We start from the raw sequence: 286,122 nt of genomic DNA, 5'->3' as shown, positions 1-286,122 counted from the left end.
CTGGTCCAGGAAGGTCTCACAGGTGTTAACACCTGGGATGGGGGTGCGGTTAGGAGGGAGTCTGCCAAAGCAGAGAAGGAGTGGCAGAAGTTAGGGTGGCAAGGTCTAGAAAAGCCCAGAGAGAACGGCTTTGCCTGTCTGATACACCTGCTCCTGCACACGTCAGGACAGGTAAGGTTAGCACACAGCTAGTGCCAGCTGTCTTATCACATCTTGAAGGGGTCAGAGAGGTTGGAGGAGTGGACAGGTGGCTGATTGGGCGACCATCATTTTCTAGTCACGGTGATTTCCAAAACGTTGTCATGAGAGTTTCACTTTTGACATCCAGCTTCTGCCCGCTTCCCGGCACATGCAGTTGTGCTGTGGCCTCAGAGCCTCTCTCTTCCATGAAGGCGAGGGCCGACCTCTCACCCCTTACACTCTTGAGAGGGGTGAGGTGGCGATGGAGCAAAGGCTGAGTTCTTTACAACCAGCAGCAGAGAGACGGACAAGCCTTTCTGCTGGCACTTTCAGGGGCTGCTTCTTCCAGTAAGTCCTCCCTTTGCTTATTGGCCTGAGTTGGTTTCTGTAGCTTTCAACCAAAGAACCTTAATTTAAGCCTTTACTGAAGTAAAATCTTATCCAGAGCCCAAAGTATATAGAAAAGATGTAACTGAGCAGCATCTTATGGGGCCTTCCTGGGACAGACGCCCCCCACCCCATGTTCTCTTGTCTGTAGAGAAACTTTAGGCTCCTAAGCCTTCCCCGAGTTCCAAAGAATAAATTTAATCAGAGAGGTGAGAAAATGTAGAAACAAAGGAAAATAATCAAGCAAGAAAAATAATAATAGTTTAGTCATTACACAAAGTCAAGGACCTTTAGTTCCTCCTCAAGGGCTATCTATAGCCCTTGAGGAGGAACTAAAGACAGATAATAGATAACATTCTGAGCCTTGTCCTTTGAGCTGTTTGGCAGATACTGAAACCCTCACCAGGTAGAAAAAGTTTAACTGTATGCTGCCCACAAGCACGTAGACCCCAGACTTGTTGGAACCAGAAGGTTGATGAGGTTGACTCCCAGTTACCTCACTACCAGCCAATCAGAAGAAGGTCCACGAGCTGATCACACACCCCACAGCCCCCCTCCCTCACCCCGTCTTTATAAACCTTTCCCTAAAAACCATCAGGGAGTTTGGGCCTTTTGAGCTCTAGCTGCCTGGACTCCTTGCTTGGTGCCCTGCAATGAATGCTGCACTTTCCTTCACCCCAACCTGGTGTCAGTAGATTGGCTTTACTGTGTGTGGGCAAGCAGACCCAAGTTTTGTTCCGTAACAAAGAGATGACATCGTGCCTCTCTGTTGAAGCAGGGGAGGGGGGCTTCTGTCAGCTCCACACTTCCTCTGCTTGGGCACTTTCAGGGCCCACTTGGAACCCCTGGGGCTTCTGTGAACACAGCTTCAAAACCACTGTGGTAGGAAATGACTCCTCCATCAAGGGGACTTGGGGTCCCTGGTAATCACTGGGCTCCTCCTGGCCTCTAAGACCCAGGGAGTAGACACGAAGCTACAGGTAAGGGCTACAACATCAGCTCCACTACAGGGGCAAAGAGAAAGTCTTTCTGGGGCCTTCAAATCTCATCATGTCCCTACCAGCCCACCGTGCAGAAGGATCATATAATGAATCCAGCCCTGAAACTCCTCTGGTTTGGTTCAACAGCAAGTCAGCTGCAAGATACCCAAAGACCATGTTCTCTCCCTATTGGTGTAACCTTGACAGTGAGGAACCTGCTGCCATCAGGGGTCCCAGCCTCTGTGCCAGGTTGGGGGGGGGCTTCATCGTATTTGGCTCCAGCCTCTTCCTAACTCACCTGGGCAACTACCTTAGATGCCCTGGTGTCCTCCCCTGCGAGCAGTCCTGCCGCTGCTCCTAGCCCTTGGTGTGCACACACGCTGTACATGCTGGTGTGTGTGCCAGATGGCCTGCCCTCGACGGCTGTGGGGAGAAGGCGGGGTGGGAGTCTCTGTGAGATTCACTGGTAGCTTCCGATGCATAGATGGGGTGAGAAGGGCTCTTGCACAAGGCTTCTTTGCTAAACCCATCTTGCTACAGTGCTGTGACTTCTGCTTCCAGAGATTTGCACAGTCTCGCTGTCAGCAAGGGGTTGGATGAGAATTCAAATTCAGGTCTGTCTGACTCTATGGGCTGCTTTTCAAGCCCAGCTCCTCCAGGAAAACAGTCCCTGGTCCCCGAGACTGCTAGCCCACTCCCTCTGGAGCTGTCTTCTTTGTTCTTAGGCACAATAGTTGACCAACACCGTTTCCTCCCAGATGCCCTCCCCATCTCTCGTGAAATTTTCTTTTGTAACAAGGTTCATATTTACATGCTCAGTCCTTCAGAAAGCTTGGGGCAGGCGGTCTCTGGGGCTTTTTCTCTACAACTGGCCCTTTGCCCAGTTAAAGGAACAGAGACTCCCCAACAATCCCTGGGGGTGCTTCAGGGGAGACTGGGAAAGGCTGACATGCCTGGGTCCAAACAGAATAATAATTTGGTCTCAGAAATCAGTTAAGAGGGACTTCCCTGGTGGTCCAGTGGTTAAGACTCCACGCTTCCACTGCAGGGGGTGTGGGTTTGATCCCTGGTCGGGGAACTAAGATCCCACATACCAGGGCCAAAACATATTAAAAAAAAGACATTAGTTGAGAGCATTAGCCCAGATTAGAACAGAACACCACCCAGGACCATAGCTGGTAAAAGGTGTGGAGAGACAGTGGTCAGAGCAGGAGAAAGGGGACACTTGATAAATATTCCTTAGCAGCCGCCCTCCCCAGCCCCCTTGCTCCTTACCAGTCCGTGGGTGAATGATTTCTGTGACTCTGGGTTGGCCAAGGGCAACATCACAGACCCCCACCTCCGGACAGAGTCTTTGGGCAAAATTGGGGTTAGCGGATAATGCAGCAAGATGCTGAGCTGGGAAGTGTATCTTGTATCTTTTGATAGGCGTGTTAAAGAGAGACCCGGTTTAAAGAGAAGGGAAAGAAGGGAATGGGAGTGGGGGAGGGAGGGAGGGAGAAAGGAAAAAGAAAAAGGAAAAAAAAGAAAGCAGTCCAAAATTACAAACCATATAGAGGAGAAAATACGCTGTAACCCAGAGAACTACAACCGCATATGTCTTTTTCAAAATCAACTCGCTCGATTTTCCTGTAAAAAAATGAAAACAGAAGAGCAAGCAAATTAAAATTCCTTCCTGCTTACTTCTGAAAGGGTCTTAATCTTACCAAGGCGGACGATAAACAGAGTTCTCTTTCAGCAAACACTGATAGAGAAATTGCATCCTTTTCAAAGGCCTATGGACAGGCCAACAATGAGCATCTTGATTCCTTACCCACCATCCTGCCCCGCCCCCCAGGCCCCACCTGCCTTGGATGCCTGCCTTCCCCTGTTGCCAGCAATCGCTTATAAATGGCACAATGAGATTTGCCAAGTTACTGAGTTTTGACCAAAGAAAATTCAGGCTGAAGGCAAGGTATATTGCAGACACATCTGCTTTTATCTGTGGCCCTCGTACAGATGGCGTCTCAGGTTCCCCTTTCCTGCCTTCCTTTGAAAGCAGCTTTGTCTTTTTCCTGGATTGAAGCATTGCATTTGCTGTAATCACTCCAGGATTTAAAGTAGCCGTTTCTAAGGTGGCATCTGCTTTTATGGCTCACACCGTGAGAACACTGCTAGCCAAAACTCCCCACTCATATCTAGCTATCTGTTGGTTTATAGTCATGTAGAGAGAGAAAATACTGGTTATTTGGTGTATTAGTCTGCTGGGGCTGACAGAACAAAGTGTCACAGACTAAGGGGCTTAAACAGCAGACATTTATTTCTCCCAGTTCTGGAGACTAAAAGTCTGAGATCAAGGTGTCAGCAGGATTGGTTTCTCCTGAAGCCTCTTTCCTTGGCTTGCAGACGGCCACCTTCTCCCTGTGTCTTCACGTTGTCTTCTCTGTGTGTGTGTCTTTTGGAATAGGGCCCATCCCAATGACCTCATTTTCCCTTAATTACCTCTTTAAAAACCCATCTCCAACTACAGTCACATTCTGGGTTCCTGGGGGTAGAAGCTTCCATACATTAATTTTAGGGGACACAATTCAGCCCATAACGTTTGGTAAAAATTATATTATTATTTTGACTTTAGCCCTTTCTCATGTATAGAACAGCCTAGAGTGCTGGAAAAACACCAAAAACCCAAAAAAACCAAAAAGCCGTTTGGCCAGTCGAGGACTCTGGCCTATTCAAAGGGAACTTGCCATCTTAAGTATTATGTCGTGGGAAACTGTCTACCGTAAATCATGAGATGCATTTTCTCATCTGATGCTTATTTAATGACCTCAGAGGACTTCATAAATTAATGCACCGAAGTGATGGATAAAGGATAAATAGTTCCCTTAAGCACTTAAGACTTCCGTTAATGGAAATGTACGGAGAAGACCATTTAATGGGTTTCTGGGCTCAGAAGTTGCCACTTGTGGGTCTGAATCTAATGCCTATCTTTGATCAGCACATTCTCCCATGTCAGGGGCTGTTAATTTTTTTTTTTTCTTTCTTGATGATATTGTTCCATTTAGTTTTATTAGACCTTTCAAACAGAGGCTTTAAATCAGAGTCATATAAGGTAGCATTACAATGTAAGAATTTCTTGTGTGACCAACTCTATGAAGGAGGAAATTCGAATTTTATTGAAGACATGTGACTCACCTCTGCACATGCTAATGGAAGATCAATTCCTTAGACTATGGTCTAGGAAATCAATAACACAAAACACTTCTGCTGCGATGACAGAGCCCGTGTTCGTCATCAGCTTTCTCTTCTCACTTTATACATCTCCCACATCTAACTAATTCTCAGCTGGCACCTCTCTTCTGAGCTTAGACCCCAGAGACTTCTGAGTACTACGCTTATCCACTTAATATTTCCCCAGGTAACTTGAACTCAACACGACCCAAAGAGAAACTGTTATCTTGCTCCAAAACCTACTCCTCCTCCTGTATTGTCCCTGTTGGGTCAAATGACAGCATCAGCCATCTAGCCTCCCTCCCATTCAACTTACCAATTCCTGCAGACTCTACTTCTTAGGACCTCTCCAACGCACGCCAGTCTCTCTTTCCCTATCGCTACTGTCCTAGACTCTGCCCTCAAGTGTTCTCCCATGGAGCACTGAGAACGTAACTGGTGTAGGGCAATATCATGGTTAATATCATGATTAGGAGATAACCAACATCACGGTTTGGGCTTTGGAAGGTCTGGATTCAAATTTCAGTTCTACCACTTAATAACTGTGGGACTTTGGGCAAGATACTTCATCTCCACGAGCCTTGGTTTTCTCAGCTGTAAAATACAGAAAATGGCTAACTTCACAGGGTGACTAGGAAACTTAAATGAGGACTTCCCTGGAGGTCCAGTGGTTAAGACTTTGCCTTCCAATGCAGGGGGTGCGGGTTCGATCCTTGGTCGGGGAGCTAAGATCCCACATGTCTCGCGGCGAAGAAACCAAAACATAAAACAGAAGCGTTATTGTAACAAACTCAATAAAGGCTTTAAAAATGGTCCACATCAAAAAAAAATCTTAAAAAAAAAAGAAACTTAAATGAGGTAACATATGCAAAGTACTTAGTACGTGCCTGGTATATAGTTCTTGGATCTGATCATCGAATTGCTCTGGTTGCAATGTTTCAATGTCCCTCAGTTGCCTTGGTATGGTACACAAGGCCAGCCCCATCACCTCTCTGATTCCATCTCTTGACACCTTTTACCCACCTTCTGCATCTCCACCATGCCGAACTCTCTGAAGTTTCCAGAATGAACCAGGTTTTCTCTACTGGCTGTACTTTTACGTGAGCAAGATGCTCCCATGACCTGACCACATGCCTCCTCCTTCCTACCTTGTCCATCTTCAAGATCCAGCTTAGGACAGTAGTAGCTTCTTCCTATCAGCGCTGGTCACACTCAATTCTATTCCTTTGTGTACTTATCTCCCTCCCTTTTCCTACTAGACCTTGCCTTATGCTTTGTATGGGTAATTCCTGGCACTGAGGCTTGTATATTGTAGACCTTCAATACATGTTGACCAAATGAATGGTAATAGCCAACATTTATTTAGCACTTATTATGTGTCAGGGTAATATGACCCTGATTTCTTTTTGTTGAGCTCCACCAATGCTGAGTCTATTTTGTCTCCCAGGAAAAGAAAACAAAACAAAAACCCCTTTTTAGAAGTGTTCTGGTGATGTGATCAGATTGGAAAAACTTTAAACTTGGCGGAAATCTGCCTTATCACTAATAATACTGGTATATGTCTCCAGTATATATGCAGTATAGACATGCAGTCTTAAAGCACTTTTCTTTTTTTATAGCTACTTTATTTATTTATTTTATTTTATTTTTGGCTGTGTTGGGTCTTCGGTTCATGCGAGGGCTTTCTCTAGTTGAGGCAAGTGGGGGCCACTCTTCATCGCGGTGCGGGGACCGCTCTTCATCGCGGTGCGCGGGCCTTTCACTATCGCGGCCCCTCCTGTCGCGGGGCACAGGCTCCAGACGCGCAGGCTCAGTAGTTGTGGCTCACGGGCCCAGCTGCTCCGTGGCATGTGGGATCTTCCCAGACCAGGGCTCGAACCCGTGTCCCCTGCATTAGCAGGCAGATTCTCAACCATTGCGCCACCAGGGAAGCCCTAGACATGCAGTCTTGGTATTTGCTGCATGTCTATAAGAAGAAAGTTCACAGGGAGGAGGCCAGGCCAGGTCCCCCAAAATCCATTCCTCAAGCAGCTCTGAGAATTGAGAAGTCAGAAGGTTTCTTCTTAGACCAGGGTCCTGTGGACAATCTTTGTCCTGGGTCACTCATCAAAACATTATGAAATGAAACTCGAGAACATTGTGCTAAGTGAAAGAAGTCAGACACAAAAGATCATATATTGTACGATTCCATTTATATGAAATGTCCAGAATAGTCAAATCCACAGAGATAGAAAGTAAATTAGTGGTAGCCTAGGGCTGGGAGTGGGAATAGAAATTGACAAGAAGTTATTTTTTGGAGTGATGAAATGTACTAAGATTGGATTATATTGATGGTTGCACAACTTTGCAAATTTTCTAAAAACTATCAAATTGTGCATTTAAAATGGATTAATTTTATAGTGTATAACCCATACCTCAATTAAGCGGTTTTTGTATTAATTTCTTATGAGAACTTTCCTCAGTCCTACCTTGCTTTCTCCTTGAGAGTCTGGTTCTGGGAGAGATCTCTCCAAACCTTCACCCTCTGCGAACGGCAAGTAGGTTGGGTTTGCGGTTTTACAGCTCAGCCAGTAGCTTGGGGAAGCGGAGACACAGAAGTGTAAGTGATACTTTGGAAAAAATATTCCAAGACTCTGAAGAAGTCGTCTCAGTCTTTGGGCACATCCCCTCTAGGCCACATTCCTACCTCTTATCTGTATTTATGCTGTAACTCAAATTCGTGTACTTGCCTTCCTAAATGGCATAATTTCACCAAGGATGATTTGGCATTATAGTAGCTACACTCAGGGAACTTTTGATGGGAATAAAATTATTTAGTGAAAAGATACTTTAGAACAAAAAATTATTTATTTAAGAGATACTTTAGAAGCATTGCCAAACATCCAATATTCTACATTTTTTGGATTGGTATGGGAAAGTGTCCAAAAGAAATTCTAATTCTAAAACTGCTTCCTTAAGAGATTCCTTGGCCATGGCAAAGAAAAATGTGAACAACATAAAACTGTGTCTCCTTTATAATCCCTTAATCACCACTGACATCTAATAACCTTTCTTATTTCCGTTCCTCTCTCTCCGCTCTATGCTCCTCTATCTTTTCTGTCCCCACCTCACCTCAATCTGCCCCTCTTCCTTCCTGAATAGCCAGAAACATCAAAGTTCCATTATCTTTTCAATTTAAATCCTCCTCGGGACAGAGAAAACCCCTTATGGTTGCTGTTAAGCCCTGTTCTTGCTCTGAGCTGAGAGCCATTGTCAAAGTTTTTCCAAAGTCTTTGGAGAAATTAGACAGGATGGAGAGAAATTTACAGAGTTTAAAATAGTCTTAGGACATGGAATCCAAAACTCACAGATCTATACCATTTAGTTCATATATTAGTAGGAACCTCAGCTGGAAAAAAGAAAAAAAAAGGTTGAAAAGGCAGAATGGGAAGATATAGGATGACTTAAAATGGCAGAGGAAACCAGAGGAATTTAGAAAAGTTGTACATGTTGAATAAGATTTTTTAGAAGCTCTCCCCAACTCTTTCCCATGAAAACAGGTTGAGCTCTGATTCAGTCCTGCAAGCAAAAAAAAAAAGCAAAAAAAAAAAGATGACCCATTGGAGAAATCAGGAACAGGCTCTTTTCCACCTATAGATAGCATTGCGAAGTAGATCCTTAAGCAGTTGTGACCTCACTTTTTGTAAATGGTCTTAATCCAGAAATAAGGGATTTAATATACAAGTAAAAGCTACAGTGGGAAAGAGCCCCACTGCCAGACCTCCAGCTCTTTGCTGAGAGTTCCAAAAGAAACAATAAGGCTCAGAATAAACTCATGATCTCACAAAAGTTTCGGTAAACTACAGCCCATGGGCGAATTCTGACCCTCTGCCTGTTTCTGCAAATAAAGCTTTGATGGAACACAGCCACCCTCATTTGTTTACACATTGTCCCTGGCTGCTTTCACAACCTCGGAGTTAAACAGTTGCAATAGAGATGTATGGCCTGCAAAGTCCAAAATGTTCACTATCTGCCTCTTGGCAGGAAAAGGTGGCCAATCCGTGGTATTATGAAAAAATAGCTAGATGCTCCCTTAGTCATTAATCTCCAAAGGAGGGCATCTCTAGGCAAAGACACTTCTTGAAAGGACGTTAGAAAAACATTTGTTCCGAAATAGTTATTTGTAGTGAGGTGGATGGACCTAGAGTCTGTCATACAGAGTGAAGTAAGTCAGAGAGAGAAAAACAAATACTGTATGCTAACACATATATATGGAATCTAAAAAAGTGGTACTGATTAACCTAGTGGCAGGGCAGGGATAAAGATGCAGACGTAGAGAACGGACTTGAGGACACAGGCAGGGAAGGGGAAGCTGGGACGAAGTGAGAGAGTGGCATGGACATATATACACTACCGAATGTAAAATAGCTAGCTAGTGGGAAGCAGCCTCATAGCACAGGGAGATCAGCTCGGTGCTTTGTGTCCACCTAGAGGGGTGGGATAGGGAGGGTGGGAGGGAGATGCAAGAGGGAGGGGACATGGGGATATATGTATACATATAGCTGATTCACTTTGTTGTACAGCAGATACTAACACAACATTGTAAAGCAATTATACTCCAATAAAGATGTGGGAAAAACAAAAAAGAAAAACAGTTGTTCTGCATTAGCTAAGAAACTAAAGGGGCAAAAATGAAGTGAGTGACCAGCTAAAGTGCTCCAAGGGGAAAGTAGACATCTAATTTTCTCTTTTACCCTTAAATCAGAAGGAGAAAATTCTCTGAATATTAACAGATAACATTGGCAATTTTTAATCAATTCAGGTGCTATATATAAACTTTAAAGCTACCACTGTCTTAGAGTCAACAACTAGTCAGCTGGTGGGATCTCTAACAACCCCCAAAGGTTCCCAGTGCCAAAACGTCTCCCTCAGGCCTGTAACCAAGGAACAGTCTTTCCTCCTCCCAATACGACAGCTGTTGACGTAACTTGATAGGGAGCGGTTTACCGTGCAAATAAAAAGGCCATATTAAATGTTCTCCGGGGGGTGTCTTCCTTTAAATCCCCCAAAACTCCCCTATTCACATTGAAATCATAGCTAATTTGGATGTTGATTCACTGTTACTCTAGTATCTGAATCAAGCCCAAAATATCAAGGAGGTCCAAAAAAAAATTTTTTTTATTAAAGATTTTTTTTTTTGATGTGGACCATCTTCAAAGTCTTTATTGAATCTGTCACAATACTGCCTCTGTTCCCTGTTTTGGTCCTTTGGCTCTCAGGCATGTGGAATCCCAGATCCCCAACCAGGGATCGAACCCACACCCCTCGCATTGGAAAGCGAAGTCCCAGCCACTGGACCACCAGGTAAGTCCCCCCCAGTTTTTTAGGTACAGGCAGGATTTAGGAGCTAAAACAATTAAGGTTCAGACTGATTTATCTAAATCTCTGTCCACACTCCACAGTACCCTGTTAAACCGGAAGCTAAAGAAGGACTGAAATCAATTGTTAAAAAGCCTAACAGATGGACTTCCCTGGTGGCACAGTGGATAAGACTCTGCGCTCCCAATGCAGGGGACCTGGGTTCAATCCCTGGTCAAGGAACTAGATCCCACATGCATGCTGCAACTAAGGGTTCGCATGCTGCAACTCAGGAGCTGGCAAGCTGCAACTAAGCAGCCGGTGAGCTGCAACTAAAGGAGCCCTGGAGCTGCAGCTAAGACCTGGTGCAATGAAAGAAGTAAATAATTTTAAAAATAATAAAAAATAAAAATAAAAAGCATAACAGAGAAAAAGCTTGTACCAGTCCACATAATGCTCCTATCCTCCCTGCCAAAAAAGTCCAATGGGCTAAGATAGAGATGTATTCAGGACTCAGGGCCATAAATAGAATAGACGTTCCTTGCTTCCCTGTAGTATCAAACCCACATCTAATTTCATAGTGGTGCCTCCTGAGGCTGCATATCTAATAGTTGTAGATTTGCATTCTACTTTCCTCAGCATCTCTTTAGATGGAAAGTCAACACTTGCTTACATTCCCCTGGGAAATGAACATTATGCCCCAGGAGTTTAGAGTGCCCCACCAACTTTTCACAGGTCTTCAGCCAGGGCCTGGAGGACCTTCCATTTCCCTATGGCTCTACCCTATCCAGTACATGATGACCTTTTGTTGTGTTCTGAAGATGAGGTGAGCTCTAAGACTGATTCCATCTATCTCAGTGTTTTAGCTCAGAAAGGGGTAGGTTTCCAAAGAGAAGTTACAGTTTTGTCAAAGTTCATTTCCTAGCACATGTTTTATCCCAAGGAGGTAAATCCCTTACTCCTGACACAAGGCAGGGCCTTCAAAACTTTCCCAGGCCAGTAACTGAGACAATTAAGAGGATTCCTGATCGATTATACTTCAATTAAAAAAAAAAAGAGAGAGAAATCCTGGGTCTCACTGGCTGCTGTGAGCTATGGCTTCCAGCTTCCCTGAAATTGCCTTGCTACCGTATGACTTTACCAAGGGCTTGGTAACCAAATCTTTTCCCTGGGACTCTACACATGAATGGTCCTTTTAGGAGTTAGAATTAGCACTTCAACCATCTCCCACTCTGGGCCTTCCTAATTACCATAAGCCTTTCTACATCCTTGTGTATGAGACTCACCTTCATGAGGATCATCAGAGGCCAATAACTTACTGCAATCTCTCTTGATCCAGTGGCAAAGCCAAGCCACCTAAGTGCAGTAACCACAGCAGCCCAATTAGCCAAACTTGTGCGTATGTTTTTTTTTTTTTTTAATTTTATTTATTTATTTATTTATTTATTTTTGGCTGTGTTGGGTCTTCGTTTCTGTGCGAGGGCTTTCTCTAGTTGCGGCAAGCGGGGGCCACTCTTCATCGCGGTGCGCGGGCCTCTCACTGTCGCGGCCTCTGTTGTTGCAGAGCACAGGCTCCAGACGCGTAGGCTCAGTAGTTGTGGCTCACGGGCCCAGTTGCTCCGCGGCATGTGGGATCTTCCCAGACCAGGGCTCGAACCCGTGTCCCCTGCATTGGCAGGCAGATTCTCAACCACTGCGCCACCAGGGAAGCCCTGTGTGTATGTTTTTAATTGTGTAAAATAAATGCATATAACATAAAATTTTCCATTTTAAAATTCAGGGGCTAATTAATATTACAGTCATTATTTTGTGCAATCATCACCGCTATTTATTTCTAAATAATCTTTCACCAACCTTTCATCTTTCCAAACAGAAACTCTAACCATTAGAGTTTCCTCTACCCACAGACCCTGGTAACCTCTAATCTGCTTTCTGTCCCTACGATTTAGATATTTTACATAAGTGGAATCATACAATATTTGCCCTTATTTCACCTAGCATAACTTTTTCATGGTTCATCTATGTTGTAGAATATATTAGAATCTCATTTCTTTTTATGACTGAATAATATTCTGTTGTAAATACATTTTGTTTATTTATTCATCTATTTATGGATACATTTGTTGTTTCTATTTTTGGCTACTGTGAATAATGCTGCTATGAACATCGATGTACAGGCTTGTGTACCGATTAGGTCCCTGATTTCAAATCTTTGGGGTAAATACCTAGGAGTGGAATTGCTGGCTCATATGGTAATTCTGTTTAACTTTCTGAGGAACCACCAAACTTTTTTTCACAGAGGCTGCACAATTTTACATTCTGATCAGCAATGTATGAGGGTTGCAACTTCCCTACATCCTTGCTAACACTTATGTCTTTTTTTAAATTATAGCTGTCATAGTTAGTGTGAAGTGGTAGCTCATTGTGGTTTAGATTTGCATTTCCCTATTGACTAATGGTATCTAGCATCTTTTCATATAATTTCCCACTTGTGTATCTTCTTTGGAGAACTGTTTACTCAAGTATTTGGCCCATTTTAAAACTGGACTTTTTGTCCTTTTGTTGTTGAAAGGCAGGAGTTCTTTATATATTCTGAATATTAAATCTTTTCACATATATGATTTGCAAATATTTTCTTCCATTCTTTGGGCTGTCTTTTAACTTTCCTGGTAGTGTCCTTTGATGCACAAAAGTTTTAGTTTTGATGAAGTCCAATTCATTTTTTTTCTTTTGTTGCTTGTGTTTTTGGTGTCAAACTTAAGAACACATTGCAAAATCCAAAGTCATGAAGATCTTCCCCTGGGACCTCGCTGGCGGTCCAATGGTTAAGACTCTGCGCTTCCAATGTAGGGGGTGCGGGTTCGATTCCTGGTTGGGGAACTAAGATTCCACATGCATGCGGCATGGCCAAAAAAAAAAAAAAGATCTTCCCTATGCTTTCTTCTAAGAGTGTTATAGTTTTGCTCTTAAATTTAAGTCTTTGACCAATTTATTATTTTCTTTGATCCATTTTGAGTTAACTTTTATATTTGGTGTAAGGTAAGGGCCCAACTTCATTCTTTTGCATGTGGTTATCCAGTTTTCTTAGTACCATTTGTTGAAGAGACGTTCTGTCTTCATTAAATGGTCTTGGCACCCTTGTGGAAAATCAATTGACCATGGATGAGATGGTTTATTTCTGGGCTCTCAAATCTATTTCATTGATCTATATGTCTGACCCTACGCCTGTTCCACAGTGGGGTTTTTTCTGTTGTTGTTTTTTATTGGAGTATAATTGCTTTACAATGTTGTGTTAGTTTCTGCTGGACAATGAAGTGAATCAGCTATATGTATACATATATCCCCTCCCTCTTGGACCTCCCTCCCTCCCACCCCCGCATCTCACCCATCTAGGTCATCACAGAGCACCGAGCTGAGCTCCCTGTGCTATACAGCAGGTTCCCACTAGCTATCTGTTTTACACATGGTAGTGTATTTATGTCAAACCTAATCTCCCAATTAGTCCCACCCTCTCCTTCCCCCGCTGTGTCCACACTTCCGTTCTCTACATCTACATCTCTATTCCTGCTCTGCAAATAGGTTCATCTGTACCGTTTTTCTAGATTACACATATATGCGTTAATATACGATATTTGTTTTTCTCTTTCTGGCTTGCTTCACTCTGTTTGACAGACTCTAGCTAGGTCCAACCACATCTCTACAAATGACCCAATTTCGTTCCTTTTTATGGCTGAGTAATATTCCATTGTATATATGTACCACATCTTCTTTATCTATTCGTCTGTTACTGGAACTTTGTAGAAGGTTTCATTTATTTATTTACTTATTTATTTTTGACTGCGTTTGGTCTTCGTTGCTGCGCGTGGGTTTTCTCTAGTTGTGGTGAGCAGGGGCTATTCTTTGTTGAGGTGTGCAGGCTTCTCACTGCAGTGGCTTCTCTTATTGTGGAACATGGGCTCTAGGCATGCGGGCTACAGTAACTGTGGTATGCGGGCTCAGTAGTTGCGGCTCCTGTGCCACACGGGCTCAGTAGTTGTGGCTCGCGGGCTCTAGAGCACAGGCTCAGTAGTTGTGATGCATGGGCTTAGTTGCTCTGCGGCATGTGGGATCTTCCCAGACCAGGGCTTGAGCCCATGTCCCCTGCCTTGGCAGGCAGATTCTTAACTACTGTGCCATGAGGGAAGTCCCTGTAGAAGGTTTTGAAATTGGGAAGTGTGAGTCTTCTAAGTTTGTTCTGGTTTTAGGATCTCTTTTAAATTCGATGGTCCTTCCTGCTGGACAATCTTTGTTATTCATTGAAAATATACATTTCTCAGCATGTAGGCTTACCTCCTATGAAATCCTGTTCCTTCCCCCGTTACCTATTTCCATTCATCATTATAATACCTTGAAACCTGGTACTCTTCTTCTGTTACTTGAAAGGGAAACTCATAATCATCTAACCTCTGTTCATGAATGAATAGATTTATCAGAAATTTTAGCAAAAAGCAGACTCAGTCTTGTTGGTTGATGGGCCATATCGTCTGACTGAACCAAGAAAATACCCTGTAACAAATTCACTTTGTCTCCAAAACATGGTCTCTTGGCAACTGCACAATCTGCCCCGATGGCAGAATTCACTGTGCTCACCAGGGCTTGCCAGATAGCTCCAGATAAGAGGGTTAATATATGCATAGAGAGTAAATATGCATTTTGGGTAGTCCATGATTTTGGAATGTTTTGGAAACAAAAAGGACTGTTACCCTCAGCAGAAAACCCAGTTATGAATGGGAGCATATTCGAGAAGAACAGAGTGAGGCATGGGGGCCCTGAACCAGCGTGAAGACCACGCACCTTGTCCAAGTGTTGGTGATCCATCCCATGTTCCTCTTTTTTTATAAGTTTTTTTTAATAAACTTATTTATTTATTTATCTTTGGCTGTGTTGGGTCTTCATTGCTGAATGCGGGCTTTTTCTAGTTGTGGCGAATGAGGGCTACTCTTCGTTGCAGTGCGCGGGCTTCTCATTGGGGTGGCTTCTCTTGTTGCAGAGCATGGGCTCTAGGCACGCAAGCTTCAGTAGTTGTGGCTCACGGGCTCAGTAGTTGTGGCTTGTGGGCTCTAGAGCACAGGCTCAGTAGTTGTGGTACACGGGATTAGTTGCTCCATGGCATGTGGGATCTTCCCGGACCAGGGCTTGAACCCATGTCCCCTGCCTTGGCAAGCGGATTCTTAACCACTGCACCAGCAGGGAAGCCCCCCATGTTCCTCTTTAGATGTAAACATTGAACCCAGTGTAAAGCTGCTGGCATTTGTTAGTTTGCTTGTTGTTTTTTTGTTTAAGCAGAAAATTTCTCTTAAAATAGGGTTGGCAAAGAGGGTGAGGATGAGGCCAAAGACAAACCTTTTTGCCTCCTGTGTGAATCTGAGTTACTCTGCTACTAACTCACTCTGGCTGATAGGGCAACCTTACAATTTGAGAAACTGTTTTGGGTGCTAAGTACCTAAAAGGACTAGCTAAAGTCTGGGAAGGAGTTAGGCTGCATGGAATTCACCATGCTGCTTTCAAAGGCAAGGAAGACTGAAATAAAACTGGAAGAATGATTTTAAGAAGGATAGATTCACTGAGGAATCAGCTCTTAAAAAAATAGCAGATTGGAGAAATGGGAGAATTCTTTATTCTTCTTTGATTTACAAAAGGACAATTTAAATTTCAAGCTTTCCCCCCTCTTAGTTGCATCCTCAAATTATCCCAGTGTAATTCTCGATCTAGGTTACCTTGCTCTCTCACCTAGCGTGTGATATATAAATTAGGATTTCCTCCTCTCTCTCTTAAAATCCGCTACCTGAAAGTGAAATGAAACCCTGCCTCTTTCTTCGACTCAGGGAAAGATGAGTCTCAATGCATTTCTCTTTACTTTCCTGAAAGGTTTCCCTTAACTATTTAAGCCTAAAAAGTTTATTTGCTGGTTACAGTTGAACTCTTTTCTTGGCCTCTTTTCCACCTTAATGGAAAAGCTAACTGAAGACTGTTTTGGGAATAGTTCATTGGGAACTTCAACTCCCAGGCACTAGAAGCATCTACAGTCAGAGCATCTGAGCCCAGGTCTGGCTTCCTGGCCATTAAGCAGAGTGTCTTTATGCAAGCCACTTAATTTTATCCGTAAAATGTGGATAATAATATGTACTCCATCTGCTTAATCAGCTGTTGTGATGACCAAATGAGATAATGTATGATAAAGTACTCTTTTAAAAGGCCACAGTACAAAGAATTGTTATCTGTCAGTGGTGGCATTATAGGCCATCTGATTTTCTTCTTTGTGTTATCTATAACTTACACTTTAAAAAAATAACATTTAATTTGCATTATATGTTCTGTACTTTAAAAAGAAAGCATACAGTGCTACACAAATAAAAGTTATTAAAATTAATCTTCTTTTGATGGTAGGCTGTAATTTTATAAATATTCCTAATGAAACGCCTAAACTTGCAACTTTAAGCCTCAAACTGACAGTGCCAGGGTGTCTCTGTGGGATCTGGGCATGTAGAAAATAGTTAAGCTATGTATACAAACATTAAGAAAAATAGAACTAGGACTTTTCATGGTCCTAAGAAGTAAGCCAATTCTTAGAAGATTGGTTCACTTAAATACAACAAATGCCTTTACCTAGAGGTAGTAGAGCCCCATTACTGAGAAGTCAGTCTCTGGTTTCTCCACTGCCTGCTGACACTGAGTGTTCACCCAGTCTCTCCCCTCTGGCCGTCAGATCTCAGCATCTCCCAGCCCTGTGGGAGGTCTGACGATTGTTCTTTGTCATCACATCCCATGCCTGGGCAGCCAGGTGTTCAGCAAAGGCTTCAGGGTAGCCCCACACGGATTTCTGGACCACTTTGCATAGCTCTCTCCTCTCCATGTTCTGCCCGATGAGTTCCAGCTGCCTCCGTCTCTCCACCTACCCATCTCTGTCTCTTCAGGATTGAGCCTTCCCCACTCTGCTGGGATTCCGGAAGTGCCTCTGGATGGAAAGCCAGGGCAACCACAGGACTCTCTTATTTGTGATCACTCTCTCAGGGACCACAGTCTCTCGTTGCCTGTTATCCAGTAGCCGAAAACAGCTGTTTCCTAGGTTTTGTTCAGTTTTCTAACTGATTAAGGTGGGAGAGCAACTCTGGTACTGGTGACCCCATACAGCCAGAGTCAGAAGTCCTCAAACAAATTTTTGAAGTTAGAGCCTTCATCTCCTAAAGGAGATTGCTCATATTCTGGATTAGAAATTTGGTGAGTGCGGAACTGATGCATAATCTCTTTGTATCCCTCACAAAACCTGGGAGAGATACAGAGCAAAATTGAGGGATAATTTATTCAACAAATAATTATTGAATGCCCGCCATATGCCAGGTTTTCACCCAGCCCTGGGGATAAGATATCAAAGCCCCTGCTTCATGAGGAAAATTGGTAGTGGCCTAGAGGGGGCAATTTAAGGGATAAAGAAAAGTCTTGCTTGTCAGCAAAGCATTCTCTACCACTCTACCTGCCACGATATCCCTCCTTATTTGCTCTGAAGTCCCCACTTTGAGTACTGATTCCACAAATCTTTTTTCAGTACCTACCAAGTGCTTTGCCCTGTGCTTGATGCTGAGGATGATTTGATGCTGAGCAGAGCACAATCTCTGCCAACAGGTAGCTTAAAACTGGTAAAGGAGATGAAACGTATAAAAACAATGAATAAATTTGACTCCTCAGGGCCACTTGTTCCCCAAGAGCATTAGTTTACAAGATAAACTGACACCTAGAAGCAGTCTCTGCAATCCTCCTTGGGCAGGCCTAGGAAGTGACCTGGTTAGAGGACAGACATGAAACAGGGAGCTTCTTACCCGAGGCAAGGAGGACACAAAGCAAAGGCACCAAGGGGAGCCAGAGCCAGGTATGGAAACCAGTGTCTAGCCCTTAGGGAGACTAGCTTGTCAAACACCCATAGAGGAAAAAGAGAGTGGGTTTCGGGCAACTGCCTAGAACTTCTGCTCCCATTCAGGACTGCTTTTAAAACTTGACTGGCAATCTGGCGGGTGGATGGTTGCACTTGAGGAACCAGAAACTGACTATAAATCAAGGGATGAAGTAAGTTGGCTAAGGATAGGGAAGAGAAGGGAGCTGGGCCCAAAGGAGCAAGAAATGAGGCCCCAGGTGGGTAGGGTGGGCGTCTAATAGAGGCAAATGGCCTGAGGATTATGATAAATAATAGGAAGAGATTACCCAAAGGGCAGGATCCAAGAATAAGGGAAGCACTGAGAGGGCTTCTTCTACGTCATAATTTTGCCTGGAGCTCACCTTAGGAAGGACAGGGGGCAGTGACTGCTTTCTTGATTTCTAGGCCCATATATTTACCTGCCACTGGTCTTCTAACTGGAAGCTTCCTCTATACCTCGAAACTCAATATGTATCCAACCAACTTCTTCACTGTCTCCTTCAAAGACTGTTCCTCCTCCTTATGTCCCTTCTCTTTGGGATAATCAGCGCCATTCACCTGCTGCCTGAAACAGAAAGCTGGGCTCCCCCTTGCCTTCTCTTTCCTCCCTCAGACCTAGTCAGTCACTGACACCTGTCAATCTGACCACCTCCACTCCACCCAACGATGAAGGCCCCTGGTCCGCCTGTGCTCTGCTATATCTCTCATATAATAGGTGTTCAAGAGATAGGTACTGAATGAAAGAATACATGAATGAATAGATCATCACCACTACTACCCTGGTTAAGTCCTTCATCTTTTCAGATGAACTGCTCTGATAGTCTAAAAAGGACAGCAAGCAACAAACCCTCCAATCCGTTGACCACAACTCTGCCAAAGGGATTGTTCTAAAATACTCTCAATTCTTGTTATTCACAGCAGTGATGTTCTATGAAGTTGCCACAAACACTGAATTAGCAAATGCTGAACCATTTCTCCTAAGGGGAAATATAGGATTAGGTTCCTGAGGGCTTCTGGTCATAACATTTTCATCAATTAATCAGTACATAACCTTGTCTTACGTGCATTTCTGTTTAAGGACACCTTACTTAATATATCTGGCTGATTCATTAACATTGAATGAATGTTACCCAGCCACAGCAGCACAGTGAATGCCTGAACAATCTTATCTAACAAACACAGTGTTTTCTCCAGAGCACACATCACAGCCTTCTTGCCCTTAGGAGCAACAGATAGCGCTTCAGCACTCAGCATGGGGACCTTTTTAAACAACAAAGTCACCAGCAAAAAGCGCAAAAATGCCAAAAAAGTGGCACTAAATAGACAACAAAAAGGACACTTTTTTAGAGTAGGAACTGACACAGGAAGGCAGAGGTCCCCATGCTCCAGCTCAGCTGGGGACGTGGACACTGGGAGATTCAGATTTTTCACTTCTCCGTCCAGGTCCACAGATGATCACAAAACTGCTGCAAGTGTTGTTTTCGAGGTTGTTACAAATAAATTTTACCAAGTAGGCAAATTGGAAAATGCAGAATCCGCAAATATAGAACCTGTGAATGATGAAGATGGACACCAAACCCCATTATGTCACTCCTTGCCTGAGCCTTCAGGGCCTTGTTTTTGCCCCCAGGGAACTGGGCTTTGTCTACCCTACTTCAATCATAGGACCAATTACGGATATTCAACTTCTGAGCTTATGTGCTGGTCTCCTGTGCTTCTTGAGGGGAGAAACTGTTTGTTTGTATTCCTATCACATAACACAGTGGCTGGTACATGGTAGTTATTTAATATACAGTAAATTTAAAAAAATAAGTTAATGAACCAATAAAGTGAAAAAATTAATTAATAATGGTAGATCTCAGGGTATCTAGGATAGATGACAGAGAAGCCATTACTTTAAAACTTGTTTTCAATGTATTGTTAATAAATCTGCCTGGAGTGAGCGCATACATCTATTTAACTGATTAACTTTGGTACCAAACTTCCCACCAGAAAAATTAAAAAGGTAGTAACCTGTTGGCCAGATCACACCACTCTTTGCCGTGCAGTTGGATTAATTGGTAGAGCTGAATAAAGCACAGCTCACTTTCACTCTGCTGCATGGAACACTGACGACTTTGTCTGAATTAATTCTGTCTGATGCTCCCGATTCTATGTACATTCCAATTTCCCTTTGCTCTTTGTGTGGATTCTTGGCCAATGTGTGCCGAGAGCTTTTGGTCTTCTTCCACTTTCTGTCCAGTGAATTCTAACCCCATTATTTGATATTCATTTAAACAGTGAACAGTGCCAAGTGGGGAAACTCCATGAGTTTTAGTTTCAGTTCAGCTGTTATCTAAAAGGGATTTGCAAATAATCTTCCAACCACAGGATTCTTGGAAACGCTGGCCATTATAAAGGGGGCTTTTCAATGGCTTGTTTCAACTTGAATCTTGTCAACTGAATGGTTTTTATTGTGTGTGCCAGTCCCAGTGACCAATGTAATCATTCTCTCAACTCTCATTTATTGGGGATAAAAAAAGTAAGCATGCATAGATAGAGAGTCTCTGAGGAGGATTCTCAAATCTCTGTATCCCACCAGTCATCAAATACTATGTTATTTTTTGTTAAAGGTCTCTCTCTTCATCCTCAGAGCCAGGCCCTTGGTATAGGGGCCAGCTTTAACTCCTGTCTGGACAGAAACATTCGCTTCTTAATTGTCCCTTCCTTCTTTTCTTGTGTCAGCTTCTTCCCCTCCCCGACCCCATCCATCCTGAGCCCTGCCATGCTCATGTTTTAAAACACAGATGTAGCTCATCGTGGTGTGTGCGATTGACTCTGTTCTTGTCGGGTCACCTCACTAGATTTTCAGGATTAAGAGATTCCTGGCCAAGAAACAAAAGCATAATCATCTCATTCTCCAAATGGATTTGGATGAAAACTGGTAATAAAATCAGGTCTAGGGACTTCCTTGGCGGTCCAGTGGTTAAGAATCCGCCTTCCAATGCGGGGGACATGGGTTAGATTCCTGGTCGGGGGAACTAAGGTCCCACATGCGGCGGGGCAACTAAGCCCACGTGCTCTAGAGCCCGCGCGCCACAACTAGAGAGAAGCCCGCGCACTGCCACCAAAGATCCCGCGTGCCGCAACTAAGACCAGACACAGCCAAATAAATAAATAAACATAAATATTTTAAAAATATATAAAATAAAATCAGGTTTAACTCCAAGAGGAGATGGTAGAGATCAGCCGAGCTGGGTCTTTAAGGGATCCCACAGGGGACAGCACCATACTTAATGCTGTATCAAGGTCAGGAGCATCTAATCTCGTCACCACTAACTGTTGGACAGTTGGACATGTTTTATTGGGAAAATGATGTTTCTCTTTGCTTCTCTGCCTCTGCAGTAGTAGGTTCAGTAATACATATGTGAGACCTTTTGTCTGAAAATATCAAAATGCAGATTTCATCTTTCCTGCACTAAAAATATCTGTCCTCCCTCTCTGTTGGAGAGCAAGTCCCAGAGCCCTACCTGAACTTTTTGGCTAATGATCCCACCTGGTCTCTGCGGGGTTCCTCAGCCTCAGTTACCTGCGCCATTCACATTACCATCCTCATTCTTGCTCACAGACCCCCTCTCCCTCTCCTTGCTGTGGAGCTCATGTGGGCCTCTGTCCTACAAGCCGTGTCTTTTTAACTCCTTAAAGGCCCAGAGAAGTCCAGCTCTTCTTCCAAGTCCTTTCTCTATTGATAATCCCTATTTGTGAACTCCTGTAGTCTGTAGCATTCTATTTTGGCACGTATATTATTCAACAATGCTTTTTATGTTTTTAACCCTTTCATACATGTATATCTGAACTGTAAGCTCCTGGGGACTCAGGACTTATTTTAAGCCAGCACTGTCCAACCGCAATACAACGTGAGCCATAAATGCGAGCCTCATATGTAATTATAAATTTTCTAATAGCCACATAAAAAATAAACAGATGAAATTAGTTTTAATAATACATTTTATGTAACCAAATATATCCAAAATATTTTTTCAACATGCAATCAATGTAAACAGTTGTTAATGAGACACCTCACATTCTTTATTTCATATTAAGCCTTTGGAATCCAGTGCACAGCACATCTCAGTTTGGAGTGGCCACATTTCAGGTGTTCAGTAGCCCTTTGGGGCTAGTGGCTATCATATTGGACAGCTCAGTTTTAGGTACTCTTAGCCCTTGATATCCCACACGGATGGGTGATGGTATAACGTACATAAAGAATGTGAGTCAACATACTGTTGTCACACTGGCGGAAGGTCTCTGGCACAAGTTTCAGTCCTTGACCCTGTTCTATTTATCGTTTTCATTGATGGCTTGGATCGTGCAGTGGTTAAGAACACCCGCTCTGCAAAGTGTATATATTAACAATCCTGTACTGTACACTTCACCATTTGTAAAGAGGGTAGACTTCATGTTATGTGTTTATTACCACAATTTAAAAAAAAAAAAAAGAACATCTGCTCTGAGTCAGAGAGACCTTAATTTCAAATCTCAGTACTACCACTAACCACATGGGTGAATGTGAGCAAGTTAATTTTCTTCTCTTAACTTTGGTTTCATCATCCACAACTGGGGATAATTACACCAACCTCAAAGGAGTGTTATGAAGAGTAAAAGAGATACTGTCTGTAAGATGCTTACCCCAGTACACAGGACATAGTAAGCCCTTAAAAATATTAGGTTTTACCACTATCATTACCACCATAAATGGTATATTTATTAATTTGGCAGGTGAGATAATTCTGGGGTAAGACAGGTATTAAGTTAAAGAATCAAAAAGCTTTTCCCAGACTGGATGCAATAGGTTGAATAAAACAAGCTGAAATTTCTATAGATAAGTGAAAGTACTGCATTTAGGTTAAAAAATCCAACCATACAAAAATAAGCTTTCAGCTTAATTGTAGTTCATATGAAAAGAGGCACTTAATTGTTTTATAAGTTAAAATTTAATTTAATTCTATAAATTAAAATTTATCCTTGACTAAATATAGTTAGGAGTATAATTATACCTTTTATATTATCACACGTTTAATGTAAAATGCAAATAGTACAAAAGGGTATAAAGTAAAAGATTAAAAAAACCTCCCTCTGAGAACCCCCTTTCCCACTCCCTAGAAGTAAGGAGGCCCTTTCTTACATGTCCTTCCAGGAATGTCCTGTGCCTAAATAAACATATATTTGTTTATCCTTTAAAACTTTTAACACTTATGGGGATAGACTTATTCTCTTGTGCAACTTACTTGAAAAGGGGTTAAAACTTAAGTTGGATTAACGGTCAATATTATTCATAAGTGGGATGTGTCAACTCCAAACTTTAATTTGATTTTAAGCTTCAAAAGAAGTAAGCCAATGGTAAAATGTAGGAAATAGTCCAGTGCTTTTTAGAACTTGTCCAACACATCTGGAATTTTTCACTTTCATATGGACACTACCTTCCAAGAAAAATGCTGACAAACTGTATGTGTCTGGAGGAGACTGATTAAGGGGGCAAAGAATTCAAAACCATTGTCTTCACAAAAGGTGAGCTGGAGGCCCTCAGGATGTTTAACGGGAAGTAGGAATATCCCAGAGGAGTGGGACGAAAAGCAGCTGTGCCAACCACCCCAAGGAGTAGCGCCTGAGCAGAACCAGGATTCTAATAGTTGGGGGCATATTTTTGACTAAGTAAAGACTCCTGTGGAGATAAATGAGATCATGGACGTAAAAGGGCTTTTAAAATTGCCACCAAGGAGGAAAATTATTTCTAAAAGTTAGAAAGGTCTGCAAGTTGAATGGACAGGTTTCATCAAGTGTGACCCCCGATCATTTCAGATGTTCACGGAGAGGATGGGACCCCATTAACAAAAATAATTACCATCTTCTTAAAAGCATTTCATTCATTATCGCAGAGTGACTTATTTGTATCTCTGAGCCTGGCTCACTGCCTGGCACAAAGTAGATCAAAGGGCAAAGAAGGATGGAAGAGGGGGAGGGAGGGAGGCAGGAAGAGAGAAATGAAGCATTTTTCCCTTGTATTTATGCTTTTTTTCCCCCCTCCCACTCACTTGCCCATCTTTTTTTTTTTTTTTTTGGCTGCATCAGGTCTTAGTTGTGGCATGCAGGGTCTTTCGTTGTGGCACGTGGGCGTCTCTCTAGTTGTGGCGTGCGGGCTCAGTAGCTGTGGTGCGTGGGCTTACTGGCCCTACTGCATGTGGGATCTTAGCTCCCTGACCAGGGATCAAACCCGTGTCCCCTGCATTGGAAGGCGGATTCTTAACCCCTGGACCACCAGGGAAGTCCCTTCCCCTCTATTTCTCAGTCACCTCTTGCCTGGATTTCTCACACACACTACTCTAGTTCTCTACCCACTTCTCCCTCTCCTCTCCCACTAGATTTGATGAATGTCCCTTCTCGTCTCTGAAGGGCACATTATTGTCTGGTTAAGCCCCTCGGCTAGATGCTTCACCTTGCACTTCAGAAAATCAAGTTTGTGGCGGATTTTTCCCAAATGTTCTAATTCATTTACTGCATTTTTTAGGTTTTTGCACTCTCTTTGGCATTTTTTTCTTCTTTTTTTTTTTAACTTCAACGGGCTAGTGAGTGACAGTGTTTCCAAAAGCTGGTTGAGAGGTGCTCTCTCTGTGATCTCTTCCATTTCAAGTGTTTCAACCATCACCTCTAAATGCCCACTCTGGTCCAGCCTTTACACACCCAAACAGCACCTCGGATTCTGCCTCTGGCATCTCCCCGGTAAGAAGACAGTGGCCTTTGGCAAGGTCCCATCATTTACGAGATGAGCAAAACCTAGGCAAGTCAGCTACCTTATTCCTCATTCGTCAGATGGAACTCTAATACTCACCTCCCAGAGGTTGTGTAGGTCAAATGAGAAAAATATATGCGAAATCTATCAAGTGCTAGTTTTCGGTTTCCTATCCTTTGCTTTCCGCCACCTAATTCAGGCCTTCATTTCCTCTCAATTCAAAGATGCATTCGCCTCTCAACTACTCTCCCTGCCTCTAACCTCTGCTTCCACCTGCAACCTGATGGATATGCAAGTGCCAGAATGATCTTCTAAGGCTCAGGCTGTGTTGCTTTAAAATGCTCAATAGCTTCCCCTGCCTAAGAAATAGAGTCCAAACTTCTGAGCGTGCATTCTGAAACCCTCCCTGGTCTAAGGTCAGAGCCATGGTTCTCACCTCTCTGCCCTTTGTCTCCCAAATGTAACCCACCTTCTAACCAACTAGGACTCTTCCCATCCCTCCCTGGTCTGTCTTCACTTACCGAAAGTCTACTTACCCTTCAAGCCCAATTTAAATGAACACGCTCCTGGTATACGTTTTCTGAATCCCCACGAAGAATCTTTCCCTGCTGGGACTGCCAGTGTTTGCTTTCTACTTCTATGACAATGTCATCTCCCCTGATAGACTGTAAATGACTTGAAGTCATGGAGTGAACCTCACCCATCTTTATGTTCATCACAGAGCTTAGCACTGTGGTTTACACACAGTAGGTACTCAACAAGTTACATCTAATGATACATTCTTTAAAAAATTTTTTTTAATACCCCTAGGTGCCTAGCATTGTGTCAGGTGCTATGGCAGCTACAAAAAGCCTTGCCCCTAGGGGCTTCCCTGGTGGCGCAATGGTTGAGAATCTGCCTGCCAATGCAGGGGACACGGGTTCGAGCCCTGGTCTGGGAAGATCCCACATGCCGCGGAGCAACTAGGCCCGTGAGCCACAACTACTGAGCCTGCGCGTCTGGAGCCTGTGCTCCGCAACAAGAGAAGCCGCGATAGTGAGAGGCCCGCGCACCGCGATGAAGAGTGGCCCCTACTTGCCGCAACTAGAGAAAGCCCTCGTACAGAAACGAAGACCCAACACAGCCAAAAATAGAAAAAAAAAAAAAAAAAAGCCTTGCCCTTGTCCCTGACTCAACAAAATATTGTTGAGGTTACAAGATTCTTTCATATAGTTTTCTCATATATAAAAACTATATGAAAGACTCCACGGAGACGATGCTTTGGGAAAGATCTGCAGTGCTCTCCTTACTTGCTGCAAGTAATAAATCCTTCCTTCTCCTGGGGGAAAAAAAAAGGAAGAAGAATAATCTGTGATTACATGCTAAGTTCTTAGTTCCACTTAGTGTCTACAGAGTTGCATGTAAAGATCTTTGAAAGGCTTTGTGTACACTTTTGAATTTATAACTTGTTTAAAAATGACAGAAACATAAGAAATTACATCTTGAAATGAATACATTTGCTAAAATCGAGGCTAAATACATTGCACAATTGCTCTCAAAGTATTCTAATTTTAGGTCTTGACACAAGTGAAAAATGTTTACCACGGACAAGAAGACAAATTTCTCTCTGGTTAGCAGAATTTAAGGTCATCAGCTCTAAAAAGAAAGCTCAATCGAAATTTTAATGTTTTTTTCAGGTCCCTTCTGTTCTATCCACAACCTAAGTTATTAAACTTTTAGAATTATAAAAAAGCACAAAAGGACTCTGTGATGTTCCAGAAAGCACACACCAAGTGGGTAGGGATTAGAGTTGGGATGAAGAAGTGGCTGGATTAGTGGAAGGACAGGCGGGAGGGAGATGAGAATGCCTCTTGGTGAGTCTTTGAAAGTTCACTCTGAGCTCCTGGCTGAAAAGGCTGGGAAACAAAGCTGAGATCCACTGAGTGTCAGCAGATGTGAGGTCAGTGCTCCCAGGCCCAGGTCCTGGACCTAGACCTACAGAAAAGTCTAGAAAGAGGTGTGGGTTAACAACTAGAGCACTGAATTAAAAGTCTGTATTTTCTGGGACTTCCCTGGCGGTCCAGTGGTTAAGACTCTGCGCATTCCAGTGCGGGTGTTGTGGGTTCGATCCCTGGTCAGGGAACTGAGAGCCCACATGCCGCGCGGTGTGACAAAAAAAAAAAAAAAAAAGTCTGTATTTTCTGAATTCCAAGAGCCTGTGAACAAACAAAACAAAAGAGAAAAAAAAAAAAAGACTGATTTAGCTGCATAGGAGATGGCTGGGGTTCATTCTGGTTTGAGGTCAGAATGCTGGTGTTTCAGACTTGAATTAAAGCAAAAACACATATTTTCAGAAGTTTTAAAAAATTACTTCATTCCTGATATAAGCATGAACCTTAAAAGGTATCTTATATTTGCATTTGAATAAGCAGGTACTATCTGACATGCCCCATGGGTGTCAAAATATTTGGTGGGTTCTTGCCTAATTATGTTTTGGGTTTATACAAATAAAGTCTTAATCAGTACCACAGAAATTCTGTAGAAATTTCTACTATTCACACTGGATGTTGTTTGTTGATATAAAGGGGACAATTTCAATGTGTTCATCTCGTTGAGTATATACCTGAACACAGAAACTGCCTTTAATATTGTAGGGTTTGCATCATGTAAACTGTCTCTCTCGTCCTGGCATCAGGGATCTCATGCTGCTATCCCGCTGGCCCCAAGCCTCTTTCCTTCTTGCCATCCGTAATTCTCTCAAGTACGTGCTTTCAAATGAGTTCAGTGCCCAGATACTTTGAAATTATTTCTTTTCTTATTGTACCATCACATAACCGAACCTCCAAACACCTCACTTCAGTGACTTCTGCTAGCTACTGCAGGACAGACAGCAACCTGACACCCCAAATTAAAGGAATTCATGCCAGGGTGTGAACCAAAGATCAAATGTCCCATCTCTTCCTCTCCCTTAGTCCTGGCACCAGCAAATCTGTAACTCTCCCAGACACCCACTGTTTAAATAGGTGAATGAATGAATCCCTGAAATCCGGAAATGTAACTAGGCAATTAGTGGAAGGTGAGGCACGGTGATGAGGAGGAAAATTCTGGGCACTGGGTAGGGTGGGAAGCTTTCCTGATACCCTTGAATCACCCTGCTTGCACTGGGGCTTCTCCATGTTGCTCTCACCCAGTTGCAAGGGTCCAGCGAGAATATCTGCCAATGTTACAAACATTGATTCTGGAGAGGGCTTTAAGGGGGGTGGTAGATTAAAGGGGAAAACCCCCCCAAAAGTGCAGGGCTCTTTTATGTTGAATGCCTGAAGCGCTCAGAACACTTTATAACTGTGATCCTATTGAATGCATTTAGAACAATTAAGTCCCTTTTATAATGAAAACCAACGATCAATGCGCATTACATTTATCCACTCTCTATATACTGCAGTAGTTTTTAATCTGCAATGAGGTTGTCTCTGCAAATCGGTCCCTAACTTCTGTTTTTACCTTTTCTGTCTCTAATCTGGTTATAACATCTGTCATTTTTATTCTTCCTCCAAAGGGTAGAGCCTGCTTCTCTCTCTCTTTTCTCTCCCTCTCTGAGGTGTGAATCGTGTTTATTTTCGCCTCAGAGTTGATGAATAGTTTCTGAGCGATAATCCCGTTCTCCACTCTGCTATTTCCGTTTAGAACGACCCTCGCGTTCACAGCCAGGCTGAGAGACGTGTTCGTTCGCATTTTGAAGTTCCCAAAGTGGACCTGGAGCTCTTCTTGGCTGCTGTGGGCACGGCTGGACGTTGCCATTTACTGAGCAGGCCAGCGCGCCCTGGAGTGAACTAGTGACTCCAGAGCCCCGCCTGCTCCCCCCCTCGGTCAGCGCGGACGCCGCCAGGTGGATCCTGGCTTCCGGGGACGGTGACGGCCAAACCTCCCCGACGTCCTGCCCGGCCCGAGGGGGAGCCTCTGTACCCCGACTCCCCGCACTAGCCCGCCTCGTCGGGTGGCGTCTGAGGTGACCCTCCCCCATCAGTACTGACAAGCAGCTTTGGGGGCTGGTGGCGGAGCCCACCTCGCCGGGAGTGGGGCAGCCCGGGTAGGGCTCGATCGCGCGAGGAGGGCGCGGGGGTGAGGCGGGAGTCTCGGGAGGTGCACAAGGTTGCGCCGGGGATGGGCGCAGCGGTGGGGGTGGGCGCGGGGGGTACGGGGTAGGGGTCCACGGTGAACTGGGACGCGGGAGTGAGCGCCGAAGCGCTGGGGGTCGGGTGGGTGCTAAGTGGGCGGGGCCGTAGGAGAGCCCGGGAGGTGGGGCGCCAAGGGGGCGAGGGCGTGGGGCGGGGACGCGGGGAGGGGAGGGGCGGGGACGCGGGGAGGGGAGGGGCGGGGCGAGGGGCGGGGGCAGCGCGGCGGGGAGGGGAAGTGGGCGGGGCGCCGCCGGGAAGGGGGCGGGCCGGGGAGCCTGGGCCCCAGGCGGCGGCGGCGGCGGCGGCGGCGGAGGAGGACTTGCGGGCTAGCGGTCTGGCCGAGCGGGATGAGCGGGCCCGGGGCAGCCGGCTCGGTGCGCGGGCTGCGGGTGGACGGGCTGCCCCCGCTGCCCAAGAGCCTGAGCGGGCTGCTGCACTCGGCGTCGGGCGGCGGCGCGTCGGGGGGCTGGAGGCACCTGGAGCGGCTGTACGCGCAGAAGTCGCGCATCCAGGACGAGCTGAGCCGCGGGGGCGCTGGCGGCGGCGGGGCGCGGGCCGCGGCGCTGCCCGCCAAGCCTCCCAATCTGGACGCCGCGCTGGCCCTGCTGCGCAAGGAGATGGTAAGGGAGGTCCGCGGGCTGGGGCGGGGGGTCCTTCCCCTGCCAGCTCGCCGTCCCGGGAAAGTTCGCCGGAAGTCCCCGCGACACCCGCCCGTCTCCGGCTCTTTTGCCCCAAGCGCCGGCGCCGAAAGAGGGACACTGTCCGCTCTGTGCCCGCGACTGGACCCTCGCGCTGGGAGGGTACCCCTCTCAAAAGGCAGCTTTTTGGAGACCGGGCTCCCCTAGTCCGGCCCCAGCTGGCTTAGAGACCCGGGAGGCGCGGCGTGGGGCTGGCGCTTGGCCTAGGGCCGGGGGCGGCTGGTCACCCCTCCCCAGAGGGCGGCAGACCTCCCGGGTCGGGGAGCGGCCATCGGTGCACGCGAGGGGTTGAGAGCTGTGTGCGATTGTGTTTTCCTGCGCTGAAGAGGAACAGCTTTTTGTCCTTGCGAGTGTAGACGGCAGATGGGAACAGCCCTCGCCCCTCCCCCGCGCCCGAGGCGCCGCGTGCAGAATTGGATTACGGCGGAGCGGCTCCGGCCCACAGATGGCCGTGAAAACCGCCGCTCGCCCTGACCGTGTCCGCGCGGTGCGCCGACACCCCGAGCGCGCTGGAGAGGAGTGGGGCGGTGGCATCCTCGCCATCTGGGTGAAGCCCGTGCAGGTTCTTCAGGTTGTGTCCGGGCTCCAAACAATGGGGCTTGGTTTTTCGCAGTCGTTGGGAAGTATGTTAGGTGTTTGTGGACCAGGACGCACGACTTAGGGTGACGCCAGAAGCAGCTCAAGGGCAGGGATTTGGGTGGCAGGGAGCCTTTCTCCAGCCTTCTCCAGGCTTAGGCCAGCCTAGAAGAGAACAGAAAAACTTCCTCCCTCTAACCCTCCTGCAGGGCCCCTGAGCACCTTCCCCTGGCCACCCTCTCTCTTTTTAGAATTTGCCCATTCCTTTTACCTAGTGCAGGTTTTCCCCCTCTCCTGGCACAGGTAAATACTTTATTAAGGAAATCTGATATATGAAAACTGCTTTTCCCCCAAGAATAAAATTGCCAAAAAATTTATAATAGGAATCCTTTAAATATGCATCGAGTGCATTAAGATATTGTTTAGAAAAATTCAATTTATGCGTTTTTTCAGGAGCATATCTGTTCTGCAAACTAAGAATTAAATCTAGAAAAACAGCCTTAACACCTTTTAATCAGTTAGATATCGTCTTCCCACTCTGTGGCTGCCACTGAAGTGATTTCCAGTTCTCTCCGAAAAGATTTTTCTAAGCTTCTTACAGAATGACTTAAATTCTAAGCCAACTGTTTTAAATTTATTAATAAACATCAATCAACACCAGCATTGCACAACTGGTAAGCTGTGTTTTAATTAGATAAATCTACACCGAGTATGTTTACAGCCTGAACTTGGATGCAGCATAAATACGGGGGTGAAATAGGAAGACCCATTCTGGTTAAGTTACCAGAACAGAGACAGGAAAACCTCAGAGAGGTTTTTTCCTGTTGTGAAGCTCTCTCTGCTTTGTAAAAGTGCCTTGGAGTCTCACATACTCCCAAGTGGGAGTAAACATGCCCTTCCCGAAAGTGTTTTTCTAGGTCCCTCCTGGTGCAACTGAAGTATAGGCACAGCCTTCTCATTATGCCTTGGACCAGAGCTCTCTCAAAGCCTAACTATCTGAAGCACAAGGAAAATAAACAGCCATCTTAAGTCTGTCTGATATTTAGCTGAGATAAAGACAAAATATGGCTACAGGCCTTGACAGGTCCCTTCCAAGAAATGTCACAAGGTCTTTCGAAGTACTCTGGTTTTTTGGCTTTTTGAGATTTACTAACCTAGGGCAGTGGGGTCTGAGTGGTCACCTCAAACTGAGGTTCCCACTGGGGGGCCTTGCAAGATCAGAATGGAGAGTTCGTGCCTGAATTACCTGCCTAGTAGTTTGTGTTGATCTATTGACTCTGAAGGCCTGAGGTCAGATCTGTGTCAAGGGACCTAACTAGAAGTCCTGGCAGAATGAAATTAGTTCCTTTTGAAACAGTCCTGTGCCAGCACAGAAAGAGGGCCAGCTTCCAGCAGCAGTAGTGCGGAAGGCCTCAGAAGGTGGCTGCATTTTAAGAAGAGAGAGGGTGATAGGAGACTAGCAGCACAGCCGGCCCGAAGGGCCCTCCCATTGGAATAGCACAGGGGTGGGCATTGCAGCTGCGAGGGGCCGGGGGCCGGGGCCAGGTGGGTTGCGGAAAGCCTCAGGTAGCAAAGGCACGGGTTAAGCAGGAGAGCTGGCTTTGAAGCGTTGATGTGATAGCAGGGTGCTGAGGAGGGAGAGCTGGGCCTGGCAGATGCTAGAGGTATGGTCGGGGCAGGTGAGGGCTTCCGGCAGCATGGGGACCCGGGAATGGGAAACAAGAATCAAATGGGAGCTACTTCTCTGAAGCAGAATCTGCAGGAATTGCTGATACAATGTTAGGAGTCAGGGATAGTGATGCTGAGGGACCAGAGATGACTTAAGTGTTTTAATGGAAAGTGCAGCTAAGCAAAACAATGAAAAATTACAGTCCTAGCACCTGGAGATAATCACTGTTAATATCTGGGTATATCTCCCAATAGGCACGATGTAAATGCTTTCCTTACATCGTCTTATTTGAATTTTATAACTTCTCCACAAGATAGGTACTGAAAGTCTCTATTTTTAAAAATATGACTCAGAATTTAAGTAACTCAACCAGTTGTGTCCGGCTCCAAGACCCTGTTTAATCACTGCATTTTACTGCTTTTGGGGGGCACATATTACAAATATTTTCTAGGTCAATGTATACTATAATGTCTTCTCTCACTCCATAGTGTGCCATTATATGGCAGTAATAACCTTGATAATCCATCATTGGGAAAGTGGGGTTCATCACAGCACTAGGGGAGTCAGGCGGAGTGGCTGCTTATGGGGAAAGGTGGTTTGCCATTACATCAGCAGAAAGAGTATGTTAAACATTTCAGAATGTGGAGCTGGAGGCTGGCAGAGTCTGGCCTGGAGATAACTGATGGATGGACGGTGAGGGCAGAACCTGGGGAAGCTGGTGTCCAGGGGCGCCCGTGTGGGCAGAGGTTCTGTCCCATGACTGGCGACGCCCTGCTCTGCTCTGAGGGTGCTGGTTTCCTGTCCTCGTAACAGGGTAACTCTGAAATTCTGTGCTCCTGTGAGTTCCCTTCCCCTCCCCTAGCGAGCTCATTTGGAGAGCCGCGAGGGTCACACAGATGCTTATTGCTGTTTAGACCTGAAAAAGTCCTTTAAAACAAGAAGCTGAGGTTGTTGTTTGTTTGTTTGTTTTCCAACATCAGAGAATATTTTTGGATCATATTCAACAGATGTTGACCAGGTGTCTGCTAGTTATAAAGTGTTGTGGAGGATACAGAGGTGAATAGGAATTATCTAGGTGTTAAGGAGCTTATAACATCTGGTAGAGGTGGACCTCTTTGCAGCAATATGATTGCTGTAGTTTAGACCACTGGTCATTTTTTCATGTCTGAAGACTCTGTATTAGTAATAGAGACTCAGTTTGAACCAACTCTTGCAAAAGGAGAACCTTGTAGGGCTGCGTGTGTACAGAGACAGACTAGAACCAGGGTTGATGGGGAACCCAGGAAAGCCACTGTATTCTTCTTTCCCCTCGTTTTTATGTAAAAAAAATTTTCCCCTACATTTTGGAATGTGGTTGCCAACAGTGTCCACACTCCCAGTTTCAGCCATGCTTCTTTGTTTCAAAATATTTATTTATTTATTTATTTGGTTGCGCCGGGTCTTAGTTGCAGATACAGGGCTCCTTAGTTGCGGCTCGCCGGCTCCTTAGTTGTGGCACATGGACTCCTTAGTTGTGGCATGCAAACTCTTAGTTGTGGCATGCATGCTGGAATCTAGTTCTCCGTCCAGGGATCGGACCCGGGCCCCCTGCGCTGGGAGTGCGGAGTCTTATCCACTGCGCCACCAGGGAAGTCCCTTAGCCACGCTTCTTACTGCCACTTTGAAAATACTGTGTGGAAGGATGCCAGTGGGTCCAGCTTGGCGGGGTCTGGCCAGCCTGGGCCAGCTATCGGTGACCGAGGGCAGGATGGTATTTTACTAAGATGGTATGACCATGTGGATGGGGTTCGGGGCTGGGCATCCCTCAAAGAAAGAACAATTTGCAGAAATGGAGCAGGGGGCAGCTGTTGGACAGCCAAAATACTAGATGTCTACCGCAGACCTTTTTCTGGATAAGAATACTTTGCCCTCAAGGGCCCCATAGTTTAAAAGATTTTCATCTGCCACGCTGACAGGCTAGCTTGGCTCAGAAGATCTTGGTTGGCGTTTCAAATCCTTGCGTGTGGTTGAAGGAGACAGGTGACTCTCAGGGTCCCCAGGGACCTGGCACACACCTTTCCTTGCAGGGTTCTTCAGAGACCACTGGCCAGCAGCCCTGTGGGGTTAGCCCGTCAAGCTTAGGTCCTCAAAAACGTCCCATGGAAGCGGAGAGACACAACGAGAGCCTCAGCCGTGGGGCTGGGAGATGGCCGTGTCTCTCCTCAGAGACACGGGGTCCGTGTCTTCTTGGGTTCCGCTCCTCAAACCAGCAGCACGTTCTAGTAGCTTTGAAGACTCTTTGCCTCATTTTTTTCTTTTTTTCTTCAAAGTGTCCAACAGTTGCTTTGGCCACCCACTTGTGCGTGAGTGGGAGGAAGTCACCTGCACAGAACTTTCGAGTTCCAGAACTGCAATGGTTTGGGTGAAGAATTTGATCTGAGAAAAAGGATTTGATTCCTGAGAGCAGCAACACTTATCTTTCCCGCACTTCAGTTGAGACAACAGCTAAAGGCCTAACGAGCTTGTCCAGTGAACTGTATTCTAGGAGACAGGCATGAGCCTGAATAGTCCAAATCCCCGCAGAGTTCGGTCCTCATCCTACACATGAAACTAGGGTCTCAGGAGGTTTGAGTCTTTAAATGGGTTTCTGGTTGGAGGTCCAATCTCGAGCCAGGCCTGTGAAATGCCATCTGGAATAAGCGCATTAGCTCCCAATGTAGCATTCTTGATTGACCTTGGTCAGAGGTGACTGGGGATGGCCGCTGGCCCTTAGTATTGTCTTTGTGTTTCCACTGGTCTTCTCACCAGTATGGCTTATCTTGGTGTTCCTCAAATGGACCAGCAGCCCGAGAGTCCCCTGTGGTGCTTGCTAAAAATGCAGATTCCTGGGCCCCTTCCTATACCAGCAGAATCAGAATGGGGGAGAGGCAGAATCTGCATTTTTAACAAGCTCTTTGAGAGCTGGGAAGCTCATGAGCCGGGCATCAAGAGCTTGAAACCTGTTATTAAACTATGTGCTATAAGTTGGGCAAGCCTCTTCATTATTTTAGGCTACAGGTCCCTTATTGGGAAAATGAGATTAAATGCCGTAAAGGATCCGTTTGGCAATAGTAGTATAATTCTTTTCCCCTCATGTTTTTATGGGTCATTATGGTGCCTGTAGAAGACGTTTGCTCTGTCATAGAATAACGTGGGCACGGGGGCAGGTCCTCCCTAATGCAGTGTGCTTAGTGCCCCTGAGGACCCTTGCACAGCTATACCTGCTTGTTGCAGAACCACTTAACGCACAAGACTGGGAGCAGAAAAGGAAGAAGGGTGTAAGTTTGCTATTCTTGGACTTTGTTCATCAGAAATTTGGCTGTCTACAGTAGTTCTTAAAGATTTTAGGCCATTCTTACCATGTGTAATACCTGTCTCATCCCAGTATCCACCCAATAAAAGCAAAAGCTAAAAGTCTATATGATAGTTCGTGCGTGTGAAAGCAGACTTGTGTCTATGGCGTCATTGGCCTGGTTTCATTCCCTTTCAAGGTTATCTCTAAGTGAGATTATACTTATAGTCTTAAGATTTGAAGATGTAAAGGATTGAAAGATTTTTTCATACCACTTTCAACTTTTATCTATTACTTTACCTCCCTGTAGAGACTATAAATTCACATTTTTCCTGACTCATAAGTCTCTCACGAATAGCGCTGCCCTTCTGCTTTTTCTCCCCCTTTTGGTTAAAGGCATTCATCTGTTAAGTGTGGCTCTAAAAGTGCCCCAGTTGTTGGCACTTTGGGTACCTCTTCGTTTACAGAGCCAGTGCCCAGGCCTTTCTGCACCCTGCAGGCCATCAGCATTCCCCGCTCTGGGCCCGGGCCTGACGTTGCTGGAGATCTTCGAGGCCACGCGGGCAAGGGTGTTCAGAGAGGGCTCAGGAAGAGGACCACGGCCCTCAGGCAGCTTCTCCCACCCAGCAGCAGTCAGAAGCTGTGCAGTTTTGCTCCTGCATTGCCTGCCTCAACACTACAGGGACTTCAGAACCCAATTTGAGAAGCTAAATTTTTCACGATACTGGGTAAGAAACCTTACGGACAGATCACAGAGTCCCTGAGCAGGAAACCAGCCCTGAGACTGGCCAGGTCAGATATTTGCCCCCTCTTGCCCAGTGCTATTCTCCAGAGCCCTGGCCTCCTGTTCATCTCACTCCTTGCCCACGTTCTCCAGATGTTTCCAAGTGATAAGTAGGCAGGGCTCACAAAGGCTGCTCCTTCTTTCCTGTGGCTCATTCCCCCACAGACATAACAGAGATGTTCATTCTCCCCCAAGAGACAAACCCTTAGCCTTCCTTGTGGATCTACAGAAATTCGTTAAGAGAGGTGGCCTTCTCCGTTTTTATGAGCGCTCTCTGTTCACTTCCTTGATTGGCCCTAAAGAGCCATGGGCTGGCCTCGTTTTGCAGGTCAGAGAATCCTGTCTTCAAGTATTCGGGGAGGGAGGTGCTGTCCTTGACTGGAGATGTGGACGGGGTGTGTGTCCTCTGATCGGCGCTCTCTAGGGGAGGGGTAACGTGTGTGGGATGCCAGGCCTGTCCCAGCCTGGGGAGGCGGGGCTAAGGAAGGTTACCAAAATACACATGGAGGCTAGAAACTTGGAAGGAGGGTGTTTGGTGTATTCTTAGGTTGTCAGCTGTACTTAGGATTGGCAGTAAAATAGCCAAGTTCATGCAGGTAAAGAGAACCGGCAAGGTGTTTAAAATCCCTTGTAACCACAGATATGCAAATTAAAACAATAAGGTATCATGTTTTACCTAAAAGATTAGCAAAGATTGAAGAGAATGATCATAGTGATGGTGTGGGTTCGGGCACCGTAAGCACCGTAAAACAGAACAGACACCAACCACGTTCTCTTGCTTTTTATGTCAGTTGTCTAGAAAACACTAGATGCTGACATGAAGTTTTCTGTATATTGTCCAAGAACTTGGTTTTCTGATTTTTAGCTTCAGATGGTCTTCCTTAACTGCATCTGCTCTTGCAGAGAGGCAATTTCAATTAGTTGGATATCATTCAAGAAAATGACAAAATTCAAGCTAACCCTCAAATGTGTGTTGAGTTCCAACGTGTCATTAGTAAGTCGTGTTTTTTCCTCTAGTCCCACCTGATTTTTAGCATCAACTGCATACATGTTTGCATTCATCATCTTGAGTAATGAACTTTCAGGCCTTGGACACAGATCCTTGATGAATGGTCTGCTGTTTGTGGCCCCAGGATTGGGGAAGGATTGGAAGGAAGGCATCCCATTCCCCTTCTCTGCCTTCTCCCCTGAAATTTCATTTTCATAAATTTATCTTACAGAAATAGTCACACAAGGGAATAACAGTACTGTACAAGAATATCTTTTGCAGTGATATATAGTAGTATTCTATAATAATAATATATAACAGTGATAGAATACTGAATAGTTGTTGAAAAGAATGTGGTAACTAAGTAAATAAACATAGGTGTTCAAGGTATGGAAAAGTAAGTTACAAAACAGCACATGTATACATTTGTGTATGCATGGTGTCTTGAGGGACACATGCTAAACAGCTACAAGTGGATATGTTAAGAACAGTGGTTCTTAAATTATGGTCTGAGGACATCTTGGGGTTCCCCAATCCTTTCAGGGGTCCGTAATTATGTGGTGGTCACCTTGACAAATGTGATTTTCCAAAATAGTACCTAAGAAAATGTATCAATATTTCGAGGAGCTAAATAATTCAGTGAATCATTTTTCCACATTTTTCACACAACCAACGCTTGACACGTGGTTAAAAGATCCATTCAGAGTGCGAGACTGGTGGGTTTTAATGAAACAGTATGAAAAGCTCATTGGCATAGTTTCAAATTCCACACTGGAGCCACCTTAATGATAGTGTCAAAGAAGAATAGCCACAATTACCTGAAAGGTGATTAAAATACTCCTCTTTTTCCCAATTACATATCTGTGTGAGGCCAGGTTTATTTCAACCAAAAAAAGCATGTTACAAGGATCAAGTACGGAGCAGATAAGCCAGAGATTAAAAAGATTTACAAAATCTCATTTATAAAAATGTTATTTATATTAACAATGGGTATAGTGTTTTTGAATGGATTAATATTAAAGTTTCTCAGTTTCAATTTCCAATAAGGTAACTATTGATAGGTATAACCCACATAAAGAAGAGATCTTGGGGACCCTCAATAATTTTAAGAGTATAAAGGGGTCCCAAGACCAAAACATTTGAAGATTGCTGCTTTAGAACATGAAATTACGGAAGACTCTTTGTATAATTATGAGCCGTTGACTTTTTAATAGTTAGAATATTTTATTTTTGTAATCGGGAGAGTTAAGGAATGTACAAGGACATTTCTTAAAGACAACGGTTGATCGCTTTTCTTCATCTTTACCTAGGACACAACGAGAGGAAATGGGCTTCACTGGTACTGTCGTTACTTTAGGTTAGAGATGAGCAAGAATGTCATCATGAGAACTGCTGAGTTGCAGAATGGGCTCCATCCATCAGTGCAGATGCCTTCCGGTGTAAGCAGAAAACTCCACTCAAACTGCCCTTCCTGGTCGAGGAGTTTATGGGAAAGTGTAGAGGTGGGCCGAGCTTTGGGTCTGGCTTAATCCCTGGCGAGGCCACGCACCTGGTCTGTTTGCTGTCTCTGAGTCACCAGGGCTCTTCCGAGGCGGTCCTCAGCTCAGTGGGGCTGCAGCGTTAACAGGAGACGAGGCTGACTGATGTGCGTCCCCCTGGGGAGGAGCCGTGGGACGGATGGAAGCCTGCTTAGGGAGCCCAGAATCACAGCATGCCGGGAAGCTCGGGGTCCTGCAGGGGCAGCTCTCTCCAGCTCCGGCTGCTGAGTTCATAGCTTTTTCTCTATTAGATCAACACCAGTGAAGCTGTTCTCTTTGGCTTTCCTTTTCTAAACAGTATGCAGGTCAGCGTCCTTCTGTCAACACGTCCTTTATTCAGAAATCAGGTTATGATCCCTTAGTCACTGCTTTATTGCATTCCAGTCCTGTGGATGCATACTAGACACTCTCATTAAACCGGGGGCATTTACCAAGTCTTGTCCGAAATAAATTTACAAGCTGTTCATTGGATATGCTTACTCATTCATTACGTTTTCAGAAGATAACTTTAAAAATTCTCTTGTTATGAATGAATACATATTCACAGTAGAAAATCAGGAAAATTCATTGGGTTGTTTAAAATTAGTGTCCTGTACATGCTTCATTCGGTGTACATATGAGTGTTTCTCTGGTGTAGGAAAAATTAAAAGGAATTGTTGTCATGCAATATGTATATTTAGAATGTTTAAATATTGCCAGACTGCCCTTCAAAGTGACTGCATAAAGTTCCACAGCCACCAGCGCTGTATGGCTGTATCCTTCTCTTCATACTTACCTATAGTTTATATTCTTAAGCTTTTTGATTTTTGCCAACATAATGGGTTAGAGATATCATTTCATAGATATTTTAATTTGCATGCTCATGTCACCTAGCTGGATTGAGCAACTTTTTCATATGTATATTTGCAATTTTTATAGGCAACTTATTTGTTTTTATTCCTCAGCAATTTTTTATTTGTTTGCTTATCTTTAACTTAGCTATAAATAAATAAATTTTGGATTCAAAAAAAAAAAAAATCAGGAAAATTCAGAAAAGCCCCAAATAGAAGGCACTTGTGATCTCAGCAGCTTGCTGCGCTGCAGCTGACGTGGTGGCATCTCCCAGTGTTGTCTGTGCAGGCAGGGCAAGCTGATGGTCTGGCATGGACGCTGGGGTCCTACCACCTGCTTGCAGCCCCCTGCTGTTAGTGAAGGGCCTACATCTTTCAGGGCTTCAGTTTCCTCATCGTAACAGAATCCACACCTACCTCACAGAACAAGGATGAGGATTACCTATTTGTGTACAGCTGAGATTTTCTACTCCACGGTCCCCAGGAATGAACTGGTTAGCTGGTTAAAAGTTACGTGAGGGACTTCCCTGGTGGCGCAGTGGTTAAGAATCCGCCTGCCAATGTGGGGGACACGGGTTCGAGCCCTGGTCCGGGAAGATTCCACGTGCCGTGGAGCAACTAAGACCGTGCGCCACAACTACTGAGCCTGCGCTCTAGAGCCCACGAGCCACAACTACTGAGCCTACGTGCCACAACTACTGAAGCCCGCGCGCCTAGAGCCCGTGCTCCGTAACAAGAGAAGACACCGCAATGAGAAGCCCGCGCACCACAACCAAGAGTAGCCCCCGCTCGCCGCAACTAGAGAAAAGACCGCGCGCAGCAACGAAGACCCAACGCAGCCAAAAAAAAAAAGTTATGTGATGTTTTAAGGCTTTTGATAGACATTGCCAGTGAGTCCTCCAGAAAGGTTTTACAAGCATGCAGCCCTATTATTACTAGTTTTTAAAATTAGGAGTAACATGCTTGTTGGAAAAAAAAATTAAGCAGTACAGAAGGCCGTGAACATCCAAGCCCACTTTCCAGAAGTAAATTCTGCTAACGGAAATTTTCTCTTCTAGTCAAAAGCTTGCACATGTGTGTACGTAGATGTATAAAGTGAGATCCTACTAAACATACTATTCTGTACCTTGAACTTCCCTGCCTAATGGTGTGTGTTGGTCAGTGTCCTAATCTAGTACTTCGAGAGCTGCTCTGTCTTTTAAATGACTATCTGGTTTTTATTGTATGGCTATAACATAATTTCTTAAGTCAAGTTTCTATCATCCATTATGTTCCGAACTGAACTTTCACCCGACAGACTTTTTCTGCATCTGTCCCCGTATTTTGGGGCCCCCTGTACTGTAGTTCCTGATTCTACAGCTTAACTTTGGATCCATACATCCCTCGCCCCACGTGAGGTGGGGTGTTTTTCATCTTAGGCTGAGGAATCACAGCGATAGGAGATAGTGGATTGGCAGGGGAGAGAGCTCATTGCCCATGCTGGCACCAGATCTGCTTCCCCCGCCCCTGGGCCCAGGCTCCTATACGGAGCTGGGCACAAATAAGGCCATTTCCTTGTATGTTTGTCTTGTTTCCTACTCACTGCTGTGTTTGGGAAGAAGTTGCACCGGTGAATTACCCCAAATTTTGTTTTTAGTTACTTAAATAAAACAGACTGTTTTTCTTAAATGTATTTTTTACTTCTGAGAAAATCTTAAAATTTTTCATGATGCTTTGTTTTCAATCAACATAAATCTCCCGTGAAAGTCTTCTTTCATCTTCTAGGCCTTGTACCCTAATGGTAATGTTTCTATTACAATCTGAAAGTCAGGAGGAACTTCCTCCTCAACACCACCCGCCAAAGATATCCAGAGGCTGGGTGACTCCAGACCCAGCTGGGAACCACCACCCTGTCTGAGGTGTATCCATGGGGCCAGCCCACCGTGAACTCTTGAAACTGTCGCGAGCGAGGGTGGTTCAGGATTGTCCGGCCCCGTCGTTGGAGATGTTGCGGATTGGTGAGCCACCTGTGTGTGCAGCAGGCCACGTGCAGGGAGCTCTGCTCGTGGGAAGAGTTCAGGAAGGAGGCAGGAAGCCTGAACAGAGAGGACGGAATCATGCTAGCGGTTTAAAGAGATGGAAGCGAGTGGCTTATTCTGAATTGTCTCAGAGGTCTAGAACAAGGGGCTGCAAATTGCAGGGTCTTAGAATTCTGTGTTTTTCTACAACGAGCCTGTCTGAATTTTTCAACTGCGCTTTCAAATAAGAGCTGCATTTTCTGAATCCAGCTGTGAATCAGGAGAGCAGCTGTCCTTTAGGGACACGTGGGAACACGTCAGTAAGGTGACAGGCTTCTGCTTGCAGGGTGTGGACAGTGGTGAGGGTTAGTGGGCTTGCTGAGGGCATGTTCCCCTGCTTAGCACCCACGCCCCCCCCCCCCCCCCCCGCCGCCTCACTTTCTTCTGGAAGAATGAGAAGTTCTTGTTCATGGGTGATTTCATCATGTCCTAAAACATAATTGCAGTTGAGTTCTCTTGGCGTCAGTGTTGAGAGCCTGCTTTCTGGCCTGTCATGAGTTTGTCTTCCAGCTGCAGATGGCTGGCTCTGTATTGAGCGCTCAGGAAGGAATCTTGGTTTTGTGCCTTCTCCTGTCAGGCAAGAGGTGAGTGCTTTTTTGATGACGTGGCGAGAACCACGTGGTCTGTGGCTTTCCTCGGGGCGACCTTGGTTTGGAGCTAGGGGCCTGCAGATCCTAGTGCGACCCACTGCCAGGACGCTGCCAAGCGTCCTCTGGGAGGGCATCGAGGTCCCCACAGCGAGGCGCTTTCCCTCAGGCAACCAGTATCCGAGCTTCCTCTGCAAGGTTCTGCGCTGGGTGCTGAGGGACCCAAAGGGGAGATGGGTCCCTGCCTCCTGGGCTCCTCCTACAGTAGGAGAAGGAAGACCGTGTGTGTACCCGTAGCATAAGGTAGAGAGTGATAAATGCCATGAGACAGGCAGAGAAGGCAAGGGAAAGCGAGGAGCACGGGTGGCTGAGCCCATCCAGGTCTGAAGAGTGGAGGAGACCCTGGAGCTGGGCTTCAACAGATGTAGCTGGAGACGGCCAGGGGACACTCGGGGTGAAGGGGCCTCAACCTGAACAGTGCGTGAGGTGCAGGGGAGCATAGTTTCAGACCAGATTAGGGCATGCTGCCTAGGGGTTTTCAATTTACGTCTAGAAAGTTCAAGTGCAAACGTTTAAACAAGCACAGCTGGGGGAGAGGGGTCCTGGCTAGGAAGCTCGGTTGTCCCTAGCTTCCTGTCTACTTAGCCCATGTCCTCCTAGCTAATCTGGGGGATTGCTGGTGAATCAGAGGAAGTGGAATCTAGCACCCGAAGAAGGAGGTCCCGAGAAGCTGGGTGGGGTGTGGGCGTGTGCGTGCACGTGTGTTGCTTTTAAATCCCTGTAATCCTGTTCAGTTAGTCCAAACGCTTGGCATCTGTTGGCTTGTGTAACAGGCATGTACAGGGCTGCGCTGTATTCCTAGGCTGGTCAGACTTGGTTTCTAGGCCAGCTTTCTGCCCGATGACAAGGCAGCTTTGTGAGTCACTGGCTGCCGCGGTGCAGAAAGGTCCAGGTCATGATCCGACTCCCAGCCTAGTGTGTCTCCCACGTAGGCCTGGGAATGCCTTGGAGAACCTCGGCACCTAAAGAGAATAGCCTGGAACCTCGCTTCGGGGGTGGCACGGCATCGTGGGAAGTCGGGGCCTCTGCAGCCTGTCAGGGGTTGTAGAGCCTAGTTTTCTGCATTCACCTGTGCCCCCTGCATTCCAGTGGCCCAGCAGGGTGACAGACCTGGGCCAGTCGCATGTCACTCCCTGCTACTTCTGTCTTTTTCCCTTACAGTTTTGGGATTCCCCCAACCCTACTGGTATCAGAGTGACCCAGTGGAAGCATCTCCAGGATTCCGGATGAATGTCTACTGCGACTTTCAGAGCAAATATTGGTGGTACTCTGTGGAAGGCGTGACTTCCTTTATTAAAGTTTATGTTCCCTGTATAAAATCCTAGAGAAGGTTGGGGCCATGTGAATTTGCCAAGTCTGAACCTTGTGGCTTGGTTGTTGTATTCAGATCCGGATACCGTGGAGGAGGCTTGGAAAGTCCAGAGGAAAGAACTAGATGATTAATAGAACAGAGAGTCATCACGAATAGTGGAGGGACTGAGGATATTAGCTCGGAGAAGGCAAGTGGTTTAGGGGGTGAAGGTGGTGGAAAGAGATTATCCTCAAAGATTTAAAAGGTGGTGAAGAAAGAGAGTAACTCAATTTGTATGTGCAGCGGCGACACCTAGCATCAAAGGGCTCGCAGAGTTTGACTTGGTATGAAGAATAATTACGTCGGTTTGAAATGAACGAACTGGTTTGCAAGGTCCTCTTTGTTGGGGTTTGAAGTAAGACGTGGGAGGGCCTTTCCTCCTTGAGAGTCTGCAGTTACCACTGCTTCCCACAAAGCAGGCTGGCGGGGAGAGCGTGCATCCGGTGTGGCCGCCCCGGCGACGCCGCCCACACTCCGGGCCGGGGACTCCCGCTCGGGATCAGGGCTCAGGGGGCGGAGGAACGAGGCGGCACGCGGGCGCTGCCCCGGCCAGAGCGCCGAGGTCCCTGCCATTCCTTTCCAAGCTGAAACCCTGCAGGCCAGCAGAGTGGAAAAGAACAGCGAAGAGGGAAACAAGGGTGGCAGCAGCTGCCGCTCTTTTCAGGAGCTGAACACTTGGTCTGCGGTGCTGTCACAGCTTGGATCCGGGCCGGCGGGCGGGCGCCCGGGGCCAAGCCGCGCCCCGGATGCGCCGCCGCGCCCCCTGCCGGCCTGCGGTTCCGGACGCCCAGGACAGTCCCTACACGTGGCCCAGGAGAGGCAGACGGATACTCCCGTCAAGAACCCTGGTTCTTCACTAGAACTGGACTTCAGGATCATCTGCGTAATTTTAAAAACACAAATGTCAGGGACCCACTCTTCCGACATACACACGTACATGTGTGCGCACTCGCGCGCGTGCACACACACACACACACACACACACATTAGGAATAGTGATGGTGTCTTGTCCCGACAGTGGGACATTGTGGCCGCCCGGTCACCTCTTGGTTTGCCTTCCCTGTTCAAGGTGTGCTTTGGAGAGTAGGATGCCTTGGGGCATGTCTGTCCTTTAGGAAACGTCTTCTCCCAGGCGCTCGCCATTCGTTGAGGACTAAGGAGCGGTGGTTTAGGACACAGAGCCCAGTGTTTGCGTAGCTGCAGATTATCTGGCCCAAAGCCTCCATTTATTGACAGGTTGAGGGCAAGGGCCTCAACAAAGCCATGGGAAGTGCCGGAGCTGGGCCTGGAGGCCACGCCCCCGGCTTGTGGCGAGGTCTCTTCCTGGGAACAGCTTCTTTAGGAGTTCTAGGTGGAAGGAGTTCTAGAATAATGGGAAACGCTCCAGAAAGAACAGGACCTGCCTCTCCGTCTGGGTCTTCCTGTGAACGTCTTGGCTAATATGCAAAGGCGGTGCGAGCGGCTCCGTTTCTGTGGTCTGTTCGGCTATACTGGAGGGAGGGCTGGTGATTGGGAGTGGTTGGCGGTGTGAAGAGTGACCAGGAATTTATCACCCAATCTTGTCACCAGGTGACCGCTCCTTACTGGGCCCTAGCTTCCCTTGTGTAGAAAATCTCCCTGCTGGGTAATTATAAAGACTAATTCCTCTGACACTCTCTGTGTTTTTCTGTGTACTCTTCCCCGTGCATCGTGACTGCTTTAGCCTAGAGCTTGATACACAGGAGGCATTTGATTCCTGTTTATTTAAATGGTTGATATTTCATTTGATCCTCCCAATAGATTAAGAGAAAGTATTCCATTTTGTCATCAAGCAAGGCATAGAGATGATAAATGACTTGCTCAAGGGCCGAGAAGCAGAAGGCAGGTCTTGTGGCGTCTTGTTTAGAGTGTCTCCCCTCGAGACTCCGTGAGGTTTGCCACCCAGCTGCTCTGCTCGGGGTCCCCGTCACCAGTGGCCTCAGGCCTGGGGCCTGAGTCAGAATCTGCAGGCTTAGCAAGATCCCCAAGTGGTTCTCATGCACAGGAAAGTGTAGATGCGCTGGTCCAGGCTGCATTTCTAGGTGAATTAACCCTTCTCCCTTTGGGATTGTTGGAAACAACGCATCACCTGTCCCTGACTGTGCTCTCTTCCCTGGGATGGGCCGCGGGGAAGGGAGGAACCTGAAGGTAAACAAATACGTGACTTTTAAATGTTCTTGGTTCTGTCATCACTTGTGAAAATAGTTCCCAGGAGAATCTGTAGCGGTCCCGGGGCTTACTAGGCTGATTCGGTGGCCGCTCTGGGGAGTGATCCCACAGCCATCTCAGGAGGAGATGTCCTCTTGTCCAGAGGAGAGGGAGTCTGACCACTTGTGAGCCTGGAGACGGAGCTGGTTGGAGGGCGGGCGCTCCAGGGGGCAGTGTGTGACACTGACCGGTGAGCCAGTGGCGGTGGCAAGGAGACTGTTGCCCCAGGGAGGAGAGACGGCCGTAGCAGGGCAGGCACACGTGGGTCTTCTCTGAATCTGATGGTGGCAAGAGGAAATGACACCCTTGAATCTTGCTGTCCAAAGTGAAGCCAGCCGGGGCTTCCAGAATGTGCAAAGCTGTTGCTCTGCAGGATGTGCCGGGGCCCCCGCCACCCTGCGGGTGTGATCCTTCCCTGACATGTTGAGTAACGTCTGAGGCGTGGGCATCACGTAGTTAAGGTTTTCTCCAAACTGGAAACCCGAAGCGTTCAGGTGACGCTCTGCGTCGTTTGCCGCGTGGATAGAAGGTGCTGGCGCGGGCAGACGGCTGGCTGAGGGTACAGCTGAGATGCCACTCCAGTGCTGACTTCTCGTTTTTTACCCGCCTGCCCCTTCCCTCAAGGTTGGCCTCCGACAGCTGGACATGTCCTTGCTCTGCCAGCTGTACAGCCTCTACGAGTCCATCCAGGAATACAAGGGGGCGTGTCAGGCAGCGTCCGGCCCAGACTGCACGTACGCCCTGGAGAACGGCTTCTTCGATGAGGAGGAGGAGTATTTCCAGGAGCAGAACCCCCTGCACGACGGGAGGGAGCGAAGATCCCCGAGGGACCCCTCACTGCCCGTCTCCCCGCTCTGCAGCGGCGACTGGATCCTGGAGTCCATCTAAAGGGCCCTCTCCGCCCCCACTGCGGGCCGTCCCCGGGCCAGTGGGACCAGTGCCGCCAGTTTAGTTTGCAGGCAGGGAGATCTGCCTGGGCGCGGGGCCTCGGGCCGTTTCGGGGGCCCCTTTCTACTGAGGTGACCTGGAGGCGTTCAGCAATCTCCTCACAGCCTGGTGTTGAGGCCCCGCGGCCAAGGATTTGTACGGAGAGCGTAATGAGGGGGTCCCTGGAGAAGACCTTCTCGGGTATTTTGTGCGAGATGAGAGGACCCGTGTGTAGCTGGCCGCTTTCTCACAGGTAGGGTTTGCCTGCAGTTTACAGTGTAAGAGAGCTAACACTTCCCTGCTGCCCTTCCTCGGTGTGTTCGGCAGCCTTTCCTGCTGTTTCCTGAGCTCTGAAGCCACTGGGTTGAGCTTTATTTATTTGTAAGCTGCATTACTCATGGTCCAGGTGACTCAGTAAAAGCTTGTCACTGAAACAGTAGACATTTCAGGTCACACCAATCAAGAGAACTGCATTCTCTTAACCTGTCAAAATTTTTTGTATCATTGTTTGTCCAGCAGATGTGGGAGGAAGGCAGATAGTACAAAGATACTTCAAGTGGGGAAAAACACTGGAGCAAGCTGTGTTTTGTATCACTCACGGCAAGGCGGTGAACGTTTTAGGTTTTAAAGATTCTGAATGTCAGCTACTATGTGAGAAAGCAAACTCTTCCACTCAAAATGGTCGTCACCTTAAGCCTTACTGTATTTATTAAAATCTTTTATGCACACTTTACGCTTTGTAGGTTAAAAGTGAGGATAAAATGCTAAACTGTCTGTGGTTGTGTATCGATATTATTTTGGTCTGAATTAAGAACCATCAACTTTCGTCACTTGAATGCGTTGAATCCGATCAACTACGGAAAGAAAATTGCAGTTTGTTTTCTTGCCATTAAGAATTTGAAAGAAGCTTTATTCCTCTCTTAGCTCATCCTTGGAGTTGTTTTATCAATAGACTGCGGCTTACAGTTAGGTATCAGTGCTGTTCAGTCATTGAATACTCTGGACCCCGTGCTTCTCTTCTTCCCTTTGGTGCAGTAGTTGCTTATTAGCACCTCTTTGGGAGTCAGAGAGAGGAAGTAAAACTCACCATCGTGAACCAGCATGTTGACAGCCTGTTATGTACACAACGCCATGTCAGGAATTGGGGTGATATGCAGAGAAGGAAGAGCATTCCTGCTCATTTGCTATGTTGAAAGTCACCGTTAAAATGAGGGGTGGCAGGAAACTGCCTTCAGCAAGTGGCGTGACTGTTTGGTGGGGAAAATTTATTTTATTTATTTATTTTTGGCTGCGCTGGGTCTTCGTTGCTGAGCGTGGGCTTTCTCTAGTTGAGGCGAGCGGGGGCTACTCTTCGTTGCGGTGCACCGGCTTCTCACTGCAGTGGCTTCTCCTGTTGTGGAGCATGGGCTCTAGGCGCGCAGGCTTCAGGAGTTGTGGCTCGCGGGCTCAGTAGTTGTGGCACCCGGGCTTAGTTGCTCTGCGGCATGTGGGATCTTCCCAGACCAGGGCTCGAACCCATGTCCCCTGCCTTGGCAGGCGGATTCTTAACCACTGCACCACCAGGGAAGTCCTCGGTGGTGAAAATTGAAAGTGGCAAAACCAGGTGAAGTCTGGTTGTCTACTGGAACCTCTTCCTTCGAGGCTGGGCCCCTGCTTAACAATGAGTTGAACCTGAGCTCAGCTGTTCTGAACCTTGGCCACGTGAGAATCACGTGGGGGAGCTTTTAGAACAATATCGAGCCTGGATCAAGACTCCCCCTTGTGGCCCCCTCGCGCCCACTCCACTCCCCGCTTCGGCCCCTAGCATCATTCAGATTTAATTAGTAAGGAGTGAGGCCTGGGCGCCTGTACGGTTCTAAAAGCTTCGCCCCCCACCCCCCACCCCAGTGATTCTAATGTGGATCTAGCTGAGATCTGGAATTCAAAATGTAGTCCCTGGAGCAGGCGTCCCCGGAAATGTGGTGTAGAATCTCACCCCACCCAGCCTTCTGCCCCCGGCCCTGCATCTTGACACGATTCCTCCTACGATCATGCTGCAGAACGTTCCAGAAGTGCTGCTTTAAGTCAGCCCAGCACCAACACTGCCGCTCTCAGAGGGCTGCGGCCCCTCCCTGTAGCACTAAAGAATTGCCTGGCCTGCCCCAGGCGAAGCTTGCAGGGCTGGCTGTGTCTCGGGGAGCGCCCTCTGATGCAGAATGCTCGCGTTCCCTGGGTCTGCGGGACCCGCAGTGACTCCCAGGGCCTGTGAGTTTCTGGGCCTTTGTCTCATCACTGTGGGATGGCCTGTCAGAGTTAGAAGTGGAATGAATCAAGGCCAGCAAGGGGCCCTTCCCTTCCGGCTGGGCTGACACATTCCTCGCTCCCGCAGTGAAGTGGCAGATAGACATAAACCACTGTGGTGGTTAGTGCTGCATCTGAAATATATATAAATCAACCCAGACTTTCTCTTACTCTAAATGTAGTACACTTTAAATACTGTAAATACAGCTTGGCAAGGAATCTTAAAGTTTCCCAAATCATAAAATGTTTTCGAATATACCCTTCTACAAAGGTGCCACGGGGGACTAGAAAATAAATTCAGCTGGTTTCCTTTTTTGCTACCTGGCATAAGTCATTACCTGTAAGTTCAGAGTGGGTCTGTCTGGCTACTCGGTGACCAGCAGAGAAACGTAGACGATGAGGCAGTCCAGCGTTACCTGATGAAAGCTGAAGAAATTGTGAACTACTTTGTAAGGCGACATCCATGGTAGTTAAGAAAAACACCTCTAGCTTCCTAAGCATATGTGGAGTGAACTCAGAACTGTTGCTAATTTAAGCCTTGCAATTCACAAGCGATACTGTTCCTCTTATGTCCCCAGTGGAATTCATAGTCAGTTAACCAACCTGACTCCTTGCTTTCATGTCTCTGTAACCTAGGGTGATGTCATTCATTCAGCTAGCATTATCATTTAGCATTTTTGGGGATCACATTGATACGGGTGCCGAGAACAGATGAATAACGTGAAGAGCCACTGGCCGGTGCTCCGCTTCCACAAATAGCTTAGCACGTGATGTTGAGTACTGTGATGGGGGAAGTACCATGGGCCACTGAGTGCCAGAAGAAGACTCCACAGCTCCTCGGGGATATTGGTGGAGATGACATCTGAGCTGGCTTTGGAGGCTGAATAAGTCCTTCAAGAGGCCAAGAGTGAGAAGGCAGATGTAGTGGCTTAAACAAAGTCTCCAAAAACTTTTACGTGCAGTGCCGTGTGCTTTCATAAAACACTTTCATTTCTATAATTTAAATGGGTTAAGTGATTTGCCTAAGACCATGGCTAAATAATAGCAGAGCTGGAGTTCTCAGACACAGTTTGTGCTTTACGTTTAAGGCGCAAGAGGTGCTGGGATAATGTGAAATCTAAGGAGACTGTCTGGTACAGCCCCTTCACGTTCATCACAGTGCTGTATTATTTAATCATTTGTTGTGTAGTGCTTTCTACTGGATCTTGGTCTGACGTCTACATGCACAGGCCTGATTTCTTTCAGAGCCTGTGATAATAAACATATGCCAAGTGTATGTGTGACCCAAAGACCCTACAGCAACCAACATCACTTCACTGGAGGCAAGTTGTCAGTGGAGTCTCATCTCTCTGCCCAAGGAAAACTTAGCGATTGTCAAAGCCCAAGCATGTCCAGTCCTCTTGTCTTCGTGTATTGTACTTTCAGTTCAGAGATGTATCTGAGCCCATTCTGTACGGAGGTGGTAGAACTTCGGTTGGAAGGTAACATCTGGAGGTTACACCTGAAGAACAGCTGACGCCTGCTGGGTCAGTGTCATGGGTGAAAAGGCTATGGGAGCGTGTGGGCCTCCAGACCACCTAGTGTGGGCTTTGGAGAGGGTGTCAACAGCCTGCCTGATGCCTTTGTTCTAATCAACTGTGATAAGGATGTGTGATTTTCCACCTCACTCCTCAGGCCACCAGTTAACTGAGGACAGGTCCCTGGAGACCCAGCTTCCAACCTGGTTCTCCTGACTTTCTGAAGAACTTGCACAAGCAAGCTTAGCATCTACAGAATGTTGAGCACAACCCTTGTTAAATACACGAACAAAGCAAGATTAGCAAAATAAAAGCATGAAGCGATTAGTAGGTTAGGAAGAGTTATAGCCCCAGAGAGGCAGGTCCCTGGGAGAGGGGAGGACAAGAGGATGGGAGAATTACGCACTGTCAACCTCAGGCAAAAGCGCAAAGACCCCCTCTCTCTGCGCTCCTTTCCATCTCCAAGGCAGAAGCACTAATGAAAGTCAGTGACCAGTGGGGCCCCAGGAACACAGAAGCCACTGTTACTGGGAAGGCCGATTTTGGTGGGAGGAGTACTTGCATTAGAAATAGACGTGGTTAAAGCCACAGTCACCATACGACCTGGGAGCACTTCCCAAGTCTCTCACAAGGGCAAGGTATCGGAGAAGAGAAGTTAGGACTTTGTTCTGGGACTTAGGGAAGAGAGCAGCTTACCTTTCCTTCTCTCTTTCTCCTGCCCTCAGGGTGATGAGATGCCAGGGTGGGCTCAGGGAGAAAGGGCGAAAGAGGAAACCACTTACGATGACCTCTAGGACATCATTTGTGTTAGAGACAAGAAAGCTCTGAAATTCCCAAGTCCAGCACAATGATAGGAAAGCCATGGAGACTTGAGGTGGAAGGGCAGGCTGGTAATAGCGCCTATTCATCTGGTGTGTCCCTGTGCACGGACGCCTCAGGAATCTAGATGGAGGTGAGTTTGGAGAACGAGGAGGGTGCTTGCTAACCAGACTCCACCTGCAGTTGCTGTGTGTCCCCAGCCAGGCCATCGCCAGGAGTACTCCTCACTGGGCGCTGGTCCTCTCTGGCCGATCCCCATCTGCCTTCCTGGCGGAAGTACTAGGGAAGATGAGTTCAGCTCATTTCCCCTGGGGTCATACACCATGTGACTTTTCTCAACAAGCTATCAAGACACACCCTAAAGGACCATCTCATTGATCAGTAATTTATACAAGCTCAAGCACCCTGCCCGAAGCACTTCCAGTGTGCCCGGACCTTGAATTGGAAGGAGCCCAGTATAAGACGTGGAGGTTGAACTTCTGTCCCCCAGCTTTGGAAGGAAGAGTAGAAACATGCCCCCTAGGGCAGAAGACACACTCTTGTACAGACATATGCCTGGTCACACATTTATGTATTTTAAATGGACTGGTACGATTTATATACCACCTGTGTTTAAAAAACTATTTAAGGCTGCTTTATAAAAATTCACAGAACACAATAAAATGCAATTTTTATTTTTTTTAAAGTGGGTTTAAAAATCAGCACAAAGGGAATATGAGGGCAGGAAAGATAAGATGAAGCCAGGCGTAAAATCAGCACAGGAAGCACCTGCTGTGAGAAAGACAAGTAGTTCTATTTGCCCGCAGAACATAAATGAAGGAGTTTCTGACCTTGGATTCAAATGAAGGCCATAGATGGATGGAGAAGGCTCAGCTCTAGAGCAGGTGTTTGCCTGGGTGTGTCCCTGCCAAATGAGTCCAAGCAAGGTGATTTCTGGAAAATACGGGAAGGAGTTAGAATGGCATTCTTGACGTGTCGTGAGGGAATCATCAGAGCTGCACGGAGTCCACTCCCAGCCAATGCGGGGAGTCCCTCGCGGTGCCCTGAAATCTGTGTCCCTGTGACTCTGATGAAGCCACAGATAGAGGGTTAAGCTTCACAGGCGCGTCCTGCTCAAATTTGGGAGGTTGTGTGTGTTTGTGTGTGTGTTGGGTGTGGAGCTGCTATTCGCCAGATAATTTTGTGATAGCCTGAAAAATGGCCCCCAAAGATATCTGGGCCAAAGATACAGTCTCTGGAACTTGTAAATGTTACCTTATTCGGAGAAAAATGCTTTGTGGATGTAGTTAAGGATCTTGAGATGACCAGATCATCCTGAATTACCCGGGTGGGTCCTAAATGCTATCACAAATGTCCTTGTAAGAGAGAGGCAGAGGGGAAGGTTTGACTCACGGAAGCGGAGGTGATGTGAAGATGGAGGAGAGATTGGAGTGATGTGCCCAGGAGCCAGGACCTGGCAGCAGGCACCAAAACCCGCAAGAGGGAGGGAACGGATCCTCCCTTAGAGCCTCTGGAGGGAGGGTAGTCCTGTCCACACCTCGGTTTTGGCCCAGTGAAACTGACTCTGGACTTCCTTCCTCCAGAATTGCGAGAGAATACATTTGTTGTCTTAAGCCGCAAGCTTGTGGTAATGGGTACAGCAACCGCAGGAAACTGGCACAGATTTCTGGGCACCCTTGTGTTCCTCCCGCTTAGCTGTTTATCTCTGTTGCGACAGGACAGCATCATTTAACCTGTCGGCCAAATACACTGTGCCCCCCCCCCACCCCTTTCAAAATACCCAGGATACATTTCCCAGTGGGCTCTTAGAGGCAACTTCTAGGGTTATCATGAGGGGTAAGTGAGTTAACGATTACAAAGCCCCTAAAATAGTGCCTGGTGCAAAGTAAATAGTATATATAAACTCTTGTTAAATAGGAATGAATAAATATAATCCTGTTTGGGTACTGAGGTTCTTGCTTTTGCAGCGTATTTCCTCTACTGGCTTAGCCAGAGAACAGTTTAATTTAGTCTTGGGTTACTAACTTTCCCTTCAGAATGAGTCGCCAGCTTTGTAAATAAGGTTATATCAGAAAGGTACAACACAACTCTTAAGGATCGCAGCAATTCTGAGGAAAGAATACAATAAAACGCTCATTTTCTTCTACAGCTTCTTCCTTGGAGACAGAGGACTAATATTTAATCTGGTTCTAGTCATCTGAGTTCCCTATTTATTTAAAACTCTGTTGTTCTCTATTCCTAACTGTATTTGAAGAACATTATCCTTTTTCTTAACAAGGTTAAGAATGACTGCAGTACCCCCCATTAGACTAGGGGTGGAGACTAATATAGATCCAGGGATCCACCCTTAGGCTAGGTAGTAGTGACCAAGATAGACCCAGCGATCCACCCTTAGACTAGGTAGTAGTGACCAAGATAGACTCAGGGATCCACCATTAGACTAGGTAGTAGTGACCAAGATAGACCCAGGGATCCACCATTAGACTAGGTAGTAGTGACCAAGATAGACCCAGAGAGCTCCCATTAAACTAGGTAGTGGAGACCAAGATAGACCCAGGGATCCACCCTTAGACTAAGTAGTAGTGACCAAGATAGACCCAGGGATCTACCATTAGACTAGGGGTGGAGACTAATATAGACCCAGGGATCCCATTAGACTAGGAGTGGAGACCAGGTTTTAGGCCCAGTTCTATCACTATATGCTTATGTGACCATGAGCATATCCCTGAACCATTCTAAGCTTCAGTTTCTTCATATAAGACTGATTTTAAACATATCTTCAGCTTTTCTGTTTGCCTTGTTTTGTTGTAAATACCTAAAAATACGCTTTCTTTGGCTCTCATGTACACCATGATGTTTTCTTCCCGATTTAGTTCGAAGGCTTCAAACACTCTGACAGAAAATCTTCCAACAGAAGACCACTTGTCCGTTTTCTTTGTGCCTTATTCATCTATACTGTGCTCTCATAAACTGAGTATTTTTTCTCCTGGTTCTTGGCTGTGTTGAAAACTCAAGAGTCAGCAGTGGGCTGTGTAGCCACTGTGACGGTAACTGATCCGTGATTTTAAGGTAGCTTTTCAAGGTTGGCTTGGGTGCATATGCTTTTTCAATAAAAGTGTGGATATCTAAAAGTAATTTTTCTTCAAGAGAATTTTCATATAAATGCCTTCTTTGTTGTCGTCAGACCACGTTTCAGTGACTGGGGGAGAGGGACGGCTTGGAAGACATAGACGTCATTCTAAGGCACCAAGCATCACCACTACCTCATCTTCCCAGCATAATTGAAAATTCTGCCATCTCAGGAATCACGGGGCAAAATTTTAACAACTGTAAAACCTAGGTGGCGGATAGGTGTGTTTTCACTGTACAGTTCTTTCAACGTTTTTGTATCTTTGAAATGTTTCGTAAAACATGTTGAAAAAGTAGGGCCACTGATAGCACAGAGATAAGATGAACTCCTGTGCTGGGCAGTGGGGCGCGGCCTGGGCGGCGGGAGAACTGGCCACCTCACAGTGACTTGGAAGGCAGCCTCTCTCCCTCGTTCCTGGAGTCTTGCCCTTCCTTTTCTCACCCCAGCGAGTGATGTGATGGATAGGCTGAGTGGAGTCAAGGTCAGGGCTGATCTGATGGGTTTCCCCCGCAGCCCTTACCACACATCCTGCAGCGCGTAGCTACCTACCGCTCACGGACACCTCGCCGACACCCCGGCAAGGGATTTCTAACACTTGCTTCGTTTTGAAAGATTAACGAATACCTTTATGGTGATCAAGACAGCCTGGGACTGTATTGAGTACGAATTTATAAATGGGTGATGTGTGTCTCTTTATTTATCGGAGTCAAAGATTTGAAAAGATATGACCAGTGTATTTTTTTTTTTTTTTGGCATTTTGTTTTCCTAATATTTGTTTTCGAATTGATTTTTTTCCTTTGGTTGTATGCCTTTGAACCATGTTTTCTCCCCCCCTCCTTAACATTTACAGGCTCCATCTGGTGGTCAACGGTCCTCTCCAGCCTACGGCTATTCTGTGATGTTATCCCAGTGGGTTTTGTCCTGTTTTTTTTTACTTTGGAGTCTTCTTTTTAACTATCTGTGTTGGTTTCATCATCCTCGGGATAAATTACAGCTCACGAGGCCCTTCATAATCCGACCTTTACGTGTCTTCCTAGTGTCCTTTGTAAAACGCCCACTGCCCACATCCCACCCAGTTGGACTGTTCGCTTTCGGCCCCTGCCTGTGCACGTTAGCACTCTGCTGTCTAGGAATGTACGTGCACCGGTATCCTCTCTACCAGGGGTATTGGAAAGTGCGTGTCCTTTCCCCCTCCCCTAGGAAGACCTTCTCGACTTCTGAGACTGGAACAGGTGTTCCCACCCTGCCTTTCCCGAGTACCCTATACTCACCCCTTTATAACACTTATGACACTGTACTGCAATCACCTACTCCTGTTTCTAATCCATCACTACTCAGTAAATGTCAAGAGGGCCGTGTCTTTTTTACCACTGTATCCATAGTGTCTGACCCAAATAGAGTAGGTGCTCAGTAAATACCTGTTGAATGAATAAGTAAATAATGAATGAAAGAACAAACGAATGAAGCAGGGAGAGAGAAGAGAGGTGATATTTATTTATTTAATAACAGCTCTATTGAGATATAATTCACTTCTGTTAAGTGGACACTTCAGTTGTTTTTAGTTATTTATTTTTGGATCAGCTGATTTTAAAGAGGAACTTAGTTACAGGGGAAGATACTGAGTTAAATATTCACAAAAGCTCAGTTTATTGTGACTGCCTTGAGAGAAAAGCGTTTCTCTTGTAAGAACACAAAATATTATTTTAACAACATTTAAATTAAAAAGATATAAATATGTCAAAGGAATGAACAAAGATCTTTTCTTACGTGTGACTCATGAATTCATCTTCCTTCAATTCAGATGCGTACCTGAACCATCTATAATGGACACATCTTCACTTGTTGCCTGCATTAGTTCTTTGTGTTTGTGTGAGTGTCTGTGTGTGTGTCCGTACGTGGTTTAGTTGTTTCCTACATGTAGGGGTGGGGTGGTAGGGTTAGGAGTCCCCAACGCCATAACCCTTGCTTTCTTTTTCAGGAAGTGTATCCAAATCTTTGCTTCATTTTACACAACAGTAACGAGAAGCTTGGTTTGTATTTTACGCCTTCTATTTTACAGACGCAGCTGGTCATGCCCCAGAGAGTAAAAAGAAGGAAACTATGGATGATAAAGGAAGTATTCAGAGTGGCACATTCTGCTGAAAATCAAATCAACAGATACTTACTAGGGCAGGCCCTGTACTATGGGGGACACAGTTACCACAGACATGGCCTCTCCCGGCACCCAAGCAGACTGGGGGAGACAAGCATAAAACATGAGACAACTTAAAGGACGTTAAAGACAGGTGACCTGCTCCTAACCAGAAGCTGTCATGGGTAGCCTGACAGGTGAAGCGCTAGCAGAAGGAGGGGACAGGTGTTCAGCACTGGGAGGGTCTCAGGAGCTCCGGCAGCATGACTGTGCCGAGCTGGGCACCGGGAGGTCTACGGAGGGAGTGAGCACAACAGACTGGAATGGGGGGAAGGTCTTCGTTCCACGGAGAAGCAAAGGTGACTGACCTGGTTAGGCGGAGGAGAGGCCCCTCCGGGTCCTGGGGAGGGCGTGACATCTTTGGGGATGAGGAGGGTGTAGTAGAGAACGTGGGCAGGAGCACGCCCGCAGAGGAGAAGTTAGCACTAGAGCGCAGAGAACACTAAAAGGTGTTTCTCAGGAGGAGACCAGAAGCTCCTGTCCACAACAGGAAAGGATGAAAAATTCAGAGACACACCAGGAGTCGTGCTCTGTGAAGATGGGTTGAAGGTGGGCGAGGCTGTTATAAACTTTGAAGCAGGAGACCAGGAGGCTTGGGCTGAGGTCTGAGTGACAAGATGAGAAGCCATCAGGAAGGTTCTGATTCCATGGGGACGGGCGGGCGGGGTACTGAGTTCGATTTCAGAGGTAATGGCCACACCGTCCTGGCAGTATCTCGGAGGCAGTGGAAGGGCATGAGTGACCTGGCAGAGGCGGAGGGCTAGAGGTATCAGATCTGGAAAGATCTGGAAGCAAGCTGCACTAAGAGATGGGTCAAGGCGTGTGGAAGCTGAGCGTCTGCACGGCAGGAGAGAGAAGCGGGGGGCTGAGGACGGAAGCCGGGCACAGACAGGGAAGTCGGTGACAGAAAGGGCCCGGGCGGCCTGTGTCAGAAGCCAGCCGCTTCCAGAGCAGAGCCGGGGCGGGAAGGAGCCTGACAGAGCTGGCGGCTGGCTGCCTTCTGATCTCAGGAGACTAGGGAGGAAGTATGTTTTGCAAAGAGGAAAGGCAGTGGAGAGAGGGGCTCAGGGCAGCTGCTCGCAAGTGAAGAGCTGCACGCGTCTGTTGGCAGAGGGGAAAGAGCCAGCATAGACGAGAGAGGATGATGAGGCAGCAGTGTGTGAGGGTGTGGAGAGGAAGAGGGTGAGCTGAGCGGGCAGGGAGGGAGGCCGAGGTACCAGGAGAGGCGGAGAAGGTCTGCGGGAAGAGGACGCGCGCGCCGACAGCTGCCTCGGCTTAAGCCGCCTGCCCCCTCCTGCCCTGTGCTTCCCTCGCCAGCTGCCCTGCCTTCAAGTCGCCCCGTCCTGCCTCAAGGCAGACTGCAGCTGTGGTCCCGACCCCTGAGGGTGACCAGAGGCAGGAGGACACCTGCAGGGTGGAAAACGCCCGGCGGGGGGCGGGCGGGGGGTGGAAAGCTGAGCTTAACTCCGAGGTGGGATGGAGGGAAGGAGGAAAGAAGGCAGACGCCCAAACAAGTTCTGGAACAGAGACGGACACTCAAGGAGTTGGTAAGTCTCAATTCTCAGCAAAGTGACAGCAGACACGGAAGTGAGGAGCGCGGGAAGACTTCAGAACAACTGCTCTAAGGCCGGTGTGTGTGTGTGTGTGTGTGGTGTGTGTGGTGTGCGTGTGGTGTGTGTGTGTGTGGTGTGTGTGTGTGGTGTGTGTGTGGGGGTGTGTGTGTGTGTGGTGTGTGTGTGGGGGTGTGTTGTGTGGTGTGTGTGTGGTTGTGTGTGTGTGTGTGGTGTGTGTGTGTGGTGTGTGTGTGTGTGTGGCGTGTGTGTGTGTGTTTGGGTCCCTAGAGGTGCCCTCGAGACAGGAGCAGCCACCCAGCCGTGCTCTGTGCAGACACAGGGACCGCCTGCCAGGCTTCACAGAGGAAACGGGTGGTGAACTCACCCCAAGAGCTCTAACGGGGGCGCTGACAGAAGGGCAGGAAGCTGGCTCGTTTCCAGGGACTAACAGAGGATAAGGCAACAGCTGCCTCTAGGTTCCAGGCACAGTTAAAAGAGAGGCAAGGGAGGTGAGAAGTAGAGGAAAGTGAGAGGTTTAGGGAAGAGAGGTACAAAAGGCAGCAAAGGCAGGGGTGATGGGAGGGAGGGAGTGGAACGGTTGGAAAGGGCAGGAGACGGCTGTTGGCGGGACAGATTTCAGAGTCCGAGGTCTTAGTAGGACTGCATTGGAGGGAAGGTGTTACAGAACTGTGAGAGCAGGGCCCCAGAAGCAACAAAAACATAGCTATTGATGTCACTGTGGATGACAAAAGAACTAGAGTGCAGGACCCTGAAGACCCCGAGGGAGATGGAGGTGACCTCGAGGCACCCGGGTGCCGGGGGGCGGGTGATGTATTCTGCGACGACATCTGTCTAATTTGAGGAAGACACCTGTCTGCGTGCATGAACACTGAGAGATGCTCTGTACCTCTTCAAAAGTCTTGAGATTTATAGATGGCACAGTCACTTCCAAGAGCCCGTGCCATCCTCTGGAAGAAGTAGACCATGGCGCTCTCCACCAGTAAGCCACTCAAGATGGCCAAAAAGGAGAGCTTGCGGTTGACGTTTAGGGTCACTGAAAAAGAGAAAGCAATTGATAAGTTCTTAAGAGTTTAATTAAATGATACCAGCATGTAAATTATGTGGTAGTGTGAATGGAGTTGTTTTGTAAAGCTGTTTTTAGAAAATCTCTATTTGTTCTTATTAATCTAGGCTGTTACTTTTCCATCTGCAAACCTTCTGAGAGAACCAAAGCATCTGCTTATAACAAAAACACTGAGCTTCTCCTGCTCACATCAAGACACGGATTCCCGTGAATATTAAACAGGAAAATGAAAGATTCTAAGGTTATAAAGAGAGTAACAGAAAAAAATTGATACTCTTGGTTTTATAGTTTACAAGATGATAAATGTTATAAGAAGTATCAGATAATAGGTTCATTTAAAATAGCACTTCTCACAATGTGTGGGAAAAAGGAAGACACACGGGGCTGCTTACCCTTTCCTTGATATACTAACAACTGTCCTGAGCTGGGAGGCAGGCTGGCACCCTACCCCGGCTTGACAACTGCCGGCCATGTAACCTTGGACAAGTCACCACGAGTCATAAAGTGGAGATAACAATGGCTGCCCTACAGACCCCATGGGATAGATATAATGCATAAAGAAGGCATCTTGAAAACTAAAGAGTACCATGTGGTTGAACTGAACAAACACCGAACACGTGCTATATGTAAGGCACTATAGAAATGTTAGGCATTGTGATTATTCTACGAAAAATTCCAGCGTTTAACAGGTTATATAAAAACTACTCTATAGAAACAAGACTTAAAGCCTTCAGATGGGTTGAAAGCTGAGGAAACAATAAGCCATAAACATACCTCTAATTGCCTGAAAATTTGACGTAAGGACAAATACTTTAATGAGTCTGAGGCACAGGGGTGTGTAGTCATGTTCCCAAATGACAGCTGGGATCAGCAAGAGTTTTCCGTAGCTAGATAATAACAACGCTTTCAGCAGCAAAGCGAAGTTGAGGGCTTTTTTCGCTGTTATGGGTCGTTCTACCCACAGGAAAGTAAAAATGCCAGTAAAATAGGCAGTTTGTTCTAAGGAGGGAATGAAGGATAAAGATATGAATGTCCCAATCCAACCCAGAGCCCCCTAAAAACAAATAAACCACAATTTCCAAAATACAGCCTATCAGCTGACCACAAAAGAAATGCTTTATCAAGATCATATTTTCTTTTTTGTCCCCTTTTCTTCTTCTTCTTTTTTTTTTTTTAAATAAACCCGTGTCTCTTGTGTGAAATCCTGCTAGTATGATTTCAGAAACATATTTCAATAATTCTTTCATGAAATACTTCATCATCCTCTGAAGAAAAAGTAACTCCATGAGAAGTGTAATCGTCAACATTCTGAAGTTCCTTTTAGGAAGTAAGGTTCTGTTGAAACAGCTTTAGTCCTAGAGATCTTCACAGAAAGGACAGCAGAATGGACGCTTTTAAATCTGAAAGATGGGACCCATCCTAGGAAGGACATAGGAAGATGTTTTTCATTGTTCATTCTTCTACTATTTTATTGAGTGCCTATTAGCCATAAGATTTTGAATACTCTGTTACCTAAATTTAAAACTTCCCTTACTCATTTTAACAAACGTTTTGAGTGTAATTCCATATCCTTCCAGAAAGCATTCAGAGACAGAGTCCAGACTAGAAGAAGCAAAATAGTTCCCCTGGTGTCCCACAGTCAGAATACAGCACAATCTGTTCTGTTCCCATCAACTAGGAATTTAACATTTCTTTTAACTGCATTATTCTTTTCATTAAGATTGTTAGTGCTCTGATTACCCAGCTGCATACATTTTGAATGGTCTGTCCCTAATTCTATCCTCTCTTATAAGCTGTTATTTAGGTTTCTGCAGGATCAGGTTTTTCTGGAACACATGTATCACATTACAGGAGAAACAACTGTATTCTTTCTAAAATGTTTTATAACTGAATCTAGCCAAAATAAAGAGGTTCCAAATATAGGTGATTAGGATCGATAAACATAATTTAGGATGGTTAGCCCACATGAAATTTGATATATTCTTCAGGAGACACACTATCTCAAAATGACTGAAGGGCTTGTCAACTGCAAGGATCTGTTCAAACAGGCAGATCATATAGCCTGGGTTTTGGACCAATAATAATAATAATAATAATAATAATAATAATAATAATAATAATAATAAAGAACTCCCTAACAACAAGAACCATCTAACGATGGTAGGTTGTCTCCTGTCACTGGGGATACTCAAACCCTCTTGCAGGAATCTAGAGAGAAGCGTTTCTTGCACTGGACCGAAGGGCTGACTAGGTCACCCTCCATAGCTTGCTAGCTTAGAACTTGGGAGACTTAGGGAACTGCACCTGCCCTTGGGCTCTGCACAGTCTTTCACAAGGCAGGTGTTGGAGAGCCCCTAGTACTTAAGGCGTTCGTGATCAGGCGGGTTCAGTAGGAGCGGCAGTGGAGAAAACGGGAGACAGGGCACCAGGAGACCTTCCCCTGGCTCTGCGCTGACAGTAACCTGCGGGGGGACTTAGGGTAAACCATCTGCCCTTCCTGTTCCTGTGCTTCCACAACTGCAGATAGGGAAGGAGCCCCAATCGACCCACCGAAGAGGATGGTTGTGAAAACTGAGTTGATAATACCGTAAAAACAGTGTTTAAGTTGTAAAATACTGTATTTGTGTAAAATATTCTTTATAAGTTGTTTTAGGGATTTGAAACCTAACTAGGGGTTAGATTAAGACACATAAAAAAGTTTCGTAACAGTAGAAAAAAATTTCTGATCAAGTGTCAAAATAGCCACTATAGAGTCGGTGCTACAGAAATTCCAAACTATTTGAAAACAAGCCTGGTTTGTTTTTTAGAAATTATGGACATAAAGCAGTTTATCTATAGCAATTCTAAGAGGCTTTGCTTTAAAGCTTAAAATTATATTAGGTTCTGGTTCTTGGTTTAGGTGATGTGTTCAAGGATGTTTTTAATATTATTACGTACATTTGGGAATTCTCAGCATATAGATGAATTTTAAAACCCCTGGGACTGGATGAATTTTAAAACCACTGGGCCGAGGGAGTAAGGGCAGATTGAGAAGAAAAAGGGACAAAAGAGGACACACAGCCCAGAAATATGACATTGGAGTGGGCTGGAGACAATATTACTAAAATAATATTTCAGTATAATAGAAGATTTTAGAAACAGAAAAGCATGTAAACCAGTAAGTAATAAAATAGTCACAGAAATTAATTCAACTGAATTCTGACCTAAGTCACAAATGCAAATTCTGAAGCAAAGCCATTTCAGAACTTAAAGAATTTGGGGGAGTAGCCCTTTCCCTGCATGCAGTCAGGTAAATAACAAGTTTCCCCCATTAAATACATTGCATTAGTACAATGCAGTTAGTATAATACATTGAATAATGCCTGGCAATTATCAATCTGTTTTAATAAAGATGAGATTCAGGCAATCTTCAGATTGGATAATCAGAACTTATATTGAAGAATTTTACTAAAAATACTGTGTCTCAAAATACTTTATGAAACACTCTGATCTGATAAGCATAATTATTTCCATGCCATATGTGTGGTAACAAAAAGTAAGAAAGCAGGTGATTTATACAAACTCACCTAGCAGATTAGTGGTACAGCTGAAAATTTAGTCTCAAGTCTTCTGACTAGCTCCTCTTTACCAATGATTAAGACCACATACCTTAATTTTAAAATCAAAATGTTAGGTCAACTAAGAATAGAAAGCATGGCTTCTTCCTACCTAGAGAAGCAACTGCAAACATTCTATAGAAATCCCACTCTTTAGCATATCTGATAAAGTCGTCAGGATCAACGCTCCGGCTCGAATCTTGAAGCTGCCACCATCTCAGGTACGCTTCACAAAGCAAACAAAACACGCAGAGTTTTCCGTGCATCTGGTAGTCAAAAAGACATTGCCATTCAATCAGGTAAAGAAACAACTGTACTTAACACCAATAGGCACAGACAGAGCTAACTTCTATGGTTTTTGAAGAATGTCCCACCTAGTAGCTTGTCAAACTCTGAACTGCCCAATTAAATGCCAATTGTATTCAGTCTGTAACCAGTAGTTCTTAATCAGCAATGTTCAGCAGAAGCATCACATGGGGAGAGTTTTCGAAACACAAATGTCTACGCCCCAGTCCTCATTCAGAATCTGTGGAAGTAAATCCTAGGCATGCATATTTTGAAACAGTTCCAGGCAGAGGGTGAATTTTTTTTTTTAACATCTTTATTGGAGTATAATTGCTTTACAATGGTGTGTTAGTTTCTGCTTTATAACAAAGTGAATCAGCTATACATATACATATATCCCCATATCTCCTCCCTCTTGCGTCTCCCTCCCACCCTCCCTATCCCACCCCTCTAGGTGGTCACAAAGCACAGAGCTGATCTCCCTGTGCTATGCGGCTGCTTCCCCCTAGCTAGCTATTTTACATTTGGTAGTGCATATATGTCCATGCCACTCTCTCAGTTCGTCCCAGCTTACCCTTCCCCCTCCCCGTGTCCTCAAGTCCATTCTCTATGTCTGCGTCTTTATTCCTGTCCTGCCCCTAGGTTCTTCAGAACCTTTTTTTTTTTTAGATTCCATATATGTGTTAGCATACGGTATTTATCTCTTTCTGACTTACTTCACTCTGTATGACAGACTCTAGGTCCATCCACCTCACTACAAATAACTCAATTTTGTTTCTTTTTACGGCTGAGTAATATTCCATTGTATATATGTGCCACATCTTCTTTATCCATTCATCTGTCGATGGGCATTTAGGTTGCTTCCATGACCTGGCTATTGTAAATAGTGCTGCAATGAACATTGGGGTGCATGTGTCTTTTTGAATTATGGTTTTCTCAGGGTATATGCCCAGTAGTGGGATTGCTGGGTTGTATGGTAGTTCTATTTTTAGTTTATTGAGGAACCTCCATACTGTTCTCCATAGTGGCTGTATCAATTTACATTCCCACCAACAGTGCAAGAGGGTTCTCTTTTCTCCACACCCAGAGGGTGAATTCTAATGTGCACCCCTGGTTAAGAATCACTGCTTTAAATAGTAGTTCACCCTTCATTATATTTTCAACATTCGTCTGATACATGGAATCCAGCAAGAATTTATGGGACTCGGGAGAGATGGAAGCAGCAATAAGAGGATAGATTTAACCTGAAGATTTCATGATTCCTCCGAAGAAACGATTAGTCTGAACATGAATTTCTTAAAAAGTGCCCCTAGGTTGGATGAGTATAAATGAAAATGGTGAAAGCAATTAAAAGCTGGAAGTTTTCAAGAGGCTGAAATTTTGGCAAAAACAGAAAATACTAGGCAACAAGAAGTGGCTTTGTTCTATATATTTCTCCCATGGGTTGACGTTTATCATTCATTTATCATTTATTTATCTCCCATGGGTTGACATTTATCATTTATTTATCTCCCATGGGTTGACATTTATCGATATAAAGTGGGGAAGAGAAAGTGTGTGTGCAAACTCCATGTGGTCCAGGGACAAGCGCGGGTGGGAGGTCCTGAGGCTCCTCCAGCTGGCGCACTGGTGCTCCTGGCTGCACTCTGGAACTGCCCAGGGAGTTTTAGAAATACTCTTTCCTGGATGCCATCCCCAAAGATTCGGATATAACTGGTTCTGGGTGAGGCCTCGGCTTGGAAGAATGAACTGCCGTCCCCTCCGTCTCCCCCCAGGTGATTCTCATGTGTAGCAAGGTTTGAGACTCAGTTATATTACTAATATAAACACTGCCTGGGTTGTTTAACTTGGGGGAGGAGGCACAGGGAAAATAAATTGCACTGTTACTGTCCCCGTCAGCCCAAAATTAGGGGTGCCAGATCTGGCAAAGAAAAATACAGGACACCCAGTTAAATACGCATTTTAGATAAACGACAAATACTTTGTTTGTGTATGTATGTTCCATGCAATACTTAGGACATATGCTAACAAATTATTTATTGTTTATCTGACTTCCAAGTTTAATTGGGTGTCCTGTATTTTATTTGTCAACCCTAGCCAAACTATTAAAAGAGTTCACAAGTCAGTACATTAAATGTATATTTCAAAAAAAAAAAAAAAAATCCAACTTCATATATTAGGACTTTTCTGATTTTTCACCTCATGTGTTCCCTGAACAGCAGAGTATAACATGTAATAAGTGATGTTTTTAAATCTTTTTCTTTCAATGTTTGCTTACTTCTTTTAGGTATAATTCTCTCCCTACCAGGTTATATTTCATTTTATTCTGTTCAAAATTATTGATGTCTGTTTCAAAAGGTAACCTACTAAAAGGCAATCCAGATTATGGTTTGTCAACTTCCTGCTAGTGACCATATTCTTAAATATACACTAAACATTGTACACTTTTTTAAAAAGCAGTGCCTGCTGTTTCTAGAAATTTCCAGACATTGTTGAGATAAAAGACCCACTCTTGTTAGAATTTCTTTGTTTAAATAATATTCTTTAATTCTGTTCAAAATTGTTGAGATTATTATTTAAAAATGCAAAATCATCGAGTAAAATTAGAAAAGAAAAAAATTATAACAACTTACATTTATTTTGGTATTGAAAAGAATATGCCTGTAGGCCTGGGCTCTGCATAAAATAGCATTAATCAAGATGATAACAGGATCGTACTCGATATATTTGTCTACAGGTTTCTGGCAGGATTTCTGAAATAATGCAAGATAATATTAGAATAAACATATTCATACATTCTGAAATCTTACAGGATTTCAAAACAGCAGAGTCTATTTTGGATTTGTATGGCAATAAGGCTGTATCGGCATTTATTTAAATAAACTTCCATTCAGATACAAAATGTTCATCTGCATAAGACCTGGTTTCAGAAATGACTAAATATAATCTTCTAGGCTAAAAATATTAATCTTTTGATCTCATATTGAAGAAGACCCAAAAGATATTTGATTTAAAGACTGATTTTAGGCAGGAAAGTATCTCAGAACACGCAACTTTCAATTTGTAGGAATTATTATAAAATAAGTAAGTTTATAATGTACTTTCATTGCCTGTTGGCTAGGTGGCCCACAACTTTGTGGTTCTTGAAACATGATTTGGAGAAAAGGGTTCAGAAAAGTAACCCTGCACCCAGAGCTTCTGAGAGCTCCAGGCAGGTAGGAATCCTCGGGTGGCACATACCAAGAGAAGCCTGTCTTTCTCTCCATGGAGAACATGGCAAGAAAATGGTCCTTCTCTGCCATAGTAGACACTGGAGAACGCTGGCTGTATGTAAGGAACGGGGTTGTGCTGCCTGGCTCTGAGTTGCCCAAATCAAGGCTCCCTGGCCTCTCAGCCATTCCTATTAAAGGGCTTTTTTTTTTTTTTTTTTTTTTTGGACACACGTGATTACAATGTTATGAAATCCCAATACCATCAGAACATATAAAACGCAGGTATAGGAGAACAAGCTCATTAGAAATGACACTTGAAAGAGTATTAGCTACAAAGTTGCATCAAGGCTCCTATTCACTGCATAAACTAATGGCTACAATTCAAACACAAAACATTTTGAAACTTTGAGGGGATAAAATAGAAATAGAAGAAGTGATGGATATGCAAACATACTAGGATGGCCTTTTAATTATATCAAAGTGCTAGAAGAAAAATGGAGTGCATTGAAGAATATGAACCCTGCACTCCCAATGTCATGAAGAGTTAGATTCATTTCCAATTTAAAGTTTCTCCACTTCACTCATGTCATTACAAGAAGTGTGCATGTTTGTCTAGTCATCAGGTGAACCAATGAAGGGAGATGTGCTATTACTCCAAATTTAAATCCACCGAATAGATCTGAGGCTTAAGAGGTTAGGCTTTTTAGCTGAGCAAAGAGTAAGCCAGTATCTAAACAGAAGCCACAGAATCAGAAATTCTATATACATGACAGAGCTGTTTTCTAGAACCTCTCCCTGTGCTACTCATGTGGAGAACATTTCCTCTCTTCATACAAATGAGAATGGAAGACCAGAGATGCTACTTCACTTTAAAATGAAACTGCAGACTGGTCAGGGATCCTCTCTCTGTCCTTTAAAAGTTCCCTAAAACCCATCTTCTGACAGCATCACAAGTCTAAGACGGGATTTGGACATTTTTTTAGAAGGAGGTCGGCAGAAACCAGCAGCAGGAGACACAGCAGCGTAGTTACTCCTTTTGCAATCATTTGTCTGACATATGTGTTTGGAGTGCCTATTACACTCGTAACAGCTCTCTTTCCTTAGCCATGTCTATGGACCAGGCACTTCCACAGTGCTAGATATTTTCCTTGAGCCATAAGCTCTACCCTCAAGGACCTTACAGTTTAGAAGGGGAAGTCAAATAAACATGCTACTGTTAGTGCTACAATGGAATGACCACAGGGTGACATGAACCCAAACAGAAGAGGCAGCTGCTGGTATCATGGGACATGTTATGTGCTAAGCCCATCTTCCCTTCCCAACATGCTGAGTATTTTAGAAACACTGAGAATTCATTAAAGTCTGCTGGTTCCCTCCCTATCAGTTTAGGCCAAATTTTTTCCTTGTTCTGCTTCTGTTATTTGCTTTTTCCTCGAGTGCTTCCTTCACCTTGAATGTAATGAGTCAAACCACACACACACACAAAACAAACAAATGTGGTAAAACATCCGATTGGGAGATAGCTAAATGTAGTAGAAATGTTTTCTTATTCTGGCAAAATTGTTCTATTCCACATCATTTATTACTTAATAGACAAGTCTCCTGAAAGAGAAAGTTGTCCTCTAAGAAATCCCTACAGCATAGGGACCATGCACACCCTGGGAACTCAAATACTGCTTCCATTTAACATTTTAACATGCATATGGCTTAGTTCCATTTTAACATGGATATGGCTTAGTTTCTGCTGCTATGTTCTCTAATTCTATAATGAATCACATCTCTTTCAAAATATAAATTGGCCATTTTTTTTTCATGAATATTCTTGCTGCTTCTTCCTTCCCATCATCTCCAGGACTATCCCCTTCCCCACTCATTCTCAGATTTTAGCTCCACAATAAGCAAACACATATCTGAGAAGTGGAACCTGTGAGGGCAGTGCTGTCTTATTCATCTTTGCACCCAGCACCCAGGGGTGAAAGCTGCATCTTGTTGTCCGAAACAGAACTAAAACTTGAGACAATCTCAAAGGAGTTTCATTTTGTTTGGTTACCATAATGGATTTAGCAAATATCTGAGCACTTAAAATAGGCCAGGCCCCTCAGGATATTAAAAGTACAATATCTTTAACATAACTATAATAAATTGTGAAGCGCTGAAGCAGAGAGAGTGACTAAAAGCAAGGGACATGCTTCCATCAGAAGAAAATTAGAGAAACACAGATAGGCAAGCTGGGAGGAATGGCAGGAAAAAGCAAGAAGAGCAAAGGGAAGGGAGATTAGAATGAAAAATACTGGTAGGAGATCAGGCTGAGTACACTGCTGACTCCAAATACAGCAGAGATCAAAGTACCTATAAGTTACCAGCTGTAACCACTTAGAAACTTTGTATATTTTTTCACAGCAAATAGCCTGATGTCTAAAAACTTTTTACTTTTCATCCCAGGACTTGGACAGTCTTTACAAAGCTAATTATTTTATGGTTTAATTTTCAGAGTCTGGCATCACATGAATGATTTTTCTGAGTAATGCAATCATGCATATCATTAAGCATTAGCATGATATAAACAAGGATACTACCTACTCTGTTTCATTAGGGAATGACTGTGTACAATAATCCATAATGTACAGTACCACCATTCAATATTCCAAATATTACTCTAAAATCTGTCTCCTGGGTGAGAAAGTGTGATGTCGGGGGGAAAAAAGTGGGGGAGAGTATAGCTGTTGACCTAAATAGCTATCCAATAATTATTTTCTCTTTACATAAGTAAAGGTATAGAGAAGCCAGCGTCTGATGATTTGAACAGGGATTTTGTTGTTGTTAGCCTAATGCCAATAATTTTTTAAAATACAGATTATATTACAAATCACTGCTAACTAAAATGAATAGGCATTTACTAGCTTTTCTTTGGACAAACTGTATTCACAGTTATGTGGCTGTCGTCTCTTAGATGGGCCATTTAATTGGACTAGTCCAAAGCCACTAAGTTTAGACCACACATAACTTACTGTTCTCTCATACCGGGATGGCCAAGGATATGATCATCTAAAAAACCTAGAAATGGTTCATTCATTCAACAAATATTTATTTAATACCTACTATGTGTCAGACACTGTCCTGGGTGGTCCAACTACATTAATGAATAAAATGTACACAATCTCTGTCCTTGTGTCGCTTACATTCCAGTGGGAGGAGACAGGCAATAAATAATAAAGTCAATTATATACAATATTAGAAGATGATAGGTACTATGGAGAAAGATAAGCAGGGAAGGGTGATAAGGTATACCAGCCTTGAAGGGGGGGGAAATCATCATTTTTAATAGGGTGGTCAGAGTAGGCCTCTCTATAAGATATTCGAGAAAAGTCCTTGAAGGAGGTGAGGGAATGAGCCACACAGATACCTGAGAGAAGACTGTTCCAGGCAGAGAATTTTTACTTCTTCATTTTTGGTTTTTATATCACCAACGTCTAGCATCGTGCTTTGTACATAATACTGTACATTCAAAAACCACAATGGATGAAGCTTGAAAAAGTATTCTAGGAGAGTTTACTATAGGTTATTAAGTGTAAAGATGGTAACATCTGTCTATCAAAGGGAGAATAAGAATGAAATAGCTTTGGCGTGAGCCCAAATGTCACCCTAATCCGATCTTTAAATTTCTACGCACAACACCTGCATCCATCTCCGTCCGAGGATTCGTTCGCCCGGGTCAGCAAACGTGACCGGTATGAGAAAAGCGCTGTAGGGTATGACTTCTCTACCACTATAGGTATTCATGCAAAGGTTCGACTGAGCAGGAACGGGAATGTCAAGCATCGAACTGAAGTCTGTATTAGAGGACCCTGAAACTCGTTGGTTTTTTATTTTTATCACCCTAAAAATCTGGTAAAGGTACCATGGTCTCTCACGGTTCCCAAACCTCGCTGCGCCATTTTTTCCCCAAGGACATCCCACACCTGACAACTCACACAGATGGTTATCTTCAGCACACCGTGGCTGTAGTCTCGATACAACTCCTTGGCCTCTTGGTTGCATTCGATGCACCTGTACTGGCAGGAGGCCGAGGCAGCAGCAGTAGTAGGAGTCACTGCCACCCCATCCGTCTTCCCCTTTCCAGCTGTCACCCCTTCGGTGTTCCCCTTGCCGGGCCGAAACCCACTCCTCCGCCCATCAGTGCCCATTTCCACGCAACTGCGGGCCAGAACTTCCGATTCAGTGGCGGGGAAGACGTCAGACGCCAGACCGGAAGCCTTGCGCCGCGCGGTGCTTACCGGGACTCGCAGTCCCAGCACCGAAAAGGGGATCGCAGGCTGGCTGAACTAGGACTACAACTCCCAGGAGGCATTGCCACTCTCCTTCTCCCGCCCCCTCGCCACGGCCCACCTGCCAGCCGCAGGTTCAGGCTGGGAGGCCGCAGAGCGCGGCGAGGGCCGCCGCACATGCGCCCTGAGGGAAGATGGCACCTGCCGGCTGCTGGTGCTGCGGCTGCTGGGGCGGCGCTGTGGCCGCCGCGGGTGCCGCCCGGCGAGTCTTGGTTCTGCTGCTGCTACTGGGGGTTCTATCCAACGGGCCGCGACCGGGCGCCCTAGCCACCGAGCACTACTCGCCGCTGTCCCTGCTCAAGCAGGAGCTGCAGCACCGGCAGCAGCAGGAGGCCCCGGCGGGCGGCGGCTGCAGCCCGCAGTCCGGGGACTGGGGGGACCAGTACTCTGCCGAGTGCGGCGGTGAGTGGCCGGCGGCGGCGGTGGGCGGGCGTCCGGGTTGCCGCGGAGCGCCGGCGCGGCGGGTCCGGGGGCTGCGGGCCCCGGGGCCGATGTGTGGGCAGCCCGGGCCTCGCCGGCACCGGCCGCGGCGTGTGCCCCTGGGGGAGCCGGCTCCGCGAAGTGTCACGCCGGGGCCGCTTCCCGCCGCTCACACCCACGCCGCTGCGCGCCCTCCTCCCGAGGCCGCCGTGGGGAGGGCGGTGAATAGTGAAAAGAGCTGACAGCATGCCCCCGAGGCCAGGGCGGCCTCTCTGCAGCCCTAGCAACTTTTGAGAGGGTGGAGGAGGAGATGGCAGGTGGCCCGGGGCAGCCCCAGTCCCTGCTCTGGCCCCCGCGGGTGCTGTGGGAGCGAGGGAGGGACTGACGGACAAAGAGGACCGGACCCGCGCCCGGAGCCGGGGTGTCTGGCCCATCTTAGGCCTGGAAGTCAGGTTTCCTGACCTCCCGATTGACGTATTGTATTAAACATAGCCTGTACAAATTTGATCCCTGGGAAGAAAGGAGGGAACAAAAGAGTAACGCCGTTTAATCTGTTCATTGACATCTTGCTCCCAGTTGTTTTAAGATTGACCTGTGATCTGTCAGGTGTCTCCCAGAGAGTCAAAAGGGCCCTGCGGGCCTGTGTATGTCAGAGCTGTGTGTGTGTTGGAAGTGGGCCAGTTCATTCATTAAGATTGGGCGCTATTGGCTTCAGTTTAAGGTCCTGAGCAGATTCCTCAGGGGCAAGGTAGATACGTACATTTTTCGTTTTGAAGGTCTGTAGTGTGTCTTTTTAATCCACTCCCTTGTCCTTTCCCTTTCCTCTTGCCCGTGAGTTCCCTTAAGGCTTGCTTTTGAAACGTCCGCGTCTACCTAACTCACTAGGAGCTTGCTGCTTGCTTTTATGGCCTGACAGCAGTCTAGTATTTGTGTACCTGGGGAGACAATAAGTGTTTTTTGGTTGAGATGAAATGTCGAGATTAGCACAGTCTGATTTCCTTTCAGCACAATCTGACTTCCTTGAGGATGTCTCGCTCGCCGAGGGCTATGTGACTTCTGTATTTGGAAGTAAGCCGTGGCTGGTAACAGCATGAATGACACGGCCGGCACTGCACAGTGGAGAGAGAATGGCTTTTACCTCTGTCACTTTCTGTGACTCTGAGCAGGTTAATTGCCTGTCTTTGCAGAATTGCCTCCTCTGTAAATTGAAGACACTGTTCCCTGACTCCAGGGTTTTATTTTCTTCACAAGGATGCTGTGAGGGAAATGGGAAATCGCGATCGTACACGTACGCAGGTGCCTGCTGCGTGCCCTGTGCTGTTGTAACAGCTTTAGGTTGGTTAGGCAATACTCTTAGCCTGTCAGAGCGCTGGTAACGACATCGTTGGATGCTAGCTCCTTTTCCCAGAGGAGAAAACTGAGGCACAGTGAAATCATCACTTTCCTGAGGGCCCACAGCTGGAAGGGGAGGAGCCCAGGTGGTCAGACTCCAGACGACATTTGTCTGAAACGCTCAGTGATTATAGTTAGGGAAAAAACATCTCTAATATTTACAAGCATATAGTAGGTAGCGTGTAAATCCTCCTTTCCTTTCCCTCCTATATTCACGTGTTGCTCACTGGGTAAAGGAGACCCAGATTCTAGGCGATGAAAGAGACAGATTATGAAATCAATTGATATTATTGATATCGGTGGTTCATTTCACTGTGTAGCACCAGGCTTACGCCAATGGTTAAGAGTCCTCGTCTGAGCCGCCTCTGACTTGTATTATGCTTTTCACCCAAATTATGATTAATGTAGGTTTTCAGAACCAGGGCGTTTGGAGGAATCCTGTTCAGCTTCCGTTCCCTCACATATGGAGACCATTACCTAATGTTCTCTGCTTGAGGATGAACGCTGTATTATGAAGCTTGAAGCATCATTTATTTAAATGTTTCAGTAACCCTCCGTGTAGTACTTATTTTCTTAGTTTAGAATTAAAAACGTGCTGTTGAAAATCGGTGACACGTCTTCCAGGCAACCTTCCCTGGGCTGACATGAGTGTCCCAGTAGCTGCCGACAGGTGCTGAAGTGGCTGCTGTCACCTCAGGAAATGATTCCCAGGGTCAACTGCTTATGCTACTTGGGTCTCCAGGTGTTCCCCTTAGCTTTGCTGGCTGCATCGTGTGACAAAAGCCGTCTCTTCTGTGGTAGAAACTCACCCACGTGTCTCTTATTTCTCCTTCCTTGTCCTAGACAGCCAGGTAGAAGCAAGTGAGACCCGCCTCAGCCCCTCTCTGTTCCAGGAAGAACAGCAATTCAGGATTCACAACGAGCCAGATTGTAGCCTGAGGGGCTCATGCTCTGCATCGGGAGCCCCCGTATGATCAGCATTAGGGTCTAAGCAAGTGCCAGGATCCAGAACCAATCAGTTATGCAGAATCAAGCCCCGCCCTCACCAGCTATTAATCACGTCACTGTCGCCGCTGGCTCATCCAGCGCAAGCCTCTCCGAATCAAGCCAGCCCCTGTTCAGAGGGCAGCCGCGGCTGCACGCCCACTTTGCAGAAGCCTTCCCCCTGCTTTGGGGTATAAATGACTGAGCTGATGCCTGCCTGGGTCTGCATCTGCACACCTTCAGGTGAGCTGGTATGTATTCTCTTAAGGCAGAACCTTCAGCGATTGTAGGGCCGAAGAGAACGGCTGGTGGGAGCTGTCGGGACAGCAAAATGGCAGCGGCCGGAATCCGGGCCCCAGGGAGCAGCCTCGGGGCCCAGCTGCCCAGACGACAAGCACGGGTGATCTCAGTGCCACGGACCTCAGCCCGGCTTTCCTGTCCCCCAGCCCCCCTTCAGCTTTTTCTCCTCTAGCACGTTTTTACATTTCGCTTTTTATTTGAAAAGCATGTGTAACCACAGACTTGTGATATTCTGTTTTCCCGTGGTGAAAATTACCTTGCTCTTTTAAAAACACGAACACTGTAATGTACATATTTTTCAAATAAAAGTAAATGTTCCCTCCCTTCCTTGTTATCTTTGCCCTGCTTGTAGTTTGGAACTGTGGGAAGCAATAAGGAACAGAAGTTTTGCCCTGATTCTTTCCCTCGGTTTTATCCTTGTCAAGACTGCGTCCTTATTTCACACAGTACTTGACACTGAAGTAGGTACTGTTTTTGTCTCCATTTTATGTAAGGGGAAACTGAAGCAAAGAGAAGTTAAGAATGGTCACACAGTAGAGAGTCGAGCCAGGATTTGAACCTGGCCTCCCGATCGTTTGTGAACTTCCCGTCAGTAATATTTGCAAAGTGTTAGTATAATTTCTTACTAATATAATTGATAAAGTCCTATGCCCTTAAGCTTTGTTTGTTGCAAGTTATAGTCTTAGCTAACTTGTCCTAGAATTTTATGTTTACATTATGTGCAAGGATGCTTCATTGAACTTAATACTTGAACCGTAGAGGGGACTGGATCTGTTCTTTTTTCTTTTAAGATTTATTTATTATTTATTTTTTTATTTTATTTACTTCGGCTGTGTCGGGTCTTAGTTGCAGCATGTGGGATCTTTGTCGAGGCATGTGGGATCTTTCATTGCGGTGTGTGGGCTCTTCATTCTGGTGCGTGGGCTTCTCTCTAGTTGCGGCGGCGTGTGGGTTTTCTCTTCTCTAGTTGTGGCACGCAGGCTCCAGGGCGCGTGGGCTCTGTAGTCTGCGACACGCAGGCTCTCTAGTTGAGGCACGCGGGCTCAGTAGTTGTGGCACACGGGCTTAGTTACCCCGCAGCATGTGGGATCTTAGTTCCCTGACCAGGGATCGCACCCGCGTCCCTTTCATTACAAGGCGGATTCTTTACTACTGGACCACGAGGGAAGTCTCTGGATCTGTTCTTTAACTGAAAACCTGTTTGTGTGCCTCCTAGATTCTACTCAGTGTTGTAGACCCTGGGGTTACAGCATGGTCGGCTGAGTTCCTCAGTGGAGCCTGTGTTCTGGTGGGGGAAGGAGCAGTGTGCCACAGGTCTGGTGATAAGCGCCTTTAGGAATAGAGTGGTGTGGGGATGCTTCTTTGAGAGGTGGCCTGGGAAGGCCTCTGCTAAGGTGACACGAGCAGAGACCCGGATGGAGTGAGGCTTGGAGAGAGAGCTTAGCCATATCTTAACTTGACCCCCCGATGTCACAGATCTGGTAAAGTAAGGTCTAGTTAAGTTGTAACTTGTCCACTGATTCAGGAATTCAGGATTTCTCCTCTGCTCTAACTACCAAAGCTAAGCTGCATCTTATTCCAATGCAGCATTCGTCTGTATTAAATATGTCTTTATGTGTTCTTTACAGATGGTCCACCTGTATTTTAGTTCAAACATATGCATTTCTAGTACTTGTTTCAAAAATACTTTTGTTTTCCTTATTTGAAAATGTATTAATAAGAACTGAATTTATGTGTTTTTCTTTTTTTTTTTTTTAACTGCCTTCTTGAGAGTTTTTTGTCTGCTCCTAGGTGAGGTAGTTTTGTACTTGATGTCTTCGTGGTCATTTTCATCTAACTGGTGACATTAGCACTATCCATGCTTAATGCCTCAGTCCAGTTCAATGATTAATTTGCAACCTGAAGTACTTTTCTTTAGTTTGTTGAAATTAACAATCCCAGATTTGAGTTTATTTCATTTTCCCACTGTTCTTTGTGGAGAAGTGTCTGTCCGATTTGGGAGCTTTAACTGTCAGAAAAACAAGGAAGTAGCTGTGAACCTAGCTCTGTGTTTTTGACAAAGTCAGTCAGACTTGAAGAGATTGTCAGTATTTATGGTCTCTCTCTTAACTGAGGAATTGGTTATTTAAATACATGAAATCGGTCTTATTGTTCACAGCCTTAAATTACTGCTGTGTCTTAGAGGTGGTAAGGAATCAATAGAGGGAAACATCTATAATGAGAGCTGTTTCCTCTTTTGCTCTGGCTGCGGGGAAGTTAAGAGCCAAGTTTTTTATGCTCAGTTACGGCAGCTGTGGTAACCCTTACTGTTAGTGTATTTGCTTGATCCTTTTTCCCCTTGGTCCTGATTTTCTGCGTTAGTTATCATACACAGTTTTGTGGCAGATCTCTTCTGATCTTTTCAAGGCATACACAGTAAATTTGACAGTGTAAAGGAGCTAGCTTATTTTGAGCACAGAGACTGAGGCACAGAGTGATGAAGAGATTCCTGTATTGTTACCTCAACCAGCCCAGATGACTGATCACTGGGAGGGTGAACAGCATTTTTCAGAAAGTCATCTGATTTAGGGGTGGCTCTTTGTCGTGAGAGCCCTAGGAAGCTGATAGCCCATGGTATTTGCATACTCGTTAGCTTCTTCCTGTAGATTATGTTGTCGTTAAGAATTACATTTACCTTTTACAAGTTTCTGTGCACTGGTAGATGTGTTCAGCTTTGGGTGACAGAGGTTAATTCTTTTCCCCTCTGGATGAGGGCAAAAGATATGTGGCCTGGGTTTTTAAACCTACCTACGTGGAGCATACTACAGGAAGTGGCAGAGTACTTTCTATATAAAAACTTTTCAAGGAGTCTCTTTTACAGCCTGTAGAGACAGCTTGGCTTCTTTGCACTCAATAGATACTTGCCTGACTGACCAACTTACAAAGCATCCCCTTTTCACAGTGTAGTGTTTTAAAGAGGTCATCTTATCTTTTTGTTTGGGCTTGTTATCTTTCAGATAGAATAAGTACAAAACTTATTCAAGTAACAGAATTTTAGTACTTTTCACTTCGGGTTAATGCTCTCCAACATTTTCCTTCTGCTGTCTTTTTTTATTTTTACTCTTTATTGAAATATGACATATGCAGAAAAATGTGTGCATCACAAGTGTAAAGCTCCATACATTTTCACAAACTGAGTAACGCGTGTAACCGGAAAGAAACCCAAATCAATAACTGCTATCTGTTTTTAAGCATGCTAATAAAGTCTTATTCTACGTCACCCTTGTTTCATCGGGAAATATTTGCTGTGGCTTCATTTCTGCCTCAGGAACCGGCACAGTGCATAGACTCTGCTCAGGCGCTGGCGTTCTTCACACAGGTACCTGGGGGTCCTGTGTCAGGTGGTCTGTCCTCCGCCTGGCACGGCTTCTGCACGAAAGACCAGTGGACTTCTCTTGTGACTTTTTCCTGCCTGTGTCTGGAGTGTTCTAAGTGACACTGTGTTTCCTTGTCTCTAACGGTTTCACATCACTGCCCAGATCTGCTTCAGCTTTCCCAGTAGAGCTCATGACGTCAGTGCGTGTGGGCTTATGCGAAAGGCTTCAGCGCTTCAGAGCGCGTGCCACCCTGAGCCTGCGATGCATTTTCAGCGCGCAGTGTATAGCCCCAGGCTAAGTGAGCAGCCTTTGCGGGTAAGGCCCGCTGCCCAGTATGCTGGCGGCGGCACCTGCCATCCTCTTCTGTTCCTGGATCGGCGCCCCGTAACTTGCTTCCATGCTTCTTTTTCCATTCTGTGCAGCTGACCAACTCCGTTTCTTTTGGTTTTATACATTCTTTACAAGTACTTTACTTTTATGTGAGTTAATACAGCTTCAGTCAGATTACATTCATGTTTTGCTAGAAAGCCGTTCTGTCTCTTTTAAGATGGCTTTTGCAGATCCTTGTTCTAGAGGACTAGTTATATGTTGACTTTATAATCTAATTCTCAGTGGCAGCCTCTATTTTCAAGTTGTTTTATAACTTACACATCTCAGGTACTGATGAATAGTATTTTATTAGAACAAAAGAAGCATATGAATTCTTCAGAGGAGAATTTTCCCTGTTATTACTTTTCCTGTTATTACATTCTAAAGGAAAAGTACCACCTGGGACCATCCAGCAAGGTAATCTACAATCTCCTTATTACTGAGCCGAACTTGAGTCTGCACGCCCACAGCACCGCAAAGCCAGTCTGCTGACACCGGGCTGTGGTGAAGGAAAGTTCAACGATTGTTTGCAGGGCACCAAGCCAGGAGGGCTGGCAGCTGATTCTCAAAAAGTCCAAACTCCCCGATGGCTTTCAGGGAAGGGTTTTAAAGGCAACGTTTGGGGTGAGAGTTGTAGCCTGTGGACTTTCTTCTGATTGGTTGGTGGTGAGGAAATAAGGTAATGTTTTGGGGATCTTAATCATCAAGCTTCTGGTTCCAACCAGTCTGGGATCTACAGGCTTGTGATCAGCAGGTAGTCGCTGCCCTCCACCTGGGTGGGGTCTTAGTTTCTGCAGAACAACTCCAAGATACGCATCAGATGTTTATCGTCCTTTAGGAGGAACTAGGACTTTTATCGCGGAACTATTGTTTAAGCTACCATTAACGTTTCTTGCTTGACTGCTTTTCCTTACTTTCTGCATTCTCTCACTTCCCTAATTGGTAACTGCTTGAGTCTGCTCTTTGGAACGCAGGAGACTAAAGCCTTTTTCCACAAACAAAAAACAGGTGACATGGAGGGGCTTTGGTACCCAGGAGGACCCCGCAGGGGTCAACCCTCCCCCCCCCCCCCCCGCAACCTTTTCTTTGATACTCCTCAATCTTGAGGGGAGCAGGGAGCAGGATAAGAAAGAGAATAAAGTTTTGGATAGAAAGGTTAATCATAAACTTGACAGGGCAGCTCGGTTTCAGGGGGACCTAGCTTCACCCTCAATAGTGGTTGTCTTACAAATGCAGAAACTGATAAAAGCAAAGTTTCTTGGGTCTTAAGCTCTGAAATATATGTCACGTTAAACTTAGTCATGGCTGTTCTAAGATGTACTTGAGAGAAGGAATCTTTTTGTTCATTTTTTATATGTGTTTTATACCTGCATATCTGTGCAAAAACACTTTTACCAGAATTACTCATTAAAGTCCAGTTATTGACAAAAAAAAAAAAAAAAGAAAGCAAAGGCACTACAAGTTGATGCCGTGTAGCACCTGCTTGACCTTCAGGGAGCTCCTCCAGCCACGGTAATGCGGTCTGCTCTTCCCGGGTTTACCCTACACCTGGGACCAGAATTGTCGATAAATATCTGGCACCTGACTTCCAAGTTCTGGCTCCTCCGTGGGAAAAGTCCAGTCATCCTTGTGTTCAGGTGAGCCTGGCCCACCGTCTGTTATACCTGGAGCCAGGTGGTCAAGTGATGAGCACAGAAGCGGCTGTGGAATTCCTTATGAAACATTTTCCTTCGGGGAAACGCAAGCTTTCAGTCAGTTTTCCGTTGCAGGACAGGAACGTGTGACAGACGCATGCTCCTTTCAGTGACACCTCCTCTCCTCTCCTCAGCAGGAGGCCATGCTCTCCTCTTATTTGATTGAGAACTTCCACGCTTTCCCACCATTCTAGCTGTCAGCCCGCCCGCAACTGTACTGATAGCCTTTGCCTGCGGTCCTGTCTCCTTGGAGGACTCGTGGCTTCTGCCTGGTGCAGCGCCCATCTTGAAAAAACAGGCAACGAAGACAGGACCACCGAGTCCTTCCAGCCACCACCTCATCTCTCTGTTCCCTTTTTCAGCAGAATTCCTCAGAGAAGATGTTTATATACACTGTCTCAATGTCCTACAGTCAGCTTCTGTCTCTCCACCAGAGATGCTCTTCTTAAAGTCAGCTGTGTGTAAGGTTGAGGGGGAGAAGAAAGAAGTTGGATGGCATTGCTGTAGTAGACTATTACCAGGACCCCGCTTCGGCAGAATGAGCGGTGACAAATGTGCCGTGTGCCCCTATCGATGGGGTGTCCTAGAGCGCATCTGTGGCGAATCTTCGCTTCATTGTTTCTTCATTTGTGTGACCTTAAACGTGTCCATTAACATTGAGCATCATTCCCCACATGTACAGTGAGCCCAAGGTATGTTCCACCAGCCTCAGAGAATGGAGGACCAGAAGAAATAATGTCTGTGAAAGTATTTTGAAAGCCGTAAAGTACTATGAAGGCCAAAATAAACTTCAGGAAAGCAGGAAGAAGAAATTTACAAGAAAACCCCAGCAATTTTAGCCTAGATGTATATACTAACATTTAACAATCATTCTGTGAACTGTGGGCATTACGTCTATTCCTCACAGTTGCCCTAAGAGGGTATGTGGTGGTAGTTATTCCTGTTTTACAGATGAGGAAACTGAGGCTAGGAGAAATTAAAGGACTTGCCCAAAGTCAAACAGCCAGCTAGGCATCTAATCTGAGTCAGTCTGGCACCACAGCCTGTGCTCCGAACCCCTCTGTTACTTTGCTGCAGAACTAATTAATTCTGAAGTCAGGGAAAGAGGAGCTTTAAGTAGAAGAGCTGGTTGTTTGAAAATAACGAGTAAAGTTTAGACAATCATCTAGCAAGGGTAATCAAGAAAAATGAGAAGAAACAAATACAGCTGACCCTTAAACAGCACGGGTTTGAACTGTGCAGGTTCACTTTTACATGGATGTTTTTCAGTAGGAGATACTACAGTGCTACATGGTCTGTGTTTGGTGAATCTTCAGTTGTGCAGCTGCGGATTCGGAGGGCTGACTACAAGTTATACGCAGGTTTTCAACCGCATGGGGGATTGGCACCCCTAACCCCCATGTTGTTCAAGGGTCAACTGTATTTGCCTTTAGGAATCCTTATAACTCTCTGTATAGCTTTAGGACAAAGATGTAGAACAGTTCAAAGAAATAGGTAGCCCTTTAGAAAAAGGTAGATTATCAAGTTGATTCTCCCTCTGCCTCTTAAATATCTTGTTCCCACCAGGGTCAGCTCTGCTCTTCTCATTAAACTTAAGCTTCCCAAGCTTTCTTAGAGATCCTACCTGCATTTCCCGCTTAATCATCTACCATCAGTTAATGATTATCAAATTTATATCCGTAGCTCTTTCTCTGGAATTTCCTAACTACATGCAAGACAGCTTCCTGGTTTAGCATCTCACGAGCAATTGCTTAAACCCGGAGTTAGCGCTTTACTTCCCTCTAAAAGCCCTCTTTCTCTTAGACTCCCCACTCCAGTTACGGGCACTGCCCCTTTCTAGCTGCACACACGGGAAACAGTGCCTCTTTCCTCTTCCTGTGCCCAATTTTCTCAAAGGCCTGTCCTTTTTCCTTCATATCTCTTTAGACTCTGACCCCGTGTTTTGCCCCAGTGGCCTCTGCCTGTGTTGGGACTTTTCCTGTTTTGTAACTGGCCATGGCCTCCACCTGGCCTCTCTGCTCCGGTCTCCGGTCCTTCTCTCCCCACTGTCTTTGATCTTTCTTCCTGCTGAAGCTTTCCATGGCATCTTAATACTAAAGAAGAAAGGGAATAAATGAACTGGATACTAAACTTGGGAAACTAGAAGAGGACATACAGGAAATTGCAGGACTAAGAAGAACAAAGCCAGAATAAATGAATTAGAAACAGAGCAACAACGGAATGGATCAATAGACGCAAGAGCTGCTTCTTTAAAGAATAAAATAGATGAATCTGAGAAGGCTAACGTGTAAGTAGGGAGCAGATGCAAATGCGCGCAATGAATGAGGGGGTATGTGCACAACTGTAACGGCTGTTAGAATTTAAGAGACAACGGTGCAGAAATCTCTGCTAATAGGTTAAAAATAAGAAGCAGTAGAGAAATATCCAGGAAGATGATGTAGAAGAAAAAGATCAGATTCTGTAATGTGTTTTGAGACTATTTCTGTAGCAATCACAATGAAATGACTCATATGACCTGAACAAGGAAGAAAACAGACTTTTCCTAATTTCATGGAAATCTGTAGCATTTAAATACAGCTGGTTGGGTTATTATTTGAAAATAATTGAATCCATAGTGAGTTAAATATTTTTAGATTAAAGAACAAATTTAACCTCCTGTTCCGGACAACTCTAGTTACAACTAGAACAAACTATTTTTGTATCACAGACCTCACCAAACCAGCAAAAAACACTGATGCCAGAATCTGATAAAGTTCGGGGGGAGAAAAGAAAGCTATTAACATAGTTATAAAAATCCTAAGTAAAATATTAGTAAACTGAAGCTAGCAAACAAAAGAATAATCTGCCTTGATCAATTAGTTTATTCTAGAAGTACAAAAGATGGTTCAACTTTTTAAGGAATTGATCACCTTGATAGATCAAAGGAGAGAAATCATGATTATCATAAAGAAATATGCAAAATCACTTGATAAATTTCAGACAGCTTTCCTGATTTAAAATTTTTGGTAAAGCAAAGAATAGGAGAATTCTTCCTTTATATGGTAAAATACATCGATCTCCACCCTTCCTTTATATGGTAAAATATATCAATCTCAAAATAGGCACATAGAGCAGCTTCCCACTGGATGTTTGTAAATGTCAAAATAGGCACATAGAGCAGCTTCCCACTGGATGTTTGTAAATGTTAAATTTAAAAGTATTACTGTCAAAAGTTGAGGAAATTCTGGGTCATCAAATGACGTGTTAACGTCAGGACTAAGCAGGAGTGCCTTTTATCACTAGTATTATTGAGCACTTTGGGGAGGTTTTGTCCAGTAAAATAAGATGCTAAGCGAGTATAAATATTAAAAAGACCTTGATATAATTACGTGTAGATGGCTCAGTTATCCACTGTGTAAATGAAGACACTAATAGAGCTGTTAAAAGTTCAGTAATGTGGACAGATGAAATCTTCAGCTCTAGTCAGCTAAGAAGGCAGAAGATTAACAGTATGCTGTATTTCTGCCTGGGCCACTCTCTCAGTCCTGCCAGCCTCCCATGGACCTTCACCTCTTAAGTCCTTAATCTCGCTTAGATCTGCCTTCACTCTTTCATGGCAGACAGCCAACCAACACCTCCATTGCTTTGCTGGAGGGTGGCCTTTTGCAAAGTGCTTAGGCTGTCTGCCTCGTTTTCCTCTTCTTTAAAATGGGGATTGGAAGGGTGCCTATATACATGGTGACTGTATCGGTATTAGCTGACGTTACTCGGTCCTCTGGAGGCTTTTCCTGAGCACACACACCTCTTCTCCTGATTATGCTCTAGGTCATGACTCTTAAACTGTTGCATTCTGACATTTTTTTATGTGACTCTGATTACTGTCAGCTTCCCCACTGAATGCTGTATACAAGGACTGGGGTCATTTATGGTTTTGACGACCATTGAGGCTAAGGCCGTGACTGGAACATAGTAGATGCTCAACAAATAATAGATTCAACCACCGATGAATCTGTGGTTATCAAGCGATTTTTTTTTTTTTAAGATCACAACAGACTTGAACGTGTACATCCTGTATAAAAATTATAAAATTCCACATAGGTTAATAAAAGATTAAATTTTGTAAAGAAGTCAAGTGTTTCTCCCCTCATTAATCTACAATTTTAATGCAATTCTAATAAAAATCATACAGGGCTTTTTGTTTTGGAACCGTACAAAATGACTGAAGTTTATCTGAAGGAAGAATGTTTATCCAAATAGCCAAGAAATTTTTTTAAGAAAAAAGGTGATGAGGCTTTGCTTTTACATTAACATGTATGCACTCATTGTAAGGCTATAGTAATTGAAACAATGATACTGAAGTCAGAATAAACATCATTATAAGGGATTAGAAAGTCTACAAAACAAAACAACAAAATGCAGGTTTATTGTAGAGAAATGAAATTTTATGTCTAAAGTATTAAATTAAAATGATATATAATCTCACCAAGTTTAAATTTAAATAATGTAGAAGAAAATGTAATCATATGGTTAAGTTAAAAGGGCACCTTACAAAACAGTGTTGCTCATTCAATTCTCACAACCTCATGATAACAATAGTAGCAAACATTTTTTGAGCTCCTTCTTTGTTTCAGAAACTATACCACATGCTTTACTTATATTTCCTTATTTAAATCTCACCACCACCCCTGTGATGTAGTTAATTTATTACTGACCCTGTTTTACAAATGAAGAAACTGAAGATTGAGGAGGCTTAAGTCAGTGGCCAAGAGCTAGTAAACAGTGGCAGAGAACAGGAATTCAAACCCAGCCACCTGATTTCAGAATTATCACTCTTAATTATACACACCAAAATTTTCATGGTGGTTCTCAGCGCGTGGTGGTATTCTAAGTGATTTTTATTTACGTTTTGTGATTTTTCTGTATTTTCTACAATGACCGTGAATAACTACTATAATTTTTTAGAAATAAATGTCCATGTAGAGATTGAAGAGTCATCTGTCAGAGCTATTGCAGAAGGTAGATGTAAATCATCTCAAAGATTCCTTTAAAAAAAAGGAGTCTAGAAACAGATCCCAGTGACTATAATGTGTTATAAAGGTGGCATTCAAATTGATAATTTCATAAGTGGTCCTGAGGTTAGAAAGTAGATAATTAGAAATTCTTCTCTAAATCTTAGGCCAGAATAGATCAGATGACTTACAAATTAGCAAAGGATATAAGCAATTTACAAAAGAGATACAAATGGCCAATAAACCAAAAGTTTAATCTTACTAGTACTATTTTCAGATTGGAAAAGATAAAAAGGATGACACTCCTCTGAGCAGAGGGAAATAGTGGTGTTATACGCTGCGAATGGGAATGAAATTATTAAGTATTGGGATGGAAATGGAGCAATATATATGGAAAGTCTTAAAATTGTTTACACCCTTTGCCTCAGCAATTGCATATGTTATACTGTAGTTTAATTGCCCAGTTGTGTAAATTTGCAAAAAATATAGGTCAAGGATACTCATTGAAAGTGTCTGCATTAAGGAAAAAAGAAAGGACATCCTGATTATCCAATGATAGGGGTATGGTTAAGTTTCATGCAATGGAATACTGTGCAGACATTTAAAATTAAATAAATGTTTGGACTTCCCTGGTGGCGCAGTGGTTGAGCATCCACCTGCCAATGCAGGGGGCACGGGTTCGAGCCCTATTCTGGGAAGATCCCACATGCCACGGAGCAACTAAGCCCATGCGCCACAACTACTGAGGCTGTGCTCTAGACCCCGCGAGCCACAACTACTGAGCCCACGTGCCGCAACTACTGAAGCCCGCGCGCCTAGGGCCCGTGATCCGCAACAAGAGAAGCCACCGCAATGAGAAGCCCGCTCACCGCAAGGAAGAGTAGCCCCCGCTCGCCGCAACTAGAGAAAGCCCACGCGCAACAATGAAGACCCAACGCAGCCAAAAATTTAAAAAAATTTTTTTAATTAAAAAAAAAATCAGTACACCTGAAACTAATATTATAAATCAACTATACTTCAATTGCAATAAAAAAATTATGTAGATGTTTATTTATTGAAACTAAAAAGAATTCCATAAAGTGGAGAGATTATTAGAAGAGAGTACAGCCATGTCTACATAGTGCTTTGCACAGTATTCAACATGTGGTGAGTTCTCAAATGGTACCTTTTTTAAAAGGTAAGGGAGACAGGTTATTGATGAACGTATATCCAACTGCCTATCAACAAGCATTACTGGTTCTTCATTCTTGTCAGACTAAAGCCTTTCTCTGGGTCCATGACTTCCTAGTCTGACCACTCACCTTCCAAACTCATATTTTTTATTTTCCAGCACCAACTCCCTCCTCTAGCTAGGGTGGTCTGCTCACTGCCCCTTTGCATTTGCTTGCCTTTGTGTTTCTGTACACCACTCATTTTGCCTGGACTATCCATTCCCTTTCTGCACGCCAGTCTGAACCCATCCATCCTTTAAACCCTGCTGTGCCTTGTGAGACGTAACATTTCGGCTTCAGTCCCTGCTCCCCACCAGGGCTCTTGGATCCATCATGTCCTTCTCCTGTTGTTAGGATACACACATGTGAGAATTCAGCTAAATTGGTTCACATGCTTCCCTGAACATAATTTTGTGCTCTTTAATGACTGCTGCATTAGAGCATATTTTAAAAAATAAGTTGTTGAGGCAGAATTCACATAATGTAAAATCAACCATGTTCAAGTGAACAGTTCAGTGGCATTTAGTACATTGACCAGGTAGTGCAATTACCTCAAAACATTTCCGTCACTCCAAAGTAAACTCCCTTGCCCATCAGGCAGTTTCTCTCCATTCCCTCCTTCAACCGCCAAGGTGCATACTGTGTCTATGGATTTGCCTATTCTGGACATTTCATACAAACGGAATCATACAATATGTGACCTTTTGTGTCTAGTTTCTTTCACTTAGTTTTTGTTTTGGAGGTTCTTGCATGTTGTAATATGTATCAGTACTTCATTCATTTTTAAAAAAATATTTATTTTTGGCTGCGTTGGGTCTTAGTTGCGGCACATGGGATCTTTCGTTGTGGCACGTGGGTTTTCTCTCTCGAGTTGTGGCACACAGGCTCCAGAGCGTGTGGGCTCTAGTCGCAGCGCGGGATCTCTAGTTGTGCCACGTGGGCTCAGTAGTTGCGGCGTGCGGCTTCGTTGCCCCGTGGCATGTGGGATCTTAGTTCCCCGACCAGTGCTCAAACCCACGTCCCCTGCATTGGAAGGAAGATTCTCAACCACTGGACCACCAGGGAAGTCCCCACTTCATTCATTTTTAAGGCTGAATAATATTCCACTCTATGTGTATACCACAATTTGTTTATCTGTTTTCTGTTGATGGACATTTAGGCTGTTTCCACCTTTTGGTTATTGTAAATAGTGCTGCTATGAACATGTGCGTATGTGTGCTTGAGTCCCTGTATTCAGTTCTTTGGGGTACGTACCTAGGAGTGGAATAGCGGGACCAGGTGTAATTCTATCTTTACTTTTTGAGGAATGAGCCAACTCTACAGTGGCCACACAGTTTTACATCCCCATCAGCATTGCACAAGGGTTCAGTTTCCCTGCCTCCTTGCCAGCACTTGTGATTTCCCGTTAAAAAAAAAATTATAGCCATCCTAGTGGGTGTAAAGTGGTACCTCCTTGTGGTTTGATTTGCATTCATTAGTTAATAATGATGTAGAGCATCTTTTCATGTACTCAGTGGCTGTATATCTTCGGAGAGTTGCCGGTTCAAGTCCTTTGCGCGTTTTTAAAATGGGGTTGTCTTTTTCTTGTTGAATTTGAGGAGTTTTTAGATATTCTGGATACTAGATCCTTATCACATACCTCTTAACATCAGGTCTTCCTGGCTTGTCTTTGTTCCCCTCCTTGTGTTTTTTTTTTTTAACCTCTGGGAAATGCTGCCACATAGGAGGTATCCCATGAAAGGATCTTTACAGCTGTGTTCACTGTTGTGAGGACAATCACTGATGCGTGTGTGAGATACTTGGAAACTATAAAATGTTACCCAGTTGTAGAGGTGGAAGGCAGGATGCCCCTTTTAGTGTGTTTTACACTTGTCCTTGTTTTGATTTTGTGGATTCTTCACATTGCAATTCATAGTTAAGCACCTAAGAGCCATAGATCTAAGGTGAGGAGAATAACAAGGACTGTTTGCTTTTCAGAGTCATCCTTTTTGAACTTCCATGACTCCGACTGCGAACCCAAAGGATCACCACCCTGTGACTCTTTGCTTTCCCTCAACACTGAAAAGATTCTGGTATGCATCTTCTATGCCTTCTGTTTTTGTGACCTGAAACATGGTGATACTAGTTCCAAAAGGTGGAGATCGCGTCTGTTTATCAACTAGGAGTTGAGTCCAGTTGCATAAGATAAAGATAGGTCATCTGGTGTTTAGTCACATTGAATTATTATGTCTTATGAATTGATGGGTGGCCATTCTGGACCTAGGACTTTTTACTTTTAAGTTCCAAGGAATAAAGGAGATCATGGCTGAACCTTATTTCTAGGAGCCTTACGGATTTGAAGGTAGCATATAATCTTATTTTTCCATCCTTTGCCTGTGTATCTTTTATATCTATGTTTTTTTTTATCAGTACCAACTAAACTGTACAAGAGACCTCTCCATTCCAGGGATGAGTACCTGACACTGTGCCACGTAATGTGCATCTACCTATCGTGCTAGCGTGTGTCCCCCTCTGGCCCGGCTGCCTCAAGGTGCCAGGGTATTTTTGTTCACACTTAATTCTGTGAGGCTGTTATTCTTTCAGTGCCCAAGGTTAACATTTTTTCTCCAGGCCTTTTCCTTGAACATCCACATAGATATTGTTGGCTTCTTTTGTTTAAAATTTCCCTTTAGGATACTCTCTTCCTTTCCAGACAAAGCTCTGCCTTTTCATGTAAGAACTACTCAATATGGATAGAAACTGCAAACTAGAGAATGATCAACTGATTTTACTTAACTCATTGCATAGCCGTCAACGTGGTCTATGGAAAAACTTTTGAATTAGACTTGTCCCAAACCAGAATGGGCTAACTTGTGAAGTAGTGAGTTGGCCATCATTGAAAACATTTAAATAGAAACTGGATAATCCCCACTTGGAGAAGTGATTAGATTCTTAGAGTTATTAGGGACCTTCTTGCTGATAGTAATTCAAATATTATCTACTGTTTGCCTTTCCAGTTCAAGATGGCACTAGCTAGTAACCTATGGGAGAAAGCTTATCAGTCTAGGCCTTTTGTTTTTCCTAGGTTGAAAATATGGGAGTTAAACTTCATTTATTCATTCATTTTCCAGATATTTATTTTGCACCTATTTTTGTCAAGCGTTGAGCTAAGTAAGTACTTAGGCAGAGAGTGGTGAGCCAGATAGGCTTGTTCCCAGCACTTAGGGCTCTATAGCTACTAATCAAATAACTATACAAGTAAGCATAGAAGTATAATTGTGCAAATCATACGAAGGAAAAACAAAGGGTCAACATAATCTCCCTTAAGTTAGGGGTATCAGGCAAGACAGCTTTCAGGAATTGAAACATGAGCAGGGACCTGAAAGGTGGATTGGAGTTAGTCTACTAGCAATGTGGGGTTGTGTGTTTAAACTTCCTTGATCATAGCTGCTCCACTCTATACACAGAAGATATCTATAGATGCAGTATTAGACATGGGGAAGATTCTTTTTGATCAGGAAATTAATTTGTCCATACTATACTTTTCCTGCCCACTTCTGTTATAAATTCTATTTCTAATATAATAAAAACACTTCAAAATCAGATACGCTCTTCAGTATATTCTTAATGTTGCTTAGTAAATGATTTCTTCTTTTTATGGGATTTCATTTCTGTTCTCTTCCCATCTTTTTGCACAAAGGCTTGGCAAGTGGTTGCCAAGACCTTCGTTGAATACTGGATGAAATAATAAAAAGTGTTTAAAGTATTAAAAGCGTTGTTTATAGACCCCTTTCCTTGGCTCTAAGCAATTTCTTAAATAGAAAATGTTTTGCACTTACGTGTTTGTCTGTAAGCAGCTGGTAAAGAGGAAGGACTTGTGTCTGGTCACACCTGGAAGTATGTACAGTGCTGTGCTGCCCTCACGTGTTGTGGAATCTACCACTTCTTAAAGAAGCCGGATGAGGTTCCCATGTGTGGAAGCTCCCAGCTATAGAGCAAAGCAAGAAAGAGCTGACAGAGTTCCCCTCTAGCCATCGAGGTTTTACTGGAAGAAAGTATAAACATTCCCAAAGCAGTAGAATTTTCAGGTGTTTCATTTTGTTTGGGGTCCTGAATGGAATGAGGTGAGAACTGAGTCTCCTGAGATGGGATGCCCTTCTGACCTGTATCTTTTAACTTGTGTTCTAAGTAGAGGTAGCTTATTCTTGACTTGTTTTATAGGCAAACCCAAAACCACTCTGTATCTGAACATCAATCTTGACTTCAAGAGTGTAGGTAATATAGGTGGAAATACCTGTTACTCTGTTGAGTCAGTGAAGCCCAAGAGACCATGGCTAATGAGTACCAATCATTAGCTAAAGAGCATATCCATCAGTCAGAAGAGTCACCTGTGTAGAATTATTTGGCTGTCATACATGCCTGTAGGCAGCTGTACAATGGAGTAACAAAAAGAGGAATTCAAATACTTGAGATGTCACTGGGTTCTGATTGTAAAGTTTTGCCAAAGGCGACATCTTTAGTCTTGTATTATCTTAGCTTTTCCTGTCTATGTGTGTGTACAAGTTTTAATCATATCTTAGGTGAATCTGGTATGAAGTTACCATTTTAATGTGTACCCTGTAGGCTAAGCATATCACAGCTTAGCGTTGACAGTCAAATCTTCTGGCAAAGTGACAGCTGTTTGCATAATCAGACATGATTTGTCTCCAAAACACAATAGAGCCGTCATTTTGTATGTTGGACCATTGCTGCCTATAAAATCATTCCAGTTACTAAGCTCACTTACTTACTTTGTTTTTCCCTAGCTTCCGCTTTTGCTTTAGCTTTTCTGCCAAGTGTGCATATGCGTGTCTGCATATGCATCAAGTAGGGTGGTTATGTTCATGGCCTGCTATGCATTATTTAATAGCATGTCTTGTTTCTTGGTCAGGTTTTGCTGGTCCTATTATGGTGTCATCCCTGTACCACCTATAGCTTTTAAGATTTTTAAGATTTTTTTGATGTGGACCATTTTTAAAGTCTTTATTGAATTTGTTACAATATTGCTTCTGTTTTATGTTTTTTTCTGGTTTGTTGGCCACGAGGCGTGTGGGATCTTAGCTCCCCAACCAGGGATCGAACCCGGGCCCCTTGCATTGGAAGGTGAAGTCTTAACCACTGGACCCCCAGGGAAGTCCCAACAACCTGTAGCTCTTGCTTCTAAAATATTTTTAGAGTTTAAAAAGCAATATCCTGGGGGACTTCCCTGGTGGCGCAGTGGTTAAGAATCCACCTGCCAATGCAGGGGACATGGGTTCGAGCCCTGGTCCGGGAAGATCCCACATGCCGCGGAGCAGCTAAGCCCATGCACCACAACTACTGAGCCTGCGCTCTAGAGCCTGCGAGCCACAACTACTGAGCCCGCGAGCCACAACTGCTGAAGCCCGCGCCCCTAGAGCACGTGCTCCGCAACAAGAGAAGCCTCCGCAATGAGAAGCCCAAGCACCGCAAAAAAAAGTAGGCCCTGCTCGCCGCAACTAGAGAAAGCCTGCGTGCAGCAACAGAGACTCAACGCAGTGAAAAATCAATAAATTTATTTTAAAAAATATTCTGTTATCAAGCCACTTTGGAGACCAAACACTAGAATGTGATCTTTGTAACATGATCGATGTCATTGAGTAGTCTGTGGAGGGAGCTTTGGAACAGCCGGGAAGATGAATCCCCATGAAAGTAAAAAAATAGGTGTTCCTGGAAACCGAAAACCACTAGTGATAAGGCGAGGAAGCAAATCAGTTACAGCACAAATTGTGTCCCTGAAGTACATGATTGATAATGACTTAATGTGAAGATTTTCTTGCTTTCATATAAATCAAATATAGCTTTAATTTTTTTAAATACAGGTTTCATGTTAAGTTTCTCCTCATCTGTGATAAGCTAAAATGTATGTTTGTTTTTATTTCAGAGCCAGGCCAAGTCTATTGCCGAACAAAAGAGATTCCCATTTGCTACTGATAATGACAGCACAAATGAAGAGTTAGGTGAGACTTGACTCGGGGGCTATTCCTGGGATATTTGCCTAGAATTTATGATCAGATGCAGATCAGGTAGGCAGGATGGTGAGGCAGAAAGAGCACAGAGCCTGGCTCTGCCAGCACGAGAGGTTTGATCTTGGGTAGGGCATTCAACCCTTGTGAGGGTCTCCGTACTATAAGTCATAAAATAAAAGGTCTGGATGGAATCCTTAAGGACTGTTCCACATCTTTGTTTCTATGGAGATTAATAATTATGGTAACGAGTTCTTATGAGCTATTAGCATTCATTAGAAGGTTATTTGTGTGCTGTCATCAAATATGAACAATAGAGAAGTGAAAACAGGAGAGAATCACACCCACTTCAGTCTTCTGTGTAATAAAATAGCTAGGTTTGAGTTAATTTTACTCATGGGGCCAATCAGTTATTGTTGGGTCTAAGCATGTGGGTGTAGAAAGTTGAGTTCATTCTAATCTGCAAATGGGTCATGCAGTTTGGCTTGTTCAAGGCATGTCTCAAAATGGTCTGGTTTCGCCAGTGTCTGATATGCTCTGGGTGTGTCTCCATCAGTGCCTAGTCAGCTCACACTTGAAAGAGTGGAAACAAAATTGAATAGAGCACTGAACACTGCAGCTGGACAGATTTCACCTAAGTGCGTGCTCCTGCATGTTGCCTGGTGGCCCAAAGCACCTGCAGAAATTTTTTTCTGTCCAATTTACACATAACCATTTTATCCTTTCTTCTGCCATATGCATTGTATATTAAGACTGAGCACTTCTTGTATTGGCTTCTTCCTTTGTTAGTGCAGATAACTGAGAGTTGACTATTTTGAAAGTATTAATCCCTTTTTGTTTATATTCTTTGAGTGGGCTTTGAGAATTAATTATCCTTTAAGGCATCAGATTTGGTCTCTGTTGTAGTCCTTGGATTCTGTTCAGCCTTATATTCATTTATTAAATACTGAATTAAGAGCCTAACGTGTGCCAGGCCTGTCCTGTGCTCTAAGAATAATCCTAGTACACCCTGGGATAGGATAGGCCCTGAGCTGGCTTAGGAGCTTTTGAACCTCAGTATTTTTTTTTCTTGGAAAAATGACCTCTGTCAACATACATGTTGTGGGGAGATGTGGAATTGCTGGTTATTAACAATTTCTGGGAGATTCCAGCTCTCCTAGTTTTTTCTTTATGTCTTTGAACTCCCACAACCAAATTTAGATCCTAGTATGAATAGTTATTTATATTTGTCCAAGATTTAGATTACTTTTTAATGCATACTTTTGGGTTTTTCTCAAAAAAATATTTACTTTTAGATGGAAAGATTTGAGAGCTGCATTTGATTTTATTTGAGTGGAGTTCAGTAGGCTAGCCAAGGACGACAATTTTCAACATGTTCCTAAGTATAACATCCGCTAAAGCCGTATTTGTTTTTATGGGTCACTTATTCATTTGTTCATTCAACAGATATTTACTGATTATGGGAAGATAGATAGGAAATTCTGAAAATTTAGATCTGAAAGGAATCTAAGAAAATTTTCTACAGGCTTGTTAAGCAAGACCCAGAGAGTCATGAGAGCGACTGAGGTCCCCGTGGTGACACAGCCAGCGAGTGGCGGGGCCAGAATCTGAGCCCAGATCTTGGCTTTCTAAAGTGTCTTCCTACACTCAAAAATGCACAAGTTTATGTTTCAGTCCCTGTTCATCCAGTCATCAAGGAATTCAAACCATTTTGCAGTCTGGCCCCATGCACAGTAGTTTCAGCGTAGCCCAGATTTTTCTCAGGGTAGCGTGTTGGTGAGGAGGGTGGGTCCTGGAGCCAAGCAGCCTGTTTCCTTTGTCTCACTGCATGCTGTCTTTGGACAGTTTAAATGCTTCATTTCCTTGTCTGCAAATGGGGATGACAGTTGCACTACCTCACTGCAATTAAGGAGTAAATGGGTTATAATACATGTATATAATTAGGATTGTGCCTGGCACGTATTAAGAGTACTGTACGTGTAACTATTATTGTTGTTGTTGTTGTTTTTACTACTAATGCTGCTGATCTCCATCGAAGAGGTCTCTGGTTATCTCCTTGTCTGCTACAACTACCTGAATAGTATCCATTCCCATTATTCTGAATAGGAGTTTGAGCTTAATTATCTTTTCAAAGAAATTAGGATGAAAACAGTCCTCTTTTCATTTGAAGAATGCCCCCAAAAGCTCTCATATTATTATGATACTCGATGTTTCTGAATTTTACTTTTCTCAGGTTAGTTATAAAGATACTCTGAATCTCTTTCTGCATTTAATGTTTTTACTACTTTTTACTTTCAGGGAATTTAAACTCTGAATGACATTAAAAGTTTTAGTTGCCCATCTTCTTGAACACGTAATTGTGTCCTTGAATTAGAGGGTTGCATAAAGCTTTTTTTGCAAAGAAATATGATCAAAATAGTATTATATTGAGTTAGGAATACAATTTTTCAGGGATATTTGGGGCTTTAGGGAGTTAGGGCAAATATTATAGATAGAAATGTAATCTAGAATATTAAAATTTATTGGTTTTTTTGACAGGTGAAAAAGTTTAGTCAAGATTGTGCCATGTTTTAAGAGATATTCATGGCTCTAATTTCAAAATACCACTTACATAAACAATTTGATTAAAAACTATTTGTGATCTTTAGAGTATATTTTGAGTAGTGTCTTGACTATATTTTGAATAGAAGAGCTAGGGAAAAGACTAGTGGTCTTTTGCAGTGGTGTGAATTATATCTACAGTTGAGCATTATATTAACATATATTAATTGGAGCCTCTGTTTTTGTTCTTACTAGGTAATTGGCAGTAAATTCAGCACCTGCAGGAATCGAGATGTGTGATGCTATTTGGGTGTTTCTTCTAACTTTCACAGTAAAGTCACATTGCCATGTTATATGGATATTATTCAGGCTTATTACTAGCTCTTTTGTATATATAGATAAGAAACATCATAAAGATTATTTGGTATTTGAAAGTGAGTGATGGGCTTAGAAAAAGATAATTACTTCTTGTAGGCAGATGTTTTATAGATGGCTTTAATAATTTAAATCTAGATGGAACTAGACGACTGATTAGCAAGTGCTGAGTGGTAGGAGAATTCAATTACGTCTTATTAACTTCTAGGTTTTCTTTAACTGCTTCTAGTCGTTGGAGCTGCCTTTTAAGATTTGGTAAAGAATTTAGTTACCAATTCCAGTCTGAGATCCTTTATTCGTTCCTTTAATGTTTCTGTATTTTTTCATAGCTATTGCATATGTGTTGATTGGCAGTGGTCTCTATGATGAAGCAATAAGACATTTTTCAACAATGCTTCAGGTAATTTTTCTTCTTAATTATATAATTGCAAGTTTATAGGCATGACAAAAATATGGACTTATGCATGGCTAAAGTGCTGCAATAAAACATGGGTTTTAAGATTTTAGAAGAAAATAAAGGAAATCAGCCCTGACCGAGCACTTTCTTAGTGCAGGCCTTGTAACATGCTCTCATTTAATCTTTGCAGTATTACTTTATTTTAAAGGAGGAAAATGAGATCTAAGGAGATCAGGCAATTTGCTTGTAGTCTCCCCACCATCAGGTGGCAGAGGTGAGATTCAAACCAAGTTTCAAAAAGACAAACGTTAGCTTCAGCTCATTTTCCTCTCTATCTTGATATCTCCCATGAGATGTGGACACTGGAAATTCTTGGAGTTACGGATGTTTACTCTCCATGCAGGAGTTGATCTGCATACTTAAGTCCACTCGTGGATTTGTTTCTCACCTTAAAGTATAATTATGAGACTCTTCAGTGGAAGTATTGGGCCTCTATTGATTGATGGCTGCGTTAAAATCCGGTACAGACCAAGTGCTTTCATATGCAAGTATAAGAGTTGCCTAGGAGACCTGCAATGCAGCCTGACATTGCTGGCTGTGTATCTCGGGTCATGATTTAACTGTACTCTGGTAGATGCCTGGCCATTATCCATTCTCTGTCCAGGAGGGTCAAGTAGAGTTAGAAATACCCAAGTTCTCATCTACTCTGCTGCTTACTAGCAAGTCATTTAACCACCTGGATTATGGGCATAATAATAACTACCTCCAAAAATATTCTCGTTCAGTTTGAATGAACTATCTTAAAAAGTACTTTACTAGGTGCCTGGCACATAGTAAGTGCTCAGTTAATTTCAGCTATTCAAAGGACCATTCTGGCATATTCATCTGTGCTAATACAGTAAGAGCCAATAGATAGTTTACAATCCAGCAGGCAGACTTAATTTTAAAGTATTATTTTTGACATTTTTGCTCTGCTTTTGTTTTCTCTTTTTAAACATATGATTAATTATGTTGACAATTCTGTCTTCACTCTCGAATAATAAGATATTTTTATAGTTATTACTTTAAAGTCCTTAGATCCAAGCAGCTATGTGTTTGAATGGTCATATGGAATAATATTCTTCATTGGAGTTTAAAGTGCGATGGGTAGATTATAAAGTTTTAAAACTCGCCTTTCTGTTTAGCATTGCAGTATTTAAAAAGGTAAGAAAGCACTTTAACACCCTGGTTTGAAAGGGAGGTTTTGATACATTTATAGGAGCAAATGTCAGTTAATTTACGGTAGCCAACAGAAGACAACAGTACAGGCTTGCAGACGTATTAGCAATTCATTTAACTTTTTGAAAAATATTGTTATCAGTCTAGCTGAAGGCAATATAACAACGTTAAAGAAAAAACTTTAAGTAATAAAAAATTTCCTAATTCTGCCCCTCTACCATTATTTAAGTTTATGGCCTTTTCAAAGTATGCATTTGTTTTTTATAATCTGAACTTATGTACTATTTTGTATTACTTTTTTACTTAATTTTATAAATGTTTTTCAGTATTTCTCTACAGTCATTTTAGTGACTCTATAATATCTCTGTTGTCCATTTATTATTGTAAAACCTATTTTTCTTGCAATTGCATTCAGAAAGTAGATCAGAGTTTTTCTCTTTGTGCTAAGAAAAGATATTAATATATTGAAGTTTGATATAACATTTTCATCAATCTGCGTTGGGTTGCTTTCGACTGGTAAATTTTTCTTTGAGAATGTGTGGATTATAAGGTTGGACTGGTGATTTTGGTGATTCAAGCTACGATGGGGCAAGAATAGAGGATGGTGGAGCCGCAGAAAGTTCAAATGCTACGGGTCCACAGAAGACAAAACTGCATCGTCATTCATAACACGTCTTTACGTGGGAATTCAATGCCTTTGGCTTTCCTGCTGGTGCTCTCCTTGGGGATGTCTCTCTTCCCCTTTGTTTCGGTGCTTCCCAGCCTTTTCTGCATTATAACACATGTGGAAAATCATATGACACAGTGGAGTAAGCGGGAGCAAATTTAGAGGCATCCAGATAGAGCTTGGTGAAAATCTGTCACATTTTCTTTATGTTATATGACTATGATAAATACAAAATATAAAGGTTTGATATTAAGTGCTAAAATTCTTTTTTAAAATTTTAATAAGAGATCTGATTCTGCTTTTCTGGACATAACTTTTCCATATTAGTCTTTATGTTTGAAACTGATGCACATAATTCCTGTTTAAGAGCTTTTCATTGATTTCTTCAAATTTTTGATAGCCAATCTCATCAAGAAACTGTACAACCACGTGGTAGCAAGTGTCCAAAGAATAGTTATTGCTACTTCTCTAATTGACCAAAACTCCTTTTCTTACCATGAATCAGAATTTGCATAAATCAGTCTCTTTATGTTGTATTTTTAAAGTATGACCATTCTTTACATCTAACTGCTCTTCCTTTTCTTTTATTGGCAAATACAGCAATACTGGGTCTTGCAGTAATGAAACTGATTTTTACCCCAGCAATACTTTTTCATATCCAGTATTCAGAATAGTGGTGAAGCGTTTCTGCAAGCGTGGAGGGATGCCAAGTTAGGACTGAACTCAGCGTCACCAGAGGGTCATTTTTTGTCAGTACATGCTATCAGATGTTCACCTGTTCCTTGCAGGACCCTTCCACATGTGCGAAAACTCTTTATTTTTAAGCCAATAAACATCCTTTAACAAATCTTCAGTGATAACTGTTCACAGACAAGCTTTTCCAGTTTTTCTTAGCTTGTTATCTCCTGACTAAGTGTTTCTCTTGGACAGCCCGCAAACTCCAGGGTGAAACAGGAGTGCATCGAATCGGACTGCATTCATAGAAAGCTGAAGACAGATGGGGCCATGGGGGCTAGGATTTTATTATATTCACCATTTATATAAGATCATTTAATGTGAAATTTGGATCTATGCATGAGGGCCACTCATATTCCAGAGTGACCTTTTGATGTAAAGCTTTTATACTTTCTTGTGGTCTTAGCTCCAGCATCAGAGAACAAACTTATGGGCTATTTCCATAATCTTTGTTGTTTCAAACTGTTCCTTTGAATATTTATCCAAGTATGGGTTGTTTGGCACGTCTGTAAAGGAATACAGTGTTCCTTGAGCATCAAGGTTTCCAACAGAGCACAATTTCAAGACTTAATAGATCTGTCCGTCTTCATTGGAACCTCTTGATTTTAAAAGCGTATCAATTAGTATTGTCTCCACGTCAGTGTCCTTGTGTCACTTCCACATGTGTCAGCACTTCTATCGTAGTGTTCTTGAAAGTGGGACCCTTTCCTGATGTCTGTGCTGCTTTGATGCTCATGCAGGGCTGGGCGACGTAAGTGCTGTGACAGTGTTATGAGGCAGTTGGCCTTTGCTGTTAGTTGTGTGACCTTGAGCTCATCTGATTCTGATCTGATTCTGGTGGAATTGAATTCATGAAAGAACTTTGTTTCTTTTTTACATTAGCAGACAAAGTGTGAAACATTCCTCTGCACATGATCTTGTAACCATCCTTTATGTACATATGTATGTGCGCCTGCCACTTACACAGAACTTAATCCTTGTTACATTGCTGTGCAGTGACGTTTTTGACTTATTCGTTTGTCTTTGATCCAGTGACTTTCGAGTTTTAACAAAAAGCCAACCTTGTGGTGGAAAAATAAATATTTGTAAATTTTAAAATCACTATGTAAATAATATAATGAAGATGGTAAATTAGACTTCTATGGGTTTAAAAAAATTGATTCTTTTGAGAATTGAGACATCTAAGTGGACATGATCCAGTAAGATAACAGTCTTACTATACCATGATTTTGCATTTGCATAAAGTAATATTGGACGATTGAAATATTAGTTTAATTTAATTCATTTAAAATTCGGAAAACTTTATAAAGTGTAAATATTATTAGACTTGTGTATTCAAAAATACTTTGAAATGATATTCTGAGCTCAATTTGTTTTTAGAAATAAACATTGTTTTTTCTTTGAAACAATAATTCATTGTGACGTTTCATAAAGAAAGAGTTTTGACTTGTAAACATCCAAAGCCAGTGATAAAGGAATAAAGTTGTATCAATCAAAAAAAGCAATAAAATCTACTATTTAAATTTAGGAACCTGTAATACTAGGCTATACCATGGTATGGTAACAACCACAATAATTTTAGATCCTTCTACGCTGTCGGAAAGAAATTCTAAAAAGAACGTGTAAATTGAATAAGAGGGAAAACGAACATGTGCATCTGTAACGTATTTAGGTTTTCTCCATTCGACTGACTCTTCTTTTCAGAATTTTCTTCCAACCGCACAGAAGGATGTTTAGTTATTGTGGTAGTTATCATAGTTACAGTCTAGTATTACGGGTTCCAAATCGACTGCCTGCTCTCCCCTGATCCCACCAGATCCTTCCCAGCCACAACTGAAAAAGAATTCCTCCTCGTATCCTAGTGTCACCAAGCTCAGTGAATGGCACCGTCCCCACAGGGCTATGTGAGGCCACATGTTCCACACATGTGTGTGCCACTTACTTCATCACCAGCTCTGTCTGTGTGCCTCCTAAGTGTCTCCTTTGTCCATTGGCTTCTCCCGGCTCTGTTCAAACCACGGCTGAGCCGCTTCCATCTGCCAGATGACAGATGGGGCTCTCGGTTCCTGGCTTCTCTCCTCACACCCTCCACACACACGCACATGTACACACCATACAAACATGTACTTTAAACACACATATACTTTGCTGCTACTTTTAAGTTAGAGATAAAAATCCTTAATAAGGTCCGTACCTGCCTCTCCAACCTCAGCGTGGAGATGCCGTGTTCCCTGCTTCCCTCTGAGCCTTTGCACCGTCTGCCCCCGCTGCCTGGACCAGTCATTCTGGGATTCCTCCATCCTCTACAGATCTCAGCCCAGGTATCTCTTCCTTAGGAAATCCTTCCTAACCTTGTTCAAGTCTTTATACATTTTCTAAAAGCACCATTCATCACTCTAGCATTTACTGAAGGTATAACTTTACGTTTATGTCTGTGATTCTTTGGCTATGCTCCAAGAAGGCAAGAATCTTTTTTGCCTTCTGTGTTGGTTCTCGCTTACTATGGTATTCATAGCACATGGGCTGGGACATGGCTTATAGCTGGCCCTGAGTAAATATTTGTTGAATGAATGACTCACATCCCTATGACATATAGTGGAACAGAGGAGAGGGGCGTATCTATTTTCCAGGGGCATCTGGGAGGAATCAGAAGAGAGGGTTCAAGGATTGAAGGACTTTCTTGGGCACAGAGGCCATGGGTGTGTGTTTCAGGCAGATGAGAGCATTTGCAAATGCACCGAGCTTGGGAGACCCTGTTGTATCTAGGGAACTACTAAGTAATGCTAATTTTTATTATTATTATTATTTTTTTAAGATTATTTTTTTGATGTGGACCATTTTTTAAAAGTCTTCATTGAATTTGTTACAGTACTGCTTCTGTTTTATATTTTGGTTTTTTGGCCATGAGGCATGTGGGATCTTAGCTCCCCGTCCAGGTATGGAACCCACAACCCCTGCATTGGAAGGCGAAGTCTTAACCACTGGACCACCAGGGAAGTCCCATTAAGCTAATTTTTAGAGCATGAATTGTGAGTGGGGCAGAGGAAGGAGGTGAACAGAGAGGCAGAAAAATGATCAGTAAATTTTGCAAAGGCATTTGAATGTTACCTCACTGTTTTTCAAATTATGAGGCACTACCCTTTAGTGGGCCCTGAAATTAATTGGTGAGTCAAGACTAGCATTTTTTTGATGAAATACACCAGACGAGGAAATACCAGATTACATTGTGTGTAGTAAGGCTCTTGATGTGACGTTAGTGAAACTTTTGTTTCTGATGTGTTTGTGTGTGTGTTTATGTATATACATATGAGTGTACTGGGTTACGGTGTAAGATGTATTTCTTACTGTGGGTGAGAGTGAAAATGTTTGAATGTTGCTAGTGCAGGTGCTGGGGGCAGTGAGCGGTCTCCGCCAGGGGAGTGTCATGATCACCCTGAGGTGGCTCTTAGTGTGGGCCTGGAGCGTGGATGGGAAGAAACAAGAGCGTGCTTAAGGCCGTTGCAGTAGCCAGGTGAGAGAGGAAGGCTGTGAACTGGGCCGTGGCTGATCGATCAGCAGGTGAAAGCACCGGGATATCTTGAGTACATACGTTGGCTGGGGACATGAGGACGCCTCCCAGGGTGGCCGGAGTGGCCACAGGGTGTATGGAGATGCCCGTCATGCAAGTAGAATAACTCTTTATTTAAATACACTTTTTTCTAACTAACCTCCTGTCATCTGGTATAAAATTTTCCTCAGTTGAGGAGAAAAACTTCTCTGAAAGTGGGGTTTCCTCTCCCTGGAGGCCTGTCATCAGCAGGCATGAGCTGTGTGGGCTCACCAGCCCCACCCAGCCTGGCCGAGGTGCCGCTCTGTTGACTGTTCGGTCTTCTGGCAGGTGCCGTTGCTAGGGAGAAGCGTGAAGACCGTCTGACTTTGATTCCTCAGTGGGGAACTCTTTTTCCTGCTTCTCCTCACCCTCTGTACCTGTATCCCTCTCTCAAACTACTTGCTCTGCCTTTCTTCAAACCAGGAGGAATATTTATGTGTTTATTTATTTGTTTATTTATTTTTAAAATTTTATTTATTTTTGGCTGCGTTGGGTCTCCGTTGCTGCGCGCAGGCTTTCTCTAGTTGCGGCGAGCGGGGGCTACTCTTCATAGCGGTGTGTGGGCTTCTCGCTGCAGTGGCTTCTCTTGTTGCGGAGCACGGGCTCTAGGAGCGCGGGTGTCAGTAGTTGCAGAGCACGGGTTTCAGTAGTTGCAGCACGCGGGCTCTAGAATTCAGGTTCAGTAGTTGTGGTCCACGGGATTATTTGCTCTGCGGCACATGGGATCTTCCTGGACCAGGGCTTGAACCTGTGTCCCCTGCATTGGCAGGCGGATTCTTAACCACTGCACCACCAGGGAAGTCCCCAGAGGAATATTTAAATGTTTAAAGTGTTATCTCTGGGTGACAGGATTGTAGGGTGCCTTTTACCTTATTTTTTGTGCTTTTCTTCATCTCCTAAATTTTCTATAATTTATAATAGATTTTCTCTTTATTTATTTAAATACAATATTTTCAATTGACAGTAAAGTTTTCTATTTTCTGTAATACATCTTACTTAACACATTTTTTTTCTGATTATAACTGTATGTGTGTTTGTTTTAAACAATTAAAAGGAATGCATCAGTGTATTAAGCAGAATAGGAAGATACCTAGTAATCCCACTCTCTAGAGAAAACTACTGTTAGTATTTTGGAGAGCTTTTTTTCTATGCACCTACTGACCCACATAATCCTATGTAAGTATTATTTATAAGAAGTGACTACCATTCCTCTGTCGTTCTGTAACTCATACTTTTTCCCATTTAGCAAATAGCATGGACAACCTTTCATGTCAGTTACACATACGTTATGAATCAGAAATCCAAAACTCTCTGGGAGCCAGAGAAGCACATTAAATGAGCAAAGTGAATTGATGTAGTGTAGAGACAATGGGTGGGCTCATGGTAAGCTAGTGAATACACACCCTTCATCGAAATAGGCAGCCGGTGCCTATGTTTTTGTCACGGTCTCACACTCTCATGCCCAAATATGGGTCTGTCATTGTTGGATTTTTTTATTTTCCAAGAGAAGCTAGAAATCTGTAATTATTTACTTGAGTTTTTCCAATTTTCCATATACCATGAGGCCCATCTGCTGGCTGGGTTGTAGCCAGTGATGCACCCACTTGCTACCTGAGGTGATGTACCTGATTCTGTTTATAGTAGCCTTTTTTTGTTTTTCAGCGTATAGCATCTTATCCTTTATTTTTTCCCACTTTCTCATCATTGAAGTCCATGTGTCTTTTGCGGCAATACCCACAGACACCCTATCTCAGATTTGAAACTGATAATAGATTAGCCTGTAAAATAGCTCATCTGCTGTAGTCAAGTTCTTCCTTCAGGACCTTATAGCCAGAGGCTGTGTACTCTTCTTTCTTAAATATGCAGGGAAGGATTCAGAGAAGAGGCTAAGAATTTCACGGGTTAAATGCAGACAGGAGTTCATGCCACTGCCCCACGCGTAGGGACTTGATGGCAGGGGCAGCAGACGCTCTGTCCTTGGGCCTGAGAGGCGTTGCATCCAGTGCACATGGGAGCAGCTTGCAGAAAGGGTCTGGTTCTCGCTCTGACCCGTTAGAATAAAGGACGGTATTAACCCCCAACAGACTGTGGAGCTGACTCACCTCTGGTTCCTTGTCGTGCTGGCTCCGACGGGTTCTTTCCTTTGCAGATTATTGCATGACTACCTGAAAGCAGACAAACTAGGAGGAGGTGTCACCCAGGCCCTTACTCCTGTATCTGCTTCTCCGAACCTCCGTTTTCTCTCTGGGCTGTGTTTGCTGGTGCCGCCCATCATAGAGCTGCTGAGAGGATTGCATTTTAAGTAAGACGACTGTGCGAAAGAAACTGGCACAGCGCTCAGTCATGTTGGTTTTCTCTATTTTTAAGTGGTTTTTTTTTTTTTTTTGATGTAAAACTCTTATTCATGTCTCATTCAAATGAGCTTTAAAAAGATAGACTTTTTTGGTTGGGGACTGTGTATGGACTGACACGAGTGGTGGTAGCATAACGTAGAGCTGTCATGTGTGGCGTTAACGTGCTTCGAGCAGAAACTGATTTGTTTTGTTTTGTTTTGTTTATGGTTTTTGACGTGTTTCTGTTTTGGTCTGACTAGGAGGAACCTGATCTGGTTAGTGCAATTTATGGCCGAGGGATAGCCTATGGAAAGAAGGGATTACATGTGAGTATGGAATAGTCACGCCTGCCATAGTGTCTACGTGACCGGGCTCGGGCCAGGGTCCCCATAGAGCCCCTCACCGCTCCCCGAGCTCTGCTGGAACACGCAGTGGTGTCATTCCAGTTCACAGATGAGACCGTGGCCGTAGAGGACTTCTCCAAGATCAAGTGGCTGGGACGTGGGGGGATGGGGATTTCTGCCCAGGTCTTCTGAGGTTACTTTCTATTCCAAAAGGACAGCCTTTGGCAGCCTAAGCATTATTTCATGATGAGCTGGACATAAGCCTAGAAAAACACGAGACCTTGACTGAATTCCCGAGAAACACTCATTGCTGTAAAAGAGAGACAGGACATCAGTAGTGTGGTAGGACTTAGAATCTGAGTTCCTTCCACAATTTTTAAAGGTTGAATAAAAGAACAAAGTGTTTTTTGTAAAATTTATTTTTAATTTGTTACCATACATTACACTTTCCCAGAGAGATATGTCTTTGGAGCCTTATTCCCCTTATTTCTCTGAGGAGTGCAGGAGGAAGGTTATAATAAGTATTGGATGGCCAGAAAGTTCCTCTGGGTTTTTCCATAAGATGTTCATATTTATTTCTAAATAAGTAGTTATGTCATTACTAAATTACTAGTTTTTTCAGAAAATCTATTGAAGCTGGTTTTGAGTAACAGTATGTCTCATGATGTTATGGAAAAACCCGGATGAACTTTTTGGTCAACCCAATATATTTTGGTCAAACAAAGGCACTACGGTATAAAAGTGAAGACTTTTCCTGAGAGTATATCGTAAATAATGAAGTGGTCTAAGATCAGATGTCCAAATTTTCAGTCTTGAACATTCTACATAAACTTTTTAAAACTATTCAAATGAAATTATGTCTTGAGGGAGAAACGTCACTTTTGTATCTTTGCCAATTAAAAAAAACTGTCCTAATTGCCTGCCGGCCTACTGGAGAAATCTTGTGTAATATTTGTGTACTTCTGAGACTTGAGAAGGAAGACTGAGCAGGAACTCAGATTTGGGAATGAAGACATTTAGGAAGGAAACAATGTTACATTCAGAGCATCAACAAATAGCCCTAGTTAGGTTCAGGGCATCAGTAAATGACTGAAGTTGCCCTAGTAAAGGTCAGCGATAAACTGCTTCTTCCTCATTCTCATCTCTTTTAATTTTATATCTTGATGTGAAATTTGCTTGTATCTTTAGTGCACTTTTAATGTAAAAGTAACATGCTCATATATTTTTGATATAAAGTACTGTGTAAATTTTAAAGAGAACAGGTTTACCTAGACTTCTCCAGGTGTAGGTGTGTAGGCCTAGGGGTTTTGATGGACACTGACACGGGTCCTCTCTGTTCCCACATTGCCACTGGTCAGCATCATTTTGTACACTGGTGTCCCTATGCTCATCCCTTGAAATTTGTTGATGCGGTGTTTAAATCGGTTAAATTGAGAAAATGTCTTGCCCTCCGTGGAACTTGGGATAGGTAACCAGGTCCCATGTGCTGTTGATGGGTAGGTAGACTTGAGTGAGTTAAATAATTGTAATAGAGCTTATTTAACTTGGCCTATCTCTTATTTAGAAGCTACGTTCATATTTATTTCTGAATAAGTAGTTATGTCATTGCTAAATTATTAGTTTTTTCAGAAAATCTGTTCAAGCTGGTTTTGAGGAACAGTGTGTCTCATACTAAGCTAATGCCTTTTCAAGGACATTAAGAATGCTGAGCTTGCTCTGTTCGAACTGAGCCGAGTAATTACCTTGGAACCAGATCGTCCAGAGGTATTTGAGCAGCGAGCAGAAGTGAGTGCGGTTTTCTTTTTCCCTCTGTTGTTATTGGATTAGTCGAATCTCAGATTTTTTTTCCTATTATTTTATTACTTAGAAATTTTAAAACTCCCGTATACCTATTGTGTTTTCCTCCATACATACATAACACCTTTAAACACAGTTGAAGTTACTAGAAAACTATGGGCCGAGTGATACTGCTGATTTAACATATGACAGTAACATTGACTATTAAGGTGTACAGTTATGATGTGTACTACCGCTGTCAATGTTTGTTGAAAAATATGTCACCGTGTTTACTGTATACATGACATACTTTAGCAAAACAATATGACAGTATGGTCAAATGAGATTTATAGCCTTTGGAAGCATGTGTGTGTGTGTGTGTGCGCGCGTGCGTGCACTTGTATATAATTTTTATGAGATATACCTATCTACATAGACACGTAGATCAGGTAAGGGTGACCATAACCGGAACTTGGGGCTCACGCTGGAGACAGAGAGGCAACACATGGTGACAGTTCCAGGTAACGTGTGTGACAGTGGACACCGAGAGAGGGGCTGCTTGGTCAGGAGCAGAGAAGCATGGTCTGCTGGAGCCCTGGGACAAACTGGCGAGGGGAGAGGCGTGGGCGGTATTTGCAGAGGCCTCACTGAAGAGGTGATGCTGGAGCTGGTCAGAAACCGTGTCCTGGGGAGCAAGGTAGAGAAGGGCGTTCAGGCCAGAGAAAGGAATGTGTGCAAAGGCACCCCTTTTAATGTTTTTAAATGAAATGGGTCCATTTTACCATTTTCATAAAACAATAGTAAACTCTCCAGGTTTCATGCTGTATTTATTTTGCTGCACATTTAACCATATGAAATGCTTTAGAATTTATGTTAATGTTTTCAATCTGAATCAGACGTAACTTTTAATTATCTGATCTGGTGGGATTTCATAGTTGGACTAAAGGGACAAATGACTTTTCCCCCCTCTCTTGGAGGGAGAAAACTTAGCAAGCAAAGGGCACACTAAGTGTTTTAGTATTTTTAAAACTGCATTTGTGATGTTTCTATTCTCAAAATTATAGTGTCTTAAGTTACAGTTCAGTTTCTTAAAATGAGTTTTTTGTTTCACTGGGGATTTGGCTTTCTGAAGGAAATTCCTTCTCAATTAATGAAAGAATTCGTTTTCTCATGTCACTTTTGGATTGTAACCCTAAGGGTTAAGTGACCGTAATCTGTTCGCTGCTGCACGAGAGTCCTGTTGGTTTTTAGGGTGAGCGTTGGGTGGCTCACTTGGTGACTTTCTGCTCCAGGGAGCGGGTGCTGTGCTTTTCCCCGGGATTATGCTGATGCTGTGCTAAAATGTTATGATAAAGCATGAATTTAATCAAGCACACTTAGAAAGAAGACTGATTTAGCAGCTTTAAAAAATTTGTATATCTAATAAAAAGCTAATCGTGTACCCCAAATGATGTTATTAATCAGAAAAGTGATTTCCAATGATCTTAAAAATATATAGTAATATCCCCCTTTTCTGGCATTATCAGGCAATAATGTCATGACATAGTGATTCTTCCAGCTAAATTACACGATACCATTTATATATGTCAGGAATTATTTTATAAGAAACCTTTCACTTCTATACTTTCTGAAACAGTCTATATTTAGTGAACATAATTTAACCTTTTTTAGTTACGCTGGTCATTATTATGCATATTGATTGTTGTGCTGGGGTGTGATAATTCACTTACGTCTCTAGGGGTTAATATGCTGCGTTGGGATGTTCTTCCTTTGAAAATATAACCCTAGACCACTATGCTTCTTGAATTCTAAGGGCATATTTTCCATTTCTTTCCTCTCTCTGAGCTTTCTTGCCCCTGGTGATGTGCCTGCCTGAATCTTCTCTCCCTTGCTGGTTTTAAGGTCCTGCAGAGGAGGAAACCAGTTAGTAAACCTTGATGGAAATAACCTATTATAAGAACAAAATTAACCCTAATTTAAGGACCTTTGTTCCGGATAAATTGCTTGAGCTTGATTGCATGAATACTGATACCCATTTTGGGTTTTCTTATGTCATTTGGGTGAACTTCTGCATTCTGAGCTGTCTTCTGTATTGTCATTTTTGCCTGAACACAACCGATTGCTGGATCAAAAGAGCATTCAGAACAGGCCTGCAGATGTTTCTTCACGGCCTTGCAGATCATGACTGATGAGTTGAGAGTCGTTCGCAGAAGAGGGCTTACAAAACACCTGGAATTCTAGAACTTGCCATTCAGCACTTAATACTACAGACGGCATAGCTAGACACCATGGAGGACTCCAATCTGTGTTTAACAATTCCTCTATTTTAATGGTTCAAAGTTATCTTTCAGATTAATTTGACATGCCAAATTTTGTTTTGAAGGGTATATGATAGGTTGGGGAACAAATGGTCACACTTCAAGAAAAGCAACATCTGTTTTGACCTAGAACATGAAACAATGACAAGGCAATTGCCATGGTCATAGTTCATCCGCATCCCCTTGGCTGGACAAGATCGGCAGCCCCTCCTCAGCTGTTGACTTTGAACCTCACTGCATAGTACGTGGCGTCAAGGGTTCTAGACTGCTGAGAGAGTCACACTGTGAATGTGGGGTGGTGAAGCGGAATTGAAAAGTCAAAAACATTGACAGTTGTAGGGACAATCATTGGGACTTTTCTCCCCTAATTATATTTTTGGGTTTATAGATTCTGTCCCCTCTGGGACGAATTAATGAAGCAGTGAATGATCTCACTAAAGCTATTCAACTTCAGCCCTCAGCACGGCTGTACAGACACCGCGGGACCCTGTACTTCATATCAGAGGTGAATTGTTCTTGCCTTAAAACTTGCCCTTTCATGATGATAAAGATTTCGCCTTTCCTTCTACTTCAGAAAGCTGCTATTTGATAGATTTGGGTTTGGGGCTGTATAATAATAGTTCGTGATATAAGACAGTTATGAAAGCATTTTCTTTAGCTGAAGTCGAACCCAGTGGAGAAATATTAAGTACCAGGAACACATTTTCTTGCTTGAACTGTCAGCAGTAACTAATTCTGGGCTGGGGGAAAAAAGAAAGCGTGAGAAACAGAAGAAGAGAAATTTGGTTTACAGATTATACTTTAAATGTTCTTGCAAATGTCAGCATAGAGAAGCAGGTATGCATGTTGTCAATGTGTGATCATTCAACTTAGAGGTACAATTTGAATTTCTTTGGGTATCACAACCCAAAAACCATAACCTGAACTAATACGGCTTCCCAGACTGTAGCTTCTCAATCTAGCAAGATTATCTTTTATCATCAGAGTGGTATTTATGACTGCCATAGCTATTTTTGTGGGCTTACAGTCATTTTAATAACAATTTTCTATTGCAAAAGAAAGTAGATTTAAAAAATCTCAACATGACACATTTTAAGGTTGATCTATGTCCTAATTATTTTAGAATTCAGTATAATAAAATGCTAGTCTCAGAAAATAATTTTTAAAGTTTCTATAACAGATTATGACTTTAATGGAATTTAAAATAATATTCTTTTTTGTGGTCGAGACAGTATGCTTAAATTAAACCTTTGTGAGTTTCTCCTGTCAATTGAAATCAACTCTTTCCACAAACAGTGTAAGCATTCTTCTAATATTCGTGGTCATGAAATGTTTCCTTTAAAGCCAGAAAGGGCACAAACTAAATTGGGATTTTTTTTTCCTCTATCAGTCGAAAGTAGGACATGTCCAAATATCTAACGAATACTACTTTATTTATTTTTTTTCATTCTCCCTTTTGTAGGACTATGCAACAGCCCACGAAGACTTTCAGCAGTCCTTAGAACTGAACAAAAACCAGCCCATAGCTATGCTATACAAAGGTTTAACTTTCTTTCACAGAGGACTTTTGAAGGTGAAAGTGCTGTGCAATATGTGTACCTACAGTGATCCTGTTTCTCCTTTGCGGTGAATTGAGTGGGGTTTAGTCTGGCAGGTTTTAAAATGACGTCTCAAGTGTCTCATTGGTTTATTTTAGAAAGTCGTTTGCATCAAGATATTTATTGAGCGCCTACTATCTGATAGGTACTTGGAGGAAGGTGCAGAAGGGGAGAGGATGAAAGGTTACAAGGGAGAAATAATGCTTTACACTTGGGACGAATACAGTTTACAAAGGCTTTCCCCACAGATAACTTCTCATAGGGTGAATACCCTAAAGAAAGCAGTAAAAGCAAAGTGCTTTGGAAGCAGAGGTGAGAAAGATTCATTTGAACTCGGGAGTTAGGGAAGGTCCAGAGAACAAGCGGACTTCGTCCTGACCTGGAAGGCAGAGCAGGGTTGGGAAGGAGAAGGGTTCTGAGGACGAGAGGAAGGTGTGAGTGATGACGTGGGGAGCAGCGCCATGGTCAGGCCTTTGAGCAAATAGTCAGGCTGAGTGTGAGGGGCTGGAGCATGGGGCAGGGGCCCTGAAAGGTCTCGAGTACTGACTTTAGTTGGTAGGCCCAGAGGAGCTGTGAAGTCTAGATCTGGGGGAAAATACAGAGTTGAGACCCAGTCTGTACCGAGGAAGTGGTTACTGATGCAGCGGTGGCCGAGGAGGATGGGGACAGGGGACTGATGAGGGGTCGCTGGCCCCGTTTAGGTCATGGGCGGCCAGACTGCCTCGGGTCCTCTGGGGGCCGCAGGAGCGGTCCCAGCACCGTCCCTTGAAGACTGCTGTCGGGAGAAGGAGGCGAGGGACAAAGGAGAGGCTCTGTCTCAGCTGAGTGGGGCAGGGACGTCACTGCCAGCGTGCCTGCCCCTCCTCCTGCCCGGGACTCTGCGTTCTGTCCTGCAGCAGCTTCTCTCCGGCCGGGGCAAGGGGCAGAAACATGGCTGAGAGTGGAGCTCTGGCTCTCACCCAAGGCCTGACACCCCAAACTGCCCGACTGAAGACAGCCGGCCTGAGAGTCACAGACGGTCTGCCCGCCTAGGTGAAGACACTCATTCTGACCAGGAGGTGGAGAATTCAGAGTAGGTCGCACTTAACCCTGAACTTGGAAAGGTGGGAAGAGCTTCAACAGCCTGGGGCAGAGAAGGGTACTCTGGCAGAAAGAACATGCGTGTTATTATTGAAAATAGTTCTGAGGCTCTGACACACACATAAACACACACACTGGGAGGGTGGGGAGAGGGTTTACCTCTAAAAAGGCCACAAGTTGTAAGTCCTCCGTGTTACAGACAGTGCCTGTCACATAGTAGGTGCTCAGTAAGAATCCGTGGGGTAAATGCATATCAAGGGCAGAGAGCTGAGTTGGAGTTGGAAGGCCTTGCTCTGAGCTCTTGCTCTGAATCTTATTAACTGCACTGCTGAACCCGCTGCTTGAACTCTTTCAGCCCGTCCTTCCACATTTATCAGGCAGAGGTGATGCTACTCTCTGCCTCTTCAAGTGACAGTGAGGATTCCATAGAACAACATGTGTGAAAAGTCCTTTATAAACTGTAAACCTGAATCAGGTATTGATTATGATAGATTATTTTACATGTGAGAATGTAATTTAATCGAAGTTTTGTGGACTCTTAAAAAATAACTCCCGTCCATTAAAAACCAAACTAGAAGGAATTTTGCATATCTTATTTCATACACCTTATCTCCATTTTGCAAGTATGTGGAGGTGGTCCTAACAGGGACCCTCTCCGTCCCCCTTCGAGGATTCAGACAGGCAGTGCAGGCTTTGAGTTATGTAACGTGTGCTTTGAGCAGCTGCCAGGTGATGTCTTCCAGTTTATTTTGTCTCTGCCCCCTGTCTTCTCATCTTCTCTCAGTCCCCTTCAGTTAAAAAATTGAGAATCACAATGCTGTGTTCAGAGTCTCTCCCTTGAGTATCGCATGAAGGAGAAAGAGATCTGAAATAGAAAAAAAAAAAAAAAGGCCAATTATCAGTACTAAGAGGGTACAGATAATCTTTAAAGTAAACAAATGCAAACAGTTGATTTCACTTTTAACTATAAAGCCATGTTTAGGAAGGTGGGCAGGGCCCTTTGTGTTATTTCGAAATGAGAATTTTTCAGAAAAGAGCCATGACAGAGACACTAAGTAGAAAATGGACATGGACCAAAATTCAGTTTGGTTTATTCCAAACCTCCCGGATGAAGACCTAGAAACAGTGCTTTTATTCTCTGAGTGTTAGCAGCCCCTCAGTGAACCAGTCTCACCAAACGGTTTGGTCTTCCCTCCTTTTCACCACGCCTACCGACACAGCAGCAATGTGTGTAATAGATGGGAACTTTTTCTTTGCATTTTATAGATCTGCCGTCCGAGGAGGTCAGAGTGTTTACGTAGTGTCTCACTCATCCCAAAAGCATTCCCATGAAGTACAGAAGGAGCAGAGGGTGTCCCAGTTACAGAGATTGGAAAACTGAGTCAGTGGTGAAATGCCTTAATTACATTAATGAACTTAGTTCAGGTATCTCTCTTTCTCTCGTTAACTGTAGAGGCGAAGCATTAAATGGACCAATGAGTTTGAGCTATCTCTGTATCCTAAAGGTGGTCTCTCCAGGTCAACAGCAGTTTAGAAATTAAGCGGGTGATGGCTTATTTACTTTATGACATAATACGTTAGAAATATATTAGGATATTTTACATGACAACTTTCACAGTTGTCCAATTTAGAAGATATATCAGACATTTTGGATTTTCCTAGGGAGTAAAACAGCAAGAACTTTTCTACTGAATCCTACCCATGTTGTAAGGATATTTCAAAAATTGTATATTGTAAGCCTGTACTTTGAGAGTTACCTGCGATTGTTCTGTTCAGTTATACCGAACAGCCCCAGGGTGATGGCTGCCCTTTAGCTAGTAAAGAAGGTGGTGACTTAAGTGGTGATGATTGCATTCACGATTCCAACGAATTCAGAGCCAGTTCATGTGCTTAAGAGATTGATTCAGCGAACGTAGTTTCTTTGTTCCCAATGGCTCAAAAATCTTGATTCTGCTGTGTCCCCTCTTTGGCAGAATGAGGTAGAGAGCTGTGCAGTGATTAGACAGGAACCCCGAAACCAAAGACTCTTAAAAGCTGAAGAGAAATCAGACTTTGAAGAACTGTGGCGTCCAAGCATGCAGTAAGTGCAGTGGGCAGCGGCCGCATCCTGGGCATCTCCACTAGACGTCCACGAACACCCCAGACATCGCACGCCCCAGTGGACTCACGACCCCCCCCCCCGTACTTCCTAACGTTCCTCAACGCCTCCCTCCACCCGGGCTCTCAGCCTAAACTCCTCCTGCCCTCTCTTCTCCCTCATCCCTCCCTCGTACCCAGACAGCCACCGAATTCTCCCTTAGTTTGCCTTTAAAACTCTCTCCCGAATTTGACCCTTCTTTCCCTCTCCTCAGAGGCACTGTCTCAATCTGAGCTTCCATTATCTCTTGCCTGTTCCATCACGGCCGCCTCCCATCTGGGCTCCATCCTCTCCCCTCTCCAGCGTGTCTTCTCCTTTTTTACCAGCAGTTTTCATGTTTACAAAAGAGTAAATTTTGTGAGGTCCCACACCTCCTCAGAGCCCCCAGTCCTCGTTGCTTCCTTCCTTCTGGCCCCGGCTTTCCCTCTTCCCCACTCCCCCCAACCCCATGCCCCCTGCGCTCCTGCCCCTCCGGCTTTCCCAGCGTCGGTGAGCGCTCTGTGCCACTGTGTGGTGCCCCCTGCCCCGTCCAAGATGCCCTCTTGCTTTACGAAACTCCTCGTTCTTCAAGACCCAGCTCAGTTGTCAGCACCTCTGTACAGCCTCTTCTGGTCTCCCAGGCTCAGTTGGTGGTTTCTTTCTCTTTATTCCCAGAGCCTCTTCCTCATATCTGTGCTGTAGCTCTTAGTTTGTATTCTAATAACCTGGTTACCTACTTGGCTTTCTAATGACACTGTGAGTTCTCAGAGTACAGAGGTAATGACTCACCCATCTTTATGTCCCCTTACCTCCTGCTATCACTGGCACATAGTAGGCGCTCAATACATGTTTGTTGAATTAAAAGTACAGTTGTACAAATCCTAAAAGATCAAGACTACGTCACGGCAGGAAGCCCAATGAAGAGTGGTCTTTTACATTTCTTCGCTTTTAAAATTTATCCGTTCTCATCTTTCACCCAAACAGTAGCTATTCAGTGGCATTCCTTCATGAGGCGATTTTGTCCTCAGTATTACCTTTGAAGAGTTTCAAAGCCAGCCTCTCTTGCCCTGCTGGCCCCCTCTGAGAAAGTCAAGAAGCAGGGGCTGAATGACTTTCTGAAAAGAATCAAGATTGTATAGCTTTTGAAAAACTATATTGTGTGCCTACCGGGGCATTAAATATTTATTGAGTGCCTACCATGGGCAAGGCATTTGATATCTTTAGTGGTTTTCTGCTCTGAATTCTCTAATCAGGTTGAAATGATCTATTCCAGAAGTCTTAAAGTCAAGTCTTCCTCAATTAAAGCTCTTGGAGATTGTGAACCTTTATAGCCGTTACGTAAGATATGTCTTTTCCTTGGGAAATGTGTGAAATGTCTGTAATTTTTTTTTAATCACAATAAATAAAGTCATAATGAAAAGTACGTCCAATCCCAGTGTAAGCCTAGGATGTTTATTCTGAAACATTTCATCACCAATTTTCATTTTATCACCAATTTCCCCAGAGAGTCCCCCTGCAGCCAAGTGCACTGTGGTTCCGAGGGCTCCCCCGAAAGTATAGTGTGTGCAGCTCTGGGCCCTTAGTGCCGCCTTGAGCTGTGCTGGCAGGAGTCATGCCCACCTGCCCCCAACTTGAAGGTTTCTCCTGAATTTTACGGTTTCTTTTTTCCTCGTAGATCATGGGAATCCTTCAGGTAGCTATCCTGGGAGCCTTTCTTCTTGTTCTATAAATAATTTCACATTGGGCTTGCTTTTTTTGTCTCTTCTGTTGGTTCACTTTCAAATGCTGCTAGCTGTGATCATTTTGCATCATTTCACACAGCTATTAGGCTTACTTTTGTTCCGTAGGGTTTTTATTAATTAAGGAAATGATATTAAAATGCAAGTGTTATCAGTACTCAAAGTCCTAATGAAAAAGATAGCGAGAAGCTGTTTTCCCATTTTGGAAGGAGAAACTTAAGGCTCTGTTGTTGTTCATAGTAACGCATTTGTTTACTATTGAAATTAAATCCTCCAGACTCTCATAGTTTATTGTACTTTCTACCTCTCTTTTTTTTAAGTCCTCCTATTTAAAAAAAAAGTACTCAGAGACCATGTATTTTATATATATATATATATATATATATGTATGTCCTTTAGTGATTTGAGAGAAACTCAATTTTAACAGTTAAGCAAATGAAATAATTTTCTATATACTTTTTACAGGAAGCTATTGAATCCTTCAAAGAAGCTTTGAAGCAGAAAGTTGATTTTATTGATGCATATAAAAGTCTGGGGCAGGCCTATAGGTAAGTAAAGTACTAATAGTTGGGGTAGGAGGGAGGACGTAGAGTGGGATAGCCTCACATAATAGTGATTTTTTTTTTTTAAAAATGCATTTCTTAACCAAAAGAGATGGTCATTCTAAATCACATAGGCATTCACATACTTATTGAGATCTTCTGTGGAACATAGAAAGAACCACGGGTAAGAGGATATAGTGATGCCTGTTACTGTGTCTTAAAACAACCTCGGTCTGTATATATTAGTCTAGAAAACGTTAGTCCTTCAAGGGTTGTTGCTTTGAATAGTGGCATTATAAGCTGCTGAGTTACAGACACTGCTGCCTTTTTGGGCAGTAACTAAGGTTAATACCCACATCACTAGGATCTGTTTGAAGATTCCTAGAATTGTGGGATGGAAATGTTACAGTTATGATGCATCTCTATCGGGAATGAGCAGTTGTGCCTGGACCCTGGCTTCCTGACGACGTGCGTTGCCCTGACCAGCAAAGCTATTCTGACTTTTGGCTTAAAAAAGTTTTAACATTCTGACTTGTATAAAGGTACTATAAAAGTTAGGAAAGAGAGAGACAGTAATAGAAATCCCCTGTAAAACCCTGTTAGGTGCCTTATTCAGGAAGGATTACATTTAAGAGCTTATTTATCTGATGCCATAGTTGGAAAAGCTCTCTTATACTAACTTGAAGAAAGTGTGTTTGGATTTGTTCTAGGTTTAAGGGATGATATTTATTGTTCCTGTCTCACAAAATTGTTGGGTATATAAATTGAAAACAGATTTGAAAGCACCTAGTAAATAGTAAAGTGCTGTATAAATGTAAGTGGGTGTTATATATATATATTTTTAAAATCTTCATTATTTATAGAAAGTTGACATATGAGATATTTTGAAGGTTCTTCAATTATTTATAAAAATTTTGATATATAAAAGAGGGCAAGGCTGGTCAGTAATAACCATTTCCACTCTGAAATGATCACAATTCTGAAATATACTTCTTATTTCAGAATTTTAAAGTAGATAAAGATTTACTGGATTTTAAGTGAAGTGCCTTCAGTGACAGAAAAAATTAAATTATAAGCCTATGAATTTGATTCGCAATGATATACCTCTGTATGATTATAACCTACTTACTTTTTGCCAAAGGAGAAACATATGTTTCTATCCAGATAACTAAAATTTACACAAAGTTTTCTTAGGGGTTGGAGCTGATCATGAGTGGGGGAAAGGGATTTTAATAAGCATTTGTCTTTGGAAATCAATAAATTAATTTTCCCCCAAAGAATTTCAAGAGCTCTATGGTGATCCTATAATCTGGTAAGATTTAGAAAAAGTAAGTAGGATATGATGCGTCAAAGGCTAAGTAGCTATAAAGTGGTAAAATAAAAAACAGACACCCACATTAAAGTATTGTATTTGTAGATTGAACCATAATGCTGAGGATAACTTATTCTGTATGTTTACTGAAATGCCTATACTATGTTCATTACTATTGTTAAATACCTAGAGAGCTGGGCAATTTCGAAGCAGCCACTGAGAGCTTTCAAAAGGCTCTATTGCTGAACCAAAATCACGTGCAGACCCTCCAGCTTCGGGGAATGATGCTTTACCACCACGGCAGCTTGCAGGAAGCCCTTAAGAACTTCAAGGTGAGCATCCGTAGGTGAGAAGCACCGTAACTGCGATTCTGCGTCGTTCTTCAACGAAGTTCAGTGAAATGAATGGGGTCGGCGGGGAGGGCGGGCAAGAATAGTGCTTATCCTTCAACAGAAAGAAAGAGGAGAAAACCGTGACCTGGTCCTGTAGACTGATTTACTGAGGATGTATTTGGTCTGATTTAACCTGGAGAGAAAACTTTCCTAATTCCAGATTAAAGAAGAAAGCACTTTCAAGTTTCCTTAAACTGTATTGATCCTAATACAGCGTTTTCTCCTTCGATGCCTCAGCGGTGTCTGCAGCTGGAACCATATAACGAGGTGTGCCAGTACATGAAAGGACTCAGCCACGTAGCAATGGGACAGTTTTATGAAGGGATAAAAGCACAAACTAAAGTTATGCTAAATGACCCTCTCCCAGGCCAGAAGGCCAGCCCAGAGTACCTTAAAGTGAAGTATCTCCGAGGTAAGTCAAACAGCTGCAGAATCACTGACCCTGAGTGCTTGGAGTAGGAGCCATACTGCTTGTGTCTCTGATGTTCCGTGTTAGGCAGTTGAGTCTCAGAGCAGCTGGGTGACTTGTCCTTAGCTGTACCTTGGTTAGTGGTGGTGTCTGGAGTACAGGGACAAGCCGATGTCTTCTAAAGGCCAGTCCAGTGCTTTTTTTTTTTTTTGTCTCTTCCTCACATTTTTTCTTTCTAAAGTTAAAAAATTTTACTTAGGCCAAAAAAACATATTTTGACCTAAATGTGACAATCATCTGGGTATCCATGACTTGTCACACCTCACCCAGAGATATAGGAATGACAGGAAAGGAACATTTTATGAGGTTTTCACTGTTAAATAAAAACTTGGTATCTTTGATCTGTCATTCCTTCATATCAGAATTCCCACATAGTTTGGAGAATTTAAATTGAGACGAAGAAGAAAGCAGATCTTTGGGTTATCCTTTTATTAGTCAGTCTTACCTTTTTTCTGCCATACATAAAGACATTTTTGTTTTTCATATAAAGCCCAAAGCTTTACTTTTATTCCTTCTCTTTCCTTTATCATTAGCCCTCTGTGCTAGCACTGTCCAAGTGAAAACATTTACAAGCCATGTGTGCAATTTTAAATTTCTAGTAGCCACATTAAAAAAGTAAAAACGAACAGGTGGAATTCATTTTAATAATATATTTTATCTTATTTAACTCGGTACATCCACAATATTAGTTCAATATATAATTAATATGAAAACACTATTTATTGGATATTTTACCTTTTTTCGTACTAGTCTTTGAATATGGCATATATTTTACAGTTACAGTTCATCTCAATTTGGATGCTAAATTTTCATTGGAAATACTTGATCCGAACTTAGATTTCATAAAGTTTAAAGTCGTAAAAGTAGACTGGTATATGTAAGTTGTTCCAAACATATGGCAGTTTTCTAATAATTGAATAAAATATCAGTTTTAAGTTTAAATTAATTCAGATTAACTAAAATCTAGAGTTCAGTGTCTCAGCCACATTAGCCACCCCTTAAGTTGTCAGTAGCCAGCTGGCTAGGGACTACCTTTTCGACAGCACAGCTCTTTACTCTAAATTGTAATTCCCTCTTTTTTCCTGGTTTTGGAGAATTTGGACTTGTGAACTATAGACTGAAGATGGGGGCACTCCATATCCTGGTTTTTTCTACACCGCGTCCCTAGAGATAAGCAGCAGTTGGTCAGTCAGTTGATGAAATCGCATACGTAGTCAGTAGATCTATTAGTTGACAAGGAAGCAGGCTCTGTCTCACACTGAACTTGCATTCCCACACTCTGGAACTGAATAGTGAGATCTTTGGTGTTGCTTATGGAAAGGTGGTTAAAATTTAGCCAAAGTGGACCCCGATTGACTGGCTTGTATTTGACCCTGGTAACTCAAGTCAGCGGCAGGCCACCTCCGTTATCGTATAATAGTGACTTGCTAAAATTTGGAGTCTCCATTTAGAATTCTTGTAATTTTTTAAAATAAATTTATTTATTTATTTATTTTTGGCTGCGTTGGGTCCTCGTTGCTGCACGCGAGCTTTCTCTAGTTGTGGTGAGCCGGGGCTAGTCTTCGTTGCGGTACACGGGCTTCTCATTGCCGTGGCTTCTCTTGTTGCAGAGCACGGGCTCTAGGCGCGTGGGCTTCAGTAGTTGTGGCGCGTGGGCTCAGTAGTTGTGGCTCGCCGGCTCTAGAGCGCGGGCTCAGTAGTTGTGGCGCACGGGCTTAGTTGTTCCGCGGCATGTGGGATCTTCCCAGACCAGGGATTGAACCTGTGTCCCCTGCATTGGCAGGCGGATTCTTAACCACTGCACCACCAGGGAAGTCCCAGAATCCTTGTAATTAAATAACGGTTTGTTTTGAAGTATTTGTACAGACTGGCTATAAAAAATTACAGTTAGCTATAAAAACTGTCTCTTTGGCATATCCGGTGTGTCAGATCCCATTTCCCATCTGCAGAGTATTCTCGATATCTTCATGCACACCTTGATACTCCCCTTACGGAATATAACATTGACGCGGACCTGCCTGGAAGCTTTAAAGACCACTGGGCTAAGAATCTGCCTTTCCTCATAGAAGACTATGAAGAGCAGCCAGGGCTGCAACCCCACATAAAGTGAGTGCTTTATTTATTTTTTTATTTTTTATGTTTTACATCTTTATCTGAGTAGAATTGCTTTACAATGTGGTGTTAGTTTCCGCTGTACAACGAAGTGAATCAGCTATACGTATACATATATCCCCATATCCCCTCCCTCTTGCGTCTCCCTCCCACCCTCCCTATCCCACCCCGCTAGGTGGTCACAAAGCATCGAGCTGATCTCCCTGTGCTATGCAGCTGCTTCCCACTAGCTATCCATTTTACATTTGGTAGTGTATATATGTCAGTGCTACTCTCAAAGTGAGTGCTTTAAATGAAGATTTTTTTTTTTCTTTTTCAACACTGAGCTGTAAGTTCATCATAATATCTCTTGGTCAATAAATGGCTTTCTATTCATGTTTCTGATGAATTTATTTTTGAATTGGATATGTCCGCAAATATTTCTTTTAGCTTACCTTTGGACATCATCTTTCCTTTTAGCCCGACATTCCCTGCTAATGTGGGGTACCTTCAAACTTCAAATGTACTTATACTTCTTGGTAGCGTTTGATATTCATTATTCCTTTACCGTGTTACTTTAAAACAAATTTCTTAACATATTAAAAGTTTGAAATTACAGCACTGGCCAATACTGCTGCAATATGGCAAAATGGATATGCTAAAAGGCTATCCCATTACAGAACAATTAGATTTAGAATAGAAATTAATTCCTGGCAGTCTAGCAGTGTCTTAAAAATTAGGAAAAATCTGTAAAGATCAGCCCCCTCGATGCCTAAAAAGAAAGAAAAGAAAAGGTATTCAAACTACAGTGATGGGTGGTAAACACATTTTAAAGGAAGAAGGTATCCTATCCAATGGAGTGCCTTGAGGCATGGCAGGGTGGGTTTGTTGACCTTCAAAGGGCTAAAGTGATCCCATATTGGAGGCATTCCCAGGATCTCAACAGAAGCAGACGCAGATCCTTCCTGGGGAGAAATTAGTGCCAATTTGTACCCCAAGTATTCCCACAGATTAAGATCATTAGTGTGAGAATGAAAACCAAGATGACCAAAACCATTTGTGAGAATCAACAGAAACAACAAACTTTGATCCTTAAGGACTTCAGATATTGGAATTGTTGAAAACAGACTCTACAATAACTCCAAATGAAATGCTTAAAGAAATTATGAAGAGATCACAAACATGAGCGAGAAACATGAGATTATAAAAAATGACCAGACAGATGCCACAGACCCATATGCCGCAGACCAAAAAAATAATTGGAAGCTCTAGGAATAGAAAATATAACCATTGAAATGAAGAATTCAGTATACAGGCTAAAAAGCAGATTAGATACAGCTGAGAGAAAATTGCAGAATTGGAAGATAGAGCACAGAGAGTCAAGGAGTTAGAAAACTTGAAAGAGAGAAGGTATGTAAAATGTAAGAAGGGCTAACATGTGTCTAATTGAAACTCCAGAAGGAGAAAATGGAGGAGAGGCAATATTTGAAGAAATAATGGCTAAAAATTTTCCAGAGCGAAGGACACACATACATTCATAGATTTTTTTTTTAAAAAAAGCAGGGTAAATGAAAAGAAATCCATTCAGACACATCATAAGTAACTGGAGAACACCTAAGGTAAAGAGAAAAATCTTAAAAATAGGAAAGTCGTATCACCTACTTAGGGTTAATTATTGGACTGACTGTAAACCTTTCAACACCAACAGTTTCTACAAATAAAAGTCAAACAGCTAATTAGAAAAGTGCAAAAGACATGAACAGGTAATTTCACCAAGGGGAAAACATGAATGGCAAACATAGGAAAAGATGCTTCAGTTCATAAATATGTAAGACCACATGAGATGCTTCACCCACCAGGTAAACAAATATTAGCAATACAAAGTCTGATAATAGTAGTATTGACCAGAAGGAGGATAAGGGGAAATTGCATATAATGGGGTATAAATTGTTCCATGCACTTCTGCCAGCAGTTTGTCATTATTGTGTAAAATTGAATATTTGCACGTCCTACAGTCTTTAAGTTCTGCTCCTGTGTAGATTCAGGAGAGAACCATGTCCTTGTGCACATGTCTGCTTGGAGACCTGTTGATAGCAGTTTGTTTGTTCACAACTGAAAACGAAATCATCCCAGATGTTCATGAACAGAAAAATGGATAAATGTGATACTGTCACATAGTGGGGTATTATACAGCAGTATAAACAAATGACCCAAGCAACAGTGTGGACTAATTTTGAAATATAAAGTTGAGTAAAAACAGCAAGTTGGTACACTGCAGTGTCACATCATTTTTCCCATAAAACTCATAAGCAAAACTATAGAATATATTGTTTAGGGATTTACATATGTAACCTATTTTTTACAAGAAGAACGTCAGGGAATTGTGGACACAAAATTCAAGAAAAGTCACCTCTTCCTGGGAGGCAGGAGGATAGGACAGGAAAGTGGCATACAAGTAGGTAGAGCTACATAATTGTTCTAGTTCTTTCGTTGAGTAATGAGGTTGTATGCTCTTGTAAGTTTCAATAATCAAGATAATGAAAACAAAATAGATTGCTCAAAGAGGGATGTATGTTCTCTAGCACCCCTTTTTAGAGAAATACTTATGTGCAGAAAAGAGGGGGGCCTGAAGGGCTGTCCTTGGAGAGGCCTGCTCACCAGGCTGGTCCTGGGCTGGCGTCTGGGAACGGGGATTTCGGGATCTCCCCCTACCCCCAAGTGCCCAGAGCTAAGAATGGCTCCCAGCACCTGCGCCGTGTGTATGAACAGTGCGGTTCATGCTGAACACCTGCCCTCCTCTGGGGGCCTCGGGTACCTGCCAGGCAGGGGTGCTCACGTGGTCAGCCCCCAGTACAGTCCCTGGGCACGGCATGTCCAGTGAGCATTTCACTCGGGGAATTAGTGCCACGTGTCTCCCCAGGGTCCTGGAAGTGCGCCTGGATTTCTCTGGACCTTGCCCCACGCGCCTTTTCCCTCTGACAATTGTGCTGTGTCCTCAGAGCCACAAGTACAACTGTACCCAGAGCCTGGGAGTCCTCCTAGTGAATTACTGAACCCTTGGGGACACTGACACAGCCTGTAACTTAGAATTGCAGTCTTTGTTATGAAAACTTCTAGCAGGTTGGAGGGTAAACAATTGCAGTCACATACACCATCCCAAGTACACTTGGCATCATATAACTTGGGGCCAGAGCAGGGGATGGGCATAGGGTCGGGTTTGGTTGGTTGTCAAAAGAGGCAGTCCCTGTGTTCCGGAGAAGTTTACAGAACAAATAAGGCTCAGACGTGTCTTCTGAATTGCAAACTACTTATCAGCATTACTAACAAGCACGTGACAGTGACTGTGCCCACACTGTCATGAAGAATCCTTCTTTGAATTTGTGTCTGGTTGGGTACAGACCACTGAAGTAAAGATTATGTGGTCAGAAATTCCTTGATTATTTTTCCAGGGGAGGAAGCGACTGCTTTTCAGGTGAAATTGGATAACCAGATATCTGTGGTAAAAGTCTTCATTATGTACGTAATGTTTCTTCCAGAGATGTGTTACATCAGAATTTTGAGAGTTATAAGCCCGAGGTCCAAGAGCTGATTTGTGTAGCTGATCGTTTGGGATCTCTGATGCAATATGAAACACCTGGTTTCCTGCCAAACAAGAGAATACACAGAGGTATTTTAAAACTATCTGAAAATGGAAGTGTTTATGACAGAGGAGCAGAGGATTGGTAAACCGTGTTGTACTTTTGAAAAGAATCATTTGTTGTGCTTACTGAAAATCTCCATGTGATCAGAACAGAAATGTAAAGATTCATTCACACTGAATTCTGAGAGAAGACTGCTTCCAGCTTTGGCTCTTATGCCGTTGCTTTGGTGTAGACGTAGAAGGTAGGTCTTCAGTCATTGCTGTAAATCAGGCAGCTCATCCACCAGAGCTGTCTCCTTACTGTAGGGTGAGGAGGGATTGGAACCTCAGTTCTTTCAGGATTGGGAGGAGACAAGTGTGAGGTTGTCTCCAATTTCCTCTGATAGAGTTGAGTTTTAGTCAGGCCATCATGTAATGCATCTCTGGTCCTGTTAAATTACCAATACTTGTGATTCTTTTTTTTTTCCCCTGGTTTATTTTCATATTTATTTTTATTTTTATTCTTTTTTTTTGCCTTTAAAATTTTTTGTCATTTTTTTTAACATCTCTATTGGAGTATAATTGCTTTACAATGCTGTGTTAGTTTCTGCTGTATAACAAAGTGAATCAGCTATATGCATACGTATATCCCCATGTCCCCTCCCTCTTGCGTCTCCCTCCCACCCTCCCTATCCCACCCCTCTAGGTGGTCACAAAGCAATGAGCTGATCTCCCTGTGCTATGCGGCTGCTTCCCACTAGCTAGCTATTTTACATTTGGTAGTGTATATATGTCAGTGCTACTCTCTCACTTTGTCCCAGCTTACCCTTCCCTCTCCCCGTGTCCTCAAGTCCATTCTCTATGTCTGCGTCTTCATTCCTGTCCGGCCCCTGGGTGCATCAAAACCAATTTTTTTTTTTTTTTTTTTTTTAGATTCCATGATTCTTTCGCCGAGTTGTCGACGAAGATCATTCCCTCTAAAGGTTACCTACAAACTCTGTTTTCCCCACATTTCCTTCTTTTAGCCATGGGTTTGGCAGCCTTAGAAGTCATGCAAGCTGTACAGCGTACGTGGACCAGTTCAAAGGTTCGAATGAATGGGAAAACGCGGCTGATGCAGTGGAGAGACATGTTTGACATCGCAGTGAAGTGGAGACGGTAACTGACGCTTCAGTGAAAATAAGCTAGACGTCTTATCATTGTCAGAAAATGTTAAGTCTCCTCTAGTTCACAGGTTTTGAATCCCATTTTATTTACTAATAATGGGCCTTATAAGTTATGTTTTCCTCTCTGAAGTTTGTCAGCAATTCCTGACATCATTATTCTTTGAAATACACTCGACGAATATTTATGAAATAAGAATTGATTGTTGCCGTGCTTCCGAGCACATTTTTAAGTGAAGTGTTGTAGAAAAAGCGGTCTCTCTGGAAGAGCATATCATTCATTACCTGTGGTACCCAGTCTTCTTATGCTTGAAGTGTGGGCCTGGCCAACCAGCTACAGTTTAGAGGGGGGAACTGCTGATACTCATTTTCATGAGAAAAATCCTGCTCTACTAGTAAACCTGTACTGACTTCTTCCTTGGTCCAGTTAGAACATCTTTTTGGAATTTGCAGGTTTGTGTTTCATACTTTTAGACGTAATGGACTGAGCAGTTGTTTTCTCCCCACCTTTCCAAAGACCTCTACCTGTTTTATTTTGAATGCTTTTGAACATTTCTAGGTTTTATAAGGTCTTCATTTTTAAATAAGCTCTATTTTACAGGATTGCTGACCCAGACCAGCCAGTGTTGTGGTTGGATCAAATGCCAGCACGAAGTCTTAGCAGAGGTTTTAACAACCACGTCAATTTAATCAGGTATGAACATTCCGTTTATCCTTCCTGTTCTCCTAGGAGTTTATTTTAAATCGTCAGTTCATGGCGACCATGAGCAACCCAGTGGTCCCCCGTCGGTGACTTTTTGACACAAATCAGCTCTGCACCTGCAAGGCGCTTCCCGCATTCCTTTGAGCTAGCCTGGTTGCAGAAAGAAATGCTGTGCCCCTTCTCCAGGCTCTTTGCTGCAGAGCTCAAGTGAAGGGTAGAGTGCCCGATTTTTGCCTAGATGTCAGTCTTTAAAGGGTCCTAAAACATCACAGAAAGTAATTAGATGGAGAATATTACATTACCATAAGATCCCGATAATATCGTGCGGCTTAAAGAATTCCTGTGGTGAGGGAAAGACTCCCCCCTTCCAACCCTGCTGCACCCGAGGCGGTTGGATGAAAAACGCTGTCTGGGTGCTGAGCTGCCTTCCTGGGAGGATGAGCCAGGTTAACTGGAGAGCTTTTGTTTTGTCCAGAGGCTCTGGCAAGTTAGGGGCGTGGGTGGGGTGCTCACCTCGTTACCCGGCCCTTCACGCGCTTACCCACCCTCTAGATGTATGATGAGCAAATATCAAAGAGTGTCAGCTTCAGTATCAGACCCACTGAATTTAATTTTAGGTAAATTTTACACCTATGGTAGTTGTGTCACATCCAAAATGCTTCTAATTCCAGAACCCTGAATCAAGAAAATATTATAGTATACAACTTTGACATGTAAGTTTAATGGAAATGTTCTTTTTTTTTTTTTTTTTTTTTTAAACTTTATTTATTTATTTATTTATTTATGGCTGTGTTGGGTCTTCGTTTCTGTGCAAGGGCTTTCTCTAGTTGTGGCGAGCGGGGGCCACTCTTCATCGCGGTGCGCGGGCCTCTCACTGTCGCGGCCTCTCTTGTTGCGGAGCACAGGCTCCAGACGCGCAGGCTCAGTAGTTGTGGCTCACGGGCCTAGGTTGCTCCGTGGCACGTGGGATCTTCCCAGACCAGGGCTCGAACCCGTGTCCCCTGCATTGGCAGGCAGACTCTCAACCACTGCGCCACCAGGGAAGCCCATGGAAATGTTCTTAAGACATTTATTTTTTTAATTCCTAGACAATAAATTTCCTTTCCCCTTGTGACTTGTATATTCCTGTTTCTAACGGAATAATTTGTGACATTCACAGGTAGACTCAACTAGCTTTAACTAAAGGCCCCTCTCCATGTGCTGTGCGGCGTGATGGTGATTTAGCCGTGAAGTACAGCCTCTCACTGCAGAAGGCTTGTAGCTTAGTGAGGAAGATGGACCTCACTAAGCTGTGAGCCTACCATGTAGTGTGTTAAGAGTGGTGGTGGTCACGTGTACAGGATGCCGGGGGGGGTGGTCCCAGTCCAGCCTTCAGGGGATGCTGTTTGGAAAGATGGAAAGCAGAGAGAGGTGGATGAGGCATGGACCCACCTGTGAGTCAGGCGTGGTCAGGGAGGTACCACTAATGCATTATGACTGGTGATTAGTTTATGATTGAGGGACTGTCAGCAGTCGAGGCTGGAAAGACAGGCAGAGGCCGAAACATAAATAGCTTTTTTTCCCCAAAATATAGCTAACATATCCATGCTAAGGCACTTTTTGTCCTGAAAAGAGAGTCATTCAGAGATCATAAGCAGAGACGTGAGCTGAACAGATTGACACATCTGGGTGATCACGTTGGCCACAGGTGGCAGAATAGATGAGAGGGCAGCGACTTCCCTTGGAGGCGTGCGACTGGTTAGAAGGTTGTGGAACATTCCGGTGCACTGGTACCGAGGTCTGGAAGGCTTTGTGGAAGTGAGCTGGAGGGGAAGAGTGGATACTGAGAAGGCAGGGTCGGAACACTGGGGGTGGGTTAGAAGTGAGGGCAAGCGTGCAGCTGCGGGTAGGCTGTCCCATTGCCAGGCGGGCACGTGGTTGCCCCAGTAGGCCAGGAAGCCCCAGGGCAGAACGTAGGTGAACACGCTGGGGAGCTGGCGTGAGCTCCTGAACTTGAGGTTTGGCACGCCTGTGGGAAGTCCAGGGAGCGGTGTCCGGGAAGCAGTCGGCTGTGTGTGTTGCCAGACACGTCATCAGTTGGATGGGTGCATCGGCGTGTTGGCTGTACATGAGGTTCTGGGAGAGTTTTACAAATGGGGGTGGGGATAGAAACGGGAGGAAAATACTATTTAGAGTGGTAGAAGAGATGGAGACAGCTAGTAAGCTAGACAGCAAGAAGGAGTATTAACAGCTAATGCTATCAGGAGCGCCGAGGGTTAGGAGGGAGCACATTGCCGAAAAAGGGAAAGGACCCATGAGGGGAAAGGGGCATACAAGTCTGAGCCCCGTTTAAGCACCTGAGGACTTTTCTTCCTGTTTTGGCATCTCCAGGGCTGAGTCTGGTGCCTTTCCCACCAGAATAAGCTCAGTCGCTGACCATCAGTCTCGCTTAGACAGGTGTTTGTTTCTCCCGTTCTTTGGCTGCAAACAAGCGAATTTCCCAGCTCTCTTATCGTCCTTTTGAATTAACTTTGAAATTAGATATTGTGTGGAACATATTTCTTTGTAAAAACATTCTTAACTGTTTTTTCTTACAGGGGTCAGGTGATCAACATGAGATACCTGGAATATTTTGAGAAAATTCTTCATTTTATTAAAGATAGAATTCTAGTTTATCATGGGTAATCTTTCAATTTTCTTTTCATAGTAATGGATAAATTTTATGTATTTTGCATTAGTTATATTTATGAAACTTGAAAACCAAGCCTATTGACAGACTAAACAAAATATATCATATTTTTATGGAGTGTTTGGAATCATAATGCCTTTCATAATCATTTATCAACCTTCTTTTTAAGAGCTTCACAAAATCCGTGGACCTTAACTGAGTATTTTTATCTTACGCACAATGCTGTGACTTTTCTAGCCTCTTTGAAAGCGTCTAGCCTTGCTTTGAATTCAAAGAAAGCAGGATGTTTCTTTGAATTTCTTAATTAGGGATTAAATGAGGGATTTCCGCCTTAATACTCATTCTCCCTCATCTGAGAGGCAGTACAGTATAGATAGGACAGTGGACAGAACGCTGGGGAAAAAGGAATTCTGAATGTTAGTTGTCACCAAGTAAATAGAAAATTGGTGTAGGAGCCTAGTAGGATACTTCCATTTGAGCAACTTCAGGAAGAAAAAACATTTACTTCTAATTTCAGAGTTGGAAGAGGAGAATCAAGGTTTTCTGACCAAGCCCAGACCCATGCATGTCCACACAGACATTGGCTGCCCATCCTTTCAGGTTTTCCCCAGTTCACATTCTAGACAGACTGCTGTCTTGTTTCCTTAATTCTCATCTGTAACCCAATACTCATTAGATTAAACCATCCCATTATTTCAAAACTTTGGTTGTGGTCCACCGTTTTGAATATTGAGCCACTAGTAATTAAGGATGATTTATTTAAATTAAAGGTAAGAGCGTAATTAATTATTAATTTCTGTATTAATTTTAGTTGCCATCTCTCTGTCTTTCCCTTTTTAAGAGCTAATAATCCTAAAGGATTGTTGGAAGTTAGAGAAGCTCTGGAAAAGGTCCACAAAGTGGAAGACCTCCTTCCAATTATGAAGGTAAATTTATCATCAAAATCGCAGCAGGTGTTTTTAGGGGAAACAATTAGTATTTTTTAAAAAATTTTATTTATTTTATTTTTATATTTATTTTTGGCTGCGTCGGGTCTTCGTTGCTGCGCATGGGCTTTCTCTAGTTGCGGCGAGCGGGGGCTACCCTTCGTTGCGGTGCGCGGGCTTCTCATTGTGGTGGCTTCTCTTGTTGCAGAGCACGGGCTCTAGGCTCATGGGCTTCAGTGGTTGTGGCACGTGGGCTCAGTAGTTGTGGCGTACAGGCTCTGTTGCTCCGTGGCATGGGGGGCTCTTCCCTGTCCAGTACTCGAACCTCTGTTCTCTGCATTGGCAGGTGGATTCTTAACCACTGCGCCACCAGGGAAGGCCAGTACTTTTTTAAAAAAGAACTCGTAATTATTAAATGCATGTTTGTTATTAAGTATTTTAAGTTTTATAAAGTGTGCTACTTGAAAACACTGATAAAAACACATTCTGCATAATAACCAAAATAAAACAAAACAGACCCTAGAAGGTAGGAAAATGGAATAAGGAAAACAAAGTCAGTTTAACTAAAAGCTTACAGAAAGGGGAAAAAAGGTAAGGAGGAAACGTCTGTAACGGATGCTGTGTCTCAACGTGACGTTAATAATCGATCCCTCACTGAAAGAACGAGCATCTCAGATCGGTATTTTAAAGCCCAGCGATGTCCTGTTCACAGGAAACACCTACAACAAGATGACATTCAAAAAGTTGAAGGCGGAAAGGTAGGCAGGCAAATGCTACTGAAGAAAAGCAGGTGTGGCAGTATCAGTATCAGAAACATTGGAATTCAAGATAAAGGGCATGTCAGGGGACAGAAATGATATTGTTTAAAAGTATAATCCATTAAGAAGTTATAATTTTATGCACCTTTTCTCCACCTAGGAACATAACTACCCAAAAATGAGCCAACAGCAGGTAGATTTGGTTTTTTTCAGTTAATGGTTTGAACTATAACATAAAACTTGAATCAATGTTCTCCTTGTAGCTCTAGTAGATAGGATTGATTTATATCAAGTAAACATTAAGAAATTTCTATGACTGACCAAAGCTTATCCATTTCTAAAGAATAACCAGGAAGCATCCCGTCATGGACAAAGCCATGAGCTGACTCTGCACCCAGGGTTCAGTCTGCTCGCCGGGTTTGACAGGCTCTCCCAGTCTCATCCCAGGCTCTTGTGTGCTGGAGAGCCGTGATTCCGGCCGACCTGGTTGTTTAAGGTCTCATGAACTGAGGCAGTGGTTCTCAGTCTTCTCAGACCCGTCTTCACTCAGTAAACATGTTCAGATGGCCCCTTTACTGCACTAGAATGAAATTCATAAAGAATGTATCCCACCTACTCAAAAAATTCTTTCAGAAGTCACCATAGTGCCATAAGGGAGTTCTAAAAGGTAAGTTGTTTATAGTAGAAAACCATGTATTTCAGTATGTCAACATTCAGGCATGTCTTCATGAGAAGCCACAAAGAAGTAGCCAGTTGCTTGCACATATGTGTAAAATCTTGGTGAACGTGACAGCGACAGATGCAGCCCTGTATCCATGTGTCATTTGGTGACTCAAGTATCATGAGCTACGATGTCGGCAATACGGTTTTCTGTCATGGTGAACCACACTTAATAAAGTTCCACACAATGTATATAGTATCCTCTTTCCTCAATTTATATGCTGTTTGCATTCCTAGGAAAGTCAGTGTGTATTAAAACTGTAACAAATATTTAGCGTGTGAGTGTAAAACGGAGCCTGGTTCCAGGCCTAGATAATCATTACATTATAAACAGGTTCTTCACCTACGTGAAAGTCCAGTGGGGGTCGCGCCTGTGTGACCGTCCCCTGCATCTCATCCCCGCAGCCACCACATTCTCCCATAAATTCCCCAAACGCCCCCCGAGGGGCAGAAGGGCCGCCCCGAGGGCCGCTGGATGCACCAGACGGAAAGAAAAGGAGAGCCTGACTCAGGTTTTAGTCTTTAGCTGTCCTGTGGGTATTTTAGGCATTTAAATTTACTATATTAGGCAGAATACAAAATCAGCTTAGGGATATTTTAATATATGTATATCTCTGTCTAAAAAGAAAAGCGCAATGGACAAAAGGCTGCAGTTGCCTGGAGAGGAGCTAAGGGGCCGGGCATCGCCCGCCCAGTGCCTGGCTCCCATTGCAAAGTCACTGCCTGTCTGGCCGCATCTGGGAGTGGCCATCCCACTGTGGTTTTGCTCACCGCACCTCCAGCCAGGCTGTGGGTACACTGGCCTTTCTAAAGGCACACGTAGAAGTATATAAAAATACGCCTTTGTGTTTAAAGTGCTTGGTGAATATGATGCCGTGACAGCCTCCACTGAGATATACGTACTTTTGCTGAAAAGCCAAGTTCAGATGTACCTCAGCTCCCCTCAGGGCAGCTGGTTAGTAAATGAGGGGACTGGACATCGAGAGGGCCTGGGTCCCTGTTTCCACTCTGCCACTCCCTCGTGCCAGCTCGGGCCAGACCTCACCTCACTTCATCTCACCGACTTGGTTTCCTCACCTATAAGATGGAGGTCGTGTCCTGTCTTATGGGCATGCTGTGAGCGTTAGAGAGCATTGGCACATACTAAGTGTGCCAATGCTTCTGCCTCTACAAGTCCTTGTCCTCATACAGGACACCTCCCATCTCGGCCCCTGCTGCCGGCTCTCCTGCTGACGTCCATTCAGCTATGTCCTCCTCTGGACCTTGGTGAATGCCTGCTGGCTGTCGCTGTTTTTGGACAAACTTTCCCTCCAATATGTTATGCGAAGCACGACCTCTTTTAATTTTACCATTGATTCTCTTATTCAAGTCTGTCAATCCTAAGAAAATGTTGGCTACACTAAATAACCGAACTGGGGAGGATTCTTCTGGAGCAATTTATTGGCATTTCACTTTGTCAAAAGTGTTTTCAACAGAAAGCCGTGTTCATACTCATCACCCTTAAGGGCCACTCTGATCTCTGTGTGATTCCTTTAGAATACTCTGCTTTGTCACTCTGTGGTCTGCAGAGCTGGGGTGTGTGCGTGTGTGTGTATAAAATTCTCAGTTGACAAAATTCTGAGTACTTTTCATACAGATGAGAGTCTACTTTGAAGAAGCACTAGCATAAACACAAGGTGCCCTTTTGAATTATAGGATGTTGAGTGCAGCTATTCTGCAAAGTATCAAAGTGGCTGCCACTTAAGATGAACGAGAGAAAAGACCCAAAGGGAGCTCTTAGTAGTGAGCAGGGGCCTTGCCATCGCAGGGAGGCTGTGTGCCTTTTGCTCTGAGGTTCTCTGCTGGCCTCTGGCAGGGGCCACGGGGAGCGTGACTCGGGCTGAGAGTCTGGGTCGGGGCATGGGGCCAGGACAGAGAATACACGGTGTCTGGTACGCCGTGACCCGTCTTAAAAACATGAAAGTCGGAGTCGGCGCTGCAGAGTGGCAGTTGGGAATTTACAGTGAATCTCACCAGTAACGTGAATTTTCTTTTTCCCCGAAAGCAGTTTAATACTAAAACGAAGGATGGGTTCACTGTGAACACAAAAGTTCCCAGCCTCAAAGACCAAGGGAAGGAATATGATGGCTTCACGATCACTATTACAGGAGACAAGTACGTGTGCTTCCCACGTGTGGGTGTGCAGACGGGGGCTGGTGTCAGAAGGCATGCAGACGCTTGGTGCTGCCGCGGGAGATTGGACCTCCTGGGCTTTGGCTGTCTCCTGAAACGGAGATTATCAAGGTCCAGTGTGTAACGAGAACCAGCTTTTTTTTTTTTTTTTTTTTTTTTAACGTGACATTTAGATTATTACACCAGCAGATAGATTTTCTGACTGTGCTAAATCTAACAACTTTCTAGATATTAAGTATAATGTCTGATGTGGTTTGTGGAAAGCATTCTTCCGGGTTCTTGAAGTTTGTCGTGGGGAAGACTTTTACTAATTAAATGGAAAAAAGATGAGAGATTGGCAGGTTGAAGGCTATTATTGGATTTTTAAATATAGGTTTTAATGTAGTATGAGAGTATAAGTACAGTCTTATTGAAACTTTAGAATACAGATAAGCAAAGATTAAAAGTTTTAAATCATTATTTCCTTTAAAAACTGAGATTATACTGTACATACTGTTTTATAACCTGTTTCTTTTCTACCCTTACTATGACATTTCCCCATATCCTATTCTTAGAAGCATTTTTAAAAATTGCATCGTATTCCATTTTAGGGATATTGTAGAGTTGCTCCTACTAATTTTTTTGTCATTGATCATTTAGGGTGTTTCCCGTGTTTTCACCTTATCAGTAGTAGCGCCGCAGTGACCGTTTTTAGTAATGATCATTTTATTCACATCTGAAATCCAAACTTCACCTAGGAGCCTCCATATCCCTTGAGTTCTGGGTGGAATGACCTTGACCCTCTCCGTTCACTGCCGTCCCCGAAACACGCGCTTCTCAGTTGCTTCCCTGCGAGGCTCCACCGCTTCTGCATCAGGGACTCCGGCAGCTCAGCGGTGGGAGCCACGTCCTCTCAGCCCCTCCTGGGCTCTGGCTTCCTTGTCCAAACTTACACGGGCCTTCACGAGGAAACACCCGTTTAGCAACTTCCAGGTTCTATGACTCTTCCACGTCGCTGAGGTCTCCATCTCTAACCCAAGCCACTTACCAAAGCACTTTCACAATAAAGGTCATTCTCCCCCCAAGAAGGAATTCCAGGGTTTTCTATCGATGTGAAATTTTTTCTCCTACCTCTTCACCCACCCATGATTTTAAATTCCCAAGCAGAAGTGGAACTGCCGAGGAAGAGTCCATAAGTCCTTCCCCGAAACACAGCGTCTTTGCTCAGATGTCTGTCTCACCCTGTTTGTTGTCAGTCTTGCTCGGGGCCTCTGACCCCTACCTAGACTTAGGACCCATGCCTCCACCTCCGGTCTCCTGTGGCTGACCAGTGCTTCCTCAGGTCCTAAGGCCGGGTCCACGGGGCACTCCCCTGGCTCTAGAACGCCCTCCCCGGTCCGTAGGCTGCCGTTGCCCGTTGACACCCAAATCGGTCCCCCTGCCGCACATTCAGGCCTTTTGTAATAATGGCCTCAAACAACGCTTCCTGCCTTCCCTGAAGCACTTTCCTGCCAGCGCCTGGCCTGCTAATTCAGCCAGACTGCTTGTTCCCCGAGGTCACCTCCCACCTCCTGGCTCTGGGCCTCTGGCATCGCCATCCTCTTCTTCAAGACCCAGGTTCAGGCCCCTTCCTCCACAAGCATTTCCCGTTTTCTTCCATGTCTTCCAGAGTAGATCAGCTCTTTCTCCTTGGAACCTCTGATGAACCTTTACGGCTCTACACATGGTCTCATCATAATCTGTGGCCTCGTTTCCCCCTCCGTCCCTCCATCAAGGCGGCAGCTCTGCTGTGTTGTCCTTTAGAGTGTCTGAGGAGTATTTTCAGCGTTTGGGTACCGGCGTTATCCAGTAAATACCTGTTGCATAGAATTTATATCCTCCACAGAGCCTCACATGGAGCTAAGCATGGAGCAGAAGCTTAAAGAAAAGGAAACAGTGGAGGCCCTGAACTCACTTTCAGGGCACAGCCCCGGCCCCTGCTCTTCTATTGTAATAGGGTGGCTGTCTGATAAAATGTTTCCTGGGCATTGAAGTACATTCTACTCTGTGTAGTTTCCTCCTCCTGTGTTAGCTTAAGCTCATGTAAGCAGTGCCTGCAGTTAGACTGAGCAAAACCGTATTTTGTGGAAAAGCTGCCTGCTGTGAGACACGCCCCATCTGTCTGCTCAGAGAGGCAGAAACAGTCTTCCTCGCGTCCTGTGCCCCCATCGCCACGCTGCCCTCCCCACCCTTCCGTGCTTAGCTCTTTGAACCAAATAATACGTGCCTTCGACACACCTTCTTGTATTTCTAGGGTAGGCAATATACTATTTTCCGTGGAAACTCAGACCACAGAAGAAAGAACACAATTATATCATGCCGAAATAGATGCACTTTATAAAGATCTAACAGCAAAAGGAAAAGTACTGATTCTCTCATCAGAATTTGGGGTAGGTTTTTGTTTATCTTCATTTTATCCATGCTTCTTCTGATTCTTTTGTAAACTTCTTCAAGCCTTTACCCTTTCCTTGGGATTACACAGTTTATGCTTGAAATCAGCTTCAACTGACCGGTAAATATTTCTTTTAATATTCTTATAGAGACAATTCCCGTATTTAGTAACTACAGAAACTGGGGAGGGGGAATGATAAATGTATGCAGCGACTGTGTCATAGTATCAGAAATTTGGGCTTTGTCAAGATCTAAGAGAACAGGTTGGTCCATGATAGACATGACCTACGCTGCATTTAGTGACGCTCTCCTGGCCTGTGACCTCTTCCCTCCGTTGCTTCCCCGACTCAAGGGGGGGGGGGCTCCTTGGGAGCAGGAGCTGCAATGTCACCTCCGTCGCTGTAGCTGTCACTGTGCGGAGAGTGTGGGGGCCACTCCACCCGCATTCTGGAATGGACGCCCGTGGCCCTTGGGAAGTTAACTTTGTTTCTCAGGATTTTAATCAGTTTATACACATAAATTAAGTATACTGATCACCTCAGTCTCAGTGGGCGGGGGTAGGGCACTAATCAGAATCCTGGAGTAGAGAGGCCTGTAGTCTGAGAAAGTGTATTCAGTATTAATAAGGGCTTTGTTTTATTTTAATCTCAATGTGTATGTTGACATTTCAAGTAACATTATAGACTGAAACAGATGTCTAGGTTTATCAGAAAAGGTTGCTGTTTTAAAGGCAGCTGGGGACATACTGCTCTAAACCGAACTGAATGTATACCCTCTCGAGAGAAAAGAAATCATTGGAAAGAGTAAAATATTCAAGGATGTGAAAAGTAGGTTCTTGTAGGAGAAGAATGAAATAATCCTCTTCCTAATGTAAATGCTTCTGATGTGTCTTGTCACCTAATAAGAAATGAGTTTGTAATCTGTTATCTAAGTTCCTAAGCACATGTCTTTTTTTCCTAGGAGACTGATGCTGTTGGCAACTTAATCTTATCCTTAGTTTATTACTTTTATAACTTAATGCCGCTCTCTCGCGGATCCAGGTGAGTGATATCCTCTAATCTGACAGTTTTTGGAGTGAAGAATGCACTCCTTTTGCTTACATCTCCCGTGTGGCTCTGGGTACAGGTACCCCAGCAATGGCAGGAAGACCCCTTGGTTTTTTTCAAAGTCCACCCAAATATGATGTTCTTGATCTACTGCATCACCAAGAGTCCTGGAATGTAGTTCTAAAAGAAGGTGCTTGGCGTTTATAGGCTGGAGCTCGAAGTCTCATTGTGTGCACACGTGTGCGCCCTGTGCTTTAACTCCTGATATTTGCCCAGGCTGTACCCTGCCCTCTTCTCCCCTCGCCCTCAAGTTTTGGCCATTAATTGACCTTTAGTGCTAACGTTTAATACTTCTGGGTCACCAACCATTGCAAAGTATTTTTGTTATTATGAATGAATTCTTGCTACTTACTGAATTCATCAGGCATCTTTCAGGTGTCATTCAAACAGGGATGTGTCTGTAGAGCTTTCTTTTTCTTCCCTTTTATCTGGTACCGTGTACAGTAAATCATGCGAATGGCGTATGCCATTGTTAGCACATGTTTGACTTTAAGATGCTTTGGCTAAAGTAATACACTTAAATGTCTTGATCTTTAAGTACTACTTTAGAAAGTAAAACTCTCCAAAATGTGGCAGTAAGTTTTGTTATAATATGACAAAAGCGTTGGGGGCGGGTGGGCGAAACGGGCGAAGGGGGTCCCCCGTGTGGTGATGGATGGAAACTAGGCTTGTGGTGATCACTCTATGGTGTAGACGGGTGCGTGCCCTTACATGGAACTTACCTAACGGTAACGACGGCACTGAAACCAAATGGGAACATAAATCTCGTGCCTTCAGCACAGTCGTCGTTAGACGTGCCCATGATGGGTGACAAGCAGGCGGCCTCCATGTGCCGCCTTCCATCCTCCACCCTCGCAGGCCCCTGCACCTGCTCAGTCCCTCAGTCTTGCTGACCCTGCCCCCTAGCCCTGCCCTCCCATCCCCCGCCACCCCTCGCAGCTCAGACCTGCTCCATCTCTTGCACTGACCTTTCTAGCTGGTCTCCCCGTTGCCAGGCTTTTCTCCGGCCCTCTCTGTGCTCCACACATCTTCATACCCATTGGCAGGTGCCAACGCGGCGGCGTGATGTGCAGCGCCGGTCCCCGCCTCCCCGCGCCCCCTGCCCATGCCCACACCTTCCTGTTCCCACTGCCGGCCCGCTTCCCCCTCCTCTGCCTCGGGGGCCCCGCCCGTGGCCCTCGAAGATGCAGCGCACGTGGCCACGGCCTCAGGGAGGGCTTCCCTGGCAGGCGACCCCGGGACGGGCTCGCTCTCTCTGGTGTCCGCTCGCCGGAGCAAGACGTCTGTCTTAGTTGTCTTCGTCCTGGGCTGCCTGGCACAGGGCACAGAGCTGGTGCCACAGAGACGTCAGGATCTAGAGTGAGTCCGGACGTGCCGGGAAGTGCCCGTAACGCAGCAGGCTTCGGACCCATCTGTTAGTGCGTTCTGAAAACGCGTTCTGCTTGTTTCTTCTTGGGGGCCAAAGTGTTTAATGTTTAAACACTAATATTAATATGTTTGCATTTACAAAGCATATCGTATATATTGTGTTTTAAAGCCATGAAGGTGTTAAAAATATAAGCAGGCACATTTTCTAATTCACTCTTTCACAAGAAGAGAAAAGCCAAGTGAGGAGAAGACTCCTAATTAAAAGAAACTTTCTGTTCTCAGAAAAATATTATCCTTACACGTTTATCCTTCAATTAGTAAATCAGTAAATAGTTTTATTAGTATATTAGTAAATGTTTTTTAAAGCAAATGAAAATATTCTTATGTTTAATGTCCAGAGAATTCTTAAGAGAAATAAAATGTCATCTCTTAGGATGGAAAATCCGTGGGAGCTCTAACGTGGTAACTGTCCGTGGCCTGGGACTGACTTGCAATTGTTCTTTACCTAAACAGTGTGATCGCTTACTCAGTGATCGTGGGAGCCCTGATGGCGAGTGGAAAAGAAGTAGCAGGAAAAATTCCCAAAGGGAAGGTATGTCGGAGCTGGAGCTGGAAGGGAAACATTTAAATCCCAATCTGCGGAGTTTTGTGTTGAGACACACGAATACAACGGATCCCAAAGGGAGCTTCCCCTCCGTGTTTGATCACATTCTTAAATTTCTTTGTTTTTCAGTTGGTTGACTTTGAAGCTATGACCGCCCCTGGTTCAGAGGCTTTTAGCAAAATAGCTAAAAGCTGGATGAACTTGAAAAGGTAACTGCTTGATAGGGGTCAAACAAAAGGATGTTACAACTGAAAAGGGAAAGAAGGGGCTCCCGGTTACTTTTGGAGCCTCGTGAAACTGGAATTGTACTCATTTGTATGAGTTATGATTATACAATGAATTTAATCCACTTTTCAAGGTTAAAATGTTTTTGCTGTTGCGTAAGACCCCTTAACAGGTGAGTGTATGGATAAACGTGAATAATGAATAAAGTAAGGAAACCGGTTTGTGAAGAAAGGGTTACAAATGTCTTATTTATATAGTCAGATAGCCACATCTCTTGCCTAATCCGCCCTTTGTCCCAGACTCTCAGGGTCAGTATTCGGGAGTGACTTTGAACATTGAGCTGCACCCGATTCAGACTGAGTCTGGGTGGTAGTGCCTGCCTTTCAGCTGCATTTTTCCTGCACTCTGGGTTTTGGGAAGGTGGTACTTTATTGTTATTTAGGTGCGGAATGCACGTGAGTCAGGAAATGCTAGCCAGAAATTACCCCTGACAATTACGGTGGGAGAGCCTAGCAGACTCTGATCTTTCCTGGACCTTGTTTTCAGAAGCACCACGGGGAACGTGTAAATTTGCGATGAGATTAAACTCACAGATGCTTTCATAGTTAGTTAAGAATAAGCAAATCTCACTGTCTAACCTTATTTATTCCTGCTCCTTCTCCATGTTTTTTATATCATAACCACCTTCAGTTCTGCCTTTCATTACCTACTGAACACAGCAACCTCTCTAAAAGTTGCTGGATAATTTGTGCTCTGTTTAAAACAGAAATTTGTGTCTGTAGGACACTTTTGTCCAGTTTGCAAGGATTCCATGAGCTCTGTAATGGAAACTCCTAACAGCTACACCTTGTTGCAGTATATTCTTGTTTCACGTTTACTAGTTTACACATGTTTTAGTAACATGACCATAGGGACTGACTGGTCCCTCGCCTCTGTTTCCTACATCATTTTACAGTGTTGAGCTTTCAACAACTCTTTAAGGAAAAGATAGCAACACTGCCCTATGTTGTGCAGCTGCCGTTTCACAGCGTACCTTGACACCCATCCCACGCTCCTGCTAACTCTGGGAGTTAGGAACCCTCTCCCTCTTGCTGCAGATATGGGAAGCGGGGCTGAGAGGAACCCCTAACGCTGATAAGGATCAAGGCTAGGCCCGAAACCTGTGTCTTCCGGTTCCATGTCCAGCATGCGCCCCAAAGGGACGTGCGTGCGTAACACTCACTGTGCAAATCAGGGATTGATTTTTCTTTCCGAAGACTGGCTGAATTTCCCAGCAGCTCATGGTGGGAGCCTGCCCGTACCCCAGATCATCGCTGCAGCAGGACCTGCTCTGTTCACAGCGCCCCCTGCTTTGTAACATTGTCTGATGTCGTGCGTAGGGAGTATTGGAAAGTGATATCGTAATAGGAATTAATAGACCGTAAGCTTTGCCTTTTTCGTACAGTTGTGTTGATTTTCACACCCTCGCTTTGTGTTTTTCTTTTTCAGTATCTCACCTTCTTATAAGACTCTTCCGTCCGTGTCTGAGACGTTCCCAACATTAAGATCAATGATCGAGGTGCTCAACACGGACTCCTCCCCACGTTGTCTTAAGAAACTCTAGTTACGCTGTGGTATTTATACAAGTAAAGGGCCGGACCTCTTGCTTCTTAAGTTATTTTTTAAAACATGGAATTATAAAGAAATTAGGTCCTTTATTACTTTTGATACCAATTTTTGATAGGAATTGAATACTTGAAATCATTTTCCTTACCTTTCCGAACCATAATAAAAATCATGGAAGAGGGTTTTGGGGCGACAGAAAAGCTCTGTGGGAGGGGAGGCATACGTATCAGCCAGCGGCCTCTTGGTTTCCACTTACAAAGTCATACAACTCCTTCCTCCCAGTGAAGAAAGTTTATTCCAAAAACCAAAAATCAATCATTAAAAGGAACAAAACCAACAACAAAACAGGAGTGATTTCATTCCTTTAAAGATCTGGATATTCTTCAAAGACCTTCTTTTTAGGCACATTGTGAGAAGGCATCTTGTTTTCAACTCACATAATCCTCATGCGTGGGCTCTCCGTGTTGTTTGAGCCACGGGAGATTCGTGGCCATCAGAGTGCTCCCGGAGCACGTGGCCAGGAACGTTGAATGAGGCAGACAGTTTTTGCCAGTGATTCAAACACTGGATTATGGAAACATGTTTGTTTTTCTCCTCTTTGCTGAAAAAAATAAATGGGGGTGATTTCTGTAAATCACCAGTTTTTGACACTGGATTATGTACATTTTCATTGTGTGAACCAGTTTCACTTTCAGGTTATAAGAACAGTCAGAAAATTACTGATTTCCTTTTTCAGACAGGGTAGTTGACCGTAAATGGGTTCAATTAAACTGTTGCCATTTCCAAATCATTTTCATTTTTCTTTGATTTTTGTTAAAGAGTTAAACTAGTCACTGCTTCTTTCCGTTATTTAGCTTTTGTCTCGCAGGCTTGCACGAGAGGGACACAGCAGTGTCTGCAGGCGTCCATGCTCGTTGGCAGGGACTTAACGCTGGGCCCTGGCAGAGTTGTCTGTGGTCTCAGCAGAACGTGGCCATTTGGTCAGATAGGACTTGCCCTTTGGACAGATGCTGTTCTGGGGCCTGACGTGTGCTTCAGAACAGCCACCAAGATTGGCTCGTGTTCTCCTCTCATCTGGATGGTGATAGAAATTGTCAGGCACACCTCACTTTAGAAAGAGATTTCACACCCACAGGCCAGCTTTCCCCTGGGTCTTCATTTTCATATTACAGATGAGGGAGTTGAGGCTCTGGCAGGTTGATGACTCACCCGGGTCCCCCAGCTATTAAAAGCCAAGGTGCTAGGATCCAGCCAGGCCTCTCTGACCCCCAGGGCCTAGCCTGCCTCACCACGGTCTCAAGGCCCCAAGGATTCATTCGCAGGTTCTTCTCAAGATTCAGAGTACTTAACACTGTTCCGTGCAAAATCTCCATCTATCTGTTACATTTCTCTGCACTCTCAACTTCATGCTGTTTGACCAAACTGGGCTACCTAAAGACTTCTGAAGCCACAAAGGAGCTGCATCCAGATATAGCCTACAGCATTGCAAAGTGAGATAGGGATTGCAGAGATTAAACAAAGGAGAAATGAGTAAGTTTTTAAACTTTTCCCTCTTTTTGCTTATTATCTCAAAAGCAAAATCTTTCAACTTTATCAAGGACTTTTCTTCACTTTATCACCAACTCTTCAAGATTTTAAATTGTGAGACACCCATTTTTCAGTTGGGGAAATGGTCCAAATAAATTAGCTGACTTTTCTGAAATATACGACAGTGTGTTGAAACCCCAGAATTAGTATGTAATTTTTCCTTGGAACTTAGTTTACCAACTCCAAATGACTACGTTTCAGCTTTTATTTAAATAGCCCAGTTTCTCCTCATGCGAGTATTATAACTATCATGTCATTAGACATACTGAAATGCCAAATTCTGTGATCCCAAGATGTTCTGGGAAAACCTTTCATCTTCTGCTCCAAGTCCCAAAATACTTGAGCCAACCTGACTGTGGTCTGAACAGAGCAGGTCTGTTTGGTGGCCGAGAGGGTACTGGGCTCCCGTTCCCATCTTTGAGGGTTCTTGTCTCGAGAAGGTCATGAAGATTTGGAATGCATTTTTATATCATAATGTTTAAAGTTCTCTCATCACATCTTCTGCTACGTTGAACAATTTCACCTAAAAATCAGAATTGCATTATACAAGCTGTCCTCTGTTTAACGCTTTTTTAAAACGTAAGTCTTTAAAATCAGAATCAGGTTCCCCTTTATCCTTAAAATTTCATATAGAAAACTTTTGATCATTCTGAAGAAACAAGGCTGCTCTGTGCCTTCTGTCTGTGTTTGGTTTTTAGCTCATCAGATACCCTGATCCTTTCGATTTCGTGGCACAGAAATTAGGGCTCTCCTGCTCAGCCTGTGATACCCTGAGCCTACACCCAGCTCTGTGATGAAAACTGGAAATGCCAGGTTTGAGAGGCTTTTCTGCTCCAGGTCAGATCTGAGTGTGAGAGGCTGGGTTCCCAGTGTTTTGCAGGTTGGTCTGATTGTGTACCTGCATTTTGGTTCTCTTATGCTACAACTATTACCATTAGAAATTCTTTGCGTAACTCGGTTGCCTACTAGTTGTCTGTCTTAGGACCCCTTTACCCCCTAGATGATTTGAAGTGCGTGTTAGAGGGGGCTGTGCATTGGTCCGGAAATGTCACCCAGGACACAGTCCGTTAACAAGCCAGCGCTTCTCTCCCTCCTACAAAATACCACCCCCTATCGCTCCACTCGCCCTCAGCTCCATCACTGCCTCCCCCGTACCTGTAATCTCTCCTGACCCCTGTCTGCAGTCTCGACTTGTTTTCCTGCTGCTGCTCTGATTAATTCCCGCAAAGCATCTCAGCGCCTGGAGATAAAACCCAGTCTTCTACAGTAGCGGCCCGGCCCATGCCCGACGTGGCCTCTCTCTGCTCTTGCCCTCACCTACACGCTCCAGCCACTCTCTTTTCTTTCCATCGGCTCTCTCAGGCTTCTCCTTCCCCGGGGGCCTCACAGTTAACTCAGCACCGTCCAGTGGGACTGTCTGCCATGATGCAGATGTTCTGTAATTTGCCTGGTTCAGTGTGGCAGTCGCCAGCCACGTGTGACTGCTGAGCGCTTGAAGTCGGGTGAGCGTGGCCGAGGAACTGAGCGTTTATTTTAAAGAATTTATATAGCCACATGGAGCTAGCGGCTATTATACGGGATAGCACAGCCTAGAGAGTTCTGGATTAGACTAGAAGAAGCTTTGTCATGGGAATAATCCCAAATGGTGTCCCCCGGTGGTAATTAACTGTATTATAAATAAGTTGTTACAGACTTTTCCAAGTATCTCAGCTCTATGTGTAAAAAGGCTCCTATGAACAACATGTTCAGACTTTGAAAAGACTAAAAGATCCTGTAGGTAAGACTTGTTAGCAAACTAGGAATTTTGCGTGGAACATTATTTCTGTTGAGGAAAGTGTGAGGGACAGGAAACTAAGCTCCAGCTCTCCGATGCTTGCCTTTCAGGCAAGATTTATACGAATCAGAGCAGAGATCAGCAGAGTCACCTGAAGAAACCTGTGTGTCCCAGACCAGCAGGAGTTGGCTGTATGTTCATGAACATTCTCAAGATGTCTGTCTTGGAGCCCGTGACTCCTCACCCCAATGTCACTTCCTTCCCCCACTCTTCCCTATGCCCTAAGTGACCCCCTCCCACCCAGCAGCTCCGGCCAGAGCCCCAGGGGCCTCCCCGAGCCTGCCCTGGCCCGTCCAGTCGACTCCAAAGTGTCCCAGATATGCTCTTGTCCAGCCATCATCACTGTCACGCCCAAGCTATTTAAATTTAAAGCAGTTAAATAAGATGAAAGTACACACTTGTTCCTCAGTCACACCTGCCCCATTCCGAGTGCCCAGGAGCCGCCGGTGACTGCTGGCTGCCGTACTGGACGGGACAGAGGTGGGAACATTTCCACCATCACAGAAAATTGTGCTGGACGGTGCTGCTACCCTGAAAACAGGCCGCCCCTCCACGCTTGTTCATCAGACGATAACTAGAATGGGAGTCCCTGTGGTTTTAAGCGAGAGTACAGGTTTTGAGGGGTTTGGGGTAAAAATCACAGAGTTTAGTTGCAGTGTAGGGAGATGAATGGGAGAGAGGAGAGAGAAAGGAAATCACCACCACCAGCTTGAAAAATCTCCACTGATTACTGACTCGGGGATCTGGGGATAGGCCTGGGGTCTGCGTCCTCCCGGAGGAGATTCACACACAGCTGGTCCAGGAACCACACGTGAGAAGCATCAAGCTAGGATATGAAAACCTGCCTCGCTGCCTTGGGAGTTGTTTTTTTCCTACCCTTTATGAAACCCCATAGAACCAAGTATCTTCTTGAGTAATGTAGCTGCGATTAGAATTATGGTCGTCCTTCTGTTCTTCAAGCTACGTTCCCACAAATATAAAATCACTTTAGTGCTACAATTTGCAAGCCTCAACTTTACCAGTATTGTAGCTGGTAGTCCACAAAAGTTGGGTATGCAAACATATATGAGACTGATATTTCTCTATAATTGAATACAACTCAGTTCACAAGCTCCAGTTTCTACCAGTACTGGAAAATATAACCCAATCACCGAATCACGGTGATTCGGACATTTCCAGTTTCAAGCTGCCTTATTGCGGGACTTCTCAGTTGGGCCAGTGGGTAAGACTCTGAGCTCCCAATGCAGGGGGCCCGGGTTCGATCCCTGGTCGGGGAACTAGATCCCGCACGCATGCTGCAACTAAGAAGTCCGCATACCGCAACCAAAGATCCCACATGCCGCAACTAAAGATCCCGTATGCCACAACTAAGACCCAGCATAGCCAAAATAAATAAATATTTGAAAAAAAAAAAGAGCTGCCTTTTTGAAGCTCCCCGTCAAACAGGACAGGACGGTCTGACCCGGAGTGGGGCGGCTCAGCTGCCCGCTGTGCTCAGTCCCAACGGGCCCCACTGGGTGTGTCGTGCGCGCCCTGCTCACTGGCAGCGGCTGCGTCTGTGCGGCCACTGTGTCCGGCCATCGCTGGCCCACAGGTGCATGCGTGGCCTCTTCACCTCCCCTTCCCCTCGGCGGCCACTTGGACACCGTGCTGCACGAGCAGGGCGGGGCTGAACCGTCCACCCACGCCGGAGGCTCCCCCATCGGCTGTCGCTCCTCTGCTCTCGGGGCCTGTGCTGGGCTGGGGACTTCTCCATGGGGCTGGCTGCCATCTTCCCCGGGGGAGGGCCCTTTGGAGCTAACACATCTTGAGCACTTACTATGGCTGGCATATTTCTAAGTAAGCACCAATGTTATCTCTACTTCGATGGCTCAGATGGGGGAGTGACTTGCCCATCACAGCTCTTGAATTTTGCCCGAGTGCTTGCCACTGAGTAAGCAAGCACTTACTTGGGGGGACGGGGCAGTGGGGATGGGCTCCGGTACCATCGGCCTTAACCACTAAATATATGTCCACTTACTAAGTCAATCAGATAAAGAAAAATAGAGTTACAATATGATACATCAATCCCACTCTTGGGCGTATATCTGGAAAAGACAGAAACTCTAATTCAAAAAGATACATGCACCCCAGTGTTCATAGGAGCACTAGTAACATAGTTCATAGCCAAGACATGGAAGCAACCTAAATGTCCATCAACAGATGAATGGATAAAGAAGATGTGGCACGTATATAAAATGGAATACTACTCAGCCATAAAAAAGAATGAAATAATGCCATTTGCACACCACAGATGGACCTAGAGATGATCATACTAAGTAAAATACTTAGAGAAAGACAAACATCATAGGATCACATATATGGAATCTAAAATATGACACAAATGAACTTATTTACAAAACAAAAACAGAATCACAGACATAGAAAACAAATTTATGGTTACCACAGGGGAAAGTGGAGGGAGGGACAAATTAGGAATTTGGGATTAACAGATATACACTACTATATATAAAATAGATAAACAACAAGGACCTACTGTATAGCACAGGGAACTATATTCAGTATCTTGTAATAACCTATAATCGAAAAGAATCTGAAAAAGGACATGTGTGTGTGTGTGTAGCTGAATCACTTTGCTGTACACCTGAAACATTGTAAATCAACTATACTTCAATTTTAAAAAAAGTATTAAAAGGAAATAAAATGTGAAAAGTACCATGTTTCATTGAAAAATAAAACTGCTTTGAGCACAGCAGGCCCAGGGATGAATCCCCACTGGGATTTGACCTGGGCGGACAAAGGAAGGAAGGAAGGAAGGGACGGAGGGAGGGAGGCAGGAAGGAAAAAAGCTGTAAAGTGCACTGACTGCTTCCCGCCATATACCAGGTAGAAATGCCACCATGTTTTTAGAGGATCTCCTAGCGGTCATCCATTGGGGGACCATATGGATTGGCTTGTAATTTAATGCAACTCTAGAGATTGCCTAAGAATGAACAAATTTGTCAAGGCTTGTAATCTCAACTAAGACTAACAATTGTCACTTATTAGGATCAGAATTTAAAATAATACATCTCTGACCAAAAATAGATTCTGAATCAATGAATCTTTCAGTTAGTAAGCTTAGTAGATCTAGAACAACTTTTACATGCAAATTAAGTCCTAAATTACCATTGTTGTGTAAAAGTCACTCCTGAAGTGAACATAGCATCTTCTGCTTCAGGTAAATTTGTGTATGTTAACTATCCATCACATTTCACAAAGGTTTAAAGTAATGCATAAAAATACATGCAATACAGAAGAATAGTACAAGGGGAGAACCAACAAACCATTAAAATACACACTTCAGGGCTTCCCTGGTGGTGCAGTGGTTAAGAATCCGCCTGCCAGTGCAGGGGACACAGGTTCGATCCTGGTCCGGGAAGATCCCACATGCTGCAGAGCAACTAAGCCCGTGTGCCACAACTACTGAGCCCGTGCGCCACAACTACTGAAGCCCGTATGCCTAGACCCCGTGCTCTGCAACAAGAGAAGCCACCGGAATGAGAAGTGCAAGCACCACAACAAAGAGTAGCCCCCGCTTGCTGCAACTAGAGAAAGCCCGCGTGCAGCAACGAAGACGCAACACAGCCAAAAAAAAAAAAAAAAAAAAAAAAAAATTGAAATACACACTTCACGTTTTTAAGGTACATGCCTTTCAATGCGTCCAGCAGTTTAGAATGTAAAGGGTTCTCAGATTATCTGGTTGAGCTCTTGCAATTTGTAACAGAAGAAACTGGGACACGAAGAGGTGAGTTTCCCAAGTTACACAGGGAGGGCTGACAGGGCTATAAAGGGTACCATCGCTGATTCTACTGCACATAGCCTCTGACCACCCTCCCCCACCCCCACCCCATGGGCCTTCTCCTCTTCAGCCTAAATAGCCCCTTACATTGCTCTTCTCCCTTCCTCTTTAAACGTATACCTCCTCTTCTTACTTCTTAAAATGAAACATTTATAAAAATAACAGTCCAGCTATGGTCTGGCCAGCACAGTGTGTAAAGGAGCTATCTTTTTCTTTTAAAAAATCTTTTTGTTGAAGTACAACATAATACGAAAAATGCACATATGTGTTCACATTGATGAATTGTCACAAACCCAACACACCTTTATAACCAGCATCTAGATGAAGAAACAGAACATTACCTGAAGCCCAGGAATTAATTTATATATATATATATATATATATATATATATATATATATATATATATATATATATATACATGGTAAATATATGTCATAAATTTTATATAAATATAACAAAGACTGCAGTAATTCTGTGAGGCAGTTAATCACACTACTGACCTAAGTCAACCAAAAACCCCTAACCTAACTCTTCCCTAGCTGTGACTATGTTTGTTTAATAAAGCTTTACCATTTGATCTTTTAATCTCCATCAAGGACAATCTTAATCAGTATGGGTCCATGCTTTCTTATACCTGTTTTCTTTTTTTCACTTCATTACAAAATCTAGTTGTCATTCAATACATTACCTGCCCTTTTAGTTTTGTGTCAGCAATAATTGACTTCATTTCTTTCTTTCTTTCTTTCTTTCTTTAGTGTGTTCACAATGTTTTATTTGTATATGATTTCATCAGCTAATGGATGAGGCAGAATGTACCACTGCAAACCCTGCCCCATTCACTGCCTTCCAGCAGTTTCTCTCCAGCATGTAATGACACGTATTGAAGGAAAGGAATTCCCACTCTTATATTTTTACCCAGTATAAGCTCACTGATGACCTATGGTGATCACTGATGATAGGGTCTATCTTCCAAAACACAGCTTTCCTAACCTTTGCATTCATAGGCTTTCTGGTTATACATAACCATATAATCAGCTATACATTACTGCTCAAGGCTTTTCCACATAGAATGTACCAGGTTTTCCCTATGTGTTTTTTGTGCCATAAAATAAGATGTAATTGGCCACTGCAGGCATAACCACATTCAGCGCATTCATGAGGTTTCTCTCCTGCACAAACTTCCTGTTATGTCCTGAGGGTGCACCTCTGGCATCTGAGTGTTCCATAAGGACTACATTCCTATCTGTGAGGAGCCCACTGGTGTGTAATGATGAGTGAGGGGTCGCAGAAGGCATCTGCACAGTTACCATGTTAACAGGGCTTTTCCCCTGCAGGAGTTCACTAGTATCTAATAAGCTGTGACCCTTTGTGGAAGGATATTCCACCTTCACTGAATCTACTTCTTTCTCTCTTGTGCGTGTCCCCTTGTGTTTAATCAGGCATGGCATGTGGGAGAAAGCTTTCCCACACTCGTTGCATCCATAGAGCCTCTCTCCCGTGTGAGTTCTTTGATGGACAATGAGCATTGTCTTTGTAGTGAAGGCTTTCCCACAGTCACTGTATCCATAGGGGTTCTCTCCTGTGTGAATTCTCTGATGTTTAATGAGTCCTGATTTCTGTGAACAAGATTTTCCACAGTCAATACATGTATACAGGGAGTCTTTCCTGTATGAAATCACTGATGCGCTATGAGGCATGCCTTCTGGCTGAAGGCTTTACCACATTCAGTGCATCCATAGTGTTTCTATCCAGTGTGAGTTTGTTAGTGTATAATAAGACTGCCCTTCTGTGTGAAACTTTTTCCACATTCACTACATATATGAGATTTCTCTCCTGTATGAACTTTCTGATGCAAAATGAGCTGTGATTTTTCTGGAGAAACCTTTCCCACACTCATTGCATACATGGGGTTTTTCTCCTCTTTTGTTTCTCTGATGTATAATGAGCTCTGCCTTCCTGCAGAAGGCTTTGCCACATTCAGTACAGTCATAGGGGTTCACTTCTGTACGAGTTCTCCAGTGTTCAGTTAGCTTGAACTTTCTGTAGAATGCTTTCCCACATATACTGCATACATGGGGTTTATTTCCCATATGAGTCTTCTGATGTTCAGTAAGCTGAAATTTCCTGAGGAAGGCTTTTCCACACTCACTGCACACATAGGGTTTCTCTGCTTTGTGAGTTCGCTGATGTTCAATGGGCTTGAACTTGTTGGAGAAAGTTTTCCCACACACACTGCATCCATGGGGTTTCTTTCCTGTATGAATTCTCTTATGTTCGTTGAGCCAAGACTTCTTGAGGAAGGCTTTCCCACATTCGGTACATTCGTGGGCATTCTCTATTTTGTGTATTTGCTGATGTTTAATTTCAGTATAAGTTTGCTCATGATTAGCATGGAGAAAGGATCTCCCATCTCCATTAAACTCAGCAGGCTCCTTTTTAATCACAGCTTCTACTCTGGTTGATTACATCTGAATATGATTTCAAAGTTTTCCTGTGTAAATCAACTACAGCATGATTTGGCCTTAAAGGAAAACAACTTTTGCTCTGACAAATAATATTCCCAAATGCATTCTGTTCATAACACTGTTCCATCCTCTTCAGCATATTTTGGTTTTGCCGGTGCGGCTGCACATGATCATCCACTTTCTCAATTTCTGGATGGGGGTGACTATGAACTTAATCTTCTAAGGTCTGTGGTGGTTCTCTTTGTTCCAGGTTTGCTAACTTGATACCCCACTGACACAGGTGATTCTCCAGCGTCATGTCTCGGTACAGGTCCTTCTGAGCAGGGGTCAGGAGCTCCCACTCCTCCCAGGTGAAGTCAACAGCCACATCCTCCAGTGTCAGTGATCCCTGAATTCCTCTTGATCCCACTCCCATCTCCTAGTGGCTATACTTAATTTGTGAATTCTTTCATTTCAGGTCCTCTCAATAAGCAATTTCTTATTAGGATTAATCCAATGAGAAAAACTGTATAATATCTCAAACTTATTCAAGACTTTATGCCTCCAATTTTTAAAAAAAAATTCTATCATTATATAATTGGTATTATATATCTGTTTGTGATTTTAAAACTCTTTGGTCTATGAACATTCGCATCTTAAGTGCCTTTATTGACTAATAAAGTCTTGACTTCTGCAATGCATTCAGTATCAAGAACACTTTCATTAAAATAGTCTTCACCTATGCCCATGTTCTTAACCCCTCTTCTCTCCTTTTCTATATCTCCTTCCTCTCCACCTTTGGATCAACTAAACTATACTTTAATATTGGTGATGCACTTGCGTGGTAGCCCAGTCCCAGCCCACCTGGTGAAACACAGACTGATTCAGCCTGAGCACTCCCAAGCTTCCCAATACTCTGGTGGCACAGGATGAAACCAGAAAGTATTGAGATTACACACTGCTACATTTCTCCTAAAAATCTCCTAAAATCTCCTAAAATTTTTTGAACACCCACGCATGTGTAATAATGATTAAACTCAATTGTCTGGGACTTCCCTGGTGGTACAGTGGTTAAGAATCTGCCTGCCAATGCACGGGACACGGGTTCAATCCCTGGTCTGGGAAGATCCCACATGCCACGGAGCAACTAAGCCCATGCGCCACAGCTACTGAAGCCCGCGTGCCTAGAGCCCGTGATCTGCAACAAGAGAAGCCACTGCAATGAGAAGCGTGTGCACTGCAACGAAGAGCAGCCCCCGCTCGCCGCAACTAGGGAAAGCCCATGCACATCAACGAAGACCCAACGCAGCCAGAAATAAATAAAATTTAAAAAAAAATTATAACTGAAAAAAAACCTCAGGTGTCTTTGGTATTTTGCCAACCTTGGAACATATAAAACCTGTAACCTTACACGTATTTTTCCTTTTCTGTTGTTATTATGAAATGTACCAAGATAGGAGGACATAACGTATTCTATTTGACAATTGGTTTACAACCTCCAAATATTCAGGCATATGAAATGTGGGCTTCTGTCTCTCGTCTTGCTTCAGGCCCTCAGAATGTTAGGGCCGGGCTGGAAGGCGGCGGTCCCGTCTCTGCTCCTGCTGCTGTCTGCAGACCCTCGGTCCCCACGTGGTAGGCTCAGGGCTACCACAAGCACTAGGCTTTGGTCCAGGACCCAAAGACAGGCCATCAGTCTCAGTCCTAGTTCCAGGATGGTCTCAGGGAAAGGACTCTGATGGGCCAGCTGAGGTCAGGTGACCATTGATGGCAGAAGAACCATCAAGTGTGGCCATAGGGTAGAGTCCTGTGATGATCTTGTAGTGACGACGAAAAGGGGATGGGCATTGCTGGGCTGACAATCCCCACCTTGTCCAATATGCTTTGACAGAATATAGTTGTTTTATTTTGTTCAGCAGACCTTTCTTCTTAGCGGTTTCAAGTCGTACATTTACCTGTATTTAGAATAATGTATCTTTTCTAACTGAGCATGATTTCCAGAGGAGAAACTTCCCAAACCTAAGTTACAAGATGGGTGGCCATACAGCCCAGTTTGCTCAGAACAGTTTTGATTTATGCCTGTTGTCCCACTGTAATTATTAATAGTGCCCCTTTTCAGTCAAAGATATTCTGGTTTAGATGAGCGTTCATACGCTCAGCGTGCCTCTGATTATAAGTGGTCTTTTGTTCGGTGAGCATGAATGTTAATTTATATTCCTGATCGGTCCATGTGGAGCCTTCCTCCCAGACACATTTGGCCATCATTTGGTCCCAGCAACTACTAGAGGCCAAGCAGTGTCCTACATAATGGAGTTGGAGTTGAGTAAGAAACCCTGTCCCGAAGGAGCCCATGGCCCTACTAGGAGAGAGAACACAAATTAGGTCGGTATAATACAGCCTACGAAATCTGGTGTGAACAGAGCAGGGAAGAAACTCTGCTGAGGAAATGGGGAAAGACCCAGAAAGGATGAAACATAACCCCATAAAGGATGGACCAGGTGACATGAACCTCAAAATTGCTGACTCTGGCATATTAGCTTGTGCCTCTTCTTTTTATCAGCTGCATAATCCAAAGCTGAGAAGTTCATCATCACACAGATGACTGCTGAAAGGAGAGTCCCATCAGGATGCCTTTCTGACAGTGAATCTGGGCCACCTCATCCAAGGTCAGTCCTGCACTAGGTGTCTCAGTGCCTGCAGCTAGAGGAGCAGACCGGCATGTGCTGTGCCACATGTGAGGACACCAGAATGTCCTCACGTCCCTGTGAGACTTCACAGTCGGGAATCCCCCCGAGGCTGCTCTAGAACCAAGGCGGCCACATGAGCTGTGCACAGCATCCAGTCAGGAGACCTGGGTTCCAGAACCAGCCCTGCCGCCTACCACCAAGCAAATCACTTAATCCTTTCAGCCTTAATTTATATGGCAAAGGAAAGTGTGAACCTAAACAATCCACAGTGTTTCTTCTGGCCCTAAAACTTTGGTTGTTGTATAGTCATCCCACTACAAATTCTTAAATCAAATGATCTCTAATTAGCTAATTTGAGAAGATTCTTTCAGAAAAGTCAGAGCTACTTTAAAATAGTTTCTCCTTTTTATATGCATTTGGTGTAACCACAAAGACTTTTCTACCGATAAAACCTCTACCCAAGGCCTCTGCATTTTGAATCCTTCGTGGCAGACGTGGGAGAAACCAACCACTGTTGTAGTTTGTACCGCTTTGTAGACCAGTACAGTTCTGACTCTCACTGTCCTGAAACCACCCTGTGTTGGGCATAAGGGCCATAAATAATTTCATAGTCTAAACTTTGGGATTTTTCTGCCTCCTCAGACTCACTCTCAGGAAAGCCTTTCAAATCCCTCACTCTGTCCTAACGTCAAGAGTTGGATGGGACTTCCCTGGTGGTCCAGTGGTTAAGAATCCGCCTTCCAATGCAGGGGGCACAGGTTCGATCCCTGGTCGGGGAACTAAGATTGCACATGCCGCGGTTCAACTAAGCCGGCGTGCCGCAACTACTGAGCCCACGCCCCGCAACTACTGAGTCTGTGTGCTGCAACTAAGACCCGACACAGCCAAATAAATAAATAAATATTTTTAAAAAAAGAGTAGGAGGCAGAGTGTGTGAGTGTGACTCACTGCCTGTCCTCCTTTACCCTCTCGTTACACAGCTGCTTCTTTCCTCCTCTTGGTAGAGCCTTCTCTGCTCTGTCCAGCTAGGCTTTCTTTCTTGATCTCTCTCCCACTCCCCTCTCTCCTTCCTTCACTCCCTCTCTCTCTCTCTCTCTCTGTCTCTCTCTCAATCTCTCTCTCCCTCTCCAGCCCCCAACTTTAACAGCTTTTCTTGTGTTTATTGGCCATTTGTATTTCCTTTTTGAACGTCTTCATGATCTTTGGCTATTGCGTTCAACTTATTAAACAATAAACACAAGGAGTATAAAAAATGATACACAAACACCTAGGCACTCACCACCTGGCTGAAGAAAACAGTTGAAGCCCTCCATGTACTCTCCCCCCAGTCTCATCAGCAGCCCTTTTCATCCCTAAGAGGTAACTGTGACCCTGAATTGTGAAATCATATGGTCCATGTATCTCTTTATATTTTATTACACATATATGTTTCTCTGCTATTTCTCTTTTTTTAAATTAATTAATTAATTTTATTTTATTTATTTTTGGCTGCTTTGGGTCTTCGTTGCTGCATTCAGGCTTTCTGTAGTTGTAGCGAGCGGGGGCTACTCTTCATTGCAGTGCACAGGCTTATTGCGGTGGCTTGTCTTTTTGCAGAACACCGGCTCTAGGCGCGCGGGCTTCAGTAGTTCTGGCACACGGGCTCAGTAGTTGTGGCTCGCGGGCTCTAGAGCTCAGGCTCAGTAGTTGTGGCACATGGGCTTTGTTTGTCCATGGCATGTGGGATCCTCCCGGACCAGGGCTTGAACCCATGTTCCCTGCATTGGCAGGCGGATTCTTAACCACTGCGCCACCAGGGAAGCCCCTCTGCTATTTCTTTTTGCTTGTGGCTATATCTGCAGCAATTTGCATCATGAGAAAACAGATTCTGTAGAACCATGCTTTTGTTGAGATAGCTAAACCCATCGCTCTTACCTAGTCTACCTTCTTGGTCGTAAGTGTAGGTAGGTAGTTTTTGTCTGGGGAAAAAAGTTGGTGACTATGGTGAAAAGATAGTTCTCAGACCATGACACAGTAGACAAGGGACACGATGTCCACCTCACAGGGATGCGAAGGAGCGTGTGCTATGAAACCTCTCCCTATACTGGTTCTCAGCGTTACACGTGTCTTTCCAATACAAGAAAAAAGAGCAAGATGGGACACAGGACACTGCTTACACTGAACTGTCTGTCTCCAGTTCATACATTCTTTCATTCATCCCATCCATCCAACCAATAGATGTTTACTGAGGACGCATCATAAGTGCTAGGCACTGAGCTAAGTAAGCGCTGGGGAACAGAAACAAAAAAGACATAATCGCTGCCCGCTCATAGTTGAGTTACGGAAAGAGACAAGCAATCATAATAGTCACAGCTGAGAGTTGCTGAGCATTTACTATTTGCCAGGCACCGTGCTAAGCACTCACTTGTCTCAGTTAGTCCTCCTGCGAGACACGTAGAAGCAGAAATAAGATAGCACCTATGTAAAAATGGAAGAGGAGAAAAAGAAAGTCATTTAAGATCACACAGCCAGTAGATGGTGGAGCTGGGATTTGAGCTTTGGCCACGTGACCCAGAGCCTATGTCTTTACCATCTTCAGCAGGTGTCTCTGGAGAAAATCAGTAATGGCGGCTAAGTGAGGGAACGGCTACGACAGAGGAGTGAGAGGTGGCCTGGGACACTGACATCTGCAACGCAAAATTGAAAAGGGCTTGGGGATGAGGCCCAGCGAGGCCTCTGTGGAGCGAAGGGCAGCTCTTCTCTCTGCGCAGACACGTGATTCCGTCCTCGCCCGACAGACGCTTCAGGTTTCACTTTACTTTCATTAGTTTGGTGTTGGGACACTATAAATAAACTAGTTTTGAGGGTTGGGGAAAAGGCATCCCCCAACTTACTAACTTTGGGCAATAGCGAGGTTCCCTGTTTGTAAAACACAGGGGGCGTGGTTCTTGCCAGGTGTCAGTCGGCGGATACCCGAGGGCCTAAGAGCTGCAGGGGAATTTCTCCTTTTTAAAAGGAACTCAGGAAAGCAGGCTGAGCTGTGTGGTCCAGCCAGACCCTCACGAAGCACATGAGGCTCTTTCCCTCACCTTTCTCTACTATGCCTTGGTGTGAAGTCAGAGTGTCCCGCTACTAAACCAACAGACGGTTAGAAGTCACGAGAAGCGAGACTTCCCTGGTGGTGCAGTGGTTAAGAATACGCCTGCCAATGCAGGGGACGTGGGTTCGATCCTTGGTCGGGGAACTAAGATCCCACATGCCACGGGGCAGCTAAGCCCACGCGCTGCAACAAAGCGAAAAGAAAGAAATCACAAGAAGCAAGAGGTGGCAAGTTAATAAAAGAGCGAGTCATGGAAGGTTTGAATATGAGGACTCATGGACACCAGGGTAATGACATCTGTGGGCCATACCGTGGACATGGCCCCCCACCGCTGCCTCACCTTTACTGGGCTTCAGTCTTCCTCTGGAGAGACCCCTCCCCAGGAAACGAGGAGTTAACCTTTAGTTGCTAAAATGAGCTTAGATGACAGCAACAGGCCCCCAAGTCTTCTGCCTCTTTGCAAGTGGGCTTCGATTACTGCAATTTATAGGAACAGTTCTCTGTTTCACATTAGTCAGGAAAATAACCCCAGCCTCAGCCTCTCACAAGGAAAATTCCACTTGTACTCTGAGTCCTGTACGTATGCACGTCCACTATGATTATAGCATACATCCCTGTAAATGCAAGTTAAGGCTCTGTTGATACCTTGCAAACAGATAAGCTTACTTCTTTCCCTTTGGTAGCACTTAATGTTAAACAGTGGACTTGATTCCTAGCAAGAACTATATCCAGTAAAGATCCTTTGTGCTTCCCTTGCAGGGGGTGCTGGTTCAATCCCTGGTCAGGGGAATTAAGATCCCACATGCCGTGGGGTGTGGCCAAAAAGTTAAAAAAAAAACAACTTGGCGATGTTCTATTTAAATGCTTCTTTTAAAGTCAAGAGTTTGAAAAAGTTCCTGGCCTGAAGTCACATTGTTTTAGAAATCACGTTTTTAAACATCTTAAAAAGCCGTGTCTTTTTTTAATGTATAATTTAAATACTGCATGCAAATTAGGAATAACAATAACTCTACTATTAGGAATAGTAGAGGACAATAGGACAGTAGTAGGAAAAGGTGGACAAGTCAGAGAGAGAAACATATTCAGTGGGAAAATGACAATCACATTGTTCTATATAAACCACTGGTTTTTCTTTCTTTACAGTGAAGTGAGAGAATTGAGGAGCGAGAAACAATTTCTCAGTTGTTTAAGCAGCTATGTTGTGATCAATCTAGGTGGACACTTCTCGCATTACTTAACCAGCATTTAAAGCTTCAAAAAGAAAAATAAATAAATAAATAAATAAATAAAATAAAGCTTCAAAAAGACAATAAAACCACTGAGGGGAGCATCCGATAGGAGGTTTTGAAAGAGGTTTTACCAGGAGTCTTGGTGATGTGATCCAATCTGGAAAAGTTGGGAGAGGCGTCAAAATGAGTTAGAAAAGTGTGTTATTAAATCTCAGGAGAGACAAGTGTGTCTGGCCTCATTTTGTTCCCCAGCACCACGAGTGCAGAGCTCCTGGGAGATCAGGGAGGGCACTGAGAAGCGTTTCCTACCAGCTGCCATCAGTGTAAATCAGATGCTGTCACTCTGCCCAGACTTACCAGGTCTGGACCGTGCTCTGTGCTCCGGCATCACCTGCAGATTGTCTCTCATTTCTATCTTAGCCTCTGATTTGATACCCTTGTCTTACTCTGTCCAGGGCCCTAGCGTTACCCTGGCTTTTGCTATTTTCCAACTGCTTTCTTGTTGGGTGTCTTTTCTTGCTTCCCTCGCCTGGATTGCTTGATCTCGGGCTTGATTCAGAAGGAAGACAAATAATACGAAACGATGATGATTGTGGAAGAACAAAGTGCTGTGGGAAAACCTGGGAAGCGGCAAAATCGGGAGAAAATAATCAGAGATGTGAAAGTGCCCGGAACCTTGAGATGGTTTTGTAGATGGGGCTGGAAAGGTAGTGTGGAGCCAAAGGTGGAGATCTTGCACTTGTACTAAGAACTGTGGACTTCATTCTCTGAGGGAGATGTTAAAGCATGGCAATGACTTGATTAGATTTGTTCAGAAAGATGGGCTTGGGACTTCCCTGGTAGTCCAGTGGGTAAGACTCTGCACTCCCAATGCAGGTGGCCCGGGTTCCATCCCTCGTCGGGGAACTAGATCCCACATGCATGCCACAACTAAGAAGTCCGCACGCCACAACTAAGAGTCCACACGCTGCAACTAAGAAGTCTGCATGCCACAACGAAGCTCCCATGTGCTGCAACTAAGACCCAGTGCAGCCAAAATAAATAAATAAACACATAAATAAATATTTTTAAAAAATAACGAAAGATGGGCTTTACCAAGACTGACTGATTTCTGACATCTATGCCTCCTGGTCCTACTTGAGACCTCCATGCTGTTATAGGAACAACAGCCCCCGAACTGGTCTCCCAAGTTGCCAGTTGCTCTCCTGGGTTATCTTATTCTGCTATAATTTCTAAAACACTGTTCTGATTATAGAGAACCATGTATAAAGTAAATATTGAGCAGAGTCGAAATTACCTTTGAATGCCATATTGAAGTCCGACAAACCATCTCTCCAGAAGTCCAACAACAGCATTAAAACACAATATTTTTTTCTTCCAGCATGGGGATAGATTGCACTTTCTTATGTCCAGCACTACCTAAGGTAGTTTTTTTTGCATTTAGAAGCCATTTTGGTGGGGAAATGTATTTTTAAACACTTCTTCTATGAAAGACAAGCAAGAAAGAATTGAAACTGTGGAAGAGGGAAAAGAATTTTCCCTCTACCCTTCTGAGTTCTTGGCTAAGACCCCTGCAACAAAAGGCAGATTAACAAGAGAAAAGCACACAGAAGTTTATTAACATGTGTACCTCAGGTATACCTGGGAGAAACCCAGGGAAAAATGAGAAACTCTCCAAGGTGGCTTAGAACTCCAGCTTAAACACCATCTCGAGCTACAGACAAAAGAAAGAAAGGTGTGGGGTAGAAGAGTTTTGGAAGGTTACCTGGAAAAGCACCGTAAACATGAGTGAGGCTTGTTATGCAGGTCTGAGTCCAAGCTTTCTCCCTGGATAAGGGTCTAAAGTTATCTAGGGGAATTAGCCTTTGTCTTTTCTGGTAGGGAGGTGAGGAGGGACAACTTTGCAGATTTACATCCTGCTTTTAGGCAAATAAGGGGAGGGCAGGGAGCTTTTCCGGTATCTTCTTTTTCCAATTGCCTTCAGCTCAAAATAATCCTTAGAACAAAATAGCATATTTTAGGGTGGCAGGTTCTGCTACCCTTCAAGACTAACAGAGGACACAACAGATTTGCATCTTCCCCTCTTGTACACACTCCAGGCGCATGCTATGGAAAGGGTGGCACGGAACATCACCCACAATGCCCCCTCCATTAATTGTTTTTTCTCTTTTTTTTTTTTTTTTTGCTAAGCACCGATAATTCAATAGGAAGGAATTAAGCACAGATATGATAGTATTTTGCTGACGTAGCTCAAATGGATGGGTCAAGGTGTCCACATGCCTGCACTCGAGGCCCTTAGCAGTGCCATCCAGAGCTGGGAGGGCAAAGAAGGTACCTGGGTGCCACTCTGTGCCACCGATTCACGTGGAACTCCAAGCGTTCTAAAACTTCTAAATTCAAACATGGTCTTCCAGGTCTTTACGAAGGTACATTTTTCAAGTTAGGAGGCTATAGCATATACTTTTTAAATAGTTTGTTACTCTGATTTATAACTTTTAGCTGTTGAGACACAGGGCATATGACCCTCTGCCTGCCCTCTTGCTCTGGCCCGTGAATGTCAGGGTGGCTGGCTGTGTATTCAGCACATTCTCCTGAGTCAGAGGGAGAAGCAGCGGGGGGTTTGCCACTCGACCGCACAGCACAAACGTCTTCAAATCATGGTTGGGATGCTCTGTGGCCGTTCTCACCACCTCTTCCCCATACCTCCCTGGCTCCTCCATCCCCCCTCTTCTAGATCCTGTTATGCTGCAAGGAAACCCTAATGCTCATTACGTCATTAGGTAGGGAATTTAGATTTCTGCATGGCATTTTGCTTTTTAGACCTTTGCTACTCAAAGTGTGGTCCGCAGGTCCTCAGCCTCAGCCCTGGAAGCGGGGTGGAAATGCAGACTTTCAGCTGCTGAGGGGCAGTATTCACTCACTATTCCTTGGAATCCTAAGGAACGCATTTGGAGGAGAGGCAATCAGTGCTATAGGTAATCCTCAGGCAGGGAAGATGATGAGAGAACAGAAGGCCAGGGCTTGGGCCTTGGAGAAGAATAGGAAAACAGAGAAGGAATGGTGAGAAAAGCAGAAACAAATCCAGGACGGCAGCACAGCAGTGAAAGCCTGAGAGAAGAGAGTTTCCCACCAGGTCCCAGAGCCACCAGGCCTGGCTGTCTCGTTCAGCAGGGGGACCCTGAGGCTTGGCAGTTAGGGGACAGAGTACAACAGCCAGGTGTGTTCGGAGGGGCTTGTCTTATAGGGCCAGAGGGCAGGGGAAGGTGACAAGAATCTGAAAGTGGTGAGAAAAAAGAATGAAATAAGTAAGGAAATAGAGAGGAATTCAGTCTACTTTTAAGAGACGAAACAGCTAGGAAATGTCCCACACACATCTGAGTGATGAAGGGACCACGGTGACAGCACAGCAGCCCCAGTGCTTTGGGGGAGGCAGAGAAGGATCTTGGGCAGAGGGTGACAACCCAGCCAGTGTCAAAGAAAAACCAGAGCCGGACACCAGTTAAAGGGATAAAAAGAGATTTTATTTGGGACTATTGCAATAGGGCAAAAGACGCCTCAGTATAGAACAGGGCTCAATTCCGAATACAACATGGGCAAGTGGGAGTTGATAGCCAAGGACCAGAGTCGGGACCAGTGGATGGACAATTATGCATCCATGGAAAATTGTTATTATGGCCAAAGGTCCTCTGGGGGATGTGGGGAGGGAGTGGTGAGGAACCCTATCAGATATGGAGGGTGGGGTTCTGCTTAAACTGACTTAGCAAGGCTCTTGCTGAAACTGGATCTTACAAAGAGGTCCATAGATGGGCCTAGAAGAAGGTTCAGGAGTCTGACTAAAGTTTGGCCAACAAAGAATCTTTATCCCTGGAGATAGAGGGACAGCTTTGGTCCCTCGCAAGGTGCAAACACCCAGCCGTCCTAGAATAACCCTGTGCACCCCACACCCCTCTCCACATCAGGCTGCCACGGCCATCGCTCTCATCTGTCTCCCTGGGCCCAGCTCCCTGGCCTTCAGAGGTGCTGCCAGCTAAGCCACAGAGGGCTTCCTCGTTTCTCAGCCTCCTGGGCTAAGTAAGGACGTTCCTGGTCTGGGTGAAGACAGGAGAGGCTCCGTGGTAAGAGGCCGCACTATCTAAAAACCCATCTGGGTGCCATCTCCCTTGCCTATGGTTCTGAGACCATGGGAATCCTGGCAGTAGTGGCTTTTCCGGGGCAAGCTGGGGTCCCCCTTGGACCGCTGAGGCTTCTGCATTCCATGTTTCCTCCCCAAATCTAGCTCTTCCAGGCACCGAGGCTCTGCTCCCCACTCCCTCCCCATCATGGCAGCCCTCCTCCTTGGCCTGGTTTCCACTCTCCCACAATCACCCTCCCTCCCCTCCCACTCTTTGGCCCCGTGATCCCAATCTCTTCCTGCTCCCTCCTCTACCCTTCACAGCCCATTCGTATCTTCTCTGAAGTCTGGCAGCTCCCAGAACTTCCTCTCTCGTCCTCCAGAGTGGAGGTCTCTCCACACAACGTTCCTCATAAACGCGTGCCATCCAGCCATATCCCACTCTGCTCTGGTGGTGGAATTTAATTCTGAGATCCTAATAGCTTTGAGAGCTTAATCTGTGCCAGGCGCTCTTTGAAGTACTTTATGTATGTGGAAATTTGTCCACGTCACACTGCACCAACAGTGGTGACAGTACCGGGCTGCGGGCTGCCTTGTTCCACATCCCACCCGCTGCCTCTATGAAGACATGCTTTCTCTTCTCAGCCCATGACCTCCTCCACTGGGGGAGACACAGTCTTCCGGCTGGGGAACATTGGCCCCCATGGAGGAGAAGATGCAAAAGCACCCGGCAGAATGAAGGGCCAATCGTCTTTCTCAACACAGAAAAAGCAGGAAAGTTGATATCCAAGATGTTTCTGACTTATATGTACCAGTTCCATGTGTATGTAGGAGAAAGAGGGGTTTTTGTTTTTCTTGAGTTTCAGAAGCTTAGCTTTGAATGTCAGGAGGCAAACACTTCACGTATGGAGCTCAGGCTATAAGGATGAGAGTGGCCGACAGCACCGTGATGGAGGTGGCAGGCTGGCGGGGCTGGGGGAGGAGAGTGATGGAGTGGACTCCCGGTGCGAGCGGGCCGGGGTGGAGACTAGTGGACCTGCAGGGGATGTTGAAGAGCCCCTTGGTGCTGCATAACCCTGCGAAGCTGGCTTATTCTTTGGGTGGGAGTTTGGAGACCGTCCTGTGTTCTCCTCCAAGGCCATGAAGTCTGTCTTCATGTTTCCCGGACCATTCGCCTGTTCTCCTGGATGAACAAGCAAGGAGAGACTCAAGTGGCATCCAAAGGACGCTTGAGAAAAAGCAGGCACCGTGGCCCAGGCCAGGGCTGGGCTGCCCATGGGAGGCGGGTCCTGTGAGTGGGGGGACATTGGCTGCAGGGTGAATGGGCACCGGGGAAACAGCAGCATGTCGGGTTCCTGCTCTGCATGTGCCGGTGGGCAGCCTCTGGGCTCCCGTGTCCTGGCCGGTAAATCTTTCCTTCACGAGGTGCTGTGAGAAGGAATGCCAGGCATGGTGAGGACTCAGTGGAGACTGCTCCCTTAGACCCACTCTGGTTACTTTGTCCACACCTATTAGATGATAAGCTGGCTGAGGGCAGGTTCTTGCTCATGCTTGCTTCCCGTGACTAGCCCTGTGTCTGGCGCACAGTGGATGAATGAACAAATGAACATCAAGGAACAGGCCGTGAGGCACGCCAGCGTGAGACACCGTCTCCGCCACTGTGTTCCCTGAGCGCAAGTAAATCACTTTTCTCTGTCTTTACTAGTTTCCCCACTATTGGGGGAAGGCAATGTAACTTCCCTCTGTTTAAAATTTGTTATTAAACATTTTTGTATGAAGGTATAATTGACATATTAGTTCCAGGTGTACAATATAATGATTCAATATCAATTGACATATTAGTTCCAGGTGTACAATATAATGATTCAGTATCTCTGTACATTGCAAAATGATCACCATAATAAGGCTAGTTACCATCTGTCACCATTATATAGTTATAAAAACTTTTTTCTTGTGATGGGGACTTTTAAGATTTAATCTCTTAGCAACTTTCAAATATGCAATGCAGTATTATTAAGTAGAGTCGCTGGGCTGTACATGGCATATGCCCAGGACTTGTTTATCTTATAACTGGAAGTTTGTACCTTTTGACCCTCCTCACCCACTTTGGCCTCCCCTCACCCCCGCCTCTGGCAGCCACCAATCTGTTCTGTATATTTATGAGCTTGGTGTGTTTTCTTTTGTTTGTCTTTTTCTTAATAGGGGTGTTATCAGGACCTAGGTGCTAATGTGCTTACAGCACACAGAGCTTCTTAGATGAAAGTTTCTATTAAACAGATGAGCTAAGCTTCAGAAAATTCCTTGACTTTGCCCCCAAATATATGATACACAGCAAGCTTGGCTTTTGTGTTTCTGACTCTGGTTTAGAGGAGAATGCAGAGCTTGTGCAATAGTTGGTTCCATCTAGCTCTTGGTTATTGATATAAAAACATAAAAACATAACTAATATTTCTGCAATGTAGTTTTCTTGACCTCTCTCTGGCCTCTGTTGTAGGATGTTTTCAAAACAGCTTAATCAGAACTCTCCATATTTCTGGGGTTTCAGCCTAACAGTTCTTCTAGGGACCGAGGGAGGTCACTGAAGGGTGACAGCCTATAGGTGCTGGACCAGCAGGGAGAGGGGCGGGGCTGGGGGCGGCTGTGTGGAGGCGGGCAGGGAAGCTGCCAGCGGATGGCTGGCCCATAGGCGGGCACGCAGCCACCTGTGTAACCACGATGGGCTCCTCGCAGTCACTCAGGTCAATACCCACGGTGTGCTGGTGGGCATCGATGCTACGGTCTAACCACACTACAGCGAGAGGGGATGCAGTAAGGGTCAGTGAGATGGCATTTAAACCCAACTTTCAAGAATAGGTAGAATTTGGGCAGGTGATCATGAGGAAGAAAGACTTCCTAACCAAATAGACGGCTGGGCACGGAGCTAGGAACGAGGTTGAAGGTGATTGCCGGAGAGAGTTTGGGCCTAAAGTGGTAGCAAAAAGAATGAAATTGGGTCATTTGTAGAGACGTGGATGGACCTAGAGTCCGTCATACAGAGTGAACTAAGTCAGAAAGAGAAAAACAAATACCGTAAATTAACGCATATATGTGGAATCTAGAAAAATGGTATAGATTTACAGGGCAGGAATAGAGACGCAGACGTAGAGAAGGGACGTATGGACACAGGGTTGGGGGGAAGGGGTGGGTGGGATGAATTGGGAGATTAGGTTTGACTTATATACACTACCATGTGTAAAACAGATAGCTAGTGGGAACCTGCTATATAGCACAGGGAGCTCAGCTCGGTGCTCTGTGATGACCCAGATGGGTGGGATGGGGGGGTGGAAGGGAGGTATAAGAAGGAGGGGATGTATGTATCCGTACAGCTGATTCACTTTGCTGTACAGAAGAAACTAACATAACAGTGTAAAGCAACTATATCACAATAAAAAAAAAAGGGTGACACCCAACTGGAGGCGTTGTGAAGGAGGAGGCTGGCAGAGGCAACTTGGAGGGAGTGGCTTGGAGTTGGGAAGGCCGGCCACGCCAGGATGGATGATGGGACCTGGAGTATGGTGGGGACATTGGGAAAAGGACGAAGAAATACTTCGTAGACCATTACGAATGTGATACAACTTGTTTTCTGAGTCGACCTCCAGGATGAAGTTGTGAGCTGTATCACAACATGATGGGGGCCAAGTTGTTGGCGAGATTCCCTCCTCCACTCACCTCTCATCCATCTGACAAGTATTTATTAAGGGCTCCCCTTGGGCACTGGCCAGTGACTGTCATTTACTCAAAGGCGGGAGCTGCTCTCCTTAACTTCCTGTCTTGCAGGTTAGACGGGGTCAGGTTCACTGACAACAGCCCATATATTTCATATTTTCAGTGTTCAGTAGCATCTCACTCTCTGTTTGGAAATGTGAGTGACTCACAGTACTTGACAATTTTAATGTATCAAATGTATCAAACAACATCTTCACAAAAATTAAAAAACAAAATACAATCACAGAAACTTAACAGATAACGGTTTTCATTTTTCCATAGTCATTTTCATTCTCCATAGCATCTTGGTATTTTGATAATATTTCAAGTTAAAAAGATTCAAGGACATAGATCAAATCCAAACAGGGACCATAGAGTGAAAATACTATGGTCCCCGAAAGTCAGTCTTTTTAACTTCATAAAGTTTTAACCAAGTGCCTGAGCTCTAACGATGACAGAGGTAAGGAGCAAGCTGGCTAGTGTCTCCAGTGGAGCAGAGAGCTCCAGGGGGTTCTACTGAACTCCCCCAGGGAGCTTGGACAACCATCTACAGATCTCAAAGTGGTGACATCCACAAGCCAAGAAGGAGCCCATCTGACAAATGTCAGGGCAGCTGACATGAAGAGAAGAACAGAATAAAGAAAAACACATTCCACATCTGGGAGCGTGTAGAAGTTGAGAGCAGATTGTTTAGAGGAACAGAGAGAGAGGAATTCTCTTTACTTCTCAATCAATAAATCATTGCCACATAGTTTAAAAAAAAATGTATATATATATTTATTTATTTATTTATTTTGGCTGCACCGGGTCTTAGTTGCGGCACATGGACTTCTTAGTTGCAGCATGCAGACTCTTAGTTGCGGCATGCATGCGAGATCTAGTTCCCCGACCAGGGATCAAACCCGGGCCCCCTGCACTGGGAGTGTGGAGTCCTACCCACGAACTGCCAGGGAAGTCCCCATTGCCACATACTTTCATCTCTCCTCTCCATCAGCCATTTTTTATCTCCTTCATCCTCTCTCTAACTACATCTATACACTCTCAGTAAGCCAAAGATTTTATACGAATTTGAAGCCATTTCCACATTGTCTGAGCTCAGGCTGCTATAAGGATATAAACAACAAATATTTATTTCTCATAGTTCTGGAAACTGGGAAGTCCAAGATCTAGGCGCCAGCAGATCCGGTGTCTGCCTGCTTCCTGGTTTGCAGATGGCCTCATGGTGTCCTCACATGGTGGGGAACAGTGAGAGAGGCAAGCTCTCTTGTATCTTCTTATCAGGGTACTATCCCATCACGAGGGCTCCACCCTCAGGTCCTAATCAGCCCCCAAAGACCCCACCTCCAAATACCATTCCATTGGGAATTAGGGCTTCAACGTGTGAATTTGACCTACGGTCCATAACACATATGTACAATACCAAAAATGTTGGCATTGTTCTTCCCAGGACACAAAAGTCTATCTGAGGGGGACTTCCCTGGTGGTCCAGTGGTTAAGAATCCGCCTTCCAATGCACGGGACGCGGGTTTGATCTCTGGTTGGGGAACTAAGACCCCACATACCAAGAGGCAACTAAGTCCACGTGCCGCAACTACTGAGCCCATGTGCTCTGGAGCCCGCATGCCGCAACTAGAGAGAAGCCCTCGCGTCACAACTAAGACCTGACGTAGCCAAAAATAAATAAATAAATATTAAAATAAAAAGGTCTACCTGAGATCAAATTATAAAGGAGACAAACCGTCTCTTCTGTGCCTACCTACCTTCTTTTCGGTGTGGGTGATCTTGAGGACTTCATTTGAGCTAGGTCTTAAGGATGGAATTTCTACAGCTGGCGACAGCGGGGTGGGAATTTCAGGTGAAGGGGAAAAAGCGAACAATTGCTTCTGGACTTATTTATATTCTTACGAAGGACTAAAAATCACAGAGGCTTTTCTAAATGGAAAATTTTGGACAGGTAGGGTCTTCTTGTTGTTTTCAAGAGGTCTTTCAGCATTTTTCACAGAGCAGTTAAGCCGGTATGTGAAGTATGGTGCTGACAGGGAAGGACCCAGTTCTGAGCCTCACGTGGATCATGCGGCCTTACCCAGAGAAGGTGATTCTGTTCCTGTAGGCACAGGGAGTGCCTCACACCTGCCCGGACGTGGTGACAGACCATGGCTGTGTCAGTGAAAACTCTCCCTACAATTGCAAAAATAACCCAACCCTTCAAAATATTCAAAGCACATTTCCTGCCCGTAGTAGATTTGTACAATCATCTCCTTGTCTTTTCCTTCTTGCTGCATCTCTTTTTTGTCTTGGTCAAGAACACTGCCCTACAATCCTACAGGGAAGTCGGTCTTCTAAATACACCAGGCTGGCTCTCTTCCATCTCCTGTTCTTTCTGGGTGTGGGAGTGAAGAACAGAGAACAGTCGTCTTTCAGGGCAGCATCTGGAATAACCAGCACCAGATGCAGGAATGAATCATCGTCCTCAGGGAGCCTGCCTGCATCCAAGCTGAAAGCGTCAGTAAGGAAGGCTGGCTTTATCTGCCAGCCGACTGCCTGCTATGTCACCAACAGATTCCCTTCCCAAAACTGTCATCTGTTTGCCACAGTGCCTGGAATTTCACCATGAGCTTCAATAACCGGCTTGCAAAATGTCACAGCTGGTCACTCTGCTCTTAGAAGCAGGGCTAGAATGCGTGCCCTGTGGTTTTCCATGAGCTGGCAGGGTCTTCATGGCGAAAGCGGGCTCACAAATGATTTGTTTGGGACAACAAATTCATTCAACAGACATCTGTACTAACTGGCTGAGGGAGGGCTTTTCGCACGTGTCACCCCCCCCCATTTGACATGCTACCCTTGAAGGCTGGTATAGGTGTCCCTGTATCAAAAATGAAGGGATCGAGGCTTCAACAGGTTTTGAGCACCTCTGTGGTAGCCAGGTGCCTGACCACGGCGCCCCACTTCAGGTGCACCCGACTTCATTGCCTCTGGGCTTTTCCCCAAAGCCACTGAATCTTGGCAGCCTCCAACCCTGGGGGATGGCCTTGCTCTTTGCATCTCTGTCAACAGGTTTTGTTTTTTTTTTTAACATCTTTATTGGAGTATAATTGCTTTACAATGGTGTGTTAGTTTCTGCTTTATAACAAAGTGAATCAGTTATACATATACATATGTTCCCATATCTCTTCCCTCTTGCGTCTCCCTCCCTCCCACCCTCCCTACCCCACCCCTCTAGGTGATCACAGAGCACCGAGCTGATCTCTCTGTGCTATGCAGCTGCTTCCCACTAGCTATCTATTTTACGTTTGGTAGGGCATTTACCCTGAGAAAACCATAATTCAAAAAGAGTCATGTACCAAAATGTTCATTGCATCTCTATTTACAATAGCCAGGACATGGAAGCAACCTAAGTGTCCATCATTGGATGAATGGATAAAGAAGATGTGGCACATATATACAATGGAACATTACTCAGCCATAAAAAGAAACGAAACTGAGTTATTTGTAGTGAGGTGGATGGACCTAGAGTCTGTCATACAGAGTGAAATAAGTCAGAAAGAGAAAAACAAATACCATATGCTAACACATATATATGGAATCTAAGGAAAAAAAAAAAAGGTCATGAAGAACCTAGTGGTAAGATGGGAATAAAGACACAGACCTACTAGAGAATGGACTTGAGGATATGGGGATGGGGAAGGGTAAGCTGTGACAAAGTGAGAGAGTGGCATGGACATATATACACTACCAAATGTCAATAGGTTTTTTAAGAAAGGTACTGACCTGGGGAGAGGAGTCCCAGGCCGGCAACTGTTAGCTGAGATGTCAGACGTATAATGGAAATGTTGGTGATCATCTCAGGTATTCAGTTATGATACTGAAAAAATTAGTGCTGTGTTTTACTAATGAGTAATTTGGAAGCTTTAATAAACTGTAGCCATAAACCCAGTTTATTATTAATAATCCAGTAATTAACCTTAGACACATTAATCTAATGTTAGAGATTTAACAAAAGGCAAAGGAAACTCTGTTTTGTGACTCTCCGTTCCATCACATGAGGGGCGATGGGGGATGATCTCAGGTGAAGTTTTTTCCTTTGATGGCTCAGTATCTCTATCTGTAAAGAGGGGATAATCATGTAAACTGTGCAACATTCATTCATTTCTTCATTCATAATTCATTCATCAAATAGTCACTGGACCCTTAGCTCTGAGTCAGGCACATGCTTGTTCCCAAGAGTAAACAAGACAAATAAGGATCTCCCTATTGTGGAGTTCACATTCTGGTGGGGACTCAAGAACTCTTCTAAGAAAAATAGCTGAAATGCCACTGGCCAAGAAAGAGCTCCACAGTTCAAGACACCGAGAGACAGTTTAAACCTTAGTGAAAGCACTCTTTGCTATGTCTCCCTAGTTTCTAAGAAAAGCCTTCTAGGAACAAACACCAAATGCCTCAATAAAATGTTGATGAATAAAGGAATGCTCTTTGGAACAGTGCAAGGTTTTAAAGCATTTCAGAGGGTCAGTGACCACATGCTTGTCTCTTCATTTTGTGAAGAGCCCACTGGCTAAACCAAATCCACAAAGGACAAGGCAGCCTGTCTCTATCCAAACTCTTGCCTAAGAAGATGCTTAGCACTTGAATCATCCCACTATTTTACCTTACTACATATTTGGAGTTGGGCTATCTTTATTTCTTCTCTGGAGTGAATATCTATCTATCTATCCATCTGCCCATTTATCTCCTAATTTCAGCAAAGTCATCTGTCAGAGCCATTTAATTCCCCTGAGTGTCTTCTTTTAATCTGGAAGAAATTTTCTTTTAGTTACCCCTTATCACCGAGATCATGGAGTTTACATACTTTGGCTGATGTCCCTGATTTATTTCATACTATATTTATATTATGGCTTCTCTAGTAATAAATTATATTTGATCTGAAACACTTCATTGGGTTGTGCTTTTCTGCAATCAACATTTATTTTTGCAATTGCTGTGAAAACCACATGCAACCAAGTTTCTAACAGCACAGAACCCTTCCTATGTGACTTGCAAAGCAACCTTGAAGATGTTAATTAAATTTCAAGAATACATCTTTAAACATCACCCACCTTATTAAACAAGTCTTCGAGGTGAGAAAGTAGGATTCTGGTTGGTGTACTGAGCCTATATAAAATAGACTTATCTAGAGATAGAATAGTACCAAAAAACTCAACCTCCTGGCCTCATAAACAGACCTTCAAATACTGTGCAATCCAGGCTATTATTTGGTGGCTTTTCCCACTGCTTTTCAGTATGGTATGCTGATAACACTGTTGAAAGCAATATGTTTTATTGCACAGCTTGTCACATTCATGGCATTCTAAAAATATTTTCTAAGGAATTCTGGGCCAGAAGATAAGGCCATCTCACATTTAAAACAGAACCCTGCAAGTTATTTCTATGACTGTGTTCAGAATTATCCAAGTGCTTTATTGTTATTATTTGAGGTAACACTGGTTTATAACACTATGTAAGTTTCAGAATTATCCAACTGTTACTTCAGAGGCAATGACCCTAAGTAACAGCTGAAATGCAGTTTTTTGTTTTAAATGTGGACATTTAGTTCTCACCTGAGACCTGTTACAGTCAAATCAGCCAGAAAGTAAAGCAGATGAGGGCTCTGTATAATTTTAATCATTGTGCTCTGGGACACACTTCAAAATGGCCCGGCTGACCTGCCTATGAAAACTTCCTGCCGCTCTTCAGTGGGTTTGCAAACATCAAGCCGCCTAGAGTCCTCGTGATTTCTGAGATTCCAAAAGAAAGCAAAGGCCCCGCGGCCGGCTCGGGGAAAACGTCTTCACCTGCAAAAGCAAAACGAAGTGCCAGGTGCACCAGCCCGCCGGCCCCAGATGCCTGCCGGCAGTTCCGCGCTGCCTTTTAGGGAAAGGCCCTGTGAGCTACCCGGCACTTCATTTCACTCCTCTCTTTAGGAGGCACGGACACTGATTTTCTTTCGCCACTCCCGACACCAGTCCAGGCTCCCCAGCTCGTACCTTCGGCGCCCTCGCTGCCCCGAACCGCCAGCCCCCTTCCATCAGCTCACCGCGCCAGGACCCTGGCCCAGGTTTGGGACAGCTCCAAGAAAGCGAAAAAGATGGCTCGGCAGGGAAAGGGATACAATAGGCATAAGGCGGCCGGTGGCTCGGTCCAGAAATGCAGCACTTCGGAGGGAGAAAAAAGTTTCCTTTGTCAAACAAGTGACCACGTGGCGCTATGGCGGTCACCCCCAGCAGTCCCGTCAGGCCGCCAGGCGCGGACCCGGGGACGCGCCAGCCACCTCCGGCGCTGGCCGAGGGGAGCCCCGAAAAGCGGGGGGCCCGCGGGAAGCCCTGAGAGAGGGGATCGGGAGGACGCCAGGAGGCGCGAGACGGTGGCTCAGGGCGCTGCGCGGGGGGCGGGGCTCCCGGGGGGAGAGGGGCGAGGAGCGCAAGGTTCCCGGAAGCAGCGGGGCACAGGGGGCGGGACCCTCGGGGGCGGTGGCGCGGGGGGCGGGGTCCCCGGCGTTGGGCGGGCGCGGGGGGCGCGGCTTCAGGGACTGGGCGGGAGGCGGGGTCGCTGGGGCCTTGGGCGCCGGGCTCCGGGCCGCGGAAGGGCGCCGTTCGCGGGGCGGGGCGGGGCGCGGGCGGGGAGTGTCGGGCCGGCCGGGCATGGCGTCCATGGCGGCGGCGATCGCGGCCTCGCGCTCGGCCGTCATGAGTGGGAACCGGCCTCTGGACGACAGGGAGCGGAAGCGCTTCACCTACTTCTCGTCGCTGAGCCCCATGGCCAGGAAGATCATGCTGGACAAGGAGAAGATCCGGGAGAAGTACGGGCCCGAGTGGGCGCGGCTGCCGCCCGCGCAGCAGGACGAGATCATCGACCGGTGCCTGGTGGCGCCGAGCGCCCCGGCGCCCCGCGAGCCCGGGGACCCCGAGGAGCTGGCGCGCTTCCCCGGCCTGCGCGGGCCCACGGGCCAGAAGGTGGTGCGCTTCGGGGACGAGGTAGGTGCGGAGCGGGCCGGGCTCCCCCGCCCCCCGAGGCGCCCCGGGCCGGGCGGACCCCTGCCCGCTAGCAGCCGCCCCCGCCAGGCGCGCGGGCAGGGGCTGGAGAGGAGAAGGCGCAGGAACCGGGGTGGGTGGGCTGGGGCGTCCCGGAGCCGGAGGTCTGGGGCTGGGGGGATCCCCGGAGGAGTTCGTGGAGGACCGCCGCGAGAAGGAAGGAGGTCATTCCAGACCCACCATCTGGAGCTGCCCCGCCGGGCCGCAGGGGACCCGAGACTTGTCAGACCAAAGCGCCAACAGCAAGGGATTTTAAGCCAGGCAGGCCTGGGTTCTGGTCCATTCTGCCATTTAGCTCTCTGGCCGTGGGTGACCTAACCTTTTAGAGCCTCAGTTCCCCCCGGGAATAATAATACCCACCCCAGGCCTGCCAGGGAAGGCAGTCAGCCTTTTATACATAATAATATTAATATTTGTGATGAGTTGTGTGCGGAGAGTGAAATTGTCCAGCAAGGCAACAAGAAGGAAGAGGTGCCTTCCAAGATTAGGAGGCAAAACCCAAAGCCCTAAGATGTTTCCGAGTGAGCCCGATGTGCTGCTTAGTTTTGGGAATGAGTATGGTGGCCTCCTTTTTCCAGTGAAAAGCGAGGGATCCGTTCAAATGAGCTGTCGCAAGCCTTTGGTACATATAAGGGCATGCCTGGGCCTCTGACCTAGACACTCTGCTGGGACTTCTAGAGGGCCGGACATCGTGGAGGAAGAAACACTGAAACTAGAAAAAACTCAGGGGTGACCCATACTAAGTCACAAAGGCCTGAGTGTCCTGTGCTTCTCCGAAAGTCGGCCTTTTCCTGGAAATGTGTTTAACTAAAACCTGTTTGGTGCCAAATCTGCGGCTCTTTGGCCTTTCAGACTCAACTTTTGTGGTGAGGGTCAAAGTCCAAAGGAGCCAGCAGTATACAGGGAAATCCGCAGCCCTGAGAGCTCTGAGGCTGCAGGCAGGAGGGGCTGGGCTTGGAGAGGTTTTCCAAGGAAGTTGTAGACTGTGGAAGGAATTCTAGTTGAGGATGAAGTTTTAATCTGATTTTCAGGCGTGGGTGTGCTGAGACGTTTATTAATACAAAATGTTTGTGGTCATAAGCCCGCTTTCACGTGGGGGAAGTGTGAGAGGGCAGAACTATGCTTCCAACATTGCCTCATACTGACAGAATTAAAAGAAGAGTCTTCCAGGGAATTTAAACTCTGAAGGCTTCGCCAGGAAAAAACGAGGGTGTGGTAACGGAAGAGATGAGAATATAGGTTTAAGATGTAAGCCCAGAGCTGAAGCATTTTTAGTGTGAAAATATGCATCTCTCTAAAGACATTCACAGGGTTGGGGCTCAGATTTGGGTGATGGAAAAGCAGGCAGCCCCTCTTTGGAAAAGTCACGAATAAATAAACCGTGAGAAGAAATAAACCTGCAGGTACTTACAGATGTTGCAGGGTCCCTGTCATTCTCCCTTAGCTTGCTGTCCGGCTAAGAATATCCACATGCCCGTTCACCATCCAAAAGCCTGTGCCATGTAAGGGTCCGGTGTGGCTGATAAGGAAAGATGTGGCCAAGTGAATTTTGTGCTCCGATTCCTTAACTGGATGCCGGACTGAGCTGTTTGCGAATTTGTAAACGCAAAGCGATTTAATGGCCAACACAACCTTTTGCTGTGGGACCTGCACGTCCTTCCAGGAGCCCAGGAGCCCTGATTTTCAGAATTGAACTCAGCTTTGCAAAATGGGTTGCGAGTACGTCCTGGAATGCCTCTGACCAACCTTTCAGCATGGATGGCGGAGAGAGGCGGAGAGACAGTGAGTTTGAGGACAGGTACAGAGGAACCTTGCCCAGAGCTTTTTTTGTTTTTGTTTTTTGTCTCCCCCTGCCCTCCTGCAGCGGCTGTGTGATTTCATCCCACTAGGGAGTTTAAAATGTGTTACCTGGACTTGGCAAGAGGTTGGCACCAAAGTGGAGTTGGTGGTCTCGTGCCCAAGAGGAGGGTTGTACTTGGAGGAGGGTTGGCTCCTGTGCACAAGGGGCGATGATAAGGGAATGTGGCGGATGTGGCGGGTGACCCCTCGGTATAGGCTGCTGGACAGAGTGGCCTGAATAGGTGGCCCCAGGTTTGTCCAGAAGGGCCCTGAACCAGACTGAGTCAGGCACCCTGTCCCTTCCTGTTTGATCTGTCCTCAGATGTAGTCCCTGGGGCCTCCACGGCCAATCTGGCAACAGAGGATGCACCTCCTGCTTTAGCCAGCATCTGACCTTGGATGATAAGCAGGGTGGGACCCGTAGATACTTGGGAAAGACCACCTGGGATACTGGGTTCTGAGGGCCTTTGCTAAGGCTGTAATAGAAAGCGCCTGGGCTTGGTTGTGAGTCTTGGGTTTGTTTTGGCTTCCATCTACTAACCTTTTGACTGTGGTGAACCCCTAACCTCTCTGAGCTCCTACAATGGGAAGAACATTAACGGGATGATAATAGAGACAGTGTCTAGGAAAGGCCTGTGGGATTAAAACATGGTTGCTGCTGGTGAGAATATGAAGGTTGTTAGCTGTTGTCTCTCCATGTCCGCTTTTGAAAATCACTGTCAAATCAATAAATTCCTCCTGTTGCAAAGCCTGGAGCTGGCCACATAGAGTCCCACGTGAGAAGGAGCTCTGCCCTGCTGAGCTCTAGGGATGGGCCTCGGGGCACATACTGAAAGCTGGGCTTGCTCTGTCCACAGTGTGGCCGTGATGTGCCCTGTTTCCTGATCAGCAGTCACACCCGCCTCAGATTGGGCCCCCCTTTCGGCCACCCTGAAGGACCGGGACGTCGCCTGTTTCTTTGAGTACTCTCCCTCATCGCCAGTAACATTTCTGTGTCCCACGCAGCAGCATTTGACGTCAGATCATGCCCATATGGCCTTCAAATGGGACTGCCATCCAATCACTGTTACGCGTTGAGGGAACAAACGAGTGGAAGCTTGCTTGGGCTCAGGGCTCCGCTCACGCGTCCAAGTTGCCCAGCTGGGGCCGCTCTGTGTAGGACCGGTGTGGCAGCGTGCCATCCGCGTGTTCGTTTTTACCCTCGCTCTCTGTAAAGTGAGGAGACCAGCGTCCAGGCCTAGATCCACCCTTGCTTGGAGGACGCGCCTGCCGAGGCGAGGGAGGCTGGCTGCCTTTGCGCGTTGAAGCCGTGGAGGGTCCTGTCGGTTTCTTGGTTCTTACACCTTGGCAGTCAATTGAGTGCCTATTTCCCAAAGCCCAGTGTATTAGACACTAGAGCCATTCATGCTTTAGGGACGCTTGGTCTTCCCCTGATCTTCACCAGCTTTTTTCGAAATCCTTCCACGTGAACTCATGATCTCAGTACAGCTTCAGTGCAAGGCCGCCGGCCCCTCCTGCCCCCCGGTCATCTCCCCCAGGCCCCTCCTGTGCAGAGAATCTAGAGCTGCTGCGGGTGGAACAGTTAATCTCTCCGCAACAGAAGAGGAGCCGCTGGCGTCCCCATACCCGGTTCTGGTCCTGCCGTAGCCGGGCTGCCCTCTTAGGGCGGGGTTCTCCCTCCACCAGGGAGCAGCTCACTGGACTTCTCTCGGGTTCACAGGCCTTGCTTGGAACAGACATGGACGTTGAGGCTTGCCCTTTGGGTCAGGTACTTGGTCTGAACACTGAAGCATGTTTGCGAATAGATGCTCTGAGCGGTCTCTACTTTCCCTGGGCTTCTCAATTACGGCGTTCTTCTTCCAGCAGTAAAAGTTTTGGGAATGGCTTGCTTCGGGAGATGAAAAGTTTTCGTTTTAGAGGGATTTAGCCATCACCCCAGTCTGCTTCTGCCGCCTTCTGTTATCAAATAGCAAAAAAAACCCCAAAAACGAAGAAACAAAAAAACCCGAAAAACGAAAACCCTGACTTTTCAGGCGTGCGTCGCTCTCTGGCCCTTGCTCCTACTCCCGGACTCTTCCACTGATCTGAGCACGTTAGTGAGAGACACAGGGTTCTGAGCTCTATGCCACGTTCTCGGCTCCCAACAGGCCATAAGCAAGTGAACTCAGAAGTTTGGGCAGCCGGGGTATTGGCTTCTCAGGGACCTGCTTGCCTGTTTCACTTCTCTGTAAAGTAGGTGGGGCTGGGCAGGAAGCGTGTTTCCCTATGCCGGCCCCGGGGACCCTGATCTGGATGTCGCGTGCTGTAGAACACAGGCTTTAAGCCCTGGGGCCAGGCATCTCTGTCCCCTGTTCAGCAGCTTAGCGTGACCCGCTGCTCGCAGAAGGAGGTGTTCTCTAGCACCTGCATCCCTCCCCCTCCTGCAGGAACCTGGAGGCTTGCTGGCTGCACTTTTACTCCAGCTGGCCTTCACCTCCTTTTCTGGGGCTGGGTCTTGGCCTCCCTGATCCCCGGATACCCTCTGCAGGCCTCTGAAGGCCCCGTGGCTTTTCCCATGCCCATCGCCCGCCCGGCTTCTGCTCCCAGCTGGCTGACCAGGCACCTTGCCCTGAAGTGCTCAGGAGGCTGGGGGGTCAGTATGGCATCCCCCCGTGCAGCAGACCTCGCTGAGCCGCTGTCATCCCGTCCATGCCCTTGGGGCTGCCTGCCAAGGGCCACCTTGCCCCCCCCCCTCCTTAGAGTCCAGGCTGGCCAGCTGTTTGTGTTTGAACACAAACTAATTAAATGGGTATACAATTTCTAAAATAACGACCCTGTGTGTTACTGTTAAAAGTTTCAAGCAATGCAGAAAGAAGCAGCATTATGAAGCAGAAATTGGTAGTGTCCTTCCAGAACTTTCCTCACTTATTCAGTCTTCGTTAGATTTGAGTTTGGTTGGATATGTGGCTTCCTGATGCAGGACCTGTGACATGTGAGGTCACCTCTTCCCCGTTCACTTCAGCAGCTTGGCTTTTATTTTTCAGCCTTTGGCACAAAAAATGAGAAATTTGAGAGTTCCTTTCTCAGCGTTTGGACTTGTTTTCTAAGGAAGGCGGAATGTGTAATTATGATTCCCACCTTCTGTCTGGCAGATGCATGCATTTTTTAGAAAAGATGACAGGGTGGACCTGGCTTTTCGTGTCCCTGCGCCTGGCGTCTGTGCCCTGGCTCCAGGTAGCAGTTGAGAACACGGCCATCCTCAACCATCCAGTTGAGATGGTGAGATGATCCTCTGCCCAGAGTAGCACCTGGCCTGGGACTCTGCATAGCTGGGGCTCCTCGGGTTGGGGGAAGTGTATTGAACAGGTGGCCTTGGGAGCTGTGGCAACAACACAGGCTACCCCTGGCCCCTGTGGGTGTGTGGCCCAGTGGCTACCAGGAAACAGGTTTTGCAAAGAAACGACTCGCTCCTTGTCTTGCAGGGAGGGAGGGGCCAGAGCTGGGAAGCCTGTTGGCAGGTCTGGAGTCATCTTATAATTGATGGGAGTTACTTTTACACTCTAAAATGAGAGATTTCCTTAGTACCAGAAAAAGTACCCATTTCTCAGAAAAAGAAATCAAGGCCAGACCTGTCTGTTAAACTTCTGGCTCGTTCTCCTCTTCATTTCCTTAGACCTGTCCCCCACCCATCCTCCCATCACTACCTTGGCATGTTTCTGCTGAGGTCTGAGGAGGCCTGAGTTTCTGTATTTGTATTCATGGTGGAACCTGCCCAGGAGTTAAATCATAACTGCTTTTCTGTTGTTGGAACTGCCCTTTTGTACTTCCGGTGCTGGCAACCCTCTGATCTCAGCAGAATTAAATATACTACAAGTCAAAGGGGAAAACATTGATTCCATAAACATATAAACAATAGTCCCTAAGAATAACCAGTTGGTAAAAAAAAAAAAAAAAAAAAAGCATATTCTTCTTCTTCACTCCTCCCTTTTTTTAAGTAGGCTTTATTTTTTAGAGCAGCTTTAGATTCCCAAAAACTGAGCAGGAAGTACAGAGAGTTCCCATACACCCCTGCACCCCATGCACAACCTCCCCCGGGATCAACACCCGCACCAGAGCCGTGCATTTGTGAACGACCAGTGAACCGACACTGACACATCATGGTCACCCAGAGCCCGGAGTTTACACTTCACTCTTGATGTTGGACATTCAGTGGTTTGGACAAATGTATGAGGACACAATTCCATCATTACAGTTCTGTACAGAGTATTTTCACTGTCCTAAAAATCCTCCGCGTGCCTCCCGTTCATCCCTCTCTCCCCTCCAGCCCCTAGCAACTACTTATCTTTTTACTGTCTCCACAGTTTTGCCTTTTCCAGACGTCATATAGTTGAATCATGGAGCCTTTTCAGATTGGCTTCTGTCACTTAGTAATATGCATTGAAGGTTCCTCAGTGTCTTTTCATGGCTTGACAGCTCATTCTTCCTAGTGCTGAATAGTATTCCACTGCCTGGATGGACCACAGTTCACTTACTTAGCCATTCATAGCCGTTCACCTACCGAAGGACATCTTGGTTGCTTCTAAGTTTTGGCATTTATGGCTGAAGCTGCTGTAAGCATCCATGTGTAGGTTTTTGTGTGGACCTAAGTTTTCAACTCATTTGGCGAAATACCAAGGAGCATGATTGCCTCCCTTCTGTTTTTAATATGCTCCTGTGAATTTGACGTACAGACCCACACTAACCAGATCAGCAGGAAGAAGGTGCTGCGGGCAGGATGTTCCAGGAGGCCCCGGCCAGCCGACCTCACTGAGGGATGAGACAGTCAGCAACACGGGGCAGCGTCGTCTGTCCTGCTCCCGCAGGCCCTGCCATCCGAGCTTCATTTCTCTAGCTTAGAGTATTTCAGAGTTTACATTTCTTACTTTTTTTTTTTTAATTTAATTTTATTTTTTACACAGAAGGTTCTTATTAGTTATCTGTTTTATACAAATTAGTGTATACATGTCAATCCGGATCTACCAGTTCATCCTCCCCCTACCCGCCCCCGCCCCCCCTGCTTTTCCTGCTTTGTGTCCATACGTTTGATCTCTACATCTGTGTCTCTGTTTCTGCCTTGCAAACCGGTTCATCTGTACCATTTTTCTAGATTCCACATATATGCGTTAATATATATTTGTTTTTCTCTTTCTGACTTAACTTCACTCTGTATGACCGTCTCTAGGTCCATCCACGTCTCTACAAATGACCCAATTTTGTTCCTTTTTATGGCTGAGTAATATTCCATTGTATATGTGTACCACAACTTCTTTATCCATTCGTCTGTCGATGGACACTTAGGTTGCTTCCATGACCTGGCTATTGTAAATAGTGCTGCAGTGAACCTTGGGGTTCATGTGTCTTTTTGAATTATGGCTTTCTCTGGGTATATGCCCAGTACATTTCTTACTTTTAAGCCAGGATGCCACTGTCTATCAACCAGAAACTCCCCTCATTTATGGACTTCCGGAGGCCAGTGACAATATATGGTTCCAGTGAGCACTGTTGCTGAATCCCTCAAGAAAAATCAGATCTATTTCTGGGGAGCTTAATGGTTGGGATTCTGACTTTTAGAGACTCAGCCCTCTAGGCGGCAGGAGAAATTTAACAAACAGTGCGCCGTATTCTGACTACCACCTAAGAGTGTTTATTGTTTATGGTTACATACTAAGGGCATGATTAGAAATGCTGTTCCAGTAGTTTTACGTAATCTTTGAACTCTGGGAAGAATGAAATGAAAGCGGCCTTTAAACGTGATTTGCTGGGCCCTTGCTGTGTATTAGGAGACCGTTTGTGTGCCTTGGTTGATTATACTGATGCGCAGAACGTAATTCTGCCTGCTCCACAGTTGGGTGGGTGAGAGCCAGCCCAGAAAGCCTTGGGCTCCTCGTGAGAGCAGCCTCAACCCAGGTTGGTTTAGTAGAAGTCCTTATTTGGGGATGATGAGAGTCACCTAGCAGTATTCATTGAGGCCACCTTGGCAGGTGGAGTGGCCTGGGAAGACAGAGGTGGGTCCCTGAGCCTGGGACGTCAGCAAGTGCAGCCTGTGTGGCCAAGTGTCCCCAGTGTGATGAGGCAGTCAGGTGTCCTGTGGAGGACTGAAGTAGGTAAGCTGCCCAAGGGGAACGGCTGCATTAGGATTACCTAGGCAGCTGTTGGTTTTCTAAAGCTGTCAGGTGGGACCCACAGATACTGCCTATTAAAACAGCACTCTAGATGATTCTTTTTTTTTTTTTTTTTAATGTGGGAGTTCTTGTCCTTCTAGATGAACTTGTTAATTCATTTGGTGGAATCTTTTTTTTAAATTAATTAATTTATCCTTGGCTGTGTTGGGTCTTCGTTGCTGCGCACGGGCTTTCTCTAGTTGTGGCGACCGGGGGCTACTCTTTGTTGCGGTGCGCGGGCTTCTCATTGAGGTGGCTTCTCTTGTTGCGGAGCACAGGCTCTAGGCATGTGGGCCTCAGTAGTTGTGGCACACGGACTCAGTAGTTGTGGCTCGCGGGCTCAGTAGTTGTGGCACATGGGCTCAGTAGTTGTGGCTCGCGGGCTCTAGAGCGCAGGCTCAGTAGTTGTGGTGCACAGGCTTAGTTGCTCCGTGGCATGTGGGATCTTCCCAGACCAGGGCTCAAACCCGTGTCCCCTGCATTGGCAGGCGGATTCTTAACCACTGCGCCACCCGGGAAGCCCCTAAATGATTCTGATTTACAGCCAGACCTAGAACCTCTAGGCTAGGGGTGCTCTTCAGAGAGTCTTGAGTCTGGTGCCTGTTAATGGCGCCGGCGTGGACGCAAGACCAGTGAGGACCCAGGAGGTGGTCATCCCCTCTGGCTACCTGGAACAGGTGTGCCAGAGAGAGGGCATCTGCAGGAAGGTACAGTTTGTTCAGGTTGCAGAATGATCCCCAGTCTGTCCCTCAGAGAGGCCCAGAGTGGAAGCGAGACTTTCAGAGCGCTGCAGGGGTCTCAGAAGCAGTTCTTTTGACAGTTGCAGGAAAGGTGCCGCTCCCGTCTGCGGGCTGCTGGTGGCCTGGCTTTGTGTAGGGGGAGCTCAGAGCTGCTCTGTGACGCCCGTGCTCCTGGCTCCACTTGCTCAGGCTGACCTGTGGCCGCACTACGAGACACCCGCTGTGGGCAGTGCCACTTACAGGTGCTGTGCACCTCACACGCTTGGGACGCGATGAAATTCACCGGCCCCAAAATTGGAAAGAAAGTTATAAAAGAATAAATGGCCCGTTAGTCTCCAACTTCATGAAGAGGAAAGGCTAATATTTATAACATTTCACGTTTGAAATGAATTCTAAGTCCAGAATTTTTCATTTTAGAATAATTTTGGAGCAGTCCTGACTTTTACAGAGGAATCAACCAATTATAGATGAGTTACTTGTCACCAAATAATTTCCAAAGCAAAATTACCAAAATCCTTAAAAAATTTAAGAGTAGCAGGTTACATTTAGTGTACAATGTAGTGAATTTCAGTGTGTTTGATATTGGTTGCAGCTGTGGTGTGTTGGGAAATGTTTAACATCTGGCTCCAGGGCAGTGAGGGGGGCAGCCCTGATGTGGAGCGCCTGCTGGTTGCCATGGAGATGCTCCCCCAGGGGCTGTCCAAGCCCCCCGGTAGCTCACTGCATCAGAGCCGGTCGGGGAGGTGCAGTGACCCCGTTGTGTGGTGTTATAGATGCACTTTCCATCTTGCAGGGGCAACAGATGTAAGTAACCTCAAGAGCACAGATAATAGCAAGAGGGACTAAAGTAATTAGGAAATGATGTTTTTAGCATTTGTTACCTGTGTCAGGTTTTTTTTGGGGGGGGGTGGGAGGGGACACTTTTTTGAAGAATAGATTTTAATTTTTGGAGCAGTCTTGGGTTCCCAGCAAAAGTGAGTAGAAAGTACAGGTTTCTGACCTACCGCCTACTGTCACACGTGTGTACCCTCTGCTACTACCAACGCGCCCACCAGAGTGGAAGATTTGTTACAGTGGATGAACCTACACAGCATTGTTGCCCAACGTCCATAGTTTCCATTGGGGTTGACTCTTGCTGTGGTCCATTCTATGGGTTTTGAGAAAAGCATCCATCATGACAGTATGGTACGGAGTATTTCACCGTCCTGAAAATCCTCTGTGCTCTGCCTAGTCAGCCCTTCTTCTGTTCAACCCTGGTAACCACTGATCTCTTTATTGTCTCCATAGTTTTACCTTTTCCGGAATGTCATATAGTTGGAATCATATCATATATATAGCCTTTTCAGATTTTTTTTATTGTGGTACCATATTCATAACATAAAATTGACCGTGCTAACCATTTTTAGGTGTACGGTTAGTACATGCACAGTGTTGTACAGCCATCACCACTATCCATGTCTAGAACTTTGCAATCCTGATGCCGTTTTGCATCCAACTGCCTGGAAAGCCTGTGCTTGCCCCCAACGCTCTCTGTGGCTGGCGTGTGCAGCCAGTGGCTGACATCAGAGCTTCAATCACATTTTTGTTTGGCATGTTTATTTTTGTTAAGTGCTTTATGATTATTTTTTTTATGAGCTCAGAACTGCAGAAATGTAAGGAATTTGCCCCTTGACTCCGTTTCTTGCTGGAGCAAACAAAAGATTATTGACTTGACACCAAGTTGGGGAGAAATCACAGTGCACCCCCCTCTGTCTGCAGCCCCCTTGGAATTTCAGCCGATCTGGGCTGCAGCCACTGGAGCCTGCTGGCTCACCAAGCTCCAGGCTACATCTTTGTTCCTCAGAGTCTTGCACTCATTCATCTTCCAAAGCCAAAAACCTTCCTACTGTGTTCTTTGCAGATTTCAAAGGGACTCAAGCTGCATAATTAATATTCAGAGGATCGATCGTATCACATGAGAAGGGGTGTCCAGCTCCGGCGTGTCCTGCTTTTGGCCAGTGGCCCTGCTCCCTTCTCTGCCTCTGCCTGCCCATTGAATCTCCACATGCCTCCTCTGTCCCCTGAGGTGGCCACTGGGCTGTCCACCCCCCCACCCCGCCTCCCCATAGAGGGAGCACATTTACCAGTTGGTTTCCCTTTGCCATTTTTCCACAGGTCCAAATCTAGAACAAAGGGGACATACATTTCATCAGCCTCCTTTATTTTTCCCATGTGAAAACAAAGTCCTTCTTGTTTTATTGCTTCTGAGAGGAACTTAGAGGGTCCTGAGATCACAGAATTTTAAGGACTTTCAGGTCATTGAGCTCAACTGCGCTCTTCTCCCACGCCCTGACCACACACACAGAGACCTGGATGCAGGAGCCCCCTCAGCCGAGACTTGTTAACTCACCTTTCTACTCTTGGAGGGACACAGTTTGTAAGTTGAGGAGTACACTTGGACTTAACTGAGATTCCCAATGGGAGCGTAGTGGCCCACGTTCCCTCTCATTTTTAAAGTTTTGCCTGACAGCCAGGAGTGATAGGAGACATAGCTTAGAGGCCAAGGCTGGGGATGGAGTCGGTACTGAAGGAAGTGGACCCTCTGCAGAACTGGTCCCCCTCCTGGAGGAAGGGGAGGGGAGCCAGGTAACCTAGCTCTGGGGCTAGGGAGTGCCTCTGGGCGCGAAGACATCATGTACCTGGGGTGCTTTATGCGAGGACAGTCTCAATTCAAAATATTTTATCCCATTTTCAGTCTGTATCGCCCAGGATGTCCCAGTTTTTGGTTCAGAAAATATGATTCCCCAGCAGAAGCTGGGCACACATGAGACGTTTGCTAGTATAGGAATACAGCTGGAGGGTTGGAGGGGTGGCCTAGGAAAGGCGATCTTACAAACCTTTGTTCAGGTCAGCGGATCCAAGGTCAGATCCTCAGTGACTGTTTTGAAGGGCTCCTTCTCTCCTGTTCTGCCTGTGAGGGTCAGAGGGATTTCAGAGTTTTCACTGTAATTAGGCAGTTGCATTCAGTTGGCGTTTTCTTCATTGAGAGGCTGATCGCTGCCTTTCAGATCTCTGGCAGGCACTTAGGGGGATGGGAGAACGATGCTCAGACAGTACCGGTGTTGACTGGCAGATGATCACCCGACCTTCTTTTCCTCTGTTACCTCATTTTATCCTCACAACAGCCCCGCAGGGGAAGCGCAGTTCTCCTTTTGCAGATGAGAAAACCGAGGCTCGAAAGGCTAAGTCATCTTCCCCTGGCCGCGTGGCTAGTCGCTGGCAGGGCCGAGACCTGAGCCCGGAAGCCCTGTTTCCTTTCTCCCCAGCCTCCCTGTCATCGAGTCCGTCCTGGGGCTCCCAGGCATTCATCGAGTGTCTGTTTGGCAGGGGACGGGCGTGCCTGGCCACCGCGGCCAGCAAGGTGAGGGGGGAGCCAGACCCAGAAGGTCAGCACATTCTCTGCAGAGCGCGACAACTTCAGGCTGGTTTTGAGCCAGGACTTGGGATTCTTCTTGCTGAAGTTTGGTTCCCCCATGGCCTCGGGTGGTTGTCTGCGCGGGGTCCCTTTGGGTTTGGATTTCAGATTTATTCTTGAATTTTTATTTCAGGACATAACTTGGCAAGATGAACACTCTGCCCCTTTCTCCTGGGAAACGAGGGTAAGTTGGGTTAAATTTAGATTTGTTTGTCTTCTTAAAAAGCGTGGCGTCCTTAGGTATTTTCCGTTCGGCCCTTGGTGGGCTCCGAAGGCCGCGGGCTGCGGGTGATGCGCCCCCTGCCGGTGGGAGAGGAGAGGCGGAGGGGCGGGGCCTGCGCTGCGTTGGGCTTGGTGATGGATGGAAGCGTGGCGGTCGGCGCGCTGGGCACGGTCGGCGGGCGGGCGGGGTGCCCTCTACCCGGGGCTCCCCTGTCCTGGGAAAGCAGTGGGGCGGGGTGGTTAGGAGCTGCTTTTATTAAAGTGAAATCAGAAGGGCAGCCGAGACGGGAAGGTGGGTGGATGCGGAGACAAGGCTGCAGACGCATCAGAACTGCCTGCAAGAGTCGCCTCAAAGGCAGAGTCCCGAGGGAGGAAGGGAGGAGGGGAAGAGTGCCCTTTGTACCCTTTGAAGCTGGACGAGCCAGTGGATACAGATGTGCAACCCAGCCTGGATCCCTGATGCTGGTCCCCAGTCATTCGTTTATTGCTGTTAGTGTTACTGTTGCCAAAGTTGCTTAAGAGTATCAAGCTTAGCTGGGTTTATCCGTTTTCCCCATTCTCCCTAGTTGTCCCAGTACAGGTGCATTAGTAAGTAGCGCAAAATGACCAAAAGGCAGGTGTCTCAAACCCAAGGAAAAGAAGGAAAAAGACCAGGATTCTCTGAATTCTACAACATTCTCTGCTGTGTGTTGGAGGGTCCTTTGCCTAATGGGGGTGACCAGGACGGCTGTGTGCCTGGAATAGGGCTTAGGCTTGAGGTTGGATCAGGGCTTTCAAGCCCTGACACTTGAAGGGGCTTGTTTCTTGGTTTTTCACTTGTGCCTACAGTTGCTCATCCCGGTAGAAGCGGCGTCCAGGGGGCTGTAGGGAGGGTGGGTCAGAGCGGGATGCGGCAGTGGGGGGGGGGGGTCTGCAAGCCACCTGCGAGGCCCTCACGTGGGGGTCTGTGTCTTAAAATGAAGGATTTGACGAGGGCTCCGATGGGTCAGGACATCCGGTGGTGTTGCCCACAGGCGCGGTTGGTTCGCTGATTGATTACCCCAAGTGACGCGAGCTGCCCTAGGATGAGGAAGCCTGTGAAAGTTGAGGTGACTCTTACGTGAGAGTTGAGAGGTGGCTTTTGCGAATATGTGGGATTAACGCAGACGACCATGCTCATCCCGCAAGCACAGACCCCTGCCTTCAGGGATCCAGAACGTCAGGTCCTAAACATCCTAAAAATAAAGATGCAAATACCTGCATCCTGCGTGCGTGATTTTTTTTTTTAATTTCCGTGGCAGATTAATAACCTAGGTCTGCGCAGAGGGCAGGGTGAGCGACGACGTTGTGCCTGGAATTGGAGTCTCCTTCAGGATCGGGGCACTGGTTAAGGGGTGGCTGAAGCGGTGAGGGTAGCTGGGAGGCAGCCAGGGAGAGTGAGGAGAAGCCTGGGATTGCAGCTTCCGAGCTCCGAGACCCACCCGTAAATGCCTCGTCCAGTGACAGGGCAAAGGGAGTTGGAGGTGGGTAGAAAGTACCTCAGCACATCGACGTTCAGCCAGGGCCATCAATATTCCTTTTACATGGGTTCCCCAGATGGGTAACTGAGAAGCACTACAGTTAAGTCCCCTACATACGAACCTTCAAGCTGCAAAGTTTCAAAGATGCGAACGTGCGTTCCATCAACGTCAGGCGTGAGTGAAATTGCAGCTTGCCCTCGTCTCCTATTGGTAACGATCCTTCAGCTCTACCATCTCCCACCTCCTCTCCCCCCACTCCAGTCAGGAACTCTTTGATGCCAGCCCCTGTGTGACAGCTGTTGTACTGCACTACTGTGCTTTTCAAGGGACTGTACTGTAAGATTGAAAATGTTTTCTTTATTTTTTGTTTGTTTTCTATGTTATTTGTGCTAAAGCTGTTTTAAACCCGTTACAGTACAGTCCTAGATAACCCACTGTGTTAGTTGGGTACCTACATACAACTCGTTCGTATGTAGGGGCCTTACTGTAATCCTAGGCAGATGGGTAGTCTGCAGGGGGGAGTGGACAGCCTCGCGGACAGTGGCCCAGAAGGCAGCACAGATGTTACTGGACTGGGCCCTGTGTTTGATGATGTCTCAGTGATGAAGACAGAGAAGTCGAATTAGTTAAAATGCCCCGAGCCCTAAGTCCATCGTGCCCCCCACGAGGATATCTACTCTCGTAAGAACTTACCTTGTTAAATGTTCCTGAGTCAGCCGTCTGTGGGATGGGATGTTTCATCTGTTATTAACTTGATGCAGATGACATTCTGGGGCAAGGATGGGGCAGCGCCTGGGGCGGTGACCGCAGCGCCTGAGGCTCAGTGTGGGAACAGGTGCCGGGAAAAAGTCTCTAGAACAAGGTGTGCTGACGCAGTCCAGCACGGGTCACGCTCGTGCTGGAGTTAATTGTCCACAGATACCATCCAGGTCCCTTGGGAACCTGCAGAAATTGAGAAGGCTTGATAAAGTTAAGCCAATATGTGTTGCTCATTTTAATTAACTTGGGTTTTTTTGTTTTTGTTTTTGTTTTTTAATTAATTAATTTATTTTTGGCTGTGTTGGGTCTTCGTTTCTGTGCGAGGGCTTTCTCCAGTTGCGGCGAGCGGGGGCCAGTCTTCATCGCGGTGCGCGGGCCTCTCACTATTGCGGCCTCTCCCATTGCGGAGCACAGGCTCCAGACGCGCAGGCTCAGTAGTTGTGGCTCGCGGGCTCAGTTGCTCCGCGGCATGTGGGATCTTCCCAGACCAGGGCTCGAACCCGTGTGCCCTGCATTGGCAGGCGGATTCTCAACCACTGTGCCACCAGGGAAGCCCCACGTTCCCTTTCAATGAGAGAACCAGCTTATTTCATGAACAGGTGGGCTGTGTCCTCACCTTTCGATTTGCGCTCTCAAAATCACACTTACGTGATTTAAAGTCAGAACTTTGTAGAGGCAAAATAGAGAGCGTTCCAGAGAGCAAAGGGCTTTACGCCTGCTCTGTCATCAAGAGTCGGAGTTCCACCCCTCGCCTCTCCCCAGCTGAAGCGCGAGTGCCCACCTCTCTTCATTGTCACGCTCTTCCTTAGGACTGAAAGACGGATGAGAACTTGGAGAGCTGCATGCAGGAGGTGGGTTAGCCAGGGCAGGGTGGCCCTGACCTCCAGCTGCAAGGCTGGAGGCTCTTTGTCATTTGACGTCTTTGATGCGTGGCAGGCACCTCACTCCTTCGCGGCTTGAAGCAGCCATTTCTTTGCTCCTGCTTCTGGGGGCCAGTGGTCTGGGCAGGGCTCAGCCTGGCTGTTCTTCTGTGGGCCTCGCCCGGGACTGCTCACGTGTCATCTGACGGCCGATGGGAGCTGGTTGCTCTGGGGTACCCTCTCTTCCGTGTCCGGTTGGGGCCACATGTGTCCAGCGAGCTACGTGTTGGTGGAAGAGTTCCCTCGGGTGAGAGTGGAAGCCGACAGGGTCTTCCGAGGCTGAGGCTTGGGAACCGAAGTATCCCCTCTGCTCTGTTCTGCTGGTCAAATCGAGGCACAGTCCAGCCCGGATTTGGGGTGTGAGGACATGGATCGCAGCTCCTGAGGGACGGTTGCGGAGAATCTGTGCCGTTTTGAATCAAAGACTCCACGCTCTGACAGCCCCGACAGCGGGTCATTTCATTTGATTGTCTATCATCCACTGATGGGTTTTTTTTGAGTTTTAAATTGTGGTAAAATACACATCCCATAAAATGTACCATCTTAGCCATTTGTAAGTGTGCAGTTCGGCGGCCTTAAGTGCATTCACACTGTTTTGCAGCCGTCACCACCATCCATCTCCAGAACTTTATCATCTTCCCAAACTGAAACTCTGTTCCTTTTAAGCCAAAACCCCCCTTTCCCCCTCCCCCAACCCCTGGCAACCACCCTTCTACTTCCTGTCTCTATGACATAATTCACTGATTTTTTTCAAAAATCCAGCGGACATTGATTAGCCTTCCACTCTGGGTCAGACATTATGCTTAAGGCTCAGAGGTGAGTAAACACTCGCTCTCGGCAAAGAGCCCAGCGTGGGGATGACCGCGCCTGGGGGCGGAGCTCACGCAGGAGGACCACTTTAGCCACACGATCATTCTCCTTCATTCACATGACACATATTTACTGCACGTTGGTAGATGCGGTCTCATGCCTTCTGCAGCCGTTCACTTCAGCAGACTTTTTTTTTTTTTTCCTTTTCTTCGGCCGTGCTGCACGGCATGTGGGATCTTAGTTCCCTGACCAGGGATCGAACCCACGCCCCCTGCACTGGAAGCGCGGAGTCTTAGCCACTGGACCACCGGGGAGGTCCCCACTTCTGCAGACATTTAATGATAGCCAACTAAGTGCCCAGCTCTTCCTCAGCTCTGACTTCTCAGTCACCAGTCGATCAGCTGAGGCCAGGGTCAGCCTGACCCAAGGTGATGGTTGTCGGGCACAGAGCCGAGAATCTCAGGGATGTGGGATTTCTTCCCAATTTTTGCACCTCTGTCTGGGCTCCTTCCTTCGGGCCAGCCCGTGGCCGAGGACCCCTGCAGAGACCTGCCGAGGGTGGGCGAGCTGGTGCTGTCCGTCCCTGAAAGGCAGCTCTGACCAGGAGAGGCCTCGCTGCCGGACACGCACTGCCCATTTCCTCGGACCCTGCTCGGTCTTCCAGCCTGCCCTCCCCTCCTGGGTCGCCTCCTGCCGAGGCCGCACCAGGCCCGATGCCTCTGTCGCTCTGACCCCTTCCCCACGGAAGGGAGGCTCTGGGCAGAAGTGCCTGTCCCGGCCGGGCGAGGTGCCCTTGGTCGTCACCTTTCCCCTTGTCCGTCCGCTTGGCAGGTGTGCTGGGGGCACGGGCGCCTGCAGGGCCCCACGGCGGATTCCTCTCTCCTGCTCCTGAGGTTCCACGAGGAAAACACTCAGCACTTGGAACGCTCCAGAGAGGGGAGTCGGGAGGAGAGGACTCTTCGCGCTGCCGCCCCTCTGGGCTGGGGGTTTACGGGAGACTCCTGCAGGGGCAGGTCGGGCCCTAGCGACGGGTGGCTGGACTCTGGGGACACCACGCCCACCGTGCTTGCCTCCCCCCAGGCTGTCTGGGTTTTCCCTTCCTGTCTACCCGCGTCCTTCACCCGAGGTTCGGCTGCCTATTTGGGGATCGTGAGTAAGCTGGGTGGGGATCAGCTCCTTGATCTCCGAGGGACCACAGACCACTCCTGGAGTAGGGACAGCTCCTTGATCTCAGCCCCTCCTCAGGAGGAGAAGTAAGCGCCTGGGAGCAAGCGCATCTCCACGGGCTGAGGTCCACGCCAGGCATCTGCAGGCACATCAAATGCTTTCACCCAGGAGGTCAGTGTCGCTGCCCCCGCCGTGGGCCGGGATGCTGGGGCTCAGGGGCGGCGGTCACGGGCAGGCGGGTTGAATCGATGAAGAGAGGTTGGAGCTTGGGTCTGTCTGTGGCTAACAGGCATCTCTTGCCCAGGCGGGACAGAAGCGTGTTCCGTCAGGATGTCCGTACATGGAGGGTTCCCTGGGTTCCCCGTTACGGTTCTGGCTGGCTGTCCCTCCTCACCGCCAGCCAAAAGTTTCTGCGAAGCGCAGGGCCGTGGAGCCACGCCTGGCTCCCATCACAGCGTCACTCCTGCTTGGGGCCCTCACGGAGACCCCACCTCTGCCCAGCAGTGAAGTCTCCCTCCCCCTCCCCCGTGCTGTCTGTAACTCACCTTCCTGAGATCCAGAGCAGGCCTGTGGCCCCCTGCTCTGGACCTGTCCTGGCTTTTGTAGGTGCGGTGACCTGTCAGCTCCTCGGCCCAGGTCCCCGCCCGCTGCTCTGGCCCCAAGGGTCCTTCCCGCCGGTCTCTTCTCCAGTCCCGCAGCCCTGCCCCGTGGCACCGATCTCGCCTGCCTCGGCGCCTTGCCCAGCCCCCGGCCCCCAGCCACCCGTGCAGGTCCCACCTGCCCCCCAGACCCGCAGCAGATTCCGTTCCGGTGGTTCTCCCAGCTCTTGTGACAGCTGGGCAGCTCCCACAGGCCCCTGATCTGTGCTGAGCACCTTGGGGGCATTTCCTCGACTAATCCCCACAACGCGCCCTTTGACAGATGAAGAAACGGAGGCCCAGAGTGAGGGGTGTGAGCTAGATGTCCCAGCCCAGGGCCGTGTGCTTCACCCCTTGCCGCAGTGTCTGCAACTGTCCCCCTTCTGTGTCCCCTCTGAGAAGCTCTGCGCTAGACGGCCACACATTAATGTCACTGGTGGTGTTCTTTGTCGGTGCGTCTTGTCCCTGTGAGACGACAAGCACCTGGAGGGCAGAGGTTCCTGTCCTTCCCTTGGCCTTATAACCGCAGGCTCCCTCACACCCACTGTCTGTTGCGTGTCTGTTGGGTTGTCCCCAGGCTCGTTGCCATGGGGCCCAACAGCTGGGCAATGTCCATTGTCCGCCCGGCTCCCTGGTGAAAATACAGGAGTGTTCTCTAGCCCCTGGGGCCTCGGGGTTAGGGGCGGGTGGTCCCCAGACCCTGTCCCCCGTGCCCCGCTGGCCTGGAGGCTCTGACACCCCCAGTCTCAGTGGCTAGGCCGTGCTGTCTCTTCCCCACCAGATTGTCATCCTACTGATTTTGAGATTCTAAAAATTGTTCGTATCTTCCCCTCTTCTTCTTCCTTTTCCTCCTTTGGCGGGGGAGGTGGAGGAGGATAAAAGTTAAATGGTTTGTGAATTTATTAGCATTTGCTCCAGTAAGCTATTATGTTTTCTGACAATGTTTCTGCAGCCTTCATCTCAACAATTTAGGTCTGCCAGAGGCCGCCAAGCCAAACAGTTAGTTTTGGCCGCCTGCACCCTCCTTTACTGAAATATTACACATTCCTCTCCAGTGAGTGGGACGTAAAAATAGACACTGGGCCCAGTTGTGGTCTTTCTGTATTTAGAACGGACGTGGCCGGCGAAGACCCAGTTCCCCACATGGGGAGACTGACGCCCAGGCCTGGCTCAGTGCACAGCCCTGGGGCTCCAACCGGGGCGCCTGGGACACAGAGGGTAGCGCCGTCAGCGTCACTGGCAGGAGGGGAGGGGGCTTCCTGAGTACCCCGCGCTCTTCCATCTCAGCCATCTCGTGTAAGACCGCGGGCTTGAATCCCCCTCCGACTTGCTGTCCGAGCCGGGGGCTGCTCTTCACGTGGAACGGCATCCTGTTGCTGGGCCCAGCTCGGCGCAGGGGACGGGGCTCCTGAGAGCTCTTTGTCCACACCTGGAAAAACTGACTTTTTCCAGAAATCAGAAGACTGCATGGGAACTTCCTGACTTTCTGGCGTTCATCACAGGCTCCAGACGCAGTCCCCCCGCTGGCCTGTCAGGTCGCGAGGCAGGGCTGTCCCCTCCTGCGCGCTGATCTGCTCCAGGGTCTGAGGGGGAAGGTGAGGTCAGAGACCCCGTCACAAGCACAGGCTCTGGGGGGTCCAGGGACAGCACGGCGGCAGCACTACATCCCTGTGGGGAGTGTCTCAGCTCAGATTCCACGCCAGACACTGGGCCGGGATGGGGCTTCAGAGTCGCGCTTGCTTCCGGACGCAGACACGGCCCGCGTGTCCCAGCCACGGGCATCACGCCCCTGGTGACCAGAGGAAGGCGGGGAGGGACCAGCGCCCGGAGGGGATCCAGTGGGAATACTGCTGACCCCCCGGGGAGCTTAGATGCCTCTGACCAAGCAGAACAGGAGCAGAGCCCAGTAGCCTGCGTTTACTGAGCACTTACTATGTGCCGGGCCTGGTTCTAAAACAACAGCCCAGGGAGTAAGAATACTCCGTTTTTACTAGAGAAGAAAAGAGTCCAGGTTCAGGTTGGGTCGTTGGTGGGTTTGCCCTTTACTGAGAGGAGCAGGTTCAGGGAAGAAGGTAGCTGTGGCTTTGGGCCGGTGAGCAGGAGGTCCCTCTAAAGGGGACCTGGGGCCTAGGGGACCTCCCGGGAGAAAGCACGGGAGGGACCAGAGGCACCGGGCTGAGCCCTGGTCTGGGAGGGAAGGGGGCGGCCCGGGGAGGGTGGAGTCACCGAGCAAAAAGCAGTGAAACGTCTCCTAAAGCACAGAGGGAGCTGCAGTGCAGGAGCCACTTCTGTGTGACCTGGACAACAGCGTGTCTTTGAAAATGACCAGGGGCCCCTCTTCACCATGTCCTGGTCCAGTTTCGCTGGCGTTCTGGGGTCTTGGAGCCAAGTAACATGAACTCTGGTCAGGAAAAAGGGCCCTTTGCCCCTCTTCTTCTTTCTTTGCCCGCCCCTTCCCAACAGGCATGTGTCTTAAACACAAACCACAAACCTTTGCCCTTTGGGGCGAGGAGTGGGAAAGAAAGAGACCCTCACCAGTGCAGCTGATCAAGGAGGACCGTTTCTTAAAAGGGGGTTGTAGTCATATTTTATCTGCAGAATGGAAAGCAACAAATGCCTGGCCAAAAAGGCTTAGAAGCTGATACACGAGAACGTTTTTTCTTCTGTAAGTTCTTGTTTTCCCCATTTTCACCCCAGAGTGCCCCAAACCAAGTAGCCACCCCTGTCAGCCTGGCCCTCTCTTCTACCAAGACGAGACCCTCCCCGAGGGGCTCTCACGAGGGCTCCGGTGGCCCAAGGAGCCCTGAAAGCCTCCGTGGTTCTGTTGCAGGTTGTCACTCCAGCTAAGTGCTGCTCGGTGCCCTGGTCGAGGGCCTGAAGCAGTCCTGGAACCACTGCGGCTGACTTCTCTCCCCAGCGTCCTTGGCTCGGCCCAGTGCTGCCCTGTGCCTACACTCATGTTCAGCCCAGCTTTCCAGGAGCTTCTCTCCCCACTGGAGACATGGCTGATCCTAAAAGAGCCTAGTGTTTGACGAACCGCTCAGTTTTAAGTGCTTTCTTTACCCTGCAATTTCCAGATCAATCTCAACTCTGTTCTCTCAGGCTCAGTCCCCACTTCCAAGCTATTTCTAGCACTTTGCTTATTTAAAGAACTCATCATCTCTGTGCCCACATTCTCCCTGTATTTTACTGTGGAGTTTGGAAATATGCAGAGTATTGAGAATGATTCACTCAGAAAGAGCCCTTTAAGAATCAGATTAGGTCACTGACATACAGAAATCCTGCCACGTGTGGGGATCGCTGGTGTTCACATGGACACATGGGCATCGTCCCTGGCGGCCACTGGCTTTTTAGATGTGGTGTGATGCCCAGCACAGCTGCAGGCCTCGGAATCACTTGCCCCAGATTGAAATCCCAGCTGCTCTTAATGGACTAGTGACCTAGGACAACTCACTCATTTGCTCCAGACCTCCATTTTCTCCGTTGTAGAATAAAAACTTTTTAGAAGAAAAGCCCAACAACAAAGAAAACTGTGCCTGGTGCCCTGGATGCGCTCAGAGTCTGCATTTGTTCTGAGCCCCAGCACCTGAGCTTTGATGGTTTTTTTTTTTTTTTTTTTTTTAAACATCTTTATTGAAGTATAATTGCCTTACAATAGTGTGTTAGCTTCTGCTTTATAACAAAGTGAATCAGTTATACATATACAATATGTTCCCATTTCTCTTCCCTCTTGCATCTCCCTCGGTTTTTTTTTTTTTAATGTCCAGATTAAAAAAAAAATTTTTTTTTTAATTGAAGTATAGTTGATTTACAATGTTGTGCCGCTCTCTGCTGTACAGCAGTGACTCAGTTATACACATACATACATTCTTTTTTTATATTCTTTTCCATTATGGCTTATCACAGGATATTCAATATAGTTCCCTGTGCTGTACAGTAGGACCTTGTTGTTTATCCATCCTGTATGTAATAGTTTACATCTGCTAACCCCAAACTCCCAGTCTATCCCTCTCCCTCCCCCCTCCCGCCTGGCAACCACAAGTCTGTTCTCTATGTCTGTGAGTCTGTTTCTGTTTTGTAGGTAGGTTCATCTGTGCCATACTTTAGATTCCACATATAAGTGATATCATATGATATTTGTCTTTCTCTTTCTGACTTACTTCAATTAGTATAATAATCTCTAGTTGCATCCATGTTGCTGCAAATGGCATTTTTTCATTCTTTTTTTATGGCTGAGTAGTATTCCATTGTTTATATGTACCACATCTTTATCCATTCATCTGTCGATGGACATTTAGGTTGTTTCCATGTTTTGGCTATTGTGAACAGTGCTTCTGTGAACATAGGGGTGCATGTTTCTTTTTGAATTATAGTTTTGTCCAGGTGTATTCCCAGGAGTGGGATTGCTGGATCATATGGTAATTCTATTTTTAGTTTTCTGAGGAACCTCCATACTGTTTTCCGTAGTGGCTGGACCAACTTACATTCTCACCAACAGTGTAGGAGGGTTCCCTTTTCTCCACATCGTCTCCAGCATTTGTTTTTAGTGATGGCCATTCTGACCGGTGTGAGGTGGTACTGCATTGTAGTTCTGATTTGCATTTCTCTAATAATTAGTGATGTTGAGCATCTTTTCATGTGCCTACTGGCCACCTATATGTCTTCTTTGGAGAAATGTCTGTTAAGGTCTTCTGCCCATTTTTGGATTGGGTTATTTGTTTTTTGTTGTTGAGTTGTATGAGTTGTTTGTATATTTTGGAGATTAAGCCCTTGTCAGTCGCATCATTTGCAAATATTTTCTCCCATTCTGTAGGTTGCCTTTTTGGGTTTTTTAATGGTTTTCTTTGCTGCGCAAAAGCTTTTAAGTTTGATTAGGTCCTATTTGTTTATTTTTTTTTTTATTTCTATTGCCTTGGGAGACCGACCTAAGGAAACATTGGTACGATTTATGTCAGAGAATGTTTTGCCTGTGTTCTCTTCTAGGAGTTTTATGGTGTCTTGTCTTATGTTTAAGTCTTTAAGCCATTTTGAGTTTATTTTTGTGTATGGTGTGAGGGTGTGTTCTAACGTCATTGATTTACATGCGGCTGTCCAACTTTCCCAACACCACTTGCTGAAGAGACTGTCTTTTTCCCATTTTATAATCTTGCCTCCTTTGTTGAAGATTAATTGACTGTAGGTGTGTGGGTTTATTTCTGGGCTCTCTGTTCTGTTCCATTGATTCGTATGCCTGTTTTTGTACCGATACCACACGGTTTTGATTACTGTAGCTTTGTAATATTGTCTGCAGTCTAGGAGAGTTATGCCTCCTGCCTTGTTTTTTTTTTCCTCAGGATTGCTCTAGGAATTCTGGGTCTTTTATGGTTCCATATACATTTTTGGATTGTTTGTTCTAGTTCTGTGAAAAATGTCATGGGTAATTTGATGAGGGTCGCATTAAATCTGTAAATTGCTTTGGGTAGTATTGCCATTTTAGCAATGTTCATTCTTCCAATCCAAGAGCATGGGATATATTTCCATTTCTTTGAATCCTCTTTTATTTCCTTTATTAATGTTTTATAGTTCTCAGTGTATAAATCACCTCCTTGGTCAGGTTTATTCTTAGGTGGTTTTTTTTTTTTTTTTTGGTGTAATTTTAAAAGGTTTTCTTTTTTTTTTTAAATTCCCTTTCTGATATTTCACTGTTAGTGTAAAGGAATGCAACTGATTTCTGAATGTTAATCTTGTATCCTGCTACTTTGCTGCATTATTAGATCTAGTAGTTTTTGTGTGGAGTCCTTAGGGTTTTCTCTATATAGTATCATGTCATCTGCATATAGTGACAATTTTACTTCTTCCCTTCCAACTTGGATACCTTTTATTTATTTTTCTTGTCTGATTGCTGTGGCTAGGACTTCCAATACTATGTTAAAGAGAAGTGGAGAGAGTGGACATCCTTGTCTTGTTCCAGATTTTAGTGGGAAGGCTTTCAGCTTTTCACCATTGAGTATTGTATTGGCTGTGGGTTTGTCATAAATGGCTTTTGTTATGTTGAGATATGTTCCTTCTATTCCCCCTTTGGTAAGAGTTTTTAATCATGAATGGATGTTGAATTTTGTCAAATGCTTTTTCTGCATCTATTGAGATGATCATGTGGTTTTGGACTTTTCTTTTTTTAATGTGGTGTGCATTGATTGATTTGCGTATGTTGAACCATCCTTGTGAACCTGGGATGAATCCCACTCATTTGTGGTGTGTGATCTTTTTTATGTGTTCTTGGATTCGGTTTGCTAATATTTTGATGAGAATTTTTGCATCTATATTCATGACATATATTGGCCTATAATTTTCTTTTTTAGTGGTGTCTTTGTCTGGTTTTGGTATCAGGGTGATGGTGGCTTAGTAGAATGTCTTTGGGAGTGTTCCCTCCTCTTCAGTCTTTTGGAAGAGTTTGAGAAGAATCAGTATGAATTCTTTGTATGTTTGGTAGAATTCACCTGTGAAGCCGTCTGGTCCTGGACTTTTGTTTGTAGGAATTTTTTTTTATTACAGATTCTACTTCACTTCTAGTGATCAGTCTGTTCAAATTATCTATTTCTTCTTGACTCAATTTGGTCTGCAAGTTTCCAGAAAGTTGTCCATTTCTTCTAGGTTGTCAAATTTGTTGGCATGTAATTGTTCATAGTATTCTCTTATGGTTTTTTGTATTTCTGCAGTATCAGTTGAGATTTCTCCTTTTTCATTTCTTATTTTATTTGGGTTCTCTCTCTTTTCTTCTTGGTGAGCCTGGCTAGAGGTTTGTCAATTTTGTTTACCCTTTCAAAGAACCAGCTCTTGGTTTTGTTGATTTTTTTCTATTGTTTTTTTAATCTCTGTTTTATTTATTTCCTCCCTGATATTTATTATTTCCTTCCTTCTGCTGACTTTAGGTTTTTGTTCTTCTTTTTCTAATCCTTTTAGGTGATAGGTTAGGTTGTTTACTTGAGATTTTTCTTGTTTTCTGATGGAGGCCCAGTCCTCTTCCCAGGGTCTGACCCCCGAAGTCTGAGCCTCAGCACCCAGCCCCCATCCGCTCCAGAGGGCGAGCAGACAAGCGTCTCAGTCTGGGGAGTGCCGGTCTGCACAGACCCTCTGTGCAGGTCTCTCCACTTTGCCCTCTGCACACCTGTTGCTGCACTATGCTCTGAGGCTCTGAATGGGCTTTGATGATTTTTTTTGGGTTCTATTTCTTATAACCCTGAGCTTCAAGGCAGCCTGTGCTTATGTTTGGAGCTGGAGTTCCTTGTGGCCTCATCATCTTGAGGAGAGACCTGTGGCCATCAGAATCTGGGCTTTTAGGAAAAATCTCAGCCAGAGAGAAGTGAAGGCGTATGCATTAAAGTAATAGAGAACCATGTTAGCACAGTTTTAAATTATACTCAGTGACAACACGGAAGCAGTGGCTGCAATTGCTACTCTGATATATAGCTGGCGGCATTAGAAATCGGGGCAGCCCCTGGCAAACAAATTTGGTATGCACCCAAAACCATAATAAAAGAAAGGTTTAAACCTGTTGTAGTTTGGTACTTCACTTCTGGAAATCTGTCTGCAGAAATGAACTCCAAATGGGGGAGAGCTGTATGCATGAAGATGTTCTGACAGCCTTAATTATAACAACAGAAATTAAAAGCAGCAAACTGATAAAAAGAAAATGGGAAAGTAGATGGTGGGACAGCCACTCAATGAAATATCTTGTGCCCATTAAAACTAATGACTACAAAGACCACATAACACCACTGATGAGGCTTCTGGTTAAGTGAAAAAACAATACCCAAAATTATACACATAACAGAACTGCAATGTCGTAAAATACGTATCTGAGAAAGAGTACACGAAAATACACAAACTAATGGAGATTATGGGAAGAGGGAAAGGTTATGAATGATTTTTTTCTAATTCCCCAGATTTTAGTATGTAGTTTTCATACTTTTATTTTATTTTATTTTTTTAAATTAATTAATTAATTTATTTATTTATGGCTGTGTTGGGTCTTCGTTTCTGTGCGAGGGCTTTCTCCAGTTGCGGCAAGCGGGGGCCACTCCTCATCGCGGTGCGCGGGCCTCCCACCATCACGGTCTCTCTTGTTGCGGAGCACAGGCTCCAGACGCGCAGGCTCAGTAATTGTGGCTCACGGGCCCAGGTGCTCCGCGGCATGTGGGATCTTCCCAGACCAGGGCTCGAACCTGTGTCCCCTGCATTGGCAGGCAGATTCTCAACCACTGCGCCACCAGGGAAACCCCATACTTTTATTTTAAAAAGAAGAAGAGGAAGGGATTGTATGAGGGAGCAGAAGTGGAGAGGAAGAGAGGAATGTTCCAGTTTGATCTGAGAAATGCCTGAGGCGGCAGATTGCTCGCTCTGCAGGGCTTGGGGACGCCACCCTCCAGGATGCTCCACTGCAAAGAGGCATCAGGTGTCCACTCGGTGGCCTGTCGGTCAGGACAGCTCAGCCCCACCACCTTTAGAGGTCACAGTGGTTAGCAGCATCAGATCAAGGAAAGTGTTTCGGGGGCACCTGGATGTGGGGTGTGGACCCTGCCCTGCCCTCGGGGGTTCCCCACCTAACAGGGCCAGGACCAGCTGAGAGCAGCAGGGTAGCGCCGAGGAGATCACGGGAGAGGAAGACTGTCTTGTCAGCTCGGGCAGCTGTGACAGATACCACAGACTGGGGGCGTCCAGTAACAGACGTCTGCTTCTCACAGTTCTGGGGCCGGGAGTCTGAGATCACGGTGCCAGCAGGGCTGGTCCTGGGGAGACCCTCTTCCTGATTTGCAGACAGCCGCCTTCTCACTGTGTCCTTACATGGTGGGGAAAGAGAGCATCTCTCAGGGCACTAATCCTGTCCTGGGGGCTCCACCCTCATGACCTCACCTAAACCTCCTAAAGGCCCTGCCTCCAAAGACTAACTTCGGGAGTTAGGCCTTCAACATGTGAATTTGGGGCACACAAACATGCAGTGTGCAGCGGGCGTGCGGGCGGAGTGTGGGATGGAGGCGTGGAAGGGAGATCACACCTTTGCAGCCGCACACAGGCCTGCCCTTGACTTTCTTGGTTTAGTCCAGGGAAGCAGGGTCTGGCTGTTGGTTTTTCTTTCACCCTTGCTGGCTGCCGTCACTCAGGAAGGCAGAGGCCCGTGAGGTGGGGACTTGGCTCTGGGTTTTGACCCTCACTGCAGTGCTGTCATGGTGACTGTGCACCCTTCCTTGTCACCCCCAGGGGGGCAGTCACCCTCCTCAGGAAGGGTCGAGCATCCCTCCTGAAGAGGCGGGTGGGTGATCTGCCCACCAAGCAGAGACCTTAGTCGTCAGTCAGATTCAGGAGTCTGAGCTGTTCGTAGCCTCCAGTGTGACAGGATGTGACAGCTCTCAAAGCCTGTGCCGTGTTTCAGGGCTGTGATGGCGGTCCTGAAAATAACCACTGAGGACAGACAGTGCCAGCAAGTGGACGACAGGCAGCGCTGTTGCTACTGGGGGGACGTGTGGGCTGGCACACCTGTCCCGTTGACCGAATGTGTTGCTCTCTTTTTTCCCTCCCTCCCCGCATCCCGCTAGAGTCAGATGGAGTTCAGCGTCTCCTCCTTATCCATCCAAGAACCGAGCTGCAGCACTGCCACCGAGCCCAGGCCACCGTCCAAAGCTCCTCAGGGCTCGCAGGCCCTCCGACCGTCCCAGGGCAGCAAGTCCTCCAGCCTGGATGCTCTGGGTCCTGCCACCCGGAAGGAGGAGGAAGCGTCCTTCTGGAAGATCAATGCGGAGCGGTCCCGGGGGGAGGGCCCTGAGGCCGAGTTCCAGTCCCTGACCCCCAGCCAGATCAAGTCTATGGAGAAAGGGGAAAAGGTCTTGCCTGTCTGTTACCGGCCGGAGCCCGTCCCGAAGGCCAGGGAGGCCAAGGTGGAAAAGTCCAGCAGCCTCCGCCAGGAGCAGTGGGTCCTGCCCGGCGTCAGCGTGGAGCGAGAGAGACCCCAGCCCGCCCAGGCCTGCACCAGCCCGCTGAGCGAAGCCGCCGCCGCCACCTCCGAGCCCGTGGGGAAGCCGCCCTCCCCCGAGGCTGTGGAGGACACGGAGGGTGCCCTGTTCTCGGAACCCGTGCCTGTACAGGTGGGTGCCTTGCTTCAGGCCAGGGGCTCCTTCCTCCCGAGTGACCAGGGCCACCTCACGTGGATGGGCGGACCACAGATGCCCCCATTTTCTCCTTCCTCTGCCATCCCTCGGAGGACTTCTGGGTTCAGGTCTGCTGGGTTGTCACTCAGCTCGGCGACCAACACACAGGCAGGGGACGTGTTCTGTGAAGCCGTCTGGTGCCGTGACCTGTTTGCCTGTTCCGTGGTTGTGTCCCAGATGCCCACTGCCCTTCCGCAGTTGTGTGAGGGCAGGGACAGAAGGGACGCAGGGGGCAGTGAGCAGAGGACTCGAGGGGGAAGGCGGCAGTGTGGGTGGGATTTGGATGCCGGCTCCACGCGGCGGCCTGGGAGGCTGGGCTGCAGTGTCGGTGAGGAAGGGACCCGCAGGTGTCCTGAGGGACATGGGGGAAGTGGCGGGGACCCCAAGCCTCTGCCAGGAGAGCAGCCGTGCTTGTTTGGGGACCATGGGACACTTGCTTCAGGAATGATGGGCCGCTTCTCATTTCCAAGCAAAACAGGGTTAGGTGTCCAGGGAGGAGTCCTAAAGAAAGGACTTCTTTCTGGGAACGGAGGGAAAGGAAACGAAAGATGTGAGAGGTTCACTGGCTGAGGTGCAGTGTGTCGTGAAGAAAGGGCCCTACCAGAGAATAGCCAGCGTGGGTGGCTTCTGCATGTTTTCCCAGTTTTGTGGAGCACCAACTGTTGTCTTTACCAGCTGGTCTGCGTTGCTTGAGAAAACTCAGCAAAGGGAAGAGAAAATGTTTGGTTAAGGCTCACCCAAAACCAAAATAAATAAATAAATAGGTAGGTGTATTTCAGAGGGAGGCTGTGTTTTTTTTTGTTTTTTTTAAAATAAATTTATTTATTTAATTTATTTTTGGCTGCGCTGGGTCTTCGTTGCTGCACGTGGGCTTTCTCTAGTTGCAGCGAGCGGGGGCTACTCTTCATTGCGGTGCATGGGCTTCTCATTGCGATGGCTTCTCTTGTTGCAGAGCACGGGCTGTAGGCATGAGGGCTTCAGTAGTTGTGGCACGTGGGCTCAGTAGTTGTGGCTCGCGGGCTCTAGAGCGCAGGCTCAGTAGTTGTGGCGCACGGGCTTAGCTGCTCTGCGGCATGTGGGATCTTCCCGGACCAGGGCTTGAACCCGTGTCCCCTGCATTGGCAGGCGGATTCTTAACCACTGCGCCACCAGGGAAGTCCCCACCATTCTACCTTCTGTCTCCATGGATTCGACTTCTCTGGGGACCTCGTACAGTATTTGTCCTTTAATGACTGGCTTATTTCACTGAGCGTACTCTCCTCAAGGTTCATGCATGCTGTACTGTGTGTTTATCCATGCTGTAGCGTGTGTACGACCTTTGAATAATATTCCATTGTATAAGTACACCACATTTTACTCATCTGTCGATGGATACTTGGGTTGTTTCTACCTCTTGGCTATTGTGACTAATGCTGCTATGAACTTGGGTGTACAAACATCTGTTCGAGTCCCTGCTTTCAATTCTTTTGGGTATATGCCCAGAAGAAGAATTGCTGGATCCTGTGGTAGTACTATGTTTGATTTTTGAGGAGCTGCCGTGCTGTTTTCCAGCAAAGGCTATGCTGTCTTACATCCCAGCAACAGTGCACAGGGTCCCAACTTCTCCACATCGTCACCAACGCTCATTTCCTTTTTTCTTGTTTCTTTTTTGATAACAGCCATCCTAATGGGTGTGAATGCTATCTATCACTGCGGTTTTGATTTGCATGTCTCTAATGATTGGTGAGGTTGAATATCCTTTCGTGTGCTCAGTGGCCATTTGTATATCTTCTTTGGGGAAATAGCTATTCAAATCCCTTGTCCAGTTATAATCGGCTGTGGGTTTTTGGTTTTTTTTGGCTGCATTGTGTCTTCGTTGCTGCGCGCGGGCTTTCTCTAGTTGCGGCGAGCAGGGACTGCTCTTTATTGTGGTGCGCGGGCTTCTCATTGCGGTGGCTTCTCGTTGCAGAGCGCGAGGGCTTCAGTAGTTGCAGCATGCAGGCTCAGTAGTTGTGGCTCACAGGCTTCAGTAGTTGTGGCTCACGGGCTCTAGAGCGCAGGCTCAGCAGTTGTGGTGCACGGGCTTAGTTGCTCCGTGGCATGAGGGATCCTCCTGGACCAGGGATCAAACCCGTGTCCCCTGCAGTGGCAGGCGGATTCTTAACCGCTGCGCCACCAGGGCAGCCCTTGGATGTGGGTTTTGTTGTTGAGCTGTGGTCGTCCTCTGGGTGTTTCCTGGATTGGGGTTCCAGGCATGTCCACGCCTCTCTAGGCCGAAGACCTAGTCAGTTGTCCTCCCGAAGAAGGGGAGCCCTGGGACGGGAGGGGTTCTGCCTTCCATCGTCTCCACATCAACTTTCCAGCCTGTCCCTCCTTTCAGGGTCTCTCGCCATCTTAGGCCAGCACTTTGGGCCCCTCCCTTGCCGCTCTGGTGCCTGGCGCCGTCTCCTCCCTAATCTTCCTGCCTGGTGCTCTCTCTCCGACACTCTGCAGTGGGGTCTTCCTCCGAAGGAAGCATCTGTATAAGCTACGTGAGGGTCTTCATTGTAAAGAGACGCAGGAAAGCGCTTGTGTGGGGTTGGGGGCGGTGAGTAGGGCAGAGCACCTGAAACCCTTTGAAAGAACAGATTTCTGAGGCACAGCACAGCGTGAAGTGCTGCTGCACGTAAGACGCTGGTAGGAAACCAGAAAACGGAACGTGTGCCTGAGCGCCTTTGGCTTTTCGAGCTCCGGCTCAGTCTGAGAGGCAGCAAAACTGGGCCTGGGACGTGCTTCAGAGGGAGCCGCTCAGCCCCGTGGCCTCCACGTCAGCGCCTTCTGTTTGCCGGTGTGTGGAGGACACAGGGTCAAGGCTCCCTCGCTCGGGAAGACTGCGGCCAGCGGGGAAACACGCACTCGTGTTAGACCCGGGAGACGGGCCTCTTGACTCAGGCGGCTGGCGGAATCCTGTGCAAATGTGTCTGAATCAGCGGCCTGTGCTCGCAGACGGCCCTTTAAACCAACCCCATGTCTTGTAAGTGGGCAGTCTGTGACCTGAAGAATGGCCCTGGGTTAGGGAAGATCACTCCAGAACCTTCCGCATCATCTGAAAAGAATAAACTTTACATCCTTTCTCCATGTTTTTCTCTCCCTCAACTTGGTAATTTATTGTACTTTGTTTCGTCTGTCAGTGTGTGTGTGTGTTTCATATTAGGCGCATATGAAACTTGTAACTTGTTCTCTCACTCCACAGTGACTAAATTTAAACACGCCTATCATTCGAAAGTAGAAAAGCTACGTTCTTCTCCTTTTCTCTGTGGGTAGGTTCCACAGGCTGCCCTCAGACATGCCTGGGGACGGAGAGGGGTACGTGTTAGATCCTGGCCGAGTGTGGCTTGCGTTGAGCTTTATTTAATTTCCTGGTTCCCAGCACTGAAGCAAATTGAGGTCAGGGAGCCTCTGAGACGGAAGCAGACTATTTCATTTGGGTCATTTTAAATGAGATGCTGTTTTTAGATTATGCTAACTTAGCCTCATGCCTTATTTTGGTGTTTTTGTCCCTTCTACAGGTCAGCTCAAGTAATGTCATCTTGAAGACAGGATTTGATTTTCTGGACAATTGGTAAAATGTGTTGGACAGAACAAACCAATAATCCCCAAATGTTTTCCAAAGTGGTGTGGCGAAGGAGAAGAAGAAGGGCAGCGTCCCCCTGTGTCTTTTGCTAGTTTCTGTACACTCTTTTCTTAACCGTTTGGAAACTGGTAAATATTGCCTTGTCCAGCTTTCCAGATTTTTCCCTTTTTGCTAACACCAGATACCTGTGCTATTTTCAACGATTTGATTAACAGAAGTTTTACATTTGGAATTTTTAAAAACTCTTAGGAATTCAGTAAACCTTGTCAATAGAAGTTCTGTTCTAGCTCCGCCCAATTTTCCCCCTCCTCAGAGAAAGATTTTTCTCAACCCTGTCACAAAAATCATGAAGTGATTTCCCTCTCCTCTCCTGTATCCCCTCCCTTTTACAAATGCCCGGGGCTCCTTTCAGTGGGTGGCTGTCCTCAGCAGTAATGGTGCTGGGTGCTGGCTGTGCCCATGGGGAGACCTGCCCCATGTGGCGGGAGAACCCCACGCCCCAGCTGTCCAGGCTTCCCTTGCTGAAGCCACACTTCTGCGTCATGTGCCACCCTTCATTCTCACGTCATGTCCAGGAAACAGATTGTCGGCACGTGGTGGAGGTCGTCTTTAAGCTGCCGTGGTACTTATTCAAACTATTCATCATTGTTTATTAACGAGTTGCATGTTTAAGAGTTTTGTATTAACTTTACATTATTTTGTACCTAGATGTAGCAGTTGTAGGGCTACCACTTTTCTTGGGTTTGTACCAGTTTCCCTTTGGAAGTTCTTTGCTACTTGTGTGACCTGTTGGGTGTTTCCTGTCCTGGGCACCTGCGGGCGTTGCTGGCAGACCAGCCTCTTCTGATTAGTCGTGTTAGGACCTTCCAGCGTGAAGCTGGCAGGGGCACTGGTTGTCCTTCATCCCAAGGACTGGTCAAGCTGCGTCACGGTGGACCCTCCCTCGACCCTGACCGCCAGCAGAAGCGGAGTCGAGTTTCTGCGTGGCCCGAGCGGCGCCCCCTGGAGACCTTCGTGGTCATGGCAACAGCATCTCCTGGAGGTGGACTCGGCTGCCCGCTTGACCTGTGGTCCCTGCTGCTGGGGAAGGGCGTTAGGGCAGCTCCGAGGCTGCCCAGGAGGACAGGGCAGGGCAGGGCGGGCGGGGAGCCGCTACCCAGCGGCCCCGGGTGGCGCGAGCCTGCAGTACGTGCCCGAGCGTGGTCTCCACGTTGCCTCTCACTGTGTTCTCCTCACCTGACGCCTTAATCCCTGCGAGTCCTGCCAGCGAGCACCTAGTTTCAGTATCAAAGTGTGTCTTTTTAAGATGCCTTTCTGTTTCGTAGGACCTTCTGGAATGATTTTTAGAATATTTTATCTGGCTCCAAGGTAAAGCACATGGCGACCTGTTTTTTCCAGGAAAGTTTCTGCCAAAGCTGTGGCCTAGCCAACTTTTGGTTTGGTTTCTGCCAATTGCATTCTGTCCCTAAACCTCATTTGGCCCCTTGGGGTCTTGCATTTGACCTTCCTCCTTTGGTGACTGACGGTATTGTGGTGAATACATGTTCCTTCTGTACTGTTTAAGTATAGTTGAAACAGTCAAGAGGAAAAAAGATTCCTAGCACGGCGATGAGGGGAAAACGAAATCCCAGTCGGAAAGGCATGGCCGGGTGCCAGCCCTGCAGGTCAGCCGCTGAGCCTCGGAGCCGGGCTCGACACGTGCCCTCACTTCCAGCTTTGAGGGCAGTGACCTTAGAACCCATGCTTGCCAGCAGGGTCCCCGTAAGAAAAAAAGATGTCTAGAAGGGAGTTTGCATTCCTTGGTGTTGGTGTAGCAGGGAAGAAAGATCTGCATCCTGGGACAGTTAGCCCAAGGTGATGTGTCTGTTCTTTTGGGAGATGACTCTGATTTCTTTTCCACTTTCTCATAAGACCCAGTATTCCCTTCAGGTTCTCCTGGGAGCTGAGGGGCACGGGGACTATTGAGAGCTTCCACCTTCTTTAACACCATGTGGGGTCCAGTACCCAATGGTATTCAGTTATCCGTAACAGTGTTTAAAGTTTCATAGAGGTACAGCCTCCTGAGATTAAATGTAAAACCACAACTGGGGAAATCCTAGAGGGAGTTCTAAAGTTGTGTTGCTTTGCTTTGCTTTCGGAAGTACAGAAGCGTAAGAGGGAGAGGTGAAGGCCTGGAGGACACGTGCTCATGGGTCTCCATCCTGCCTGACCCTGCAGATTCTCCTCTTAACCCCAGGCAGCCTATGCAAAGATGATTCCTTTCACTGTCCTCCTGGGAATCTATGTTTAGTGTGTCCAAGTAAAGGAAAAATTAAACTCTTATACGTTTTGCCCCCTTTTTTGCCATGTATCAAGAGGGCGTTTCTAAAACCAGAAGTTTATAGTTATGATTTTAAAAACGCACACTTTTCAGTTGAAGCCTAATGTGGTTTTGCATCCCCTCCCTCTGGCCACCCTGTTGTCTGCCCCTGGGGTTCAGCTCAAGGATTCAGTGTCTTGCTTTGGGTGACCGTCATTGGAAAATCTCCACCAGGAGGCTAGAGACCAGTCTCAGTTCTTTCACCTGGGACCCCTCCCCTGCCCCCCGCCGCCCCTGCCCTCTGGGTTTGGGAGTGCCACCCGCTCTGGGAACAGCAGGGTGTGGCACCCAGCCGCACCCACCCCGTGGGTGTCACAGCAGCCTCCCTTTCTTTGATATATGTTTTCAAAAATGAAAACTTCTTACTGACTACTCATAACTTGGTTGTATTTTATATTAACAGCCTTTAATAAAGCCATTTGAAATTTGCTCGACGTGTCTATTTGGGACCTCTGCTGGGGTCAGGAAGCCTGCTAGGATGATTACTGTTGAACACAGAGGAGGAGAAAAGGACTCGTACTAGTGAAAGCCAGCTTGAAACCCCTTCAGCAAGCCCACTTTGCACAGTCCTGCCTTGGGCCCCCTGCACATTGGTGGGAAGCAGTAGCCGAGGTGTACAGGCCCCTAGCAGAAGTGGTGGGCTTTACCCCGGAGAGCTCTCATACAGCCTTCCGGTGACATGGAAAGCACGGCATGTCTTTCCAGGGCCAGCTGATTGCATCAGGTGACTGACTCAGAAGAACAGGTGCAATCTCCCCGAATGCTTTCACCTCCAGTGTGGTTGAACCTGATTTTTCTTGGAAGACATGCAAATTTAAGCATGGCCCGTCAATCTATTCTGTTCATTAAGGTGCCGGTGGTAAGGTACCAGCTGTAGATTGATGAGAATTTTTAGATATCAATTTTTAAAACTAATATCCCCTCAAGAAAATGGGGATTCAGGCTGTCAGACTTCTCCTGAGTTATCGTGCACGGTGGGGCCTTGCTGCCTTGGGGAGCACAGATTTCTGGGTGAGCAAGTGATTGTACTTGCTGCCTCTTCGGGCTAGGGTGATTTGATGAAGTTTGTGGGCCAGCAAGCACTGGGTCACTGTGTGCACATGTTATGAGAGGAAAGTGACTCCTTGGGAGTTACTTGACAAAGTAGCTCCCAAGCCCATAGGTTTGGCAACTTTTATGGTAGCTCAATATGTGGTACCAACATAGCTACCAAAGGAAAAAAAGTGTTTCTATGCAAGAGGGACCTATCAGCATAGACACAAGATATATCTGGGTGTATTCAACACTTTGCAACCCGGAGGGAAGATGTTGAATCTGGGGGACGAGAATGCTCTCGGTCTTGGGTTGGGGGCATTCGTGGGGCTCTTCTAGAAATTTCTTTGGTCTGATCCTCTGCTTCTATGCAATCTTCTAATGAACTTATCAGCCTTCTGGGTGCCTTGATCCCAAAGAGAGGGGCACCCCAGGAGGGAATCAGTGATTCTGAACCCCACCCAAGCTCAGGCAGAAAGCAAGTGAGCAATTCTGAATGTAAGATTAACATAACAAAAATCAAGAGCAGCAATACCAGCTAGAAGCATAAATAAAAAGAACTCAACCCATAATGGCAGTCAAAAGTATAAAGTACCCAGGAATCAACTTCAACAAGTATACAAAGACGTCTTTAATGAAAACTATAAAAGAAAGGAAATAGAAGATGTAGAAGAAAAGCTGAATAATCCTAGGTGGGATAACTTAATATTATAAAAATGTTCATTTTCCTCAAATCATTTCATAAAGTTAGTGCAACCTCAACAAAAATGGCGGTTGGATATTTTGGTAAATTTGATAAATTTACACTAAATTTTAGGTGGAAAAATAATAGTTCACTGAAGAATGAGGGGGGCCTTGCCTGTCAGTTATGAAAACACGTTTATGGGTATTGGTGCAGGACTAGATTATTAGATCAATGCAGAGCTTGGGGACAAACCCACACATATAAGGAGACTTAGTTTACAATCAAAGTGGCATCACAAATTGGCAGGGGAAAGGCGGATTCACTGTAGGAGATACAAAAGTGGTTTCCTACACAATTCCACATAGAAGGTTGGGCTCCATATGGATTCAAGACCAAATTATAAAAGGTAAATGTGTAAAGCTAATAGAGGGAAATATCTTGTGACCTAGGGCCAGGAAGGACTTCTTTAATAAAAGTTCCAAAGGACAAACCATACAGCAAAATACTGATGACTCTCATAGATGAAAATTTAGGATTTCTGTCAGTGAAGTGCACTGTGGACAGAGTTAATTAGTGGAAAGGATGGGAGAAGATACTTGCTATGTCAACTCCAATAAAGGACAAATGCCAAGAATACAGAGGGCACTCCTGCAAATCAACAAAAAGAGACCAGCAACCTTAACAGAATTAACATTACAGAAAATCCTTAAAAACTGTCAAGCATATGAGAAGGTGCTTAAAATAATTGGTAATCAGAGAAAAAATTAGCTGGATAATGCCAAGTGTTGCAGAAAGGGGATAGAGCACTGGTTTTCAACTGGGGGTGATTTTGCCCCTCTTGGGGACCTTTGGTAGTGTTGGGAGACATTTTTTTTTTGTCCCTGCAACTGAGGGAGAGTATGCCGTTTCGTCTCTAGGGGGTGGAGGCCAGAGATCCTCCCAAACATCCTACAGTGCACAGGACAGCCCCAGAACAAAGGATAATCTGGTCCAAAATGTCAATAGTGCTAAGGTTGAGAAACCCTGGGATAGAGCTGTACAGCCATGTGTCAGGAGTAATCTGGTGCTATTTTGCTAAACTAAGTGTTCGTATGTCCTGGGACCCTGCAGTTCCCCTCCAGGACATGTCTTATGGAAATTCCCACACAGGTACTTAAGGGACTATGTACAGGGCTGTTCACTGCAGCACTGTTTCTGGGAGTTGGAGGCTAGGTAGCTGCTATCATTGGGCAGATGGTTTGATGAAATGTGATGGACCCACACCATGGATCATTACTAAAAGCAGCATATTGGATGTGCACATGGCAACGTGGGTGGATCTGAACAACTAAACTACTGAGAAAAAGCAAGAACAATGGGATACAGAATAATCCCTTTTGCATAAATTAGAAACATGCACACAAAATAAGACATTTAACAGTGGAATGATTGCCTGTGGGAGGAACAGAGGTGGAAATAAGGGTAGCAGGGAAGAAATATAACAGAGCTCTAGAGTGGACCGGTGGTGGTCATGTTTCAGTAGACGCCTTTTGACAAACAAGTTTACCATCTTTTGTCATCTAGGTCTGTTACTGATCTCTCACATCAGGCAGGATGTGAGACACTCTTTTGTTTAATTGGTGTGTTAGGTCAGAGGTGGCCCTTGGCCAGCACTGGTTAGATCTTTTGTGGCTTGGCTCTGTTTGCTTTTAATTTGTGTGACTCTGCAGTTGCACATCAGCCAACATCTCTAAACCCTGAATCAATCCAGGCACTTCTCTAATAGCTGGTGGGGCAACTAAGCAGATTGGGAGGAGAGTGGGGGTGGGAATTAGTGACACCTGATGCCCTGGGCCTTAGGGAACAGAGATGACACAGGCTGTGTGAGACTGGGCAGGGCCCTTTGCAGAGGAGAAGATGATTTCATCAGTTGGCCAGTGCCTTTACCACAGCAACCTGAAGTTTACCCCAGCTAAGAATCTGCAGTAAAATTATACACAATAGTATGTGCTAGGATCTTTAAAAATTATTCTAAATGTTCTAACTACACTACAGAAAGTATAGAAAACATAGTCTACTGCTTTAACACAATACTGGCATCTTGAAGCATTCACTGCCAATCTTTTGTTGTGAAAGTGTCCAAGTCCAAGCATGGAAAGCATGTGTCACAGGGACAGCCCAGACTGGAAATGAGGTCCAAATGCAAGTCTGGCAACCACATGGGCCCTGGGCGTTCTCTCTGTGCCATGTGCCCCATTGCTCTCCCTCCATCCCCTCATCTTGCCTCCCTCCACGGATTCATGTCAACATCTAGCTCCAGGATTGCAATAATATATATTTTTCTTCATAGTTCTTACTGGGTTGCAGCCTGGCGCTAGGCACTGTGAATTTCATAGTGTATAATACAGACAGAGTTGCTACCCTCACGCAGCTTACATTCTAGTAGAGGAGGTGGGCTATGCATATGACCACACAATTTCATAGTTGGAAATTGTTAAAAGTAAACAAGATTTCTGCTTCTGGCAATGATAGAGTAATCAGGACTAGACTCAACCCTCTTGTTATAAACAACTAGAAAACTGGAGAAAATATATGTAACAGCAACTTGTATAGCCTTTGGACAACAGTCAATGCAAGACTCTGATCTCGAGAGAAGGGAAACAAGTGAAGTAAAAGTCTTATAATCTTGGTTTTCTGACTTGAGGCATTTTTTAGACTGTGTTGCAAGGAGTCTCACTGAGCTGAGGAGAATGAGTTCGGGGATGAAAAAGATAGTTGGAATTTGCAGGGGGGAATTGTGTAGAGAAAGAGCTCCAGATAAGTGCCTAGGATTCCCCTTGAGTATGTTGGAGACAATTTCTAGAGGGCAGCACAGGAAGGGGACAATCCAAACAGAGACTGGCAGTCTTCCTGAGGTGAAGAGAATGAATTTGGAGCTGGGGAGGCAAAGTGGACTAGAATTAAAAGGGCAGAGTTCCAGAAAGGAACTCTGCATAGGAACTCCTTAAGTCTTTCGCCCAAAACAAATCTGTACATGTGTTGGGTGAACTCTTAATGTGCTGGGCAAGAACAACTTCCAAGAAAGAATAACCTCCAGTTATCAGGCAGCTGTAAGATAAGCAATTCTTAGAGTTCACACAAGGCCAGGAATCATTCAAGTTCTCTCCAGTAAGGGTGCAGACCATGTTGAATATGTGGCCTCACATCAGAGATTGTAGAAGGGCCATGCACTAGAAGTGGGGTTAAATTAGTCTAAAAACAAAGCGTACTCTAGGTCTGCCCTAAAATACTTTTAAAACAAGACATGAAAAGATCAAACCAATTCACAAATAACTTTGCTGCCTGCCAGAATATGTCCAACATGCTTTACAGGAATACTACAAAATCCAGCATTAAACATAAAAATCACAATGTTCAGCACCCAATCAAAAATTACTAGACATACAAATGAGCAGAGAAATGTGACTTAAACAGGAGAAAATAGACCAACCTAGATATGACAGAATAGATAGAATTGGCAGATAGGAATTTTAAAACAGCTATTATAAATATGGTCCATATGCTCAGGGATGTAAAGTAAAATGTGAAGAAGAGAGAAAGGGAACTTACAGAGATAAAACAATATCTTAAAAGTTCATCAAAGTAGATTAAAATTAAATGACACACTGCAGAGATAAGTGAATGTGAAGGTAGCACTAGAATCTATCCAAAGTGAAGCAAAAAGATTAGGGAAAAAAATGAACAGAGCCTCAGTGTCATGTGGGAAAATATTAACTGATCCAGTAATCAAAATCCCAAAGGGCAAAAAGAGAGGGAGGGATGGAAAAAAATATTTGAAGAAATAATGGCCAAATTTCCCCCAATTCAATAAAAACTATAGATGCACAGATACAAGAATATAATGAATCCCAAGTAGGACAAGCATACACACAGAGACACCCCAAACCATGCTGCAAATGGCTGAAAATCAGTAATAAAGAGAAAAACTACAAAACAGTCAGAGAAAAAGAGACATATTAAGTACAGACAGGGGAATAGAAAGAATAACTACAGAATTATCATCCCAAAATATGCAAGCTTGAAGTAAATGGAACCACATCTTTTAAACTGCTAAAAAGAAAAATAGGACTATCAAGCTAGAAGTTAATATACAACAATAACAAAATCCTTCAGAACCAAAGGCAAAATTAAAACATATACACATACACACAGAGACACATATATAACAACCACAGAATACACAATTTTTTCAAGTGTACATGAAAAATTCACCAAGATACAATATGTGTTGGGCCATACAATAAGTCCCAGTAAAATGAGAAGAATTGAAATCATCCAGAGTATGGTCTCTCATACCAGCATTGGTGGTATAGTGGTGAGGACAGCTGCCTTCCAGACTATGACCTCTGATTGTAAAGTAATTAAATCAGAGATTAACAACTGGAAGATACATGGAAGATCCTAATGTATTTAAATATTAAATATTACATTTGAAAATAACCCATTGGTCAAAAAAGTAATCACAAAAAAAATTAGAAAATATTTTGAACTGAAAGTGCAGCATATCAAAATTAGTGATAGGCAACTAAAGCAGTGTTTAGAGGGAAATTTACAGCTTTAAATGCTTATATTAGAAAAGAAGAAAATTGGTCTGAAAAACCAATTATCTAAACTTCCACCATAAGAAACTAGAAGAACAAATTAAGCAGAAGGAAGGAAATAATAAAGAGTGGAAATCAATTAAACAGAAAATGGGCCAAAAATAGTAAAATAGATGATTTTTTAAAAGTTAGAACTTTGAAAAGATCAATAAAATTGATAAATTGCTAGCTAGGCTAATGAAAAACAAAGATATATCATTTACATGCACACACACAAAGAGACACAAATTACTAATATCAGGAATGAAATAGGGACATAACTACAGATACTTCAGATGTTTAAATGATAATAAAAGATTATTATAAACAATTTTATTCCAAATAGTATAAGTTAGATGGAATGGACCACTTCACTGAAAGTTACAACCTATTAAAAATGATTCAAAAGAAATACAAACCCTGAATTTCCCTACAAAGAAATTTATCTTCATTTGAAATCTTCCTCCCAAAAAACTCTAGGTTCATATGATTTCACTGGTGAGTTCTACTAAAATACGTAATAATACCAATCTTACACAAACTTTTTAAAATAGAAAAAGGAAGAATTCTACCCATCTCATGTTATGAGGTCAACATTACCCTGGCATCAAAATCAGACAAAGACATTACAAAACAATAAAGAAAAAAAAAGCAAAAACCTGTAGATCAATATTCATATCATGAACACAGATGCAAAAATATCTAACATAATATTGGGAAAACAAATCTGGTAGTATTTTAAAATAATAATGTATCATGACCAAGTGGGGTTTATGCCAGGAATTCAAGGTATGGTAGTCAATTTGACTAGGCTATAGATACCACCCAGTGATATAATCAAACACTAAGTATGCTGTGAGGTATTTTATAGATGTGATTAACATCTACAATCAGTTGACTTTATAGGAGATTCCCTTGATAATATTTGTGGGCCTCATCCAATCACTTGAAAGGCCTTAAGAGCAAAAACTGAGGTTTCACAGAGAAGAAGTTCAAGTCCTGCCTGAGTCTGCCCTTCAGATTTTGGACTCGCCAGGTCCCACAATCATGTGAGCCAAGTCCTTAAAATAAGTCATTCACATATATATATGTTCCCTATTGGTTCTGTTCCTCTGGAGAACACTGACTGATACACAAAATTTGTTTAGCATTTGAAATTCAGTTAATGTAATTTACCATATTAGCAGAATTAAGGAGAAAAGCCAGTTGATAGTCTCAATAGATGCAAGAAAAGTATTAGGCAAAATCCAACACCCAGTCATGATAAAAATTCTCAGCAGGCTTGAAATAGGCAGGGACTTCCTCAACCTGATAAGGGGCATCTTTGAAAATTCTACATCTAATGTCATATTTAATGGCAAAAGACTGAATCCTTTTCCTTTCAGATTAGGAATAAGCAAGGATCTCCTCTCTCACCACTTCTACTCAGCATTGAGTTGGCAGTCCTACCTAGACAGCTTAATAAAGCAAGAGATAGAAATTAATGTCATAAAATTAAAAAAAAAGAAAGCTCTCTTTATTTGCAGTTGACATGATTATACACATTTGATATACATGTGGATGCCTAAAGAATACATAGAAATAATATGCAAATTTAGAAATGTTAGAGAACAGAACGTTAATATAAAAAAATCAATTGTATTTCTATATACTAGCAATAATATGGAAAATTAAAAAATTTAATGGCATTTACAAGATTATCAAAAACCATGACATTATAACACAATATTTGTACTATGTATATTCTAAAAACTATAAAGCATTGCTGAAATTTAAAAACAGCTAAATACATGGAGAATACATGATGTTCATGCTTTGGAAGACTCAATATTGTTAAGATATTAATTCTTTCCAAATTGATCTATAGATTCAATGCCAACCAAATAAAATCTTAACAGTTTTTTTTGTAGAAATCAACAAGTTGATTCTAAAATGTATATGCAAATTCAAATGACCTAAAATAGGCAAAACAGTTTTGAGAAGAAGAACAAAGTTGAAGGACTTAGCCTGATTTGAAGACTTATTATAAAGCCAGAGTAATCAAGGTAGTGTGGTATTGACATAAGGACAATTATGGAATGGAAAATCCCCAAACAGCCCCAGACATAGAGAGCTGAATTTTTTTGACAAATATGCCAAAATAATTCAATGAGGAAAGAATAGACTTTTCAACAAATGGTTCTGGAAGAATATCCATTTGGGGAAAAGAAATGATTTTGACCCTTACCTCACACCATATACAAAAATTAACTTCAAATGGATCATAAACAGAAACAGAAAAATTAAAAGTTTAAAATATCTAGAAGAAAATATAGAAGAAAATAGTAATTGCGTGTATTAGAAGGATTCTGGGCAAACCCACCACTGTATCATAGGGAGAGCTGAACAAGTTGGCCTGGGCACAGCGCGGAACCAGCAATCCCTGTGGGCCTCTGCCATGAGGACTCCTCTCTAGGATACGAGAGGAGGTACACAGCACCACCTAGGAAGTAGTCTTGCCAGAAAGAAAAAAAGATTAAATCTGAATGCAGACAAGCCTCTACAGTTCTCCTCCATTAACAGGAAAAACGAGATGGTAGAGAAACAAGGTTGATGGGCCCATAAAAATGCAAACCGACTAATCTAGAATGTGAGGCATTCTAGAGGCGTGTGTTTCCATTCTCGGAAAAGCAGATGCCAAGATCATGGCGTCTGAACCGTGCAAGAGATGTACTGGGGGAAACAGCTGTGAGGAAAAATGACGGGGAGTTGGTGGAGGAGGCTGGGAGAGCCACTGGCCTGCAATGCAGCTCCAACCTCTGCAGAGGAAAGAGGGAAGCAGAGGAGGTTGGGTCGGAAAAGTCTTAGCCTGTGGTTAAGGCTGCAGTGGTCTGCGTGGTCATTCTCTAGGAGGTGGCAAAAGCTGACCGGGCTCCAAGCACCTTCCAGCTTGTGTGTCTCTGCTCCAGTTAGCAAATTCTAGGGAGAGAGAGAGAAGAGAGGAGAGGAGAGAGAAAGAAAACGATCCAGCTTTGGCCAGCTGTCTACAATCACCCCTGAATCCACGTGGCCAGGGGACAGAAAGATGTGCCCAGTTTCATAACCTCAGGGGCTATTACTCTGGTCCTTGCAGCTCCTCAATTGGTCTGTCCCTTCAGCAGGATAGTGAGGACAGATCACTCCAGCAACTATATGGAGAATGGCTGGTGTAAGGCTGGAGCTGTTTAGCGGGAGACCATTTAGGAAACAATTACAGGTACTTTGCAATTTAACACTTCCTTGAATGTTTTCCAATCCCCTCACTCACCTTGAACTGCAGTGCTCGTTGGGATGGGTTATTTTACTTAGCTCACAGGGGGTAATTTTCTTTACATCCACTTGCAGTCATGCTTCCCTAGAGACCTCCACGGGGCTTGCCCTTATGCAGACTCTGCCCCCAGTACTTTCCCCAAGAGACCAAAAGGGAACATGAAAAAGGAAGCTGATTCTAGAGCCCATAATGGCAGCTGAATTTTTTGTAACTTCTCAAAAGCTGGTCCCAGCTGAATGGACCTTGTAAACTGAAAGAAAAGTCTTGGTAGTTAAAGTGGTAGTGTCAGGCAGGGGTGGGCCCCAGGCACCAAACTGGTCTGGTTTGGATCCACTTGAAGGCATGGTGACAGATGAGGTGGCCTATCAAGACCCTTCCTCCTTATATTTCAGTTAAATTGAATGTTGAATAGGCTGGTTTATTAAGCCAGATATTCCGAAGGAGCTGATTTTAACCAGCTTTCTTGTATAGCCAATTTGATGGTGGGACTCTTTTATTTTGAAGTGGCTATTTGGACATAGCTGCATAAAAATGTCTGTATGACAATGAAAACCACAGTTTATTGTTGATAAAGAACGTACACAATTCCTTGTTTGTACCCCATTCAGGGACCATGCCCATCTCTCATCGCATTCCCAATCGTCACCCCTGGAGTGGGCATCTGCATGGGGTGAGGCTTGTGAATTGGCTGAGGATATGTATAGGTTTTCCATTGATGCTATAAAAAATTACTACAAACTTGGTGCTTTAAATTCATTATCTTACACTTTGTAGGTTAGAAGTCTAATGCACAGGTCTCATTGAGCTAATATCAAAGTGTCAGCAGCAAAAGTGAATATAACATAATACATATAGTGAATAAAACAAAAAAAGCAACAACTCACAGATACAGAGAACAAACTAGTGGTTACCAGTGGGAAGAGGGATTCGGAGGGGCAGTATAGGGGTAGGGGATTAAGAGATACAAACTCTTGTGTATAAAATAAACTACAAGGATATATTGCACAACACAGGGAACATAGCCAATATTTTATAATAACTATAAATGGAGTATAACCTTTCAAAATTATGAATCGCTATATTGTACACCTGTAACTTATATACTATTGTACAACTATATTTCAATTTAAAAATTAAAATAAATTTAAAAATAATCAACCCAAAGAAACCTTGCCCAGCAGATAATGCCTTGTGGAGTAGCACCCAGTGACTACTTGTACTGTGTTCTTCACTTAGTGATGATAAATAGATAGGCACACAGCTGCCCTACCTTTGGAGGTCCTTGGCCGTCTGTAGAGCACTTGCCTTCATTCTCTCTCCATCACTGAGATGACTGATGGTGGCCCCCTGGGCTGTAGGGGAACGAGGAACCCTGGGATGACGATAAAGCCTCCTCCCAGGGTTGCTGGAGGCTGGTGAGAGCTCTGGGGGTGGGAACTAAAGAGAGCCCCTCCCGTGTTGCCCAGCGTCCGTCCTCCATGCCAAGACGGTAAGTCCAGAGGGTGTGCACCGCTCCAGAGCTGGGACATGGGGGAGACACGAAGAAGTATAAAGGCGTCACTGCTGCCCCCGGAAGTGTCGCTGGGGAGTTAGAGTGAGCTGCAGTTGAAAAAGTCACTGCAATTTACCAACTGCCAGGACTTTAGGGAGGGTAACGGATCAGAGAGCAGGGGTGTGGAGCAAGCAGGTGGGGAAGGCACCACGAAAGAAGCAGGATTTCACCTTCTGTGCTACTTTTTACCTGCCCCCCTCTCAGATGGAACAGCTGTGGGGGGCAAGATGTCATTTTCCCTGTCGCAGTGGGGTGGTCTCCTCATTTGTGGTCGAGACAGCAAGAGCTCTCTGGTACGTTTGAATTAATATAATAAAAGTTATCATTTATTAAACACTTAACATATGCCAGCCAACTGGTATACTGGGTGTTTTATTTTTATGTCATTTAATCCTTACCATACTACAAGTGAAGTTAGTATTATTATTAATCCCATTTTACAGACCATGAAACTGAGGTGCCAAGTAACTTCTCCGAGGTGACTCAGCTAGTAAGTGACCAAACTGGTATTCAAGCCCCCATTCACCTGAGTTCCAAGCACATGCGTGATTATTTTGCAGAGGTCATACTATCTTTCAAACTCAACAAAGCAGTGGTGTCCTGAAAGGGAAATCTATTTACTCTGAAACATCTTCATGCTTCCTCTTGTATAACATCAAATTCACTGAGCTGTGACTCCCAAAACTTTTGTGTCCTTTCTTTCCTTAGAGCACAGAAGCTACAAAGAGCCCATTTTCCTGAGCTACACACTGGTCCTTCTTTTCATATGCTTATTTGGTGTAGAGTGAAAAATTAGTTTGGTCAGTTTAACACCCAGTTTTACATGAATAATGTTCTTGATTTTTTTTTTTTAAATAAAAGCTGTTGTTCCCTTGTCCTCCAGTGGCCCTTGGTGTCTTGCGCTGCCATTCCCATTTGGGGTGAATCTCCGAGTGCCCACAACGGAGATACGCTGTGGCGTTGCCTGTCGCTGGGAGAGGGGGACATGTGTCTAAAGAACGCCATCTCTGGGAGGGGAAAACAGCATCTCCTCTCAGGGACAAGCAGCCCAGCATAGGAGGAAAAGTCACCTTCAAAACATACAGCAGGGGAATTCCTGGTGGTGCAGTGGTTAAGAATCTGCCTGCCAATGCACGGGACACAGGTTCGAACCCTGGTCTGGGAAGATCCCACATGACACGGAGCTGCTAAGCCTGTGGGCCACAACTACAGAGCCCATGTGCCACAACTACTGAAGCCTTAGCGCCTAGAGCCCATGCTCCCCAACAAGAGAAGCCACCGCAGTGAGAAGCCCGAGCACCACAACGAAGAGTAGCCCCCGCTCGCCGCAACTAGAGAAAGCCCGCTCACAGCAACGAAGACCCAACGCAGCCAAATAAATAAATAAATATTTATTTATTTATTGGAAAAAAAAAAAAGTACAGCAGGGGACTTCCCTGGTGACCCAGTGGGTAAGACTCCGCGCTTCCATTGCAGGGGCCCTGGGTTCGATCCCTGGTTGGGGAACTAGATCCCGCATGCATGCCGCCACTAAAGATCCCGAACGCCGCAGCTAAGACCTGGCGCGTCCAAAATAATAAATAAATAAATAAATAAACATTAAAAAACAAAAGTATAGAAGCAGGAGTGGCTGGCCTGACCGTCTCTTTTCCTGGCTTTCAGACTTTGTCTGCTACTTCCCGTCTCTGAGCTTCATTACCCCTCTCTCCAAATTAGCATCAGCATGGTATAACATTTTTGAAATTTCTGGCACAAAATAGTCACTCAGTAAATGTTAGATGAATCCACACTCCTTCGTAACATAGTGTTAGGCTGTAGATGCATTTAAATTATGTCCCTCATAAACTATATCTGTCCATATGAGACATTTTAGAATAATATTTTAAGGGAACTTCCCTGGTGGTCCAGTGGTAAAGAATCCACCTTACAAGGCAGGGGATGGGGGTTCGATCTCTGGTCGGGGAAATAAGAGCCCACATGCCACGGGGCAACTAAGCCCACGTGCCACAACTACTGAGCTCATGTGCCTCTACTAGAGCCCGTGTGCTGCAAACTACAGAGCGCACGCGCGCCCTGGAGCCTGTGCGCCACAACTAGAGAAGAGAAAACCATCACGCCACAACTAGGGAGAAGCCCCTGCGCCACAATGAAGAGCCCACATGCAGCAACTAAGACCCGAAGCAGCCAAAAATAAATAAAGTATATAAATAAATAATAAATTAAAAAAATAAAATAAAATAATAGTTTAAAATTGTATAGTGCTTTAGATACTACAGAGCAAATGTATTTATTTCAAAACCTGGATGACACAGCCTATGAAGCATGTGTTTTTTCAGACTCAAAAATCTTAATGTCCTATTGGGAGCCATGGCCTGACCTGCATTTGCACTCTAACCATGAGGGCTGTCTGGGGCTGACACAGCGGTCTAGTGGGAAATCTAGGGGACAGGTCGATGTCAGGGCCCTCCTCCACTTTCAAGTTCTGTGACCTGAAACAGGTAACTTTCCCTCTCTAAGCCTCAGTTTCCTCTCTGCAAAATGAGCACAATCATCACACTTTTACAGAGTTGTGAGGCCCCATAAGTGCAGGTTTGCAAAGCCCTGGACCCTCAGTGGTGGTCGTCAACACTACACCCCAAACCCTCGAGCTGATGGAGGAGAGATTGGAGAGTTATGTGGTCCTGCCCCTAAGTCACCACCATGCTGGAGTGGGGTGGGGGGCTGGGGTCCACTGGTATTTTTCAATCTGTGATAATTGAATTCTTTTTTTTTTAATTAATATTTATTGAAGTATAGTTGACTTACAATGTTGTGCTCATTTCAGGTGTACAGCAAAGTGATTCAGTTATACATATACATATATCCACTCTTTTTAGATTCTTTTCCCATATAGGCCATTACAGGGTATTGAGCAGAGTTCCCTGTGCTATATAGTAGGTTCTTATTAGTTAATCTATTTTATGTATAGTAGCATGTATATGTCAATCCCAATCTCCAAATTTATCCCTTCCCCCTTTTCCCCCTTGGTAACCATAAGTTGGTTTTCTACATCTGTGATTCTATTTCTGTTTTGTAAATAAGTTCATTTGTATCATTTTTTTTATATTCCACATATAAGCGATATCATATGATATTTGTCCTTTTGTCTGACTTACTTCACTCAGTATGACAATCTCTAGGTCCATCCATGTCGCTGCAAATAGCATTATTTCGTTCTTCTTTCTGGCTGAGTAATATTCCATTGTATATATGTACCACATCTTCTTTATCCATTCATCTGTCAATGGACATTTAAGTTGCTTACATGTCCTGGCTATTGTAAATAGTGCTGCAATGAACATTGTGGTGCATGTATCTTTTCAAATTATGGTTTTCTCTGGATATATGCCCAGGAGTGGGATTGCTGGATCATATGGTACCTCTATTTTTAGTTTTTTAAGGAACCTCCATACTGTTCTCCATACTGGCTGTACCAATTTACATTCCCACCAACAGTTTAGGAGGGTTCCCTTTTCTCCACAGCCTCTCCAGCATTTATTGTTTCTAGATTTTTTGATGATGACCATTCTGACAGGTGTGAGGTGATACCTCATTGTAGTTTTGATTTGCATTTCTCTAATAATTAGTGATGTTGAACACTTTTTCATGTGCTTTTGGACATCTGTATGTCTTCTTTGGAGAAATGTCTATTTAGATCTTCCACCCATTTTTTGATTGGGTTGCTTATGTTTTTTTGATATTGAGGCACATGAACTGTTTCTATATTTTGGAGATTAATCCTTGGTCGGTCTCTTTGTTTGCAAATATGTCTCCCATTCTGTTGGTTGTATTTTTGTTTTGTTTATGGTTCCCTTTGCTGTACAACAGCTTTTAAATTTAATTAGGTCCCATTTGTTCATTTTTGTTTTTATTTTCATTACTCTAGGAGGTAGATCAAAAAAGATCTTGCTGCAATTAATGTCAAAGAGTGTTCTCCCTATGTTTTCCTGTAAGAGTTTTATAGTATCCGGCCTTACACTTAGGTCTTTAATCCATTTTGAGTTTATTTTTGTGTATGGTGTTAGAGAATGTTCTAATTCCATTCTTTTACATGTACCTGCCCAGTTTTCCCAGCACCACTTATTGAAGAGACTGTTTTTTCTCCATGGTATATTCTTGCCTCCTTTGTCATAGATTAGGTGACCATAGGTACATGGGTTTATCTCTGGACTTTCTATCCTGTTCCATTGATCTATATTTCTGGTTTTGTGTCAGCACCATACTGTTTTGATTACTGTAGCTTTGTAGTATAGTTTGAAGTCAGGGATTCTGATTCCTCCAGCTCCGTTTTTCATTCTCAAGATTGCTTTGGCTACTTGGGGTCTTTTGTGTTTCCACACAAATTGTAAAATTTTTTGTTCTAGTTCTGTGAAAAATGCCATTGGTAATTTGATACGGATTGCATTGAATCTGTAGATTACTTTGGGTAGTATAGTCATTTTGATACTACTGATTCTTCCAATCCAAGAACATGATATATCTCTCCATCTGTTTGTGTCATCTTTGAGTTCTTTCATCAGTATCTTACAGTTTTCTGAGTACAGGTCTTAAAACGTTGAGGGCCTGCTTTGGGGGACAACTTGGAGAAGTTTGGTGGCTGGTCTGCCCCCTTCATCTGGAGAGCTCTAATTTGATCTCTTTTCTATGGTGAGGTTTACATCAGATCTTTGTTGTGAAAAATTTTCTGGTGGAAAAATCAAGGTCGGAGTCCACTGGCTAGTGTCAGTGCTGGGTTGTTTTGGTTTCTCACCTTCTCTGAGCCTAAGGAGTCCTGCAAGTCCTCCGAGCTGGCCTTATTTAAGCTCATAGCTGTCCCAGATTAGAAAGGTCTACAGGAGCTACTTGTACTGCTATTGGATAATGCTGAGCTGTCCTATAGAGCAGTCCTGGCCACATGTGGCTACTGACCCCTTGAAATGGGGCAAGTGCTAATTGAGATGTGCTGGAAATGCAAGATACAACACTGGATTTCAAAGACTTAGTATGAAAGAGGAAGGTAAAATATTTCACTGATAATCTTGTTATATTGATTACATGTTGAAATAATATTTTAGATATACAGGGTTAAATAAAATATATTAAAATCCCTTTCTTTTTATATTTTTAGATGTAGTTAACAGAAAATTTAAAATTTTCCTAAGAGTTACAAATAACCAACAGGCACGCGAAAAGGTGCTCAACATCACTCATCATCAGGGAAATGTAAATCAAAACCACCTGGAGATATCACCTCACACCTCAGATTAGCTCTCATCAAAAAGATAAGAAATAACAAGTGTTGGTGAGGATGTGGAGGAAAGGGAACACTTCTACACTGTTGGTGGGAGTGTAAATTGGTGTAGCCACTATGGAAAACAGTATGGAGGTTCCTCCAAAAATTAAGAATAGAACTACCAAGGACTTCCCTGGCTGTCCAGGGGTTAAGAGTTCGCCTTCCAATGCAGGGGGTGTGGGTTTGATCCCCGGTCAGGGAGCTAAGATCCCACATGCCTTGTGGCCAAAAAACCAAAACATAAAACAGAAGCAATATTGTAACAAATTCAATAAAAGATTTAAAAAATGGTCCGCATCAAAAAGAAAATCTTAAAAAAAAAATAGAACTACCATATGACCAGCAATTTCACTTCTGGATATTTATCTGAAGAAAATGAAAACACTAACTTGAAAAGATATATGCACCCCTACATTCATTGCAGTATTATTTACAATAGACAAGATATGGAAGCAATACAAGTGTCCATCAACAGACGAATGGATATATATACAATGGAACACAACTAAGTCATAAAAAGAAGGAAATCTACCTTTTGTGACAACATGGATGAACCTTGGGGGCATTGTGCTTACTGAAATGTCAGACAAGAGAAAGACAAGCACTGTATGATTTCACTTATATGTGAAATCTAAAAACAAAACAGAACTCATAGATACAGAGAACAGATTGGTGGTTGCCAGAAGCAAGGGTTGGGGGAGGGGCAGAAATGGGTGGGTGTGGTCGAAAGGTACAAACTTCCAGTTACAAAATTTAGAAAAAATGATATGGTGGCTCACTTTATATTCCTAGTAGGCAGCATAGTGCAGCACTTCGTCCCCTCCAGAGGGCCTTCCCATGCACCCTTCCATTTGATTTGTGCAGCAGCTCTGTGTAGGATTGAGGTATGCCCTGGATTCTCATGAATCATGTAGACGGAAGGCTGAGATCTCGTCCTGCTTATGATGCCTGTGACTTCAATCAAGTCTGTTTCCTTCTCTGTAAAATGGGATCTCTGGCAGGCCCCCATGGTTCTTGGAAAGCTCGGACCCGACAGTGTACAAGACCAGACATTGTAGCATAGGTGTCATCAACCTCATAAGGGGATGAGAAGGCTTCTCCACTCGGGGGGTGACACCTGTCCCTGATGGGCAAGCTCCCTTTCCTCTCTCCTGCAGGGAGTCCACCATGAGCCTCAAGGTTACACACTCCCTCCCAACCTGCTGGGCCAATGCGTTGTCAGATTAATTTGAGCGGAGAGGACCCCTGCAAGGGGCAGTTCTGCCTGTTGGCTTACCCTGACCTTTTGGGATGGGGAGTCAGGAAAATAAACAAAACTGACCTCAAAGAATTGTACAAAATGAGTCCTGGGTCAAGGAGATTCTCTGTGCAGCAGCTTTTCTTGCAAATAACGAGTGGGTTTTGAATCTTTACCAGACCACTCTTTCTAATGACTCCTTCACCCCACCCCTGCTCCCCCAGGAAGATGGTGACCATTCTTTCCATTTTCCAGTTGAAAAAATAGAGGAAAAGAGAGATTGAGTGTTCTGTTCAATGGCACCCAACCAGACAACGGCAGAGCAAAAGCAGTGTCCAGGGGCGTGGAGAGCAAGGGAGGTGAGGTGAGGAGGCTGAACGTGGCAGGAGGAAGTGGAGCTGCTGGCCAAGGGCGGCCGCACAGATGAGTGGCCGTGACACTCGTGGTCCATGCATGAGGCTGGACACATTGTCTGTGCTGGAGAACCACTGGTGCTTTCCTTGGGTGAGACTGCTTCAGGCCTGGTGCCGCCCCCAGCCTCGCCCCACATCTGGTGGGAGTGCCAGTGTCGGGCCGGGAGAATCCCTCCCCTGTGCCTTGTCAGGGCATCCTGTGGTTTTGATTGTTGTTGGACAGCAGGGCGGAGCAACCCAGGCTGCAGCCACATCCTCTAAAATACAGCTTCTAAAAGCATCCCTGAGGGCTCAGGGCTGGGCGGAGGAGATACATGGGGACTCACCAGCCTGGGGGCCCTGAATCCAAGACCTGAGCCCCAGCGAACTTGGGTACAGGATTTGCCCACTCCACATTCAGCTTTCCTTTCTTCTGGAGCACAAGATTGACCCCACTGGTGTCTCTGACCTTCACTTACTGGGGGGCCCTGCTGGACCTCACCTCCGGTCTCAGTTTGGGGAGCCCCAGGTCAGGATGCATTGGCGGGTAGAGGGGCTAAGAATGGACTTTGGAGTCTCGCAGACTGAGATTCCTTCCCAGCTGCATGCCCTGGGAGGTTACATGACCTTTTTCAAGAGGTTGCACGGACCTCACAGGGTTGCTGAGAGGGTTGGCGAGAAGCACGGTTAACGTAACTCCTGGCGGGTAGTGAACGTTCCCAGGGCGGCGTCAGCCTAGTGGCGGTCACGTGACGACGCAGCAAGGTGGTGACGGAAGGAGAGGAGGAGATGGAGGCTCCCCTCTTGGTGCCTAAAATGCCTTCCAAACAACTAGCTGTCTTCCTGTCCCCTCTCCTGGTCACCACCTCCAAGGTGACGCCTAGCCCCTCAGAGGGCATGATGCCATTTTGTGACTTTGTTCCCGTTTGCAGGCAGCTCCGATGAGCCTTTCCTCTGCTTCCTCCTGCTGCCACCTGGCCGGGCAGGCTCCCGGAGGTGGGACCAGTGCCCCTGCAGTGCCATCTTCCCACCTTCCAAAGGCTGCCTCCACTGAGGGGTGGCAGCTGCCTGCTCTGGGCTGCACCGAAGTGCCTGAGACGTGCCAGCTCCCACCCTCCCGCCCTGGCCTGTCCAGCCCTGCCCCAGGCTCTGTGCCCAGTGGGGGCCAGGGCTGGGGTGGGGGTACAGGGAAAGTGGTGAGGAGCCCGGCAGCCTGGGCTGTGGGCCTGGCGAGTGCCCAGCATCGGCCCCAGTGGACTCTGTCTGCCTTCCAGGCTTCACACCAGCTCTGTTCCCCCAGGCCCTGGCCCCCCTCCTACTTGGGGGCTGCTTCTGTTCTCACGCACTGAGGGAGACGGTGCAGCTCCGGAACACTGTGGGTGGCAGGCAGAACAGCGATTTCTTCTAGAATTGCTCACCTTGTATCAGCCTGTACGCTCACCCTAGCCGGTGCTGAGGCAGGGTGGGGGGAGCAGAAGGGCTCTACAGCTTCTCAACCTCACTGCCAGCACCCCAAGTCCCATGGGACAGTAGTCCCTGCACTGCCGTTTAGGAGACCCTGCTGTTCCATGAATGACCCGCTTTCTAGAACCAGACCACTCAGCAAAATCCTCTCATGTCCTCCGTTATCTCCCCTGCCAGGGACACAGTCAGATTTGCTCCCATGACCTACAGCAGAGAGTTACTGTTTCTAAGTGCCTTCTTGTGAGGAGACCACATAGGACGTGTTACTGAACTTTTCTGTTCTCCAGGTTCCTCATCTGCACTACAGGTAAAATAATAGTTCTGTGAGGACGAAATAAATAAAAATGTAAAGCACAGTCAGCAGGGCCTGTCCACAGCGAATATTTTACAGGGAAGAGCAAAATCTGACTCCATGTTGGATCTGTTTCTTTTACTTTAACCTTTGCTTTCCACTGCTTTTGTTCACTAAAAGGATACTCTCTATACACAATGGCCTGCCTCAGAGAACCCTGCCCCTCTGCCTAAATGCTAAAACAAAGTGCCTTTGTTCAGGGAAGCATCCGGCCCCTGTCCACCTGTGGATGGCTGCAAGAAAGAAGAAATTAACACATCCCCTCCCCGAGGCTGGCCATTCCAGGGGATATTAGCAAAATTTATGGCCTTTTTACTTTACTTCTTCATCTCCTCCCCGTCTCTGTGCTATAAAACAAACTGGCATCCAGACCCCGATAAGATGGTTCTTTAGAGACACTAGTCTGCCATCTTATCGGTCTACTGGCTTTGCGAACAAACTCATATTCCCTGCCTCAACACCTCATCTCCTGATTTACTGGCCTGTCATGTGGCAAGCAGAGCGAGCTTGGACTCCATCATTATGATGTAACACCATCATTATTAGTGAGCCCGTCATGAAAGCCACCTGAAATCAGCTCCCTGAAGCTTTTTCTTGCCCTGAAATGTTGTGACATCTATTTTCTCTAGCTTCGATTATTGCTTACACTTTCACTGTATCAATATTTACCTTGTGTAGCAAACACAAAGCGGAAACACAGCTAGATGTTTAATGCAGCCCAGCACTGGGTCCCAGGGGGTGTCCTTCTTTCCCCATAGCTGGCGGCCGGCTGATGAGGTGGATGAGGCTGAGCTCACCCCAGAGCCAGGGAGGCTTCCAGTCTCCGAGGAAGACCTGCTGGGAGGATGGTGGTGGTGTGGGCAAGAAAAGACTGCCTGGGCTGCAGTCCTGCTCTGGACTGGTCCTGCCCAGCCGGGCCACCCCTCTCCATCTACGACTTCAGGGAAACAGGGGGCAGGGGCTCTAACCTACTGCACATAGAGAGGCATCGGAGGATGGAAGAACTCTCTAGAAGGATGTGTGCACCTCCCAGAAGAAACGGCCAGGAACTCTTTTTTCAGATTCTCAAAGATCTCCGACCCGGAAAAAAAAGTACCACTCTTCAGGGTGATCTCTGGGGTCCTTTCCATCTCAGACCTTCTCGATTTCTAAATTATAGACCTCTCAGTCCTGTCGACAGGTTTCCAACAGTGATTGAGACATTGTCTGAATCTGACCCAGAGGCTGTGACTCTGAGAGGAAGCTGGGATAGAACAGGCTGTTGCATCACATTTATATTTTGCCCTGCATTGAGGAAGAAAATGCGCTCTCCAAAGTACTGTGTTCTTCCTGAGTAATTAGATGCAGATGCTCCTATTAGAACCATTTCCTTTCTTTCCTCATCCACAAGCTCTCCGGGGCGTCTCCTGGGACAGACTGCTGGCCCAGCCCCATCTCCATCATCCTATTTGCTGGATGTGATCTAGTGTGGCTTTTGTACCACATCAGAGGGTGGCTGTCGCCTGGGGCCCCAGGGCCATCGTTGGAGGAAGAAGATGCCTTCTGTGGTACTTCACAGCCCCCTAAGCTGCCCCAGTTTCTAGATGCATAAAAATAGTGTTGTCAGTTTTCTCTACAAAACTGGTTTTCTTTAGAACAGGGTAGAAATTCATAAACAGAGGCAGTTTGGGGTCCGGGGAACTCAGCCTCACTCACTGGATGAGGTGCACATCCATCTCTGAGCTACCCTTTTACTCCTCGGACCCCCGGTCCCACACCTCCAGCGCTTTTGAGGGGAAGACCCCGGCCAGGCCTCAACACTGGATCACAAATACTTGAATCTCCAGGGGAAAATGCTTCGATGTGTGAGCTTCCCCAGGCTTTGGGGAGAAAAGGTTTTCCTTGGCCGGCTTCACACAGGCTGTTTCTGGAAATCTAGCCAAACCAGCCCTCAGCCCCCGGCTGCAGCTGTGCTCCCCTGGACCTGCTCCTCCTTGGGATTCACGCTACTGGACAGCTCGTTTTCCATGCACATTTCACTTTATCCCGCCCAGCTCCTAGACCCTTTGAAAACAGGCCTGCCAGTTTGAGTAGCCTTTTGGCAGGAGAGGTGGGGAGTTCCATTTTCTACCGGAGGGCCTCGTGGTTAATCCTCTGCCTGGTGCTGGGCCCCCTCGCCAGCCAGATGGCACCGGCTCTCCCAGAGGAAGGAAGGCAGGGTTTCCCCAGACAAGAGGGGCCAGAAGGCCTCTTCTGGTGAAGTCAGCCTCCCGAGCCCTATGCCCTGAGCCATCTCGCCTCAGTGATGCACCTCTCCCTCAGCCCGGCCTGGCCTTGCTGAGCCGCACAGAGCAGGACGTGGGAAATTGATTCTCCCCGCCACGTGGGCATCTCAGACCCTGGGTGGGTGTTCTCATCTCCCTCATTTCGAAAGATTGTGTCAAGATCTTGAAGAGACAATGCTGGTGTCCTAATGCCTGGGGTCCCCTGACCCAGGGGGAGTGATCAGCCCTGATGTTGGTCGAGGGCCTCATGTTTGCAGGACCGTTTCTCCTGTGACCTGACATTGCTGATGGTGGGCAAGGGTATAACTCCTCTGGTGCAGATGCCTCCAGCCACATCCTCCCGTCCCTTCGCCCACACCTGCTCAGCTCTGGTTGCCAGGTCCTTGGCCCTCTGCCAGGTTTCTCCCCCTGCCCCCCACGCCCATAGGTGTCTTTTCCTTCACTTTATTTTTTTAAATTTATTTTTTTAAAAATTGAGAATTTGTTTGTTTGTTTGTTTGTTTGTTTGTTTAATATACTTTTCGGCCATGCCGCGCAGCATGTGGGATCTTAGTTGCCCGACCAGGGATCTGTTGACTTGAAAAAAATGCACAACTTGAGAGTTGCGAGTTAAGTTTTATTTGGGCCAAAATGAGGACTGCAGCCTGGGAGACAGCTTTCAGATAGCTCTGAGAAACTGCTCCGAGAAGGTGAGCGGGGAGCCAGGATATATAGAAGTTTTGCAACAAAAGGGCAGGTAGTCGGAACGTCAAAAGATTATTGTTGATTAAAGAAAACCAGATATCTCAAGCTAAGGAATTTAGCGCCTTTCTGTGTATGGCCAGATGCAAGAGTCTGGGCTCCCTGAAATCATTCCTTTGATGTGCACCTCAGCTCTCTGGGGCCAGCATCCTGTATTTTCACATCCTGAGTTTCTTCAGGGCTCACCGCAGGGAGGGGCTGCAGTCTGATGGCTGCTAGGTGGCAGGTATTCTTTTCAGCCCTGAGTTTCCTCCGGCCCACTGGCTCGCATTGGAGGGTTGCAATAGTTGATGACTGTGACATCCTTTGTTTATTGATATGGCAGCAAATATTCCATTTATAAATATTCCATTCCATTATCACATCGAACCCGTGCCCCCCCCCTCGCCCCCCGCATTGGAAGCGCAGAGTCTTAACCACTGGTCCACCAGGGAAGTGCTCTCTCTCATCTTGATTCACATGCCTTCCCTTGTCCCTGCTGCCCACTCTGGCTCTCGCCGTCCAGTCACTGATGGTGGAGTCTAGAACAACCTCTCCTCCCCACGCCCTGACCACCCACGCCCTGTCACCTTTTCCCACATTCAAACCACTCATCAACATCTCAAAGCCTCTCTCAGATTTTCGTAACAAATGCAAACGGAAAAAAACTACTCCGCCTGGGTCTTGATTTCTAAAGGTTTGTAAATCAAGTGAAGTTCTTGCTGAAGTGCAAATACCTAGCCACGTCAGGCAAAGGAAGTCTGAGGGCCGATGGCCCCCTAGTCTCAGGAACTACCCAGTGATGACCCTGCTTGCCTTCACAAACAAAGCAAGAGGTTTTTGGAGAATCCTGACCAAGATGCCATGATAAGAAAACAGTGGTGGCAATTTTTAAGGAAATGGATTTCAATTTTGAAAGCAATAGGAAAAGAGTTGCAAGTAAACTTTTATAAACATGAGAGGGGCTTCCCTGGTAGTCCAGTGGTAAAGAATCCGCCTTCCCATGCAGGGGACGTGGGTTCGATCCCTGGTCAGGGAACTAAGATCCCACATGCCGCGGGGCAACTAAGCCTGCACACCACAACTACTGAGCTTGGGTGCCTCAAAGCGAGAGCCCACGTGTCACAAACTACAGAGCCCACGCGCTCTGGAGCCCTCGCGCCACAACTAGAGAGAGAAAACCCACACGCCGAAACTAGAGAGGAGCCCGAGCGCCACAACAAAGATCCCTCATGCCTCAGTGAAAATCCCACGTGCCGCAACTAAGACCTGATGCGGCCAAATAAATAAATTTTTTAAAATGAGAGAAATTATTAATTAACCAAATCCCCTTGACTCCGTTCCTCAGAAATTGGCCCTAAATCTCCCCAGGAAAGATATTTTTCACCTTCCCCCAACTCCCCTACTCCCCCCACCCCCTGCAGCAAGTATTCTCTTGAACTGCCTGATTAAGGTGTTCTTTCACCTTCTGAGTTTTTAGACAGACTTTAATTTTTAGAGCAACCTTAGGCTTACAGGAAAATTGAGGAGAAGGTACAAGAACTCCCATGTACCCCTCCTGCCCCCCTTTCCCTATTATCAACGTCTTGCGTTAGGGTGGTACATTTGTTACAACTGTTACCGTGTCCAAGCTCATACTGCTTGAAGCACGACAGGTCAATAAATAGAGAGACGAGTTGGGACAAGGACTAGGGACTTTATTCAGAAAGCCAGCAGACTGAGAAGATGGGGGACTCGTGTCCCAAAGAACCATCTCCCCCAAGTTAGAATTTAGGCTTTTTTTATACTAAAAGGGGAGGGGTTAAAGTCCTGGTTCCAGCCAGGATGTGTTCATTTCTTCCTTCCTGCAACCATTCACAGGTGGGCCTGGTCGGGATGTTTCCTGTGAGCTAAACAAAGGTATTTTAGCTTAACGCTCATGACCTGGGAGGCAGGGTCCCCAGAGATGAGCCATTGTGTATAATTTAAGCTTATAGGCAACATCCCTTTAGTGATGAACCTGTAATAGAACACAAAGGCTCTTCCCTATTACACAACTGATGAACCAATATTGACAGAGTATTTTTAATTAAAGCCCATAGTTGACATTAGGTCTCACTCTTTGTGCTGTACAGTTCTATAGGTACCTTCTGACGTTGGTGGGAAAAAGGCAAGAATTAATTCAGAGAAAACTCTACTTAGAAAAAATGTCTAAGATGATTGACTATTTGAGTTATATATTCTTTAGAAAGATTTATTCTGTACACTGTATGGGTGTAAAACTTGCATTGTCTCTGGTTTTTCCTATAATCATTGTATTATAAGAAATTCTCTCAGTAAGAATTTCATCATCAAAATTAGCAATTGCAGGCATGTGTACTATTCTATGGGAAAGTAAAATCCAATTTTTGTGTTTTCACTAAAAACACCCTTTGTTCAAGTTACCTCTAGACAGCCCATATGCATGACACAAATTACATCTTTACTTTCTCAGGGTTGGAGAGGTCCTTGTGTAACCACCCCTTGGCCAAGTGCCACGGGGCAAGGGCAATGGGGCAAGGGCACTGCCTCTCCTCTCATGCTGCGGCCGTGGCTGGGGGTGAGGGATGTCCACGCTCTCTCCCCACATGGAGGAATGCGAGAGAGGGATATTCTGCCCTCCCTGCGTCCTCAGCCTCTCTCTTCCCTGGAAGAGTGGCTATAGGATGACTCAGAGTCTGACATGTTCACGCTGGTGTCTGCAGGGTCACTGTACTGAGGGGTCACGTGCATCTTCCATGCACTTTCAGCATCACCCGTGTCCAAAGTAGGCCCGTCATTAGGTCTTACTTTCAGGTCCACACTCACCCTTCATACCTTGCTCTGTGACATGAGGCTGGTTCCCTGCAAAACCCACTTCTGCTTTGTCAGCTCCTCCCTGTTGGGCTCTGCCAGTCGGGAGACAGAAGCTGCGAGACGTGAGGAGGAAGAGGGGGCTTCACTCCTTCCTGTCTGTTTCCTGTCCACTTGCTGCTTCTGTGAGCGCCACCCCAGCTGCAGGGCCTTCCCACAGAAGCAGCAGCAGCAGAAGGGCCGCCAGATTGCTGTCTACCCAGCCCTGGCAGAGCCAAGCCAAAGAGCACCCTCTTCAGACCCACGTGACCTGCGCGCCTCCCCCCCTGCAATCAGAGTTTAGCGATGCCCACTGATGGATACATCTGGGTCTCTGTTCACCCCCGGCTATTGCTCTTTGGGCATTGATTCCACTGATCAGACCTCGAGAGGGCAGGCGGGGGAAGTGCAGCCAGGACAGCTAGCCTCACTCTTTCCAGACTGCACGCCACTGGGCAAGGTGACTGCTGCCAATAGGAGAGAGGCTCTGGGAGAAGAACAGAACTCAGAAGGAAGGGAGACCCTTCTATTTCTGGTTTTGACTGTGCAGTAGCTGCTGGCAGTTGTAAAGCAGCAAGAGTGGGGTGATGCTGGAGCAGAAGTCAGGCTGGTCTGGACTCTGGAAACCTGCACGAAGGCAGCACCTTTTTGACACTGCCAGTCGTTGCGGTGTTTTGGATGGTGCAGCAGCAGGGGAAAGCTCATGGGCTCCTGTATCTTTTGTGTGGAACAGGCATGCGTTTGGGGGAGCGGGCGCTAGAAGGGGAACTGTGTTATGCCTAATAACAGCCCCTCAAAGATGTTTATGCTCAAATCCCAGAGAACTCTGGTTATACTATGTGACCTGGAAAAAGGGATTTTGTAAATGTAATTAAGGTTACAGACCTTAAAACAGGCAGGTTATCCTGATTGTATTGGGTTGGCCAAAAAGTTCGTTCGGGTTTTTCATACCATCTTACGGAAAAATTCAAACGAACTTTTTGGCCAACCCAATATTATTTTATTGGAAAATTTATCTATGTATTAGATAAGACAATTAAGATAAGACAATTTCCACTATAAGGAAATTGTTTGTATTTTGTTTTACAATTACTGGGTGGGCAAGTTCTTATTCAGTAGTTGTATCCATAAAATCCTTTAATTATTCAGTCCTACATTAGAATTAAAAAAAGCAGGTTATCCTGGATTTTTCTGGATGAGCCCAGTAGTGTGGAAAATTAACCCCAGATTAAATGCTGCTTTTGTCCCACCTAAAAAAGCTTAAAAGCAAGACTCAGAAGGGTCAAACTTATTTTGAATAACTGTGTTCCTGAACAAAGCTCAAGAATATTTATAGGAATACAAAAATATCCAGCAAGCAAGGTAAAAGTCATAGTGTTTGGTGATCAATCAAAAATTACTGGTCATGTGAAGAAACAAGAAAACACAAACCATAACGAGGGAAAAGAAAATCAATCAGCTGAAACTGAACCAGCACTGACACAGACAATAGAATTAGTAAACAAACACATAAACACTGTCATTATAACTGATTCCATATTCTCAAGAAGCTAGAAGAAGACTTGCAAATGTTAAGTAGAGACATGGAATATATATAAAAAAAAACAAAAACCCAAACTGAACCTCTAGATATGAAAACCACAATGGCTTAGATTTTAAAAAAACCAAAAAAACCAAAAAAATCACAGGATGGGATTAACAGCAGAGTAGGCATTTAAGAAAAAATTAGTAAACTTGAAGATGTAGCAAAAGAAATTATCCCAATGAAACACAGAGAGAAAAAAAGACTGAAATAAAATAAAGCATGTAACCTATGGAATGACTTCAAGTGGCCTGGAAGTGTCCAACGCAGAAGGCAGATGGGGAAACAAAAATATTTTTTAAAATGACTGAAAACTCTCCAAATTTAGAGAAAGCTATGAACTCACAGACTTAAAAAGCTCAATGGACACTAAGCACAAAAAACACAAAGAAGCTAGAAAGGCACATCAATCATAATTACATTGCTTGCTACCAGTAAGAAAGAGAAAAATCTTAAAAGAAGCCAGAAAAAAAGGGCACATTATATACAAAGGAACAAAAATAAAGATGACAATAGCTTCCTCATCAGAAATATTGCAAGACTCAACTTACTAGAATCAGAAATGAAAGCACAGACATTAAAATCAATTTCACAGAAATAAAAAGGACCATAAGAGGAATACAATGAATAATTGTATGGCAACAAATTGGATAACCTGTATAAAATGAACAAATTCCTAGAACTGCACTAGCTATCAAAGCTGACTCATGAAGAAATAGAAAATCTGAAAAGAACTCTAGTTAGTAAGGAAATTAAATCAGTAATCAAAAATCTCAACAAATGGAAAGCCCAGAGGTAGATGGCTTCACTGGTAAATTCTACCAAACATTTAAAGAATGTCCTAATCCTTCTCTAACTCTTCTAAAAAATTGAAGGGAGGAAACACTTCTAACTCATTCTATGAGGCCAGTGTGACCCTGATACAAAAGCCAGACAAACACACTGTAAGAAAACTACAAATCAATATCCCAGATGGCTATTGACACAAAAATCTTCAACAAAATACTAGCAAATTGAATTCAGCAGCATATTAAAAGAATTATTTTTTATGGCCAAGTGGGATTTACTCCTGGAGTGCAAGTATGGTTCAACAAATGAAAACCAATTAATGTAACACCCCACATTAATAGAATAAAGGAGGGAGTTCCCTGGTGGTCTAATGGTTAGGATTTGGAGCTCTCATTGCTGTGGCCCAGGTTCAATCCCTGGTGGGAGAACCGAGATCTCACAAGCTGCGCAACGTGGCCAAAAAAAAAAAAAAAAAAAGAATGAAGGAAAAAAACCCATGTGATAATCTCAGTTGCAGCAAAAGCATATGACAAAATTCAGCTCAATTTCATGATAAAAACATTCAACAAGCTAGGAATAGAAGGGAACGTCCTCAATAGGATAAAACCATATATGAAAAATCCACAGCTGACATCATATTCAATAGTGAAAGACCAAACTTGTCCCTTAAGATCAGGAAAAAGACAAAATACCTACTTTCACTAACTCTATTCAACATAGTACTGGAAATTCTAGCCAGAGCAATTAGGCAAGAAAAAGAAATAAAAGGCAAATTGGAAAGGAAAAAGTAAAATTATCTCTGTTTGCAGATGCCATGATCTTGTACATAGAAAATAAAGACTCCACAAAACCCTGTTAAACTAATAAAAGAATTCAGCAAAATTGCAAGACACAATGAAAATCAACACACAAAATTCTGTTGCATATCTATACACTAGCAATGAACAATCCAAAAAAGAAATGAAAACAATTCCATTTATAATAGTATTAAAAAGAATAAAAAGGAATAAATTTAACAGAGGCAAAAACTTGTACACTGAAAACTAAAACGACATTGCTGAAAGGAATGAAAGAAGACAAAATTGGAAAGATATTCTGTGTTTATTAATTGGAAGACATAATTAAGGTGTCAATTCCAAAGCAATCTAGAGATTCAACACAATCTTATTACTGGTATTTTTTTGCAGATATAGAAAAACCCATCCTAAAATTTATATGGAATCTCAAGGGCAATAGCCAAAACAATTGTGAGAAAGAAGAACAAAGCTATAGGACTCAGACTTCCTGATTTCAAAATGAACTACAAAGCTACAGTAATCAAACAGTGTGACACTGACATAAGGACGAACATATATCAATGGTACAGAATAGAGAGTCCAGAAATAAACCGTCACGTATATGGTCAATTGATTTTTGACAAGAATGCTAAGACCATTCAGTGAGAGAAAGAACAGTCTTTTCTACAAATAGTGCTGGGAAAACTGGATATCCACATGTAGACGAATGAAGTTGGACCTTTACTTTGTACTATACATAAAAATTGATGCAAAACAGATCAAAGACCTAAACTTAATGGCTAAAACTACAAAACTCCTAGAAGAAAACATAGCGGACAATCTTCATGACACTTGTTTTGGCATTTATTCCTTGGTTATGACACCAAGAGCTTAGGCAAAAAAAGAAAAAACAGATAAATAAGACTTTATCAAAATTTAAAACTTTTGTGTATCAAAGGACACTGTCAAGAGAAGGAAAAGACAAGCCATGGAATGGGAGAATATATTTGCAAATCATATATTTAATGAAGGATTAACACAGAATAAAAGCTCCTCCAACTCAACAACGAAAACCAAACAATCCAGTTCAAAATGGGCAAAGGATTTGAACAGACAGTTCTGCAAAGAAGATATGCAACATTAAAAGATGTTCAGGGCTTCCCTGGTGGCGCAGTGGTTGAGAATCTGCCTGCTAATGCAGGGGACACGGGTTCGAGCCCTGGTCTGGGAAGATCCCACATGCCGCGGAGCAACTAGGCCCGTGAGCCACAACTACTGAGCCTGCGCGTCTGGAGCCTGTGCTCCGCAACAAGAGAGGCCACGATAGTGAGAGGCCCGCGCACCGTGATGAAGAGTGGCCCCCGCTCGCCGCAACTAGAGAAAGCCCTCGCACAGAAACGAAGACCCAACACAGCCAAAAATAAATAAATAAATAAATAAAATTTAAAAAAAAAGAATGATAGAGAAACTTAAAAAACAAACAAACAAAAAAGATGTTCAACAGGGCTTCCCTGGCGGCACAGTGGTTAAGAATCCGCCTGCTAATGCAGGGGACACAGGTTTGAGCCCTGGTCTGGGAAGATCCCACATGCCACGGAGCAACTAAGCCCCTGCACCACAACTTCTGAAGCCCAAGCGCCTAGAGCCCGTGCTCTGCAACAAGAGAAGCCACCGCAATGAGAAGCCCATGCACCGCGTGCAGCAACATAGACTCAACACAGCCATAAATAAATTAATTAATTAAAAAAAAAAGATTCTCAACATCATTAGTCATTAAAGAAATGCAAATCAAAACTACAGTGAGATACCACTTCGTATCAACTATGATGATTATTATTTTTTTAAAAAGGAAAATTGCAAGTGTTAGTGAAGATGTGGAGAAATTGGAACCCTTGGGCATTGCCAGTGGGGATGTAAAATGGTGCAGCTGCAGGGGAAAACAGTTTGGCTTTTCCTCAAAAAATTAAGCAAAGAATTACCATAAGATCCAACAATTTTAATCCTAGGTATATATGCGAAAGAATTGAAAACAGAGATTCAATCAGATATTTGTACATCCATGCTCATAGCATCATTATTTACAATAGCCAAAAGATGGAAACAACCCAAATATCTATCAACAGATACATGGATAAACAAAATGTAGTATATACATTCAAGGGAATATTATTGAGCCATGAAAAGTAATGAAGTTCTGTCACATGCTACAACTTGAATGAACCTTGAAAACATAATGCTAAGTAAAATAAGCCAGACAGAAACAGACAAAAATTGTATTATTTCACTTGGTTGAGGTATCTAGAATAGGCAAGTTCACAAAGACATAAAGTAGAACAGAAGTTTCCAGGGGCTGGGAGTAGAGGAAAATGGGGAGTGATTGTTTAGTGAGTCCAGAACTTCTGTTGAGATTATGAAACAGTTCTGGAAATGGATGGATATGGTTGCACAACACTGAGGAGTATACTTAATGCCACTGAACTGTATACTTCAAAATGGTTAAAATAGTAAATTTTACATTACATATATTTTACCACAATAAAATAAAGTAAAAAAAAATTTTTATCTGGATGATGATATTTGGGACGATCTTTTCAACCTCATTCCTCATATTTTTATCACTTAAACTCTTTGTAATATATATATAAGAACAACATAAAGTGGTTTTATAAACACTGGGGGGACTTCCTTGGTGGCACAGTGGTTAAGAATCCACCTGCCAATGCAGGGGACACGGGTTGGAGCTCTGGTCTGGGAAGATCCCACATGCCGTGGAGCAACTAAGTCCGTGTGCCACAACTGCTGAGCCCGTGTGCCTAGAGCCTGTGCTCCGCAACAAGAGAAGCCACTGGAGTGAGAAGCCTGCGCACCGCAACGAAGAGTAGCCCCCGCTCGCCACAACTAGAGAAAGCCCGCGTGCAGCAACGAAGACCCAACGCAGCCAAAAATAAATTAAGAACAACAACAACAACAAAAAACTCTAAAAAAAAAAAATTATTAAGATTCAAGGGACTTCCCTGGTGGTCCAGTGGGTAAGACTCCACGTTCCCAGTGTAGGGGGCCTGGGTTCGATCCCCGGTCAGGGAACTAGATCCTGCATGCATGTTGCAACTAAGAAGTCTGCACACTGCAACTAAAGATTCTGCATGCCGCAACTAAGACCCGGTACAGTCAAAAAAAACAAATAAATAAATATTTTTTAAAATTATTAAGATTCAAGATGGTGACCCCAGAGCATTCAACCAAGCGTGGGCATCCAGGGTGGGGGGCACCTGCCCAGCAGTCACCCTGGTGTTGAGTTACAGGCTCTGGATGTGCTTCCTTCAGCTTCAACCGCGTGACTACCCAGTGAGGGGTGGGTGGCTATGAACCGCAAATGCTAAGGACCGCCTGCATGTAATCTCTCTCTCTCTCTCTTCCTGGGGTAACAGATCTTCTCTGAAACAATCGGGTCAGTGTCTACGGCTTACAAAACACAGAGCGATGGAGAGGGAAGGAGGGCGGCGGACAGAGGGAGAGGGAGAGAGACTCCCGATTCTGTGCCCTGTGAGGGGATCCGACCTTTCTTCTGATTCGAGGCAGGAGCCCCATCCCCACCCAGTTACCCTCCCACAAAGGCACTGGGAACGGAGGGAGGGTGACGGTACCAGGCGCACTGCAGAGAAGACGTGCACACACCCACCCCTCGGCTAGCCGCACACGGCACACAGATGGCGGGGCGTGTGGCTCAGCCCGCCTTCGCTGCGGTTCTCAGCAGCTTGCTCCTTACATGCTCCTGGAAAGTGATGGAGGGAGGTGTGCTCTCCCTGGGCTCAGGAACACGCAGCCCCCCTGGACACTTACGACTTGCAGTCTCCAGCCGGACCAGGCAGTTGAGGAAGTCATCGAAGCCCAGTTGGAACTCCTGGTCTGCGTACCTGAGGACGACCAGCTGCAGGAGGGGAGTGCTGAGCTGGAAGCCTGCGGGGAGAGGTGGGGAGGCATGGCCGCCCTGGGTGAGCCCCACAGGGTGCAACTTCGGGAGCACCAGTCAGCCCAGGGCTGGACCAAGGAAGGGAGCTAGTGTCCCCCCGGCGCCCTTGGCTCCGATGCCGTATGACAGTGTGCCTCTGTCGGGGGCACACTGGTGAACCCACAGCTGTACCTTCTGAGTTCGCCAAGTTCAGGGTCTTGGCTTTGACCTCACATCCCCCATAGGGTCTTGCTGACTTTTCAGGAAGCCTTGCTCGGGAGAACTTGATGCTGGACAGTGTTTAAGCCCCAAGCCCGGTGCCACCCTCTGGTTCTAGGGCTCCACTTCCAGCTCCTGCTGGCCCTGGGGGGATTCCAGCCAGGACACCGCAGTAAGTGTCTGTTTCTCGTGGGCATTTTAACCCAGAGGTGCTGGGGGCTCTGGAGACCCAGTTATGCCGCTGCCCTCAGTGAAAGACCCCATGCTAGGCTCACTCACACACGCCCACGATGGAGCGAGAACCTGGGCCTGGATGCTTTGCTTCCCTTCTCTTTGCTTATTCGACCTCTTTGCTCATTGGTCGAATGAGGGGTTTAGAGAAGGTAACGTTCCTTATAGATTCAACACTTAAGGCTTTGATTTCTAACCAGCGTTGCCCTCTTTCATTTCAGCCTGTGCGCTCCCTTTCCAGGAGATGTTCAAAGTATTGCTTAGAAGCCTGCCCAGGGTCTTCCTGTGCCCTCTTTCCCGACTCCAGACTGAGAGGGGGCCAGTCCAGAGGCAGGACATGGTTTCTGGAGCCTGCACGGTGGAGCTGGCTGGGGGCAACACCCAGAATCCTGGTGTCTGCTCCGGATGGGGCAGGAAGAGGGCAGGGTGAGGGCGGATTCCCTCCCCTCCCCAAGCCGGGAAGAAAAAGACGTGGCCACACCTCCCTTTCCGAAGGGCTCCCTTTTCCCCCTGCTCCGTCCTTCTGCCCTAGAAACCAGGTCACCAGACCCTAAGAAGATCAGGCCCTTCTCCTCTGTGGCACTCTCCACATTTATAATTAATTTTGTTTCTTTGCCATCACACAGGATCCAAGCTGGTCCTGATTTTGTCCCATTATCAGACCATGAAACTGACAGTGTTTCCCGATGTTTATTTTACCTGGAAGGGAACCAGATTCCAGGCTTTGGCCGGGCCCAGGGGTATGTCTGTGAAGCTTGCTTTGTGAGAAATGCCTTGTGGCCTGGTAGGGTGTAGGCAGGCTGCAGTGGCCGTCCTATGCAAAGGACAGCTGAGTCCCAGAGACTCAGACTGCCCCGGCAGGGGCTGCCAGAGGGTTAGGAATGCCACCTGGAGTCCATCGCTCATGCAGGAAATGGGTATAAACGACAACAGAATCATTGGTTTGGATTCAGTCTGCTGGTGACAAAGCCAGAGACGGGGCCTCCGTGGCAGAGGGGTACACGAACTCTGTGTACCACAAACCTGACCCCAAACCATGGGATGGACATGCCCTGCCTCTCTGTGTTAATCGCCATCTGAAAGCAGAAATTAAAGGCTTGGGAGCTTGCCACCAGAGTCGCATATAACTTTGCTTGGCCAGAAAATTGGCCAGAGGCTGAGGCCTCCAGGGGTCAGGCTGAGTTCAGCCTCAGTGGATACACTTTAAAGGTCCCTGATGAGGGTGAGCAAGTCCTGAATTTGAGGCTGGGCCCCGCCCTTAAGAAGCATCGATTCTGGTCAAAGTCCAGCCCCCTCCCTGGGCCGCGAGAGGTGAGTGGCTGCCACAGACGGCACCCGGCACGCAGACAGCTTTCGCCCGCGGCCCAGGCTTCCCTTTCCCTGTGGCTTTCAGGGCGGTCCGCAGCTCGCAGGAGGACATGGTGCCAGATGTGTCAGCATCAAACTGAAGGAAAAGGCTCTGTAGGGGGAGAGCAGAGGCATCGAGAATGCGAGCACGCAGAAGCCCCCGGTGAGGCTCCTTTGATGGCAGTAACGGGGTCCATGCAGGGGAGAGACTCCTCACCGGGCGGAAGGGGCAATGGTAGGCTTAGGGTCTCCAAAAGTGTGGGTGCCTTTGTTTTCCTTTCGTATTGGGTGGAAGCCCTGCGGTACTCCCATAAGTATGGGAAGTAACTATGGGAATTCCATCTTGATTTCCTCCCTTCCACCTTTTCAAACACAAATCCTCTGGTCGGCAGCACCTGGACCTTTAAAATCCCCTTCTGGGACTTCCCTGGTGGTCCAGTGGCTAAGACTCCGTGCTCCCAACGCAGGGGGGGTCCAAGTTCCATCTCTGGTCGGGGAACTAGATCCCGCATGCACGCCTCAACTGAGACATGGCTCGGCCTAATTAATTAATTAATTAATTAATTAAAAAATCAAATCAAATCAAATCCCCTTCTGCTCTAGGCTTGTACAGTCCCCTAGCAGCCACGCACTGGCTGGGTTACAGACTGCCCACTTCTTCAGCTTGTCCCAGAACACTCTGAATTCACCAAACGCTAGCTTCCCATTGCCACTGGTCTGTGCAAGTGAATTAAGGAGGAAAGGAAGACGTGAGCATCATCTCACCCCAAGGCTCCTGGGGCTGCAGGGGAGGAGGGCAATGGGCTGGCATGGGTGACATGTGTGACACAGACTCAGGGCTCTGCGGGAGGGGGTTTAATTATTAAGCCATGAATCTCTGAAGAGGGGGCATGGCAGGGGTGAGGGGGGATGGCAAAAGAAAGGTTGAAAACACACATATGAAAAACTCTTCATTGCCCTGGACAGCACCCCAAAGTGGCAAAAAGATCCCCAAGTCCCTTCACAAACATTCCCCCCACTGGCCAGTCTGTGCCTCTTTTTTTTTTTTTTTAATTTTTGGCTGCACTGGGTCTTCATTGCTGCGTGTGGGCTTTCTCTAGTTCCGGCAAGCGGGGGCTACTCTTCCTTGAGGTGCGCGGGCTTCTCATTGCGGTGGCTTCCCTTGTTGTGGAGCACGGGCTGTAGGTGTACGGGTTTCAGTAGTTGCGGCTCGTGCGCTCAGTAGTTGTGGCTTTCAGGCTCTAGAGTGCAGGCTCAGTAGTTGTGGCGCACGGGCTTAGTTGCTCTGTGGCATGTGGGATCTTCCCGGACCAGGGCTGGAACCCGTGTCCCCTGCACTGGCGGGCGGATTCTTAACCACTGCGCCACCAGGGAAGTCTCCTGTGCCTCTTGATTTTGTTCCAATTCAGCACCAGTGTCTCCCAGGCTTTGGTTATTCTCTGTGAAGAAGACTCTCCACATTCTAGGGAAGTCTGCATTAGAGAAAAACACTTAACATCTATTTCTGCCCGCATATTTGGAAGGATACGTCCATTAGAGAAATGATGTTTTTACAGGAAGTCAGGCTTAGCTTCTTGAATTTGATGTCCTTTTCTGAAATCACACAAGAAAGCAGAATTCAGTTGACCCCTGATAAGATAAACCTATTTCCATCTGCTGAAAGTCCAGTAGGGTGGTTAGATCTGGGTTGGTGAGGGTGGTGATGTGGTCACTCTTAAGATGCTGGTGAGAGTAGAACATGGCCTTTGGGGAGGAACATTTGCAAAATATAAAAAAAGCTTTACAAGCTTTAAAAATAGGGATATCCTTCCACTCTTTATCCGAGTTTCAAGAGTCCCAAGCAAAGAATTATAAGTTAAGATTTTTATCATCAGGTTACTTGTAATGGCAAAAACTTAGAAATGATACAAATGACCAATGGAAGGGTATGGACAACAGTTAGGTTATGTCCATATGATGGATTATTATACAATCCTTAAGAATCATGCTTTGATTCTTAAGATCATTTCTGGGGAAATGCTCATAAAAGTTAAGTTTAGGAGACAGGGTTTAAAATTATTGGAGAAATCTGAACACTCACATACTGCTAGTGAAAAGGTACAGAAATCACTTTAGAAAATAGGCAGCTTCTTAAGAAGCAAATACAGAGTTACTATTTAACCCAGCAATTGTCTTAGCTATATACCCCAGAGAAATGAAAACACATGACCACATAAAAGCTTGTACACGAATGTTCATAGCAGCATTATTCATAATAACGAAAAAGTGGTAACAGCCCAAGTGTCCATCAATGGATGAATGGATAAACCCTACCTGGTATATTCAGACAATGGAATATTATCCAGCCATAAAAAGAAGTGAAGGAGTCCTGACACGTTACAACATGGATGGACCTAGAAGATGTCATGCTAAGTGAAAGAAGCCAGCCAAAGAGGACCACATTTTATATGATTCCTTTTATAAGAAAAGTCTGGAACAGGCAAATCTATGGAGACAGAAAACGGATGAGTGCTTGCCAGGGGCTGGGGGTTCGGGGGAGGGTAGTAAATGCTACTGGCACGTGGTTTCTTTTTGGAGTGATGAAATGCTCTGAATCAAATGAAAATTGATTGTGGTGATGGTTGCACAACTCTATGAACATACTAACATCCACTGAGTTGTATATGTTATTTTTTAAAATTTTTTATTTCTTATACAATTTTAAAGGTTATTTTCCATTTGCAGTTATTACAGAATGTTGGCTATATTCTCTGTTGTACAGTACATCTTTGTAGCCTGTCTTACACCCTATAGTTTGTACCTCCTATTTCCCCCACCCCTGCTTCCCTCTCCTCTCTGGTAACCGCTAGTTTGTTCTCTATAGCTGTGAGTCTGCTTCTTTTTGGTTATATATTCACTAGTTGGTTGTATTTCTTAGATTCCACAGTATTTGTCTTTCTCTGTCTGATTTATTTCACTTAGCAGAGTTGTATACTTCAAATGGGTAAATTGTACAGTATGAGAATTAACTCTCAAAGCTGTTAATTCAAAAAATAATATTGCATCTATAGTGTAATACCTATTATGTGTGTACCTATATATACAGAGAGAGACACACACCCACAGACTACACATTTGGTACAGAAACACATACACAAAGACACACACATATATGTTAAAGTGGTTATCTATGGGTAGTGAGATTAGCCGTGATGTTTGCCTTTGTCATTAGGCTTTTCTGCATTTTTCAGAATCTTTTACCATAAACTTGAATCATTAGTGTAATCAAGAAATGAGCGGGCTTCCCTGGTGGTGCAGTGGTTAAGAATCCGCCTGCTAGTGCAGGGGACACGAGTTCGAGCCCTGGTCGGGGAAGATCCCACAGGCCGCGGAGCAACTAAGTCCACGCGCCACAACTACTGAGCCTGCGCTCTAGAGCCCACGAGCCACAACTACTGAGCCGGCGTGCCACAGCTACTGAAGCCCACGTGCCTAGAGCCCATGCTCTGCAACAAGAGAAGCCACTGCAATGAGAAGCCTGCGCACCGCAACGAAGAGTAGGCCCTGCTCGCCGCAACTAGAGAAAACCTGTGCACAGCAACGAAGACCCAATGCAGCCAAAAATAAATAAATAAAATAAATAAATTTTTTAGAAAAGAAAGAAACGAGCAATGAAAGCTACTTTAAAAGTCTACCTAAAGTCAGCCCTGAAAAGCCAGTCTGCAGCTCTGAGGAGCAGGGGATCCGGGGGAGCTGGAGGAGACCCAGGCGCCAGGCCGTTCGTCACACGTCCCTCGTCCTCTCCATGGGAGCCCTGGGGTCCCCGGGGTGCAGGTAGGGGTAGTGGGTGTGAGTACGTACTCTTTTGCAGCACAGCATTTAAACCATATTCGAGCTCCTCCGCGGTTACCTCTGTGTCCTGTTGAAGTGGAGACAACTGCTTTTTATGGCCCTCAGCACCTTCTCTCTTAGAGTTTCTTCCAGTTCTGGGCGTGATTGGGCTCAAGTGATTGGCCTCAGGACCCTGATGGAGGTCCTGTGCCCGCTTACTTCTCAGGGACCGGCAGGCCCCCAAAAAAGCGTGGGAAAACTTCCCCAATCCCCGAGCTGAAGCTCCCCAGGTGATTCTGATGCTGGCGGAGGTTTGGGGCTCAGTCTCCAAGCAACTGCACAGCAGAAGCACCTGGAGAGCTTTAAAAAAACCCCACACAGAGTTGGGGGGCTCACCCCAGGGCCCTCTTCAATCAGAAGACTTGGGAGTATGGCTCATGGGTTATTTTCAAAACCTCTAGGGGTGAATTTCAGAATCACCGGTCTAAGGCGGGCTACTAAGTCCCACTGAATCTCTGCATCCTCAGCCCTGAGAAGTTTGTTGGAAACGCAAAGTCTCAAGCCCCACCCAGACCTCCTGACCAGGAAATCTGCACTTCCAGGAGGACCTGGTGATTTTTATGTCCAAGACAGTTTGAGGAGCCCTCATGTCGGGCTCCTTTGTCCAGGACTTTGAACCAGCAGCGGGAAACACAACTGCCTGTGGGGTGACTTTCACCTCTGCCCACCCAGGCTCCATCCCTGAGCGCCTGAGGCCTGGGGAGTGGGTGCTGGGACGTGCAGCCCTAGTGAAGATTCACGGATGCAACCTCAGCCCCGCAGGAGCAGAGGAGGCCAGAGAGACAGAACCCTGAGCCTGGTCATCCGGCTTGTCTGAAGAACAGCAGGGCCAGGACCAAGCGCCTGAGCTCTAGAGGCTCCTTTGGGTTGTTACTAAAGGTTGAACAAATCTGCAAAGTTCCCTCCTTCCCTTCCAAACCCGGGTCTCTGTTTCTGACAACTTCTGTGGTCTCCCACCTGCCTCCTCACTCTGGCAGCTCCCCCAGGCCAGTCCTACAGAGGCACCTGAGCTGGGAATTTCTCCCTCCTTCCCACTCTTCTCCAGCCCAGACTGTGGTCCCCAGGTCTCCCTGACCTGCCTGTTTATTCCAGTGCCCGAAAGCCCACCATTAGGGATTCATCCCCCATGTGTAGGTGACACCCCTCTTCCACAGCTCAGAGCCTGGTCAGAGGAAAGATGCTCACATAGTCATTAGCTCCTTGCCCTGAATTGGTTTATCAGGCTTATTTTATTTCCGGCTTCCAACGGAGAAGCTTCCAGGGAACACAGATGGGGCAGCTCCCAGGACGATGGAAGCCCTGACAGGGGCAGGGAAAACCCAGGTCCCCCAGGAGCGGTCAGGGCCCCTCAGCAATAAAGCTGGGCAGCTGAGGATGGAAATGGAGGGTGCAAAGGGCTGCAGGCGGGGCACAGACGGTCTCTCCTTCCCAGTGCCCAGCCTGGCCGCGCCTCTGGTGCTAATGGACAAAATGCCCGTGCGCGTCTGCAGTCTAACGGCGGCCTCCCTGAATATCGCCGCCTCTGGCCAGAGCGGACAGAAGGCTTCCTTTACTCATCTGAGCTCTTGGGGCGCTACTGCTCTATCCACAGCGCAGACTGGGATGGGAGATGGTGCGGAGGTGGCAGTCTTTAGGGCCTCTTGTGTGCACCGGTCTCACTTTGCGACCAGCTCCATCAAGCCTCAGGCACCAAACCTCGGGCACCAAGCCTCTGGGAAGTGTAACAACAACCTTCCTGCATCCCCGGGGGGAAGCCGTGCCCCTCAGCACGGCAGGGGACCCAGGGCAGCCTACATCACCAGCGACTTGTTCAAACAGGGCCCGGAGCTGCCGTTCCTCCTCTGTCTCCTGGCCAGGCGGAGTCGGCATTGGTGGCTGAAAATTAACCAGAGGAACTTGCACTGAACCCGCGAAAAGGAAACTTGAAATGGCAGGACAGAAGAGCCCCAGGCTGGAGGTGGTGTCGCCCCATGGGAGAAGCTGGGACCTCCCAGCCACATGATGCCGTGCGCTCTGTAGTTGAGCTCTGAACTGGCTGCTGTCTGTGGCATTACGGTCTCCATTCCTCGTGAAGCTTCTTTAGGAGTGTCTGGAAGGACTTTGTTAGTGGGACTCTTAAGACTGCTTGCCTAAAGGAGGCCTGACCCCTGACTGCGTTAGGGTCCCTGCAGCTCCTCTATCTCAACACTCATTAGATATCTCAACACTCAACACTCATGGACTAATTAGATATCTCAACTCTCAACACTCAACGCTCATGGACTAATTACTTGCTTAATCATCTGACTTTGAGGGCAGGAGACTGTTGCTAGCACAGAACCCAGGAACTGGAGCGTGGAAAGCTCAGTCAATGTCTTGGGTGTTTCGTCTTCTTCTGTTTTGGGCCCCATTAACAAGCCCCCACTCGGTGCCTGCTACACCTCAGCGCCTCTTAGAAACTTTACAGCCCCGGGACAAGTAGAAAATCAGCCCCCCGTCACTCCCACATGCAATGCAGGGAAGAAGTAATGTGTTCCCCCGAGAATCTAGAAAAAGAGATCTTTTTGAAAAGAATGTACCTGCCTCTCTTATTTTCTTTCTATCATTTGTTTTTCTTAAATTGGGCACACGTTTAAGATACTCCACTCCCTCTGGGAACAGCAGCTGCTTCTCAGGGAAAAGAGTAAGTCGGTAGCACAAAGGAAGATCACCCCAAACACAGCTTTCTAGCAAGCACCTACCTCACTACCATGCCGGGTTCTGTTGGGCCAGGGGAGTTTGGAAGGCACAAGTCGTTCTCCAGGAGGTTAGAGCCAAGGTGCTTATCTACCTGGTCGCAGATAGCCATTCCTTGAACTCCAGAGTTTTAAATGACGCTATGGCTAGAGGGACGAGTTCAAGGATGTCACTGGGTCCCACCCTCCAAGGTAACCGAAAAGGCTCACCTCAGGAAGGTCGATGTCTACAGTTCCGCCCATGTCCCTGTGGGGACAGAAAGCACCCGACTCAATGTGGGTTAACTTCCTCCTTAGAACCTGCAGCACTGAAGGGCCCAGACGTACGGAAGGTTCTGTCCCACTGGAGCCCTCCTTTCTCAGCGACATTCCATCTCACCAGGCTGCAGATCTGTATGTGGCTCTCCCTCCGCCGTCACCACTCAGACTCTGCCCAGCATGAAAATGAGAAGGAGGCGGCTTAGCCATCACCCAAAGAGAACTTGCAAAGCCTGGACCTCCAGAAGTGAAAGAAGCTAAACCAGCAGTCATTCCCTATTTCCTGGATGCACTCTGACCAGGGATGTTTATGAAGTGTTACACATTCAATAGAATAGCAGAACCTCTGAGGTCCCATAAGCAGAGAGGATTTGTGACATGCTCCCCAAAACTCTGTCTCATTGGAGACAGTCATTCAACCTACTGAGGGTTAACTATTCGTGAGGGAATTTTAAAAGATTATAGAGCAAGTTGAGTTGGACCAAAAAGACTGGCCCTGGGGCAGCATCATTTGCCCCTGCCCCTCCTGCAGAAGTAACCCTTGTTCCCACTGGAGGTAGGGGAGTCGTGGGTTGTATGCTTATTTTGGGGCAAAGAGGAAAGATAACTGGGAAGATGTTTATTTTGCTGTTCACATCCTTAGGGGAACCTGTAGTGTTTGGAAAGCAGTGACACTGGAGCAGGCTTCAGCTTCTGTTGTTACTGAAAACATTCGGAAGAATCTACTCTTTTTAAATTCAAACCTGAAGCACTCCCAAATAAAAACTGCTGGAGGGACTTCCCTGGTGGTCCAGTGGTTAAGAATCCGCCTTCCAATGCAGGGGATGCGGGTTCAATCCCTGGCCAGGGAACTGAGATCCCACATGCCAGTAAGATCCCACATGCCGCGGGGCAACTAAGCCCGTGCGCCACAACTAGAGAAGCCCGCGTGCCGCAACGAAGAGCCCGCACGCTGCAATGAAAGATCCCGCGTGCCGCAACTAAGACCTGATGCAGCCAAATAAATAAATATTAAAACAAACAAAAAACAAAAAACTGCTGGAAGCTCAAAGGGAACAGAAACAGGCAAACACGAGGATGGCACCGGGCAGCCTCCCTCTCCTCCTCTCCCCCTGGGCCACCACAGAGCTGTCAGAGCTCTTTTATTGTTCAGAACCCTCTCATGAGAACTAAACCAGTGGAAAGAGCTTCGTGTGGCTCTTCTGTTATTGACTACGGAGCTGATTTTTAGGATCATTATCAGAGCAGGTCGAGTATCTCGTTCAGGGCAAGGGGGAGTACGGAGTTGGCTTTGCCACCTAGAAACCACCAATGCTGAGGACTCGGACCTCACCCCACTGATGGGACTGAGAACAAGAAGTGCAGGATTGGAACAACCTGACTTTCTCTCTCTTCCACCCACACGAGTCACCAATCTGCCTCGATCTGAATGGGGTGCTTTTGCGTGAACAGATGCTGGGATGTTCATCATCAGGTTGTGCTAGTACATGGGAGAAGACTGGAGAGCAGCTCTCCAGCACAGTTTTTAAAAATTAGAGACTTTATTGCCTCGATTGAGCTGATGAGAAAGAAACATGACTCTTGCATTGATTTGGGAAACCCAACCAGACTTTCTAATTGGGAATGCAGTTGACCCTTGAACAACCTAGGTCTGAACTGCTTGGGTCAAAAGAGGCAGATTTTTTGCAATAAATATAGTACGATGTTTACAATCCCTGGTTGGTTGAACCCACAGGTACAGAATGCGTGTGTGCCGAGCGCTGACCGCAGGACTTGAGTGTGGGAGGGTTTTGGTATCCGTGGCGGGTCCTGGAACCAATCCCCTGCAGATAGCGAGGATGACTGTATTCTCAGCACACACTATCCCACTAGACAACAGATAAAGCCAGAGCAGACCACGGAGTCACAGCTGTCTCTACCTTGTTATCTCAGGTTGATCCTTTGTTGGGGATTGATCTGACTTAAATACAGAATTCCTAGATCTTGCCATTCTCTTGTGATCCCTCGAAATGGAGTCTTGTATCTTGAACCCCTTTTTCCCTCTGCCGCAGAACAAAAAATTGCTAACAGGCAGTAATGGGAAATTTTTTCCATAGAAGTACCTGATACGAAATAATGTTGCTAAGACACTGAAAAGGAGAGGTGGCAGAATGTCAGGGATAGAGAATGGCAGTCATACTGGTGTGGTGTAAGCCCCAGGCAGTTAGCTTTCTTCATTGTAATGTAAATGCCTGACATTAAGCTTTTTTAAAAATAATTAATTAATTAATTTTTTGGCTGCATTGGGTCTTCGTTGCTGCACGTGGGCTTTCTCTAGTTGCGGCGAGTGGGGGCTACACTTTGTTGCGGTGCGTGGGCTTCTCATTGTGGTGGCTTCTTTTGTTGCAGAGCACAGGCTCTAGGCGCGCGGACTTCAATAGTTGTGGCATGTGGGCCCAGTAGTTGTGGCTCATGGGCTCTAGAGCACAGGCTCAGTAGTTGTGGCGCATGGGCTTAGTTGCTCCGTGGCATGTGGGATCTTCCCAGACCAGGGCTCGAACCCATGTCCCCTGCATTGGCAGGTGGATTCTTAACCACTGCGCCACTGGGGAAGCCCCTGACGTTAAGCTTTTGATTGCCGAGGCAGTTGCTTCAAGGACATCCATCTGGAATAAACACATTGCCAGCTTCACAGCTGGACAAAGAGCCAGCGCCCCACTCTGGAGTTCCCTGTTTTTAGAAAGCTCTGGTAGACCAGATAACTGAGTGGCCACTTGCCTTTCCCTTCCCCTGCTTTAATTCCAGCTCTTATGTTTCAAACTCACCAAGGGTGAACCTATGAAATCTAGGCACCCCACCCTTGACCTCAATAAAAGCAGACCCTGGGGTCCTCTCCCCTACCCTCTGCCCCTGTGTGGCCCTGGGAGGGCCAGGTACCCTCCAGGACCAGTGAATAATACATTTATTTTTCAAAGTTCCCTGACGGCTATTGCTGAGGTGTCTTGCAGTCATAATAAGAACCACAAGGGCTGGTCCAGCCACAACATTGGCTCTGGTTGCGGAAATGTCTACGGGGGTCTCGCCTCAAATAGTACAGGTCCAGGCTGTGCCTCAGGCATTCAGCCCATAGCATCACATCAATAGGATGAGACCAGCTCAAAACAACTTGCTAACATTTATTTAAACTGGAGCTGAAAGAACATGACATTCTTCAAACTTGCAAGAGCCATGCCTTCATCGTGCACAGAAATGAGTTTCTCATCCCTCAATGTGGCTCCCATTCCAGGAGCTTCTTGGTTAAAGGGTCTGGAAAATGAAGGGCTCCAGCCAGGAGGGTCTTGTGAGCGTGCTTCTGGGAGCATTTGGGGGAAGCAATTTTTTAACGGTTTGTTTGAGGGAGGGGAGGAGCGGGACTAAAATGGACATGCATCTTGCTTTGCAAATGGATAAGGAACCCTCCCTGCTTGGGTTCCCAGGGAGGTCATAGGAAAGGGAAGAATGGTGACTTCTCTGGAAATGAACCACAAAATGGAGAGGGATACTTGAACCTGTGACTCACCGAGTAATGGCTTTTTTCTCCGAGAAGATCTGCAGGCAGAAATCGACTGCCTGATGGGGCTCAAAAGTGCTGGGAATCACAATGTACTCCCCAGGGGGCAGCAAGAACCGGTCAGAGACTTCTCTCAGGTTGATGAACGTCTTGCTTCTGGCCTGGGAGGCGTGGTGTCTGAAGAAGTCTTTGTTCAAGTGTCCGTCTTGGCCGGGGCACTGCAGTGAGGAGTAAGGGGGTGGTTTCTCTAGGGAGAGCTGTTGGTCCTGGTTGTTTGGACACAGTGTGGGGACAGGCCATTGAATCTCAGGCATGAAGCCAAGGAGGAACTGAGTCTAGAACTCAGATGGTGATTCTGAGGAGAAGAATGGCCCCCACCCACCTGGTAAATGGCATAACCGATGGTCAGCGTGCTGGCACCAAACCTCTTGAGTTTTCTTCGATCTTTCTGAATCAGGGCTACAAGGAAAGTACATTTCTCCTGCCCCTCATCTTTCTCAGTCAGGGACGATTTTATTTGTGGATTGGTCCAAAAGGTATCTGCCATTTGAAAGAGGAAGATTATTTTCCCTTCCTTAAAAAAAAAAACAAACAAGAACAACAAAAAACACAAAGGAGGGACTTCCCTGGTGGTCCAGTGGTTAAGCATCTGCCTTCCAATGCAGGGGACTCGGGTTCGATCCCTGGTCGGGGAGCTAAGATCCCACATGCCGCAGAGCAGCTAAGCCCGTGTGCTGCAACTACTGAGCCCACGCTCCACAACTAGAGAGAAGCCCACGTGTCACAACTAAGACCTGATGCAACCAAATAAATAAATGTAGAAAAAAACCCCACAAAGGACACATACACATACACACACATGCACCCCTACCACATCCTCCCAAACCTGAGAAAACAGTTCTTCCCTTTCTGTCCCGACCTCCTCTTGCCCTCCTTTCTGTAATCTCCTGTGAGAACACAGTGTCCCCTCTTCCATTTCCACCCTCCTTCTAACCACTTCCCACACAGCTTTTTAAAGACATTCTTCTGGGGCTAGTCGGCTACAGTGTGCACCATCTTATTTTTCCACTTGGCGTTTAAAGGAGAGTGCAGTGCCCTTGTGGTCGTCCCCCAGCATCCGCTTAGTGGTTGCACAATTTGAGCAGGATGGACCTCACCCCCAGCTCCAAGGGTGAGCGCTGAGTAATCTGTGCTAGTCCCTCTTGCCACGGAGCATTGGAACAAAGCCCATCAGCCGTAGCATTCACCAGGCAATCTCAGCAGCTCCCAATTAGAGGGGCGTTGAGGCCTTTTGTGGAATGACCATTAGGAGCTCTTGCCGTGCGTATGAGTGAGAGGCCAGGATACTGCTGGCCGCCCTCCTGTGACTATAAAGAAAACCAGACAGAGGAAGAAGTCAACAGAGGGAAGAGGGCAGGACAGAGGATCGCAAACAAACGGGCTGATAGAACCAGGCCTGATGCCCTCCGTCTCCTCTGAACTTTCCAATTACGGAGGACGATACATCCTTTTTATTATTATTATATTTATTTATTTTATTTTATTTATTTATGGCTTTATTATATATAAAGCTGTGCTTTCTATTACTTATAACGGAAAATAACTTAAGTGGTAAAACATGGGCGTTTCCCTGAGCAATTCTTATCTAACTTCCTGTTCAGTCTTTGTAGCCCTCTTTTCCTCGTCAGCCCTGAAATCCTGCTGTCGACCTCTACTCTTTCCCGAGGGTCCTGGCCCTGACCCACCAATGTCCAGCAAGTGGACTGGACACCTGGGAAAGACAGAGAGTGACAGGCGGGCTACCCACCCAGGAAGCTGCGGCAGACGCCAGCTGTGGCGCCCCGCACCCAGCTTCCCTGAGGGACCGCCACCTCCCACTTGGGGACAGCGTCCCCCTCCAGGGCGTCAGGAGTGAGGTTGCAGGCCTCTACTTTATCAAAGTGGGCCTGGAAGTCTCTGAATGCCATCCTGCAACCAAGGGGAGATGCAGCACGTGGCGGGTGATGGTTATGACGTGGTCTATCCGTTCGTTCACTCACCTAACAAACAGCTACAAGGGCCGGCTGCTTCCTCAAGGAGCAGGGAGACCTCAGGTGTGAGAAGATGGAAAATGCACACCAAAAAGTAGAGGAGAAAAAAGTTTAAACGGGCAAAAATACAGGTTGATTATATGTAAGTGCTGCAAGGAAGTTAGACTAGGGTGAGACTGCGGGCCTGGGGCTACTTTAAACAGGGAGGCCTCTCTGATCAGGTGTGGAGGCCTGAGGCATGGGGGACGGGAAAGGTGGCTCTCTGTGAGCTCCAGGCAGGTAGGGAGCAAGGTCCTGACACAGATACCTTCCTCATGTGCTCACGGAACACCAGGAAGGCCAATGAGGTGGCCCACGGTGTCAGCAAATGATAAGATCCAAAGATAACGGTGGGTCAGGTTGGTCACCATAAGGCTTTTGACTCAGACAAGATGGAGAGCCCCTGGAAGGTGTTACATGGAGGAGGGATGGGACCCGGGGCTGCTGTGTTGAGAACAGACTTCAGGGGCACAGATGTCACCAGCTAGGAAGTTAGTGCCATCGTCCAGGGAAGAGATGAGGGTGATCGGTCCAGGCTGGGAGGGAGGTGGTGAGCGGGGATCAGATTTGAGACACATTCTGAAGGTAGATCTTACAGGACCTGCTGACGGACTGGATGTGGGGAAGGGGAGAAGGAGAGGAATCAAGGTTTTGGTTTGAGCAACTGGAAGGAAAGAAACGGGGCGGGTGTTGAAGGAAGTTTGGGAGATGTTAACCGAGCTGTCGATTAGACGTTCAAGGGGAGATTTAGTGGGCAGGTGAGTATGCGGGTCTGGAATTCCGGGGAAAGGAACTGGGTGTTATCAGTGTGAAGACAGTCTTTAAACTCCTGAGACAGGATGAGATGCCCTAAATACGGGGAGCAGATAGCGAGGAGGGGGTCCATGGACTGAGCCCTGGAGCCCTTCAATGCTAACAGTTTAGGGGGCTGGGGAGGGACCGGGACGGGACACTGAGAAGGAGCCCAGGTAGAACCTGGGATCCAGGGAGCACCGTAGCAACTATGTCAAATGCTGCTGACGGATCAAGTCAATCAGATTCAGCAAAGTGAGAGTCCGGGGTGTCCTTGGCAAGGGCAGGTTCAGCGGATGGTGGAACATATGCCACAGTTGAGGATCGTCAGGATAGGGAGGGTGGAGAGGAACTGGTGAGTTTTATGTAGCAAAGAGGAGAGAAAAGGCTTGGTGGTTTCAGTGGGTCAGGAGAAACTTTTTTCCTTTGAAGTAGGCGAAATGATAGCACTGTACTGCGAATGAAAATGATTCAGTGACAGAGAGGAGTTCATAAATGAGAGAGGGGAAAGTTTTGGGAGTATGTCCTGGGAGGGGGGGAGGTGAAAGATAAAAGTGGAAAGAGATTGGAAAGGCTTTAATGTCAAGCTTCCCAGAGGAAAGGCTCCAGATTCAGAGTGCTGACAGTTTTAATGCCACGCATTGCCCGGGCCAGTTTCAGCCCCAGGTGTCGGGCGCAGCTCCTTTTGGAAGGGCAGTCGTGGTGCAGGGCTGGACCGTGGGCCATGCACAGGGCACTCCCTTTGCTGGGTCTCTCCCTGTGGGTTTCCTCATTTCCTCTGCCCTGTTTCTCCTTCCTTCTGGACCTGACTTTCCTTCCACTAGCTTGACTTCAGGTAGCCTCTCAAACTCTGTTCCCACCTCCTGCTCATATTTGACAATTCTTGGGAGAATCCGAATTCCAGACCTCACTTTTCTTCTGGTTTGCTCTTTTCATGTAACTCATCAACCCTGTACAGTACTCAAAATTCAAGGTCAATGTGTGTCTAATGTCCAATTCAACAGCTTGTCAATCTCTCAAACACCCTGTATGTTTTCCACAAACTTCTACTTATGAACTCATGGTTCCTGAGACAGATGGCTAGCAGGGCACCAAGCTCATTCACCAGGCGGGGCCTTCCAGCTAGCGGAGGGTGAAAATGGTGGTGTGTCTTAATTCTGGGTCAAGGCTTTTAGGAATTGGGGATATCTTCTCCAAAGGTTTTTTTTTTTTTTCCTCTTCTGCTGGCTTCCTGCAGGTGACTGTGTCACTCCAGGGGATGGTAGAGCCACACGAAGGATGGAGCTTGAGTCCCTAATCTCTACATGGAGAGAGGCGCCCACAGAATAGGAATGTCTTCCTGGACGGTTACAATGAGTGAGAAATACACTTGATTGCGTTTGAGTCTATACATTTTGAGTCTATTTGTTATGGCAGCTGGTGTTATCTGGAGTCACTGGTGCCTGGAAGTGTGGAACCACCGTAACGGGATCTAAAATATGTGAGGCCAGCTTAGCATTTGGGCCGGAGGATGCAAGGGAACACTGGAGCTGGAAAATAGATATCCATGTTATTAAGGGCAAAAACACTTGCCACAGTTGTTGTCTGTAAAATATGTAAATATACTGAAGCCAGAACAGATGCCCACTGACGCTGCGCTCGAGGGGAAAAGAAGGGAAGAAACTGGAATATTAATTACTGTGTGCTAGCTTTTGCATGTTGTATTTAATAAAGTGTTATAAAAAAAAGAGATGAGTTCAGGCTAGAATGGACTGATTTGAGCACGTGAAAGGGAAGAGAGCTAGAATTCCAGAAATTGTGGCCTTGGGACTTCTCTGGTGGTCCAGTGGCTAAAAATCCGCCTTCCATTTTTTTCAGGCAAATATTGATTCTGCTAAAGACCACTAGGTGTCCTCTATTGGTTGTATTACTTCAGAGTTCTATATTCTGAAACACCAAAACTGTCTTCTTTGAAATTATTCATTTATACTCTCTTAGAATCACCTAATTGCTTGGCTATCTATGTCTAGATAAACTAGACGACAATGAATATTCATTTATGTAAAGATTATTTCTCTTTATCTATACTTTCTCCTCAGGTTAAAGAAAGAGTTTGTTAAGTTCATTCTCTAAAAAATCATTTTTATTCCAAGAGAATTTTTTCAATATTATACTGTGTGGTTTTTTAAGATGGTATTTTAACAGACACCCTGAAGTTCTAATGTACGGTGTAATGAGTTCTATTTGGACAGGCAGTATTATTAAGTCAAGACAATTAAAAAGAGATTGACAAAGTATGTGTGGGTGTATGTGTGTGTGCGTGTGTGTTAGGGGTAAGATATATAATTTTATGAATGCTTTTTGGTTAGTGCATTGCAGCAGATCTATATAATCCTGATGCTTTTGACATGGAGATGTCAGTTTAACGCTAAAATATAAGATCAAATTTGAAAAAAAAAAAAAAAAAGAATCCGCCTTCCAACGCAGGGGAAGCGGCTTTGATCCCTGGCTGGGGAACTACGATTCCACGTGCCACGGGGCAACTAAGCCCATGTGCCACAGAAGAGCCCGCGTGCCACAATGAAAGATCCCTCATGCTGCAATTAAGACCCGACGCAGCCAAAAATAAAAAGATTTAAAAAGTATGTATTTCTTAAAAAAAAAAAAAAAAAGAATTTGTGGTCTTGCAGGGCTGGATGCACCAACTCTTTCTGGACCCGACGGGAAGAAATAAGATTGAAAAAAGCCTCCAGAGATGAAGGCCCATTAAAGTTTTCAGTTAAACAGAGATTCAGCCCTGTGGAAAGTCCAGGTTAGGAATGTTTCCTTCCCACTTAGGTCTGTATTTTTAGATGCTCTCAGGTAGAAGCTTTCAAGGGTCCCTGTGACCAAGCTGGGCACGGCGGGAGTGTACCTGTGAACGTCAGGGCTGCTTGTCTTCGAATTCACGTGCAAGCGGGGATGATGGAGTGCTCAGAGGAAGGAGGTTGGGCCGGAGACCAGAGGCTCAGCCCCATGTTTTCTGGATCGCACTAACTCCCCTGGGCCTCTTAAACCTGTAGATACGGTGAGTCTCCCAAACGTGACATTACATTCTCTGCCAACCTGGGTTTTGAGACAAATGGATTTGATTTACCAATAAAATAAAAGATAATAGAAGAGAAAAAGCAGCGTTTCTTACACCTAAGGGCACTGAGACACGCTCCACACCTGTGATGGAGTTAATACGGAAAGGAAAGCAGAGACAAGCACCGTACCAGAACTCCCCATCGTCCAGAGCAGCGTGACACAGGCGCTTTTGCTCGGCTGGGCCAACGGAATGCCGCTCAGAAGAACCAGGGGTGAACAAAGCCAGCGTTAGGTACAAGGTCACGGACAGCAATGGGAACGACACTGGCCTTGGGGTGGGACCTGCCCCTCCCTAGGAACCAGGGTCCACGTTATGTGGGGAATTGATCCTGATCGGGGCCCTGGAAATGTGCCGGGGGGTGGAGAGGCTGGTGGGAAAGTACATCTCCAAGCGCAGCTGATGCAAAAAGGCCCTCAGGACCACTGGACCCTCCTCCACAGAAGAGTCTCCTGGGGCCGTCACAGGGAGTTGAACATGAACAGGGCAGCAGAAGGGGCCCAACGAGAAGCCACAGCGGGCTGAGATGTGGGGCCTGGGACACTCCTTCTACCTCTCCCCTTGGTCTACAAGCTGACGCTTTGAAGAGTGGTGATGATACCTCACGTTCACCCGTGCTTGACGTTAAACATACCAAGTAGCTTCTTTTTTAAAAATAATTAATTAATTAATTAATTAATTTATGGCTGTGTTGGGTCTTCGTTTCTGTGTGAGGGCTTTCTCTAGTTGTGGCGAGCGGGGGCCACTCTTCATCGCGGTGCGCGGGCCTCTCACTATCGCGGCCTCTCCCATTGCGGAGCACAGGCTCCAGACGCGCAGGCTCAGTAATTGCGGCTCACGGGCCTAGTCGCTCCGCGGCATGTGGGATCTTCCCAGACCAGGGCTCGAACCCGTGTCCCCTGCATTGGCAGGCAGATTCTCAACCACTGCGCCACCAGGGAAGCCCCCAAGTAGCTTCTTTACAGGACCGCGCTAGGAGGCCAGGTGAGCTTCTGCCAGGTAGACGAGCCCGCCTATGGGCAAGAAGGCTCAGGTGCACAGCGCCCATTGTCCTGCAGACTCAGGAGTTCCACCTCCAGGTCCACGGAGTTTCTGTGACCCCCATGACCACCTCTAAATAGTTCAAACTGAGTCACCCCCACTGCGGTGCTGTAAGTGGTGTGTCTACCTCACCTACACCCTGTAGACCTTGTCTTGGATGGGGGCGGGGAGGACTCAGGTAGAACAACTCTCCAGTCCGGGGAAGAGCAGTACCCAGGGCCAATATCTTTTAAGTGGCCCTCCCCAGACACCTCGTGGGCCTGGGGGAGTATGCAGCCCTTTCAGCCCTGTTCTCACAGCAGGCAGGGTCAGGGTCAGGGTCAGGGATTGGCTTGTGGACCAGCCCCCCATCACCCCGAGGCCGAGTGGGAGAGAAGGCAAGCTTGTGTCCAGCCTCGAGCCAGGGAAAATGCACGTCCTTTATTTCTCCCTCTGCGTGTTTCCCAGGAGGGGGAAAAAGGGTTCGGCCCTTTTACGCACCGCGTTCCCTGAACCGAGAGACTCAAAATCTATTCACCGTAGGAAGCAGTCTCATTAATGTGGGTTTATCTCTTTCTCTCCATTTCCAACTGGAGAGGGAGGCTGATCTCTTCCCTCCTTTGATGGGTCTGAGGAGGCAGAAGCCCAGCGGACGGCAGGGATGGTGGCACAAGCCCAGCGATGGGGCTGACAGGCAGGCCGGGGGTCTGCTTAATGAAGCCCCCAGCACACCGACGGGCGGGGGGCGGGGGGTGCCTCTGCGGGAGCCAAGGACAAACACCGCTCAGTTTTACTGAAGCTCTAGACTCGCTACCGGGCTCCCTGGAGCCCCCCAAGCCGTGGGTGGGCAGGAGTGGGGACGGGTTAGGGGGCCCTGGCTGAGCCAGAACAGCCCCCCATCCCAGTCACCTAGGCTGTTTCCTGGGGAACGAGGAGGGGACACATACAAGACAGGCAGCCCTTTCTTTATCATCGGGGGCCGTATAAACAGCCCAGGTGGCTGCTCTGTGATGGGTGAATTTCCTGCTCCACTTCCTCTGTGTCACTGGGGGCCACCGGGCCTCTGGCCAATGGTCAGTGACCACGGGAGAGAACACTTTAGCGACCTGCTTGGCAATGTTTCAGGGATTCTCACACCTGAAGTACTCATTGCCACCCCACCTGCACCCAACACACACACACACACACACACACACAGACACACACAGACACACACACACACACACACACACACACAGGAGCTCTTCATCACTGGGATGAAGCCTTCACCATATCATGGGATATAAAGTTCCCATGGGAGGTAATACAGTCACTGACATAATACAATCATGTGAAAGGTAAAGGGCACCGTGAGTCTTCAAGTTTGAGGGCATGGAGGGCCCGAGGGCAGAAGTAAGGTCCAGAAGCGGGAGAGGACCCTCCCTGAACAGGAGCCAGGAGAGAACTGTAGTCATGCTGCTCCCTCATCACACGTGCACAAGCCAGCCCTGGCCTCGTGCCCCGTGAGCTGGAGGAAGGTGGGGATCGGTCAGAAGGATGGGGCGGGGACTGACCTGTCGCTCCAGGACCCGGTCCACTCAACTTGGCCCCAAGGGTTTCTGGACTCTGATGAGCTCTATTTTCTGGCCTCGGAAGTTTACCTAAAAGGGAAAAACGTCAGAGAAATGTGAGAATGCTAAATCCATCTGTGAGCTCCAGGGTGGGTTTGCTCCGGCTGAGGCTGGCTTTTCTGAAAGCCTGTTGACACCCTAAGGACATGTCAAAACTCATCAGTTGTTAACTAGCTCTCAAAATTTCCTAATTCCTATTGAACGCGATGTTATATTAATCACCCCAGAATGGTGATGTCGCATCTGGGAAACAAAGTGGAGTTGTAATTAACAAGAAGTGAGTCCACAGGAATCTTCAAACGAGTGAGTTTTCTCTTTAGACTGGAACCCCCCAGAGGCAGAGACCAAGTCTTATTTATCGTGTATCTTCAGCATCCGGCAGTCAGTGGGTCTAACACTGAGTTTTCTTCATCCTTATCATCTGACTCCCAGATGATCAGAATATAAGCCCATGCTGGGAGTTGAAACAACCGCAATAAACAAAAACCCACTTCAAAGTCTTCTAAATCCGATCTTCTCCCCCTTTCAGGTGTCACATGAGGGTCTCTGCTGCCACACTGAGAGCCCTTGAGCCAGTACAGAAAGAGGACTCAGCCCTCAGGCTCTGCCCAGAGCAGGAAAGAGCCCCAATGCATAGAGAGGTTCTGGGGGAGGAAGGGTGAGAGTAAAAGACTTCGATTCATCAATGATCCAGGAATTTCAGTTCTCAGAACGCTTATCCTCATACCTTTGGCATCAATGTTCTCTTTTTACGTGCAAAATCATTTAAGTTAAGTATGACCTCTCCAGAGTCCAAGTTCGCTATGAAAGAGGTTCATTCATTGAAATGTGTGGGGAGGTGAATTCCTTACAGGTGGAGAGGAAGCAAACGCAATTGAACAGAGTGTCATACGATGGGAAGGTTTCTGCCATCACTGGGAATAACATTTAGAAGATCTGACGTCAGGAATCACAGGCCTGCTCAAGTGAGTGGCAGGAAGGCGTGTGTGGACAGGGAGGGGGACGGAGAAAGCCAACTCTCCAAAGAGTCCAGCTGCACCTCCCGCTTGGGCACGCTGCTCACGCCGCCCGCTGGGGGGGCAGGGACAGGTTCCCGCTGCACCCCGTGTGCTCCCCACTCATTTGGAGCATGGCAGCCAATGGAGGAGACCGGAGGCGGCCGGGTCCCCTACCGACTGTGTTTGAGATTCACCCAAGGGGGGCCACGGAGGGAAACCCTTTGGACTTCACTGAACTTGACCCTGCAAGGGCGCCGCCCTCTGCTTCTCATCTCACTTTCTCCCCTCCTCTTTCCCATGCACTCCTCCAAACAAAGCACTCGCGGGAAGTCACAGTGGTGCCATGTAGGGGTCTGGGTGCACCCCCTCACCGCCCCAGGGATTAGTTCCAGCCTGAACTACAGCTGCAGAGAATAGGACTTGTGATGGTTAATTTTATGCGTCAACTTGACTGGGCCATGACATGCCTAGATGTTTGGTTATGCATTATTCTGGGTGTGTCTGTGAGGGTGTTTCTGGATGAGATGAGCTTCTGAACTGGTAGACTGAGTACAGCAGATGGCCTTCCCCATTGTGCGTGGGCCCCATCTCATCAGCTGAAGGTCCAAAAAGAACAAAAAGGCAAAGGAAGGGAGAATTTGCCCTCTCTGCCTGACTGCTGAGCTGGGGCTTTGGTCCTTTTCTGCTCTTGGGCTGGGACTTACTGGTTCTCCTCGTTCTTAGGCTCTTGGGTTTGGACTGGACCTACACCACTGGCTCCAGCTTGGGGATAGCAGGGCTTTTCAGCCTCTATAACCAGGTGAGCAATTCCGACTACTAAGTCTCTTCATATACAGATTTAGCCTATGGGTGCTGTTTCTCTGGGGAACCCTGACTATGACAGGACTGATGTAGAATCAGGGAAGAAAAGAACAGAAAAAACAAAGACCAGGGTCTCGCAGCTGCTGACCAAGTTTATACTGTGCCGGCCTCACAGGTCTCTCTCTCTCTCTCCTGTTTGCTGTTTTGAATTCCAGCCTTTCTTCTTTGGATGAGACATCCTCTGTCATGTCTGAAAGTGCAGTTTAAACTGCAATGCGCTATATAGGTTTACGAAGTCTGTCCCCATACCCTGTCAACAGGGGTCCCTGTCGCCTACCTGGTCAATGCCCGTCACTGTGTAGGCATGACCCCTAATGAGACCAAAAGGTGTCCGGGCTTCAGATTCTGCAGCATTTCTGATCTAAAACAGGAAAGGAGCAGTATCTACGTCAAACCTTCCCCAGCCAGCCAGACACAGCTCCGTGTCTGGCTCAGTCCCTCCTGCCCCCTCAGGTGAGGGCCCTGTGAGTGGGCATATAAAATGGGTACACGGGAACCCCCCTAAGTGGTTAGCAGTGACATACAGCAATTCCCAGTCTCTTCCCAGGGTGGAGGTCCCTCATTCTCTGCTTGGACTTCACCGAAGAGTTTACATTCTTGCCCCCAAACAGAAAAACTTGACCTTTCCCACCATGTAGCAATAGCAAGGAACAGACACCAAAGAGGCAGTAAGAAGCATAAAACCATATGACATGCAATTCTATGTCACAAACTTGAAAAAGTAGAGGAAATTTACTAGCAAAGGATAAATTCCCCAGGTTAATCCAAGAGGAAATAGAAAAGTTGAATAGGTTTCAAAAAATAGATGAGGTAAAATTACATGCGTGTGTTTGTATGCATAAAGAAATTAGAAAAAATGCTGTTCTGTTTCTGTCCACGGGTATATTTTTTCATGATCCATGAAGTGAAAGAGACAAGTTTCAGGAAAGTGTTTAGTAAGATTGCATTCAGGAAACACCACCCACGAGTCTCTGCATATACGCGCGTGCCTGTTGCACGAGCGAGGACAGAGGCGTGACGGGCACCCAACAGGCGTCCCGGCGTGGACGGGGGAGGGAGACAGAGTTTTGCCCTGCCCATCATCTCAGGATTCTTCCACCTGATACAGCAAGGGCGTCTTACCTCTGCAACTCGAAAACCATTAAACACAAACGTTTGTTTTAATTAAAATAAATAAGCATTGCCTCCGCCCCCCTGCAAGGTATGCCTCTTCCGTGGGCAGCTCGGCATCTGAGCCTAGAACAGTGCCTGGGATGCGGCCAGCCAGCGACTTACGTCAATGGAGCAGCCCACCAGAGAGCCCCTCTTCAAGGCCTTGTCTAGAATCTCATAGAAGTTCCCGGGAGCCTCCTTGGTTGTGAAGGTCTCTGCCACGCCCCCGGTGAAGTCCTCCACGGCCTCGATGGCGCTGCCCCCCTTCAGAGCCTCGTAGCTCCCCTTCAGCCTGTGAGGGCGGCAAGAAAGCCTGGCAACGGCTGCAGGGAACAAGGACCACCACCAGGTGGCGCCCCTCAGCCAGAGTTTTTCTACCTTTTCTAACCAAGGACCACCTCCCGAGGCTCGCCCAGGCTGGGGATGTGGAAGAAGGTGGGAAGCAGGGATGGGGTTTACTTGGAGCTCTGAGGAAACCAGAGATGCTGAGAACTCTGTGAGAGAGGCAGTGGGTGTGGTGGTAAGGAGACAGGCGGGGACCTGGGACCCTTGGCTGCGACCTGGGACCCTTGGCTGCTGGGCTACCGTGCTGGCACCTGGACACACCTCTCCTTGAGCAACAAAATACAAAGAAACTGTATGGGGCTAAAAATAACCATGTGCATGCACAGTTGAGACAAATTCTGGACAAACGAGACCAAGAGAAATACCCAACTGCCACTTTTGAAGAGCCGCGAGCAAAAGCAGGGTACTGCACACGCCCCCTGCACGTGACACCACCTAAGGGGTGGGCAAAACACCTAAGCCACCCCTCCGGCCCGACCCCTGGACGCACCCCTACCCTCACCCCGTATAAGGAACAAGCTCGCCGCCCCATCCCCCCAGGGAAAAGCAAGAAAGAGGGCATGTTGCTTGTTCTCGCTCCCCCCCTGCTGCAGCAGGGGCCCCCCCTAAAGCCTTGCCTGACTTTCCTGTCTGGCCTCTGATCAATTTCTATTGATTAAGGAGGCCAAGAACCCTGGTCCCCGACAGACTGCAGGTCCAAGAGCCAGTTCCCCCACTTACAAGCTGAGGGATGCTGGACCAACTCACTCAGCGCTTCAGTTTCCTAATTTTCAAAATGGGGTTGCACTCTTCCTCCTAGGGCTGCTGTGAGGTTTAAATGAGCCTCCTTCTCTCGCCTCACGTGGAATGGGGCCTGAGCATGAAGCTGTTAATTGTATGAGACCGAGAGGGAGATGGAGGCGTTTCTCTTGCTTTCTGGACCCATGTAGTCCCAGCCACTTTTCTCTCTTCATTTCTTTGATTAATACGGTTGTACATTAACATCTTACATCGGTGTGGTGCATTTGTTACAGTGACTGAACCAGTACGTCACTGTTACTAAAGTTCATACCATATTCACACTTCCTTAGTTTTCACCTAACGCGCTTTTTCTGTTGGAAGATCCCATGCGGGATCCCACATCATCACACTTAGTCAAGTCACCTTAGGCTCCTCTGGCCCGTGACAGTTGCTCAGGCTGTCCTTGTTTTTGATGACCTGGGCAGTTTTGAGGCACTGCTGGTGTTCTGTAGAATGTTCCTCAGTTGGGATCTGTCTACTGGTTTTCTCATGCGTAGACTGGGGTGACAGGTTTGGGGGAAGAAGACCACTGGGGTGAAGTACCATTCTCAACACGTCGTATCGAGCATACCTCGTGTCTTCATGACTTGTCACTGTTGATGTCGCCTTGATCACGGGCTGAGGTCTCCTGTCTGTCATGTTTCTCCTCTGTGAACTTACTCTCCCCCCACCCCCCATTACTGTCCTCTTCGGAAGGACTTAGGAGTGGGGGTCATGCTTCACCTTCTTGAGGGCAGAGAGTCTACATAAGTTCCCCGGAATTCTTCTATGTGGCAGATTTGTCTCTTCTCCCGCATTTATTTATTCAATAATTTATTTACATCAGTATGGACTCACGAATATTAATTTTATACTTTGATTTATAATCCATTACCATTTTACTTATTTTGTTGCTCTAATTGTTCCAGCTTTGGCTACTTTCGGCTCCTTCAGTTGGCTCCTGTGTCCCTTTGACATAACTCCATCAGTGTGTGTGTGTGAGTGTGTGTGTGTGTGTGTGTGTGTGTACGTTTAAAGCATACACACACACACATTAACTTCCTGACACTGCAAGATACTCTAGGCTCATCTTCTGTATTTCTTGCCCCAGTTCCACAATCAACCTTATCTCCAAGGAGCCCTGGTTCCTTTGATTGGAGAATGGTGTTAGAAACCAAGACCTGAGAAGAAGGAGTGCTTGTTGCTATGGGATTGTCGTTGCTTCTAGGCCCTCTCAGCTGATAAACAAGGAAATAATACCTGTGTACTAACCCATGAGTGACACATATACTCATCAATGTGTAACCATCTCTATTCGACTAAACCTGAGTTCATACTGATGTCCCCAACTCTGACCCACTATCACTTATATCATTCTAGCCTCCTCCACCAGGCTTCTTTGTACCCTCTCACTCCAACAATGAGAAACCTGGCTTCCACCATCTGCCACCCATTTACTTAATTGTTCAATTCAGTAGATATGTATAACGATATCAGAATTGTTGTCCCTGTACCCCATGAGAAACAACTTTACCAGCTAGTGTGCAGTGCTTGTGTGCAATCTCTCTGTCATTCTTTCTTTCTTTCTTTTTTTTTTTGCCACGTGGCCTGTGGGATCTTAGTTCCCCCACCAGGGATGGTACCCTCGCCCCCTGTATTAGGAAGTGCAGAGTCTTAACTACTGGACCACCAGGGAAGTCCCAATCTCTCTGGCTTTCAATCTCACAGACTGCACTCATTTCCAGAGTTACTTAGGTCAGCGCCTTTCTCGCCTACACCTTCAATGAGTTTGTTTCATAGATTTGTAATACTATTAGATTGTTTTGTCACAGGCTGCTTTTCATACTGGGATTCCTTTATCCTCCTAGATGATTTTTAAGTTCATATATATTAAGGTTTACTCTTTGTGCTGTAAAGTTCTGTGGGTCTGATAAATGCATGGTGTCATATATTCACCATTACAGTATCATACAGAATAGTTTCATTGCCCTAAAAAAACCCTCTGTGCTCTACATATTCATCTTTCCTTCCCTCCTTCCTTCCCCCCAAAGCCCCAACAACCACTGATCTTTTTTTTTAAAATGTTTGAAACACTCCTTTATTCCAGTTATTCTTCTTATTGCCTTGTTCCAACTACAAGTAAGCTTTCCTCTAGCCAGATTCTCCTTTTATTTTTTTAACATCTTTATTGGAGTATAATTGCTTTACAATGGTGTGTTAGTTTCTGCTGTATAACAAAGTGAGTCAGCTATACGTATACATATATCCCCATATCCCCTCCCTCTTGCGTCTCCCTCCCATCCTCCCTATCCCACCCCTCTAGGTGGTCACAAAGCACAGAGCTGATCTCCCTGTGCTATGCGGCTGCTTCCCACTAACTATCTATTTTACATTTGGTAGTGTATATATGTCCATGCCACTCTGTCACTTTGTCCCAGCTTACCCTTCCCCCTCCCCATGTCCTCAAATCCATTCTCTACATCTGCGTCTTTATTCCTGTCCTGCCCCTAGGTTCATCACAACCTTTTTTCTTTTTTTAGATCCCATATATATGTGTTAGCATACAGTATTTGTTTTTCTCTTTCTGACTTACTTCACTCTGTATGACAGACTCTAGGTCCATCCACCTCACTACAAATAACTCATTTTCGTTTCTTTTTATGGCTGAGTAATATTCCACTGTATATATGTGCCACATCTTCTTTATCCATTCATATGTCGATGGACACTTAGGTTGCTTCCATGTCCTGGCTATTGTAAACAGTGCTGCAATGGACATTGTGGTACATGACTCTTTTTGAATTATGGTTTTCTCAGGGTATATGCCCAGTAGTGGGATTGCTGGGTCGTATGGTAGTTCTATTTTTAGTTTATTGAGGAACCTCCATACTGTTCTCCATAGTGGCTGTATCAATTTACATTCCCACCAACAGTGCAAGAGGGTTCCCTTTCTCTGCACTCTCTCCAGCATTTGTTGTTTGTAGATTTTTTGATGATGGCCATTCTGACCAGTATGAGGTCAGTGTAGTTATTTTCACAATGTTGATTCTTCCAATCCAAGAACATGGTATATCTCTCCATCTGTTTGAATCATCTTTCATTTCTTTCATCAGTGTCTTACAGTTTTCTGCATACAGGTCTTTTGTCTCCTTAGATAGGTTTATTCCTAGGTATTTTATTCTTTTTGTTGCAGTGGTAAATGGGAGTGTTTCCTTAATTTCTCTTTCAGATTTTTCATCATTAGTGTATAGGAATGCAAGAGGTTTCTGTGCATTAATTTGTATCCTGCTACTTTACCAGATTCATTGATTAGCTCTAGTAGTTTTCTGGTAACATCTTTAGGATTCTTTATGCATAGTATCATGTCATCTGCAAACAATGACAGTTTTACTTCTTCTTTTGCAATTTGGATTCCTTTTATTTCTTTTTCTTCTCTGATTGCTGTGGCTAAAATTTCCAAAACTATGTTGAATAATAGTGGTGAGAGTGGGCAACCTTGTCTTGTTCCTGATCTTAGTGGAAATGGTTTCAGTTTTTCACCATTGAGAATGATGCTGGCTGTGGGTTTGTCATATATGGCCTTTATTATGTTGAGGTAGGTTCCCTCTATGCCTACTTTCTGGAGGGTTTTTACCGTAAATGGGTGCTGAATTTTGTGGAAAGCTTTTTCTGCATCTATTGAGATGATCATATGGTTTTTATTCCTTAATTTGTTAATATGGTGTATCACATTGATTGATTTGCATACATTGAAGAATCCTTGCATTCCTGGGATAAACCCCACTTGATCATGGTGTATGATCCTTTTAATGTGCTGTTGGATTCTGTTTGCTAGTATTTTGTTGAGGATTTTTGCATCTATGACCATCAGTGATATTGGCCTGTAGTTTTCTTTTTTTGTGACATTTTGTCTGGTTTTGGTATCAGGGTGATGGTGGACTGATAGAATGAGTTTGGGAGTGTTCCTCCCTCTGCTATATTTTGGAAGAGTTTGAGAAGGATGGGTGATAGCTCTTCTCTAAATGTGTGATAGAATTCGCCTGTGAAGCCATCTGGTCCTGGGCTTTTGTTTGTTGGAAGTTGTTTAATCACAGTTTCAATTCCAGTGCTTGTGATTGGTCTGTTTCTATTACCACTGATCTTTTTACCATCTCCATAGGTTTGCCTTTTCAAGAATGTCATATTGTTGGAATTATCTAGTATGCAGCCTTTTCAGATTGGTTTTTTTCATTTAGCAATATGCTTTTAACATTCATCCATATCTTTTCATGCTTGACAGCTCATTTTTTAAATCATTGAAGAATATTCCATTGCCTGAATGTACCACAGTTTGTTTATCCATTCATCTTGAAGCACATCTAGTTTGCTTCCAGTTTCTGGATCTCACTTACCAAAGAGTATGATTGCTGGATCTTTTGGTAAGATGATGTTTAGTTTTGTAAGGAACTGCCAAATTGTCTTCCGAAATGGCTGACCTTGCATCCTCACCAGCAATGCATGAGAGTTCCTCTTACTCCACAGCCCTGTCAGCAGTTGGTATTGTAGGTACGTAGTGATATTTCATCGTTGTCTTAATTTGCAATTTCCTAATGACAAATGATGTTGAGCATCTTTCCATACGCTTAGTTGCATCTGTACATCTATTTTGGTCAGGTGTCCTCCCAACCACTTTTGGCCTCTTTTAATGACAAAAAAACCCAAAGATTTTCTTTTTAGGAAACCTATTCTTTACTCTCCTTTCTGAGGCAGAGGGCTTACTCTTCATATCCCATTGAGTGCCAGTGGCTGGAGTTCCTGGCCCAAGCCTTTTGCACAGCTACAGGGAGAGGATTGCCCTGTGCTGGGCTCACCGAGAATAAAGCTGCCCCCTGCCCAGCTGGCCTTGGAGAGGATCCCCCCAGCCAGGTGCCTGGATGGGAGGACTCAATGAGAGCCAATACTAGGTTCCCCGCTGTGCCTGTAAGCAGTGCCCCTTTGCCCACCTCAAGCCTGTCTGGTGTCACTGAGGGTGTTTGCACAGACCTGGGTGGGGCTGGGGTGAGGCGACCACCTCTGGTTCTTCTTTGATGCCTTTAATCCTGTCCTGACGACTTCAAGGGTTGACCTAACTCCAGTTTGCCTTCACATTTTTTTGCCACTTGTAAGCCTGACCTGGAGGTAGAAGCACGACCATCCTTCCTGGTTCCTGTCTCTGAGGACAGGATTCCCCATGGCTTGAAGATCTAGGCCCAAAAGGGACTCCTGGGGTAGCTCTGCTGTCATCTGAGCACAGAAGTCAGGCTGCTGTGGCCTGTCACTGACAAGCTGGTGGCTGGAAGTCGAGCGTGCCGGAGGGAACCGAGGCCGTCAGCCAAGTGATTAAAAATGGTCATCTCGATTCTGCTTATGAGGTTCCTGGGCTAGTCAAGTCCATGGGGACAGAAAGTAGAAGGGTGGCTGCCAGGGGCAGGGGAGGGGGAATGAGGAGTTAGTGTGTTATGGATGCAGAGTTTCCGTTTTGCAAAATGAAACAGTTCTGGAGCTGGCTGGTGGTGACGGCTGCACAGCGATGTGAATGTGTTTATGCCACTGAACTCTACACTAAGAAAGTTCAAAATGGTAAAATTTACCACAGTTTTTTAAAGAGTAAAAGAAGGAATATTCTGAAGGGGGAAAAAATAATGCCTTGATACCCACGTGGTTAATAATCCAGGTGTTTGAGCTACAACTGCTTGACGGGAAGTCTGGAGAACCAAGTTTCATCAACACACCCAGAATTTCCCTTTGCTTACCCTCTCTGCTCCTCCAAAGGCCAGATTTCTGAGCCAGGGAAAGAAAGGGGACACGTGTCACCACGATGCTCGAGGATGGGCACACCTACGCCATGACAGGAAGACTATTCTGGCTGCTCCTTTTCCACCACCAACCCTGACCGAGCCCCAGCTAGGTGGGCCCCGGTGAGCCACACCGGTACACCCAGACCCTCTGTCTCACTCTCTGAGGATGCTCCAGGCAAAGGCCTGGGTGTGGAGCCGGGGCTTCCTGGGCCTGGGCCTGCGGGCGAGCTGGGAGCACTCACTTAGCGTAGGCTTTCTCCAGCAAGGTCTCCAGAGCTCGCTGCGGTCGGCGGAGTGCAGGAAGACCAAGCGGTCCCTGAAGGTGGGCAGCCGGTCATCGATCACCACATCCAGCCACTGGCTGTGCTGCCAGAACTATAGCTGGGATGGAGGCGGAAACTGAGCGGGGAGGCCCTCGGGAGGCCCACCCCACCTGCAACTGCTGACGGCTTTCCTCCCCTCAACTGGACCACGCTGCCCTGCGGTCGAGGAAAACCACTCCTGGGTTCCATGGGGGGTGCCACCTGGACCTGGAGCTGAGCTGGCCCACCAGTGACACGGGCTGAAGGCTCGGTGTCCCCACGAAAGGCTGGGGCAAGCAGGACGGGTCCTCTGTGGACCCCCCACGGCCCTGCATCAGCTCTTCTCTCACAGGGGTGGGCGGTGTAGGCTTGGTCTGCCCACAGCTGGACCTCCACTCCTCCCTGCATGCAGTTTCACGTTCGGACCCAGGTGTTCCCTCCTCACCTGCAGCTGGAGCCTCTAAGACACAGAGGGAGGCTGTAGTGGGACAGGTGGACGCTTGTGCCAGGTGTGACACGTGAGGGGCGCGTGTGTGTGCACATATGTGCCTGCACGTGTGTTCTCTTTTTTAAAAAATTTTAATTTTCTATTGGAGTATAGCCGATTAACAATGTTATGATAGTTTCAAGTGCACAGCCATAAATATGCATGTATCCATTCTCCCCCAGCTCCCCACCCATCCAGGCTGCCACGTAACATTGAGCCGAGTTCCCTGCTGCACGTGTGTTCTTACACTCTCACACGCATGTGCTTGTGTGTTCGTGCACTGTGTGCAAGTGCTTGCATGCCTCCGTGCGTGCACACGTGTGCGTGTTCCTTGTCATCCAGTTGGCCGAGAGACAGATCTAAGGGCAGGAGACAGAGACAGAGAGGGTCGGCCGTGGCCCCAGAGCCCTTTGTTTGCAGTGCTGCTGGGCGTCTCGAGCACCCCCGGGCTCGGTGACTCGTAGTGGGCCGGCCCTCTCCTGGCACAGTTGTGTGCATTTAAGGAATATCCCCCCCCTGGGCCCTGGTGAGCCCAGTGGGGGATATTCTGGGCTCCCCCTGGGGCTTCATCTTCCCAACCTGTGTCACCCCAGGCTTCCCTGGGGGCAGAGGCACTGTGGAGCAGTGCGCTTGCTGGCCGGGCTGGGCCTCGGGCTCCCTGGAGCAGGGGCCAGGGTTGGGGGCGCTCAGGGCCGGCTTTCCAAGGGAGGGCTGGCTCAGAGGGCACTGCCGGTGGCAGAGAGAGGGCCCCATCAGCCCGGGGGCCAGGACTGTGGGTGAGGACAGGAGAGGAGAGGGAGGAGGGGCTCACCTCCTGTGCCCCTCTCCCCATGGGGGAGATGACAGTATTGTCACCAGACATCAGCAGGTGACTGACAGGCACCCAGCAGGGCCAGGCCCTACCTGAGGAGAAGCAGCAAAAGGGCCGGAATCAGAACTCAGATTGCGGCTGCGGAGACGGAGACGGAAGGGCTGGGCTGGCCCAGAGGAGAAGGGGCGGTGCCGGGCCGAAGGGACAGGAGGAGGGTTGTGTCTGCACCTGCGCCTCCTTTGAAGGATCCCTTTTTGTTCTAGCAGAGCTTGCAATGTCATTTCTCCTTTTTCCAGGTAGTATGCGAAGGCCCAGGGCCACCAAGAAAACTGTGTGAGGTCCCCACTTAGTAAGCAGAGGGGCGTGTGTCAATAGCTGGTCCGAGCTGCTGCAGGTCTGGGGGCGGAGGAAGGAGCGGGTGAAAGGGGAGGTGAGAATACGCAGGGACCCCCAGGGCAGGCCCCCCCCCAGGGGATCCCGACAGGAGATGCCGCTGTGATACTTCCAGCTTTTATTTTTAAACTCACTCTTGTCTCCAAACCTATATTTCTTTAATAAGGAGACTCAGTTTGTGAGAAACAATCCAGTTCCCAGGAGGTATAGTCGTTTCAGACCATTTATGCTTAAAGCCCAAGAAATTCCAGATACTAAAACCCTTAACAAATGGGCCTCCAGATTTGCCAAAACAGCTCTTAGGCTTTTCTTGCATATTCCCTGCAAGGGTTCACGGCAGAACGCCTGCAAGGCTCTCCTAACGCTTCGGGGGTTATTCCTTGACGAAGTGCGGTTGGGTCTAGGGGCGCTTCCTTCCAGGACTCCCACGCAGCTGGAGAGACCCATGGCATCGCACTGAGCCCCTAAGAGGTCAGTCCACTGGCCACGGTGCCCCCTTACCTGGAAGTGGAATATCCCTGCGTAACCCGGGCCGAAGCTTTGGTCCTGGGGGACGACTCTAGCCAGTGCTTTTTCATTAAGCGTAAGGGAGACCACAGCAGCTAACAGCCAGCAGTCGCTTGCAGAATGAAAGCCAGAAATCAGTTTTCGCCACCAATTCACAAGAAACAGGAAAACTCGAGGCCAGAAAGGGATGTGGGGCGTTCCAGGTGTGGCCACATCTTTTCTGCATTTAAAAGAGTGGACAGAATCAGAATAGCAGCAAATACCTCTGTCCTCCCTTCTGCTTCCCTTCCTGACTCTTCTCCTGCCCAGTTTGTCGTAAACAACTGTCACTGTCTTGGCGATGTTACAGGATATGCTTGCTTGGATTTCAGACATACTTGCACATCGGCGCTGTGAAGTTCCAGAGCCATCCCTCCGGGGGCCGAGGCTGCAGACGGTAGCATCAGCAGGACTGGGTAACAGGTGCAGCATAGCTGTAGCCCGGGAGCACCTGCGGCCTTTGGGGGATCTCAGAGATAGCGCCCTGCAGTGCCTGGGGCAGGCGTTTCTGGGACCGAGGCCTCCCCCCAACCTAGACTCAGTTTAGTTATAGATAATGGTAGCTCTGTGGATATTTGCTTTCAATTATCTTGCATTTTCAAGATCTGTTGACTGATCTACTGATTTCCCCAACTACGTCTTCATGTTAACACACATGTAGAGGAAAACTCCAAAGCGAAATCAAACATGAGACGATATTTGGTCTGTGTCGTGCCAGACTCCTGCGGCCTCCGTCCGCCTGTCTAGAGAACGGAGCGAGCGCTCCTCTGTGCCTAGCCGTGTTTCGGTGCTGCCTATGAAACACGCGTGAGCAGAGGTCTAGAAGGATCCAGTTAAGTGGCAGGGCAGGACCTCCACGTTTATCCCCCATCTGTTTGTTTTCTGTAGATAACGCCACTGCCAGTGGAACTCGAGACCCCAGCACGCTCCGCTGGGCCTCCTGAGAGCGCACGTTCCTGGGAAGCGCCGTGTGCGCTGGGCTCGGGCCTTGTCAAATGACCCCTCCTGGATGTCGTCCACAGGCAAGAGACTCACAGAGGGCCTCGTGTCAGGAAAGCTGCTTCGGAGGCCCTCCGCTTCTGGCTTTCCCTAGGGTGTCGCCAGCGGGGCGCCTACAGCCAGTTCCTAACACATCAGCTGGTCTTTGGCAGCCGGGGGCCTGGTTTTGGGGAGGTGCAGAGGGGAAGGGACAGAAGCTGGAGGCTCTCAGCACCCTTTGTTCTGCAGAGTTGGCCATGTACCCTCCAGGTGACCATCCCTGCTCTCAGCTCTCGGTGGCCAGGGCGGGCCAGAGCTGGATGGAGTGAGCTCCTGCTGTAAGCTGACCGCCTCCACACTCTTCTCCAAGTTTTGCCTTCGCCAGGGTAGGGAATTGTGTGTATTTTCCTGGTCTGAGAGTCCATTCAGTCAAATTGCTCTGAGCTTTTGAAGGGGGAGGTTCAGAAGCCAAAGTTAGTTACATAGTTGAAACAAAGGGAGAAACGAGATTGCTTTATCTCTGTTGGGTGGGTACCGATGGGTGGGATCATCCACATTAGCACTGCACCCAGGTCAGGAGATGGCACCCCTGCAGGTCAGTTTGTTGGACGGCTGGGTAGAAGGTTGCGCGCAGGGGGCGCTAACGGGTGGGGGGCGGGCAACGGTGCGGTCCTGTTCTGCTTCTTTTTTTGGGCTGCAGGGCCATTTGATGGTGACCCTTCATAAGGTACACGTATGCTATGAAAAGTATTCGATGTAATGGAAGTGTTACAAAATGATATTCGTAATCAACCGCCAACCAACCATACACGCTTACACCAATGTGACAAACCAAAACTGTGAAAAATAAAGGCGCCCGTTCCATGATTTTCTATTGAAGAGCAATGTAGGGGTGTAGGGGGAGGGCAGGCAGAGGAAGAGGCGGGTGGAGAAACGAGAGGGGAGATGTGGGAGCAGGGGCAGGGAGACCCTCCTAGGGGCTGCACCTCGGTAAATGAACGCCGATCTGAATGCAATCTTTCTGAGAGGTCAAAGTTACATCTAGAACATATAATTCCACCATCTAGCTCTCTGTGGTCTATCTATGATCCACCATCTCTGTCTTTCAGCAGTCATCCCTCTAGCTTTGTGGCTTCCACGTTCTGTGTGAGGGGAGCTTGGTCACTCAACATGGAGGTTCCAGCATGGACCACTTTAACCATTAGACCAAAGTGGTGGTAGCTCGGCTGTAAGTGAGTTTGCTCCACTGGTATGTTTTTTAGGTCTCTCTCTTTCTCTTTTTATTTTTTTTTACATAGATAGAATAAAGGTAAACCCAGCCCAATTTTGGACTAAATCCTGAAATGTAGGGCCCAGTTTAACTGGCTTGGGGACACTCTCAAGTCAATAGCAGGAAGGAGATTGGATTGCTTTGGTGGTGAGCGGGACTTCCCCAAAGTATGAGCCCCTGAGAGACAGGGTGGCATCATGGTTAAGAGCCAGTTAGGACCCTGACTCTGCCTGGCCATCACTCCTGTGACTTTGGATAAGTCACTTAGCTTCCCTCAGATCTGGTTTCTCTTCTGTAAAATTGGAAGGGTGGTTGGGAAGATGAAATGAGGCAACGTGCACTTAGGAGAATACCTGGCAGGGGCTGAGTTCCTGTATGTGAGTGTTAGCCTTGGTCACGGTGCAGGAGAGCCAGGCCAGGGCACTGGGAATCTCTGTTCTCTGTAGACTCCTGGGCTGCGAGCCTGGACCAGAGGGGAATCCACCCGCCGGAGGAATGACGATGCAGGGGGTTTGGAGTCCCTGGGTGCCATTCAGCTGGGGCCAGACCGGGAGACCGGGAAGGAGGGAGGGGGAGGGAGGTGGAAGAGGGTGGTCACATTGATGTTGTCCCAACTCTTGTGCCCCTGGCTTCTCAGGGACCCGGTGCTACTCCTGCTGGCCCCCATGGGATGGTCTGTCCAACCCCATCTCTCCACGCTCCATCCCCTCACACTTACCAAGCTCCCCCCTGGCAGATGTCTGTCCTGGTGGCCCCTCCAAGAAAGAATTCTGGGTGTTTCACTATTTCCTGGAAGAAGGAAAGCATCATTAAAGTGAGGCCCACCGCGTGGAGGGCCGGAGTGATGGAGCAGGCCCAGGGGCTCTCTCCTTACTCGGAGCACAGGGCTTTTTTCCTGTATTTGATGTTTCCCAAGAAGGGACAAGAAGAGGTGAGAGACTGCCGTGACCCTGTTCCTCGCAGACCTGGGTTTGTCGCTGGTTGGTCACACCCTGGGGAGAGGTCCTGCCTTCTGAGCAGCACTCCCATGCGCCCTCTGGCCAGACGGACACGCGACCCTCCTGGCTGCACAGAGGACCACACACTGAGGCTTCCCTTCGCCGCTCAGGGGCCCTGGGCTAGGAGCCGGGGCCGCAGGCTTGCATGCCAGCTCCACGCTTACGAGCTTTGTGCCCTCTGTGGGCTTCAAATTCCTCCTCTTAGAGTGAAGTAATACCCACACCACAGGCCTGGGATTAAGCACAAATTCCCCCTCACCCACCTCCAGCTCCTTTCTTTTTTTAACCACACATTTAGGTGAAAACTTTTATATATCTATAGATTATGTGCACATATCGCTCATATAATTTTATCACAGTGCATTATATATTTTATTATATATTACACACAATCATATAGGTGTATATAATATAATTATGTATATAAAACATGGAGAGATATGTATAAAACATTAACAAAAGGTTTTTGAGAGCATTTATATAAAATTCATATCTTCTTTCCATTTTTTGAGGCATCAGGCTCCATTCCCGGCGTGGACTACAGTTAAGGAACAAGAGAAAGTCCCTGAAGAGTGACTGGGGCCAGACCCCTGAACAGATGTACAAGCTGGGGAGGGACAGAGTGACGGCAGGGGATGGGCTGCTTCAGAGACAGCGGGCAGTTGAGAGGCATCGTGTAACTGTCCAGGGAGGGGAATCAACAAATCAGGGGATGTGGATGAAAGTTCTGTACACAGCGGATGCTCCATCATTTTTTGTTTTTTTTTGTTTTTTGGCTGCGTTGGGTCTTTGCTACTGCGTGCGGGTTTTCTCTAGTTGTGGTGAGCGAGGGCTACTCTTGGCTGCGGTGCGCGGGCTTCTCATTGCGGTGGCTTCTCTTGTTGCAGAGCACGGGCTCTAGGCACGCAGGCTTCAGTAGTTGTGGCACGCGGGCTCCGTAGTTGTGGCTCGCGGGCTCTAGAGCTCAGGCTCAGTAGTTGTGGCGCACGGGCTTAGTTGCTCCGCGGCATGTGGGATCTTCCCGGACCAGGACTCGAACCCGTGTCTCCTGCATTGTCAGGCAGATTCTTAACCACTGCGCCACCAGGGAAGCCCCCCATCATTTTAACTGGGTCCAAATGCAGTTAGGTGAGTGAGGGACTTTCCCCACCTATTCCAGAAATGAGGGCTGGAGACAGCCACTCGCCACCAGGTCTGGGTGGACGCCTGGGGAAGAGCTTTGTCCTTAACTGCTTTCCACAAGCTTCCCAGGACCCTGCTTCTCCTCTGGTCTGTGTCTTAAAGGGCCAGAAGAGGGTGGTGATTTCTTTGAAGGAAGGAGGAATTCCCAGGCTAAAGAATGATGGGGCTCTCTTTGCAGCCTCCAGGATGTGCCAGCCCAGGGGTTTATTAGTTTAAAAAACATCCCAGGGACTTCCCTGGTGGTCCAGTGGTTAAGAATCCACCTTCCACCGCAGGGGACACGGGTTCGATCCCTGGTCGGGGAACTAAGATCCCACATGCCGCAGGGCAACTAAGCCCGCGTGCTCCAACTACTGAGCCTGCGCGCCTCAACGAGAGAGAAGTCTGCGTGCTGCAAAGAAGATCTCGCGTGCCACAACTGAGACCCGACACAGCCAAATCAATTAAAAAAATAAAAATATCCCAGCAAACTCAACCAGGAGAATTTCTGAAAAGCACTGTGCCATTGATGTAGGACAAACCCAGGCCTGGCAGAGGGCTGGCTGACATCCTGAACACCAGCCCTAGAATTCCTGCCTCTTTCCAGGTAACCTCGGGAGTCTTGGCATCATATGACAGCAGGAAGGGCAACTACAGGTGAGGGGCAGCTCCTTTGTGCCCGTGCCCTGCCTTGCCCGTGAGGATCCCCCCGCCCCCATGTTCTCTCTCTCTCCCTGACCTCAGCGCCCAAGGGCGTTTGCACGTGGGAAGGCGCAAACCAGGGAAGTGAGAGTGGTCCCAGCAGCAGCCCTCCCCGATCGGCGGGTCAGGCCGGCCATCTGACTTCTCCAGGCTGTGTTCTTATCTGTCACGTGAGACACAGACCCCACCCTCCTCCAGATGGGACATTTTGGCTGGTGGTAGAATCTGTATTGGAGCCCCTGCCCGCAAGGGCACCCCAGGAGTCCCCAGAGCCCTGTTGCACGGCCCCGAGGCCCTCCCAGGGGAGTTGCTCCAGGGCCTGCATGAGCAGCGCGTGTAGAATGGAGTCTGAAGGTTGGCAGACCGCTGCCCAGCCCCGGGCCAGATGCTGGGCCCCCTGGTACACGATGGGCTGTGGGCGTGAAGGCCCCTCCTCCCCTCCCTGCTGTCCGCCCCTCCCCGACTTCTGCGGCCTCGCCCGCCTCACCAGCTCCACCAACTGCACCTGCAGGTGCCCCCGCCTCCCAGCTCTTGTCTTGCAACTGGTTGTTTTTGTTCAGGAGAATTTTATCAAATTGCATCAAACTGTGCATTGAGAGAGAAAAATACAAAAAAAGAGAAAACTCAGAAATTCTCATCGAGCCAATGCCAATCAGCCATGAGGTATAGGCTGGCGAGATTGTCACGTGTGACGATGCCTCTGTCTGTCCAGCGCTGCCGTGTGTCGGAGTAACCCTGCGCCGGTCACACGGTTCTGTGCGCGCGTGTGTGAAGGGGCGCTGTGTGGGAGTGCCGGACGCCTACGTGCCACGTGGCACGTGTGCGGACAGGTGTGGGTGCCTTCTCTGCTGAATGTGTGACGTGTGTAGGCATGTGGAGTGCGTGAGCCCACGCGTGTGCCCCGTGTGCGCTCCTGTGCGTGGCGCTTATGGCTGGGAGTCCTGCATATGCGTGTGGGCCCCAGAGGCGTGTTTGTTCGTGAGAAATGTTGTCTGGGGGCTTGAGGACGAGGGTTACCTGAAACCACAGTCCTGTGAAGGGAGGATCAGAGGGGTCTCCACAGAGCTGAGGTGACCCCAGACGGCGGCGGGGACCCGGGGAGGGAGGCCGGCCTGGGCACCAGCAGGTGGTTTCCCTGGAGGACTTGGGACCGAGTGTCCAGGAACGTTTGCTTTCAGGGCCTGTACGGTTCACCTTGTACCTCATTAGGGGCTCAGCCAAACACACAGACTTTTCTCTATTAAGTACTTAATTTTAAAAGGGAAAAGCCGCATTTCTAACGAGGTTGGAGAGGCTGGGCCCTACGATCACGGCTGTGCGCGGATCCCGGCCGTGTGCCCAGGGCAGTCGAGGCAGAAGGGGGCACGGGGTGGGGGAAGGGGGACCTGGAGCGCAATGGCCTCTGGGGGGAGGGCAGCCCCAAAGGGAGCGCCACCGTGCAGGGAGGTCTCGGCCACGTGCCGTGGTGCACGCAGGCTGCCAGGGGCCGTCGGCCGAGGCTCGAGGGGGGACCGGGCCTTCAGGAGGCCGAGGAGTCAGGAGGGAATTGCATGGAAGAAGGCAGATGGGAGCAGGCAGACAGGGAGTCGGGGGGCGAAGGGAAGCCGAGGCGCTTGTGAGTTGAGGGGCTCGGGCTACAGGCGCAGAAGGCAGGCCCTCGGCTGCACTGCGCCCTGGCTGTGTCCCCATCAGGCCGGGAGACGCCCCCCCAGATCCACAGCCTTCCCCGTGAGGCCTGGGGCGGGCTCACCCCTGGGCGACCTCCCCTTCTTACCCCAACCCCAGGCCCAGGTTCCCCCTCGGAGCCTCCTTGCCTGGGCTCCCGGGGGGTACGAGGTGCCTCTCCGGCACCCCCAGACGTCCCATGACTTTCCTGGCTCTGGTTGCTCTCGTGCACCACTCCCTGGCCCCCAAGCAGAGCTGTGTTTGCCAAGAAGGTGGTGCTGGCAGAGCGCCCGCCCCACGTTCCCACTGGATGGCCGGGCAGTCGCTGCTGGGACACGCAGCACGTGAGGGCTGAGGAGAAAGGCAGACGGCGCCCGAGCCACGGAGGCTCCCAGAGGGACGCTGCGACTCTTCCCGTGGCCCTGCTGCCCTGGCTGACCCCATCCCGGGGACCCCGGGCTCCGTCCTGCCAGAGCAACCTCAATCCCCACCCAGGTCCTTGCTTCTGATGTCATAGACCTGCGTAAGACGGGACGCAAAGCCCCTGCCCTCCCTGAGTAGGAGACACGCAGAGTGTGTTTCTGGGAATGAAGACAGAGGGGGTGAACTCAGCCGCAGACCAAGCAAAGGGCAGAACGGATTCTGAAAGTGAATGCAGGAAGGACAGCTGCCCAGTTACGATACATCAAAGCGGAGCATGGAGGGGCCCGAGGTGTCAGGCCTTTGGGTGGGAGCCTCGCCCATCATTCAGGGCGGCACTGAGCAGACATCAATGTTAAGGTGAGCACCTCCCAGAGCTGCAGTCTGGGGCACTGGAATCCCTTGGGGGTCCCGGGGGCCCTCGTTCCAGGAGGGGACAAAGACGGTCTCCAGCCTGGCCTGTGCACATCACGCTCTTATCGTGGAGCAATTTCAACTTTGGCAAAGAGAAGGCAAGCTGTAGGCTGCAGAATGACACCTGAAGCCAGGGGATGACCACGTAGGCTGGAGGGTGGGCGCCCTCCCGGACGGGGGTGACGGCGTTGGGTTCCCGTCGCACTCGATGCTCCGGGGCAGTGCCTGGGGAGGTGCCCAGCTCTGTCACGTACTGCCTGTGCGCGTCACCCATCAGGCTCTAGCTTCTCCTTCGGTAGAACGGGGATAATGATAATACCCGGATGTTAGGACTGTGTGGGATTAAATGAGACAATCCTGGAACAGTCAGTGTTGGCCGGGCATCGTAACTGCTGGCTGCTATCATTGTTTAGAAGGTGACAGAAGGTGCTGGAAGCTGAGAGTGCAGTGGGGTATGGGATGAATGAGGGCCTGCCTCTCGGAAGACTTGGGCGCCGAGGAGGGACACAGGCAGGTCATTACATTAGAACAGCATGAGTGCTGAAATAGGACGGCCGACAGTTCTTCAGGGGGCCAAGAAGGCTCGGTGCGTGAGGCCCCTGCAAGAGCCCGAATTCCCCAAGCAGAGAAGGGCCTCCCAGATCGACAGGGCATTCCGATGGGAGGGTCCGGCCGCGGGGAGGGGCGGCGGGCGCAGGGCAGCCTGGGGACAGGGGCTGTGTGGGAGCCCGGGCCTCACTCCTGGCTAATGCTGAGCCCACTGAGGGCGCTGAGCAGGGGATGGCAAGGCCCCTGGTGGCAGTAGGGGTGGCCTGACGGGCTACGGCTGGAAGTAGGGAGACCAGTTAGGAGGAAAGGAAGTGATCGGAATTTCTCAGAAGAGAGGCTGAGCCATTCTGTGATAGCCTTGTCAGACTTAGGAAAATACTGGACAACCAGAAGTGGCTTACACCTGAACCACGGCAGCATGGCCTATAGATGTGCACTCACACGCGCACACATACACACACACAGACTACAACGGGAAATGGCAATAAAAAGAGCTAGCCACTGCGTGGGACTTCCCTGGTGTCCGGTGGGTAAGACTCTGCACTCGGGGAACTAGATCCCGCATGCGTGCCGCAACTAAGGAGCCCGCGTGCTGCAACGAATATCCCGTGTGCCGCGACTAAGACCCGGCGCAGCCAAAATAAATAAATAGATTAATTAATTTTTTAAAAAGAGCTTACCACTGTGCAAGTAACAGCTTATGTGTGCTTTGGGCCCGGGCCTGAAGAGGCCGGAGGTTTTCGTGTTTGTTTGTTTGTTTAAAGTAGACATGTTATGTATTTAAAATATAGACATTAGACATTATTTGAATATAGGGAGATGGTGAGGTCGATGTGGTGCTCGTGGTGAGATGAGATTCAGAGCTGATGCTGATGACGCACTAATAGCAGCCGCAATCAGAACAACAGCCGTCACTTGCTGAGCAACTTCCGTGTGCCAGACGTCGGGCCTACGTTGGTCGTTATTGTTCCCACCTTACAGGTGAGGAGACTGAGGCCTGGGACCACGGTCAGGGGTCACGTTAGCGGCAGGGTGGCACCAGCACTCAGGGTCTCCCCTTTAGGTCCGGCACCCTTAGCCTTGCCCACAGCGTCCTGTCCCCACAGGGGCCGCTCCCAGACCAGCACCCTCCCTGGGGGAAGGAGAGCCAGCCGGCGCCCGGTCAGAGGTCGAGTCCTGACTAATCCAGCACGGCAAATATTGATTCCTGGTCCCAGGCACCAGCTGGTGCCACGCGGGACCATCACCTCCAGACTGCTGGTGGCAGGGGGCCTGCGGGGACACAGATGATGGCTGCCTTCCAGGAAGGGAGATGGTCTGGGGAGAGAATCCCTGCTTCACATGCCTTCTGTCCATCGCGCAGGTCCTGAGCGCTCGCTGAGTGAACTTCTGTCCCCTCTGAGCATCCTAGGCTCTGGCCAGAAGCCCCTGAGCACATCGGGCGCATTGTCTCAGCGTTAGCGTGAGGGATCTGCGGGGAGCCACCTCTCACCCGTTTCTGCGTGTTTGCCCTTGGGCTCTGGTGGGACATGTCACCTGACACTTCCGGATAAAGCTTTGACTTCCACTCACCAGCTACAGACAAGACGCTCTCTGATCCTGAGTCCCGGGCCTCGGCGGGGAATCGTGGAGCCAGGGGGCCAGGTGCAGCCAGATACCCTGGCCACCACCCAGAGCAGCCACTTGCCCCCCGAGCACCATTCCTGCCTTCAAACCGCATCCCTTCTAGGGGACTCAGGAGATGTGCCTAAGTCCAGTTTGTGCATAGCCCAGGCCTCCCAGCCCATCCTTTCCTTGATGCCCCCTCCTGGGCTGCTGAGCTGCACACCCCGTGTCTGTTGCCCGCCCGCCCTGGCAGCACTCACCCCCGGCCTCTTCCACACGAAGGGGATCTGGGGCCTCTCGCTGTAGAAGACAGAGGAACTGTTGGCTGGGAGGTCTGCATCCTCAAACAGGACGCCCTTCTGCAGACACGCCCACCTCAGCTCCTCGAAGCTCTGGCCCGAGGAGTGGGTGATGCGGGCATCCTTGGGGGCGGGGGGCTCCCGAGGCCCTGGGGCCCGGTAGAGGAAAGGCGTAGCTGTCCTCGGGCCAGCGGACTCGGGGTCAGTGACGGATGGGGAGAGGTGAGATGCAGGTGCCAGTCAAAAGGAGCCAGTGTGGCAGCACTGGACTAAGTGGACCTTGGCCTCTGCCTGCTTTCCTGGGGACCTCCCTGTTAGGCGGAAACGGGGCGCACCCTGATGGCAAACTGTCACAGAGCCCTCTGCCCTCCCAGGGGCTCCTGTAGCACAGCAGGAGCTCTGAGGCTGAGCCGGGTTTGGGCGGAGACAGCGCTCTCTGCTTAATGCACAGGGGAGACCCTGGTGGGAGAGAGAGGGTGGCTTTATGGCAAAAGAGCGCAAGATACCAAACTGGTCCAGGAGGTGGCAGGCAGCGTGGGCTTTGCTGTGGGGAGAGGGCATGGGGTGATCTTCAATCACCTCTTAAATCAGAGAGTCGCAGAGTTCTGTAGCTGGCAGAGAGCTTAGTGAATCACAATAGTCCATGTGGCACGGACAGCTTTCTCACAGCCTCCCATTTTGATTTAGAGCAGGGCTGGCAAACTTTGTCTGGAAAGAACCAGATAGTAAATCTTCCCGGCCTCGTGGGACGTGCGGTCTGTGTGGCAGCTACTCAGCTTTGGGTTGTAGAGCAAAAACAGCCACGATGCTGTGTGAACCAAACAGCGAGGCTGTGCCCCATGCAACTCTACTTACAAAAGCAGAAGGGCTGGATTTCATCCAGCCGGAGCTGGGGCTCTGACCCCCGACATGGGTGCACTCACAGGGGATGTCCGCCCCTCCTCCAGGGCAAGGATGCCGCTGTCTCCATCCTTCCTGGCAGCTGGTCTTGGAAAACAGTTGCAAAAACAGACATCATATTAATGAAATTCCTTGCCCTGCCAAACTCTACGAATAGGCTGTCACGTTTGAGAAGAAATGATGTTCTGGGGCAGCAGTTTAATAAAAATCTGAGCCGCTGCGTGAAGCCCCGAGGCTTCTAAGGGCTTCACTGTGGAGTCAAGGGGTCTGCAGTTAATAGGTGTGGTTAGAAGCCCGTGGCATGAGTTTTCACACGACCCCCAATTCCCAGGAACGTTCACTTGGCTCCACACACTTTCTGTCGAGAGAATCCTGCATATGGTCTACAGGGATGTACAGACACTGAAGTTGGGGGCATCCGGGTTGGACTCCCAGATTTGCCTGGGGTGACCTTGGGCAGGGCCTCTTTGCCCCGGTTCCTCTGGGACTCGGTTGACGGGCAACTGTGAGGGCTGCGAGGGGCGGCTGGGAACAAAGCAGCCGGCAGGATCCACGGGCCGGGTCAGGAGCTGCAGGTGCCTCCTTCCCTGTCCTGTCTATCCCCTGCCCTGCCCTAGACACCGGATCTCAGAGCCCCCTTCCTGAGCCTCTTTTGCCGCCTCTAGTAAAGGCTTCTTATGTTTCTTTGACCACACCATAAAGGATTCTGGAATAATTCTCTGCCAGAGACAGTGGAGCTGCCAGCGTCTTGTAAGACAGCTCTGTTTCCAGGTGATTAAGAACAGCCCGGGAGACAGGTGCAGCAGCGTGAGGGCCATTCATTTCTGTGATGCCTTGGTCAGGGAAATGATCACCAGCTCAGATTTTTCAGAATTTCCCCTTCAAACGACCCCGAGACTAGGGGGAAAGGACCTTGAAGTGAAATTCAACACAATTTCAATGTCGTAAGGGGTTTCCGTGATGCTGGACCCTCTCCAGGCTCCAGGGATGCATGTCCGTATACCGTGCCCCTACCTCTCCAGGCAAGGGGTCCTGTCCTGCCGTGTTGGTCTCTCCTGTGGACCGGATGAACCCATGTTTATTTAAAGCCCATCTTAGTTACTAGGTAATCAGAGACTGCACTGTCATTTGTGACTAAAGCAAAAACACCTGCGAGCGGGAACTACACTAAAAGGGCTTAGAGATGCCTTAGTCTCCTGGAGGTCATCCCACACCCCTGCTCTCCAGGACATCACCCCAGCGCAGGGGGCCAGGTCTGCCGCCAGGACCCTGCCCCAGCATGCCCGCTCGCCGGCCCCTGCACGGGTCTGCGGCGAGGGTCCACAGGAAGGAGTGCTGTCACCTGTCCACACCCCCCGCCCGTGCCCCGGCCACGTCTAGGTGCAGGCACTCAGCAGAGCTTACTGCCTGGACTTAGGGCTGCATCCCAGCACCTCTGAGCCCGCCCCCAGCTCAGCCCGGTGGGTCGGAGCTGGCTGCCCATTTGCTGTGGGAACTTGGAAAGCAGACACTGTACCTGAGCCTCTCAGGTGAATCTTCCAAACCTTTGCTTCTTCTCTGGATGGCATATTTAGAGGATCTTGAGCCATGCGTTCTGGGGGCCCAGCAGGATCTCAGCCTCCTGTGTGCAGCTCCCACACACACGCAGGGAAGCGCTCCGCCCGTCCGGAGGGCAAGGCCCGTGGGTTTGCTCACAGACAAGACAGGACGGTGCACATTGCTTGTCACAAGGCCTGTCCACTTGTCACCAGCCTAGAGGCATGCATGGCATTGAGCCCTGTGGTGACCACAGAGACCACTCATCACTTTAGCTGCCTTCTCCTCCCCTGAACAGAACAACTGCTAAAGGGAACTCCAGCTTAACTCACCCTCACCCCGGCCCTGGGGTCTTCCCGTCCTTTCTTTCTCTCTCCTCCACTCCCTCAGCTTGCAGAGGCCGCTGGGTTTCTCGTTCTCCAGAGAAGAGGCCTGAGTAAGCCCGGGGGTGGGGTGGGGTGTGTGTGCATCAGGGCAGTGGGATGCAAGAAGCCCCCTGGGTGGGTCTGTGAGGCCTCTGGGCAAAACCCAAGAACAACATTCTGAACCTTCACCTGGGCGCAGAGACCTTGTCCTGGACGCCAGTGGGCCGGGAGTTACAGTAGCAGAGCTGACTCTTCGCCAGCACCAGGTATGACAGGTACGCAAAACAGACGACCCCGCAGTAGGAATTGGAACTGCTCTGTTTTGGGTGTCTGCGGGTGGCGGTCAGGAGCCTGCCTGCGGCGATGGGTGCAGCATGGGCCCCGCTGCTTGCGTGTGGAGAAGAGGTAGCGGAAGATACAAGAGGGGAAGTGAGTCAGGAGGCTCAGGTGTCCAGGTGAGCAGCGCAGGTGTGGTAGGAGAGAAGGCGAGAAGAAGGGACAGATTGTCTTCGGAGAATCACTGCCCGGGCTTCCTCATGGCGGGGGGGCAAGATGGGGCCTCCTGCTTTCGGACCTGAGCAAAGGAACGAAGCAGGGGCAGGCCTGGAAGAAAGGTTCAAAACTTTGGGTCTGTCGAGCTAAAAATGCCCTCTTAATGGCTGGTGGGAGTGTAAACGGGTACAGTTTTTTTGGAGAGCAGCTTATTAATATCTATGAAAATTACAAATGCACACACTCTCTAAATCCAACTGCTCCCTCCTGGCAAATTATCCTGCAGATGAACCTGCACCCCTGCAAAGTGGAGATGTTCAAGCTTATCCGTTTCGTTGCAGCGCTGCTCACTTGAGAAACAAGTTGAAAAATGCTCAGTGCCCGCCACTGGGGGAAATGATAAAAAAAATTATGGCCCGGCCAATCAGGAAGTGGGATAACCGACAGCCACGGAACAGAGCCAGGAGGACCTCCACGCTGACGCGGAGGGTCTCCGATAGGTCAAGGTGCAGCACAGGACGCAGAGGACACCCCCATTTGTGGAGAAAGGGGGAGCAGGGTGCGCATTTACAGCTGCATAAAGGTCTCTTGGGAATTACACAAGGCATAACGAGAGGGGTGGACTGAGCACGGGAAATACGTTTTCACTTGTAACCCTCTAGACTTACTTGCTTGAGTTTCTTTTTACGTTGAGACGCCCGTGAAAGGGCAACGCCCAGTGGTGATTAGACAGCAGGGCAGCTTCACAGAGGGAGGGGGCCCTGGCCGATGCCCCGGCATCCTCTCTCAGACTCCCAATCCCTCCGCCCTAGGATCTTGGCGGCTCTATTCCCCCCCAGCACGGAACTCTCTGCACTCTTCCCTTACTGGCCGTCCCGGTCGTCACCTGCCACCTGTGCCCCGGTACGTGGCACTCACAGCGTATGCAAAGGAGTTCCACATACCCAGGTTGAGAATCGTCAGCTTCTGCAGTAAGAGCTGGGCCTGGGGTCTCAAAATCCACGCCCTGTGTCCCACATGTACAGAAATGCAATTCCCTCTTTTCTAGTACTTGCTTTCCCGCGGCCCTGGAGCCCGAAAACTGCAGGGAGCGCACATCTCTCCTGGCCCTCTGCAGGGTGTTCAGTCCAATGCAGTAAGTTTCCGGTCGGTTTTAAATATTACTGTCTCAGTCACTCTCAAAGCCAAAGCGGAGTCCTCTCAGGGTAAGCACCGTCTGCAGTGACTCTGCCCCCCTCCGCCCTCCCCAGGGGGGCACGTGGGGGCAGGGGGAAGGGTCTCTGCCCTCCGCCACCTCAGATCCTCACATCTCCCGGCCCCAGGGGGCTTTCTCTCTTAGGTGGGAATGACCTTTACTTGTAACTGTTGTCCCCTGGCGATTTGCTGTATGATTTACTTTCCAGTTACGCTTCCAAGCTTTGATCTTTAAAAAAAAAAAGTCATTTTGTGGGTTCGGAGAAATCCTTTGTTCTCACTTGACAGCCCAGCTTTCCAGAGCCTCGCCATAGACTTAAAAGTCCAGCTTGAAGCTTGGAGCGGAGCAATGATGGCATTGTTCCAGGCGAGCTCGGTCTCCCTTTTTGGGCCGTCCCCAGCAGTCTGTGCTTTGCAAAAGGAGGTTCAGCTGTGGTCATGAGTGTCACTGAGTGTCCTAGAAGGTGAGAGCTTGTCCTCCACCTCCCGCCTCCCAAGTTCATATCAGCAAACCTGGTTACCAGGCGGGACTCGCTTCCCTCCCCTGGGGCC

The 286,122-nt window shown here is 46.4% G+C and overlaps 5 protein-coding genes, 1 long non-coding RNA gene and 1 pseudogene across 15 annotated transcripts; 3 read left to right on the top strand and 4 right to left on the bottom strand.

Annotated features, from left to right (window-relative positions):
• Positions 1-28,693: 28,693 nt before the first annotated feature.
• On the top strand, positions 28,694-47,334 carry FAM89A (family with sequence similarity 89 member A). 2 transcript variants are annotated; one of them, XR_009498014.1, is made up of 2 exons: positions 28,694-28,871; positions 46,258-46,345. XR_009498014.1 is itself a non-coding variant. In XM_059900298.1 (2 exons), the coding sequence occupies exons 1-2, from the start codon at positions 29,307-29,309 to the stop codon at positions 46,519-46,521; spliced, it is 537 nt and encodes a 178-aa protein (XP_059756281.1). In that variant the 5' UTR covers positions 29,270-29,306; the 3' UTR covers positions 46,522-47,334. The 2 variants fall into 2 exon arrangements, 1 of the variants encoding a protein (XP_059756281.1); XM_059900298.1 differs by lacking the exon at positions 28,694-28,871 and adding an exon at positions 29,270-29,579 and having other exon boundaries at positions 46,258-47,334.
• LOC132351024 (short coiled-coil protein B-like) lies at positions 36,681-37,061 on the bottom strand (annotated as a pseudogene).
• Positions 47,335-55,786: 8,452 nt separating the features above from the next.
• ARV1 (ARV1 homolog, fatty acid homeostasis modulator) lies at positions 55,787-70,434 on the bottom strand. The gene is made up of 5 exons (XM_059899943.1): positions 70,199-70,434; positions 65,649-65,768; positions 62,843-62,996; positions 59,909-60,133; positions 55,787-59,104 (listed from the first exon to the last, which is right to left on the bottom strand). Exons 1-5 carry the CDS (start codon positions 70,409-70,411, stop codon positions 58,962-58,964), a joined length of 855 nt encoding a protein of 284 aa, XP_059755926.1. The 5' UTR covers positions 70,412-70,434; the 3' UTR covers positions 55,787-58,961.
• A 179-nt stretch (positions 70,435-70,613) lies between these two features.
• On the top strand, positions 70,614-139,736 carry TTC13 (tetratricopeptide repeat domain 13). 8 transcript variants are annotated; one of them, XM_059900702.1, is made up of 24 exons: positions 70,866-70,954; positions 73,212-73,591; positions 87,244-87,338; positions 91,187-91,262; positions 94,514-94,584; positions 103,384-103,449; positions 105,160-105,252; positions 107,950-108,066; positions 109,024-109,134; positions 114,560-114,642; positions 116,139-116,280; positions 116,578-116,752; positions 118,759-118,915; positions 122,437-122,567; positions 123,545-123,677; positions 124,284-124,376; positions 126,962-127,045; positions 127,895-127,979; positions 131,502-131,611; positions 133,902-134,037; positions 134,999-135,078; positions 137,026-137,104; positions 137,246-137,325; positions 138,830-139,736. In XM_059900702.1, exons 2-24 carry the CDS (start codon positions 73,546-73,548, stop codon positions 138,942-138,944), a joined length of 2,358 nt encoding a protein of 785 aa, XP_059756685.1. In that variant the 5' UTR covers positions 70,866-70,954; positions 73,212-73,545; the 3' UTR covers positions 138,945-139,736. The 8 variants fall into 8 exon arrangements, with proteins under 8 accessions (XP_059756681.1, XP_059756679.1, XP_059756683.1 ...); XM_059900701.1 differs by having other exon boundaries at positions 73,208-73,591; XM_059900698.1 differs by lacking the exon at positions 73,212-73,591 and having other exon boundaries at positions 70,614-70,954; positions 131,505-131,611.
• Positions 139,737-160,076: 20,340 nt separating this feature from the next.
• Positions 160,077-169,962, bottom strand: LOC132350369 (uncharacterized). Its single transcript, XR_009497905.1, has 4 exons — positions 169,525-169,962; positions 169,204-169,332; positions 167,273-167,606; positions 160,077-160,943 (listed from the first exon to the last, which is right to left on the bottom strand). It is a non-coding gene; the product is annotated as an uncharacterized LOC132350369 (long non-coding RNA).
• A 200-nt stretch (positions 169,963-170,162) lies between these two features.
• Positions 170,163-205,353, top strand: C16H1orf198 (chromosome 16 C1orf198 homolog). Of its 2 annotated transcripts, XM_059900347.1 has the most exons (4): positions 170,163-170,511; positions 182,914-182,964; positions 198,365-198,910; positions 202,501-205,353. In XM_059900347.1, the coding sequence occupies exons 1-4, from the start codon at positions 170,179-170,181 to the stop codon at positions 202,555-202,557; spliced, it is 987 nt and encodes a 328-aa protein (XP_059756330.1). In that variant the 5' UTR covers positions 170,163-170,178; the 3' UTR covers positions 202,558-205,353. The 2 variants fall into 2 exon arrangements, with proteins under 2 accessions (XP_059756330.1, XP_059756331.1); XM_059900348.1 differs by lacking the exon at positions 182,914-182,964.
• Positions 205,354-237,524: 32,171 nt separating this feature from the next.
• On the bottom strand, positions 237,525-285,318 carry CAPN9 (calpain 9). Its single transcript, XM_059899658.1, is given in 22 exon segments — positions 237,525-237,610; positions 237,679-237,801; positions 239,624-239,696; positions 240,233-240,301; positions 241,113-241,177; positions 243,425-243,482; positions 245,249-245,329; positions 246,379-246,415; positions 249,965-250,173; positions 250,338-250,495; positions 251,763-251,923; positions 258,496-258,542; positions 258,544-258,582; positions 260,689-260,772; positions 261,687-261,855; positions 268,726-268,753; positions 268,756-268,858; positions 270,978-271,095; positions 273,989-274,059; positions 281,045-281,264; positions 284,074-284,271; positions 285,263-285,318. Coding segments are annotated over 22 exon segments (2,253 nt in total).
• Positions 285,319-286,122: the final 804 nt, after the last annotated feature.

The sequence above is a fragment of the Balaenoptera ricei genome, chromosome 16 (assembly GCF_028023285.1).
Source record: "Balaenoptera ricei isolate mBalRic1 chromosome 16, mBalRic1.hap2, whole genome shotgun sequence".
Taxonomy (NCBI): domain Eukaryota; kingdom Metazoa; phylum Chordata; class Mammalia; order Artiodactyla; family Balaenopteridae; genus Balaenoptera; species Balaenoptera ricei.
Note: the sequence above shows the minus strand (reverse complement) of the source record. Positions and strands in the feature narration are given on the sequence as shown.

Coding starts and splice junctions, on each gene's coding strand:
- C16H1orf198 (XM_059900347.1), top strand. CDS start 170,179: ATGGCGTCCATGGCGGCGGCGATCGCGGCCTCGCGCTCGGCCGTCATG. Junction 170,512..182,913: donor TGGTGCGCTTCGGGGACGAG/GTAGGTGCGGAG, acceptor TTTTTATTTCAG/GACATAACTTGGCAAGATGA. Junction 198,911..202,500: donor CGGAACCCGTGCCTGTACAG/GTGGGTGCCTTG, acceptor TCCCTTCTACAG/GTCAGCTCAAGTAATGTCAT.
- TTC13 (XM_059900696.1), top strand. CDS start 70,687: ATGGCACCTGCCGGCTGCTGGTGCTGCGGCTGCTGGGGCGGCGCTGTG. Junction 105,253..107,949: donor TATTTGAGCAGCGAGCAGAA/GTGAGTGCGGTT, acceptor TTGGGTTTATAG/ATTCTGTCCCCTCTGGGACG. Junction 124,377..126,961: donor AACCACGTCAATTTAATCAG/GTATGAACATTC, acceptor TTTTTCTTACAG/GGGTCAGGTGATCAACATGA.
- FAM89A (XM_059900298.1), top strand. CDS start 29,307: ATGAGCGGGCCCGGGGCAGCCGGCTCGGTGCGCGGGCTGCGGGTGGAC. Junction 29,580..46,257: donor CCCTGCTGCGCAAGGAGATG/GTAAGGGAGGTC, acceptor CCTTCCCTCAAG/GTTGGCCTCCGACAGCTGGA.
- ARV1 (XM_059899943.1), bottom strand. CDS start 70,411: ATGGGCACTGATGGGCGGAGGAGTGGGTTTCGGCCCGGCAAGGGGAAC. Junction 60,134..62,842: donor GTTTGCAGTTGCTTCTCTAG/GTAGGAAGAAGC, acceptor TTCCCTCCTTAG/AACAAACTGCCTATTTTACT. Junction 59,105..59,908: donor AAATTTTCAGGCAATTAGAG/GTATGTTTATGG, acceptor TCTCTTTTTCAG/TGACCCTAAACGTCAACCGC.